Source organism: Corvus moneduloides, chromosome 1 (assembly GCF_009650955.1).
Source record: "Corvus moneduloides isolate bCorMon1 chromosome 1, bCorMon1.pri, whole genome shotgun sequence".
Lineage (NCBI taxonomy): Eukaryota > Metazoa > Chordata > Aves > Passeriformes > Corvidae > Corvus > Corvus moneduloides.
The window spans coordinates 161,084,842-161,345,241 of record NC_045476.1 but is presented as its reverse complement, the minus strand read 5'-3'; the positions used below and the strand labels follow the sequence as shown (position 1 = coordinate 161,345,241).

General features: G+C 42.5%; 1 protein-coding gene and 1 non-coding gene across 2 annotated transcripts; one reads left to right on the top strand and one right to left on the bottom strand.

Moving 5' to 3' along the window:
- Positions 1-17,177: 17,177 nt before the first annotated feature.
- COL22A1 (collagen type XXII alpha 1 chain) lies at positions 17,178-244,776 on the top strand. Its single transcript, XM_032134095.1, has 65 exons — positions 17,178-17,615; positions 44,679-44,843; positions 48,964-49,530; positions 82,911-82,985; positions 100,303-100,414; positions 107,174-107,297; positions 110,214-110,489; positions 111,592-111,672; positions 112,283-112,396; positions 112,846-112,890; positions 116,912-116,965; positions 117,738-117,773; positions 134,897-134,950; positions 136,461-136,514; positions 137,795-137,848; positions 142,277-142,330; positions 144,405-144,449; positions 148,864-148,917; positions 150,164-150,217; positions 153,551-153,586; positions 155,401-155,430; positions 156,318-156,371; positions 157,280-157,333; positions 162,737-162,790; positions 172,596-172,649; positions 173,006-173,059; positions 174,060-174,113; positions 175,283-175,336; positions 175,734-175,769; positions 178,009-178,071; positions 179,419-179,472; positions 180,635-180,676; positions 182,633-182,665; positions 186,115-186,168; positions 186,649-186,702; positions 187,385-187,438; positions 189,508-189,561; positions 191,470-191,523; positions 193,229-193,333; positions 193,783-193,827; positions 195,532-195,609; positions 199,047-199,082; positions 199,982-200,035; positions 208,821-208,865; positions 209,781-209,828; positions 211,670-211,783; positions 211,974-212,027; positions 214,183-214,236; positions 215,057-215,110; positions 216,644-216,697; positions 217,978-218,031; positions 218,826-218,879; positions 219,923-219,976; positions 220,554-220,598; positions 221,527-221,580; positions 222,597-222,650; positions 224,438-224,491; positions 226,930-227,001; positions 228,774-228,809; positions 229,632-229,676; positions 229,959-230,138; positions 239,461-239,527; positions 241,298-241,480; positions 241,836-241,913; positions 242,872-244,776. Exons 2-65 carry the CDS (start codon positions 44,753-44,755, stop codon positions 243,057-243,059), a joined length of 4,845 nt encoding a protein of 1,614 aa, XP_031989986.1. The 5' UTR covers positions 17,178-17,615; positions 44,679-44,752; the 3' UTR covers positions 243,060-244,776.
- Positions 27,818-27,890, bottom strand: TRNAA-AGC. The gene has a single exon. It is a non-coding gene; the product is annotated as a tRNA-Ala (tRNA).
- Positions 244,777-260,400: the final 15,624 nt, after the last annotated feature.

Genomic DNA, 260,400 nt, shown 5'->3' with positions numbered 1-260,400 from the left:
ATTAGCTAACGGGATACACCTCTCTGCCCAAGGAAAGGTGTTAATCAGCTTCGCCTTGAAGCTGATTCAGCCTTTTGCTTCTGAGATATGACTTCCTACACCATTACTAAAAATCAACTTGAACTGTGGGGCAAAGAGCAGAGTGTTCAGGGGTGAGATAACATGATCCCTTCTCCATCTGACTGTGGTGACAAGTAGCAAAGACAGGCATGGGACCAGGAGCTACAGATTCCACAAGGAGAAGGATAAAATCACAGCCCTAGTTTCCAAGCTAAACATGGTGACCAGTTTGTTCCACCTGCCTCCCTCTTCCTTCAGTCCCTTTTGGAAACTGAATATATGCTGTGAAGTCGTTTGGGTGATTTTTGATTTTGGTAATTTCCTGGTCTTAGTTACACACACACCCCACAGGCTCCACACATGCCCAGGCACACAGATCAACGCAGAAAGAGATTACTTTTTTTTTTTTGGTCAACATCCCCACAAACACACTCAGCACTCAGAAAAATGAACAAAGATGGCTCAATCCTCTCCTCCCCTCTAGCTGATCAGGATTGAAGGCTGCTATTGAAGTACACATCCACAGTGTGGATCTCACCAGCAGCTCATCTGGGATGTCCCTCCTACTCAATAAGCAGCCTCTGAACCTCAGTGTTCTCCAGGTGCCGGCACCCAGGTCTCTTATCCCAGTCACCAACCAACTCACCTGGCAGCTCACTGGTATTGAGACATGAATTTAGAATAGAGAGAGCAGCTGGAAATAGGATTTAATGAGGATATAGGACAGATTGTAGTGATCGACCACTGTCCATTCACCAGTAACATGGTAACACATATCCAGCTCCTTTCCCCTTTATTTCCTGTCTTTTTTCTCCTCAGTTCACCTTAGTCCCTCCCTTTCCCCACTTCCAATTCTTCCCCTAATCATCCCATAATTAATTTTGCACATTTACACAATCTCCTTAAAATCTTCCATCCTGAATTTTACAAAATCTCAAAATGCTCTTCTCATGTTAAATCCTGTATCCCTTTAGGCAAACCAACTGTTCAGGTAGCTTGGCTTTCTGTGGGCAGAATGTCTTTGGCTGGCTCCTTTTGGTGGGCTCCATTCCAGGATGCTGTTCTAGTCCTTCTCCTTTGAAGTTCTGTTCATGGGTCTGGTATCATTGTTCAGGTTTTCAACATGCAGATGGATGCTGTATCTGTGCTTAACATTTTATGCTCTGTTTGCCCATCATAGATGTTTTCACCTCCATCAGCATTTAGCATCTGCATAATGCTCTATTTTTAAGGTATCTCTTCATAGTTTCCCAACTTTCTTTACCAAGCTGCTTATTTTTCATGAAATTTGAAGAAAAAAAAAAGATTTCTCAGGTTTTCAAACATCAGCAAGTGGCTGTGTCCTGCAGCCCTAGAAAGGGTTATTGCAGCAGCACTCCAGCAGATGGCTGGCTTCTGTCAGGAATAAAACTTTCCCAAGGAAAACACATCATGCAGCAGCACATTTGCAGGAAAGAGCAGAGATTTATTTCCTTTGGCTATGGATTAATACAGCAGCTCTCTTTCCACTCTGAATTCGTTAGTGAAAACAACCCTGTGGAGCTCAAGGAAGACAAATATGACAAAGCAAAGCAAATTGCTGACATGAAAGATTCACAATTGCCTAAAGAAAAGCCACTAAAACTCCATTCCCGGTTCAGCTCTCCTTTTTAAGAACTGGTACTGCCAATCACAGAATCTGCTGAATTGGAAGGGACCCACAGGATCACTGAGTCCCACTCCTGGCCCTGCACAGCACCATTCCCAAGAGTCACACCATGTGCCTGAGAGCATTGTCCAAACACTCCTTGAACTCTGCCAGGCTTGGTGCTGTGATCACTATCCTCGGGAGCTGTTCCAGTGCTCAGCCACCCTCTGGGGGAAGAACCTTTTCCAAATATCCAACCTAAACCTCCCTGGACACAACTTCAGGCCATTCCCTCAGGTCTTGTCACTGTCACCAAAGAGAAGAGAACAGTGCCTGCCCACCCTCTTCCCCCCATGAGGAAATTGTAACTGCACTGAGGTCTCCCCTCAGCCTCCTCTTTTTGAGGTTGAACAGACCTAAGTTCATGCACTTAACTATCTTATTCTGGATAAATTCTTTGTGGGTCATGCTAAAACAAGTGCTGTTCCCCTTCCCTAGAACCAAAGGGAAAAGGCTGAATATATCTAAACAACCAGATTTGATTTGTCTCAGTAGGAGAAGGGAAGATGAAATAAGAATTGTCAAATGAGACGATCTGACAGTTCTTGAGCATTCAGATATGTGACTTAAAGTGAGTGTGCTCAACAGTAAAGAAAGCAAATCTTCAAAAACTGGAAACTGTTGGATTCAGGTTGTTTCAAACACAAATGTGCCCGGAAGTCTTTTAGGTTGCTGAAATCTTTCAGTCTCACTGTATGCAAAAGTAGGTAAATACCAATTCTTCCCAACTATTGAAATAAAACAAGGGAAAAAGGGACTCTGAGTCCAAGAGTCATAAAGGACACACCGGGAAGCCCATCCAGAACTGGCTCACTGGTACCATTGCTGCTGTCTCTGCAATAACTAAGCTGACAAACAATTGGATGTTTGCCACTGCAGTCAATAAAGTGATGAAGTTATGGCCAACTGTGTGGTGAATCACAGAAAACAGGGTTTAATGGACTGTCAGAGACTCCCTCCTAGTCCATATTTCTGCTCCATACAAATCTGTCCTAGTAGTGCTTCTTCAAATTCTAACCCCCAGCCCCCGCAACCTACATTTTCAAGAATAAATATTTCATTACTATTTCTCTCTGTTTTTCTCTGACAGTTTATCTCCCTAAAGACAACTGAAGCCCATTGCTTGTTGACCTAACCCAGATGGGTATGCAGGAAAATCCACCGCCTTTCTCCTTTCAGCAACCTCCTACATATTTCAGGATTTCTGCCATGTCCACCCTCAATTTCCTCTTTGCTAGGCTAAACAATCCATTCCTTTCAATCTGTTTGCTTAGGTTATGTTTTCCTGACTTTTGAGCATCCATCCAGCTCTCTGAATAAAGTCCAGCTCAGCCACTTCACTCTTGTAATGCAGAGCCCAAAGCAGGACACAGCCCTGAGTGTTGTAAAAAGCTGCTGTTTAGGAGTTAGGAGGAATAACTTTGAGTCTGCAGATGACAGCACCTGTTCTGCCACGTGGCTGTTGTCAATTCAACAAGGACTTTGCTTGGTTTTTACTGTAATGCTGTCTCCAGGTGAAGAGGTGAGGGGATTAAACCTATCTGCCTGTATTCCAAGTAACTCTATAGGAATTTTTATTTGGAATGTGATCAAACCCATGAAAGCAGAATGAAGACTGTACTCTGAAAAGCATTTAGAAGTCTCTCTTTCACATCCTATCTGCACCATAGTAAAAACAGACCCATAGTCCTCAGAGGGGGGATTTTCTGTCTGATGGTTGTCATCTTCCATAAAGATGGTCCCATTAACCTCATAGGTAATCACTGTAGGGTGTTGTGGGCATGGAAAAGTGTTTCAATCCTATGAGAGAGACAGATTGGCTAATGCTTTAAAATCTGATAGATTATGTACTCTTTTAAAAGCCTGGTATAATCCTCACTCATGAAGTTTGATCAAGTTCTCAGACTGATAAATTTTGAGGTCCAGCAATCTGTGACGTCCCATTAAAACAATTTATTCACCTTACTTAAGAAGTAATGGATTAGCAGATACAGAGGAAGTGACATAATGGTACTTTATGAGTTATACTCGCTTTTGGTAAGGCCTGATGTGACATTTTCAGATATACACAATGAGCAAAAGATGACATGTGGATGACAGATTGGAAAATCACTCCCAAAAGTATTACTCAGTTTGAATGGAGATGCTGAGTAGGCTTATAGCAGAATCTGTACTGAATCCACAGTTACTGATTTATCTTCATTAAAGACTTTGATGATGGAAGAGAGTGAATGTTAGTAAATGTGCAACTAACAACAGGGTAAAAAAGTTGAGAATAAATTATTTCTATTTATTTATGTCTATGAATGGATGACTATGTGCAGCTACTGATGTAGACTTAAATACAGAGACTAATTAGAGAGGTGTGAAAAAAAGCAGCAAGGCTGGCAAAAGCTTTTGAGGATATGAAATAAGAATACTGAGGGGCAAGTCAATAGTATTCTTCAGGAATAATGTTTTAGTGGGGCATGTTGTGATAGGACAAGGAGTAATAGTTTAAAGTATTAAGAAAAGAATAATTTCTGAGGGCAGTCATCATTATCCAGGTTGGACAGGCTTCCAGTGGGATGGTCGGATTTATCAACTTCACTTCGTGGGCACACCCAGCCCATGAGGCACTTTTATCTAGTTCACAGTCTTACTCCTGTAGAAGACTGTTCAAGCAGTAAATGTCATGTGAGCAGCTTAAAGACGTGGGCTAGAACAGCTGCATGAGACTATCACTCACATGCAGTGACACTGTCTCACCAGAGAGCTTCCAAAACTCGGAGTCACCTGCGAAGGCAGCTGAGGCCAGATGACACAGGTGGGATGGAGAAGAGAGACAATTCTAGAGGAATCCTAACTTTCTATAGAGTAGTTAGTTCAGAAATAAATCACATGCTGTTGTGGTGAACCATGACCAACCCCAGGGCAAGTCCCAAAAGCCTTGAGCACCCCAAAAGCTGCGATCCATGCCTTACCTGTAGCTGCAGCTCTCCCTTCCCCATATTTCTCACATTCAGTTGCATTTCCAAAGAGTTCTATGTTCTTCAGCAGCTAATTGGTCTATGTTACTCCTCCTCTCCTACCACTTCCCCCATTGGCTGTAATTCCTTCTCCCCACCCCAAACACCCCCTGGCCGATGTATCATTGGTTACTGTGTGTTTTCCACGCCTGCTTGTCAGGCACAAAACCATCCCTCCAGGCACGTGGCTTGTCTTTCCTGGTGGGTTTCTACCCTGCAATAAACTGTCTTCCGCCACGTGGAGTCCCTCTGCTTTATCCTGCCTCCTTTGGGCACCAGCCGTCGGGGAGCCAGGCGAACACGAGCGGGTGCTTCGCCGGCTTCCCCGCGCCGCGGTCGGGCTCCGTCTGTCCCGCTCGGGGCAGGAGCAGTTTGCTTGGTACCAGGACACTCACCCAGGATGGTACTGCAGCAACTTGCCAAGCAAGATTTTCTTACACTTCTCCTTATCCATGTAAGCCAGGTTTGCTGTTCAGACAAGTCATCAGGTGCCAGTTTGTGCCACTTTGTCACCCAACTTCCTGCTAAATGGAAGTACCTTATGAAGCTGTTTATTTGCCTCAAACCATGGTCACACTAAATCAGAGGTAATTTAATCAGTGACTTAAAACTGTAACTTTACTGGAGATGAACAGAAGCTTTGCTCTCGGAGTTGTATGTATTTCAGTCACCCATTCATGTGGTGGAATTTATGGCTGCTGGACAATGACCACAGCGATGTTTCCAAATCTTTAAGACTCTTTGGTCTCAGTGTCCTGGCAACATGCATATTTTTGTACAGTGTATTGAGTTCTGCACACCCTCACTGGTGACACTCATGGAACAAAGCTCACTGATGAACCATGTTGCATTGCCACTCCTTGGAGTTTAAATGGTGCTGCAGACTCCTCCTGTGACCGTGTTGAAGAGAATGTAACTGTGCTGCTATGCTCACTGAAGGCATTTTGCTTAGTTTGTGATGAGGCTGAGGCATCCTACAGTCATCACAAGCTGTATCACCTAAGTAGGATTTTCAGTTCAGGGGAGGAGCTCTCAGCATTGACAGAAGAAGGGGAAGGTCTCAGGCTTCCTTTGATATCATGAGTTAGATCCTACGGAGATTACTGAAAAATTACTGAACCAGTTTTTGGCTCCCTTGTAATATTTCTTTTCATCAGTAGTGAAAAAATGATAAAAAACTCATGAAGAATGTGTAGTGATGGGACTTTTCACCAGATCCACAAAACGGTTATATCAGTAAAAGGAACACAACAAGCTGGAAAGAGCAGGCAGATATTAATGTCCTGTCTGATGAAACAAGAGCAATTTAACCGCTCTGACATTTGGAGGGCAAAGATGTGGTAAAGGTCAAATCTGGCTTCCCATTTCTTAGCTGCACTTACTGATCATGATTGATTGTTGTGTCTGGTGCTTACCACATTTGTCACTACCAGAAAAGAGTCTGGCCTTGCCCAGGTAGTCCCCAGGTGCAGTCCCTTCCTTCATGCATGTCATGACTGTGTATCCTGGGAAAGCCATACCTGAAGGTCAGACATTTATTCTGTGTTTGAGGTAGTTTAGAGGACTTGGTTAAAAAATATGTTTTGTGAAGAATCTAGAAAGAGGGTCAGATTGCGTCACAAAGTTTTGCCCTGACATAAGCTTCTATCAAAAGTCCTTAAAACTAAAATTTTCACATTAAAAACATTGCGTGAGAAAGTTAATTTTCTGCAGAAAATACTTCTAGTGAGGCCTTTCAACTTATTTGATGCTGCTGGGTTTCTTTCCTTGTTTTATTATTGCCACATCTTTGTTTCATAGGACAATTGAATGAATCTCCTCACACACCCATGTGTGGTTCAAAACACTGATGTCTAATCCAGAAAACCACTGCTGTCTTCTTTTTCCGGTAGTCTGCCTATTTATCCTCCTCCAGAATTTCTTTGGCTTGTCTTACTTTACCTTTTCTTTTGCAGTGACTGTCAGTGGGGGTGTGCATGTCCCTAACAAAGCTGCCTTCCTTTTCCATGCTCTTCTAAGGTGCATTTTGTATCTGATTTACTGCAGGTAACTCCCAGATGTAGATTTCCAGCAACAGGCAACAGAATTCTACTCCAGAAAAGGAAAAATCTTATTTTTTAAAAGTATTAATGGGCAGGAGAATCAATTATTCCATTGCAATTAAACCCCGTGAGATTTCATTTGGAACACTGGATGTTGTTTTGGGCCAAGATTCTGAAGTCTCTCGTGTTCGCTCTTGGACTTCTTATGGCAACTTCATTGCTGCCTGCATGAAAAAACAATAATGGATAATCACCCAAGGGCTTTACCAATATAGGAAGTATTCTCATCACACCTTTCACCTGGGTCCCAGTGAGGCAGCAGACTTTGCTGAACAGTGAGTCCAGAGGGGTCAAGGACCTGGTGAAAGGGCTGGAGCAATAGTCTGATGAGGAGCAGCTGAGGGAGATGGTGGGGTTTAGCCTGGGAAAGGAGGCTCAGGGGGAACCTTATCACCCTCTACAAATACCTGAAAGGAGGGTGTAGGCAGTTGGGAATCAGTTTCTTCTCCCAAGTAACAAGCAAGAGGTTGAGAGGAAATGGCCTCAAGTTGTACTAGGGGAGGTTTAGACTGGATATTAGGAAAAATCTCTTCCCAGAAAGTGTTCTTAAGCTTTGGAACAGACTGCTCAGGGAAGTGGTTGAGTCACAATCCATGCAAGTATTTAATAGATGTGTAGATGTGTCACTTAGGGACATGGTTTAGTGGTGGAGTTGGCAGTGTTGGGTTAATGATTGGACTCAATGCTCCTAAGGGTCTTTGTGATTCTGTGATCCAGTGATACCTTCCAGAGGGAGTGCAGCTTATCAGACCAGCCAAAGGAACAAGAGCTCATAATTTACCTGCTGAACTTGTATTTTGATTTGAACAGCACGTCTACATTTTCAGTCTGCATTTCAGGGAAAAGTTCTATATTGGGTTTGGGAAGAAGCAAAGATTTCCAAGTACAACAAATGACATCAGGAACCTGACAATCAGATTGTCTTTTTAAAATATACCACTTTCCTGGAAAGAAACTACACTTGGTCAGCAAAAGCTGGAAAATAATGCCTGTTTTTCAGGCTCCCCCTCCACTGCAAGTGGCAGCCTTTTACTTTACTTAGAGCTTACTATAGTGCTCAGTGCAGAGCTTCACAGTGGCCAGAAGTCACTTGTGGAGTCTCACTGGGGTTGGTGTGAGCAGATCTTGTCCTCAAAAACTAATGGAATAACAAGGAGGCAAAATCATCTAATAATAGTAAATCATTAGTGTTAGAAGAGAGATAAACCAACTGCACATAGTGACAGAAAGACTTAATGACAGTGAAGGACTGGGATATAGAACCGCAGATGAAATTCTTTATTGGTAAGTATAAAAGGGTGTACATGGGAATCCAATCCCAAATGTATACAGAGAGTGATAAGTTTCTACCCTGTTGTTAGAAGATGTTGGGATTACAATAGGTAGGTCCATGAAATGCTTAGTAGCAGTCAAAGACAAGAGCATTTTGCAATTATGAGGAGAAGAACTGAGAGCAAAGCAGTAACAGGTAAGTCACTGCATGTGTACATCATGGCAGGAGCAAATCATAACTACTGACTCCTGCCCTTGTTGCTTCCCAAACAATTCCCCATCTTAATATGGATAAACTGATATTTGCCAAGGCACAGAGCAGACTGGCAGGGATAATTAAAATTTTGAGAAGGTCAAGCAAATGAGCTACAGATCATCCTGCAAGAAATAAAGACTGAAGAGGACTATGATAGAGGCTTAATTAAATCATGGAAGATATGGAGAGTCAGAACAAGGAAGGACTGCATTCTAGACCAATAAGGGTATTAAGGGTCATCAAGTAAAATTGATAAGTGTCAAATATGTGGAAGGAGTTGTTTTTTTGCACAATGCAGTAAAGTTTTGAAACTTGCTGTGTGATTAGCTTGTGTTAGTTCAAAGAGGAATTGTGTATTTCCTGAGGGAAAAATCTACTGAATGTTGTTAAATACCATCCTCTCATCTAGGAAAAGACAAAAATAAAAATTACTGGAGCAAGGGAGATGATTATGGAGAGCTTTACTGTAGTTTCACCCTGCTTTTCTCTAGGAGTGTTTTATTAACTATTAATGAAGAGTAAGGACTAAGTGCAGCATTGGTCTAACTCTGTAGAGCTCTTCTTATATTCTTCCAATTTCTAAATCACATAGAGTATCCCACAGGCTCCAAAATCAACCAGTAAAATCATTCTTCTGGCTTGTCACTGCTTAGTCACCCTACCATCCTGCCCTAAGCTGTCTGACATTCACTCTGTGAAATTCAAGCTTCTTAAAGTGCTCCTTCAGAAAACTCACAGTTCTTTCTCCTCCCAAATTTTCCATCTGTTCATATTTTATATTGTGTCCGAAGACCAAACTTGCACTGTCAATCACTCAGCTGTGTGGTGCATTTATATGCACAGAATAATCTTCAAAATTGCTCTTCTCCCTCCTTTTACCTCAACTCATCCCACCTCTCTGATAGAACAAACCTTAACTTTTTTTCTACCTCTTTTCTTTCAAAATATCTTTTTTTTTCTCAAATGATGTAATCTAATTTTGATATTTCTTTAAAGGCACCAAAAAGAAATACATCAGTATTTTCAATAGGAAAATGTATTTCATATTCATAGGGGTTTTTTCACTGCGTTGCTCAACCTGTAAATATACTGCAGCTAGGTGCAGATGTTACCATCAACACTGACACTGACTTTTCTCTGTATTTTGAAGTCCAACGGAAAGGGAAAAATAGGCTCTGCCTAGTAAATATACTATGCATGAGTTATGGATATCCATGTAATAAATTTGTGTATTATTTCCCTTTGACAACGTCACCAGCTTGATGCCCTTTAACCTTTCTTCCCAGACTAATTGCAATATTTCAAACCTGGGAAAAATACCAGTCAGTTGACGTGAAAGTAAGTTTTCCTGTATGAGAATATCTTCTTCATCTCTCAAATTTAATCCTTAAAACTTTCCTTTTATATTTGTCTTGGCTTGAGGCCATGAATAAGCCATATTCAGTCTGGGTCATTATTTTTGTCTTCTGTATATAAAAATCTACACAACTTTATTTTCTGGAAGTCATAGTGAAGAAATTTGACTTTATCTTTGGTTAAAATGTGATTTTTTCCTCTCAGTGGGATACAAAATATAACTTACAGACCTAGGAGCTACCAAGATGCAAAATTATTCCCAGTGGAAAGTTATTTCCATATTGAAAATATTATTTTGCATTGAAAATATATGGAGGAAAAGGTTTCAGAAATATTTCTGGACTTTTATAATGGCTTCATACAGAAGGACACTTGGGTGGTGTAAAAACGGGAAACTGTGGTGCAGAGGATAAACAACACCAGCCTCTAACCTTTAAAAAACATATCAGCTGACAGGCTAAGAGAGTGAAAAAGGAAAGGGATGATTAGCACTTGCATGGGCTGCCCAGTTTCTTTGTATTTTGAGTTATCCCTTCATCTCAAATGTGCACACTGAAAGGTTTTACACCCACAGCACCACTCATCCTCATGTATCTCCTTTGTGTCTGACATGCACAGGCTCCTACACCTGATTTCCTGCTGTCATGCTGCTGGTTAGTTCGGTTGCAAGATCTCCAGTGTGGCTCTAGAATTAGGCAAGGATGCTGAGAACATGAAGAAATTTTACAGGTGGGAAGCTGTTGCGGGATATATCAAACAGTACAAGCTGGAGAAGAAACCATGTCAGATCAACTGCTTGAAAAGGGTCTTCCAGCACAAATAAGGGTCACAGTGGTGACTATGCTATCAGAATAAATTTCTGTTCTTATAGGTATTTTTAAAAGGTCATGATAACTTCAAGAATCACAGTCACAAAATCCTAGAATGGCTTGGATTGTAAGGGACCTTGAAGATAATTTAGTTGGAACCCCCTGCCATGGACAGGGACACCTTCCACTAGACCAGGTTGCTCAGAGCCCCATCCAATCTGACTTTGAAGGCCAGGACACAAGGACACCAAACTGGTTAATTGTCTACTTCAAAAATATAGAATTTTTAATGTTTACTGGCACCTTAGCTTTAGACTCATAAATGTATTTTTCCTCTTCTTCTTCTGGGTCTCTTTTCCCAGGTAAAAAGTGTCAGGACCAGAGGAAATGGCATCAAGTTGCACCAGGGGAAATTTAGATGGGATATTTGGAAGACTTTCTTCCCTCAGAGGGTTACCAAGCATTGGAACAGGCTGGCCAGGGAAGTGGTGGAGTCACCATCCATGGGGCTACTTAAAAGCCATGTAGATGTGGAATTTGGGGACATGGTTTAGTGGTGAACTTGGCAGTGCTGGGTTAATGGTTGGACTTCATCTTGAAGGACTTTTCCAACCTAAATTATTCTATTATTCTATGATTCTTTACTTCTTGCTCCTGTTCTGCTTGTCTCTAATTATAAAGAATAATTCCTTGATTTCAATGCAATATTAACTTCAAAGAAATAGACAATATATGTAAAAGTAAAATTACCTAGAGAGGCAGTGTAGTCTGTATCTTTTCACTCAGTCTGCATTACATTCTCAAAAAGAGAGAGAAAAAAGCCATTCTGATCATGTTTATAGATGAAGTGCAGACAACAAAGGATTGGTGATGTTCAACATTGAGTTCTGTCCTGAGCATATGTGATGCTTTTGAGTTCAGTGATCAGTGTGTTTGTAAATGAATTAGGCTGTGGAATTCCAGATTCTTTGATGATGGTCAAAATATTAAAATGTAATGGAAGAGGGGAAGAAAGGTGTTTCACTGTCCTAGAGATGGAGACAATGCATTTAGGCTTTACTTGCAGCAACCCCAGTCCCAACCCACTTTGCCTGACTTCACTGAAAATCCAGGAAAGAGGCATCAAGGTTGATTTACTGTAGTACAAGGAAATGCAAAGTTGAAGAGCACTCCAGGCCCTGTGTTGGAATTCAATAATGAGGAAGAAAACTGTTCCATACTAGTCCATCAGACAAGCTTCATTTTGCAATTCATTGACTATTTGAGCCACTGAGTCACAGACATATTCAGAAGAAAGCCTTCACTGTATCAATATCTTTACAAGTGTCTTGATTTCAAGTGTGTTGTGAGTTACTATGATCTCCAGAACTCGGCATTACAGAAGTTCATACCTATAAATGGAGAGAAGGAAAAACATTTAATTATAGACCTTGTAATGCTGTCAGGTCATCAGTCAGGTAATGTCATCAGTCATGAGCTGGATTCGATGATCCCAGTGGGTCCCTTCCAACTCAGAATATTGTGATCATGTGATTCTCTAATGTCACCAGTGATCAGATATCAGATTTACAGAAGCTACTAAATCTACCACTAGTCCTTGTAGTAATTTGTAATAAATAACTTAAACCTATGACAAGGATGTGATACTTTGTCCTCTTTGATATTGATATAACTAACAAGAACTCAATTATATGTTTGGCTTGTGGATTGCTTTTGCAGACTTTTGTGGAGGGAGCCATGTGATAAATCACATTTATTACATACAGAGAAGTTTTTTCCACTATGCATCCTTTTCATAGGTCAGCCCAATGAACTGCTTAAAACAGTTATGTTTTACAAAATGAGTTTCAGAAGGTTGGGTCACCATAAGGAAAGATTTCTCCCTTTCTCTACCATAGTATTTTCTCCCCCAAATTACATAGAGAAGACAAAAAGGGGTTTTATGAAATACTATGTTTGTTATATGGTTTAGGTATTAACTTATAAAAGCAAAGTTTACGTTTTTTTAAAATGTGATTTGTGAACAAAGAATCAGAAGTTGGTGACTGAGAGATGGATAAACATAAACACTGTGCATTAGAGAGATGGAGAACTATGAGAATGGCCTTAGATAAGTCAGGAAACAAGAAATAACTATAACAGTATTTGTGTGAGTTATCATTGTTCTTACAACCATTTTATATTAAATGGGATTTAGATGCAACTGGGGTTATCAATATAGGAACAAATTGTATGTGGCTCAAGAGTCAGCTGGTTTTTCTGAAGAGTGGGAAGGAAATTTTTAAAGTCTTTGCTCATGTTGATGGTAGATTTTTCCATTTTTGTTGCCATTGCTCTTCACTCTTGAAGGTGTTATTCTGAAACTTACTGTAGGATTAGTAGAAATTTTATTTGTTTTTAAATTAACTTTATGAGTCTTTTCTTCACTAAACTGTGAGGTCTCCATAATTCATGACTTTGTAACTTGCAGCATTGGATGAAAAGCTGCATGCAATGCTCATCCAACAGAAATAGTTTATGTGTCAGGATTTAGGAAATACAAATCCTGTAATTCACTAACAACAACGAAGTAAGAACAAGACCAAAACAGAATACTTTCATGATACATGAGTCCTATAAAACCTATAACAAACTAAACCAATACATGCAGCACAATAATGCAAAATATATTCTTCTGCAGAATTTAGTCTTTTCCTTTCATTGCTCTCAATAGGTTTTGGCGTAGAAAATTCTACACTGCCGGGAAGAGAACATTTCTTTGCTAGGTAGACTTTTTCTTAGGAGAGACCATTTGGATCTGCTTCATGCCTTGGAATGTAAGCCTTTAGGGACTATAATACACAATGTGCACAAGAGAATGTATATAAAGATAAAAAAAGGACAAGAGTATTCCCCAGTGATGCAAATCCTTGTTTCTTAAGAATTTATGAGTTGCCAGCACACAGCTACTGATCTGAGCCTTGACAGCATGAGAATTTTCAGGGAATTTGTATAAGAAACCTGTCAGAGCCCTGAGACACCATTAACTGGGCAGAAGGAAAAGCCAGTTATATCTGTGATCAAACTGGATGTTTCAGGAGGTAAAGGCACCGTGATTTGCAGACTGCATAATTCCTGGGAGTGAACTATTGCAGGGTATGTTGCCACAAAAAATTTGTAAACAATATTTATCTGGCTTCAAATGTGGCTGGTAAATTTACTAGAGAAGAAAGGACTGTGAGCAGTTCAAGTCACACACCATGTCTTTGTGAGGAAATCCCTCTGCAACAATCACAGACCGAGACATCATTCTTGGGAAGCATTGTGGAATGATTACTGTTTTCCTACACACCTGCTGAGCCATCCGTTCCCGGGGATAAGATATCAGGCTACACAGACCTTCTTCTCCATGCAGTACATCCATCTTTTATATTCCTAACCCCAGGGTGAAAATGGAAATCAAAGGCTCACAATCAGAATAGAAAGAACTGAAAAATGTGGGGAAATTGAGTTATGTATCTGCGCATCGATGTTTGTCATAATCCTCTGAGCTGCTGATTCAGTGCTGTTTCCAACAGAAATCGTAGTAAGACAGCAGCTTGAATTGCCTTCTACTTGTTTATACTTCTTCCAGATCATTGGAGACAAAGTACCTGCAAAGAGGAATGATTCTCTTTCAGGTAATCACCTTGGTACATTGTAAAGAGAAGCAACAACTTTAACAACTGAGCTTGCTGTAAGAATGTTGACAGATGATTATTATGTGCAGTAGATGAAATACTAACTGCTGCAAGATCTAAATACAAACCTTCTACAGACCAAGGGAGGATATTAGGTTTTCTTTGTTGTACACAACACTCATCTGCTTTACACCACTTGGTTTAATGTCTTACAACAGATCAAGCTAATGTGACAGTGAGAAGATCCTTGTGTGAGGCAAAATATTCTTGGGAAGGTGAAACTTTAGGGAGAAAACCACCAGCATCCCATAGGCTTAACATTAGGTAAAGATAATATTGAATATAATACTGGGTTGGGAAGTGAAGTAGCCTGAAGAAAAAAGTTATGCAGAAAGTCAGCATAAAGAACATAGCACTCTATTATAGGAAAAGTTTTGTTTTGCTGCTTCAGGCTAGAGTTGAGCAACCCCCTGCCCTCCTTTTTCTTTTCATAGAAACATTAAGGTTGAAAAGACCTCTAAAACTGAGTCAAACCATTAACCCAGCATCGCCAGCTGCACCACTAAACCATGGCCATAAGCACCACACCTACAGGTTTTTTGAACACTTCCGGGAATGGTGATTCCACCACGTCCTTGGGCAGCCTGTTCCAATGCCTGCCCACCCTTCTGATGCAATTTATGAGTGCTGGAATGGGATCAGCTGGAGACAGTGGATTCCTTCTCAGGTTTGTAGATGCATATCCAGCATTCAGTATTTCATCTGCTTTTTGTAGACCAATGATTCTGGCTGATTCTGATGGCAGAGATGTGAATAAAGCATGCAACCACTCCGAAAGCTGGGCAGAGGTCATCAAGGCTGTGAGTCCTCAGGAAACCTCTCACCTTCCTGCACTCATGGATATTTTCTTTCATACCACTGAACAGATTGTCTAATAACCTGTGCCTAAAATGCAATCCTGTCAAGAAATTTTAAACAGCCATATGATGAACACAAACCTCAAGTCCCAATTCAGTAAATTCAGCAAAGTGCTTTGGAGACTCAGTCTCTAACTTACATTGAGGTAGAGATCCCTGCAGGAAACCTGAAAGGGAACAGCAAAGGTGGTGATCCTTCTCCACTAGCCAAGTCTTTCTGTACCCACATAGAAGCTGAATGTGTTCTGTCCAAGGAACGGAGGAACTGGGAGGTGAACAGGTCTCTTAAAAAATGCACAGCATGGCCATGAATTGGTCTTAATATCACATGAAGGATATATTATACATAATTACACTTTGTCTCATTGGCAGTAGCAGGGATGAGACTGGGCTGAGTGAAAATAGCATGTCACTGGCAAAAGGGGTTAGAGAAGACACTGGAGACCTGCCTTTGCAACCACCTGACAGGGTAGAAATCTGCTCCATTTAAGCACATGTCAACTTAAAGTATGTATAATAATGAATGCATGTTCCCCAGAAAATTCTGAAGTTTAGAAAACTGAATTTGGTCAATGATTTCTCATAGCAAAGCAGAAAACTTTGTGGAAAGGCATCTGCAGTGCTTCTTCAGCTTGAGGGTGAGCTGTAACACAACAGAAAGAACCTTCTGAGTCTGTTACTACCACATAGTAGATAGACCAAAAAAAGGGAAATCAACCCTGCCATCTGCCACCAAAGCTGTGTGGGCTTTCATGGATCTGAGCAGCCACAAACCTGCTGATACCTAAGGTCTCAGGCCTGCACTGGGAAATTACAGCAGACACAGGAACATCTTTATAACCTGGTCTACATCCTGACCCACCGATCTGCTTTAGATGCAACTGTGTTTATGATAGAATCAGAACGGTTTGGGTTGGAGGGTGTTGGGGTCCCTCCCCTGCCATGGAGCCCTGGGAGAGGGGCCCTGAGGGCACAGACACGGGGTTTCCCTGCCCCTGCTCAGCCTCGTTCCCATTGGTTGGTTTGTGTTCCCTGCGCGGGCAGAAGGACCCTTGGTCCGGTGACTGGAACAGTTCCTGGGCAGAGCCCCGGCCATGCGGCTGGAGAAATAAACATCTCTGAAACAGCTATCAAGAATCTGTCTGTCCATATATATTTCCTTTCCACGGGACGCCTGGTTTGATATAGGCGTGTTACAGTATCCCTGTTGTAACAGGAAGGCACCTCAAAGATCATCCAGTTTCAACCCCCCTGCCATGGGCAGGGACACCTTCCACTAACCTAGGTTGCTCCAAGCCCTGTCCAACCTGGCCTTGAACACTTCAGGGATGGGACACCCACCACTTTTCTGAGCAACCTGAGAAAACATGGTTACAGTCATGCTAAAAGAATTACATGGGCACTGATGACATCCTTTGTATGTCCTTTGGGCCTGCTTTGAGACCTCCCGTTTGGGGCAGGCATCCGTCCCCTCATGGACACCCGCCCTGATGGGGCCGCGGGGACAGCTGTGAGATGCTTCCGCCAGGGCAGAAGCTGCGGCGTGCGGCAGCAGGGGGGACCGGGGATTTGTCTGGAGGAGGGGTGAAGGAAGAGTGTCTCCAGCTCACAAGTCAGAGCTGAAATTCAAGCAAAAATATCCCAGCTAAGGGCTTTTTATTTAGACACGGAGCTCAGGGAGGAGGTAAAAGCAGAAACCACCTGTTTGCTAAGATAGAAAGGGCGTTTCCTTCCCACACTGCAGGGACACAGCTCCCCCAGTTCTCTGCCCTTCGGGGAACACATTTCTCAGCCCCTCGGGCCGGCACCCCCAGCCCCCTTCCCTCGAACCTCTCTCTCATCGCCCACATCTCCCACCCCCCCGTCCCCCAGCCCACACCCCCGGACCGATCAATCCCGGCCCCATCCCCGGACACCCCCCCCCCTCCCCGGCCAGCGGCGGGGCCCGCAGCCCTCCCCGCCCAGCGCTTCCCCTCCCCTCGCTCCTTAAACCCGCGCCCGCCCTGCCCGGCCCCTCTCCGGCCCCTCTCCGGCATCGCCGCCGGCCCGGCCCGGCTCCGTGCCCGCCGCTGCCGCCAGCGCCCGCTGCCCTCCGCTCCATCCTTTCTCTTCTTTTTCTTCTCTTTTCTTTCTCTTTTCTCTTTTCTCTTTTCTCTTTTCTCTTTTCTCTTCTCTTCTCTTCCTCTTCTCTTCCTCTTCTCTTCCTCTTCTCTTCCTCTTCTCTTCTCTCGCAGGTGGGGGTGCACAGGGGATGCAGCGTTTTGCCCATCCCTGCCGTGTCGCTGACAGGGACCTGTGAGCGCGTGTGTGCGCAGGGGGGCTCAGGGGAGTGTGTCTGTCTGTGTGTGTCCCTGTCCCCGAGTCCGTGTCCGTGCGTCTGTCTGTGCGCTCCTGCCCCACCCGCCCATCAGCACCCCATCCCCGCCGGGCTGACAGCTCTGCAGAGCGCACCTCCAGATACCACTTCGGGTGGTGCTGTGTCTGTGAAGGTAAGAGGACATTATTGGGTTTGCAAATCTGGCACCTGGGGCACTGTTACTGAACACAACTTCTGCTGTGTCTTTTTCATTTTTCCCTCCAGCAGGGAGGACTATCAAATTCAGAAGACTAATTTTTTTAAACTATGCAAACATGCAGGAACAGGGTCTGTCTTTTACAAAGGAAATCCAGAAGGATCTGTGTTCCATTATTCTTAAGCTGGGTTTATTTATTTCTCATTTAGTCAACAACATTTTCAGACTAGAGTGTGCTAGGTGAGTCTGTCACCTGAATCAGGTTTGGTCAGCCCTCAAATTTGGATTAGCAGATGTAGAAGACTTCATTGCAGGTGATAAAGCAGCAACTGAGGGATGTGTAATGCCTTCATTGAGGAAAGCCATTGACAGGAGGTTGACAGATGTCAAGATTACACTATAATCAGTGTTTTCAGTGTTGGGTCTCAGAACATAAATACCTTGGGATTTCTGTGACCTAACACCTTCTTGTATTCTGTCTTTGTGTCAGTGCAGTTTATATCAGTATCTGGAAATACCTTGCTGTGTTAACAAGGTATTTTCTTCACATTTATTACAAATGTGCTGTGCATCACCTTCTAGCTGTAACCTCCCAGCCTTCCTCTAAACTGCCTAAATCATCCTTCTCTTCTGTGTTTTCACATTGCTAGAGTTCTTAAAAGTGTAGTGACTGCTGACACTTCACAGCATTAGCATGCATGTGGTGCTGTGCCTGTTTGCATGTATTTTGATTAAAATCTTAAAATAACACAGCCCATCTGTGCAGTGTGGACACTAATAGGATCATTCTCAGGAAGATGCACCTGCAAAGTCTATCTGTATTACTATGTGCTCAATTACCAACCAGAATTACTGTGGGTGCATGCCTGAATCTTTTTCTCTTTGATGAAAGACTGGTTAGACACCTGTTTTGGGGGAGTTTGTATAGATAATAATTGATAAAGTAATAGGAAGAAGTGTTGCTAAATAGGTCAGGCAGGCAATTGCAAGGTTTATTCCACTTCAAAAACTATATCACTTTTTTCGTTTGTTTGTTTTTTTAAAGAGTAAGAATTTAGTAGTTTTAGCTAAAGTTTCAATCCTACCAACTATCATATGTATTTTCCACCAAGATGCTGCTATTCTGAATATACAAATACTATGGTCTGGACAGCTGGGACAGTGTCCTGAAGTAACTTCTAGTTAGACATATCAAGTACATGAAGATAGATTTTATATCAATGAAGTGTTTATAGAATACTATTACAAAAGAAACTCCTGAATATGTGTTGTAGATTCACTGTGCATCTTCAATAAGTATGTTGTGTTCTGTTGCTTCCAGGAAGAGGCAATGTTGGATATTTTGGCATCTTTTCTGGTGAAATGGAGAAGAGTCCAGTTCTGAGCTTAGGAATGGGCAGCCCACCAGCTGATGAATGTCATCTGGTTTTGTGCAGAATTACTCTAAGTAACTTGCAGAAAGGCAGTCCTCAACACATTGCAAAGCAAAGGGAGGAAAACAGGTCTTTTGACTTTTAACCAGCAGATGACAGTGCTTCTCTCTCCTGGGATCAGTTTGGGGCCAAATCTTGTTTGTTTTAACAGAAAATGATAGTCTCTCTGACTTTAGTGATTGTCTCTTGAATTTGAGTGAGACCTGTGCCATGAATGAGAAGAGTTTTTGGGTTGCAATAGCACATCTGATGGAGGACTCATTGCAGGGGAAGTATCTGTCTGACTCATGTTACTCTGACTCATATTACTACAGTGGAAGAAAAGCTCCCCAGTGGGGATCTAACAGAGGAAGAATGAAGTGGAAGGACTAGTTTATTTTTTTGGTCTGTGGGAAGGTTTTTCTGAGCTCAGATACCCAGAGAATGTGTGGGTGAGCATGTCTATAGCACCTATACATACAATACATACACAGAAGTATTTTCTTACTTCTTCAGGCATTTCATACGGTTTTAAGGCAAACATCTTCGCTACATGCCGGAGCTAGCTTTTGATTCTGGAGACTATGATACTGAAAGTAATAGGAATAAAAGAACACTTTTGTTTCCAGCATGTGATAACTTTCTTGCTAAAATATATTTCTGAGATTTGTTCCATTATTATCTTGGCTTCAAAGGATATTTCAATTTGTCATACTGCAATGCTTTATTCTAAAACCTGTTTTGATTAATCACTGCTGGGTGATCACAATTCCTCGTGTTTAAAGACCATTCTTAAATTCTTCCTATTTCTCATAATGAGGATCAAAATCTTTAAGAAAAAAGCTCACATTATATCAACATGTTGTCTGTACCACCACACCTGAATGGTACGGGTGGTACTGGACTATTTCAGCTCTTCAGGCAATGCCAAATTCCCCAGTCATTCTTGCATGAGCTTTAATTATGTATTATCTCCTATGACACTGAAATATCTCCTTCCAGGCTTCCCAACTCTATTTCCCATTGCAAGAAAATGTAGTGGTGCATTTTTGTCTTTAAAACTGACTCTTTGGAGAAGACTTATTCCTGCAGGTCTTTCCATGGCTGAGTGAGTCTAAATTCAGGAATGTTGGGTCCTTACTGGGTGCTGCTCACTTTGCATGAGGCACTACCAGCTATTAAAAAGATGTTTTGGAGTTTGAGAACTCATGTTTGGGGAGTGAGGAAAGGGGGAGACAGCATCTACAGAAATCACTGAACTGTAACTGAGGAACTGTGAACATTTTTTTTTTAAATTCTTGTAGCAAATGCAGGTACAGCAGGAAAAACACAGGAAAATGGACATATTGGAACCTAATCCCCTTTGGACACGAACTCATTCTGGTAATTTTCTTCATCATGTGCTTGATTTTACTTGGTGTTTTCCTAGAGGCTTCTTCTAGTTGCTGCTGGAAGTTTAGTGATCCCCTTCAGTGGAAATCACATCAGGCTTCTGAAGCTGGTAGGAGCAAAGCTTGGCTGAGATGGCTGTCCCAGCTCCATGAGCGGAGCCAAGCAGAGGAATGCATTCTGCAGAAAGAAACTTCTGCAAAGCTCTCCCATGGTGCTTTTGGGAGGCTTGCGGGTCTTAAGTCCTGAAGTGATCTGCTCAAGGTTCACTCAGACTTGCCTTCTCCTTTGCAAGCAAGTGAAAACTCACAAGGCAATAATCATAAAATTTATTTTACAGTTTTTAATTTCAAATTTTGTTTAAAATATACTGCTAGGTTTTGTTTGGTTGGGGTTTTTTTTTCCAGGGAGAGGAGGTCTTAGTCCTAATGTTCTTGATTTATAAATATCATCAAGGGTCACTAAATAACAGGTGAAGTTAAGGGTTTTTACCTTAACAATGCAGCTCATTGAAGTGTAGTCAGGAACTATGGATTGAGGATGTTGCACTGGCAGCCTTTGGCAAGTCACTGAATCTGTGAACAGTCAAATCTTCCAGCTGTGAATGAGATAATATTAGAAGGAGGTTTCACATGAATTGTGGCCTTAAGTTCCTAAAAATACCCCAAACAAATCAGAAGGTCTATATTAGTTCAAAGCATCTTGATTTCTTATTAATTGAATAATATATTCTGTAACAATTTGCAACATTTATAGAATTTTAGTTGCAAAGAGACACTAGCTGGAGCTGATTTCTTGATAAGTATGGAATCAGAGAATAAATTATCAGTTTAGGTTGGAAAAGACCCCTAAGAACATCAAGTCCAACCATTAACCCAGCACTGTTGTGTCCACCACTAAACCATGTCCCCAGGTGCCACATGCATTTTAAATACCTGCAGGGATGGTGACTCCACAGCTCCCCTGGGAAGCCTCTTCCAATGCTTGACAACCCTTTCAGTGAAGAAATTCTTCATAATCTCCAATCTAAACCTCCTCTGGTGCAATTTGAGGCCATTTCCTCTTGTCCTATCCCTGTGACCTGGAAGAAGAAACCAACCTCCTCACAGGTCTTCTCTTCAGAGATAACAGTGGAGCACACAGATCTCTACAGCCCTCGTTTTCCCTCTCAGGATTTTTCCTTTATGTGATCTCCTTTGCCCTTGCTGGTGCAGGCTGCCATGGGGGTTGTGATCAGCAATTACAAACCCTGGGCTGGCAATCACAGCAGAGGAGCTTGGCTGGGGGCAAGGGGTGGGGGGAGTATGCCCTGATTTCTTCTTCCTGCTTTACTCCTGATGTCCAGCTCCACTGACTAGGCTGAAAAAAATTATCATGTGAATGTGAGCCACGAAACAGGATGGATAGTTCTGCTTGTGGGACAAGTTGCTTCTTCCTTTCTAGTCTGAATATGAGGGTGGGGGTGGACTGATAATATTTATTTTTCAGCATCACTAAAAGGTCAGTTGAATAGCTCAATACTTCTCATAGCAAAGAAAAAGTATGCACACACTGTTACTGCCCTGAGAAAACTGATTCAGGATTGGCAGTAGGTGGGTTGATGGTGGATACATGACCTACCAGGGACTTGTGTTATAGCTTGGAGATTTAATCTGGAGTGGGGAAAAAAAGAAACAACCCATCTCTGTAATAACAATTATTGATATACAACAGATATGTTGTTTAGTGGAAAATTTATTTCACAAATCACGTGATGCAAGTAGTGAGACACCTTTTGATTCCTTGTACTGCCAGATGCAACCTAAAAAAAGAAAAGTACATTTGGGAGATCAAAGTGGGCTGAGTTGCTATTCTTTATTACATTGAGGTTTTCATGGCAAATATCTGGTACCTCTGTGTACAGTAACAAGGGTCTGAGATTTCTGGAAGTGTTTTGACTTTAGAAAGCTTCTTCCTGTAAAGCAGTATGAATACTCTCTAAAAACTTCCCATTTCTTTCCTAGTACGGAGGAAATTCAGCAGTAAATACTGGGCAGGTGCCTGTGAGCTCTGGTACTCACTTGCAAATCCTTGCTCTACAGAAAAAGCAAAGCAGCCTGTCCTGGGAGCCCACTGAGGAGTCACAGATCCCAGCCCAGGGTGTGTGGGGCTGCAGAGCTGGCCAAAAAGTGCCAAACCTGTACCTGATCTGATCACATGCCACAAAGCTTCTCCAAGCTGAGTTAGGCTTGATTATTCATTAGGAATGAATGAAACAGAGTTACAGGTCATGTTTTGCAAGTGCTGTCAGTCCTGATGATGCAGTTGTGTAGATTTCCTCTGCTCAGGGAGTGCTGTTACCACAGAGCTCATCTACTATGCAGTAGAGGTAAGTTATCCTTCTCCAGCTCGTCAGAATCTATTTACTTCGCATTGATTCAGTTCCTTAGAAATTAATCTTTGATTCTTTGCAGAACAGAAGTATCCCCTGAGTTCGGTATAAGCAACTTGATATGATTATTGTTATGTCCTGAATATTGATTCTTAAGTGATTTTAATAAGAGATGTCAAAACTGCCATATTTCACTTCACAGTTGAGGGCAAGTTTAAACTATTGACAGATTTAATTATTTTTGGACTCATGGTCTTTGTTCTAAGCTTAGTCAATACTTCGTTGTGGTTTGACTGCTTATTGCCCAAATGCAATTTTTTTCAGTGCTCAACCATGTTGAATTGTGTTCCCTTGGTCAGCACCAGGTATTTCCTTCCAGAGCAACCTGGTTAATACTGATTGCCATAGGAGGAATTACTCTGCCTATTGATTGCAAAGATTTTCTTTGAGCTGTAAAGTTTAGCAGTACTGGGGGATTTCTGCTGGCTCCATACTTAGTGTGAAACTAATGACCTCTTGTACGACAGAACTTCACTAATTCCAACTTCACCAGCAGATAAGGGCTACAGATAATCTATGTGGACTCTCTTGATTGCCACTGCAGTTCCTAGAAATGAAACAGCAGCTGGTACCTATTTCACAGCACTTCTGGTGCTGGACATCCCTGAAACCCTTTATCTATTTCAGAGGTAGGACTGCTTTTTCTTCACAATAAATTAAATATCCTAATGAATCTACAAGGAAAGGAACACATGGTTTTCAGTCCATTGTAATGCTTGATAAAAGAACGTTTCTCAGTGCTTATCTTTTCAAGATATACCAGAAAATCTGCAGCAAACCCCACTGACTGGGTCTAGACAGGGTGGTCAGGCACAGTGGTTTTAAATCCTGACTGGGAAATTAGTTCAGCACCAGCCAAGAGACAGCAAGGCACTGCTCTTCTGTAGCACTTGGAATTCTCCTGTTCCTGTGTGAGCACTGACAAAGCTCAGATCTGCCTCATTTCCATGATCTGCAGCAGCACAGCCCAGGATGCTCAGTCTGGACACAGGACCTGATGGTGTAGCTCTGCCATGGACAGTGCTTCATATTCCTGCTGAAAGAAGAAGAAAAAAAAACCCATTCTTTTTTAAAGGACAGTGCTTTAACATAGATAATAAATCTGTTCAGCTGCCCTGGGAGGCTGGGGCAGGAGTGTGGCTCATTCCTAACAGATGGGTTGACAATCCTTGTTCAAGTCTGATATTTCATAAGCCACCTTGAGCTGTTTCAAGGCAATTTCCCTTGTCCTGCTTTGCTGTTTAATTATGGTACCACCTCTAGAGTGTTTCTGAGAGTGGTTTTTATGTTTTCTGGAGGTTTTTCTTAATTATACGGATAAGTACTTTTATGATTGATTTCCAAAATTAAAACAGTTTATAACTGGGCTTATATTAGCTTCTTTCTTTGCCATCCCTTGGGTTTATTACTGAGTACATTTTCTGTTCAGTTTTTACTCAAGCTATTTGTATATATTTGGCTACTTTTTTCTTCTCCTTTTAAATTTGCTGTTCTGCCATTACTTATTTTTATTGCTGCCTTGGATTTTTTTCTCATTTTCGGTATATATTTTTACTGCCACATTTTCTTCCCTTAGCATCCTTTTCACTTCCCTTAGCAGCTGTTCCCAGACTATGGGCCATGACCCCAGGCAGGCTGTGGCAGTTACGAGTGGGCTACAAAATTAAGTTGCTAATTTTGGATGTGGTGACACAGGGAAGTCAAAGAGCTGCTGATTTCCTTCAGCAGTTTTCTGAGCTAAGACTGATAACATGTAGGAAAACAGATAAAGCATCAAGTACCCTTATACCAGATTCCACTGGTATGATAAACAACTTGAATCTATTTACTCTTATTTCAATTTCTCCTCATTTCCATGTCTATGGCTCTGCTCCCTGTCTCTCCCCCAGAGAATGTTTTTGAAGGCAGTAACTTCTAAGGCATGTTCTGCCTAGCCAAGGAAGCCACAGAGGGTGCACTGAGTTTTGGGGAGTTTTGGAAAGTCTGTCCCCCTAGTTGAAAGAGTTGCTGGCAGTTTTGTAGGTCTTTAGGATTCAGAAGAAAAAAACAAAACAGAACAAAACAAAACAAACCAAACCAGAAAACCAACAAAACAAAAAAAACCCAAATGAACAAAACAACCCAAATCAAAACTATACAAGAAAAATCCCACCAGAAATAAGCAGGAATAACTCTGGTTTAACCAGTGTCACTTTTCCCCTTAGCTCTATGCCTCTGTACCTCTCTTCATTCGTGACTTGCAGATGCATCATATTGTGAGCTTAATTCCCTTACATAATTGCAGTGGCCCATGGCATGGATGGACATAACACAGGACAAGAGGCTGTGACACTGGTTTGTGTGGCATTTACCTCTCTTGGGTCTGTCTGCCTCAAGCAGAGAGGCTGAGTGTGTGTGGAGATGGGCCTTTCCTGTCCAAGATGTCATGCTGGGTCACTTCACCTAGATTTAGATGTCTGTTGTTGATCCTCAGTCTCAGCCAGACATCCCTTGCTGCCTTAAAATGGTGGAAAAAATACAAAGTTTTTCAGGGTAATTTGTCTGACCTTTTTGAAATATGTTACTCCCCAGAAGTGTCTGTTCCTCTTTATGTATTATAGAGGGCTGGCAGCTGGTTTACTCAGACACTACACTGTAAATCTCTGTATTTGGTCAGAGGAAACCTCATCATTTCAATAATGCTCAGCAGAGTCTCAGCAGGACTGATTGCCCACAGCAGCGTGGAGTAGCCATGTCTGTTGACCCAGTATCAGTGGTATCTCTCTGTCAATAAATTGAAAAATTTTGTATTGATTAAAAAAACAGTTTGGGTGAGCAGGAGGGTCTGGAATAGCTGTAGAGGGGTGATGTGACTATTTATCCCAGGTATCAGATTTAGGATCTTTCAGGAGATACACAAAGTGTCAGTGATGTCGTACAGCTGAGTGTCAAAGATGGCAGAGGTAGCATTAGGCTGTTGGACTGCACATTGTTTTTAAAAACCCCTCTCTCATCCAGGGCCCGTGGAAGAGGAGGAAATAAGTTGGCTTTGGGGAATACCAGTCTTTGGGTTGATTTAGTGCAAGTTTAAGACAATTCTGACACGAAGCCAGTGTTGCTTTGAAACCAAAATAATTGCTGGAACATGGTAGGCAACAATTTCCTGTGAAACAGACACTTGCATAAATGATCATTTCACTTATTTACACTTAGTTACAAATAGGACAAGGTTTATTAATTCTGATTTGTCATTAAGAAGTTCCGCAGAGAATGGATTTTTTCTTTTGTCAGTCCTACGCTGTCTGCAAAAACTTGGCCTTTATCTACTCGAGTGTCTCAATTAAAAATTGGCCTTTATCTATGGAGTCTCTCAATTAAACAGCAGTATTATGAATACTCTTGATTCATGCCTAGGTGGGAGGATCTGGGCCATGTGCAAACAGCTTTTCTGCCTCATTACCAGCTCTTCTTGTTTGGCTAACTTGTTTGCCCGATCAGATGATAAGTGATAATCCCTTCTGTCTTCTGTGACATGATGCTGAATTGGATGGCTGCAAAGCTCGTAGGAGAGTTTTTCTCCTTCAGTACCATTGGGAAGAATGGGAGATATTAGCCCCTTTGGACTTTTAATGCTGGGTACTCATGGGCTTAGTGAAATCTTGTCTATTACAAGGTAAATCTTTCCACAGAAGGATCAAGTCTGGTAAACAGGGCACCCTTTGCTCCTGTCCCAGCTGAGATAATGTGGGACAGGAGGGCCTTGCTTTTGGTGTGGGGCTTGGACAGCTGAACTGAGCTTAATTCTGAGTCTGTCACAATAATTTTATACAAAATGAACCATAGAAATTATAGAATTTTTTGGGTTGAAGGGAACCTCAAAAATCATCTTGTTCCCACCCCCTGCCATGATCAGGGACACCTTCCACTGGCCCAGTTTGCTCCAAACCCCATCCAGCCTGTCCTTGTACCTCCAGGGATGGGGCATCTACATCTTCTTCATCTGAAACCCATCCCCTATCCCCATCTAAAAAATGGCATTTTAAAGACCAGGTGACAGGTGAAGAGTCTCATTATAACCCTATTTTTCTCACCACCTGCCTGCATTTTTTATTCATTGCCTAACTTGCATTTCTTCGTGAAAAACTCCATCTTGGTAGCTGCTCTCATTGCAAGAGCAGCACCCGGATGCCTGAGCAGTGGACAAGTGACCAGGGGAGTCTTGTAGGTTTTGCACCAGGTCCCTGCTGTCCTAGAGGGTTTTGAAGAGAGTCAGTGATCAGCATTTCATGCTTCTGGAATTGCTGTTGTTTCAACTGTATGGCCTGCTGCCAAGAGCAGAGTCTTCTTCCCAAGAATTTGAATGATTATTGGCTCAATAATCATCTAAACCACATAATTCACACCTAAGCAGCATTTTCCTTTGGTCCTAGGACTTGTGAAATCTTTTATTTTACAGGAGATGGTTCTTTTACCTCATGATTTTTCACAAAAGACAAACTTTCGGCTTTCTTGAAGAAGTCAAACTGAATCACAAAACACTCTGAATTTCATCCCCTGGGACACAAAATCACAAAAAGTGAAAAGAATGGGAGCTAAAAGCTAACAATTGAAGAAGGAGCTTGTAAAGTATTAGATACCAGGGAAAAACTTTCAAAAGTTTGTGCTATTATTTGCTAGGAGAAAGGAGAAATATGAAACCCATTTCTTACTAAATTAAAAAAAAAGTTAGTCTGATACTAGAAGGAGAGTAAACACATCTTCCATCAATGATCACAGAAGCACAGAATAGCCTGAGCTGGAAGGGACCCACAAGTCTCATCGAGTCCAGCTCTGACGTGAATGGTCCCCACGGGGATCGAACCCACAACCTTGGTGTTATCAGCACCAGGCTCTGACCAACTGAGCTCATCTCAGAACAATTTCACATGGTGCCTTCTGGTTCATAATGAAATAAATTCTGAAAACACTGGAGAATGCGGGCATCGATCCCGCTGCCTCTCGCATGCTAAGCGAGCGCTCTACCACTTGAGCTAATTCCCCATCATTGGTGCCACTTGAGTGAAAGTGTTAGGATGAAATACTGAAAATACTGCTCACTTTAGTGACCATGTTCAAAACATGGCAGGCATGTCTAGTTCAGTGCCTGCTTCTGTGCTGTAGGGTCCCAAATTTCAAACCTCTAATGAGAAAATTTGATGAAAATAAGTAGATTTTCTGTATGGGTGGGTATTCAGGCCTTACTCAGGGATTACTTTATATTCAACTCTATATTTAAGGCTCAAAAATTCTTTTGCTAAGGTCCTTCATTGTATCACCTGAATTTGGGGAAAGGCCTCTGACCTTGTTCCCACTGATGCTTTCTTAGACAGTAAAAACCAATTTTTTTGGATTTGTTCTAAACAGTGTGCAAGCAGAATGGGAACTAGTAATAAAAAATTAATGTAATCTTTCCCATGGGCTTAATGTTTTCTGGGAATAAATCCATGAAGCTTAAGAAGGACTCTGTCACCAGCAATTATTTTCTGTGATTTAAGGTTTCAACAGTGTCTTTGATGTTACACAGACTTAAGTGGAAAATGACTCCCAATTTATTGATGCTTCAATTGTGTTGTCTTTATTTAGGGACAGATTCTGTCATTCCAATAAAAAATTATGGAGTGCTTTAATCTGCTAAGAGGTGTGCTGAGATACCGGTGGGATTGCCTGAACATCGATCCTTTTGTGAGCCATGCTACTAAATCAGCAGAGCCAGCAAAGACTAAATCACATATCTCAGGGTGTGGTATTTAATAAAACAATTGTCTGTGTTGGCTTCCACTGACGTGATAATTTCAGAAGGCATACCTGAACTATTAAAAATGCTTAATTTTTAAAATGTGTAAGTTTAAAAATGCATATCTTTTCTAATGCTTTCAGTAATTGTCAAAACTTGTAGGTTTAAAATGATGACTTAATTGTTTTTTAAAAACTGTATATGACAATATTGTGAAAAAATAATGCCCTCAGACTGCTCTCTTCAGCAAACCAGGTGAGCTGGAAGATTTCTGGTAACATCCTTCCTAGGCAATTTCGTCAGGAAATACTTGAAATCACAAACTAGAAGCCACTGACCTGCGAGTGCCAGGCAGCAATCTGAATTAAACGGGTATCTGCCAACCCCAGTGAAATCCTCAGTCCATGAGTGCTGATCCTGGGACCAGGAGACGCTCTGGTGGATCTGCCAGCAGAGGGAAGGGGTGTTAAGCTGTGCCTGTGTGTTCCCCTGGCCAGGCAGAGGAGCCGAGGGCAGCAATCATGGGAGGCACCACGGCAGGGGTAGCCCTTCCTTACTATCCTTGTCTTCTGCATTTGTGGTGGCTCTGAGGCTACTTTGGTCCCTGGGAGGGGTAGAGAAGTTCCCAAGTTCTGCCCACATCCGGCCCGTCCCTGCCTGTTTACTTGCAGGGCTGTAGCCTGCAGGAAAAGCATTCCTAAAGGCAATCCTCTGCTGCAGGACAGAGCTCAGGAATAAGGTAGGTCTTAATGTGCCTCAGAGACACATGGATGGAAAAATACTTCTCCTTCCTCTCATTCTTTTCCTAAAATGAGAAATGGGGTGATATAGTCCATTCCTAGATTAAATATCTGAATTTCCCCTAGAAATGTTCCCCTTGCTGTGAGATTCACACTATGCAAAGGCAATGCTCCTATTTATAACTTGTGGCTGAAGAGAAGTCTCTCATTAAGTAGAATCATCTTAGAGTAACTGTTGAATGGATTTCAGTGCTTTGGTAACATTTATTTTAAGAGCTTGTCCTCTGCAGAAAGGTGGGTCAGCCTCAGCATCAGGGTCTGTGTGGCTTTATTCAGACTTTGCACTTGTGTGTGTCCTTTGGAGTTTGAGTTTGCTTTTTTTTTTTTTTTTTTTTTTTTTTTTTTTGTGGTTGTTGGTTTTGTTTTCATTTTTTTATTTTTGATTTACACTAATAGAGTTGCAGCTGCACATCAAGATGGAGCCAGGCTCTGAGGTATGAGAGATTTGCTGTGACAAAAAGTAATTGGTTCCTGCAATTTGGAATCTGATGAAACTGAACCATGTTAAGGTTGAATACTTAGCCTGCTCTTGCATGATCTTTCCAATAACTCATGCTCCTTTGAAGTCACTTCATTGTCCTGACTTTCCTGGGTTTGAATTGTTGCCAGCGAAACTGAGTCCTCCTGGTGTAATTCATAGACAAGAGTTATAAACCTGACACTCTTGCACGTTGGTATAGGGGGAAAAAATCTTTTTGCCCCTAGGATGTTATTAGGATCAAGATGACAACTTGTGAATATTTTCCAGGTATCATAATGCTTTAATATATTGGAATGTTGAATAACATCAGTGATAACATCACAGCAATGTGTGACATAGTGTTTCTCTTGCCCTGAATTGCAGCTCTGTTCTAGCTTATGGTGGACATCAAAAGTTTTAACGCTCAAACTTTTATTATAGATTTTAATATTATTTCTGTCTTTTAATACTTTGAACCTTACAAGGACATTAGCTATGAAGTACAGAAAAACAGGGAAAACAGTGGTCTTATGGATATCCAGTGGCATTCCTGTGGATATAACTGAATATTTTAGAAAAGTAATAGAACTGGCTTTTATGAATAACGTCCCAAAGCAAATCTTCTGGAAAAAATCTTACAGTCTATGAAGGATTTATTTGTGCATTTTGTTTTGTTTTCCATGGTGAACTTTTCATAAATAGTATAGTTATAGGTGAGGTGGACAAGCTGCTTCATGTGAATAAATGAATCAGTACATCAAACTAATGCAGTGGTGTGGAAAAGCAAGAAGTGGCCTATTGACAGTGAGAAGAGACTTGAGGGGTGTGAGGGCGGACACGCTTTTCAATTTGCTGCAATAAACATTTTTCCAAAGACTTCACTAGTGGAAGTTCAGTATAAAGACTGAAGACCTGCATTATTCTCTCAATCTTTTGTTTCTTACACCTCAGAGGGAAATAAAATTCTGCCTTCTCAAAGGGGAGACCAAATGTGAGGAGATGGTGCTTTTCTCTCTCAGACTTGAGAGTCAAAGCTATGGTTCATGTGGATGGGACCACCAAAGAGAAGAGTTAAGCCCGCACCAGTCTTCTGCTCAGAAGGTTGATCCAGTACAGGGAACCAGCAGCACTCTCATCTGTCTCACAAAGACATTTCAAGGGTGGGGGAAATCCCTCTCAACAGGTAAATGTCAAATCTGACTGTTGTACTGTATGGTGCCAGTCGTGCAGAGAAGACTGTGCCATGGGAAGGCACATTTATGTGACATGAATTAACTACAGTGGCTCTCCAAAGCTGTCATACCACATGTAATGTTGAAGTTTTGTAGCATTTCAGCACTTGCTAGCAAGCAAATGCAGCAAGACCAGAATTCTAATGCAGCAAATCATAGAATCACAGAGTGGTTTGGGCTGGAAGCGACCTTACAGATCCTCTAGTTCCAACTCCCCTCCACTGGACCAGGTTCCTCAGACCCCCATCCAAGCTGGAACACTTCCAGGGATGGGGCACTCTCAGCTTCTCTGGCCAACCTGTGCCAGGGCCTCACCACTCTCACAGAGAAGAATGTCTTCCTAATATCTGATCTAAATCTGCCCTCCTTCAGCTTAAAGCCATTCCCCTTTGTCCTATGATTGCATGCCTTTATAAAAATTTATCTCTCCAGGTCTAGCAAATTAGGGTTCTTATAGATATTTCCTTTCCTATCCCCTTTATAGTGTTTTGGGGTATACACCAGTTATTGCTCTAAGTGTAATTCTCTTGGATGTCCGATTTGCCTGAGAGATTTTAAGTATTTGTGCTGGCATGGCATTTCACTGGAAATGAAAGCCACAGTTCAGCAGTTTTGATTTAAGCCTGCTGAATTTTTGAAAGAAAATTCCTTCCCTGAATTTGGGAGTAACCCCAGCAACCCACATGCCATGCATGCCAAGTGGAAGAGGGGGTGTGGAGGCTGAATGGGGAGCAGGATTGCATCAAAAAGCCTGGAAGTTGGATATGTAGATAACGGCTGAAAAATATGCTTTCTTACGTAGCTTTAAAAAGCATTTCCCAGTAAAAATACAGTGAATACAGTTGCTATAGCTACTAGCAGGGTTTTGTGCAGAACTTCATGAGGTACTTGCTGTGTAGTTGAAGAAAAGTTTTTCTCAGTTTGAGGGTTCAATATCACCTTGTGATTAGATTTTCTCCATTTAAGCAGGCACTGTTGAGCACCAGCTGTGTTTACAGTTTCTGCACCGAGCAGAAGAAGGCAAGGAGCTTGAAAACTTTTTTCTTTTTCTCTTTTTTGTGCAAGTGAAACATTGCTGATGTAGCTGAGCTAATGTGTTACTTAATTTCTTACTTATTTGTCTGTTTGGGATTGTTTTTAGGCCAAGAAACAGCTAATAGCATTGTGGGCTTTCGTGTTTACCTTAGTATGGAAAAATTACAATTCTTTTATGATTAACCACCAGTCGAGCAACTTGTTCTGGGCCCTAGAAGACAGGGAAAGGTTTCAGATTAAAACATGACACTGCAAACAGAAGATGAATGCATTAATTCTAGAGACCAAGTGCATCAGGCAATGGTAGCTGAGCACTCAAACAGCTTTCTAGTCCTAGTGAGGGAATGTTCTGTCTCATACATCAAAACTGATAGTTCTATAGATCAGGAAAAGTACTGCAGCTTTGAACAAGTTATAGATGATATACTGGGATTGTTAAGAATAATTTTGGATTTAAGTTGGCCAGCAGGTCAGACTGCATGTTATTGTCTCTTTCAGCTGTACTAATCTGTAAGTAAGTGTTGTTCTCTGAATACATTGACATGAATATGACAAACTTTCATACATCAAATTAGGTCTCATATGTATCTGTGGAAAACAAGTTATAACACCTATTTTATCTCTTAAAGAACAGGCTGTCAGTCTTGTTAACAAAGACAAAACAGCAAAACAAGCACAATCACATCCTTTTTTTTTTTTTTTTTAATTTGGCAACAGATAGATCAGAACAGTTACTCTTCAGACAACAACTGTGTTTGAAATATTTTCTTATTTGTATATGATGTCAATTCATGTGCATGTCTGCCCAGGGCAATGTGTTAGTACTTTGGTATTTTTCTTGGCATCAAAAGGAAAAGAAAGCAAACTACCTTCTTGCTCCTGAGTGGAGCAGGAAATGTAGTGCCAAAACAGATGTAGAAAGGCCAAGGTGCTCAGGGCCTTTTTGTACCCTTTATTTTCCTGGTGAGGGTCCTGAGCCTCCGAGCAGTCAATGAGAGCAAAGCATCACCCACTGGCATTTGGGACAGCTGAGCATCAGGGCTGGCTTCATCCAATCCAATTCATGGATAGAGAAGACTCAGAGTGAAGTGTAACCCTTTAGGCAATCCAGGAGTGCCCCATAGTTTTAGTTCCCATATCCATTATAATTCACCTAGAAACGAGACTGAACTCTGCACAGAGTGTTCTTAAGCTCTCCCTGTGGAAAGTAGTGTGAAAGTTCAAAAAGACATTACTTTTCCTAGCTCCATTTTGGTTCTTCTTCCCCAATCTGCTTTTCTTGGACAATTTCATCATTCAGGGAGGAGGATTTGTTTAGAAGTCAAGATGTGCTTCTTCTGTTCCCCACTAGGCAAAGATTTTGTACTCAAGTCTATTCATCCTCTGCCTCTGAACTTGATAAAGTTTCCTATCATTACCTTTACCATCTTTTGCTGTTGCTGGTTTTGACTGACTTTCTTATGTCACCTTGACCAGACAGACATCTGCTGAAATATTGGTATCTGTTTGTACACCAATATCTAAATCTTTGCTCTTTGTCTAAGCTTCTTTTATTGTGTCTGGGGAAAATAAACACTTCTTGTGAGTAGTTAATTTATTTTACTCTTCCTCATGAGAAAGAGATAAAATAAATCTGGGTATGGATTTTTTCTTTCTTTTTTTTTTTTTTTTTGATTCTCTCCATGAACTGGAAAGGAGCTTAAGTATAAAACCACATAAAATGTTAGTTAGAGACCTACAGCCTAAACTTAAATGACAAAAATCCCAGCCAGAGCTCTGCTATTTCTTAAGAAAAAGAGTGTAGTGTGAGACTGTTTGAAACTAAGCTTTACAATGCAGGAAGGCAGAGATTTAACTTTTTTTAAGTTCTAGCACTGCTGTCTAAGTAGGTACTTCTCCATTTCTACAAATTTTCCATGTCCTTTCTCCTCCACCAAATTTTCCAATGTTGCTTTAGTTATTATTTTCCTGAAAACACTTTATGTCCTTATCCATTTCAATATATCCTCTCCCCAACTACTTAGTAAAATCTTTGATATCTTACATGACTTTCCCAATAGCTCCCTCTTCTTTTAAGGTAAAAATTCAGGATATTGCATATGAAGAGGTAGGGAAAAGGGAATTAACTAATTTTTGGAGTTTCAGGTCTTTTTGAGACAGCTTGAGGCACTGAATCATAGAGTTAATTGTGAAAACTTTAAATATGAAGATATGAGAATGTTAGGAAGACCTGAGTGTAATGTTATTTCATGTCTCATTCATGTGATCTGTATATTCCTTATTTTCTTTCATGGCCTGTTCCCTTTTTGCTTTCTCTTTTTTCCACTGCTGTTTCTGAAACTTGCATGAAGAATGAAAAGGAAGGAAGCAGAATGGAGAGGATTGGACAGGGTGAGAGTTGAAATGGCTCAAAACCCTTCCAGCCAACATCAGGATTATTGATTTGATACTGTCCCACCCCTTGCTATAAGCACAGACAGGCAAACCCAGCTGTGGTGCAGGGGTAGCAGCACATCTCTTATCAGCTCCTGAGTGACAGCCCTCTTGCCTCTGTCAGCTGCCTGGTGTGAGAGCTCTGTATGGGCTGTAGAGCACAAGCTTTTGTATCTTATCCTTTCTATGTATGTAAGTGACAGTGGTGAAGAGAGCCCTTCCTGTTAGAAAATAGGGATAATTTACATGTTTTCCCCAGCTACATATTTTCCTGTTTAATTTACATCTATCAGACCCTTATTTACTGTACTTCTCTTCAGTGCATTCTTGATCATCTTCTGTTTTCACAGAGTCATAAAATGATTTGGGTTGGAAGGGACCTTCAAGACCGCCTAGTCCTGATCTCCCTGCCATGGGCAGGGACACCTTCCCCTAGACCAGGTTGCTCAGAGCCCCATCCAACCTGGCCTTGAACACTTCCAGGGATAGGATATCCACAACTTCTCTGGGCAACCTGTGCCAGTGCTCCACCACCTTCAAAGTAAAGAATTTCTCCCTAATATCCAATCTAAACCTGCCCTCTGCCACTTTATAGCCAATACCCTTGTCCTGTCACTATGTTGTCCTTGAAAAAAGGCCCCCTTCATCTCTCTTGTAGCCCCTTTAGGTACTGGAAGGGTGCTCTAATGTCTTCCTAGAGCCTTCTCTTTTCCAGGTTGAACAACTCCAATTATCTCAGCCTTTCCAACTGGACAGGTTTTCCATCCCTCTAATCCTTCCCATGGCCTCCTGTGGACTTGCTTCAACAGCTCAATATCCTTCCAGTGTTGCTTTAGATGGGGTCTCATGACAGTGGAGTAGAGGAGCAGAATCACCTCGGTCAACTTCCTGACCATGCTGATTTTGATGCGGACCAGGATATGGTTGAATTTTTGGGCTGCAAGTTCACATTGCTGTGTCATGTCCATCTTCTCCACCAGCACCTTCAATTCCTTCTCAGCAGGGCTGGTCTCGATCTGTTCATCCCATCTTACTTAGTTTTCCATCTTACAGCCCTTGGGGCAGAAATGACAAAAGTGACAAGGCAGAACTTTCCTGCAGGTCTCTTTCTGCTGGGATCATGGTAAAATCGTGGAATGATTCACAGTCAGTGATTTCCTGTGTGTCACATTCAGAATTTGAGAGGAGTAAAGTGTGTTTTATCTCAGTCTTGGACTTAGGATCTCTGACACTTGATAAATTCTTCTTCTGCTTGACTCCCGTGTTTCCCCTTCCTCCATGCCCGATGTTGGTGGTGGCCACAGTGCTGGGCAGAGATGGCTGAGACATCAAAGATCCAACTTGTCTTCACTCAAAACTGCCCTGCACTGAGGCCATGCTTCTTATTTCTCTCATTTTATAGGAGTCTGTTCATGGTGAAGACAACCACAATGCAGAACTTTGTGGTCAAGAGGAGATGGTTCTTCCCGTCTTCTCTTAGCCCAGCTCCTTGCATAAGAAAGAAAACCTTTCAGGTCAGAGTCAAAGAGAGACTGGAGGCAGTCACTTCCAAGATTTTCAGTCTTAAATTCTCCATCCAACCTTGCCACTCCGCAGACACCTATGCTGGGTAAGGTGTCTAAACTTAGGTTTCTGCGGCTGGGGCTTCCAAGACTTGCCCCTGCCTTAAATGATTTGAGTTGTACAATTATGAGATATTAAAGTGGCAATCCTACATTGGTTCCAGTACCACTTTTTTTTCAGGTCAGTTCCCAAAATGCTTTGTTACAAAGTCAACTAGGTGTGAATTGCTTTCTACCCTGGGGCCCTGCTGCAACAAGGAGGTAAAGAATGGCCTGTTTCTAGAATACCTGGTGGGAAGGGGTTGCTTGCAAGCTTCCTATATCTGTTCAGCTGTCCTTTTCACTCTGGTGTTTTAAAAAAGAAATGTCCATGCTTGTTCTCAGTGGAGGAGAGCATGGAGATGCTCAGTTTGCGTGGATTTCAGGCAGTGGATACACAGTGGGAGTGCTGGGTACAGAGGGAAAGGTTCAGAGCTGAGGATGTAACCCTGCTATCTGCACCTCTAAAAGTAATGAGAGACCTCTTACTTTCATGGCCTTTATTCACAGATCCCTCACTTTTGCTGGTGTGTTGGTGTCCACAGTAGAGTTCTGGATTTCATTGCAAGGGCCAAGACTATGCAAATCAAACCATGGAAAGGGTTTGCAGTACTAAATCTCTTAATCAAATGCACTTGTTGTTTCTGAACAAACTTTCATTATATTAGATATCCATCATCTTTTCGGAACACATGGAGGGGGAATTCACCCACATGGTGCAAGTAGAAGGCATTGATGTTCCTGTATTTGGGAAATTTTTTGTCATTAGTTCAGCAGAAGTGTTGGGAAGTGGTAGGTGAGTGTGTGGTGCATCTCCAATTAGCATGGCCCTATTAATAACCCTGAGAGTGACAGACAGTGGGTATGAGCTCATTTCTAGAGTTTGTAGGGATTCTGGTTATCCAGGCCATTATCATAAGGCATAGAGCAAGGAATGCAAAGCAATTCTTCCTTGCCCCAGTTAAGAGTTCTGGGAAATGCGTTCACCAGGCTTCTCTTTGTTAGAAAGTATGTTGCCTATTTTCCAAATAGGTTTAGGCTGTTACCCCATCCTGATTCCTCGCTCCAGCTCTGCTGGCTAACTATATAAAGCCATGACATATGGGTCTTTTTACTGACATAATCCTCTACTGTACTAAAAAAGAAAATATTAAATTTCATTCCAAGAGCTGTAAGAACTTCCATGAGGATATAAAAAGCAGGAAATTGGCCCTGTAAGAGTGGAGTACTCTCATATTGAATAGCCTCCAGGGGCTCAGTCTTAAAATCGTCTTCCTAATAGCTAATGTAGGTTGGAACAGCTCAGTCTCTGCTTGAGAGGAAATGGGATTTGTAGGACTTTGCTGGTACAGGTTACAGGTCTTAGGCCAAAGGACTGGTGTTCTGTGGCCCTGTACAAAATCAACATGCTCCGTACATACTGCACTAACAAGAGTTTGAACATGCAGTATGGAGGAAGAATCTCAGGATTTTCCACTCCACCACGAACTGTTCCTACCATAATGTTTCTGGACATCATTTTGGTCTTTGTCTTGCTTAGATCATTCCTCCCTAATCTGAACACCCTGCAGGCAGAAGTGGCAGTTAATTTGAATGTATGAAGCTCTGGGAATAATGTTATCTATTACCCCAACCAGCCAGTGAGCCTTCGATTACCTGCAGGTGATGGATTTTCCATTTCCAGGATGTGTGTGTGCTGCAAACCCTGCTTCAGCAACAACATGAGACACATTTCAGCCTTGTGCTAGGTTTAAAAGAAGCAGACAAAAAGATACAGGCAAAGTTTTCTAATTTAGCCTGGTGCAATAAAGTCATTATCAGGATGGGTGAGCTGTGCACCTGCTACTGGGTAATGTAGTTTGGAGTGTGTTTTCTCCCAAGAGCATTCCTAAATTATTATGTATCTAATAATATCATTGTGTTAATATCCACAAGATTCAAATACATTTGCACCTCAAAGGATGAGGCACTGCAGAGGCAGAATATGGACCAACATGTTTTGTAATGGACTTGTAATCTATGTGACTTGAATTATATACTTGAGAAACTTTTGGGGGTGGAAGAGGATAGTGAAAATGAGATTATGACAAGTTAACTGACCTCTGAGTATCCTGTTCTGTTGCTAGTTCCCTGGTCCATGCTGAAGAGGTGCAGGCTACAGCTTTGCAAAAGAAAGTAAGTAACAATTAAGGGGAAAAAATTGGTTCAAACAAAATGCAGCCCTGAGAGGCTACTTTGCTATTAAAAAAAAAAAAAAAAGCTTCTAGAAATATTGAACCAATGCTTCAGTTTCAAGTTCAGGATGTTCTTCCTGCCTTTGCCAGTGAGTAAATAAACACTGGGGGAGAAGCTGTCAGTACAAGTGCTACAGGTGCTGGTGCCTGGTTCTTGGGCAAACTCTTTTTTCAGGCATTGTTTTCCCAAATCAGATACGCAAAACTTCCTCTTATCAGCCTCCCCTTATCAGCTCTTCTAATCCCTTTGACCTCACATAAACTCTGAGACACTTCCCATGGGTCTTTTCCTTGATAACTATTTCAGTCAGTCTAACCAAGATACTTGAGCAATTGTGTTTTATACAGAACCAACCTTTTAGATGTAGAACTTCTTTTGAAATTCAAACTCCTTGTTAGCTGAAGTGAGAAGGGGTCACCACTTGTCTGGTCCATAAACACAGGTGTTCACATGGTACAGTGAAGATTTTGCTTACAGTCTGGTCGATGATACCAAAGCCAAAGAGAGAGTCTGTCGCACAGATTTTCATTGCAGATTACTTTGGGGTTTTCTTAGACAATCAGTAGAAAGATTTTTAAGCTTGATATGCAAGAGTACAATTTAAATTTAGAGTTACTTCCTCTGGGCAAAACACTGAAAAGTTATACTTGGGGATATTGCATCAAGGTTTCAGCCTGCAGACACTGCGTGGCTGCAGCAGGCAAAAATACCCTGCAAAGTCCTCTTCTAGCAGTGAGGGTGTTTTAGAATAGCAGTGATTTGGCAGACAACCAGTAAAAGCTTGTTTTAAAGCATCTATGGTAAATGCATTTATGAGGGGTCAATTTGTGGAATGCATGATCCAAGCATAGGTTAAGGAGTCAAGGGTAGCTGAATTCTAATTCTGACCTTCTCTCAGGATCCCTTGTGTGTGCACATGCAGCATGACAGAGGTTAAAGGAACATTTCTCAGGCTGCAAGTTAGGAAATGCCCATGTTGAGTTAATCCTTGGAGTGTGCTTTATGGCCCTCTAGGACTCTTGGTTATGGTCCTGTTTAGGGTATTTTTCCCCATTCACCTCCTGTTTTGTTCTGTCTCCTGGACAGGTACCTGCCACTTAGGGAACAGCTATTTATTATTTTTCCCCTCCTAAATTATGGACTTTATTTCTCGCACAATCAAACTTGCTTCCAATTGCAGCAATATTAATCATTCATGGGCCCAGGCAGTTCCAGCACCAAGTACTTCAGGGCAGTAATATAGTTCAGCTAAGGCAAAAAAAAGCGATGGGATGGAATGGTCTGCTGATCTTTCCCACCACCCTATTTCATCTCTCATAAAGCTGACAGATTGCTTTGGCTCACACTCATGTTAACCATCTCTCTGCATCTGAGCAGTATTTTAGGGATTGAGATAGAAGTTGCTCTTGAGATGTGATGTAGCCCAGAGAAACTGTGGATGCCCCATCATCCCTGGAAGAGTTCAAGGCCAGGCTGGATGGGGCTCTGAGCAACCTGGGGTAGTGGAAGGTGTCCCTCCCTGTGGCGGGGGTTGGAATGGGATCATCTTGATGGTCCCTTTCAACCCAAACAATTCTGTGATTCTGTCATTGCACATGAAGAGAAGAAACATCCCACCCCCTGCAGCCTCGCCAGCACTTAGAGCAGACATTGAAGAGTTTTCTGCTAGCGGGGTGCATGAATGGCTTCATCCAACATACTGTGGGGCTGCTGACTGTGTCCTCCTTGATTTCAGCAGACTTTGGATCAGTTGTAGTTGAGCAAAATACCTCAGGAAGAGCTCTGGTGTTAGCAAAGAGTTTTCTGCTCTATTATTCACTTGGGTTTTTAAACAACGTCCACTGAAATCAATGTCTCTCTTTTCACTAACTACAGTTGGCTTTGGATCAGGCCTGGGAAGATGCACATCTTCCAGAAATGCCATCAGATGATTTCTATAAAAATCATCAAACAAAGATACACAACTGCATGGGATGATCAACAGGGAAGAAAGTCCTATCTCTCTTGTATACGATTGGGTTCCTGCTCACATCAGCAATAATTTAGATAATTAAATTGCTTAATTCAGTAGTTGGAAGAGGCACAATCAACAAACTGACTCTACTAAGATGTCAGATGTATTAGTGTGCTGGGTTTTATATTTGTTTTTCTTTTCTGTGTGTGTGTGAAAAGCTGTGTAATTGGACACTGTCTTTTTCACCCCCAGCTAACCTCTTCTTCAGAGGAGCATACCAAAGACATTTAAAATCACATTATGAATGCCAGCATAGTTACAACATTTATATGGCATATGGTGATGTTCAGTGGCAGCAGACGAATGGATGAAATCAAGCACAATAATAGAATCAGCCCCCCTTGAATTTAACAGTGAGACAGACAGTTCAGTGGTATAATTTAGAAAAATGCAAGTAGGAGCTTGAATATTTTAATGAGGTGTCTAAAGTACATAACTGGGCATACTTTTAGCATTCAACTTTGATTCAGTGGTCTTTGTACTGTCCCTGTAGGGTCTTTGAACTTTTGCTCGCATGAGGTAGAAATGGTTTTATTAAATCACACTCCTGAAATGCTCGTCTTACTGTGACTCCAGGTTTATTTTATTTTGCTTTATGAATATTTGTGCCTGAATCACTCTCTGAAGAATGAAGGAGATCACAGAAAGTGTTCTGTGTTGTTCCATCTCTAACTCACGTGGGTTTTGCTGTTGATGGCGTCTCTCAAACCAGGACAGAAGAGCAGTCTCTGGAGAGGCTGAGATGGGGTATATCCAGTGCCAGTGCAAATTGCTTCTCCTAGAAGTGCCGTGAAGTTTTCTTCTCTGACACATTCTCTGTGGCTGCCCTTTCTTTTCCTTTTATTTTTTCAAGATGCCACTTCCAAACAAACAGTTTTGCTTCTCTTTTTCCACAAGGGTTTTTCATCCTTGTTCTCTGAATCGCAGTGTTGAGAAGTCCCAGTTCTTCTTTGGCTCTTTTTTTTTATTGATGTTTTTTGCCCTACATTTCCCAATGAGTGTTTACTTATTGTTCAAAACTAGAGAGACCTTACCATGGATTCTAACTGACCTAAAACTCTATCCTAACCCCTACAAAAAGCCATTCTGAAGCTGAAAGTTATATAGAACTCGTGCCTATCTTTTGCATATTGTTTGTTCAACTGTGAGATGGTATGAATAGCTTAGTGCTGTGCTTGTATTTTGAGTGTAGAGGGCTCACTCTAACATTTACTGACTTCTCAGCCAGGATGCCATTCCCACATCAAGTTTGCATGTAGCCAGAAGTATTCACTTCTTTTTTTCCCATTAAACTATTGAAAATGGAGCCTCAGACACAGAACCCGCAGTTCAGTGATAAATTTGGACGTGATGGGATTTGTCACTTCTTTTTGCAGTATCCCTTAATGCATCACAAGGGAATCCCAAAGTGATGTTTGTGAAATACAAAGAAAATGGGAGCTATTTTAAAATGATGTACATTGACTTAGGCCTCTTTGAGCAAAATTATTCCCACATGATAGGCTGAACTAAAAATAATAGTAATAAAAAAAAATCCATGTTGGCCATTTGGAAATAGGGTCAACTAAAGAGAATTTCATAGTCTTGGATCACTCTGAAACCTAAACTGTACCACTTTTGGCTCCTTTTTGACCATTTCTCCTGGAAAGGGAAATAAATAGTGATCAGCTGCTGCAATTTCAAACTGGGCTCAGTCTCAAAGTGGCTGACTGAAGTGGGAAAGAAAGAAGTATGGAAAACCCATTACTAAAAATATTTCATTTCCAACCTTTCTTCTAACATCCCTGAAGACTTCCTTGCCATGACATGAGTCCTGCTGATGTGAATGGGGCAATTTTCTCTCACTGGTATATTTGTACATGAAGTAGTTGCAAGTTAAGAGACTTGGTTCAATTCTTCATGCTATAAAAGTGGATAAAATTATATATTTTGGCCTGAATGCAAGAATAATATTGAACCATAAATGTGTATTAAAGCCACCACAAGTTATGATTATAGATTTTAAGCAGATGTTCTGTTTTGATTTGCAGCTTTTTTTTTTGCCACTATTTTTAGCCTAAATGGCTGTTCTGAGACACCTTGCAGCATTCATAACGCAGAAATGAGTTCTTGAAGCGTTTTGGCAAGGAGGGGAGAATAATGAGGCCTTAGAGACAGAGCCCTCAGGCCTGGCCATGGGGGAAGTCCTGCTGGGGTAGAATCCCACATGTACCAAGTGAGCCCCATCCACCGAGCTGCATCCGCTGCTCACAGAGCCGGAGTTGTTCTGCTGACTGACACCAGCTGGTGCTCTGCTCCTTTTATCCTGGCCTCATGTGGGTTAGCAGCTGGTCAAGACTGTTTTTAAGAATGTATTTATAAAACTTCACAGCCGTGCAAGCCCAGACACAGAGAAAGGACGTTTTGAGCTCGGCACTGGAAGTGCAGGATGTCGCTTGGCAGATCTGGTTTCCCAGCTCTTGCTGCTGCCACAAACCTGCTGTCCCATCACTAGTACCCAAAAACAATGTTTCCTAAAAAAATCCAGGGGAGCGAAAACCTTGGGCTGAAGGCTCCTGTAGATATTTTAAGCAGTGCCTGTCCTGATCCCTCTGCAGGCGGCTGCCTGATTGGTATTTCAATAACGTGCTTATTTAGAAGGAAATTCTAACTCCTGTAGGGCACAGTGGTGTTTTCATGCCTTTTTTACCCTGCAGCCTTTTCCAGCTGGCTCAAACCTGAACACCTCACTGTCTGGTAGGGACATCATCTGGCTGAGGTGTAAACTACAGCACTTGATTTTGTATTTAGAGTTGGTACATGAATAAATACGATTTTTTTTTTTTAATCTTTCTTGTATTTATGTTCCACTGTTGGCAGACACTTCCAAATTTTATTTGCAGTGAAGGATTTATTATATGTATTGCTTTTCTCCTTGTCTGGATGTGATACGGACTTCCGAAAATAGCCTGTATTTTATCTTTTGGAAAGAGCCTGTATTTTTTTGTGGGGATAAGGATTTATAGTGACATCTTGACAACTTCATAAGATTTTTCCCCTTTTTAATTTCCTAAACCAGGACAACATGCTGAGATACATGGTAGAGATAGGCCCAGCATCTGACTGATCAAAATGGGTTTTGAACCAATGCTGACGCCACTGTTCTTTCTGTCTGTGATTCCCACAGAACCTTATTGCTTTGAAAAGAAATATCCTAGAAGGCATAATCGACCCTGCAGCAATGAACTACATCAGACAGTGTCCCCTTCATGACTTCTACCCCGCTATCAACAGTGAGAAGCAGACATGCATGTTAAAACACTGCGAAGGCAGAACTTCCCCAAGAAAATGGACAAAGAAATAATTAGAATCATTAAAGAGGAAAAGAAGGAATCAGAATCTGGGAGAAAGTTTTTAAAAATAATGCCTTAGGCAGTGAGAGCTGCAGAGTGGAAGCTGGTTTCTCCCTTCTGGGTGTGCAAACAGTAGATCAAACTGCAATGACTTTATGATATAATAAAAAATAATAAAACAAGAGCAATAAGAGATTTATTTTTTAAAGTGTCGATCTAGTGTTAGAAAACACAGCTTAACTTTTAACAGCTCAGACACTTTGCCTGACTTCTTACAATACCTTCTGACTTCAGTGACTCCACTCACAGTCAACTCAAACCAAAGACCTTATACTGAAGATAACCCTGAGTTTTTGCACATCTTTAAACTAAATAGTGGAAAGACATGTTTTGAAACTGCTGAGTTTACTCCTACAAAGAAGGACCAATGGCAACAAATATATATATGAAAATGGTGTATTTTTAGCATTTGTCATTTTTGGGGCTGCTGAACTGACTGAAAGCAGCGATGGGTGAAGTGGCAACGGGTTGTGTGTGTGATTTGTAGTGGTTTGTATCTGGGCTGTGCGTTGTGTATCTCCTAATGATGAATGCGTGGGAGGGCCAGGTCAGGAATGGTTTCCACTCCAGTGCGCTGATTGTGTAGTTGGCAGTGGGCTCAATTAAAGTATAATAATCTGGTAATCTCTCTCCTGTTTCCATTCAGCTGCTTCACAGTGAATAGAGCCAGTGAACAAGTATAGCTTTTGAAAAGTAGGTGAACTCCTGCCTCTTTGTCTGAGCAGTTTATGTCTAGTCAAGTAAAATGACAAGCAGAAGAGGCGACTCTCCAAAACGTTGCTCTCATGACTTGCATCACTGCTGCTGTTTGTGTTGCTGTGAGATAACACTTGCTCTTTATTTCCCTCTCTAGGCTGCGTGTTGGATTTCTAGCAAGCTTTGCACCACGGAGAAAAGACGGGCTGATGTGAGAAAGGAGATACGGATATGTCCATGATGGGAAGGTGCTGTATGCTCCATCTCTTGGTTCTTCTCACATTCGTGTTCAGCGGGGAGAGAACCGAGGCACAAAGAGCAGGTACGCCTTCAGTTTACTGCCTCGTGCCCTGGAGGTGCTGGGGCTCTCCCATGGCTGGGAGGCCATCAGTACAAGGAGGAAAACTATAAACAACCCAAGACATTTACTGCTGGAAATACATTAAATGGACCTTAGGGATGGAGAAGGCTCGGGGTTCAAGGCTGTGGTTTACCTGGGTCTCTTGTTCTGTTGCAGGCTTAGAAAGTTTAGCTCAGCTACCCACAGCGAGAGGAGCAGCTCACCACAGTTAGCTCTGATGTGCTGCATCTACCTTGCACTGGCATGGAGATCACCTCTTCCATTGCCTCCTGTGGGTGTCACATGAGACCTGGTGAATCTTCTGCCTGGCTGTGACTTTCCTGTGAGCTAAACAGGGCCAGGGTACTGTTCTTACCCTCCCTTGATTCAAGATATTTGAAGGATGTGTTGATGTGGTGCTTAGGGACATGGTTTAGTGATGGACATAACAGTGTTGGGTTAGTGGTTGAAATTTATGATCTCAGAGGCCTTTTCCAACCTAAGTGACTCTAGGATTCTATGTTTCTCTACTGTCTAGTTGGTAGCATGGTCCCTGGCACAGCTTTTGGCCTGGGCTCATGAACACTCTCCCCCAAATGCCACTGAATGCATTAGAGGATGGTGTAGCTGAGGGACTGTTCTTTCAGGGATCCTTGACAAAGGACACGTTGGCTTTTGTGTGGTAGCAAGAAGAGTTGAGTTATCTGGCATCAGTGATGCCACACCTCAAATTTAACATGGTTGTAGACCCACACAATTTTTTCATAAGAGTCCAAAGGCATTTAGAGTTGGAGGTTTTCCCTCTCTTTTTCTAGGAAAGCTTCTATTCTGTAGGCTTGGGTATTTTATAAGAAAGAAAAGGCTTTTTTAGACCTTCTTTCACTTTAAGGAATAGCTGCTTTACAGCTTTATTATGTGATCTTTCTATGGTTTTCTAGATGAAGTTTAACAGGAATAAATACTTAGTAACCAAAAAAAGTGAAATCTCACATTTTTTTCTCTGCTTCTGGACCTGTCACAGGCAGAATATAGTGGTGCCATTTATATGTTCCTTCTGTGCTTACTTTAAATAATTTTGGGCTTATAGCTTGTTTGTGAACTATTTTTAAAGGAAGTATTGCAAAACAGTTCATTCAGTGTCTGAGTAGATGAACACAACTCCTTGAATCATGCTCCCAGAGAGCATTTCTGCAATCACAAACCTGAATTTTTGCTTTCTATGAGTTATCTCCCATATTCCCTTAACATGAACTGAATTGTTTCTGCCAGTAAAAAGTAATGTTATGGTATTCTTGGCAAACAATCAATTTTTTCCAGTGGTGGACATTAGAGTGCTAAAAATGCAGATTAATATTTACTAAAAGCATTTCTGCAGCATTTCATCTCACTGCCATCAGGTGTGTAAGCAAAGAATCACTACCTCAAAAAAAATGATCCTGAAAGACCATGTTTTTCTTCCACGCAATGCTGCCTTGAATAGACATCACCTTAACTCCCCCTTGTTTTAAGGCTCATTGCCCTTGAACACAGACAGAATTCATTCTGTCTGTTCTGTTTGTTTTGAAATTGCAGTTGTCTCACCTGCTGAGAGTCATTAAAGTAAGTTACAGGAAGTTCTGTACCTTGTGGGTTTTGCTCTCTAGTTAGTCTCACCTAATTAACATTCTTCCAGCCAGAATAGATTAATATAATAATGAATTTAGGAAGGAGGTGAGGTGGGAAAGTGTAGAATCCTTTCTTACCTTTTGCTGTCAATCCTCTATTTTCTCCAAAAATCAAGCAGAACCACACTTGAGAGTCCAGCTGATATACACAGATTTAATGTAACTTACATGCCAAAATATAAAATTATATAAACCATCATCTCCCCTCTCAGATTGCCTTCAAGAGAGTTTTTCCAGACAGACTTTTATTGCTCTGGGGTTAGAGACGAGCACTCCCTCGCTCACAAATGCCATCACAGAACACATTCCCACAGGAAGGTTTTGGCTCGGATAGAGTTAATTTTCCTCACAGTAGCTGGTATGGGGCTGTGCTTTGGATTTGTGCTGGAAACGGTGTTGATGACACAGGGATGTTTTTGTTACTGATGAGCAGAGCTCACACTGAGCCAAGGCCTTTTTTATTCCTCCTCACACCAGCCAGGAGGCTGGGGGTGCACAAGAAATTGGGAGGGGATAAAGTCGGGACAGCTGCCCCCAGCTGACCAAAGGGGTATCCCAAACCATAAGGTGCCATGCTCAGGAATAAAACTGGGGAGTCACTTGGCTGGAGACTCCTGCTCAGGCACTGTCTGTGAGTCAGTCAGTGGTGAGCAACGGTTTTCATTTGCATCACTCCTTGTTCTTGGGTTTTATTTATATCTCTTTGTTATTTTGCTTTTCATTACAACTTCTTCTTTCTCTTCTTCTTATTTTGTTTTATTGTATTTTATTTCAATTATTAAACTTTCTTCTCTCAACCCACTTTTACCTTTCCAATTCTCTTCCCCCTGATCCTGCTGAGGCCAGTGAGCGAGGGGCTGTGTAGTACTTAGTTGCCAGCTGGGCAACCACAACAACAGGTTGTTTCCAAAGAGATCCCATGTGGATGGGCTGATCCCAGTGTGATCCCAATCCTGTGTGCATAGGTTGTTCCCATGGGCCCTGCGCCTGGAATGTGCTGGGATGTGCTCTGCTACAGAAGTCAACACAGCAGCAGGTGATGCTCATTTCTCATCACCTGCCACACTCCAAGTGTGCATTCAGTCATTCTCATGGTCATCATGCAATACTGTGAACACTGACCTACTCTTTTGTAATGCTTTTACTCTTCTCCTTAGGCAAATCCTCTCCATGTAGCTGAGCTACCCACTCCCTACCGCCCAGTGCAGTAGGCTGTTCTGGAATTCTTCCATTCCGGGCCGGGTCACAACCCTAGGATGAGCAAAAGAACCAGAGCCAACTTATTTCAAAATCTGGGTGTGGTAGAAGACTTTTTGACTTTCCTATAGGTTCAAGTGCTGGAATTCAATAGGAAATATGTATTTTTTATCACTGGTTCAAACATGCAGTTTTACTTTGTGAGACAACATGAGACAAGAACTGCTGGAGAAGTAATGGTTGGTGGCTGTGACCAAACTGACTTTGTAGAGCAGCTTTCAGTCTTAAAACTCAAGATTTATTAGGGATTGTGGTCTATAATACTGGTTTAGAGAAACATATGTATTTATATGCACATTTTGTCCAGCTGGGGAATTATGTTGATAAATCTTGGGCATCTGTGGGACTTTTATGGATCTACTGCATCCTGACTTGCATGTATCCAGAAACAGCTAAGAAACATCTCCTGAGAGATCTACTTTTTTTAGCAAGTGTCTAACAAATGAAAGTCTGGACTGATAGACCAAACAAGTCGCAATTAAAATAAATTTGTGTTTTGAATTACACAGGCCTCACATTGAAAGTATCATGGTTGGAGGCAAAGGGATGGTTGTGGGTATAAGTGAACTTTTCCCTTACAAGGCAGCTGCCCTTTGTTGTTGAGGAACATATCCTAAAATTCAGTGAGTCATGCTTTAGTCAATAGTCAGTGGCAGAAAGCCTCAAAATTGAAATAATCTTGTTATAGACTTGCTGCATCAACATATCATGCTGAGCAAAATAACTACTTCTAGCTAAGCATAAATTAATCATAACATTAATGCAAGAGGGAACACGAAAGCTTCAATACTCAGGGTCAGGATTGGCATAGGCAAGGTCAGGGCAGGGCTCTTGATCTGTCCAGGTCATTTCAGAGCATTGCCTGAGCAAAGGCATTGCAGTGAAGTCAGAGAAAAAGAGCTTCATGTGCATGCAGGGGGTGTAGGTAAAGGATTGAGCAGAGGTAGTTAGAAGCAAAGGAACAGAAAGGATTTGCATTTCAAAGCAGAGTGTGTGCTGGTCTGTAGATGTCCTGAAACAGATGAGGTGAATCACAAGAAGAAAGGCTGGGAATCTGCTTTTCCTCTGCAGGATAGGGAGAAGGTTTGCTGCCTCCTCCAAATTGCTCACAAGGGAGCTGTGGCTAGGGAATATTTGGTATGTTTCCTGCCACTTAACAATGTTTCCTGCCACTCTTGCAGGTTGCAAAAGCGTTCACTATGACCTTGTCTTCCTCTTGGATGCCTCCTCCAGCGTTGGAAAAGAAGATTTTGAGAAAGTTCGTCAGTGGGTGTCTAATTTGGTGGAAACTTTTGAGATTGGGCCAGACAAAACCCGTGTAGGTGTGGTGCGATACAGCGATCGTCCAACCACGGAGTTCGACCTGGGAAAGTACAAAACCCGTGAGGAAATCAAAGAGGCTGCACGAAAGATTCAGTATTATGGGGGTAACACGAACACTGGCGATGCTCTCAGGTACATCACCACCTACAGTTTTTCCAAAGAAGCTGGTGGGAGACTTAGTGATCGAACTGTTAAAAAGGTGGCTATCCTTTTGACTGATGGAAGGAGCCAGGATTTTGTCTTGGATCCAGCCACTGCAGCCCATCAGGCTGGGATTAGGATTTTTGCTGTGGGTGTTGGAGAAGCCTTAAAAGAGGAACTCGATGAGATTGCTTCAGAGCCCAAGTCTGCTCACGTGTTTCATGTTTCTGATTACAACGCCATTGATAAAATTCGGGGGAAGCTGAGGAGGCGTCTCTGTGAGAGTAAGTAGAACGCCCCATTCTGCAGAATTAAAATAGGTTCAGTTAGCATATAGGTGTGAAAAGCTGTGATTGTTTTCTTTCATGCTTATACTTCTTTATTTTCATGTCTTCCACTCAGTTCCACTCTGTAAGAGATCACTGTTCAAGGCTGGGTTGGGTGGAGCTTTGAGCAACCTGATCTAGTGGAAGTTGTACCTGATTATGGCAGGGATTTGGAACTGGGTGATCTTTAAGGTCCCTTCCAGCCCAAACTATTCTCTGTTGTTATGATTCTATCATTTTACTACAAGAGATGTGATGGGTTTTTCTCCCAAGTCAGTATTAACTATAGGTCATCTTCCAGAGCAAAAGATGAATTCCCTTTTCGTTCTGATATAGTTAATTACTTTATAATAATTTGGACTACTGAATATGAATAGTGACATCTTATTTATACATAGATTTTGGGTTATTTTGTGTACGATCTTTACCCCCACCTTATTTGCTGGCATTGTACTGTGAAAAGAATGCTCTGGATGCTGCTGGGAAGGATCCTTAAGGAAGCAAAGGGATGTTAGTGCTTTTCTGCCTTTCAGCATCTCAACTCTACTGACAACTGGTGTTCTGTAGTGCTCTGGCCACCAACAGCACAAGCATTGGTGATGTCTTGAATGACTTTTAATGGAGAAAAGTGTGGAGGATTTGCACTGAATAAATGACCTTGATTTTCCAGCTCCTTGGTGAAGAGAATGGGAATGGCATTGTGGCTGGTATCTCCCAGCACTTTAACAGGAACAGCAGTCACACAGCCTGTTCTCCTTCCACCACAGATAAATCACTCTTAGTGACTACATGAAACCTGCCTGGTTTTGCTGCAGTGTGTGTTGTGGTTACTGTGAACAGCCTCGTACATGATGTTGTGAAGACCTGTTATTGCATTTTGTGAACTCCGTTTGTAAGAAAAAAGCTCTGGGCTTATGTAGGGTCCTTAAAGAATGACAAGCACGAGCAGGCAGAGTCTAGCTGACATTGCCCAGCAATGTCAAGATGTGACTGCTTTTTTAGCCTAAACATAAATGGTTAATGGGTGGTGTTATCCCCATACAAATGGAAGTCATGGGGGATAATGACTGTAAGATATGCAAACTGAAGGAGCTTGGGTTTTTTCTGTGAAAATCTTATGTAATCCTACACACAACTGGGCTGTAATAGAGAAGGGTAAAGCCTTCTGGTTGGCATACTTGGCCAACTCAAACAACTTCCTGCTGCAGCTGCTGAACTCCAAAAATGTGATTTTCCTTTGCAATTCTATTGCTTTCCTTTTCCAAAGCAAGTGTTTTCTCTACTTTGTACCTGGGTCATCATTTGTTGCCTACTCAAAAAATCCTTTACCTGCCTGTCAGAGTATAATACCATCTGTCTGTGGCTTTCTGAGCCCATCCTGTGTCCACACGTGCCAGCATAACACTTCTCATTTGATTACAAAGGACCACTGGGAGCATCCTTCATCCTGAATCTGATGAGTCCACTGACCTCTGTGTCTGCTCGGCTATTTTGCTCACATATTCTCACCTCTGACTGCAATTTCTCCTGCATAGAAACTTTTCCCCCTTAAATACACTATCCCAAAGTCTTCCCTAAATTTTTTCTTCCTACATTTAAAACAGGGAAAGTGCTCTTTGGCAAGAATCAGTGTTATCATACTTACTTAATTTACTGCTTTGCATGCAGAAAGCTTTTGCAAGGCATGATGTTTAGATCAGGTCCAAAAAATCATGAAAATCTTGCTGAAGCAGAGGATGAGGTAGTGAGAGCACCTCCAGCAGAAATACTATGGTAGAGATCAGTTAATTTTTTGTTACCTGCATGTGTGAGGTAGAACTATTTGGGAGGGTGAGAGAATTGAGGTGGAGAACAGGACCAAGAGATTTCTTGTGCATGTACCACTTTTAAATTGTTAATACAGTAGGAACAGGAAAGGAGTGATGGCTGGACCTTCTACATATTTAGAAGGTCAACCTTTAACAGCTGTTGCAGTTAGCTCTCAGTGGTTTTAATGACAGCACTGCACAAAAACATGAACATACAAACCACAGGGTGGGTGGAAAACGTGACCAGGGCACATGCCAAGCTGCTGTTTGTTTTGTGCACATTCTGAGACAGACAAAAGCGTATATTGCCACAGCCAAGCTGGGGTTTTAATAGACATAATCCCTTGTGAGCTCCAGGGAGACACATCAATCAAAGGGCGGAAATGGGAGGAAGTTTTTTTTTTGTACTGACCACTGACGAGTCCTCCAGTCCTGGTACTGCCACTGAAATGGGAAGGGTCGTGAAGTGTTGCAAATGCTGGATTTTATGCCAGCAGCTGTTCAGAATCGCTTGTCTCAGGTCTCCCTGGACATCTGGCCTAGACTCTGTCATTCCATCTTGCTATATTTGATTGAATTTATTGCTAAGAACATTGCTAAGACTCATTGAGTGCATTAATAGCATTTTAGCTTTCATTTGCTCTTGTGGCAGTAAGCATAGCATAATCGAAAAATAACATGTCTGCTCAGCAGGACATCACGGCAGGGGGAGATATTTTTGTCACACATCTCCATTACATTCTGGACTATAGTTGGCAGGCAAGAATGGGTGATGCTTTCATAGGAAAGCAGGAGAGATACATTCTGCTAAAAATTCCAAAGATACTACATGCTTCCTAAATACAGTTCCTGCTTATATGTTGCAGGGATAACAACAGGCAGATATGGAATATTTAAAAATACACTAGACCAAAGGACCATCATCACATGAATCTCAAATGCTTTGCAAACAGAAGGAGATGAGGCTGAATTGTTTAAAAAATGGCTTGATACTGATGGTTTGTCATTGATTTCAGTTGATTTAGTGAGGCCTGTGGTATCAAAAGCAGTCACATGTCCAGATGATTCACAACATTTATATTTCTATTTTTACACGTCTTTGTTGACTTTGGGTAGTGTATGAAGTGCATAAAACAAGACATACGCTACCACTGTTCTGTTACTGATGATGAAGGGCTTCCAGCCTTCAAGGCAACACCTTGAAGGCCTGTCAAAAGAATAGTCTGAAAGCTTCAGAAATGTCTTTTTTTTTGAGGTTGCCTTTGCCCAGGTTCATGATATAATCACAGAAAAACAGCAAGCTGTTTCTTCTTGGCCTTCAGTGTTAAAAATACCTCATGCACAGAGACCATGACAAAGGGTAGGCATCTGAATTGCCATATCTTGACTGACACCTCCTAAGAGACTTATCAGTACAGTCAAATCTCACAAAAATACTGAAATATTGGAACATATCAACACCTAAGGGTATGTTCCAAATTTTGCCGCTTAAGAAGATGTCCAGATTAGGTGCAGGTACTAAGAATTTGACCATCACTTGAAAATCTAGTGACTTTCAGATGGCTTGGGAAGTCTGCTAAAAGCTCAGCAGACAACTGCTGCTTTTTAAAAAGCTGCAGCTGGGCAGTGACCTGCTGATATGTCCTGCTGCTTCTTGATGCTCTACTCCCACAGCTGCAGTGGTGCCTTTCCCAAACTCTGTAACATCTCCAACTTGTAGCAGTCACTCATGTTACAGATGACAGGATCACTTATCCTTTCATCACCGTATTTGCTGGCTAACTGCAGTGTCCTGTGAAGGCATAAAAGGTCTGTGACAGAATTTCCAACTGATTTCTCCTTTTCTTGAAACTAAAGAAAAAAAATGACTTTTCATGGATGTGAGGCGACAAAATATTTATTTAGTGGTGGTCTTCTGCAATTTAGTTGGAGAACTGTCTATTGGCTCCAGGAAGCACAGCAGAGATATTCACATATTCTTTTACAGAATGTTTTATTTTCAAATAAAATGTCTGAAACTTTCAGATCTAATTTTCCACTTGGACCAATCATCACCAGCTTAGAGAGAAATGGTTCCAGAGCTGGCTTCTGGCAGGCAGCCTTGAACTTTGGGAATGAGCTGTGGCTGCTGGTTGCCCTTCAGTTCCTCCACAGATTGTGCAGAAGTGACTGTTTTCCCAGATCATAACTACAGTTCTGGCACTGCGTAATCTCCACATCATTTAAATGTTGCATGTCCAAAGAAGGGCATCAAAGCTGGTGAAGGATCTTGAGCACAAGTCCTTTGAGTAGTGGCTGAGAGAGCTGGGAGTGTTAAGCCAGGAGAAAAGAAGGCTGAGGAGGAATCTTGTAACTCTCTACAACTCCCTGAGAGGAGGGTGTAGCCACGTGGGGATTGGTCTCTTCTCCCAGGTAAAAAGCAACAGGACAAGAGGAAATGGCCTCAAGTTTCACCAGGGCAAGTTTAGATTGGATATTAAGAAAAAATTTCTTCACTGAAAGGATTGTCAAGCAGTGGAAGAGGCTGCCCAGGGAAGTGGTAGAATCACCATCCCTGGAGGTATTTAAAAGATGTGTAGGTGTGACGCTTTGGGACATGGTTTATTGGTGGACCTGGCAGTGCTGGGTTAATGGTTGGACTCAATATTCTTATAGGTCTTTTCCAACATAAACAATTATAGGATTTTCAATAAATTCCTCTTTTGCTTGGTACTCTGAAATGAATAGGTTTATTCTGAGATTTGCAACAGTGCTGTTTTATGACCAGCCCCACTTCTAAAAAAGAAAATCTTATTCTTCTTAACTTCCTTCTCCCGTCTGCCAGCACATGTGTTTGTGTGGCCCCACCATGAACTACAGCAGGGAGCCAAGGAATATTTTTGTTTTCTTTCCCAGATTAGTTTTTACTCAGATTTAGTTCACCATGCTGTCCCAGGGGAGGAACTGGCACAAGGTGAGAACAGCTAACTAGGAGCAGAAGACCTGGATTGTGTCCTTTGGTGCAGTGCTAGCTCATATCAGCTTAATGAACATTAGTTAAGGACTTCAGAAAACTGAGGAACATCCTTCATGTGCTCCCAATGCAAACCCAAGCCTGTGCTCTGCTGTTCTCTGGTTGAAGTGTGCATAAAGTGGATTGCTAGGCAGGTTTTTTCCCATTCAAACTCCACTTCTAGGCTTCAGCACAACTTGCTTGCCTTGAATAAACAGCTTGCTTAACAAAAATATCCCTCTGCAGATGGATCTCTTCAGGATCCTGTTCCATTTTCCTTAAACAGGCCTTCCAGTACACGTAATTGTTGCTGTTTTACTACAGCCTTAGCTCCTGTTTGTTCAGGGAGGGATGGCAGAGTTCTCCCTCCTCAGACACACTGTGTCTGGCTGGGAGCATCTTGCTGGGAGTTGTTGGTAGGAGGGATAAGCAAGCTTGCCACCACCTTCACTTAGACACAGACTGTCAGTGCCTCCAGGCAGCACTTTGATATTTCTGTGCACCCAGGTAGCTTCTCTCCTCCAGAATGGATGTTAGCTCTGTTAGAGTTTCAGAAAGTGATTTATTGATTTATTTTCCTTCCCTTGTACGTTGGAAAAAGCAATGTCTTAGACATTGCCCTCAGGTGATGAGGATATTTCAGCATCTGTGGCCTGATTTCTTCCTTGGTGAGGGGGAAAAGATATGAATCCAGAAGTCATCCAAAAACCAGAGTTTTAGAAATAAGTCTGTGACAGAAAATGGTTTTACTTCTTTTCTTTGATGCAGTTTGTGAGAAAAGGAGTCTGTTCCAATCCTGCAATTTCATACATACCACTGGGAATATTAATATGGGACTCTGAAGATAGGAATATAATAAAATGAGATCAATTAAACCTTTTGCACTTGCCTTTCTTACCTCTAGCTTCTTTCTTTAGCAGTTACAGACAAATAGTAGCATCATAAGCCACAGGCAGTCATTTTATGTAAAGCAGTGAATCTCTGGACTGCCAACATCTTGTCTGAAATCACAAAATCGGGCTGGTTGATAACATCTCCCCAAGATTGTAATAGGTTTTTTTTCATTTCAGACAAGAAAGCTCTCTAAACAATGTTTGATGTACAGTAAAACTAATAGTAAAGGCAAAGACTCAGATAAAAGTAAGTCCCAGATTTAGAAAGAAATACTGAGACAGTCCGGGAAAGCATGAGTCTCAGAGCCAGGAGAAATGGCATCTTATGAAACAGTAATGAGCTGCTTGGAGAAGAAAAAAGGGGGGAAATGTGGTGACTATGGAAGCCATTTCTAAATAATGTAGAAGTCAAGGAGAAATACAGAAAAAGGAGCAGGCAAAAAGCTGGAACATATTCTTATGTGCTGGAAGTAGCTTGTTTTCCAGCAATATCTGCAGCCCTCATTGATTTTGCAGGATCTGTGGATGCTCAGCCTGTTCAAAATTGATGTGTGGAACCCAATATTTCTCCAGCTGCAATCAGAAGGAGGCTTTCTGTCTGCTCCAGTGGAGTCCAAATGATGGGGTAAAAGAGACAACTCATCCTTGGGGCAGCACTGTCTTTCTTGGTGTTTGCTGTCTGATGAACTGCTGAGGAATGTTCAGTAGAAAGAATAACCTCTGAAGATGGCCAGATGCTCAGCAGGAGACTAGGGCAAGGCACTTAAAAACCTCTGAGGCTTTAGGTTTAGTTACAGGCTTTTCTGTCCAAGAAAAACAAAGCTATGAGGAGAAAATCCTTGGCATGTAGACTTCACGAATCTAAAATACTTTATATTTCAGCAGATTTGTACAGTCAGGCCTTTCTTCCTCCTTCATTAACAACCCCTAAACTGACCTCAAACTGAAAGGACACCACTTACTTAAAGTCTTAGTGTTGTAAGCCTGCCCTGTTGATAATTTGTATGCTTTATGCGACTATTCACATCAAATCTAATGGTAACTTCCAGCAAAATCTATTAATGGAATAGACCATTGCCTGCTGTGGTTAGGTGTACCTGCAAATTAAAGATTTCCTCTGCTCTCCCTCGATTTGGGGATGTAGTTCTATTTAGGATGGGCAAAGTCTGGGGAGGTGCTATGGAGATTTAGTCCCAGTTCTCCTGATGGAGCTGGTAGAATTTACTGAAAATGATAGAACAGGGTTGAATTCATGTCAGAGCATGCAAAACCCATGAAATGTATTAAAGGTTCCATCATAACACATTATACTTCTGAAACACAGTGGGTTTCCTGAAACCCCCAGCTTCTTATAAAATGAATATTTCTATAAGCCCACTATAGCAATGGTGAGCTTGGTCTCTCAGGGCTGGTGGTGTTTTTTTTTTTGCTCCTGGCTCCATAAATTCCAGCCTCAAATTCTTGTGAGGAGTAACTGTAATGAGAGCTGCAGATCCTGTGATTCAACCTAATGAGGGAGCTTGGAGGTACCATGGCAGGTCCTGGATTTCATGGAAAGATGCAGTGATTGCTGGTCATGGGCTGCCTGTGATACTTGGGAAAAGGTTTGGCACAAAAACTCGGCTTTCTCATCAAATAGATTAACCAGAAAATTTGTGACCTTTCACGGTATTGAATCAAGGTCTTTGCATCCCCTAAAAATTAAACTGATTTTGGAAACAATTTCACAGGCAGAACTGAACTATAAGACCCAAACTGTGTTTGGATCTAGATAAGCTGTCACATTAACACCTGGAACAAAATGGGCAGGAACACCTATTTTTAAGATCGGGAATGAAACCATTGCTTCCAGTTCTGTCTTTAGCTGAGCTGTCTTTAGAACAGCTTTGTTAGAACAGCAGTGTTGTTTATTTCTGTGATCAGGACCAAAGCAAAGCTGGGCATTTAAGTTTGAAGGGCTTATTTTGAAGCTGTAGGTAGATCATAAAATCATAGAATGTCCTGGGTTGGAAGGGACCTTAAAGATCATCTCAGTCCAACTCCCTTGTCATGGACAGGGACATCTTCAACTATCCCAGGTTGCTCTGAACTCCATCCAACCTGGCCTTGAACACTTCCAGGGATGGGGCAACTGGTTGAACAGATCTGTGATACCTGTAAACCTTGTGTGGTGTCTGCAACAGAGATATTCATGCTATTACTGGAGTTCAAACTGAAATGACACAATGATTTCCTTTCTCATCCCTTGGTAATGTGAAGTGGTGCATCCTTTCTTCTGTGGATGTTTGTAAACGCCACTGAATTTCAACTTTTTTTCTTTAAATCAACCAAGCCAACAAACAAAATTGAATTGTAATGTACCAGTCTGTTAAGAATATTTTTTCTTCAGTGGTAGAGCTGCAGTGTGGTTTAACTGGTGGGCTATTTTTGTTAGTAAATTGTAGGGTTAGTGATTCAATCCCATCAAGTTCCCTACAAGTTACACACAAACACCAAAATCCTTTTCAAATCAGTAAGGTTGTTTATGATGTGAAACAAAAGCAGTGGGAGTACTCTGACACCTTGGAGAACTGCTTTTTGGTAAAGTACTAATTAAGGTCTTTAAAATGCAATTAAGAAATTGTTTCCAGCTCTGCTGTATTAATGTATTTTAAAATGGTGGAGAATAGTTCTAAGTTCTGCATAAAATGCTTTTTGGCATGCTGTATATTTTGGGAACTGGGAGTACTGCTGCTAATCCTGGCCAGAAGTAAGGAAGGTATCTTTCAGGAAAGGTAGCTCCATTGGATAAGGTGATTTTTGTCACATGCTGTCCTTGTCTGTTGAACAGCAGGGTCATGGGATATCACATTCCTAAACTCCATTAATTTCCTTATGGATTAATAGTCAACATTCAGTGTCAGTTTAGCTATAACTTCATCTGTACTCTAGGACACTAAGTAATTTATACATAAAATACATATACATGTGTGAATGTATATAAGATATTTATTTCTATGTATATAAACTCTGAAAAATAAACCTGTGTCCTTTCAGCCTGAAGCTTCAGTCTTTTTTGCAGTGAGGTAGATAAAGGTATGTTAAAGCTCTAGAGAGGATGAAATACAGGACATTTTTACTGCAAAGTAACTACACAGAATCAACCGAATCCACAACTTGTGGGCAGGGCTTCATTTAGCTACACTGCCATAGGAATCACTGTGCTTTGTTCCTCCAGGGTTTTACAGCAAGATGGAGAGCATATGTTAGTTCTATCTATATATTAGTTCTATATCTACTAAACAAACCTCTATTTTTTGGCACTGAAGATGCAGCATCTTTGTGAGAAGCTGCAATACTAATATGACAGGTGTAATGGTGCAGCAGAATTTTAGTCACTAGTTCTAAAGCTTTGTGGCAAATGACTCTTAATAGCTTAGATCAAAGACTGATGTTGGATCAGAACTGAGAAGCATAAAGAGAATTAAAAATTTTTGAAAACTTGAATCTTTATATTCAAGTATCTTTGGTGGGATTCATATCTTCTAACTACAGTAGCCTGGAAGTTATTTGTCTGTGGTCTTTTGATAGTCAGTGGAAAGGAGTACACATCTCAAGAGAATGTTTCATCCTTTTTGAGGACAACTGTTTGAGACAGGTGACATGATTCAACCTCTGTGTCTCTCTCTTTTCATTCACTTTTGAGAGTGCTTATATAACTTTCTCATTGGATTCTTCACTTTGACAACCAAAAGCAAAAGAGCTGAACCTTTCCCTGCTGCATTCTGGGAATACAATAATATTTGCTTCCTTTGCCAGTACATCAGTCTGCTGAAATTTATATTACTGATGGATACTCAGGCCAGTGTTGTTGCAAGCTGAGGTGGACATGCTGCATTTCTCACCCAGCTCCCTGATGCTGCAGGATTTGTGCAGTCGAAGGAGACAATGTCAGTTTAGAGAGCTGTTATCAAGTATTGCCATATGCTTAGGGTAAAAGATTGCGCTGCCAAATTTATTTAATCCCTAAGGGACTACTCCTGTGAGAAGAATGGTTCCCTCTCCCTTATCCTTGGCTTGTTCCTAAATCTTGTGATAAATTTGTCCTTGAAGTGAGTTGTGTTGTGATATTACCTGCTGCAGTCTGTTGACTCATTTATAGCAAGGAGATAATGCTTTAAGAAACAACTAATGGTTGCAATATAATTAAGAGATAGCTTTTTAAATTACTATTATTGAAAGATACCTTTGCTGCTAATAGCTTTTTTTGTTGTTGTTGTTAATTGAAGCGTGAATCCACTCGTGCTTAATGATCCTTCCAGTTCTCACTGTAACAAAGTCAGACCCCAAACCAAACTGTACTTTATTGGAACCAAAATGGGAAGGATGCCAGCTCAGACCAGCTCGAATGTTAACCAAAACCATGTTGCTGGTGCATCCTGGTTGTCTTCTCATAGAGACAAGCTTTATAAAAATGCACTTGGAGGACCTGGTGAACAAACCCAGTGGAAGAACTGCTGGGATAAATTCATCCTGCTATGGATGGGATTGGAAAGCTGGTAAATGACTTTGAGCCAGTGGAGTTCTGAGTATGGGTTAAGGTAATTAAACAGTCTTTCTTATCTGATTATTATCTGGTAGAAAAAATGGAAATGGCTTTAAACTGGAAGAGATTAAATTTAGATTAAATAGTAGGAAGAAACTCTTTTAGGGTGGTAAGGCACTGGAGCAGGTTCCAGTGGAACAGGACTTTGAGCACCCTGGTCTAGCAGAAGGTATCCCTGCCTGTGGCAAGTTTGGAACTGAATGATCCTTTAGGTCCCTTCCAAACCAAACCATTCTATGATTCTATAATTCAAATTTTTATTGAATTCACTCTGGGTGCCATTTGCAGAAGTGTCCATGTGAATGGCCCCTCTGCAGTAGTGTGCTGGTTTTGGCTGAGATGGAGTTAATTTTTTTCACAGTGGCTGGTATGGAGATAGATTTCTGCTGAATAGAGTGTTGACAATGTAGAGATAGTTTTGTTATTGCTGAGCAGGGCTTGTCTGATAGAATACAGCATGGCTTGTCTCGGATATTTTGACTCGTATATAAACATAACACATATTAGAAGGCTCATGGTAGAGAGGGGATGTGCTCAGGACTAACAATCCCCAGGGGACTGAAATGATCCAGACCAGCTTTTGAGTCACAGACTCCTGAAACTCAGTCTCAATGCTCTCTGGTGCAGCACACTGCACAGATCAGGCACTTTGGAAAGGTCACTTAGGTGTCTTGACTAGGAAACTGGATATCCATTTTTTGCAATTCCCGACATCATATTTCCCTATATATTTTGGGCGTGTCCAGAGCCAAGAGTTTTGCTACAGGGCAGATGTTGGCCATAATCCCTAGATGATCTTATTGACAACCTGCAATCATCACTCCCATTCCAGACAAATAACCCCACTTCTACACCTGTGGCTCTATTAGAGCTCATGGCTCTAATGAAAAGGGTAACAAAGTTCTATAAAAATAGAAGGAAATCATCATTATCCTTGTAATGAATAGGATATGAGTATTAGTTGAATTGTGAGTGTATAATACTCATGAAATAAAGCAAAATGTACTGGAAAATTTACTGTGTTAGTTTATTCAGGGAAGTATCTGCTAACTATTCCTCCAGGCTATCAGAGCTGTGTGCTGGAATAGTGGGTCATACCTGTTGATTTTTAACAAAGTTGTTTAAAGACAAGTGTAACATTTGCAGAACTGCAAATCTTTCAAAAATTCAACATCATTTACACTGGCTGTTCTGATTTCTATTAGCAAGCACAGAAGCAGATGCCTGTCTAATTTACCTGCTTGATAAACTGTTCTTTGTAGTGACCTTGATAATATCCTGAAGTATTAATTTCCTTGGCTAGTATTATATTTATAATGTATTTATCACCAGCTGAGTATTTACGTGCTCACAGCTTTACAAGCTGTAAGACACTGTGGCTTCACGCAATGTAAGATGGTACCCAGGAATCTCTTTAATGTATGACTGGCTCAGAATCAAGGATTTTTATCGTCTATAATTAGGAGTTTATCCCAGTGGGTGGGATTTTTTTTTCATCATAAATCCTTTTGCATACTATTATTTAGTTAAAAATACTGTCCTGTGTGCTTGCTGACAGCACAAGAAAACAGCATAGGAACTCTAAATAAATGGAATTAGTGGATGGGTTGCTACACCCTGCCACTACATTCATCTCTGCAAGCTATTTTTGAGTTGATTATAAATAATTTGGATTTGGAGGTTGATATTTTTATTTGTTCTAGAGGCCCTGTAATAAAGAAAAGTCTCTCAGCTTTTTACTTTGATTCCCATGGGCCTATGCCTTGACCATAAAATGTTAGGTGCTACTGAAATTTTGAAAAACATCTCTTAGTCTCATAGGGTCAAGAACATTCCTTCCTTGTTCAGATCCCAGAGAAGGTTGTTTCCTTTTTTCTTTTTTTTTTTTTTTTTTTTTTTTTGGTTCTTTAGTTTATCTTATAACTAAAGCATTAATTTCTATTTTAGAGCATAGAGTAGTTTCACTCCTCTGTGTTTATGCTCAGTAATATCTCGCTGCTAATTATTTTCCACAAACTACTATTGCTCAAGATAATAGATGTTTAATTAATGAAACATCTGAGAAACTATTAGACTGACTTGTCACGACTTTGTAAAACTGTTTTCATACATTCTGAGTTATTTCTCATGAATCCAATGGTTTTCTTAAGCTCACACAACAGGGCAGTAAAAGATCTCAGAAATAAACCTTGGCTGAACAGACTTACACGTGGTGCAAATCCCTTCCTTGTGGGGAGCTCGGAAGGTTTTCCATGAGAGGTTTGGTGCACTCCAAACTCCATAACGAGATGCACATTGGGCTGTAGAGATCCAGCCTCTTAGTCCTAAAAGAACTCCTCCTGTCCTACCAGCAGGGAAGGTATGTGAAACAAACGCAGAAGCTCTTAGGAGATGGTTCCTCACTGCTGGCTGTATGTGGAGGTTTTACCGCTGGGGGCAGGGGTGGGGTCAGGGGTGTCCTATGCCTTCTTAGTGCGCTCAGCACAGCCCAGCTCTAAAGATGGACCTGGGCTGGCTCTGTAGGTTTCTGGATGGTGTTTCTGCTCACATCTTTCCCACTGCTGCCTGACAGGCACCTCCAGTGTGGTGCCAGGCTGAGGCTATGTTGGTGCAGGTCAGGAATGGTGCAGGAGCACTTGAGGCTGTAATTGTGCGAGGCTGACCCTTTCATCTTCTGTTCTTTCCTTTTTTCTTCTCAATAATTGTCTCCCCTTCACCACAAAATGCACAGGAGAAGAACAGCTTTTCAGGAAAAGTGTTTTCTACCCGGAACTCTGTGGTGGAGTGAGAGGGAGTAACGCCAAGTAAATTGATGTCAATAAGTTCATAGTCACAGAGGTTGTTTTGTCTGTGTTTTTTCTTCCCGCACCACCCCTCATTATAGAATAGCCTTCCAAGTAACCTGCTGCCAGCAGAACATAGTGGGACTGAAGGCACCAAGGGCCCTCTCCCCTTCATCTGCTTTGTCCCAGGGGCTTGTGACTTTTTTCCTGTGACTGGATGGATTCAAACTGAGCAGGGGATGAAGTGTTGAACAAGTCACTAAGTGGAAGGGGCTGGCTGCTCATCTTATTGTGGATTTCTGGTGAAGAATGGTCACTGATGGGGGACTCTACGACTCCCATGGTATCAGGCATCCCCCACAATCCATCCTTTAAATAAGCCTCTTTTGTAGTACAGGATATTTTTTTGGAATATCCTTTATTCTCTTCTGGATCCAGTTCTTTTTATAGCATCCACTTTTTTTTTAATGTATGTATATGCACACACATCCATATACATATATAACTGAAAGGGAATTGAGTGGATTTCTCTTGGTTAACACAAATTAAATCTAGGGAATGGAAACCACAGGGGTGGATAAACATGCTATTCATGCTGGGTGGATCTGTGCTCCCATGGGGGGAGGTGAGTGTCCTAATTTCAGAATAGTACACACTGAGTTTTCATTGAATCAATAGATGTTTAATTATATAATTTTGAATGGGAAAGTGGAGAGTGTAGACATATATCTGCAATGAATCTATAATTATATAGTAACTTCTGTTGTTTTGTTGGGTTTTTGATGGTTTGGGGGTTTTTTTTGACATGTTGATGATTTTCATAGGGTTGGTGGGACCCATGAAAAAGCAGCTGAAGCCAGTAAAGAGAAAACATTGTCTGTGTGCTTTCCTGCTCTTGCGCTGAGCTATTTATTTCACTTTCATCTGGAATTCCAGGCTGGATGCAGAGTTTGATTCTCCCTGCACTTCTGGGTTTGTAGGCAAGGAGGAGCTGTGCTAGGGTGATAGCATGAAGAAATGGTTGATGTTTCACCAAGGAAAACAACACAGTGCTTACTCCCCTGTGATTCTGTCAAGCAGCATTTAACCTTCCCTGCTGGATTCACTTATTCTGCTATGGCAGCTCTTTTTAATGAAGGTGGAGCACAAAGTGATGAACTCCAGCTGTGGGAGGTAGATCCTCTTGGTTAAAATGGGCCAGCTCAGGGAGGGGTTCTAGTAAGGTACACCATGGCAACATTAACTCAAAAGAAATTACACTTAGAAGTTTATTATAGAATTATAGAATGGGTTGGAAGGGACATTAAAGATCATCTCTTTCCAACCTCCTGCCATGGACAAGGATACCTTTCACTGGATCAGGTTGCTCACAGCTCCATCCAGCCTGGCCTTGAACTCTGACAGGGATGGGGCATCCAAAACCTCTCTGGTCAGCCTGTCCCAGTGCTTCACCACCTTTAGAGTAAAACAACTTTTTTCTAATATCTAATCTAAACCTACTGTCTTTCCATTTGAATTCGTTCTCCATCTCTCAGCTATAAAAAGGCTGCAATTGGGTCACCCCAAAGCCTTCTCTTTACCTCCTGAATAATCCCAATTCTCTCCAACTTTGCTCATAGGAGAGATGTTCCATCCCTCTAATCAACTCAGTGGCTTCCTCTGGACTCGCTCCCACAGGTTGATGTCCTATGTACATGTATAAAGAAGTTAATGCAAACAGTAGATTGGATGCACATGTGGAGCTTTATTTTTGTCTGGGCAGATACCGTGTGATGGAAACTTGGGCTTGCTTGGGATTTGTGCAAGACGTCAAGAGAAACATGACACTGAATCTTACCTTTAGATTACTCTTTTATTTGGACTTCTACATAACCTTGCACTGACTAAGACAATACATGCCACATAAAACACTGGCACTGGTAATGATCAAAACTCTCAAACCACCTGTGGAAGAAAATAAGAGGAGATATGACCATCAGTACCTATCTTGCCTTGGAGACGTATGGAAATGTGGAAATAGAGGGCACATCGTCAGTGTTAAAATTTGTTACACTGATTGTCTGAATCCCTTCAGTAAGGCAAAAGTGGAAACTAGAATTTGCTTCTAAGGGGCATGTAAGATTCATTTTTGCTAACTGAGCATAGTTAATCCCTGAAAAAAGATCACCTATGGGGCTGGTAGAGTGTGCTCTGGCTTCTTTAAAATGCAGGCTGATGCCTCTGTAAGAGATGAGGTCTTGTTCATCTCAGCCTCAAACTGCTGGCTTTAACATCATTTTCTTCTGAAAAAGGAAAGATTCTTTTCCAAACAAGCAGATATTGCAGATATTGCTGTGGAATATGAGATGTCTGATGTCGTGTGCAAGAGGCCTTGACATTGGTCATAGTTTTCTGTAGCAGTAAAATTTGTGAGTCTGGCAGAGAGATGGAAAAACAGCTTTGTTGAGAGATCACCGATATATTTTCCTTGTGATTTTTTCCAGCAGAAAATCCACCAGAACCTCTCTATTAGACTGAGCTTTCAGATCTTGGAGGAGGAATATTTTAATCTCTAAGTGTCTACACATATAGGAATGTTTGCAGCATCTTGGTCCTGGCATGGGTGGAAGATGGGAAGAAAAATAAAATGGAAAATGTGGCCTTTGATTAGAAGGCAAACTGCTCCAATGGAGGTGATTAGAGACAGACTGTAAACTTTGGCCATAAGGCAATAGAGTGATTTTCTTGTGTGGAGGCCTGGAAGGCTGCCAAGCTGTTTCTCAGTAACTAATCCCGACTCAGTTATGGGCACAGAAAACAACACCACCTCTCCAGCACTTTCCAGGAAAAGGGGTCAGACACTGATGGTGGTGATCACTGCAGGGAGCATGTTCTCAATTTCCCAGCAGGAGCACTGGGTCCATATCACTCTCCCTAGCTCATCTGCTTCCCAGAGAGGCAGTGGGGGAACAATTCAAGACAAGCTGGCCTTGGATCATTATAAAGACAGTCAGTTCTTCGAGAAGCTAATGATGTGATGGCTAGTGGATGGCTAGGAAAAAAACAGATCCAAAATGGATCAAGCCTAACTTTGAAAGGAGTCCGGGTTTCCTCATCTTACTTCTTATCTCATAAGAAAATTCCCTCTTTCTGTAAGACCATATAAAAGCATGTCCTGGCCAAAGAAATGCCCCTGTGTGGGCCTTTGTAAGATGGAGTCACTGTCACCTGGAAGGCATTCTGGCCATGACAGCCACTGCTATGAGCTTAAGGCAACATCCTGCAAAGTTGAAACTACCAGAGTTACAAGTGACCACTGGTAGATTAAGGTGAGAAAAGACCTCTAAAATCATTGAGTTCAACTCTTAACCCATCACTGCCATGGCCACCACCAAACCATGTCCCTCAGTGCCACATCTACACATTTTTTGTGCACTTCAAGGGACGATGATTCCACCATTTCCCTCAGAAGCCTGTTCCAATGCTTGACCATCCTTTCAGTGAAGAAATTTTTCCTAATATCCAATTCCTGGTGCAATTTGAGGCCATTTCCTCTTGTCCTCTTGCTTGTTACTTGGGAGAAAAGACTCACCCCCACCTGGCTACTACCTCCTTTCAGGGAATTATAGAAAGTGAGAAGGTCCCCCTTGAGCCTGCTTTTCTCCAGGCTGAACACCCCCAGATCCCTCAGCTGCTTTTTATCAGACTTGTGCTCCAGACCCTTCCCCAGCTTCGTTGCCCTTCTCTGGACACGCTCCAGCAACTCTGTAATCAGTACTTGAGTAACTCAACCAAATCCCTGCTGGTTCTGGATATCTCCAGTGGAGCTCTGGGATGGAGGGAACCCCTTTGAATACCCCAGCTATCTCTGTGGATGCTTGTGCTGAGCAGCAGTGATGGAGGGCCCAACTCTTCGTGTGCATGCACAGTGCAGCCAGGAGAAATGCCACCCAGATGCCACACCACTGCCAGTAAAAGTCCTGGGCCCTGGCACTGTCCCACTGCAGCCCATAGGACACTCAGTGGGATGGGTTCACTCTGTGCTAATGAGCTCTTTCTAAACAATGACCTGACATGGTTCAGGGAATAGCAGGGTCCCAGGCCAGGAACCTTTCCCTAATGGGCAGTGGGAATGTGGCATCCCAATTTTGGGTGGATGGGAATAGGGAGAATAGTTTGGCTCTGCCTTCCTGCCCTTCTGGCCAAAGAATGAGTTTGGTTTGTATGGAAATATGAAAGTGCTGAGCATGGTAAAGCCGACGGGATGTGTGAATGTGGAAGCATTGGTCCATACTACACTATTTTGGAGTGGGTGGGAGTTGCCTCAGCTAGTCATAAATGGTGTTGCCATTTTTTGTGTAGTGGCACAGCCATTAGGTTTGTAAGTACTTCTTAGGCAAATTACATTCTTTGTGGTGGTTTTTTTTCTATGTGGATTTGGGGTTTGGTACAGTTACCTGGGAAATCTCATCTAAAATGTTGCTAGGATGAGAAGCTCAGTGAAATAATGAAGGTCTGACCTCATGGCCAAAGCAAAGAATGTGATCACAGAGTCGTAGAATCACTGAATAGTTTGGGTTGGAGGGGAAGTTAAAAAAGTCATCTAGTTCTAAGCTCCTGCTATGGCCAGAGACAGCTTTGACTAGATCAGGTTGCTCAAAGCCCCATCTCACCTGGCCTTGAAGCTTCCAGGGATGGGGCATCCAAAGGTTTTCTGGGCAACCTATGCCAGGGCCTCATCACGTTTATAATAAAGAATTTCTTCCTAATCCTCATATCTAATCTCAATCTACTCTTTTTCAGTTTGAAGTAATTTCCCTTTGACCTGTCACTACCTGCTCCTGTAAAGAGTTCCTCTCCAGATTTCTTGTATTATATATGAAGATTTCTTGCTGCTTACCAAACCAAGGCTGTCCTGTTCCCCCCACATAGGGAACTTGAGGCAAGCTGCCTTTCCTGTTTCCTGCTTTTACTTCTGTGTGAGCTTTGTCTAGATTTATCTCTGTTCACCTGAATGGCTTCACATCCTCAGAATGAGTTTTGGGGGCTCACAGCTGTAACAGGACACATCTGATTGACAGCAGGCCTTGGTCATTAGGGATAGAGCTGACTTTCAGGCATCCTGTGCTGTGCTTTTAGCTTTGTTTCTTTGTGATCGGCAACAGCAGCAAATGGGTGTACACAAAACAAAACACCCAGCTACATTCCTTACTCATTTACATTGATCTAAATCCAGATTAATTTCACTTTAATGGATGACCAACTAAGCAAGAGAGTTGGCCTATCACCATACTTTGTACTAATTAGTATTTTTCTTACCAGTGCCTGCAGAAAAGCCAATCTGTTTTGTATTCTGAGCTGAAAAACACCCTCTGCGGTAATTTTCATCGCCAGCATGTATGTCATTCCTCTGGGCTTCCGCAGCCTCTTAGAAAAACCTGTTGTGGGGCAAAATAATTTCAACAAGCTTCTGGTGCTCAGCAAGCGTGGGGCATGGAGGGCTGGACGTGCTCTCTGCCATGGGGACTTTCCTGGAATTCACGCTGGCCTCCATTTGCTCATAGCTGGGTTTTGTGATAGTTGCTTTCCGTGCAAAATAGCTCAGCTTTTGTGACATCCTAGCGCAGACCAGCATGAGTGGCAGCTGTGCTCTGCAGCGAGGGGAGCTCAGCCTTTGTTGGAGGGGTTGGGTACTTGCTCCCAGTTATTCAGAGCCTCAATTAAAGGAGGCAAACTGTGGTTATTAGTTGTGCTCACTGGGGCAGAGCACAATAAGGTCGGCTCAGTGTGCGAGGGAACCCCCTGGATGGCTCAGGCAGCCCAGGCCTACCAAAGACTCAGGGGAAAATGGGGAGGGGAAAAGCACAAAGCTCTGGGTGCTGGTGCCAAGCAGGGACACTTGGGCTAAACGTGTCAAAGGCAGCCCTGCTCCCTGGAGGGGCTGTGGGGTGATGTGTGGGAATGGTGCTGGTGCCAGCAAATCTTGGCAGTGGGGCCTTTGTTCACTGGTGGTATTTGCTGAGCTGATGGATCCCATTTCCATTGCCCTGGGGGAGAAGGTGGCAAGGGGCCATCTGGTCCACACTGGGACTTGTGAAGTGGGTTTTAGAGTTATTAAAAGATTCTTCTAAGAAATGGATTAACTTCCTCAGCTCTGTTTTTCCATCTTCTGCATTCCCCTCTCATGTGTGTTCTTCATAATCTTTATAATGAACTTACGGTCTTTTGCCACTTCAGGCTTTTGGCCACTCTAGCTAATGGCAATTATACAGAATATTTATAATCTTATCAGAAAGTGCTAATGAAAAGCTTTAATGTGTCTAGCCATTTTCTTGCAGCAGACTTCACTGTTCCTTCCTTCACACAGAAAGTGTCAGCCCAGCATGTGCCCTGATACACTTCTGCAAGCACAAACTCATTCTCCCATGATCCTCACCTAGAAACAATTTCTTCTTCAGGTCAGCACCTAAAATATCCACTCCCCAAGTCAGTACCTCTGCAAGCCAGGTCAGATAAACTTGCAGAAGCCTTCACCACTTCTCTTAAGGCTCAAATCTCTCTTTAAGAGGGGAGGAGTCCCAGCTGCAAAAGGCAGCTGGAAACTTCCTTAGGATTGCAGTTCCTATGATAGCATTAGCTCCTCTTCCAGCTCTCCGTCTGCATGGGTAACATATAACTGCAAGTCAAACCTTGTTAAATAGGCAACTTCCCCAAGAAGTAAAGCTGAGAAGTCATTTTTCCATCTTCCTTGAGGGACAGATGCTGTGATCTGGGTGAAATAACAGCTCTGATTGCTCAGTAGTTGCACAGATGTCTAACTTCTGGACCTTATGGGCAAGTGGGAATGACTCTGCAGGGTTGATTTTCTGTAGTCCTCCCTGGTAAAACCAAAGCTGATTGCCTTGTCCTTTACTGGGTGCTTGTGAGCCCTCCTGGCTGGTCTCTCTTTGTGTGCAGAGACATATGGATATCCTAGCCAAGCTCTGTCTCTGCTCTTTCCTGCTTTTATTTTGTTTAGTGTCCAACATACTCTCTATAAAATGTTGGAAATAACTGCTCAAGAGCTAACAGAATTGCTTTTTCAGGTATCAATTATACAGATTATAATCTGCCTCTCTTCCCGTGAAGAAAGGGGGAGAATTACCTAAGAAAATAGGTTGAATATTAGGAAAAAATTCTTCACTGAAAGAATGTTTAAATGTTGGAACAGGCTTCCCGGGGAAGTGGTGGAGTCACCATCCCTGGAAGTGTTAAAAACATGAGTGGACATGGCACTTTGTGATATGGTTTAGTGGGCATGGTGGTTAAAATGTTGGACTCAATGATCCTGGAGGTCTTTTCCAACCTTAATGATTTGTGATTCAGTGTTTCTATAGGATAGAGTTAAAAAAAACATTGAAGAAGTAGAGTCTGGCTGGTTCTTAGTACCTGTGTGGCTCTGGTGCAATGAGAGCATCTTCATTTAAGCACTGTACAAAGGTGCAAATCCCAAAGTAGCTGTGCTGAAGAGGATCCCAGTGGATCCCCATGCCAGGTGATGCAGACTGAGGATGCAGAACTGATTGTGAAATCCCACTTCCCAGCTATGCAGACCCACCTGATGCAGCAATTCCCTTTATATGTTCTGCATGAGCATCACTTAGTGGGGGTAAAAAAAGTCTGAAAGGAAAGAAAAGAATTGGTATTTGGCCTAAATTTGAAAGACAGGTATAGTGGTTTGGTCCAAAATACTCATTACTATTTACCTTCTGTGAGATAAAAATTAGGAGGAAAGCAAAGCAGGCACCAAACTTAAAAGAATATAAAGAAGTTTATTAATAGAGCTAAAATAAGGAAAAAGAAAAGAGAAAAAAAGTCATACCATACCTTCAGAACACTTCTCCTCCCCCCACCTTTGTCCCTTCTCCCACTGACAATGTAAAAAAGACAACCCTTGAGATGTTCAGTCTGTTTACCACTTCCATAATAACCTTGTTCAGTCCATTTAGGAAGAGGAGTCTCTCTTGCTCATGCTATGAAAACATTATCACAATGAGGCAGCTGCCCGGGTTGGTTCTCTGCTCGCATCATGTGAGAGTCCCTTCCCCCGACTTGCAGCTTTTCCCACAACTGCTTTCGAGGGTCCACTCTTGAATTACTGGGGTACAATTTTAAGGTTGAGCCGTTCAGAAACAAAATTTCTCTTCACCCATCTCTGGGAGCATTTAATCTCTAAGAACAGAGGCCCTCCTCCTTCCCTGGGAGCAAAGGGTCTTCCTCATCTTCATCTTTAGGACTATCTCTGGGAGCGTCTCTAGGAACTGAGGTCTTCTCCTTTTCCATTTGGAGTAAAAGTCCTCATCGCTTCCATCTCTCCCTGTTCAAACTTCTCATTAAATTACAGCTGCTTCAGCATCTGCCTATCTCAGCGCAGGTGCTTTTGCTCACAAGTACAAGTTGAACACTCCACCCCCCATGCTTTCACAAAATTACAGCGGGTGCCCTGATGCATCATAGCTTTACAACAGAATTTCAGCTTAAAGCATCTCCTCTTTCTTCTCCCTCAGGTTTTCAGCTGTTCACAGCACTAAAAGGGTTGATCTCACCTAGGCCTTGCAGCTGGAATTTCACTTATCGCTATTGGTCACATGATCTTTGCCGGACAGCAGGGCAGCTTCAGCTGAATCTTGGCCGCACTGGAGGGGGGAGCTGCCCGTCTGCACAGAGCAGGGCTGGGGGGGTGGGTGGGAGGTTCCGCGGGTGGAACAGGGCCCATCGGCCCCAGGATGGCCGTGGCCCGGCCCGGCCTGGCCCAAGCAGGGCCTGGGCCGGGCCCACCGGCCCCCACACGGGCCCTGCCGTCGCCTGTCCCAGCACCAGAAACGAGAGAGAGCTTGAGGGGGGAGTCTGTCTATTCTTTAGTGTGGATCACAGAGGCGGTCACAATTTTAGGCGGCTTAAAAGACTGTCCATATTCAAACTGGCCAGCTGATAGGTTCTGTTAGGTCACAGAGGAAGCTGTAAGCACCCCTTGGAAAGAACATCACTTCCGAGACTATGCTTTGCTAACCCATGACAACAGGTTTTGAGGTCCTTGGATAAAATTAGGGATGTGTAAATAAAAAAAATTTAAAAAACCCAAATCTGTTGGATGTGCTTTAAAATGTGAAATCACCCTGCAAAAACACCTTGTGGGGATCAGTTTTACTACAGACCACTTGCTGAACTGCTGCTGAGGCATCTGATACAATACAGCAAATCTCCTTTCTGAGGCCACAAGAGGTTTTCTGAAACCGTTTTCCTTCTCAGGCTGGAGAAGAGCATGCACGATGAGCACGATGCTGAATGTTGTCCTTCAGGACTCATCGGAAGCTTTCGAGCTAATACACTGTACTTCTGCCTGCAACATTTTATTTTATTTCAGATTTAAATGTCAATTCCAAATCTTTCATTCCTAACTGGCATCAGGTAAAATTATCCACCTCCCACATCATATACCCCTAGGTGCATGGGCTAGCAGACATTATATTTTGTAGGAAAAGAAACCTCTCAGAATTGATTTGGGACCTCTTAATTACATGCCCATCACAGGGAAAATGCTAATTCATCAAGATCAAAACTTCTGGGCAAAACCAATTTAGATGAGTTTTTGATCATGGAGAAGGATTGGGAAAAAAATCTTTGAAGCTATTAAAATGCTTTATTTTGAACTTGGGGGTTTTTTTGAAGGGGAGAAGTTCTGGTTTTGGTTCAAAACATCAATTTCTTAATATGTTTTAAAAAATCAATGCAAACCATGTTCCCCTTCAGAGAGTCAGAGTGCTCAGCTCCCTGGAGAGGGACAATGGGGACAGGTACCACTGGGCTGACTTTGCAGGTCCTCTGGAAGCACAGATTATCTCACGCTGGGATGTGCCTTTTGTGGCCATGTAGCTGAAAGTTTTACAGCATTAACTCATCCTGGCATGTCTGTGGGGAGGCTTGGGTTCTGCTGCTGGCAGACTGGCACAACAATAGCACAATTAGATTCCAGGTACATGAATAAGGCAGCACAGGTGTATTGCACAGTGTGGCAGCCCTTTATTAGTGCAGAGGGCTTGATAAATGGGGGCTTTTCTGCCACAGATAAGCTTTTAGTGGGGAATTAAGATCTCAGTACCCAGAAGTGGCAAGGCTGTAGCTGCTGATTGATACCCATGTGCTTTCTGCTTCTTGATTAATTTCTTTTTTGTCTTCTGGTTTGATTCTCACCCTTTCCCCTTCTTGCACAGTGTTCTTGTCTGAAATATCTTCTCAGACCTCCTTAAAAAATGAGAGTTTGACATTTTTGAGCAGGGAAAACTCTGTCGGGGGAAAGAAAGGGGAAATTGGCATTTGAACTATGTGCACCTGGCTTGAGTAACACAGCCCAGGTTGTGCCTGCTTTGATTTATTGCTCACAAACCCTTGTTTTCCAGGCTCCACTTGTCACATCCTTTGTTTAGCAGAGTGTGGAGGGGGCAGATGCCCTCAAAAGCACTTCCTGTAGTTGGTTTTTTTTTTTTTTTTTGGCTGCTTTTAGGCTTCAAAAGAGAGATTGCTGAAGTGCCCATGGAAAAGAAACACCCAGATCTCATGCAAACTTCCTTAGAAAGTTTGGGTCTGGTGGCATGTTTGGAGCTGGCAGGTGGATGAAGCTGTTTGGATAAAATTAATATTGGACTGAGGTTATCTTTCAAAATTTAAGTCAGAAGTGAACTCAGTGCTTTCAACCTGGCTATTTTTAGGTGTATTTGAAAGCTAAAATCCCAGAGAGTCTCCAAAAGGTCTTTAAATCTCTAAAGACCTTTACAGATATCAATGGTCTGTTTAAACCCTTAGCAGGTAGAGAAGCAGACACTGGGCTTGCTTCTGCCATCCCCCACTCATTTTGAGTAAGGTCTCTTTTCTGCTGGACTCTGTAGCACCCTGCAAGGCAGAGACAGAGCTCTGAGAGCCAGCAGCTTGTGGTGGCACCCAATCTGGGACAAGCCCTTTTTTCCCACATGATCAATAATCCTTATGCTGTTTCCATTGGTGTCCCCAAGGTTTATCCCCATGAAGATTATCAGATGGATGGCTTGCTCTTAAAGGATCTCTTCTGAAGAGCTGTACCACCACAGAAGTATCCCATTGCTTTCTCCAGCTGGTCTTGGGGCTGTCACATGCCTGCCACTTCCTTCTGCTTCTGTGGGGCCAGTTCCATGTCCTGCCCAGGAAAGGCCATATGCAGGTAGTGGCAGGATGTGGACAGCAACCAGACAAACTTCTGAGTTTGCTGAGGTGCATCCATAAAATAGCATCCTTCAGCCAGGATGTTATTTTTACCTGGTTTCTTCTAAGAAGAAACCAAAGTCACTTAATTTTTCTTAAACCTTCTCCACTTTGCAAAGGTGATGTTACAATTCTTTACAAGACAAAACCACAAAACCAAACTCTTAGACAGAGTCATGTCTAGTATTTATACAGAAATTTCTTTGCTTCGCTCTTATGATATATTTATACTGCTGCTGGTCAGAGTCCCAAAGCCACAGTTACAGCAGCCCCCAAAAATACCCGCATGGAAGAAGATACTGTTCAATTTGCAGTTGTATAATTACACCAGAAGAGTAATGGCAGTCAGAGTCCCTCTTAAACTTGTCCTTGAACTATATTTCTCTCTTGGAAGTTATTTGAGAACAGCTAGTGTATATTTATTGATCAGCTGAGAAGCCATGAGCTTTGAAACAAGTTGCTTCTAATTACTTCACTTTTGGAACTACTGTGAGGGAACAGAACACCTTACCTGGATTTCTCGTTATTATTCTGGACAAGTAATTGCTTTTACAGAAATTTAAAAATAAAATAACATTTGCAGTCTGCCCAGGATTTGCTTTTTCTAAAAAATCAATTATAAACTGTGCCTTGACATCTCAGCTTTCTGGCAGTGCTCAGATGAGGAGACTCCACGCTCTTGTCTCCATGTTGTGGCATGTGGGAGGATAATGGGACAGACTGTCTTGTCTCTCCAACCAGCAGTGGGAACTGATGGCTTCAGCAGATCTGTAGCTGCACTGCTCCATTGGGCTCATCTGGGGAATGTGCCTTCCATGAATGCCGAGTGCAAGTGAGATTGATGGAGTTTTATAGCAGAAATACTGTAATGTTCCTATTCAGTGAGAACCAACCTACTGGAACTTCACACCGAGTTTATTTTTAATCATCCCAGTGATTTCAATTACAGGACTAACACAGAATTTCTATTTTAAAAACCAAATTAAAAAACCAAACACCTCTCGTGTTGATAGCATTTTACAACACTTGAGTCCATCCTAAAACCAGCCATTGCTTTAAGAGATTTAGCATTTTTTGCTACTGTTGCTACCAGCTCCCTGTTGTGAAATTTGCTGCTGGCAGAATTTCGCTTCCATATTACTTGTTTAATGGCACAGGAAAAAAATAAGAGGGGTCTGCTTGTGTTAGTGAAATGTTTCACCTGTTTCTACAACCAACATTTGCATGAGTAGTTTTAATCTTTGTAAGTTTTTAAGGGAATAAAAAGCACAGATGTTCTAGCTCGGGTCTTCTTACACACCACAGAAATCTCATTGTTCATTACACTGGTGGATATTGGAACTGATCCATATCCAGTGGTGCAAAATCCCAGAAAATAAAAACTTTATTTTCTAGAACTTAATGAGTGAGAAGGGGACAGAGAGTGATGGAAATTTTTGATGCTTGGCAGTTCTGCAGCTTTGAGTTGGTTGGCAGGTGAGACAATCTACCTGGAGTGCTTCCTGTCCCATCCACAGACTACTCATTCCCATCTGCACCCCTAGAGAGGCCCTGTGTGATCTCTTCTTTCTACACTCCTGGGATCCTCGCTTTGGCAGGTGGGGTGGCTTTGTCTCCCCACAGCCAAGTGAGCAGAACCTTTGATCTTTGCTCTTCCTCTGGGACACAAGGCCAAGCAGGAAACATTTTTAGCCTTGCAGCACCCTGTTCTCACCAGCCTCTGGGGTACAGGCAGCAAACACACCTAAAATTTTGCCAAAGAGCCCAGCAGCTGGGTCAGGAGTGACATGTTCCGTCTGTGCCAATAGAGCAGCCACTGAGGAAGGGCTTCTTGTTGTGGCTGGTGGCTCCTGGAGGATGTGCTCCAGCTCATCTCCATACTGCCATCTTCTTAAATATTTTATGTCATCAGCATGAAGACATGCTCATGGCAATTTCTCTGCTAAGGCAATGATTGGCCACTCAGGAGAAACCCTGTAGCTCACTAGGATCAAGGACACTTTGTATGATGAAGCTTCACCCTTTTCCCAAAATGAGAGAGTGAGGTGGACTTGTGCCCCAGAGCAGCAATCAGCTCCTGGACTGGATGGAGAGTAGCTGCTAATTGCTTTCCTCAAAACCTTGTGCTGTTTGCCGACAAGCTCCTTGGCACACAGTCTCTGTATTTGTTTAGGGGCAGACACAAACAAATTAGCTTGGAAGTGCCAAGGCCTGATGCTATTTTTGTAGTTCCCAGAGTGCCACTTATTCCCTGTGGGAGCATGTGCAAATTAATTCTGTATGCTGCTCACTTAAACGGTGCTAATTGCATCAGTCCTTTTGACAATATACTTCTGCTGCCAGTCATACTACGAGTTTCTTGCATTTGTGTGGGTGCATCAGAGAGGGAGAGGTTCTCTGAGCATCCTGCAGTGCAGGTATCCTTTGGAAAGATGAGTCCTCACCAAGATTCAGGAACATCTCTAGGAAATTTTAAAGGGCATCTGAAGCTGAGCTAAGGATTAGAGTATGGAGTCAGCCTGGAGATGGGGCTGTAAAGGGCTCCCTGTGCTGGTGGGGCGGTGTAGTTGTCACTCCTTGTGTGCTGTTGGGATATGAGTGCCTGTAGTAACATTCTCCCTTTTGGAATCAAGATCCAGAGCACGGGACAGAGAAATGAGAAATAAAAAAGCAATTGATGGTGACAAAAGGAGAAGAGAGAGATGCTTGGATCCAGGGTGAGAAGATGGTAAAAATGCACAGCACAGCCTGCCACATTGTGGGGAAAACAGTATTTTTCAAATCTCTCTGATCAGCTCCAGTATAAGTGAAGCAGGACATGAATAAAAGAGTAGGAGAAGAATATTTTTAATTTTACTTTTTCATCTTCAAAAGGATTTCAAGTGCTTTGCAAATGCCAGAACTCCCTGCATTCCTGTTGTCCCTATTTAAATAGGATACAGTATTTATTGGCTGTGCACTCAACCCCCCTTCCAACTTTCCCATTTGCACTGAATGCATTAAAAAATTGGTCGCCTGTGACCATAAAATCAATTAGCATTTTTGCTCAAGAGGGTCCTTTTGATTTGCATCAGAGAACTCTTAGCAAAGGATGATATTTATGGGCTGTATCTAAACCAGTTACCATAAATGTGGCCAGAAGCATTCCTGGGCAGTGGAATGCGCTCGTCTGCCCTGGGCTCTGGCACGTTTCGCCCCAGGCGAACCGATGCTCCACTGGAACATTTCTAGGGCTCAGATGGGTATTTCCAACATGCCAGGGAGTGTTCATTGTCAGCAGCCATCTCGTTATGGAGGCTAAGACCATTTGCTAGCATAGATATGGGCTTGAACATGCCTTGGCCTTGGTGCCCAGGAATGCACCCAACCATGCTTGTTTTAATTGGATGGATGTGACTCTGGTGCCTTTGATAGATGTCTAATTTGGGAACCATGTCTTCCAAGGTTTCCCTTACAAACAATGGGAAGAGAGTAGCTTTTTCGGGGCTACATCAGGGCACCTAAATTGGGTTTCTACTCTGAATTGCTCTTTGAAGGAGCCCTGTTTCTCCATTCTGTAGAAAGAGCCTTTCAAAGAAGAGTGTCCTCTTGCCTGGGACCTTAAATGTGTGTTGCATGAGAGCTCTCTGGGGTATAATACCCTGTAGTAATTCTGCTTACTCTCTGTGTGGAACACACCATCTGCTGAGCAGTGCCAGCACTGAATGTGCAGTCACACAGAGATTCACTTTTTCTGGCTACTGTGCTGGAAAAGGGGAGGGACCCCTGTGGACACAGATATCCACAGTCTCACTGAAATCACTTGGGAATTTCTCAGCAGACAGGGGAGCCTGGGGAGCAGTTCAGCTGGGTGCTGGTGCATTTTCAGAATAATGTTTTAATGGAAAAATGTGACAGCCTTAGGATATTATGAGAAATAGGGTGGGCTGTGGATGTGTTTGCTCAGCCTGTAAGCTGTGTTGTGGGGAGGGTTTGCTATTCCCTTTGCATTTCATCATGAGCATTTATGAGCTCTACAAGAGAGCTGGACAGGGATTTTTGACAAGGGCATGTAGTGATAGGTAAAGAGTAATGGTTTTAAATTGGAGGAGGGCAGGTTTAGGTTAAATATCATGAAGAAATTCTTCACTGTGAGGATGGTGAGGCACTGGAACATGTTGGCCAGAGAAGCTGCGGATGCTGGATCCCTGGAAGTGTTCAAGGCCGGGTTGGCTGGGGCCCTGAGAAACTTGGTCTTGTGAAAGGTGTCCTTGGCCATGGCAGAGGGATTGGAAACAGAGGATCTTTAAGGTCCCTTCCAGCCCAAAGCATTCCATGATGCTCTGATTCTGTCCCTGAGGTGACAGAGAGCCTTCATGTGACACCAAATATGGAAACCTCATCCATCATCAATGTAGGCATTATTTGAAGGAAAAAAGGCAGAATCGGCCTTGGCTTCAGCAGCCACAAACAGGTGATTTTCCTGGCACTAAGGGACTTCAAAATCCACAGTGTGAAGATTCAGTGTGATTTCAGAAAGGAAGAGAGAGTTGCACAAGGCATTATACTGCAAGGTGTAATCATATAATTGCTGTGATGCTCTGTTGTACCTACACCTTGATACAAATTATAATGTTAGTACAGACACTATTGCAGGCTCATTACACTGCCAGGGCCGCCCGCCACTGTAGCTGGAAAAAACCACCACATTTTTCCTTATAAATTTGTTTCCATGGTGTGTGGCACTTTATGGATTGGTTCACTTGCAGGGAAAGAATATCTGACAACAAACATTCGCCAAAAAATATTCAGTGAATATGGGCAGAGAGTGGAGGTATTCTTTTAAAAGAAGCATTTTTAAAAGAGTGGGGGAAAAAACCCTTAAATTTTGAGGCTATAAAGTGGTCTATGTGCAATGTTTTATAAAAGAAAAGAAAAGAACAAATAAAGGTAGTACTATATATAGGAGTCATCAACTGACTGCAGGGAATTAAATGTGCTGGAGGAACTGCTGCACAGAGAACCACCTGCATAATTAAAGAACAGAGCTGATGGGCTCTGAGAAAGCTCCTCTGAGAAACTACTTTCATGAAATATTCTTGACTTTAAGAAAAATTTTCCCACCAGGTCCCTTCCCGTTTAAGTGCAATCTTCAATGGGAAAAATTATTTCAATGTAGAAAAAATTTGCAATACTATCTCCATAAAAATATGAAACCCACCCACCCCTTACCCCAAATCCCTCTTTCTTACCAGGCTGTCTGGTCTCAAGTTTTGGCAGACAACTTTTAGGGAAGCTTGCATTTGCCCTGTATTGCCTTATCCATGGATAGAATTACAAGGGGCTAAACTTCATTGTCAGGAGATGAGACAACTCAAATGTTTAGGTTGGGAGAATCCCACCTTTTGAGAGAAACTGGATAATTTCTCTTGTGGGAATGGAATAATGATGGAGATACAGGGTGTGTCTGAATCTCTGTCACTGCACTGGGTGCTGCTGAGATTCTGGAATCCTGAAATTCTCAGTCTGGAAAGGAAAAAAAAAAAACAACCAAAAAAACATGGTAATAAATAATGTTTGCTTTAACCTTCTTGTGTTTCTATTTTCACCTCTCTACTTTATTCTTGTGGAACCTGACAGCTACACATGTTCAGCATTCATTATACACAAGTCCCCAGAGGAGCCCTTGGCAGCTGAGGGCTTGCTTATTCTTGAAAGAATTAAAATGAAAATTAAGAAACTGTTCCAGCGAAGTCCTATGGACACAAGGATGGAGTGCTGGAAATGGGGATTTGTGTTTGTCACTTTACAGGGAAGGTTTCTCTACAGAAAGCCCTAAGGGGTAGCAGAATCACACCATTCCTGGCCAGGAATTGCTATAACAAACACAATACTGCCATTTCCTTCCTTCCTTCCTCCCTTCCTCCCTCCCTCCCTCCCTCCCTTCCTCCCCTCCTCCCCTCCTTCCCTCCTTCCCTCCCTGTGTTTCTCTCCACTTCTTTCTCATTCTCTTTTGTTTTTCCCTTTGTTTTCTGTCCCATTTCCTTAATTTGCTTTTGAAACAGCTTGGAGGAAAAGAGACTTAAATGACCAGATTATTCTTCTTTTCCAAACTCACAGCCCTATCATTACATTTTATTGATAATAGGTTATTAATACTATTTTAGTGCTAGTGAATGTTCCTGAGCCAAGACCTTCTTCTGACATGTCTCTTTCCAGAATGTGTACTCTGTAGGACATTTTGTCTCTTGCTTTTAAAATGTTTGAGAGCTTTGGGATTCTTTTCATAGGGAAGGTTCTAAGAAATGATGTTTAAAAGTGAGGTTTAAGTCCCTCCTCATCAAACAGATCTCATTGTGATCTGGTTTCAGGAAAGAGTGTTATCTGCAGTTAAATTACTTTCAGAAAAGCTTCCTTCAACAAGAAGCTTGTACAAACAAAGGACATGATTGGTTTATAGGCTGCCAGTGCACACGGCCAGCTCCTGTCCAGCCTCTCACCCACCTGCACCCCCGTCCTTCTGGGCAAGGCTGCTCTCAGTCCCTTCATTCCCCAGCCCCAACCCAAATGCAGCACCAGCACCTGGTCTTGTTAAACCTGATGAGATTTCCATGATCCACTTCTTGAGCTTGTGCAGGTCCCTCTGGATGGCTCCATCCTTCAGGAGTGTCAGCAGCATCACTCAGCTTGGTGTCATCTGCAAATTTACATACATAGAGCTTCCTAGTCCCTCTAATTATGGGCCTTTGAAATGATGATAATGTAAGGCTGTTAAAAATTGAAAAATGGTCCATATGTATAGTTATAAAGCAATTTTCCTGATCTCACTCACAAAAAAAGTAATATTTGATGTTGAAGCCAGTGAATAAAATATTACAGAATGGGCATTATTATGTATCCCTAGTCAAGAATTATAATTTTATGAGAAGGAGGTCATCTCTAACAAAACTAATTTTCTTCTGTGGAGTTACAGTTTGGTTGATATGGTAACTACCTTGATAAAGTACATTTGTTCTTTAATAAAGTACAGTGTTTCTTAGGCATTGTTACTATGTATTGAATTGCATTTGCATTAAAAAGTAGCACTCTACAGTGGATTAAAAGCTGACTGATCTCATGTAGCAGATGTCAGTGGAAATTCAGCCATCATTCGTAGTGCAACTCTAAAGGGAAATATAGCACTGCTGGTGCTATTAAAAATTTCCATGAGCCCCATGGATATAAATGCAAAATCTGTGCTGATAAAAATTTTGGGTAAAACAAATGATTGACAGAATATTATATAAAGTTGAAGACAATAAATAAGTTTTAAATAATACGTATTTAAAGGCAACTGCAAGCAGAGGATGTAACAAGGAGCAGAGGCTGAAAGCTCAGGTCAGTCAGCTGTATTTTCTCTTCTGTAAATCCATAAAGATTTACAAATTAGCAGAGCCTTAGCTGCAGTGCAGATTTTGTTACTGTCTCTGCCATTTGCAGCGGATGCTCATTGCTGCAAATCCTCTGAGCATCACAAGTATTTGCTCAGAGTTTTGCGTGGTGGTAGCAGAAGGAACAGGAAGAAACACTCTGGCACTAAAATGTTCACCTATATCAGGGGTTTCATAGAAAGGCTCCAAAGGAGAAGGACAGCTTTTTTCTTGCCTTCCCAGCAATGCAGTGCTGGGTGTAGCAATGAGACCTGGTGTCTCCTTGGGACTTATGGATGTGCTGTCAGTCCAGCACTCTGCTCCTTTGGACACACGGAGCCATGATAATAACTGGGATGGTAAAGTACCAACCTCTTTTGAGCCTCTGTGGATTATTCTGTGGCTGGAAAGTGAGAATTGCAATAATTTTCTTTCCCTTGCTGACTATTTATGCCTTAGATGCAGGCAGGCAGGGAGGAGCCAAAAGGAGCACAGGATGTTTGTAAAATAAAGGCAAAAGGGAGGCTACGGTTCTTTAAGAGGCAAGAAGAGGTTGTCCTATCACTATACTTTTTTATAAGCCCCTTTTAATTAGTGGAAGGTGCTATAAGGTCTTCCTGGAACTTTCTCTTCTCCAGGCTGAACAACCCCACCTCTCTCAGTCTGTCTTTATAGGAGAGGTGCTCCAGGCCTCAGATCATCCTTATGGATTTCTCTGGACCTGCTCTAACAAGTCCAATATTATAATGATATATATTTATTGTTGCTGTTGTTGTTGCTGTTGTTACTATTTTTATAGTAGTTGTTATTATTATTATTATTATTATTATTATATTGGACCTATACAGGCCAAATATCTCTAACAGTTCTTCTCATTAAACTGATTCCTTGAGCTACCTGTCCCCATTGTTTACAAGTGTGCAATAACCTACTGATTTGGGAAAAGAAAGCAAAAACAGAAGTTATTTCAAAGGTTTGGCAGGAAGGAGGTGGATACATAGTTCTCTGTGGAAAAGCATTTATCTGCAATTGTGTTGACACTAATTGGGAGCATGAGAAATGGCTGAGAAAGGCTGGGTATTTTCATGACTTTTTGAAGCTTGTCTTTAAGGGTGAATATTCTTCAAAATTTTAGTCATATTTAACTCTGATTTCTGCTTGAACAAACTCAAGGAGGTTTCCCAGACTAGGAGCTGTCCTTTCTGAAAAGTTTGGGCAGCGCACCATGTCAGCTGGCCCTTCAGAACTTCCAACCAATACAAGAGTGGAAGCACATTCTGTATTTTCTTATGTTTTTTGTGACTTTCATGCACATTTATGGGCAGGAGAAAGACACAAACCCAGAGTGTTGTCCGAGCTGATGGAAAGGCTCGGTTCACCTATCCTGACTGTCTTCCTGTCTGGTCAGGCAGAAAAAAGTGCCTCAAAATCAGACATAGTATATTGGGTCTCTTGTCCATCATGAAGTTAGGGAATAGGAGAGAGGAAGGGTATTTAGGATGTACAGAGCCTGGGCTGGAATTATTGCTGAATTATTGCCACGTGCAAGAATCTGAACAACACCCAGAAGATCAGCTTTTGTAAGTTCTGCAGATGTGTTTCCTTGGGATAATTCTGTACTGGTTCTTTTGCTTTTCAGATGTCCTGTGCCCAAATGTCCACGTGGAAGGAGATCGGTTCAAACACACCAATGGGGGCACTGATGAAATTCCAGGTAAACAGACACACTTTTCTGCTGTACCTCTGGGAACTGAAATAGTATAACTGTGCATTTCTAGTGTGATGCTCTGATTACTTACATCTTTCCTAGCTGGAGTTTTCTTATTCCAACACATGTTCAGTGGTGGAGAAGTGTATTACAAACTGTGAGGCTCCGAATGAGATAAAGGTTGACAGCCAACACCAAATTAATCACATCAAGCATCTTTTGATATGGCATCAAATTAAAAAGCCAGTGGAGCTTAGTGCAGTAGCTAGAGGAATGCAATAAGTTTTGGAGATCACTTTTTTCTTACCACTGCACACTTAGTGACTTTTAATGTCCATTTATTTGATCTGTGATTGTTGTGGAAATCCAAGCACAATGGTAGTTATCACTGGAGAAGGTTTACGTGTGTTTTTATATAAATAAAAGATTTTCTGAAGCACTGGTGAGACATCAAGGGGAAATACAGTCTGGTGATATCTCTGCTTTTCTGTGAGCTCTGATATATCTTTTCAGCCAGCTGAAGGACTTAATCTGTCAGATAGATGCGTGGACTGTGCCTCTTTTCCAGCCTCCAAAGACTGTTTGAGCTGTTGGCAGAGAAAAGATGCCCATCAAGGTTGCACTGGGAATAATTGTGACTGACCCAAGAACACAAGTCACTGCAGTGGGAGGCTGAAGGCTCTTCTGCAGCTTGATTATGAGTAGAAATGGTCAATGTTTGACAGCTTTGAAACTCACTCAGAATTTTTTCCTTGGAGGATTTTCACTCCTTGCACAAAATATCAGCTCCAACTGGGCTGTCTGTGGGCAGCTTATTTTGGCTGTGGTCTGATTACATCTGAGCCTGTGATTATGTTGTGTGGTAACATCTCTTCTGGTCATTAGACCCAAGCAGATCATCCCCAAACACCTATTTTGAGCTGCTGTCTATCGCTGGGTCTTGCATTAACCTGTCCTGAAAGTCCTCCTGTTGCTGGCCAGGCAAACTTCAGAGCAATTCAGGCCTACTGATTCTGAATGAATCTATCTGCAGTGGAAGCCACTGCTCAAAATGAGTGGCAGGATTGTGTCCCTTCTCAGATGATCACATTCTGTGATTCTTTCCAGAAGAATGGAGTTGCAAAAGGACTCCTATAGCCAGTTCATGTTTATCTGAATTTTGATTCAAGTGCTAATTAGTAGACTCTATGCTTTTATTTGACTTCTAAAATACATCTTTTGTTGAGCAATGTAAATGACAGGAATGCCAATTCAGATCTGGCACAAAAGTTTTGAGTAGAATGCCTATTTACAGTAATATTTATATATGTGTGTATATACATACATATATACACATATATACATATATATGTGTGTGTGTGTATATATATACATATATATATATATACACTTAGTCTCTTCCATAAAGTTTTTGAGGGTTTTTTTTCTCCTTTTATGTTCAAATTCCACTTCCCTGCTAGGAAAGAAGCCAATATTCAGCCTGTTAATGTAAAAGATTGTCTCAGAATGTCTCAGATCTGTATGTTAGTTCAGGTTGGAAGGGTCCTATGGAAATCATCTAGTCTAACCTCCCACTCAAAATAGGGTCTCCTTTGAAACTGGGCCCATTTTAAAGTTAGATCAGATATCTCAGGACCTTGTATAATTGAGTTTTCAGTATCTCCAAAGATGGATACTTCACAGATCCTCTGGGCAACTGTTCCAGTTTGGTCAGAATCACAGTGATTTTTTAAAATTTTTTTTACTATATTAGGGAATTCCCTAAGCAGAAATTAATTTTTTTGCACCATCTGGTCAGGCTGATCATTCAGGGCTGGTCATTTATTTGACCTAAGATATCTCTGCTCACTACAAACATTCACCATACCATTTGGTGTCTTAACAACAGATTAGTTACAGTATTTAATTAAAAGTGACAACTCCAGTCCCTCACCAACAATACAGAGGATTTGCAGAAGGCTCCTGATTGCTCCAATATGGTGAGAAAATTATTTATTTCACATCTTGTTCATGGTAATTAGGAAAATGTGTGCCTCTTCCCTGGAAGAAATGGAACAGATAGTCTGGGTCTGCTATGGATTATTGTGCTGCTGGAGATGGATCATGTAAGATTAAAGTGCTGTTCCACTTCTCATGTGCTCCTTACTTAATTCATAGCATTTTCTGAAGACTCTGGGCTCCTGGGTCTGATTCCAACAGAAAAACATTGTCTTCTTCCAGCTAAACTGGAAAACTTGGTCCACTGTGCTGTGCTTCCCATTCCAAGAGGATGTGTTGTGCTGAAAGGCTTTTGTGTTTTACTGCAAATGGGACTGCACTTCAGCTTTGAGGCACAGCCTGTGTCCTGCTCTCTCAGACCTGTGAGGGAGGTTCAGCTCTGGGAGGTCTGTGAGTGACAGCACTGAGGGGGAGGCTGTTCCTCTGCCACCCAGGTCCTCATATGTACAAGGCTTTTAAGGTAACACCTGTGCCTTGTGCTCCAGTTGGAACCAGAATTGATCCTTGCCCAACAGGCTCCTGACACTGAACTTTGTAGCTGTATCTTGCACAAACTTGTTTCTCAATGGACACTAAGTGCAGTCTCATAGAGTAGAAGTTGCAGTAAATCTCGTTTTGGGGACAAAGAAAACAGTATTTAAAAGCTCTTAGATTTAACACCTTTTCCTCTCTCAGAGAAGGACAAGACATCAGAACTGAAGGTCAGACGGGAAAAAGTCTTCCTGTGAATGTTTTTAAAATTTTTTTTTGTCTTATATTCAACAGCAGAAGGCACAGACAATTGTTTCACACAAGGCATCACCAGGTCCAGCCCTTTCTTGTCTACCCTACCTGCATACAAGTTATAGCATGACTTGCTACATTTAGTTCTGTGCCTGCATTTAAGTGGATGTGAATTGAGTCAGTCTGTATCAGCAGAAGTAAAAATAAAAGCTAAACCATAAAACCAGCCATAAAAGGAGGAACTCTGTGAGATGAAGGGAAACAATGGTGTGGATGAGATGGAAGATTCATAGATTTTGTTAAGTCAGAGGCTGAAGAGTGGGTAGTGAGGGTTGCTCCATGCAGAATGAAATTACTGCATCAAAAAACCACATTGTGATCTGGAGAAGAGCCAATGCTCTAAACTGATACTTTCCTTTTAAAACACAGTTTGTTTTTTTTATTATTTAGATAAACAGCAGTAAGTAAATCTCATCTATCTGGACTTCAGCAAGCATTTGTTGAGCACTGCATTGAAAGTCACTGCTAAAGTGAAAAAGGGTAGAGATTAATAAACGTAAATTGAGCCAGAAACTGCCTGGCAGGGTGACAATTACGAAATTTCTAGGAAAGGGAGTAACAAGTCAGACTGTAGGCAGTGATTAAGCCCATCAGGGTCTACTTCTAGGTCTAATCTCCCCTGTGAGTTTCCACTCTATAGACTGGGATCAAAATATCCTTGAAGGAGGAACTGGTTGGCTCCAAAACACAGGGATTTTTTTCCAACTAACTTGGGACTATTAGTTTAAAAGGCCTGTTTTGATAGGTATGGATCAATATCAGGACTATAAACTATAAACTCCTCCTATGGGAACTGGTGGTGTTTTAGTCAGCAGATGTTTGTACGTCACAGTCCTGTAGAGCTGGGGAAAATGCAAAGGTCATTGCTGGACAAGGTGGAGAAGGGAAGAATTCCTGAGACTGGAAAGGGCTTTTGGCTACTGCTCATCTAGAAAAGCGTGCTCAGACCTCCTTAGCTCAGGAATGATGGATTCAGCCTTGAGGAGCTATTAGAGTGTTCAGGAGACAGAGGCAATTAAAAACGTGGGCTTGGTTAATCTTGCAGGGTGCAGGTGGAAAGGGGAGATAATACTGCTCTCTGTTAATAGATCAGGAGAACAGCAGGAGGGAGACAGGGGAACCACTCAAGCTGAAGGACAAAGGCAGCAATAAGAAATGAAATCAGCTGTTTGAGAGATACATTCAAGACATCAGAAGAAGACTTGAAGCTGTCAGAGATATGAAGTGCTGGGACGAGAGGTGAAATAGTACTAATGGAGACAAATAAACAGTGATGGATAGTCATGAGTCCTCTCATAGCAGAGGTTTGTATTCTATGACCCTCTGGTCTCAAAGCATTTAAATAAAAAATCTCCAGCTGTATCATTCAGGAAGGGCTGCTACAGTGAAATAGGGTTTCATGAGCAAGAATAGATTGATATATATATATATAGGCAGCTTTAATACTGAAAAAATTTTGTCAGTGAAGTGAAGCAGCATCTGCTTAACAGTACATAAAACATGAATTCAGAATATAACGCTGAATATGTTGCTGAATGCATTAGAAATGAACAGAGAACTTTGAAAGAAAGCAAGGAATCTACTTAGAATATCACTTTATCCTTCAGGAAGTCTTATATTTAAAACCAATGCTTAATAATGGTTTAAACAAAGTCCTTACAGCATTATTGTGGGTACTATGTTTCGGTTGGGTTTTTTTAAAGAGAAATAAAGACAAGAGGGTTTAACTCATCTGCCCTAAAATATTCAATAAAACCTCCCCTTATCTTACTTAATCTTATCATACTTAATACCTCTTATTATGCTGAATTGTCATTTTCATTCCGTTAGCATTTACCAAAGGATGGAAAACCAGGCAGGGAAACCCACTGGTAATATTTTGCATCATGAAGATGTGCCCTTTGTGTATTTTTAGGAGCTATAATACTGCATCAAAGCTACACTTGAATGTTATTTAAAATGAAATATACTTCTTGAGGTTTTAAGACTTCACATTCGAATTATTTGCATTTTAAACTAGACCTGCTGGGCATGGGATTTGGTTGCAGAAATCTGGATGATCGCTAGAATTAAGAATGAGCTGAGCTCTAGTCCTGAACATTACTAGAGGACATAAAACTCCTCAACAGATTCTGGCTGGTGCTTTCAGGGGACTCTGCCACAGAAGTAAAGAAAGGCCTGAAGTGATTTCCACAGGGTCTTAAGAAAAATAAACCCTGGGGAGGGACAATTACAACCACTACATGGGATTAAACATCCCACACTGGATGGTGTTAATAGGGCAAGGGAGGAACATGAAAGCCCTGACTTCAACTCCTGAGTAGTCGCACAGGCTGTGTGTGTGAACAAGAGCAGAAACTGCATTATGGGTTGTACCACAGACTGACCTCAGCCTCCAACTCTCTTCCCTGTCTCTGAAACCTCCATGTGCAAATGACCAAAATTCCAACACATTTACGACCTGCGTGTTTTTCTGTGACTCTCTAAAGGGTGTTTGGGCATTTTACAATGAAGGCACTGGTTGTAAAACTAGTCCCCTACAATTACAGACTGCAGTGGCTGTGTTTAGCTGTCAGTGTGTCTCCAGTTCCTGTGGTTTGCAGCACATGGGTTCACATTCCAGAGGTGCCAGTGACTCACTAGCTAATTACAATATCCCTGGGACTATTTATATGTGCCCACTAAAGCATGTGGTAGTATGAGAAAATTGGAGTGTCCAGGCTGCTGAACCTGCAGAACGAGCGCTTTCGACCGACATCCTCCTGGGGAAAAAAATGTATTTGTGGTGCTTGTGTGACAGGCATTGTGCCCTCCCTTTGCACGTGGCAGTCTCCTTGGGAAGCCCCCGAGAGGCCAGTGAATAGTCCACGAACAGCTGATATTTGTGAGGGATCGCTGCCTTGGGTCAGTGGATGCGCAGTCACAGTGGTCGCCAGCAGAGACTGCACACGTGCAGTGCTGGTGGAGCTGGCTGTTCGTGCAGACAGCACCACTCTCCTCTCCATCCTCAGGGTTATGCTCATACAGGCAGGACTGGAAGCAGCTGTGACATTTGTGAGAGATGGGGCAGAAGGATGCAGCCTTGCTGTGCCATGGCACAGTCACTTTTGTGTTTTTCAGTGACCCATCACTAGGCAGTGCTAATGGGATAGGGCTCAAGACTTCTTATTTCCTCCTCCCCCTGCATTTTCTCTAGGAAGTCTCCCAGATAATGTGAAACTGGGCTGAGCTGAATTTGAAACTGAGTTCTGACATACAGACATCTGGTGATAGCTTCTGTAAGTCCTGAGAAGCAAATAGGGAAAGGAACAGCTGACCTGTACCTGTAGTCACAGGAGCTATGTGAGTCTCCTGTGAGCTGGAGAAAATGTCTGGACTTGTGTTGTGAGGTGGATTTGTCCTCTGGGCTGGTGGATGTGATACCTGCAGTAAAGGTGATACTATGGGGGTCCTGTTAGCTCATTTTTTTAGGAGTCTATACTGAAGTCTTATGAAGAGAAGCTGAGGGAACTGGGGGTGCTTAGCCTGGAGAAAAAGAGGCTAGAAGGGACCTTATTGCTCTCCACAACTCCTTGGGAGGAGGGTGTAGTGAGGTGGGGGTCAGTCTCTCATGCCAGGTAACAAGTGACCAGAGGAAATGGCCTCAAGTTGTGCCAGGGGACGTTTTGTTTGGATATAAGGGAAAATACCTCCACTGATTAGATGGTCAAGCATTGAAACAGGCTGACCAGGGAACTGGTGGAATCACCATCCCTGGAAGGCTTTAAAGCCATGTAGATGTGGCACATGGGGACATGGCCTGGTGATAAACCTGGCAGTGTTAGGTTAATGGTTGGACTCAGTGATCTTAGAGATCTTTTCAACCTTAATAATTCTGTGATTCTACCATTCTACTGTGCAATAGTTAACACTATAGCCTAGATCACTGCACTTAAAAAGTCTTTGAAGTTTTTCAGAGGTTGACAAATGGTTCACTTGTGTTCAAAGGCATTTTAATATTCAGTAACTCTAAAAAAAACCCCAAAAAACCAGGTCAAGCAGGCAAATAATTACCAAAAAAAAAATAATCTGTGACTTCTAAGCACAGCCAACGCAGTCCTGTGGGCTGGCTCTAACCTGTGCATGCCCAGTGTCCAGACCTGCCAGTCATCCAACATGGGCACCCTGGTTTCTTTAGGGGTTGTGTGACAAGGAATTTCCCTTCTACAGAAACTAAAGAATTGCTGAGTTAAAATGTACAGTCACCCCAACAGGGAGCAGGGAGTCACTAAAGTGTGCATTGGGATTAGGAGCCTGGAAATACTAGAACGTCCTCTAAAGTGTGCACAGCCAGGCTGACACCAACAGAGCTGGAGTGAGTTCTTTGAATTAGAAAAAAACGTTTTAAATGAATTTTTTTTTCTTAATATGGTCAGAGACGTAGCTGTTAACCAAAGCCATGGATCTCAGTGGACTCCTGACAGAGCAAATGACCTGACAACATCAGGTCTGTGCTGGAGCAGGCAGCATGGCTGAGCTTCTCAAAAACATCCGGAAATACGCAGAATGAACACTGAATTTACTTTAAAATGTGCTTCTGCAGGAAATAAACTGGTAACAGCTGAGCAATCCCTGTGAAAGACTTTCCCTGGTCTGAATCCCCACAATGACAAATTCTGACATCTGCATTCACATAAAAGTTTTAACAAAGGTTAATCATACACATGAAAGTGCACGTGAATTATTCAGATCTACCTGCACATTAAACAAAATAAAAATAAATCTGTCCCTAAACCTTTTTTTTTTTCCTTTGACTAGTAGTATTTTCTTTCTCCCAGAAGTTAAACAATCCAGGTCTTTTTCTTACTCCAGTGCATTTGAGATTGATGAAAAGGAAATAAATTCAATTTTGCCTGTTCATACCCAAGAAGCAACCAATCCTTTGGCTATAAAAAGACTAATAGGTTGTCTACCTGTGATATACTCTCAGTTATTTCTCAGTCCAAATATTCTAGATTAATTCTCCTTCAGAAACCAGCCTATGGATTTTTCATCAGTGCAAGCTTTCTGGTTATTGTGGACACATGAGGAGAAGAAGGCATAAATAGAATCTTAATAAACTACTCCAAATTCTTGGAGTTAAATTAGTCTGTCTGATAAGAATTCTCTGTGATGACAGCTGTGGCCAGGTTTTGGGGTAGTGGTAGGTCTAATCTGTTTTGTACTGGTAACCTGGCATAAGCCACCATGACAGTCTCTTAAAGAGTAGTAGTCCCTACCTGCTTTCATATTAGGCCTTGTTCATCACACCTAAAATTACTGGGAATATTTTAATATTCTTGAATATCTTATTGGTCGAGTTTTCCTATAGCCCAGACAGCATTACAAGGAGAATCTAGCAGGTCTTAGTAAGATGTTTTTCCTTAAATATATTTTCCTACCTTAAAAATAATACTTCTTGCTTGTACAGAGGTCCTCCCCTCCCCACTGCTTTCCCAAGGGATGATTTTGAGGATGTGCCACTTGATGGTTTTCTGGAGGAACACAGAGCACCTTGACACCCGAGGAACTCAAAAGAGGCCTTCAAAATAGAGGAACTAATTAAAACCAGAACCTAATACAAATAGTCCCAGGAAAATTCATCTGGTTCAAGGCTATCTGGCACACAAAGGACATCAAAGGAGTAATGAACTCCTGTTTAATCTTGTAAATCACTAGAGCAGGAAAGGAGCTGAAAGAGGGTCTATGGCAGCAAGCCGAGTGTCCATCACTGAGAAAATGGAGATGACTTCAACACAAGAAAAGCCTTCAGTAATGAGGCAAAGAGTTCAGTGTCAAAACCAGCTTTCAGTCTTGTTCAATATGCTGCTTGCAACTGTTTGAAAACTGAGAGGCAAAAGGGTAAGAGAGAAGCAGGGTACTGATGTAGATAAACAGAACCATGCATCACATAAAGTGGTGTGTTATTAACATGGGATCAGGTGTTGAAAGGTGCTGCCTCAGAGGCAGCTGCTGTATACATTAATTTATTTCCTGTTTTTACAGCAGGCTGGGGGTTAGATTACAACAGCCTTTACACAAGGTGGGGTGGCTAGAATTGTGTATTCACTTACTTGCTTCTGTTTTTTAATTCTCTCTCATACTGCACCTTTGGCCTAATTTTCTTACTGGTTTATGCTCATTTTATCTTTCCTGAAGTGTTATTTTTTCTTTCCTGTGTAAAGATACCAAGTGCTGTATTTTTCTCCTCTGTTTTGGCTGAAACTTTAGACTGATGTTTCTGAAACAGTGGCTCCATATTTCAGTCCAGTGACTGCCTGCTCACCTGCCTCACTGCCTCTGGAAGATTGCTCCTTTTTGAAGTATTACTCCATTATATACCTCAAGTAAGGTTTCTGCTCCTCATAATCCCAAATGTGGATTGGTGCTCGAGCTGAAGTCAAACTCCTTTTTGTGGTCTGCATGGGACTCTTGGGGCTTGTTCCTTTCCTGGGGCCAAGGAAAAGTAGAAATTGTGTCTTCCAGTGCTGTGATGCAGAAGCAAACCAGGATCAGTAAACCAACAGCCTGAGTGGTGGCATCATGTACCGGGGTAAATCTGATATATAATTTTTTTTAAATTGAGACCATCTAAAATGTGGTCTAAGCCAAATTATTGAGTATGACCTAGAAGGTAGCAGGCTTGCTGGAAGATACCTTCTTCATGCTGGTGTAAGACCTGTTCCACCTGCTTCAGCATTAGGTTAAGCTCTAGCTGCTCTCCCTGCTGGAATCTGGGGATCTGGTGAGAAGAAAGTTGGGTCAGCATGAAGTGTTGCTTGAATCCCAGCTGGAACATCAGTGGAAACAAAGGTTAATAGCAAGAACCTCTTTAAAGCACTCTTGAGGCCCTTAATCTATAGACTCTGGAAAGCTTTATAGTTCCAAAATTCCCTTGCAAGCTTCTTGTAAAATTTAGCTAACAAATTTTTTTAATGACCTGTTCAACCCATTTAGTTGTCATTACAGTGCTTCATGCAGGGCATGTGGGCAGCCAATAAATCTCTGGTTTGTTCCTCCAGAGGTGCAGTCCTTAATGCTTTGGGGGTAAGTCAGGGAACCACTGCTGACTGATGATGCTGAATCAAACTGCTGGGAGAGCTGAATGGGGGTTGAATTACCCATGCAAAAATGAGCTATTCCTTTTTCCATTTTTGCTGAAGAGGTGGAATACAGAGAAATAAACAGGGCAAGAAGACAGAACTCATATCCTTTGTTAGTCTTTGGAAATAATTTCTTCTGACAGCCAGAAATAGTTGGGGAAAAAAAATTATTCCAGAGAACTACTTTCTTTCAAACCCCTTTATACAACCATTTGCAATGCCACAGGTCTAAAGAGTGTGAGCTGCAAGACTCATGCACCTGCACTTGTGCAAGGTGTTTGACACAAGCATGACATGCTTGTCTCTAAATTGGAGAGACATGGATTGGACAGAGGGACCACTCAGATAAAGCGCTGGATGGGTTGGCATTCAAACTGTTGTGGTCAATGGCTCAATGTCTGAGTGGAAACCAGTGATGACTGGTATCCCTTGGGGTTGGTATTGGGGCTGACACTGTTTGACATTTTTTTGGTGACATGGGCAGTGGGATTGAGGCACCCTCATCAAGTTTGCTGAGCACACCAAGCTGTGAGTGCAGTCACACCCTGGAATAAGGGGATCCAGAGGGAACTGGACAGGCTGGAGAGGTGGGGCTGAACCTTATGAAGTTCAGCAAGGCCAAGTATGAGGTCCTACACGTGAGTCAGAGAATGTATTGATCGCAGCCCTGAGGAGAAGGACTGGAGGGTGCTGGTGGATGAGAAGCTCAACGTGTCTCAGCCATGTGCACTTGCAGCCCAAAAAGCCAGTCATGTCCTGGGCTGCATCCAAAGCCGCATGGAGAGCAGGAGGGGATTGTGCTCCTATATTCTGTCCTCATGAGACCCCATCTGAAGTGCTGCTCTGGGATACCCATCATAAGAAGGATGTGGAGCTGTGGGAGGAAGTCCACAGGAGGCCAGAAATATGCTCAGAGGCCTGGAGAACCTCTGCTTTGAAGACAGGCTGAGAGATCTGGGGATGCTCAGCCAGGAGAAGAGAGGGGGCCAAGGACACCTTCTTGCAACCTTCAATGCTTAAAGGGGGCTGACAAGAAAGCTGGAGAGAGACATTTTAAAAATGCATGTGGTGATTGGACAAGGGGAAAAGGCTTCAAACAGAAAGAGTGTAGGTTTAGATAAGATGTGGCAGAAAATCCTTGGAGATGGAGATTTAAAATTATGCCTAAAATCTGATACTCTCTCAGCTCTTGACAGGGTTTCCTTTCCTGTAGAGGAAGAAATGTCAGGAACAGCAAAAATACTGTAGCAGATGATGGCTACTATGACAATAGCATGCTGAATAAAGTCAGTGGCCCCCCTTTGGGATTTGGACACTTTTGCTTCTATCCCAGCCCTGAACTGAGACACAAATAGCCGCTTTCAACACAGAGCACTGTGGAAGACAAGGATGCTGAATGTTTAGATACAGGAGGAAAAAAAAAAACTCTCATCTATACTCTGCCTTCACATAACTAATTTGCCAGACCTATCTCATTGAATTCACCATGTAACCTTATCTTATGACATGATAGCATGTTTTTTTTTTTCTCTTTTTTTTTAGAGTCTATATTAGCACAGAAAATAACTAAGATAGGTAACAAAAACTAGGGCTCTTTACAGTGGCAATAACCTTGCAGGCCATGCTGGAAGAATTAAAAGGGACACTGAGGGCATACAGGCTCTTCCTTGTGGTCACAAGCAATCCGTGAAAACTTAACTTTCAAGAGTGCAGAAATGTTAGACAAGATCATGTATTTTCTGGAAGACTCCCAGGTGCTACTGTTTTTCATAGGAATTTATACACTGCTCTGGTGTACAATAAAGTTTAGTGTCGTTGACTATCCTCCAGTAAAAGTAACGTGTGCAATTTTATCACAGGCTGCACAGATTGCTGTTTTCAGAAGTGTCAGTGAACCAGCAGGTGATGACAACCTCCCTGATCTTGGCTACTGGTGATATTTCATCAGTGCATTGGCAAGGCTGATAATTCAGCTGGGAGGCTGAGCAAAACCAGAGTCAGGAGCATTTACTGCAAAACCTGCTTTGTTTGATATTAGTGCTCATGGCTGGTAATCCACTGTAGTAAATATATCCCAGACTCCACACTTGAGGCTGTTATGTCCAGTGCCTTTCCTGATTCCTTTCTCAACCACATTCCACATTCCTCTCCCGGTTGTTTTCTCACCAAAAACTTTCACAATTAGAAGTATCCCACTTTTTCCCCCTGTGAGTGTTATCTTGGGATCCTTGGGAACACAAAGCAAGAGACTCTTTTCAGAATCTTCTTTGGGAAAAATAAGAAGTCAGTGATTCTGTGCTGCTTTGAGAAGCCTTTCCAAATGTACACACTGCTGTGTTTTGTGGCTATTAAATATTACATTTTTTACTCTCTTTTTCTGGCTTTGGATGCTGTTTTTATTTTGTGGCGTTTTTGCCCCTGAAGACAGAACAATCAGGAAAATCTCAACATACACATGAGCTTCTACCATGCTGCCCATATCAGATCCTTAATGGAGCCAGGCAGAAATCCAGCTCATATTCAGGGCAACCAACCATGGCCCCTTTAGTCAAGTCTTCAGATAATTATCTTAAAATAAAGGTTGTAGGATCATGGGATGAATACAGAGTTGTCGGATCATGCTTTGGCCATGCTTTAAGGTGCTGGGTGCAGTGTGGACATTGGTCCTGTAAAAGAGATTCTGGCTGCACATTACAGTTAGATGATGTATAAATTGTCCAGTGCCAAGTTTTGTCATCTTCCCCCTGCAACAGAAAGATCTGGGTGTGTTTTCTGATTCTGGAAAACAGGCTGCTTCCTGTAAGGGGGTTATAACTCTTACGTAGTGACACATTCAGCTGATTTGATCAGCAGAGCAGTGCATAAGAAATTACTTTTCAAGCCAAGTATACTGTTACAAATCTGAGCTTCTCTTTCAGCTCTCTATTTTAATTTTAATATGGACTAGGGTCTGTTGCTTTTCAGGAGATGTAATCATGTTAGAGGGTTTCAGTGGCCCCATATTGTTTTAGAAGCTCTAATGAAGTAAGAGGCTTAAGATCAAAGCGCATCTTACTAAATGCCATGTTTATGGCATTACTGATTAAGCAGTTCATGAGCCAATTGGGAAACCACACCTGCCCTGTAACACAAAAAGCCACCTTTTAAATCAAAGCAGCTGAGAACAAGAAAATCCTACCTTTTCACCCTGTGCTTGAGCATGGTACAATAGGTAACAGCAACTTTGTCCTTGCTAATTTAGGCAGGTCTGTTCTTCCCCATTCACTTGTAGAGATGACTGGGAAGTTTGGGAAGTGGCATCTCACTCTCCATATGCCACTGACAATATGGTGCCTCCTTGGTGGTGGGAAAACCAATGAACAGACTGTAGTTCTGCTGTAACTCCAGCACAGAAATGCTGTGTGACACATTTAACTGTTTGGGGAAAGATCTCATTGAGCAGTTTGTCTGTTAGTGGACAAACACTGCTAGGTGAAATGTCCTGGTCAGGTGGTACAGAAACGATCACAGCATTGCTTATTTTTTTACATTAATATTGTTGTTCAGGATTAAAAAGTCAAAACTGAAGGCTTCATGCTGTCTCCCTCACAATACCTGCTCCATTCCTGAAGTCAAGGGAACATAATCTATGCAAAATTCTTCCAGGCACATGAAGTAAACAAAATTATAGTAATAATAGTAGCAATTTAGTACTAACAGTAGTAATACTACTAGTAGTGGTAGTGGTAATAGTAATGGTAATAATATATTTGCTTGTCCTTCAGCTGAAACAGTCTTAGAGGTTCAATTAATTCATAAATTCATTTTTAGGTTTGCCTAGGTGTTTTCTTTCCAGTTCCACTTTAGTAATCTGCCTTTACTACTTTCTCAGCTGACATAACAATATTTTGGGTTTGTTTGTTCTTCAGAAGTGATTTTGAAAATCATAGCTGGTTAATCCAGCTGAATTTAAAAATCTGCAACCTTTACTCAATCCTGATGGCAAATGAGGAAATGTGAATATAAATTATGTGTGATTTGTTAACAGTTTTGTCCTCTTTACCTCTGCTTTACTCACTGCACAAAATGGATAGCATTCCCGATAAGCAGAATACATCTCAGACAACTTCAGTACTCTGAAAATTCCCATCTGTACGAACTCCCTCTCCTCTGAATGGAAGGAGGCACTTCCAGGTAGGGGTTCAGCCTGTCTTTAAGATGAATTGTCTTAAAGACCTCTAAATTTCTCTGCTGACTCACAAGGAAACTGAGGAAGCCTGCATCCATCACATGTCTCTTTTTCAGACAGCTAAAATTAGGTGAGATGCATCTCATCCTTGTCAGAGTTCTTAATTTTTTTTAGTGTATGGCCTGATGACAAATCTTCTGTAATTCTATTGAAATCTTTCAGCAAGCAAAGTGCCCCTTACCCTTAAGGGCTTTGGTTGTAAATGGAGTATCCAAGAGTAGAGGTTATCTCACCAGTTGGGCAATATTTCAATTTGACACAGAACAAATCTATAGTGTGGTTAAAATAAAAAACCCTTTGCTTTTGAGTGTGGACTCTGACACAGCTAAGGACTTAACGTTTCCGTGGATCTACATTACATCTTTCAAAAAGCCATCGTCATTCATCAATTAAATAAAAATAGAGAAAGAAATTTTTGATTTGCCAATCCATAATCTGAATAAAAGAAAAAAATGCCATTGTTATTTACTTTTGTGCTTTATCCAATCCTAAATGTAAATGTGATTATGTTGTGAGAGTGTGACTTATTTTCATTACACCAAGTTCCGTTTGCAAAATAGTTTTGATAACCATGTTTATGTTTCATGGAGTTATTTAGGCATTGAAACTGCATTTTGATGGGAAATTCAGGGAAAAAAAAGAAGATATTGATTGAATCTGACTTTTGTTTCTACTGGAAAAGCATACTATTGCACACAGCTTCACAGTTGCTCATGATGTGAACGTTCATTTGAGTTGTCGGAGAAAATGAGAGCAGCTTTGGGCCTGAGCCCTAACTATGGGAAAACTTAGCAGGGCGTTCTTGTCACTGTACCTTGCACTTGGGCATTTTTAGCAAGGGAGCTTTACAGGACCCATGAGGTGAGCAGGATTTCACAGCTTGAGGCCTCTGGTGACTGGACGTAAGGACGTCTCTTGGGCAGCATTTCAGCCTTCACCATCCACAGCTCCTCTCCTGTGAATGGTTAACAATTTCCCTTCCCAGTCAGTGTGGTCTCTTCCTGCCAGCAACACTCAATTGCTTCCCTCAGTTCCTGTAGCTGGTGTGGATGATGGATATGTACTGTGCAGAGGAATGAGCTGTATGGACAAGTCATAGTGTTGTTTGTGACAGCCGGGAGGGAGCTCTCATGTTCTGGTGGGGTCTATTTACCCTGATTTATAGCTGCAGTCGTGGCCGATTGCAGTGTGTCAGAGGGTGTATCACTGGAGTTGTGCAGAGGTGATTATGAGGTGCAGCCATGAGGCCCTGGAGCGTCTTAACTGCTTTATTTGCCCTCCTGAATGCCCAGTAATAACTGAAAATAGAGTGGACAAAAGGGAAAAGCTGTTGACAGCCAGGAAAGTTACTGTAATACTAAAGGCCTCAACTTGGCACCAGACAGCCATTTCTGTCTTTGCAAACAATTAAGAGTATATTTCCTCAGAAAAAGCAATTTCTTCTGAAAAAGGTCCAGAAAATGATGGAAGCTTTACATTTTATTTGCTGTTTGCTATTTTGATTTGCCTAGGCACTGGCCCATGCAAGTTTTTGCACCTATTTATTCATATAAATGTGAAGAATAATATCATTAGGTTGGTGCCTTTTCATGTTGAAGCTGTTTTCAAGCTCTGCAGTGCCTTTCAGCCTGAAAGGTTCATGAAGACAACTAAGAAACCCAAGAATCTTCAGGCTTAATTTCATCACATAAAAATGTTTATCTATCCTAGAAAACTTTTAAGAGCTCACTAACTGAACAAAGTTGAAAAAACTGCCATAGTTTAAAAGCAACTTATCCAAATAAGCTACACTTATGTCATCAGGTTTGTGTGCTGGAATTACAAAAGCAGGAGTTAATATGTGCAATTGTGCATATGTGAGGGGGAGAAGATGTTGGAATAGGCTGAATAACATTAAAACACATATTCTCTGCTCAGTTGCTCACAACATGCCTTTTACAGTGCCTTCGCCTCTAACTCCACAGAGTGTTTGGTTCTGGGAGTGGCTGATAGTTTGGATTTGCATCCTGTGGAGCCAGTTTGGAGATTAAAGCAGGATGTTTGCATCCACACAGTTTCACACCTCCAGGAACTGAATGCATTCATGGCACCATTGCACCCTTCCTGTCCCTCATGGTTTAGCAGCTGGGACTTCATGTCACAAAACCATGTGTTCATTGTGGCTGGGACCATGTTGATACTGGAGCAGTGTAGACTCACTTGTGTGGTTTAGGATTGAGCTAAAAATAGCTTGTTAGAACAAAGTCAGAGGCTTTAGACAAATGTCTTCCATCAAGATTCATAGCTCTCAATAATGATAAGTTGATTGGACTGAGTTGTATTAAAATGATATGAAAAGTGTATGTAGTCAAGTTTCTTGGACAAGTAGTTTTCAGTAAAGACCTGGACCACTGGAGTGGACACACAGTGGAGGTCCATGAAAAAGATGAGAGGACTGGAACACCTCTGCTGTGAAAAAATTTTGAGAAAGTTGGGGATGCTCAGCTTGGAGAAGTGAAGGCTCCAGGGGGACTTTGTCATGGCCTTTCAGTATATAAAAGGGCCTTGTAAGGAAGAAAGAGGCCTTTTATCAAGGTCTGTAGTGACAGGACAAGGTGCAACAGTTTTAAGCTGAAAGAGGGTAGATTTAGATCGGAGATAAAGAACTAAATTTTTACAATGCGGGTGAGGAGACACTAGACTAGGTTGCCCAGAGAAGCTGTGACTGCCCCATCTCTGGAAGTGTTCAAGACCAGGTTGGATGGGGCTTGGAGCAATCTGGGCTAGTGGAAGGTGTCCCTGCCCATGGCAGAGGGATTGGAACTGGATGATCTTTGAAGGTCCCTTCCAACCCAGAACATTCTGTGTTTTCTATTAGTCTATGAATAAGAGCTTTAGCCTGCACTTGTGCATTTTTCTCCATGGGAGTTAATGAATTATGCAGCGTTTTCAGGATGTTGTGGCAATGCAAACATTAGCTACTAATTTCTGGAAAACACTGTTCAAGCCTGTGACAGCTTGAATTTAAGCTTGGTTTTGAGTTTTTTGACTGAGAGGATTAGACCATATCAGAATTTTGTTCTGGCTTTTCCCAACAGGAACAAGACTCGTTTCTGAAGTGCAGTTTGTGGGCTAAGATATCCATGTAGTTACAGTTGGAGGCATGTCCCACTGCCTGATTAATGTCTTTTATTTATGTTTCTGTAATGGATAGGATTTGACCTGATGGATTCGTTCAGCGTGAAGCAGATTTTTGGAATGAAAGAAGATGGGATTCAGAGTGCTTATGTACGGCTTGGAAGCTTTCCGGTTGTTCAGAAAACTGAGTGAGTACTCCGGGTTTTCACTTTATTTTCATCTGAACCTCTGCCTTACATTATTTGGTTCCTCTAGGTTAACCTTGTAGTAGTTATCTGGTACCTACAGGTTTATTTCTGCTTTGAGTAGCTCTTTCAGTTCAGCTCACAGAATATGCACGACGTGATCAGGAGTCTCAGCAGTAACTACAGGCTCCATCCTGGCAGAATATGAGCAGTGTTTGGTGTATCTGAGTGGTTCTGAGGAGCAGTATCAAGACATTCACAAAAGAACTTAGGGCTTCATAAATAGCTTCTAAAGGGAATTATTTGGTAGCACTCCCACTGAGATGGAAATTAGCTAAATTGTGACGAGTTAGCAAATATGGGTTCTGGCCTTGTAGAAGAATGAGCAGGTTTTAATCCTGTGTCAGCATGGATTCAGTCCTCAGAGTCTTTTCTCACCTAAGGCTGCCAGTAGTGTTGCAGTCTATCACAAGTGTTTCTTTGGGTTGTCACTTGAGCCCTGCTAGCATTAGCCTTGAAAAGAGTGAGTGCATAATTGCACTGAGTAACTGTGAGCCATAGATTGAATTGTCATCATTAACATTTTTGCAGTAAATTTCTCTATGCTGGTTTGAACTTCAGCTTAAAAAAATCAATAATACTTCTTTTCCTTCTTATGGATGAGGACTTTTATTTTTCAATCTGTTTTTAGCTCTTTTACTCAGGTCACTTCATTTTTGAGATTGTCCCATGAATTACATTTGCTTGATTTCACAATATTTTTTTTCATCCTGGAACCAAACAGGATTGATGTACTCTTTTCCCCTCCCTCTCTTTTTCCATATTAATACACAATTAAAAAAAATAAAAAGTAAAAATATGACATACTGAGAGGGAAACTGTTTTCTCTAGAGTCCATAAATGATATCAAGTCCAAGGGTAAAGAGAGTCATGATCAGTGATCTCATTCAACACAGCTAATTAAAATCATCTTAGGTTTGGTATATACATAACTGGTCTGAGTGTGGATGGGAATAAACCATCAACCTATTTCATTTGGATGGGAATAAACCTATTTCATTTGTCTCACTGTGATCTCTGGGTTCAGGGTGATACTATGACAAATAGTGCAATCCTTGGAGTATAAGGAACAGACAGGAACTGTCACGTATGAGCTGATAATCTTCATATCACACAGCTCAGTCACTGCTGCTGCTGTGCCCAGCCTTAGTTTCCGTAAGTCATTAGGTAGAAATGGAGTGAATGAAAGTTTGAAGAGCTGTGGAGCAAGTAGGATAGTGATAAATTCAAGAAGTACAGCGTAGACAGGTAAAATTAGGAAGCAGCCAACAACTGAAGGGATCATTCTTTGTGAGAACCTCTGGGAAATCAAAGCTTGGTAAAGGGTCTTTGAATAAGGGTCATAGTAGACTGAAAGTCAGTGGCTACTTGACATCAAAAACCAGCAGGGAAGAAAGGCACGCTTTTAAGGATGAATGCAATTAACCGCTGAAGAAAGTTAGCACAGATTACACAGAGTTGTCCATTTGAATCCCTTTTTCAAAATAAGGATTGAAGTACTTTGTTGTTGTTGTTTCTGTTGTTATTTTCTCAGACTGAGGGAGTGAAGCCAGACCAACCAGCTGTGATGACTTTCCATCTGCTCAGATTACGCCCATTTATTTGTTGTTGCTGTTGTCTTTAAAATAAGCACAGTATTTTATGGCCCAGGACAATTAGAAGTAAAACATCCTTAATTAGTAGATTAAAATGAATAAGATTCCTTTTGGATGATTCTGAAACATGGAATTCAAGGAGGACTTTTAAATTTTCAGCCTTTTGTATTATAACTTCCACACTCCTGTGGTTTGGGAATGAACCCAAATGGATATAACACCATGGAAGGTGTTTGCATATTTGGTTCGTTTTAGCATTTGTTTGCCAGGACTCTGAGATGCTGCACATAGGGTCATTGCTCACAGAAAATGAAATCTTGTAAAGCTCCACAAAACCGATAACTGGAATAATAAACCAAACAAAAACATCTGTTGTGGCTCACAGATAACCTCCAGCAATGTTTAGCAACTGATAGCAACATCTCATAATTAGATACAAAATCATTAACTGAGTAATATATGTGATTCACTTTATTATCTGCTTAAAGGATTTGTATCCTTTTATACAAGCAATAGTACTTCTACAAAGTGCCAGATCAGCTGTCTGGGAAATGTGCCTACTCATCTTCTGATCTGTAACCTACAACTATGAACGTTCTTCCTCTTTGTGGTGAGGCATCATCTGTGAGCAAGCAAACCCAGCAGCCAGAGCTTGGCTGCAGTCAAGGACCTGATCACTGAAGGACACACAGGTGTCTGTACCTGTCTGAGGACTGGCCCCAAAATCTGGCTGGTGCTTGTCCTCACTCTTCATGTAGCTGTGGCTGTCCTGCTGTATGTTCATGGCTCCTCAGTGGATCTTCTGGCCAAAACTGTGCCCCAGACTTCTGATTTTGGATGCTCAGGCTTGTTTCTCATTACTGGTGTCTTGTCTAATGCCAAGATTTTGGCTCACTCTTTTGTTCTGTCATCTATCTATATCTCCCAGGACCCTCCCCCTGACCATGTCCATCCCTCAGTTTTCTCTTTCCTGGTGTGGTTCCAGCCTGACTTGATCATGATCTTGGCTACCACCTCACAGAATTACCTGATGCTTGATCTAGTCGTGATCTCTTTGCTCTTTATATTGGGATAGTGTTGTACCAGTACAGAGTCTTGGGTTGTTTAGGGCATGTATACCTTGGTGTGTATTTCTGGGGACAGTGTCTCCTGACATCAGCTTTGACTGCAGTCACCTGCCTTAGGTTTCTCCATGGGGTCCTGCCCTGGTCTCATCATTTGTCTCCTTCCCAGGGAAGAAATTGTACAAAAAGCTACTGAAACCTCCTACACTGAATATGGAACCTGTTGAAAGTTTCCTTGTTTCTTACTTTTCCCAAACAAATACTTCATATTGAGAACAGCAGAGACAAAAAAGCTTGTTCATCTTAGAGAAGGGAAGAGTCAGGGAGGGAGGATCTTACCCATGTGTATAAATACCTGATGGGGAGGAAACAAAGATTATGGAGCCAGAATCCTTTTAGTCATATTCATTGACAGGACAAGAAGGAATAGGAACAATTTAAATCCATTAAATCTAAACACAAGAAAAATATTTTTAGATAAGATGATCTCAAGAGGTCCCTCACTGTCTCCTATTTCTAACAAGGTAAAGGAGATAAAGCATGATGGAGGTGGAATGACTGAAGGCTTTTTCGGTCTTGTGGAGAGTAAAGGACTGTAGGGAGAGCTGAGACACAGAGAAAAGACTGCAGCAAGGAGAGGAGAACAAGTTGTTCACATGGCTTCTTGTGGAAAAAAGTTGTTTTGGGAAAATTAAACTACAGCAAGTGAGATTTAGGATAGATTCCTTTTTCTTACAGCATGTAGGACAGAGAAACACAGGAAGAAATTACCTAGAGAGGTTGTATCTTTTCCATCACTGAGGTTTCTGAAGTAGAAGCCAAAAAGATGCCTGCCAAAGATGTATGAGACACATCCTTCCACAGCCTTTTTCCTTTTTCCTTTTCCCTTTTTTATTTTTATTTTTTTCTCCTGTCATTCTAAGACCCTCTGGTGATGAGAAGCATATGGAAATGAACTGGCTTTCTTCAACTTGGTTTTGCAGATCTTAGTGGGTTACATTTCATATTAGTGGGTTTTAGCTTTGTAAAATTGGTCAGATTGCTCAAGTACATTAACTACACTCTTCCTCACCAAACACCTATTAAATGCTGTTACATTCAGTGTCTGAAATGAGAACTGATACTATCATTTTTTCCACAGCGTTATGATAGATGTGGGATCTCATGCTTATTGTCCCAGATGAAAGCTCTTATTGCAAATTAAAGCATGTGAGGTTGCTATATATTGAAATTCAGCAATGGTTAAGAGAGTTTTCTGCCTTCTTATTACATTTTTTTTCTTTGTACAAGTTGTGATTCACCTGACCTTGTAGTTGAGTTAATTGACTCTTAGACTAACCTTCAGCACTAGGGGATTATTTTGTCTTGGAGTTTTATTAGGGCCTCTTCTGCAATCTATCCTGTTGTCAGAATTATAGAACAAGGAGCTGGCAGAATGCTCCCTGTCGGTACCAGCAAAGTTCCACAATATCGATCATCAGTTCAGTTCAGCCTTGTGTGAAAGAAGAACATAAAACATTTCTGGGACAGCAATCCCTGCTCTTGGATCCCCAAGTAAAGCTGAACTTCTAGATGGAGATAGTTTTTAAATGAGGAAATAAGTTAAAACTCCTCAACAAAGTTTTTGTTATTTATGTAGCAATGCAGCTCTGTAAAACATACAGGGACCAATGACTTCAGAAACAGCTTTTGTCACATCTTCAAAGCAATGAGAGTGTCTTTAGACTTGCTTTTGGCATGAAACCTTTCTCTGTTGGAAACTTGCATCTGGTTCCTCAGCAGCTTTAAAAATCAGTTGAGGGTGGCAGGTAATGGGTCATTATGGCTTTCTGTCAGTTTAAATCTACTTGATGGGCTGTTTGTCAGCCTTGTGTGATGAGGTGTGGCCAGGCTCACAGGGATATTTAGGTACCTAACTCCCAGTTATTTCTGTGGGTATTAAGCATCTGAAAACCCTTTTTGAAATTAAGCTTGCATGATGATAGTCCTGTTCCCAGCTCAAAGCTGTCCAGAACCATAAAATCGTTAACTTTGGAAAAGCCCTATAAGATCACTGAGTCCAACAGTTATCCTACACTTCCACGTTCACCACTAAACCATGTTCCCAAGTGCCACATCTACACTTTTATTTGAACATTTTCAGTGATGGCAAATCCACCACTTCCTGAGCAGACAGTTCCAGTGCCTGACCACCTTTTCAGTAAAGAATTTTTTCCTAGTATCTAGTTTAAGGCAATGCTCCTTCTGCATCCTACTTCTGTTCACCTCCAGGTGCTCCTTCTGGTTCTTCTTGTAGCTTTGCTAACTTCCAGGCAACTGGGGCCTCCCTGGTTAAAATAACTAGTACCAAAAAGTGAGACAGCCTTGTCTGCTCTCCTAAAGGAAGGATTTTGTAGGGGAGCTAGTGGGAGCCTGGTTCAATTTTCTTCTGTGCTGGAAGAATTCAGAGAGTCTCTGTGTCCCCAGAGGGAAAACCAACTTAAAATGATGCATATCCTGCAGGAGAACTTTATACAGCAAAAGCCATATTAATGGATGAAAACAGAGTGTTCTGAATTTATAACTTGTCTGAAAAGATAGGAGATTCAAAGCACAGATTAAAATATGATTGAATATTTTGGCATTAGGAAAGACTGGATCTCAACCTTTGCTGCAATTGCAAAACAGTATTCTGGAAATTTTGAGGACTGTTTGCTTTTAATACAATTAAAGGCCTCTAGTTTTGTATGCCTTGAACTGTGCCAATTTCTGCATAGTGATGGATTATGTCAACTATTCAACATTAAGACAATATCTTCATAGTTTGCTCTTCATTAATTGCTGCCATTATGTTTTGTTTTCTATCGAGTGTTTATGCCTGACTACTCAGATATCCTGAAGCAAAGACATTATATTTGGGAAGGGTTTCTTTAGGAATGATGAAAGGAGCTGGTTGGCTTGAGCATGAAGAACAATGTTAACTGTGGCTCTTCAGGTGGGAACACAGGTGGCTTAGAGGCATTACAAGCAAAGTTTGAAAAATCATGTGTGGTATAAAAGATAGAAAAAGAATAGGTTCATTGTGTTGTCCCTGATAAGAACTGAGTTAGGACCTAAACATACAGGAGGATGCCCATCATGCAATGGGCAGCAGAGGGTGATTCCTTGTCAAGGCAAGTCATGAATGTCATAAGTCTACCTGAGTACAAGAGGAGGATGCAGAAGTCTAAATGAGATAAATCCATAAAAATTTATTGATACAGAAATTTCATTTGTCTCTGAATTAAACTCCTGGATTCCAAAGATCTGGAGGTAGGAGAGAGATGTTTTTTCTGTTCATTCTTGTTCTTAGGCATCCAATAATGGCTAGTAACAAAAAAAATAGTAATACTGGATTATTTATCCCTTCTGTCCAGCCCTGCATCCCTATGTTATGCCAGGTTTTTATGCTGGACTAGAGAAAAACAGTGTTGGATTTGGTTACTTCATATGTTTGGTTACATGCAGGGGTTGTGGTGTCAGGCTGAGTAAATTTCTGCCTGATGTGTTTGCAATGTTTGATTTCAGAAGCTTCTGTTATCCAGGGCCACCAGCTAAGGAATATCTTGGAAAGACATGAGCTGTAGTGCCTGTTTTGGGGCAGATATTATAATGTTGTTGCTATAATTTGATGGCTTTATAGAAGGTTTTGGGTGTTCCTGGCCATTCTTGGAAGGCACAGGTCTCCAGTGCATCTGGAGCAGAACAGAATTATTTACACATTGTGTGAGTGGAAGCATGAAGTGAAAAACAACGTTTTTAACATGGTGGATACTCAACTGCAGATTTCTTTTACATTTTATCCAGTTTGAGAGCTTCACCATTGGAATGATAAAAGGGCTCCACAAAGACAGAACCTGGAGGGCACAAGCTCATGTTCATCTCTCTCCAGACTTCCGAATAAAGCAGATTTTTAGGAACTATGATACTTTTAGAAAGTGTTGCTGGGACATGGAGAGAGTTTTAGACGTTCTGCTTTTCACTGCTAAGCCTGATACATTGCTCTTTTTCCCCTCCCATGCCAGGGATGTATTTCCACAAGGCCTGCCTGATGAATATGCCTTTGTAACTACTTTCAAATTCCGGAAGGCTTCCAGGAAAGAAGACTGGTATATCTGGCAGATTATAGACAAGTACGGCATACCACAGGTAAGAGGCCCTTTTGCAGTGTCTTGGTTTTGAAAGACAGGTGTCTGCTAAGGAAGGCAGAAGCCTCCCTCGAAGTGGCAGAACTGTGCCCCCCTTCCCTCTGAGTTATTATAATTTTGAAATCAAGGGCCTTTAGGCAAAGATGTGGGAAATAGGAATAACAGTTCTTTACTTATATATATATGTATATAACCAGTCAAACAAAACAACAACAACTCTGGCAGTAACAGCAATCACAAACCCAGTGCCAGCCTTCTCGGCTGTCAGGCTATTTCCCCTCGGGTGCAGTTCCGCTCGCAGCCGGCAGGGGCGCTGGCGGCTCCCGGTGAGCAGGGCAGGTGCGATGGTTCCCCCGCGGCTGCAGGGGGCGCTCCGGAGCGAGCTCGGGGAGCACGCGGCTCTGGTGCCCTGGGATCCCGGGAAGGGATGGAACAAAGGCTTCACAAACCCCTGGGCAGCCGATCCCGGACTCTCGGGAACAGCCGGCTGGAGCGGCAGGCTAGAGCGGCAGGCACAAACACAAATCCCGGGTGGCAGACGAGATGTATCCAAAAGGGGAACCCCCCGGAGGTCCAGGCAGGCAGGGCGAGCACGGCTACAACGCAGCGAAAGCTCGAAGCAGCAGCGGAGCAGGGCAGCCACAGCCCGGCCTCCAGCAGGGCACGGAAAGCGGCTTTTGGGATCCCGGCATTGTTTCCAGCAGAAAGAAAAACGGCCGAAAAAAAAGGAACCAGCAGCTCCTTTCTCTCCAGCTTCTCTCTCCTGATGCTGAGAGGGAACTGAACCCACACCCAGGTGAAACAAAAGAGTGGCCAGGCCCTTTTGTCTTCTCTTAAGCACCCAGCGATTTATCGTCTTAGTAACAGAATGGGGGAAAATTCCTTTAACAGACAAAAAACTAGATCTCTTAAAACCCCAACATGCAGACAGCAGGAACAGCCTTCTTTTTATTTTTTTTTTTTGCCATGTGCTAATTTTCTTGCCTTAACCTCCCACTCCTTTTTCTTACGAACTAATAAAAATCCCATTACTTTTTCAGTGCATTTGGCTGAAAATGTTTTAGTTCAAACCCTGAAGAAAGGTTTGTATACACCTTGGTTCTTATTAGAATGCAGGTAAATGTGTTAGTTGGAAAGGGGGACAAAAAAATACCATCCTTGCTCTTGAAACTAGTGTTGGGTTTCTGGTTGTTTTGTTCAGACAGTTCTACTTAGGGAAAATATTTTGCCTGCTTGGAAAAAGATGTCACAGAGATGTACTACAGAGCAGTGAATTATGTCAGGTTTTGCCAGACTTCTAGGTATCCTGTAAATTATGGGTTCCTGTTCTGGATGTGGGTGTAACAACACCTATTATAGCTCCATAACCCTGAGTCCTGACTGCTGCACAATTTGATTTAATAATTTCTTTTCCAAGTACTTTCAGGTTCTCAGGAAAAACATACTATAAGTGTGTACTAAAGGGCTGTTTGTCCCTACACAACATGTTCTTAGCAGCTTGGCAGAGTTGAGGTTTTTGATGGTGCTTCATAGGGAGTGGTTTGGATGGGCTGTACATTTTTTTGCTCAGCACCAAATATAGTGATGATAGCATTACCTAGGACTCTAACGTGGGCTGTCAGCATGGGCTCACATAGTTAAAATAATTCAGTATTGCTGCTTTGGGACCGGTATTTAAAAGGATTTTGGGAGCTCTCAGTGAAGGATAAGTGCAGTTTGAAGAGTTAGATAACTGGGTTTGAGACAATGGTAAAAGGTTTATATGAAAGCTATTATCATCTGCACTTTGTTAAATGAAATTGGTTTACTGTGCCACATGCATTCCTAGTTGCTGCAGAGTGAGAATGTGTGAATCACTTAGTATTTCTAGAAGGAAGTTGAAAGCTTGAGCTGCTCAAGTGAGAAGAGAAAAAAACACTCAATATTTCCAGTAATAATTTCAAAAGTGCCTTAAATTGTGGTGACAGAAGTGCCTTGGAGCCCCATCAGCCTCCTTTCATGTAAAGTTGGTTGTGGTTTGGCCACTCCCTTGCAGTCCTGCACAGTTCAGAGATGCAGGCACTCCTGAGCCAACACTGATCCGAGCTGGCATTCCCAGCCAGATCAATGCTCAGCTGCACGGAGAAGTTGGGTCAGATGTGGAGTCAGCCTACCCCGGGCTCCTCACATCACTCACAGCGTGGTGCCAAGGTGGCCCAAACTCCTTCCAGCCCTGCAGCTTGTGGATACACCATTCCTGGCTCTGCCTGCTCCATTCCCTGCTGCTTGCTGGTAACTGCCTGACTTTGGTGAAAGAAGATCCAATTTGTAAATGAACTCAAAAGTTGCATGTCTTCAAAAACCTATTTTTGCCTGCTCTGTAGCTTGCAGGACAGGGGACGGGGTGTAGCTGTAGTTTTCTATTCAAAGCACCTGAAATAAAGTGTGGGCAGTGCCACAGCTCAGCAGGCTGGTTTCATACCAGCAGTGAGATATTTTTCCATATCCCAGGGGACAGTTGAGGGCATGTGATGGGAGTAAAGAGCCTGCTGGGAAGTAGTGGAGCAGTACACAGGATAGAGGAATCCAAACCAGGTCCAGCTTTGTGCCTTTAGGGAGGTGCCCCTGAGCTGTGTTACCACCCAGCACAGCAGCAAGGTGGCCTGTGCTGAAACCATGCCAAGGGTTGTACTCACAGGAGGAGGCTTTAGCTGGTCATGGGTCTGCACCAAAACCTGTGCAGCCCCATCTTATTTACCAGCACAGGTGTAGGCTCCCTGTCCACATCTCCCACAAAATTTTGTCCTCTGCTCTTTGCTTGGGCTTCTCACCACAGCCTGTGCCATCCCTGGCTTTGGGGTGTCGGTGGTGGTGGAAAGCAGTCAGGAGAAAGGGGAAGGCTTTCTTCCTCAGCAAACCCCCTTCTGTTTCCTTGCAGGTCTCGATCCGGCTGGATGGAGAGAACAAAGCTGTGGAGTACAACGCCGTTGGACTCACCAAGGACGCTGTCAGGGTGGTCTTCCGAAACACACGGGTCAGTGACCTGTTTGACCGCAACTGGCACAAAATCGCCCTCAGCATCCAGGCCAAGGCTGTCTCGCTGTACATAGACTGCAAGCTGGTGCAGATGCTGCCCATTGAAGACAGGGAGAACATTGACATTCAGGGAAAGACTGTGATTGGCAAACGCTTGTATGACAGCATCCCCATTGATGTAAGTACTGCACTTGCTGATTAGAGCTGGGGTAACATTCAGCTTTGGGTTTGCAGTCTGTGAATGAGTGGGGTTTTGGGGGTTATGTTGTGATCGACCCTTTTCCTGAGACAGCATTGCTGAAATGCTGCCAGTGTTACATAGCAAACACAGATTGGCAGCTTATGATGTACAGGACTTGCTGTATTTTTATGTGAGACTGTATCTCCATAAGAGAGATTAAAAATGAGAAGTTTATTTCATCTTTCTGTCTAGTCACAGAATGTGTTACACTTAGAAGCAGAGACAAAATCGTATGCAAATATCATCCAACTGGGTACTGAATTACACAGAAAGGTCTTTCTCCATCTGATCTTGGCATTATGAATGTTTCCACATGTGACAGAAAGAGATGGGGAAAAAAAAGAAGCTTGTTAACTCAGGAGAGTTGTGATATATTCTCCATTCCTCAGATATTAAGTTTATAGAGCAAAAGCCATATTAATGGATGAAAACAGAGTGTTCTGAATTTATAACTTGGCTGAACCAAACTCAAATTTACAACTTGACAAATGAACCAAAGTCGAGACACACAGGCTGATTGTCCAGCAGCAGTGTTACCCTGTTATAATTTATGTGTGATCGTTTTGTGTTTGAGACTTGTATAATCTTTCTTAGCTGTGCAAAATGGATGGCACATGCATATCAAATGTATTCGTAACGTTTCTCACGCAGGAATAAATGGTCAGAAGATGCAAGGCACAACAGGAGAAAAACAGACCTTGTATCTAGATGAAATTCTAGGAGGGATAGACGTGGCCAGGATGTGTCTTCTCAGACAGAAATTTGGCCAGAACATGGGGATTAGCATGAAAACCTGCACCAGAATTTGAATAGGCCTTTTCAGGGTCTTATTATCTCATCTCTTGGAGCATGCTGAGATATTGGTTTATTATTGATAGGGGGAGATAGAGATTGACCACAGGATCCATAGAACCGCTCTGAAGTTAGCACCATCTGGTTTTTGTTTGTATTTGCCTGCACTGCTTGTGGCCAAGCAAAAGGACACACAGCCTTTAATAATTCACTGTCTCTGAGACTGTTGCCTCCCTTTGTCTCCCAGTTTGATCTTCAGCGGATGGTGATTTACTGTGATTCCCGGCACGCCGAGCTGGAGACCTGCTGCGACATTCCCTCTGGACCAGTAAGCTCCTTTTTGTCATTTATTCATTTTCACATGAACACTCTTCATTGAAATCTATTACATAAATCAGGGAATATGTGGCAGTGTGGGATTATAATTTTGTTTAATAAGGGTGATTGAAACCTAACTATGTAATTGGCCCTGTAGCAGCGCCAGAGGAGGACCACTGCAGAGGGATGAGTATGAGGAATTTGAAGTTTCCAAGTTCCGCTTTCCTTGTCAAACTGTCAGGGGAAACAAAACCCTGAAGTGATGATGGAACAACAGAAATGCAGCATGAAATATTCAACATGTTCCCCACTGGTTTTATTTGGGAACAGCTAAAAACAGTGCCAGTTGCAGCTTATTTTCCTGTGCCCAAATCTCACTAGAAACTTACACCCTCCTTTCACTCTTCTTCCCTCAGTCTTGGTTAGAGAGGTTCATTGTTCATTTTGCCACATTTTCCCCTATTGCTTGGATGAATGGCTTTTGTGGGATTTCATTCCTCATGAGGACACATTTGGCTGTGCATTACACAGTAGTGCCTCTGGGATTTGTCTAAAGTGGGTGGAAGGGGAAACTTTCCAGCATCAAAGGCTTTGTCCTGACCTTGGGTGTTTGGGTGCAGTGCCAGGTCACGGTCCTGACAGAAGCACCTCCCCTGGAAGTGAGGCCCACTGCTGGCAGTGAGCAAGTTGGACATCTGAAGATTTTCAACTGCTCCTGTCCTCCTGGACAAAAGGTGAGTGTTGAGACAAGTGTGTTTCATTTGGGATGTCTTTAGAGGTAATGGAAGTTTCCCCAGGTGTTTTCTCTTTACCTGATTCAGTGATTCTGATCATGCTGGTAGACCTGGTAACAGCATTGAAAACAAAGTGATTGTTCTTATCCAGCCCAGTTATGTACATCCTTTTGCAAATAAAATAAAACAGATTCTGAAGGTAAATGTGGCCACATTGAAAAAAAATCTCATAGCTTTTAAAAGCAATGTTCTTGCTTGTTCTGGCTCTGACTGGGACCTCTGAGAGACCAGCTGCATTGTCATTGCTCCTGAGGGCATGTCAGCTTTATTCTCTTCTCTGCTTGAACCTGAAAACATTTTTGTTGTCCTCAGTAGATGTATGATTGGGCCCCTTGCTTGAATATAAAATGAGAAGATCAGTTTGATTAATCATGTCTTTTTTGTCTTAGGGGGAGAGGGGTCCACTTGGCTTTGAAGGTCCCAAAGGTCAAAAGGTCAGTAATATGTGCTAGTTCATTTATTTAATTAAAAAAACAACAGTGAAACAATATCAGAGCAAGTTGAGGAGTTGAAGATTTTGAGAAATCAGAGTCAATTCAACATATGACTAAGTTCAGGCAGTTTTGGGTGAGCCTGGGACTGCAGGAGGCTCTAGCCATCTTTTATATTCATTTTATGCTTGCATTTAGGCTTCTCCATTGCTGCTTGATTCCATTCTTAGAGTAAATGTGTTGCAAAATCCTTTCATGCAGCTTCTAAACTGGCATTTTTGCAAGTTACTGTTATTCACTAGGTCATGCACAGCTTCCATGGTAGGTCACCTGGAAAACAAGGTCATGCTTCCATGCTGTTCCTTGCTCAGCAGTAATACATGTGCACAGTTTAGGTAGCAGCCTTCCAGTCACACTCAAGAAAATCTTGAGACTAGGGGTAAAGAATCAGTTGCAATCTGCTATCCTTAGCAAGATGTCTGAGTCATGGTGTTAAATATAGGACACTTCCCTCAGTACTCTTCTTCCTAGATAAAAGAGTAGGAGAGTGGTCGTGATGTCTGTTCCAAGTTTCACAGTGCAACCTTTGTATTACCCTGCACGTTCCGCAAGCCTCTTTGATACACACGTGTGTGCATTCAGCATGGGCACATTTTCCTTCTGTGCCTGTTTACAAATAGAGCCGTGAAGCAATAGACTCACAAGGAGCACTTGTACTGGAAGAAAACAGAGACTCAACATTGCTGGAAAGGTGAAAGTTGGTGGTGTTGGTGGTTCCCAGTTTTACTATCTGTGAAAAGATGTTGGGGAAAAATGTTGTATTCAAAACTATTTCCATCTGAATCACTTCTGCAAATTGAGTCACTGAATTTATACCTGTTTGGTAAATAACCGAGTTGTATCCCACCAAAAGTCACTCAGTTATTGTGAAAGACTGTGGGAGGGGAAAGGAGAAATCTCTGGATCTTAGGTCAAATGTCCTCAGAGGTGTGTTGTCTTTTGGCAAAGCTTGGTCTGCTGTCTGCAAGGAGAAGTTTTGGAGACAAGAATATGCCTTTTGGAGGCTGAGATGAAAGAACATGGGCTCATTACTGCTCAAATGTGCCTGGCTGAAAGCACAGAAAAAGGTTCCTTATGGTTCCACATACATATAAATAGGAGCTTTCTATTTTAATCTGTGACAGCTTAAATAGCGATGGGCTATTTTAAGGAATGGCAAAGCCATGACTGTTGTGAGGAGGTTGCAGAAAAGGCAATGATGATAATGATAAAAGGGCCCTATATCAAGATCCCATTGTCTTTCCCTGCTTTGCCAAGGTCTGTGTGCTGGTGAGGGTGTCCCAGTGTGTCACATGGGACAGTGCTGGGTGCAGGTCACACTAGTGGAACACAGAGGAGTGTATCTACAAGCGCAGCATCAGCAGGTTTTCTGGAACAGACCCCAAAAGGGCTGCCCCACTCCTGTGTGACATTCTTCTGGCTGTAGTGGTTTGAGACTTGTACACAGACAAGGCAGGACTGCATCACAGTCTCAAGGACCTGGGGATGATGCCATTTAAATCTGGGATCTGACAACAATTTAGTACAAATGTGATGACTTGAGACAAATGACTTAGCTTCTCTATCTGCTAAATAAGGCACGTAATAGATTTTTCTCCCAGCTTGCAAAGACGTTGTGATTCAATAACATACACTACTCTTGACAGCAGTTCTTACATCACTGTTGCCAAGGACCAGCTTGTCACAGTCCTTGTTCTATGTTCAAGAAAGAATTTTGCTCTTCTTCTCTCTCTCTGCAATGTTACTGAGAGCTAACCAGGCTAAAATGCTGGCCTTGGCAAGGAATTCAATGCTATTTGCAACTCCCCAACATTACCACCTGGTATTTATGTAAGAAAGATGAAGATAATGAGTTTCTGATCTCTCAGTCTTCAAAGGCAGGGCAAAACAGGAGAGCTTGCAGTTATTAAAAAAGTTGAAAAAATTCCTGGGAGATAAACACCTCTGCCTCTATCCCCCATGCTGCCAAACTGAGGGTAATGCATGGAAACACAGTTGATGTGTTTTGGAATGAGATTTGGTAAAGGATCGTATTGGGAAACAGCTAGGCAGGAAATAGCTGTGGCAGAACTGGCTAACATGTCTGAAACTGGGTCCTATTGATAAATTTTAGATGGTAATGACAACCCAGTCTGATTTATTTTCCTTCTACAGTCCCTCTGCAGGCTGTGTTGTTTGCAGGCAGCCAGGATGGCTGGTTGGGGCACTGGGCTGATGATCAACAGGCTTCTTCTCTCTTCCAGCAGTGCTATTGATCCAAGTTTACAGAAAATTCTGTGTGAGACGTTTTTGTCCACATAGAAATTACAATTCTTACCTGCCGTTGTGAACTTTGTGAAGTCCAGTATATTAGACAAGCTCTAGCAAGATATATCTTTTCCTCCAAATTAGAAAGGTTTTGTACTTTCAGTGACTTACAAGAGATGGCTGCATAAAAATTTTTATGAATTTTACCACAGCCTTCTTAATATTACTGTGACATAACTTTTGCATATATGCTACTTATTCTGTGAGTTTTCTTTCTTTCAGCAAAAAAAAACAAAACAGAAAGGTTAAAGAAAGAAACTTCATATTTCCTGTGCTTTCAAAAGCATTTCTTCACCTGGGGAAAAGAAAGCATGATCCTGGCAAATGTTTTCAGTGTCTGGTGCTGCTAAGCACATTCTTTGAGGGGGCATAGATCAGGATAAATTCGATAGAGACACAAAATTAAATCCTGCTGTGGTCCATGTGGGGAGATTTGGGGAGAGCAGGGGTCATCAGACTTATTGATGCTGTGGTACTGGAGGGTTCTGCTCCAGGTCTGAGACTTTTTCAGCTTGATATTAAGTCTGTACTGAAGTCCACAGTGCCTAAATTCCCTACTAGCAAAAAACGATGGCAGGCACAAATAGGTGAGCATGTTGTATTTGTTAGTGAGGGATGGGATGCTCAGCACAGCAGGTTTCTGGTTTGTACATTTTGGGTGAGAATCAGGAAGGAGCTAGGTAGAGGTGTGTGGGCAGAGCCCTCTCCTCCCCAGCAGCTCCCAGTGCTGGAGGAATTGAACTGATGGTGACACTGCACATAGCCCTAAACTAGTTCTAGTAGTGGATATATCCTCTGCTGGTCCTTCCTCTGGTTTTGAGACCACAGAGCAGTGTGTGAAAATGATTTATGGGTATTTTTTCTGCACTTGCTGGGTTTGGTAACACTTCTAGTTCTGTATCTGATAAATATTTATGAAATTTTGTATATTCTTTGATTCTTTATCCCTTTTACCCCTGTTCTTTTTAGGAGAAAAGTGAAAGAAAATTTCGCTTGGTTTTTGATTGACCGCTTTTCTCCCTTCCTCCCTATGGATGTCTTTCTCCAGTTATAATTTTTCCAACCATCATAAATTGTACCTTTTCAACTGTCTCTTTTCTATGTTCCTTTCCCTCTCTGTCATTGGAACAAGCAGAAAGAGTGACTCTGTGTGTGCTGCACACTTGTGGGAGGGAAGAGTTACCTGACACTGAAAATTTAGTGTGACTGAAAACAAGGGTTTTGAATTAAAAAGAAAAACAACAAAAAACTCTCAAATCTTAACAGTATTTTCAGGTTTATTTTTTGAGTATTTTAGGCATGTGCACTCTTAGTCTTCTGCAAAGCACCTTTCCAAGTACCTCCTCTCTTAATAAAAATCAAGGACTTTTGAAGTACCTCACAGGAGAAAACTCTTTCTTGCCAGTGCACTCTGAAGGCTTCTACCTGTATTTTCATATGAAAAATAGAATAGAAAATCAATCTGAAGACTTGGATATTCAAGACATGCAATTAGGTACACCCAGTCCTCAGGGCAGGAGCTGAAATCTTGGCTGTAGAGACTGGTGGGAGCAAAAGTGTCCATAATTTCAGTCAAACCCTTGTTGCATCACTTTCCTTCTTTGTCTAAGAAAGGAATGAATTAACTCTGTGATAATAAAACATTTTCTATTTCAAGGGAGAAAGAGGCATCCCAGGGCTTCCTGGACTCCGAGGAGAAAAAGGAGAGTCAGTAAGTAAGAAACATCCAATGATTTTGCTAAAGGAGATGAAAATGTAAGTAGCTGTTTTCTCCTTCATGTTGAGAACCTGCTCACAGTGTTGTATGCCCTGGTTGAAGCTGTTCCCTCTGCTGGACCTGAATCCCAGGAGGAATCTGATCTTCCTGGCATTCACTGTCCTCTCTTGGAGAGGGGGAAATGGAGGGTTCAGCCCTGGGTACAGCTGATAACTGACTTAGTATGGACCTTCTAATTAAGTATGTGACTTGGATGCACTTGATTATATCACAGCTGCACCTCTGCTGGGGACAATATGAGGCAACTGAACACAAAGAAGATGCAAATCTCTCTCGACTATTTACAGTCAGATGACCAAGATACAGCCTTCCCCAGCTGCAATTAATGCAAATGCCAGACTGAGTTTTTAGGCAAGAAAATCTTTAACCCTATGTAAAATTCATTCCAGTAAGCCTTGTTGGCAACGTTGCTTTTGGAAATGTAGCATCAGACTCTTTCCTGAATAAAAAATAAGATGTTTTTCTGGCTGCAGTAGGAGAATTTGGGATAAGTTTTTTAGTTTAATTTGTCACTGAATTATTATCAAGGAATTATGCCCAAGGAAAATTGCATTCTCTATAGTAGCTGTGAGGTGACTTGTGTGTCTGTATATAAAGAGAGATAGATCTTGGATAAATAACAAGGAAAACATGAAATATGTATTTGTAGTGTTGTTTGATATCCTTGTTTTCAAATGTACATTTTCCCCTCTTTTTTCATTTCTAGGGCAAAGCCTATGGCATAGGAGAAAAAGGAGAAAAGGTAAGATCTAATCCTTCACTGTTCCAACAAATGAGTTGCTTGCTGTTGCCTTCTGTAGTTCAGAGGCTGCTTTTGGAGTGCACAGGATGCACAGATCTTTGTGGGGAACTTTTATGCCTTGTTATGCCTCCTTCTGCAGACAAGCTTTTGAGTGTTCATTGCTTTTTCCCCTTTGTGTTCTTGGAGTTCTTTGTGCACTGCCCATGGAAAATCTTATCAAACTGAAATCATAATCTTTGCTTTGTGTAAGGAGCAGTGAGTTCGTGGAGGATAATGCACTAAAGAAATTGGCTGGAAGGATGAAAAACAAAAGGAAAGCATAATTTTGAATTTATTGAATTTTCAGCAGGATTAAATTTGGCTTATGAGGAGTCTGTTGTAGTCTTTCTTCCAGTTGGATCTTTTCATTAATAAACTGAATGACAAAAGCTGGAATATTTTTTTACTTCAAATATTAGGCAGGACAGAGTAATAAGACTTGGAGGTTTAAACTGAGGACATGGAATAACCACAGAAAATTTCTGGTTTATCTGTCTGGGAAAACTCTTTCATTGGTGATCAACACTGGGAAACAAGTAGCATGACTGGATTAATTTGCATTTTAAAAAGATAGTGATTTTGAGGCAATTCTGGCTGCAAACTTTCTGTTCTGCACAGAAAAATGAGTCTGGATGCCTAGATTTCAGAGGAGAATTAGCTCTTTCTGTCTGTAGCTCCATATCACACCTGGTTGAGGGTGTTTTCCTTTTGATAAAAATGAAATTTCAAGTTGCAGCAAACAATAGAAAAAGACTGACAGGAGGGTATAGGAGACAAATGTATTAAGGAGGGAGTCATGGCTCATTTTGAAAATGAGATTAAGAATCTGTTGGGCTGTTTCTCAGGGAATCTGTGGCTACTCAATTGCTCAGAGAACAATTTTGGACTGTGATCGAAAAGGAAGAATGCTGCACCAGAGAGAACATGGCATTTATGGCCATTGCACCTTCTCATTTGCTCTTTCTGTGGTTATGATATATTGATTGTAAATAGTAGTAATTCATCAGGTGAAATTACAATCAAAATGGCAGGAACTATTATTGAGCCAGGCTAGAGACATGGGGCCATAAAGAACACATTTCTGCATTCATTTTCCTGCAGTCCTCCCACTGACAGCCACTGTTTAGCCTTTGAGACTCAGGATTCAGCCTTTGGAAAGCATTTCGTGTTTGGCAGGTGGTGAGAGTCAGCAGTGTGGTAGGAAGCATGATGTTTATGATATGAGTTGTGCTGTAGTTGAAGCAAGTTCTTGTTTTCTTATGTTTTGAACTCTGCAGAAAAATGTCGGAAAATATCTTTCCATCTGTATTATTTTCATGCATAGGCAAATAGATTTGCAGGTCTGGAGGGGGGGAAGTAGAGAGACCTCACAGTATGTGCAGAACTTCTTTGGCTGGAGCAGCCAAACAGCACTGAGTGCCCAAACAAATGCGTAGGCTTGGAGGATGCTGAGTTTATGGTCAGCTTGTTGTGTTTCTTTGGTACCTCTGCCAGCTGAGGCAGCTTGTTCTCATCTGTGGAGTGAGGGTTTCTGGTACCCAGGTGTTTGTGCCCCATGTGCACCCAATGGCTGAGTGTCAGTGCTGTTGCTGATGCAGAGCAAAGATATATCAGCTTTATGTTGCTGGCTTGATTAAAAAGGGAGCCTGGGGACACAGAAGCATGAAATCATAGACTATGTCAAGTGGGAAGGAACCCACTGGGATCATCTAATTCAACTCTCTGCTCCTTCCAGGACTACCTAAAACTAAACTCTGTAACTAAGAGCACAATCCATATGATTCTTGAGCTCTGACAGGCTTGGTGCCATGGCCATGTCCCTGCACAGTCTGTTCTAGTGCCCAAGAAGTAGCCAGAACCACAGGGAGTGGGGCTGCAAGTGCCTGCAATGCCAGTTGCCATCTCTACTCCTGAAGAAAAGTAGAATAATGTATGAAATGAAAACCTTCCTGAAGAGGAGAACACCTGGAAGTAGAGAATTCATGTGTCTGCTTTGTTTGCCTGCTGCGCTGCAATGGCTGCATGAGCAGGAAATCTTGTTTTTCACTTTGGCTGTGACAGCTTTGTTTCCTTGATTTTCATGAGTACGAGCCAGTGCTGGAAAGCTGGATCAGAGATGCTGGACTTTACTAACAGCTGCAGTCTGTGTGATTGTTGCCGTGCATGTGCTGTGGGATCCTTTAAAAGCATGAGGCTCACATCCTAAATGTTGATGGAACTAAGTTGTCTCACCTTTGAAAAGACTGAGATGACAAGATTAAAATCATCCTCTTACTACAGTCTTGCTCTCCAGCTGTGCCAGTGCCAAACACCTGTCAGACCACGTGTTGCCAAGTACTGTTTGTAGGGCATTTATGTGAGGTCTGAGGCATTTGTTAGATGGAAAATCCTGTGCTTTTCCAGGAGGACAGGAGAGGCACTGGCCTTGCTTCTCCAGGTCATTACCTTGGTTGTATCACCAAGTTAAAGCCAAAAGGATGCTTGTATTAGAATATATAAAATGTCGAGCACAGCATTAGTGGTAAACCAAAAGATAATTGTAGCTGTGGCTAAATTCATGTTGACATGAGGACTTTTGTGACTTTTAAACCCAGGAAACTCACAGTGATGCTTCAAGCAGCAGCCTGGCATGTTCTGCCAGGCTTAAATAGCTCAGAGTGATGTAGGATGCTTTTTATGTACAGAAACATGCATATGCAGCCAAGTTATTGCACACAGATATAAAAAAAAGAAAATACCACAATGCATCTACAGGTGCCCTTGTAAACCTCTCTCAAGTGCATTTCCTGGAAAGGTGGGATTCAGCTATTGCTACTCCGTATTTGATCTTAAATTTCCATTGCTGACTGTCATCTCTCAGCCCTTGGAGTTCTTAACCCCTTTCACATTAGATGTAGTCTGTCATATTTCTGCTCATAAATCTGTTTCCCTTTACTGTGTGTTCATTCACTTTTGCAAATGCTTCTGTTGTTGAACTGATTATTATACATGGGTAAATATCCAATTCTGTAACATCACCACCATGAAAGGGAATGTTCTAGCTTTATTCTGGCAGTCATTCAAGTGGACATCTGCTAAACTAGATAGTCTGATCCTGCAAGGGTTATAACTCCCATCTTCAAATCTCTATTTGTTCAAGAGGAGTAGGGGCAGGAGAGGAGTGAGGGCAGCAGGAGCCGCTGGAGAGTGCAAGAGCCATGGCTCACTGCAACAGGAGAGCATTTCTGAGGATGATTCAAGCAAAAGTCAGAGAATTCATGTCTGAGAAGGGAGGTTCTGTAGAGCATGAGGGCTGCATTCCTGGGGCACAGCCATCCACATGATGAGCCAGCCTTTCTAATGCCTCCATGCAAAATTTAACTGGGAGACTTTCAAAAACTTATCCCTTTGTCTTGCAAGGTACAGAGCATTATGCAATGGTGCTGAGCCACCCTTGCAGCATCCCAAAGGCCAAGAGAAGTGAGAAGGCTCTGCAGGCAGGAAGGTGCTTGCAAAAGTGATGACTTTGGAGAGAATAAGATGAAAATTTGTCAGACTTTGAGTGGTATGGAGATACTAGTAGGAAATTATTTTTCACTCTTTCTTCTGTTGTAAAACTGAAGGGGAAGCAAATCAAGCTACCTGATGTCAAGTTTAAAATTAACAAAATGAAGTTGCTTTTCATCCAGCAGGTCTTGAAACACTTCTCTTCAGTCTGTTCTGGAGGTTAAAATTTTGTGTCTTTAAAACAGTGCATATGAGTTAATTAGAGAGAGACATCTGTAAATCTCTAGTCAGTACAAAGACATTCTTTGCTTCAGGATGTCAGTGGAGCCCTGCAAACTGTGATTGGTGACAGCAGGACAAAATGTTCGAGAAGTCTCCCTAAGGAAAACTAAGGCAGATGGGGCAGGAGCTCACTGCACCTTTGTCTTGACTGCTGGTAGTCGTTCTTAGACTTTTGGTACAACTCTTGAATATTTGTAACACACTCACTGCCCAGAAAGGGACAGAAATTTCCATAGTCTGTTCAGGGCTTAGGCCAAAACTCTCCACACCTTCTGAAGAAGAGTAGGAAAGATGAAAAAGGTGTCATGAAACAAGTGGATCAAGTGATCACTACCATGATTTTTCCACAGGAAACCAACTTGTCAGAGGAAAAAACTCTAACCACAAGCACCCACCTTTTGCAGAGGTGGTGGATGAAGGTTTCATTATGTTTTACACTGGGACTTTCCTCACTAATGAGTTTCCAAGATATCCAAGCTTTCTTTTTGTGCTTATCTGTTTCCCTTCATGCTAATAATCACACAGACAGCAATGAATATGAGAACAACTTTGGTAGATTAAGTCTATATTCTCCTGGAAATTTTTTTTTTCATGGTAATGACTCTGATAAAAATTCAGAAGGATTATTATAGTATTTCTAAGGAGAATAAAATCTCTGAAGTGGCTTGGCTTATTAGAGATGCACTGACTGCAAGACCAAGTGTAGAAAAGAAAAGCAGGCAGATAGTTAAGGCTCTGGGCTACACTGTAGGACATCCAGACTTGGAACTTGGCTCTAATGACCTTGAGCAAAGCAGCTAGTCTTCGTTCCTCGAAAATTAAGCTGAAGAACCTCTTTCTCTCCAGGCTTGTATCTCTTGCCTGCTAGATCCTTCAAACAAAGGCTTTGCTTCCCCTTCCCTTCTCTTCCAAGTTGGAGTTATTGCCATTTCTAGAGCTTCTGGAGAAGCTATGGAAATCTACTCTGTTAGATACAGTCTCTCCAACACAGAGCCCTGTGCTCTGTCTGCCCTGAGGCAGCTGAATATATGAAAGGCCTGCCCTGAAAGCCCTGTTGCTTTTTACTCCTGTGCTGTGCTGTCAGCAGGACTTACCAAATTAGCACGAGAGCTGTGTCTTTAGATCAGGGCTGGCCAGCATCCAGCAACTTGGGACACAATAAAATGAGTGCAGTTCTACCTGCAAAAATGCTGCAGGCATAGCTGGAGTCTGGTGCTGCAGGGTGGTTCTATGGTAAAGGAGAGCTTTCATGTGTGTATTTTTAAGGGATGCATTTTGGGACCGGAAGATGGTGTGTGTGATTTGCTGGCAGGTAAGGCTCAGATTGACAGTGATACTTTAGAGCCAAGGGCCAGAGGTGAAAGCTTGAAAACAACTTCAGTACAGAGGAGAGGGAAAAACCAGCTGAACTTCTAATAGCAGGATGTGTTCTGTGAGCTCTTAAATGATGTGGGGCCTGAGCTTACACAAACCAAGATACAGTCCTTATTTCTGCAACTTCCAAATAAAGCTATTTATCACTTCAAGAGATATGTATGTCCTTTTCATTGCTGAAACCATGAGCCCAGTGCAGGGAAGATGCTCCAGTGAGGTTACAGACCTTGCTTGGGTTGCTGTGGTGTTCAGATAGTGTTACTAACTCCCTGAACTTGTAAATGCCACCCAGTTTACCCAGGACTGGTGAGCTGAAGGGTTTCCCCTGAGAGACTAAGGCAGAAGCAGGCTGCAGGAGCCTTGGTACATCAGCACCCGTGCCTGCTCCTTCAGTGAGCACATCCAGACAGTAACAAAAGGGGAAAACATCTCCAAGTTTAGAGATAATATTGAGTTGAAATCTGAAGACCAAAAAAAAAAACCAATGCCCTGTCACTGATGTTCCTTGGAGACAGTGGCTATGGAAACATTGCCTTCTCAGGGTTGCGTTCTAATGTTCTTAGTGCTCAGTTCTTATTTTATTGCAGAATAAAAAGTAATGTGAGCATAGCTAAAACTGACCTGGCAATGAAAAGTGAAAGCACAATCTGCAGGCTTTTTTCTATATATGTTTTGGGTTTGGTTTTGGTTGGGTTTTTTTTGTTTGTTTGTTTGGTTTTTTTTTTGTTTTGTTTTTTTGGTTGGTTTTTTTGGTTTTGTTTTGTTTTGTGCTGGGAATCATCTCTCTCAGCAACTGTTCTTAGCTACTGACTTCATCTAGTTAAGAGCACTTAACCTCTCAGTCCAGCACTTAAACACCTGTATAATAACACCTCATCTACTTCATAAGGCTGTCATGCAGTTCACTGGAGTTGTTCATATCTGGGATTTCTTCTCAGAATCCTCATATTAAAGATGAGTTCTAGTAATATTACTATCTGCCTTAATATGTTCTGAATCCTCTTGTGTATGTGGCCAATTCTGCTCTGCATGCTGAGCATTTTTGTGTCCCCTTAACTGTAGTTAAAGCACATTCTGCAGAGCTAAATAACCATGGTTTGATGGAGTTCTTTTTCTTACCATAATTAGAGGGTTTTAGATAAATTCTGTGGGTTTCTGTGACCCAGAATAACAGCTGCAGACTGCAATAAACAACTCGAAGACAGCTCACATGCTTATTGTGATTGTGACAGCTTAATTCTCAGCAGTGTAAGAGTAATACTAACTTGGTTCCTTTTTTTTTCCTTACATAAACTTAGAAAACATGTATTTCTTTTCGTCATTGTCCCCTGGCTGGCAGGTACATTGCTAGTATGCAATGACATCTACTGGCAGCCAGAAGTTTGCAAAGTCTTCAGCACTTGCTTCTTTAGAGGATTTCTCTGCCAAGATCCACTGGCAGTGGAGAAAGGAAGCATCTGAGATTTGCCAGCTTCATGTTTCTTCTGAAAATAAATTGGGCGGAGAAAAAAACAATTGTCTTGATTCTGTAACTGATAAATCTTGCTGGAATGCAGGATGCTCCTGAGAGTGATATTGCAGTGGAAAGGTATGGATTATCTGCCTGTTAGGTGGAAAATAAAACAGCTTTCCCAGCAGTCTGGAGAACACCCTCTGAAGAGCAGCTCGTAGAATGAATCTAATGAATCACAGAGAGCTGAAGCATTACACAAAGTAAGTTGCTATCACTGGTCCATCAAAGGTAGCCTAAGCATTCCCTGCTGGTTAATCTCCCTAGTTAAGCAGACAGGTTTTCCCCTTTCCACTGATCAAAGCTGTTGCTGGGCTGTTCTTGTTTTTGTGATGGCTGAGAAGGTGCAGGTGCCTTGTTCATGGGCTCTCTGAAGGTGCAGGTGAGGGCAGCTGAGACAGGGCAGCACTGGATTTTATGCTGTTCTTAACTTGCCCAAGTGCAACTCTGGACACCTTTAATTTCCTCTTCTGGATTTCTCACCCTTTTTCTTAAGCACTACCTTGAGGTTTTGTCTCCCAAAGCAAACAAGGCCTTCTGTCTCTGGCAGTGACAGGATGATGGTGTTTTGGGGTCTCAGACCCTGCTGAATAATGAATGTACACATAGTACTAAGCGGCAGATAAGGAAAATGCGAGGGTTTTTTATCATGTCAAATGCTTGCTTTCCTGCTGAAACAGTGTGTGGACCCTTAGTGGTTGTTGTTTCAAGGATATCTGATACATTTGGTATTGGGAGTAGGTTTGGGTCTCTGGAGACTCTGTTTTATTTCTGTCCTTGTCACTTGCTCCAAATGAGATCTTGACCAGAGCTTTTCCCTTTCTTTTACCTGTGTCAAAGTACAATGAAGATGGATCATAACTTTTTCATGACGTCTGAGATGAAAAAGACCTAGGGAGCAGCACCACTTCATAAAGAAATAGCATAAAATCATAGAATAGTTTGGGTTGGAAGGGAATTTAAAGATCATCTATTTGCAGACCCTGTGTCTGACTGGATCAAAGAGATTTATAGCTTTGGCAAAGACTTGACAGAGCAGCCTCAGGTGTGTTTGGCAATGAACAGTAGTGCATCACTGCAACTAATAAACAGGTGGTGATAAGACTTTAGGCAGATGTTCTCTCCATTTTGGGTGTGACATTTAAAGAGAGGTGTGGAGAGATGTTGCTCTTGCAAAGAGCAATGAGAAGAATGATCGCTGATTTGGCAAATTTACCCAGCAGGGAGAGATTTAAAGGAAGGGACTCCTCAAGGAGGGGAGGAATCATGGACCAGACAATGCAGTTAATCCTGAGGAAAAGCTTTGTATATATTTCAGGGAGGCACCAGAAGATAGACTAAGGGGTGAATGTGGAATATCAGTAGCAGGAGATGGTTCAAAGCAGATCAACACCAGAGTTCAGAGTGCTCTGACACATTACTCCTCTGCCCTAAAATGCTCTTCTTGGAACTACTGAAATTTTTGAGGGGTATGTGGAGATCTGAAGCATCAGAAACTTCCCAGAAGCAGAAGAAATTGAATTTATAGATTATTCTGGCAAGAAAAAATATCAACCAGTGTCTGTAAAATCATCCACAAGACCAGAACAATTTTCTGTATACTTTTTGTAGATGTAAGGACTTTAATTCACCAGTGCCATGATACATGACTGGAATATTTTTCTGTTTCAACGAACACTTCCCTCTGGCACTTGGCAAGCTGTTTGTCTGGTCCTGAGCAGTGTCAGGTGCTGGCAAGGAGCATTGACTTGTGCTTCAGGGCAAAGAAGTTTTTGGAGCAAAGTTATGTTTTTCATATTTCAAGGTTTCTAAGAATCATATCTTTAATTGAAGACCCTCTTGCCCCAACCATGCAAACAAGAAAAAATAGACTTTTGGGATTTGTTAGTCCTGCTTCTACAAATCCAACTCATTGCAGTCCAGTGTATTGGTCAGGTTATTCCTCTGTGCAGTGAGAGTATGATAGCAATTGTTTCCAATTATATTTTACCTCCTATTTATTATGTTCAATCATAAATAGCTCTGCAAACTCTTGACTGTTTCTTAATTTGAATGTTTCAGCGATTGACTGAGCAACTCCAGCTGTTGAACAGGAGTATTTCAAACAGAAGAGCTCCCTCCTGTACTCTCCTGTGCTCTCTGCTGCAGAGGTGCTTTCTTTAGTTACATTCTCCACTTGGCTCAGCCTGGGTTGGAGATGAAGGAGCAGTTCAGGAGCTGTCAGAGGTGTCTCACCACCCCAGTCTCTCAGCAATCACCTTCTAAGGGAGTGAAGGAGTATCGTGGTGGGGAGGCAGATAATATGAAGCTGATGGAAAGAATTCCAGGCACCAGTGATAACATTTTAGGATATTTCAGTGTTATTGTGAACTATACACTGACTTAAATTAGTGTAAAGCTGTGCCACATGAGTGAGCTCTGATGCAACTTTTCTCCTGCAGTACCAAGTTTATAGGTGGCCATGTGTCAAATTAACTATGACCCACTGTTGCTTTACCTATTTTTATGAAAATTTGGAGTATCAAGTTTCTTGAGGGAAAGATATCTGTTGGAATCTCTGAAAAATGATGCATCTGCTCTCTCCAGAAGATCAGTGATCATAAAATGGGAGGGTCAGAAGGACCCTTCTGGTCTCATGGTGGGATCCATGATATTCATGATAAGATTCAAGGGTTCAGAGAGTATTTGAAAACATGGTTCCCTGAATTTCTTTTGGGAAGGTACCTTTTGGGGACAATTGACTTCTATTTAGTGGATTAAATAAAACCTTTCATATGTTTGAAATACAAAAAATTCCAATAGTTATCATTTAAACAGTTGTTTGCACTGGGCTGGATTTCCAGATAGTCCTGCAGAACCTGTGTCTTCCACTGACCCCTGTGTATCATGTCCACGTTACCATTCTGTTTATTAGAACAGACTATAATACACACACCCAGAAGAGAAGATTTTCTTAACTTCTTTGTGCAGCAAAATCCAAGTTGAGATGAATATCTTATTTTATGTGGAAGCAGAAGATTAGGCCAACTTTGGTGTCAAATTTGCCAAGATATTAATAGGGTTTTAGCATCATTAAGCTAATAGAATCTTGCACCTGGGCACTGAAGAATGGCAGTCATTTGTGCTGGCTGTCTGGTCAGCAGCTTTTGAAAATGGAGCTAGGTGACATATATCCACTGTGGCTCTGCCTCTCAGTTGATCTGCAGATCACCCCTGGCTTTTAATGAAACCTTCATCTTTGCCTTGCTTATCTAAAAAAAAAAAAAACACCTCAAAATTTGAAGTATATTTCAATAAAATATTTATTTTGTCATTGGTTGGTTCCCTTGAATGAAGAAACCCTGAAAGGAAAGATATTGCATTCTTCCAGACCATGGTGTCTCTTGGAAGTGTTCTAAGACATTTGAACCTGAAGACCCCACCCAACTTGTGACATCTCTTCTGTCCTCCCACTTCATGTGACTGATCAAACACTGATAACAGTTCAGAGTGTAACCATGGATCAGCAGCAGGACAGCTACCCATCATCTTCTCATTTATTCTTCATGAACATCAAGCTGTCGCGTTAGATGCAGGCCAAAGAGCCAGGAAAAATAATAAATTTATGGTTAAGGCACTGACCTAGGTCACAGAAAATCTGGAGTGAGTTTCTATCTTTGTCCTGGGCCCTGGGACCTTCCATCCGTCCTCTGCTTCATTGTACCTCCAACTCATCACCCTCATGAGGTGACAGCAATATTACAGTTGCTGTAACTCCCTTCTGATTTCACAGGAGTGCTGTGAAGTTAATTAACAAAGGAGAGAGGGGGTGTTAATGGTGAAGTGCCACCACTGCATAGTTCAATTTTACTTCTGTTTCTGTTTCATCTTGCCCAGTTGTTCTGTTTTTCTTCAGATCTTGCTATTTTGTCTCCTACTTTGGCTCTAGACTCCCCAGTTTGTGAAGCTGCCAACATGCTGAGCGTGTGATTCATGGGGTTCTGCTTGGCAGATTTTTTGTATGTCTCCCAATGACACCTCCACTGACATTTTGTGACAAGGTTAGAAACTTTAATTTCATACCAGGATTAGAGAAGTGGCACTTTTGCATGAGATGTAGACCAGTTTGGAAGATAAAATAAATAAAATGTATGGAATTGACCTTAGAATTATCTGTCTTCTGATGTCTGCTCTGTATGCTGAAGGGAAAGTCCTGTGATTTATTTGAATTTGACAGGCAAATGAGAATCTAACCATGTGTTTTGGACTGACTTTTTCCCATTATTTGTTTTTTTTTTTTTTTTGTTTCGTTTGCTCTATTTTCATTAACATAGGCTGCAACCCATAGTTTCAAATAAAATATGTGATTATAGGCCACAGCTGTTCTCAAGTTAGAAGAAATATTTGTAAACTTGGCAGCTGCTTGAGGAGCTGCAAATGGAGGAAAGAGAAACATTTAAATTTGAGTGGATTGCTTAAAAAAATCACTGAGGAATTTTTCCTTTATGTGCTTCCGATGTCTCGGTAATACTGAATTGTTCTATCTCTGCATCTTTCCTTATACCTGCAGATTCCTTCCTTCTCTGTTTTAAATCTGTTCAGAAAAAAATTGCTATGAGGCAATTTTGCTATGGCAAAATCTGTGCACTAGTTTTTCCCACTCTGATTAAATATATCATTTAGTAATTAAGGTTATTTTTACTGTAATGTCTTTGTTATCTCCAGTCAGACATACCAGAATCTACATGGGATGTTGTGCTGGTTTTGGCTGGGGTGGAGTTAATTTTCTTCATGGTGGCTGGTATGGGGCTGTGTTTTGGATTTTTGTTGATAATACAAAGATGTTTTTGTTATTGCTGAGCAGGGCCTACACAGAGCCAAGGCCTTTTCTGCTTTTTGTACTGCCACATTGGCAAGGAAGTTGGGGGTGCAGGGGAGGTTGGGAAGAGACACAGCCAGGGTAGGTGACCCAAACTGCTCAAAGGGATATTCCAGACCAGGTGACATCATGCTCAGTATATAAAGTGGGGGAACAGGAAAGAAGGGAGGGGACATTTGCAGTGATGGTGTTAAGTCACCTTTACATGTGATGGAGCCCTGCTCTCCTGGAGATGGCTGAACACCTGCCTGCCCATGGGAAGCAGGGAATTAATTCCTTGCTTTGCTTTGTTTCTGGGTAGTTTTTGCTTTCCCTATTAAACTGTCTTTATCTCCACCCATGAGTTTTCCAGCTTTTACCTTTCTGATTCTCTCCCCAGTCCCGCTGGTAGGGGAGTGAGTGAGTGAGTGGCTGCATGGGCCTTGGCTGCTGGCTGGGGTTACACCATGGCAAACGTGTATATAATTTGGCCACAGACCATAAATACATGGGCTACCATAAACACGGGGTAGTGGGGCTCACTGTAATCCAGCTGAGGTGAACTTCTGCACAACCTACAACAATTTAAGGTACATGGAGCAATTGCTAACCTGGAGCTGGCATGGTCTGGCAAATCCACAGGATGCTGGTGTATCCAGAAGACATCCTTCCTCAAATAGAAAAATGGAGTAATTCTGCTGATGTACACAGACTAGCAGAGGAACCTCTCTGGGTGTGTTTGTCCTTACCCACATCACCTATTTGTTTTTAATGGCTGAAGCCAAGAGGTGTATTTTTATTCTTCATCACCCCAATATTCTGTCTGTAGCAGCTGAGAGTTGCCTGTGCTTTGAAGTTTCTCATGATGTGGCTTTTCCTTTGATCCATTGGGTCTGGACAACCCATGTACCCATGTGAGGCCCTCTCTGAGAGCCCCCTGGAAGAACAGAAGTAGTGGTTACCCCTTGCTTTGTATCCATTTTGTGGCTCTGAATGCTTCCATTTAAAAGCAAATACAAAGAAATTCAAAATTCTATCATTTTTAGTGAATTCGGCTTAAACTTTTTGTTTTCAGTATGGCTTGGAAAACCTTCCTAATTTTCTTGCAGAATTGTTACCAATTCTTTGAGGAATGAAGGATGGACTTTTCAGAGTGACTTTTCTAGTGCTGCATCCTGAGAGGCTGCAGTATTTCATTTTTTTAATAACATCCTAAGACAAGCTTATTTGTTACTGCAAATGCCGTATTTGTTACTTCAAAACAGCTCTCAGGTACCACTACCTGCACATTCCAGTTTTCTCCACAAAACCATTGACCAAAAAAAGCAAAAGGTCACCCCATTTAAAGTATAAAACTACTCCAGAAAATACAGGCTAAACCTAAGGGAAGCTGCCTTAGAAGCTATAGTCTGTTCCCCTCTTTATCAGTAGCCTCTTCTTTTGCTGGTGCTCCTCATTTCCCTGGTCCTTGTTACCTTCCTATTCTGGTCCCGATGCTTCTCCAGAAAACGAAAGCCTTGGAATTTCAGATATTCTTAAAATAGATGGGTGACAATAGGAGTGCATGGCATAAACAGCTAAGTGTGGTTTACATGTCACCACCTGATTCCCATTGTGTTGAAGCTGGGAGTGCAGGCAATCTGTGGGAATACAGGATTATTTCAGTCCCTTCCAGTGGCAAAACCAGGTCTGGCCTTCGTGCAAAGAATGTGATGGTCTTTTGTTCCCCAGGGCTCAGTGCCAGCTGCCAGAGCCTACATGTTCTCCCAATGTGGTTCATCCCAGAGCATTTGCGGACAGTGTCTGCTTGGCAGCTATTCCACTGCCCTGTGCTCTCTGCTACTTCTTTCTTATATTTACACATTGCTTGCAATTTTAAATGGAGAACTGAAGCACAGTGGTTGTCATTTAACGTTTATTTATACTGTGTCCAGCAGTGACCCAAGCAGGGAACAAATGAGTTGTTGCTGTTATTCAAGTAACTAACCATAGAATAACTGTTGAATAGCAGAAATTGGCATTTGCAGAAATATGTAGCTGTGGGCTGTGTAACCTCTGTATACTCACAGCCCATGGCAGTACATGGCTTCAGTGCTTGCAGCACTTGCCCGGCCTCCCTTGCTCTGCTTCCATCTGACTGCACTTCACAGCCACAGTGCAAGAAAAGTCTTCTGCTTGCTTTGGATCAGATTTGCCAAATCTGGGCTCCTTTGACAGATATTTTGCCAACTGTGAGCTAATGGACTTGTTTATTCCCTTGCAAACTTTGGTGGAAATGTTTGATTAAAGGCCACTGGCTGTGCAGCTCAGAGGGGGAAACTCAACACAAGCAGCAGGTTTTCCAGTGGGTCAGGAAGGAACAGCAGGCTCATGAGCTGGGAAAGGGAAAATTCTCAGGAAAATCTGCTGCCTTTCTTTGAGCCTAACTGCCAAATACATAACGTCCCCAGCAAGGACTCCTCTGGAACACCATTATTTGGGTCCCTCTGATTTCTTCCTTGGGCAATTTTGTCTTTTTCTAACTGCGACTTTCCCTAGAAAGTCATTTCCAGGATAGATGTGCCAGCAGATCCCCCCCAGTCCACAAGTGCTAGGGAGAGAGGCAAGCACTTTTTCTAAACTAACTTACCTATTTTGAGGGGCTAAGGGGAAGGAACAGATGCCTTTTGGGTATAGCAGCTACCTAGGTCTCAGCAGCATGCTGAGCACAATACTTGGGATTTTACCTGTTTTAAAAATTTGGTGGACAAGTGAAAAGAAAAGGCGATTGTTCTGCAGTGCAGTTCACAAAGTCAGACAGTTAGGAAAAAAAGAAAAAAAAAAAAAGAGTTGCTCAATGAAGTAAATTGCTGTGACAACATGACTCCGTTCCGGTTAGCTGCACCCTCAGAAGGGTTTTGGCAGCTGGCTGGGAATTAGGCGAGCTGGTGGTTGCTCTCTCATCCCTGTCTGTCACAGCTTCTTTGGCCCTGTGCAGCGCAGCAGCACCAATGCCTCTCTGCTTTCTGCTCTCTACCACTGCTCACTCCTGTGAAGTCCCTGTGAATGTGAGCTTTCTGGAACAGGCTACATGATCTTCTCTTGTGCTTTTATTAAGGTTCAAACATATGCAGAACCTACCCCTATCCTGACATGCTTTTCTGCTTACTGAGGCATACAAAGCAGCCAGCTGGGGAACTGAGATTGTTTAGCCTGGAGAAAAGGAGGCTCAGGGAGCCCTTACTGCTCGCTACAACTCCCTGAAAGGAAGTTGGAGCATGGTAGGAGGGCAGTCTCTTCTCCCAGGTAACAAGTGACAGGACAAGAGGAAATGTCCTCAAGTTGTACTAACGCACTGTGTGGGTTCGTGAAGGGTAGCTGCGTTTCCCTGACACGTCCCTGGCAAAGGAATCATTCCGGGGGTGCAGGATAGCACTCCAGCACGCTTACTCCTCTCACCCGTGCGGCTGTTAGGTGCGGACTCTCACACCACACCCAAGCCGCATTGCTCAGCGTTACCAGAAGCAAAGAGTCAGGAGGGCTCTCCTGCATGGCATTCCACAGAAGGTGGTTCATTGCTGCATCCACAGACAGGACCAGAGGCGAAAAAGAACGCGAGGCAGCAGTCCCAGAGCTTTTATACAGGAGCGGAGGGAGCGTCAGGAACCAGTGACCGGCGGGCACGGGGGCGGTACAAAGGCGGGCCTAGCGAGAGGGAGCCGATGGGGAGGATCTGAGGGCGGGGAGGGCAACAAGTCAATCGAACAGACCGAGTCTGCGTAGCACCACAAAGCCTGAAGGGAGGGGCTTTTCGTTTGTCCCCGTGAGGTCAGAGGGTGTTCTTAAACCTCGGAATCGGTCAACCGGCAGGCCTCTGCTATTTTGGGGCTCCTTGGGCCTTCAGCAATCACAATTGCTGGCTCAGTCACCTCCACGTTGCACCAGTGGAGGTTTAGATTGGATATTAGGAAACATTTCTTCACTGAAAGGGTATTCAAGCATTGGAACAGACTGCCCAGGGAAGTTAAGGAATCGCTGTCCTTGGAAGTGTTGAAGAAACGTTCAGATGTGGCACTTGGGGGCATGGTTTAGTGGTGGACTTGGCATTAACTTGCTGGGATAATGGTTGGGCTCGATGATCTTGGAGGTCTTTTCAATCCTTAATGGTTCTATTGGAAGTCAGCAGAAGGTGCAGAAGTAGGAGCTCTTTTCACTTTATAGCCTTTCCAGTGGTGGTTCCCCAGGTAACATTAAACCTGTCTCTAGAGTCTAGGTTGCTTTTGTGCAATTTTCTCCTTGGAGAGAAACTGGAAAAGCTGGTGGATACTCTCCTGTCCTGCATGAATATTTCTATGAGCACTATGCTTCAAACTTACTGACTGCTCCCAGGATTAATTTGTACAGCTTTGCCAAGCAGTTGCTATTTCACGGAGGAAAAAAAAAAGGCAAGAGAAGAAGCTAATTAACTGAACCTTATGCAAACTCCCTTTGCTTTGCATAGGAATGACACAAATTGTTCTCCTACCTGTGTGACACACTTTGCCATGGAACAGCAGTTCCTTCAAGTTATATTGACCTCTTAGAGCAAATGATTTCCTCAAAAATCACGTTTGCTATTTGATGGGTTTTCTATCTCATTAGAGAGCCATTTGAATACAGCAGAGCTGATTTTTATCACCAGCTGCATTGCAAATTCTGGAATGCTTCATGAAGGTTCAGTTAGCAAGGAATGTGATTATAAATGTAAAGACTTTAATTTGCATATACAGGACAGATGCTTTTCAGATACTATCTTTTATTTACTTTTAAATGCCAAATACACCTATAAATAAATAAGGCTGGATTTGGACTCATCTATTGTTGTCTGGAACCTTGCCCTAGGAATACATCCATCTAAGTCTGCTGGACTAGACCTACAAAAAAAAAGTCACAAATCAGATTGCACGTGGCAGAATTTAGCCTGACTTTATCTACATATTTAGTTAGTCCTTATGTATGTACAGACAACTTGGAAATACATGCATCAATTTCTTAGCCAATTGAATGCTCTTGCAAAAGGATTTTTCTGTGCTAGTGAGTTTTTACAAAAGCAGATGGGGAAAAAGCTCTCAGTCTTTTGTCCTAAAGAGAGCAGATAAAGGGAAAAAAATCCTATATTTTAATTTTTCCAATATTTTCCATGTCAATTTCCCTGCCATTTATTTAAATAAAAAAAACCAAAAACCACACAGTTGGGAACTTGGCATTTTGGCCATGCCAAACTTCAAGTTTTTGTGCTTTGGAATATGGCAACAGGAGTGTTTCTCAGGGAAGTGGTGCTATGCTTCAAATACTTTTTTTAACAAGGGTTGCTCTCTAATCTTTTTCTTGTAAAACTACTGGTTCTGGATGGTAATTACAAAAAGGAGGGGCAGGAATACACTGGAATGGAAAATTGAAAGTGAACCTGTTCAAATATGGGCAAGTTAGAGGTGACTGAGCACAGTATTGTTACAGTGAGGGTGAGAAGCTGGACTCAGTTCTCAAGAGATGACAACTGCACTGTCTAAAATACACAGATACACCACAGAACGATATGGCATTTGATATGAGGTATTTTTTACTTTGGTGTTGTAGGGTGAAGAAGGGTTCCCTGGCTTTCCTGGACTGAAAGGGGACAAAGGAGAAAAAGTAAGTCCAAGTTTTTATTAATTATCCTCTGAAAAGTGGACGAGTTTATAAAGCTATTGTGGAAGTGTAATGAAAACCAACCCTCCTCTAAGTCTTTCATTTTACCTCTGTATTATATTTTGTTTCATTTTGTGTAAGCAAGGTGCTCAGAAAAGGAGATTGTGATGTTGTACTGTTTTTCATCAAAGTGCAGCTTAAAGTTTTCTAAACCTATTGATGATGGTCAGTCACATTTGACAAATGTGTGGAGAGCTCAAAGGCATGAGCTTTGACTAAACTTTGTAAAACTCCAAAATACATAAATGTAATAGAACAGGAACTCAGTGCTAATACACACAGAAACACTAGAGTCTCTTCAATATGAGACATGGAAGGCCAAATATTACTATGCCTTGACTTGCACTGAACATAAATAACTTTTGGACTGTGGTGGCCTTTAGCTGCTTGTTGTGGTTCTGTTGACTAGTATTTATTTTGGGCACATTTGTTGGAAATCCCTTAATCATAATTTGCAGGAGGAATTTTAGGAATTTAAACTTTTTCCACCTCATGAAATATCAAGATGCCCCTCCAAGTAATACACAACAAACTGGTCCTGTACAATCTCAGTGGCAATCCCACAGTGGCATCTTGCTGTGCCTGTGTCTGTTTCTCATTTGAGCCTTTTATAAAAACACACCTAAGACGAAACTGCTGCAGTGCCTAGAAGTGAAAACACTAAGCCAGTTCCTCACTGTATGGCTTGACTTGCCTGTTGTTTGTCTATTGTCTTTCTGTTCTCCATTTGTTCTTTAAATTGCCAGCTGCAGGCAGCAAACTTTCATTTTCTCCACATTTGCTGCTGTTCCTGTTAGCTGGGGGGCTACCAATCTCAGTATATTTAGTTCCATTCATCGTGGTGCATAGGAAGATTTTAAATGGTAACATTTTAAATTTAAGTGGTGTTTGGCTTTCTGTTCCTTGTTTTCTTCACCTTTGCACATTCACAGCTTTGGGACTTGATATCCAGTGGCCAGGGTCATTCCTGAGGACTGCTTGAGTATTTCAAGACTTCTTTTCTGTTTGCTTTTCAGCTTACTACTTATGCATATTATAGCTTTGCCTAGAGGCTTCTGAGCTTTGGGATGGATGCTGTACAATCAAGGAGGAAAATAAAAAAAATTTGAATGCAACTTTTTGAGACAATGGAATGGTGAAGAGAGGGGCTAAGGGAAGATGATATGATAATATTAAGATGACTCAGTTGTTATGTGTCTAATTAGCTCCAGAGCTTTTATATTAATTTATTCTTAAATGAGTTAAGTGGACGAGAGTGCCTTGTTCCTCGTTAGCAGCTCATCAATCATGCCTAGTGTGTTAATGTTAGCAGCAGCTCCTCCAGAAATTAAATAAATGTTTGTGTTGAAATGTTTCTCCTCATTCCTTATTCTTGTTTTGATGCTCTCCTCATGTCACTGCACTTGCAGCAGGTGTTAATGCTGTGCTGATGATAACTCCCTTGTTGTTACAGGGTTCCCTGGGCTCACCTGGCCCCCCTGGGAGGGATGGAGCAAAAGGAGAAGCTGTAAGCATTTTTGTGCCTCCCATGTAATCCCGCTTTTCAGTGAGAGGCAGGCAGTGGGAATCAATCTGCCTTGAGTGGAACACATCTGGGGGATTTGTGTGGCCGTTTTAGGAGCAGCAGAAACAAATAGCAGGAGATAAATAGCCCTGAAACTCTCCCTTACATGTTTGCAGCCAAGGCAGGTGTCCTATGGATTAACCATTGCTGGAGGCTCCAGGGCAGCTCTGTTATCATTCATTAAGGAGGGAAAGGGAGCAGCTTGTGGTTTGAGACCTGCTGGTAAATAGCTGCAGCTGCAGAGCCTGGCCACTTGTTTTATGGCTGGCAAGGAGTCCTTGGCTAGTGGAGATGGCAGGAGTGCAAGGGACCACCTTGTGCTTCCACAACAGACATGGGCTGGAGAAATTGGAGTCTTGGTCACAGAAGCAAGGGCCTGAACTCCTCCTGTGCATTGCTAAAAGCTAGGAGAAGAGGAGGAGGGGCAGGGCTAGCTCAAGGAAGGATGTAGTGTAACAAATACTGCCTGTAAGGGGACTGCAGTTAAAACACAAAACCACAAATACGTTTTCCAGTATCTTATAGAAGTATATTTTAGAGCCTTGCATCTTTTCCCCAGCTTGATCACCATCCTTTAGAATTATCTTCAACCTGATGGTGAACCTTCACCATGTCATTCACTGTCTCTTTGTGGCAGTCACTTGGTGGCAACTGAAGGAGCTTGGGAAAGGATCCTTTGGAAGGGCAGGCATACACAAAAGGAGTGACACACAGCAGAAAAGCTCTTTTCCTTACATCCTGTTTCTTCTTTGTGCCACACTTGTCCTACTTTGGAAAAACTGTGACAATTTTTCAATATTATTTCCAGAACTGATGCAACTTCATCACATCATGGGATGGACGTGTCATACTTGTACTTGCAGAATTCCTTATAAGATGTGTTCATACACTGCAAGGTGCAAATTCAAAAACAAATGCGTTATGCTGACTCCAAGGAATCCTTTTTTGCATGCTGTAATCAGTGCAAGCTGTTCACAACTTAGGGAACTCACTTCTTGCTACTTGGTTGTGTTTTGAGAGCAGATGAAGAGCTGCTTTGCTTTTAATTTTGTTTCTTTCTGCTTTCATTTTTTGTGAGGCAAAAACACTGTAAGCTTTCAGATCTCTGTATAGCGGTACTCAGGACTGTCAATATTTCTAAATGCATGTACTGACTGGTTTGAGCTATCCTAGCCTTTATATAAAAGATAGGTGTTTGCCAGTGATATTTCTGTTATTTGCAGGGTGAACCAGGACAGCCAGGAGCATTTGGACTGCCTGGGCCAGCAGGTCCAAAGGTAAGTTTTCCATTTCTTCTTTACATGGGCGGGCATATTTTTTTCACTGACTTTTTATGCGTATGTTGCTTGAATTACTCCTTGTTGATGACATTTGATATTCTCACTGGTGAATGGAAAAACTCAAAATGCTCATTTTCATCAAGGGTCTGCTAAAGGTATCAGCAATTAAGCAAAGTATGTAAAAAAAAGAAATATCTTTTGTTCAATCAACAGTGTAGCTGGAGAAGGTGAAGAAAACATGTTTTGGGGCACATAAGCCTTTTTTCATGTCTTCAGTAGATTTTCCAATTCTCACAAAGATGCAGATGAGATTATTATCCCTACATTATGACTTGGAAAAAAAAATCACGTAGAGACCCTAGCCTGGATGTCTCTGCCTATTTTGGGAGCTTCAGTTTTGCACCAGTGAACAATGGCTGAGTGATACAGAGCTTGAGCCAGTGCTTATATCACTGGGTTTGCTTCAAACAAAGTGCTTCTGAATGCAGATCTGGTGAGACTTAGCTGAGCATCAGAAATGTGAATTTTGAAGAAGCAATTCTTTAATCTCCTTTCAAAGTCTCAGCTCTCCTTGCCTTGTTCCCTGGTTATTGAGGGGATAAATACCCCTCAGGTGGTTTCAGTCTTCTTGTAATAACACAAAAAGTAGATGGTGCATTGTGACAAGTGTGTTTTTAGGGGTATCATGTGAAAGGTGCCGCAAGGACAACAGTTTGATTGCCTGAAATAACTTCACTCAGTTCTGCTTCTGTACAAGCCAAGACCTTTGAATATCTCATCTTTCTGGAAGAGACATTTCTAGTCACCTAAATCTCGCACTGAGTTCACTAATGCCTTTATCCTCAAATAGGAGTTAAATACCTCAGCACCTTTCTGGGTGCAGCCTTGGCTGTCACTTGGCTCTGTCTGAGAGGACTCGATGAAACAGGTCATATACAGGTCCTCTGGGTTCCTCAGCTATGGAGAGCCCTGTCTCCAAAATGTCCTGATGTCTTCGCATAGAGGGAAATGTTCACCCTTTCCCGAAGTCCCATCAGGAGGGTATCGGAACTTACGGGGTGTCTGGATTAGCAGAAATACTTGGCAGCCACCCCAGGGTTCTCTATAGCAACCGTACTGGCTTCAGCAGGAGATAAATGACACATGCAAAGCAGGGCTGGGCTAGGCTGGGCTGGGCTGGGCTGAGTGGAGGCACACTGAATATTTTGCCCTTCAGTGGGATTTGCATCTTGGATGAAATGAACTGAATTTATCACTCACATGCTTTTCAGCTGCATCTTTCCTATCAAGTAAATAAATACATATTTTCTCTCTGTCCTGCATGTCTCACTTGGTGGAATTACAAAACAGCAGGCTATATGATGCTCTTGGTGGTATGAACTTCCTCACACTTGCTTTGCAAAGCTTTTGCAAACCAAGCTAAACTGAGGCACCTACATCTGCCTCAAGGTGGACTTGATCCTGTTCCATGTTTCCCACCAGGTTCATCAGGAACATGCAGTTCAGCCAATTAGTGAGGCAATGCTGAATAGGAGTTCAGATCTATGGGCTGGGCAGGACAAGTGCTGGTGGGGCTGGACCAAAAGACATCTGACAGGACAGTGCCAGGTGCTCCCAGAGAAGACCGGAGCTTGGCCAACCGCAGCCTCTCACAGTGCCTAAATATAAAATGTGTGTTTTCACAGTGACTTTCATTTACCTCAGCGGATGCATTGGCTGTGTGCAGTGTCCTTGAGCTGGATTCTGGCCCGAGCTATTTTAAGAAATAACCCTGACTTTGCTGACAGGACTTTAAAATCTAAAATAGGAATGCACACTCCTTTACACCTCGGTGTAAAGCCTGAGCACGTTGCCAGCATGGAACAAGGTGTATAAGGATGGGTGGCGTTGGCAATTAGAGAGGTCACATCTCCAATTACTGGTGTAATGACTGTTTGGGGTTTTTTTGCTAGATCACTTATTTTTGTCATCAGCATCAATACAGCAGCTCTGGGCTCTACCGCAGGCTCCATGGAGAGCAACCTTGCAGTTTCTCTGGTTGGCTGGGTTGTGGTCCTTCCTGGTTCAATCCATCTTCATTAGCACTGAGCCAGGCAAGCCCAGTGTGTGCTCAGCAATGATACCTGTGCCCCAGGAAATTCAGCCCCTTGTTTGTCTCCTTGGCTGTGGAGCCTGTTGCTTCAGTGGGAATTGCCAGCACTTTCATTTAAGAAATTGTCTTGTACTTTTTACAGACCTCATTAATTGTGTGAAGCTTCCAGTAGCATAGACAAGGGTCCTCCAGACTCCTGGTAATGGGATTTCAGTCCAAAGAGTTACAGAAATGGCTGCTGAGCCCATGAGAGTACATGTATAGGTTCCAGGAATGAAATGGCCTCAGTATGTCATCCCTTCTCAGTGATGTCTCCAGGGGAGATTGCTCCTAGCTCAGTGTCTTTGGCATAAAACTGTGGGGTTTGGTGTGTATTTTTTTTCCTTTTCATCAGGCCTGGAGGGTAAACTTCACTGCTACCCAAGAAGGATATGTGATCTTGTTGGCTACAAGCTGGACACAAAAAAGAGTTATCAAAGCCAGCCTTGTGCTGAGGTGTTGGAGCTTCTGGTTATAGAAGATGTCATGATGGTCTGAGATGGCAAGAAATATCCACTGGTCAGTGGGGAAACTCTCACATAAGTATGTGGGACCTGGCAGGTTAATTTAAATGGAATAAGTGGGTCCAGAGAAAAAGGGCCATCGCTCAGATTGTTCACTGTGCGATGTTATAGCAGAGAAATAAAGTTTGGATTTTTGAGGTCAGACCCTTTAGCCCGTAATACCCTGCAGCAAATATTCAACATTTTCCTTCTTTTTTTTCCCCCCTGTATCTCTAATAAAAGGATAAAGAGTTTTTTTGTGGTTGTCATTGCTGTGGCACAGACATAGCTATAGCATTCCCATCTGAACTGACAGTTATCTGCACTTAATAGAAAAAGCAGAGAGAGAGGGGGGAAAAAAATCAATCCTTTGAAATAAAAAGTATTAGGTAAGAGTTTCATTTTGACAAATTTCCTTCTTGCTTGCTTGAGCTGTTGAAGGTCTCACGCTTCTCTGGTTTACCAGACATGATCTCAGCACAGGCCTTGAGTGGGTTCAGCACATCTCGTCCAGAAAAACCCAGATTCTCTATAACTTTTGCTGAGTCTTACGACCACGTTTTATGTAACAGGACTGAGTTGAGATTCTATAATTTGGACAGCTTGGAGCAGGACTCTGTTTCTCTTGGGGTTTTGTCTAGGCTTTTGTAGCAGTATTTTTCTGCAGGCTGAAGGAGCGATTTAGGTGCATGCCTGCTGCTCCCCCTCTGCTCTTAGAGGACTTGTAATGCTTCTGACCTTGCAGAGGTTCTCACATGTCTGATGATGTAAAGATCCCAGAGCCACCTTTGCTTGTGCTTGAACCCTATTCTTGCACTGCACTGGGGGGGAAAAAAGCCTCTGTAGTTCTGCTACTAATTCATTGCAAACACATCTTCCATTTTTAATTTTATTATCTTTTTAATAGGAAACTTCTGTTAATAGAAAATGTAGAAATTATTTTTGAATTATTTAATAGTAATACGTCTATCTGTTTTGAAGCCTTATCCATTACAGCCACCCAGTCAGGGTTAGACAGGAGTTAGGTGAGAGTGGTGGGAAAGGGGAAGTGATATAAGTACGAAAATAATCAGTTAAATATGTGATATGATATGCCAAACCAGTTCTCTAGGTCAACTTGCCAGACCCAGGCTGTGTCCATAGAATGGCTGTTCAGCTGAGGATCCAGGTAATTTTCAGGCATTGTAAGACGCATAAAGGCACACAGTGAATACTCTCCATTTCAGTGTACCTTCTCCAGGGAGAGTCAGTGCACAACCAGCTGAAGGACTGATGAAATGTACCTGATCCTCCTGCATTTTTTCTTATTATTAAAAATAAACATTGGAAAATGTAATTCTGATCTGTTTCTTTTCATTTACTCTTCAAAACATATAACATTTTGAAGACTGTGGTCATTTTGCAGCAATGTATGTCTTTGCTTTGTTCCATTAACACTGTGTTCAGGAGCCAAAACAGATGTCATGTGCAACAACTGACATTGCCAAACCCTCTGAAATAACCTGTAGAGAAACTTGTATGGCACAGTTTGCCTTTGTAGGCCAAGTCTGAAAGCAGAAGGATAAAATTTGCTAATGTCTGAGGGGACACAGGAAAATATTGGAGTGTCACTTTGGGTAAGTAGTTGGAAAGTTGAACATTACTCCTTTATTAGCACTGAGAGAGTCAAGAAGCCTCAACAGCTCAATGTGAGCCTGGAAGAGCAACTTACATTTCTGACTAACTAATTTTATTCTTGGTCTTTTATGTGAAAGAGTTTCTGGTGGTTTATGTATCTCAATTCCTTGCCAGGGATCCGAGGGAAAACAGGGTCCTCCAGGCATTAAAGGCTACGTAGGTGCACCGGTAAGTCATGGCTCTTGTTCAATTTCTAATGCTCTAGAAACTTTCTTTACTTTTTCAATGTGTTCTGCCCAGCTATATTCTTTTATTATTAAGCAGTCTATAGTCTGTCTGTCCACTTACCTGCACTGTGTCCAAGTGGTGAAATTTTCTTGACTTCACTGAATTTCTTCTATCTTCTTTAAATGAGAACAGACCTGTAGCCCATAGAGAGATGTCAGCAGAAATGACTTGATTACTGAGATAACAGCTGGTGATTTTATGATGCTCCCACTGTAATGCAATTGCTTTGGTCTGTGATGATGCACCATTTATATGGTGCTTAAAAACTTCATCAGAACACTAAAAAAATACCACTTCTCAGCAAGTTTCCAATCATATTTTCAAAACTCTCAGGGAATAGCCTTTAGGCTCAGGGGAAAAACCTGCATTGAATGAACAGACAGCAGACCAAAATAAATTAGATTCTATCCAGTTAGCACCTCTGTCTTGTGGTCCCAGCTTAGTAAGCAGCCTTTAAACTGGTGTTGGAAAGGCTGTCTGGATTTTCTGAGATTTGATGACCCAGATGGGTTGAGGCCACCTCCCACAGGCTGGGGGATGAAAAGATTGTGAGCTGCCCTGGTGAGACATACTTGGGGTGATGGTGGATGAAAGGTTGGACATGAGCTGATAGTGTGCACTCACAGCCCAAAAGCACCATGGGCAGCAGGTGAGGGAAATTATTCTGCCCCTCTGTTCTGCTCTGATGAGAACCCACCTGCAGTGCTGCATCCAGCTCTGGGATCCCAGCACAGGAAAAGATTCATGGACCTCTGACAGCAGGTCCAGAACAGGGCCATGGAAATGGTAGGAAGGCTAGAGCACTTCTCCTGTGAGGTAAGGTTGAGAGTTGGGATTTTTCAGTCTGGAGAAGGCTCTGAAGAGACCTGATTGTGGCCTTTCAATATTTAAAAAGTGCCAAACTTTCTTATAAGACCTGTTGTGATAGGAAAAGAGGTAATGGTTTTAAAATAAAAGGGTTAGATTTAGATTAGATTAGATAGTTTTTACTATGAGGGTGGTGAGACTCTGGGACAGGTTGTCCAGAGAAGTGGTGGATGCCTCATCCTTGGAAACATTCAAGGCCAGCTTGGACTGGGCTCTGAGCAACCTGCTCTAGTATAAAATATCCTGCCCATTTAGATGATTATGTAAATCATCCTGAGGGCCAAATACACCCAAACATGGAGCTCTCATTAGCTTGGAGGTAAGACTCCACTATAGTGTAAACTGAAGTTTAAATTATTAGAGCAGGAAGCATTTTAAGCTTTGGCAGTTTTAGAGAGGTCACTACTGACTGAGCGTATTTGTCTCTCTATAGCTATTAGTTGATTGCTCTATTTCTACAATAAAGGTAAAATACAAGGTGTTTGCTGAGCCAAAGCAAGGTGAAATCCCTTTGTGCCCATTGAGGAAATTGTCTGTGTTAGTGCTACATCAAACTGAGCTCCACCAATGCTTCTGGTGTAGCTGGGAAGAGATGAATTATGCAGTCCTGAGGAACACTGGCACTGGATTTATAGCACAAAAATGTGCTGGGCCCCCAGGACAGAGAGCATCTAACCTTTGCCAGTTCTCAAAGCTACCTGCTGTCTGCCTGGCTACCACATCCAAACCCACCAGGAATGGGAATTCTTGCTTGTTTATGCGATAGGTTTTCTCATCAGTATTGTCCTCTACCAAAGTTCTCATTGTTTACAAGAAACATGAAAAATTCAGAGCATTGGTTGTTTTCCAGGCCATCTGCAGCTGTGGTGTGTTTCCTGTCCCTCCACTCTGCTGTTGGCAGGAGGGTCATGTGTCTGCAGGCAATATAATATTACAGATGTTCTTGGGCTCACAAGTGGTCCCTGCTCTGGGTCTGCTTAGACCATGCCTGCAGCCAACTTTGAGGACTGGCAACACAGAAAATGTCCTTGAGGTTCACTTGAATAGCTTGTGCAGATGTGCACACTGATTTGGTGACTAATTAGAGGAGATAACTATGCCTCTACTTGGATTTAGCTTTATAATCTCTGTTTCTTTTTATTTTTAGGGTCTACAAGGAGAAAGAGGAGAAAAGGGAACACGAGGAGACAAGGTATTTCTGCTTCATGCTAGGAAAAGCCAGGCCTTTCCTTTGCCCATTAGGTGAGGTGGGCTGCTACCAGCAGCTCTGGAGGGAGTTGAATGATGGAGTTGCCTCACTGTGCTGCACTTCCAAGTGCTCTCCACCTCCCATAGGTGTGCAGGAGGGCTTTTGGGATCTGTGCTGTCTACTAAGCACACATTCAGGGAATTCTTGTCTTTGTAGCCAGGGATGGAGGAGAGAGAGGAGGAGTGAAGGTTGCCAGTGGGGAGATCTGGAGAGGTGTCCACAAACCTGAGAGTTGAGAATCATCACTGACTGCCAAGTCTGCATCCAACATTTTCCTATCTCATTACAGGTTTTCACATTCTCCAACTTCCTATGTTTCTTTCTTCTCCCATCCCCATAAACTCACTAGAAATAAGCACCAGGTAATTTGTCCTATGTTAAATGCTTCACCCAAAAGGAGTTGCTTCCCAGTTCCATGTTCTCTCCTGACTGTGAAGAGCTGTTTTACAGAGCACGTCACTCTGGGATTTGAACCATATTTGTGGCTCAAGGAAGAAACCAAGTGCTTATTATACCTGGAATAAGTATTTAAAAGGAGAGCTGGGCAGGCACAAAGCCTTAGTTATTTCAGTTTGCTCATTGTGTTCAGAGAGACTTCAGATGTGCACCCTCTTCTGCTGTAGACCTGCTTGGCAGTGCTCAAGGCCCCCCAAAAATATTCTGTCTCACTCACGACTCAAGCTGGTCCTGACACAGGTTTATCCCAGAGAGGGTCTGGCAACTTTGCCTGTGTTTGTGTAAAGGAGGGAGTCATCATCTTGCTGGCATAGCTTTGTTCCCATTTCTCAGTGCCTGTCTTTTTCTGGAGAGGAAACCCAGCCATTAACACCAAATTTCTGCCTACTGGGAAAAATTATCAGTAGACCTTTAGTGTGAGATACTGTGTTTCTCTTTACCAGTGTCCTTTCTGCTGTCTATGATGAAGTATCCACGATCATATTTTGTATTACCTCTCCTTGTTATTGCAGCTAGAGCAAATGGCTGGATTGTACATTATCTTCCTCATGCTTTTCCCTCAGCCCTTTGCAGAACTGGATAGGTGTCCTGTGTCTAGCCAGTGCCTCTGCTGCTTTTCCAGAGGCAACACTGTCTAATCTGCTGGAATATTTGGCTCCTGGAAGAAAATATATCTGTCTGACATCACTGTGATGGGAGAGGAAGCTGGAGCTGTGTGTGGGTAGGCAGCTGACTAAGTAGAGGAAGATTAAAGTGGGGAAGAAATGAATTAGGTTTTGTTTCATTAGAAGGATCTGCACAATGAGAGGTTCCCCCCATCCTTTTTTTTTTTTTTCCCCTGAAGCAGCCAAATCTCTGCTACAACAATTGTGGTTTGATTTTTTTCTGGGTTTTAATGATGGTCTCAGTGCACCCACTGCCAGTGCTTTAACTTCTACCAGTCAGTACTACTGTGAAAACAGTGGGCGTAAATTCGGTGGGCCAAATATTTTCTTGTCTGCTCTTCAGTCTGTAACCCGAATACTGACACCTACGCAATCTGTGTTCCTTTGTGCCTGAGGAGAAAAGGGGTTATAATATCAGGTGGGAGCACTGGTTCATGCACTGAGTATTGTTCTATCAAGTCTTCCCCCTTACTACCAAAAAAGCCCTAAGTATCCCATCCACCTTGCTGCTTTATTCACATATCCTGGGACCTCGGATGTAAATGTTGAGGTTCTATAATGAGGTTCCCAAATCCAGTAGTCCTGGTTACACCTGCACTTTAAGAAAATCACTGCACCATGTGAGGGAAATCCCATGCCCTTTTGCATCCAGTGAGCTCATTGTAGACCCCAGGACAGACTCCAGAGATAAATATGATGCACTTCCCTGCCAGCAGGAGCCATGTCTGTATGTGATATTTAGCATGTTGATTTAGGCACGTCCAGGAGTTCAGTGTGACAAGGGGCACTGCTTTTGCTGTATAATCCTGTGTCCGTCCTGTAAACCCTTGTCTGCTTTATGGAGAAGGAATTGTGTAAGGAGGCAGCAGGGCTGGTCTTCTGCTGTCAGATCCCTCTGCAGTGTTTTTTTTTTTCTCCTCCAGCCTTTTCCAGGGCCCTACAGACTCCTGGGTAATACTTTTTCCAACAAATCATTAAATTTTCTAAATGGTAGAGGCCAGAGAGCAGCACTGAAGTTTTGGCAGAATTGTCATTTCCCCTGATTGCTTGTGAGTCTTCACCATTTTGTTCCAGCGGTTAAAAGAAAAAAATAAAACAGTAGAACACCGGAGAAAGAAATTGAGTCTTAAAGTGAAAATTTGAGAATGAAACTTTTATGTGTTTGTTCTTTCTGTTGGGAGAAAACTGCCTTTCACTGAGTAGCCTTTTTTAAAAAATGGAAAAATATTAAAAAAATATTTATAATGACAGATTTTTCTGAAGAAACAGCAGAAAAACAGTAGTTTTCAAATGGAATTTTTTGTATTTGCTTGTATAAAAAATACACTTGCCTTTCCCAGCCCCCACTGATAGCAGTAAGAACATCGACACTTTTCTGTTTTGGCAGCTAAACCAGCATGTGTGAAGTACTCATTGCTGCAGTGTATTGATGTTAAAAATTCTCCTGGGAACGGACTGCACATTTTGTCAGCAATATACCAGGCTGTTGCTTGCTGAAAGTCTTAGATTCAGGATATTTGTAGTTCAGTCAGTGCAAAGGAAAACATTAATGTGGAAACTATCACCTCCAAAGCAAGTGGATCTGGGTGTCTGACACTGGTTTTCAGCTGCTTTCTGTAGGATATGGGTCCCTCTAATTTCATTCCTTGAATACATAATTTGAAATAACATTTATGTTAGAAGATTGATTGACTTTCTAAGGAGGAAAAATAAACAGTGATTAGCAAACCTATTTCTGACTTGCCGAATCAATGTAGTTTACAAAGGAGCTAGTTAAATCCAGTGCTGTGTGGGTTTGCAGGTAATAACAGTGGTCTAAAAGGATTTAAGATATATAAAAACATTTAAAAAGTAGCATAAAACTATTAGTTTTCTGTCACTGTTTCTACTTGTACAATTTGTTTTTACATACACATTCATATTAACATTGGCACTGTGTGTGTGTGTTTGATAGTTTATATTCAACTATGGGTGCAGCATCCAAACAAAATCTGTGTTTCACTTTACAGGGATTTAAGGATTTTAAAGAGCACAAGAAAGTCCCTGTTTCTAAGAGTTTTTAAACTAAAGAGGTTGGAATGGTCAAAGGCCACAATCAGTAGGAGAAAAGTGAAGTTCAGCACAAGTATGTAATTGATCCAGTTATCTCTATCAAGAACCTTGATTATAAAATATGAAATATGTTGAGCTTGAATATGGAAGAACAGTAGAGATCAGGGTCAGAATTCAAAATTATCGTGTAAATACAATCCCCCAAAGCAGAAGATGACATTGAGAAGGGGCACTGCAGGATGTTTCATACACATAGGACAACAAATTGCAGTTATGGATTGGGAACAACTGATCAAGGAGCTGTCTTGTGGAAGGTGGGTTGGTGTAAAGTAAACATTCTCCTGGGATTTAAACAGAAGAATAGTCTACAAAACGTGAAAACATATTTCTGCTCAAAGTTAGGCTTGCTGTGTTGAGTTTCATGCACCCAGCTACAATGAAGATGTGGAAAAATTGGACATTGCACAAAGGGGTGCAACAAAAATGATCAGAGGACTGACAAACATGGCCATGAAGAAAAGCTGAAAGTATTATGGTTGTTTAGTCTAGAGAAATTTGAAGTGGGAGTTTTGTAAATCTTCAAATACTTAACAGGTCATTGTAAAGATGAAAGAAACAGTTCCCTCTGTGGGGGGTTAAGGAAGGACTTACTAGTCTGGAAGTGCAGCAATAAAAAAGAGTCAGGTTTAGGTACAGGGGAAAGAACCCATATCTTCAGGTAATAAAGTAGTGAAATCAATTGCATATGGACTTTGTGGACTGTCCAGCTCTGGAGACATACAGGAACAGATTAATTTTGCCCCCAGGTTACAGAAAGGAAAGGTGAAAAATAAAAGATTTTTCTTTACTGACTAAAACTGACCTATTGGTGGATTGCTTCATTATTTTTTAAGAGCTGATCTGGGCTGACATTCTTCTGGAGCCCATTGTCCAGTTTACACGAACCCACCTCAGCAGGCAGAGGAAGGATGCCAACATGGAAAACTAGCACACCACTGCTTGTGGTTGCAGCAACTTTTCATGGTACAGATGTGGGAACTTTTGCCATTTTCTCTATGGGGCTGGCTGGAATTTCTCTCCTTATTCATTACTCTTGGAGCAGATAACATGGACATGCCCTTCAGGGCAGTGACCTAAACACCACAGATTTGAATTATAGTGGTTCTTTCTCTTTTTTTTTCCAGGGAGAGAGAGGCCTGGATGGGTTCCCTGGAAAGCCAGGTGTGGAGGGGAAACAGGTATGTGGCAAATGCTCAGTAACATGAAGTGTTTCTTTGGAACGAGTGGAAGTTGACTCTAAAACTGATACTTATCCTTGGTGGCTGCTGAACCATGACAGTACCCAAACATGTCCCTATTCTGAGGATCTTTGATGGCACCATTTTATTTTTTTGTTTGGTTGGTTTTAGAATTAAACTAGAATGCAATATACACTTACAGGAAATGCCAGTCCTTTAAACGTGATAAGTTAAATGTTTGTCTTAATTTTCATTAAATACATAAGAAAGCACTCATAAAAATTCAGTTGTTTAAGCCCACAACAGGAAAGGAAGAGAACTGGATTTAATATATTGGGTTTGTTTGCAATAAAAAAGGCTTGGAACTATTTACATTTTTAAAACAAAAAGAAAACAGAAAATGGCCTAGAAGATCAGTACATTTCTGCTGATCAGACACACAATGCTTTGTCTAAAACCGCTATCTGTAGATTCTGCAAGACTGTTTTCATTACCCAGAGAATGATACTTAATGAGAGGCATCCTTTCCTTCCAAGGACCTTCTGGTCTAAATAGCAAAGAACAGAGTGAGAAGCAGAGGCCATAAGTTATTTGCCAAAAGCCATGAAGCTAATCATTGCCACCCTTGAGCCTGAAGCCTCCGGGGTGCAGCATCTGCATCCTGTTCTATCCTTCAGTCACAGCTTACTTTGTACCAAGAAGTATGTATCTAGTTAGTGTTTATCACTATCCTTGTAAGATGGACATGTTTTTCAGTGTTACAAAAGGATAAGGAACTGGTTTATACTTGTAGCAAACATAGATGAAGTAGGAAATTGCAGAGGGACATGAAGATGAATCTTGTTTGTTTACTACTTCAAAGGAACAATTTCTCCAAGTGAAACCCTGTTGCAGAAGTTTAGTTATCTGAAGCATTTCTTCCTTTTTCATGTCTAGACACTTAGAAGGGCGTAAATCTTCGTGCCTGCATTTTATACTAAATTTTGTGTTTGACACCGATATACTCACTGAACTGCAATTCTTCTGAACCAGCTGAAATTGGATTGGTGTTATTGTGGTTGCTGTGGCATCTCCATTGTTATTCTTTTTCCTCTCTGTACAGCAGAGTCAAAGTAGCCTCATGTGTTCTATTAGTTCCTCCCCACTGCAATAGGATATCACTGTTTGTGCTGCCAATACCTGCAGCCTTATGTTTCTCCTGCACTTTAGAAACAAAGAGTTTTCTCTCAATTTTACCTCTTTATAGGGCCCTCCTGGCAGCCCCGGCCCCCCTGGTGCTAGTGGGACCAAAGGAGAAAAGGTGAGTTGGAATGGGATGCACAGAGTGGATTTAGAAACACATTTGTTAATTCTTCTTTGGGCCCTCAGTGCTGGAAGTCAGGGCTGTTGGACTAATATTTATTTCATTTGTGTATAACAGAAGTTTAGATACATTTAAATGTTTCACTTTTCTGACATGGCTTCAGTCTGAAATGGGTGTGAGTGTTGTGTCTGATTCCTCTGCTCTTAGTTTAATGCTCATAGTGGGAGTAGAAAGAAATACTGTAGTTTGGGTCAAAAAATACTTCTCATCTAAGAAATGTGGGTAGAGATGTCAATATGCTTGTGTAGAAGCTGTTTTTCTGACCCAGGAGATGTAGAATTGACTCAGAAAGTGACAACAAAATGACTCTGAGCCTCCTACCTGCAAAATAATTATTCACTGCTCTCAGCAGCAATTTTGACCTTGTTATTTTACAGAGTCGTAGAGTATTCAGGGAAGCATTATGTTTCCCTCTCTGTTAGAGACGATGTTATGGTTTTGGTATTTCTGACATAGCTCTTTGGCGTGAGTGGAAAGGCATGGCCAGTTCTGTATTTCTTTATCTCCTCTGGATTAAGTAAGTGACCCTTATCCAAGAATGCAGAGATGGGAAGCAATTACTTCTATTCTCTTCCTGGAGTAGTCATCAGCCTTGAGTTCGTAGCACTTCATCCAGCTGTCCCCTCTGCCACCTTCTGTGCAATTCTACAAGGCAGTGCTGTAATCCATCCTCAGCCGGCTCTCCCTGCCCAGGATGCCTTTCTTTTGTCTTGGGCGTGTCGGGCTGGGGCTGGCAGCAGGACCTACCTTTGGCAGGTGGTTGCCTCAGCGTGAGCAGTCATCCTTGGGGATCGTCCTGGTGCTGGCAGTGGGGCTCACTCCTCCAGCTGCCTACTGAGGCAGCTGAAAGAGAAGAGCCGGCGCAGAGCCCGCCGGGCCGTCTTGACGAAGGAGCGCCATCGCCGTGGGGCCGGGGGCCGCGGGACAGTGGCCATGCCAGCGGGGGGAGAAGGGCCACTGCGTGCCAGGGGCTGGGCAGGCAGCGGGCAAGCTCCTGCCGGCGCCCCATCGCGGCAGGGCTTTGCCTGGGGAGGGGCAGACAGTGTGACACCCATGCCCAAGAAGGGCCGGAGGGAGGACGAGGGGAACTGCAGGCCTGTCAGCCTGACCTCGGGGCCCGGCAGGGTTCTGGAGCAGATCGTCGTCAGTGGGATCGCACGGCCCATAGAGGGGAACCGAGGGATCAGACCCAGCCAGCGTGGGTTTAGGAAAGGCAGGTCCTGCCTGAGCAATGTGTTGTCCTTTGATAAATGTGTGGCACACCTCAAGGCTGAGGGAAAAGCAGTGGATGGAGTCTCCCTGGACTTGAGCAAAGCCTTTGACTCCGTCTCCCACAGCACAGTCCTGGAAAAGCCGTCAGCCCAGGGCTTGGGCAGGTGCACTCTGCTGGCTTAAGAACTGTTGAGATGGCTGGGCTCAGGGAGTTGGGGAATGGTGTCACATCCAGTTGGCGTCTGGTCAGTAGCGGTGTCCCCTGGGCCCAGTCCTTTTCAGTTTCTTTCCTGCTGATGTAGCCAAGGGCATTGAGCGTACCCTCAGTAGTAAATTTGTGATGACACCAAGGTGGGTGGGGGTGTCGATGCCCTGCAGGGTAGGAAGGCTCTGCAGGGGGATGTGGACAGGCTGGCTGGATGGTGTGAGACCAGCGGGATGAGATTCAAGAAGAGCAAGGCCTGGGTCCTGCCCACGTGTCCCAACAAGGCCCTGCAATGCTCCAGGCTGGGGGCAGAGTGGCTGGAAAGCTGCCCAGCAGGAAAGGCCCTGGAGGTGCTGGCCAACAGAGGCTGAATGTGAGGCTGCGTGTGCCCAGCTGGGCAAGGAGGCCGGTGGCCTCCTGGCATTCTGTGTCAGCAATAGTGTGGCCAGCAGGACCAGGGTGGTGATTGTCCCTCTGTGCTGGGCACTGGGGAGAAGTTCTGCATTTGGTTCTGGGCTCCTCATGACAAGAAAGAGATTGAGGTGCCAGAGCATTTCCAGAGAAGGGCAGTGCAGTTGATGAAGGATCTAGAGTGTAAGTCCTATGAAGAGTGTCTTTGGGAGCTGGGTGTATTTATTCTGGAGAAAAGGAGGCTCAGGGGGGACCTTACTGCTCTTTACAACTCCCTGGCAAGTGGTTGTCGCCGGGTTGGGATCTGTCTCTACTTGCAGGCAACCAGCAACAGGACAAGAGAAAATGACCTCAAACTATGCCAGGGAACATTCAGGTTGGACATCACGAGTAATTTGTTCACTGAAAGGTTTGTCAGGCATTGGAAGGTTCTGCCTAGGGACATGGTACAGTCACCATCCCTGGAGATGTTCAAGGAACTACTGGACGTGGCACTCAGTGCTGTGGTCTTGTTGCTGTGGTGGTGTTCAGTCAAAGGTTGGACTCAATGACCTTGGAGGTCTTTCCAACCTTAATGTTTCAGTGATTCGGTCGTCAAGGTCCCTTCAAACCAAAACCATTCTATGAAGCTCTGGATAAATAACACATAGTAATTGAACTTAAGAGAAAGAAATGTGAAAAATATGCTGGGTCATTCAGAGACCTACATGAGTAATGAATAAATAGAGTGTGGAAGGAAGCTATGTGATAAATTAAACACCAGTCTGTGCCTAAAGTAAAGGATATACCTTCTGTATAAACAGTCTTAAAGCATAATAAATGATGGACATCACTGAAGAAAAATGAACTGGAACAAATTGATAGCCTAGATGGCAATAAATCATGGAAAGAGGGTATAGCATCCTAGTGTCCTGCAAACACTATGGCATGATTCGCTCTATAAAATGACTTGGGGAAAATGGTACCATTTTTCACTTTTTTTGCAAAGTTATTTTGGTCACTAATGAACAAAAGCATTTTGACCTCCTAAATATCCATCTTGTTGGGGGTCTGTTAGGGATTTACACATCAAGCAGTTTGTTTATGTGGTAAGTGTACAGAGCAAATACAAGACTTTTTGAAGCCCAAATCTGATGCTATTGTGCATCCAAGTGCATCATTCATTTTAAGTCACTGAATGTCATTAAAATTAATGTAAAATCATCACAGTAACACAGACTACAACCAGTTCCTGTATGCATTCATCTGCAGAGCAGAGCAAACAGAGTTAATTGAGGTTGTGTGTCCAGATCTATTAATTATGGGATCGTATTGAAAATAAGAATGTACAACAACAGTTGGAAAACATGCTCAGGATGTTGATTTTGTTTTGCACTGTGTCATATATTATGCCATGTTGTGTTCTGTGTGTGTTTTTTCATTTCTTTTATGTTTTCTTGCAGGGTGAACCAGGACTTCCAGGATTGCCTGGCACTTTAGTAAGAATTTTTTTTTAGATTTCCCAAACTTTGTAGGCACTATTGCATGAGAAGAGAAAGTTGAAGTGCAGGGTGGGAGGATCTCACTGAGAGATTGTTCTTAAATACTTTTGGTTTGCTCTTTTTTTTAAAGAAGTTTTAAAAAGTGAAGACCTTTGAAGAAGACATGTGACAGGTTCCAATGAGGAGATGCTCTGCCACAATTTTGGGGGATTGTGAAGTGTGAAGATCAGGACTTGAGGCAATGAAAGCATTGCATCAAGTGCATCAAACAGAGCAATACTGTGACAGGAGACTGTGTGGTTTCTGACAGTTGATTCCAAGTGGCCTTTGGTACACAGAGCCTGTGAAAGTTATAAACGCAAATGAAATTTCAGTATTGAGTAGCTGAGTGTCTTTGACACAGACTGAGAGAGTTGGGGCAGGAGAAGAAAAAGGCAGTTTCTGATTAGAGGGAATGATCTTTCCTTGGCTTATGTCTGAAATAGTCCTGGTGGAATGTAAGACAGCTAGGACTTGATGTGCTGAAATCAAGAAAGCACTGATGAAAAAATTAAACAGAGAAAACAGAAGAGTGGGGTTTATCTTTCCCATGGCACTAAATTAACATCCTTTGTGCATCCCTCTGCCTTCAGCTTTAGGGACCGAGTCTGGAGAGCTGGCCAGAGTAATGACACATACACCGATACGATTTGAGCATCGTTCTCCCTTTATTGTTCAGCTATGCTGACTTATATCTGCTTTTGCAAAGATTCACACCCAGTCCCTCTAGACAGCCTCTAATCAGCGGGGGAGACGACCAGTGTATAACTTGCCAAGGACTTTCAGGGCTGCCTGCAGCCAGGTGCTTTCCAGGCTTGCTTGCAGCCAGGGGCCTGTTCAGGGGTTTTTCCTCAGCAACCCTGGGTTGTCCAGTCTTTCCAGGGGTATCATATGCCCCTCTTCCACAAGGAATCCCTCTACAGTCCGCAGTGCCTTCACTGACGCCAGAGACATCTCTGGTTGGGATGTAAGCATGTCCAGAGACTAGTATTGTCTGTATGAAGAGGTCATCTCCAAGTGAATGGAGAAAGATTTACCACTAAGTATGCAGAAGAGATGTCTAGAACTGAGTTCAGTACAGGCAGGTAACAAATCAGTTAGGGTGTATCCCTTTTACTTTCCAAAAAAATAGGATTAAAATAGGAAACAGTACTCTTCAACTAAAGACAAGAATGAGAGGCTCCCTGGTAATCATGGGGAAGTCAGCAGGCAATTCCCTTACTCAGAATGTGGTAGAAAGTAAAGGAATTAGAAAAAGAAAACTATGAAAAAACACCCTATTTGGGTAAGAACATTTTGTTGTCCTGCTTAAATGTAATATTAATGATGGGACAGTAGTTACCAAGAAATTTTGAAAGATGTGTATAACATCTGAAAATGAGCCTAACAGGTGGGGCATATCCCAAGCCAGTCTGCTTGTTATGTGATGCCTTCTGCATTCAATAGAACTTTGTAATTTAGAATAAAACAAGATCTGGGGAATTTACTAACTTGTTTATATGATGAGATAATGAATTAAGTTCGTACTGTTTATACAGCCACCCAAATCACTTCACAGGTAACTGTGTGAGCAAACCTTGTGTCAGTCTGAGCTCTTTAAATAGAAAGCATCCCCCAGCATGCAACAGGATTTGAGGAGCTGTAGGAGTTATCATGAAACTTGAAGGAACCTCAAGGGGAGAAAAATACCCTGTGGGGGCCCATATTTGGCCTTCTGTTTCTGCCTTGTATTTACTCTTTCCATCCTTTATGACTCTGCATTTCTATTGCAGGTGCATACTGAAGGCCTAAAAGGAGAGGAAGTAAGAGAGACTCAATATCTCTTCTTTCATTGCAAGGATATTTTAATGTAATTCTGTTGCCTGTTAGGTTAGATTTCTCTTTAGAATGGTACTTTAAAGGGAAGGTGGATGGAAGCATTATCAGGCCATCAAGGAATAAATTTTCCTGTTCACAGTGGAGAAAATAACCAAGAAAAGAAAAAGAGCAATGTCCTTCTCATATGCAGTGAATCTTACATGAATGAGAAGTACAAATTGTGGAGTCAGCTATGCAATTATTTAAGGACAGCAGTGTGTTAACATTAATGTTAAACTGTATTTGATTTTTATGCCTAGTTTCTCTCTGAACCCGGGCACTCAAATCGGGGGGACATATCCATTGTGTCAGTCTGTTAGTCCTATGTATAAAAATATATATATATTTAAATTTTGATTTTGTGTTGGTAGATGTGCAATTTGCATTTAGCTGTTACTTAATGTAATGGAATACATCATATAAATGATGATTTAAAGCCCTTCACTGCTCTGCAGGCTTGGGGGAAATGCTGGTGGAAGCTGCTTATGCAAAAATTGCTCTTCTCCACCACCAAACCCCAACACAGAGTATTGTAGTGGAATATCCAGGATATCCCAGTGTTTTGGACCTTTGAAAATCAGAGAGCCAGATATGGATAAGTGCCTGCTGAGTGTGGGTGGATCATTCTGTCTGCAGTCTAGTGAGTGCTGATAATTCGAGTAGCCAGAGATTAAGGAGAAAACCAGCTGGTCTCTGCATTGGTTCTTCAGGACTTGTGGGGAAGGGGGTGGTATAGGTCCTGTAAAGACAGACAACATGTCTAATGTGCCCATGCACATTTTTGTAAAGATACTTTAACACTTTTTAAAAAAAAACCCAAACATTCCTGTAGGGAAAGCCTGGGCCACGAGGACCACAAGGCCAGCCTGGACTTCCTGGACCTCCAGTAAGTTGTTTCTCTCACTGCTTGCAATTTCAGAAGCTGAAACTCAGGCTGGAGTGAGGCATATGAAAGTCTTATACATTATTCAGGCTATAAAATATTTAAACAGTGCCCACAGCCTGCAGTTTTCTTCATTGCTGAGAGGAGGTGTTGTGCTGTGGACGGCCTGTCTGAACACAGGGAGGTGACAACCAGGACATGGGCAGACTTTGCCTCAAGGCTGTTGTCATGCAGAACCTGATTGGCTGTTTCCAATGTCCTGAAGAGCTGTATGGGCATTCAGCACATCTCAGAGAGGCACTGACTGATAACTTTTGAGCTGTCATGTCATGAAGGTCAGGGAATAGTTGCAGTCAAAGGGGTTGGCATTATGCCACAAGGTCATGGCTGAAATATTTTGTGGATGAAAACTAGGAATTGGGTATGTGTGTTTATATTTCAACACAATTTTTGAAAGTTTGTACATGCCCGCATTCTTACTTCTGACTTAAATTGTAGCCTTTTCTAGTTATATTTTATGACCCAGCTCTGCAGGATGTCTCAGTTCAGACTGTCACTGCTGCCTCATTTGCAAACACTCCGTGTTTCTTCTCTTTTGAATTGCTTGTTGTGTTTCACTGTTGATTGGCTTTTGTAAAACTGATGGCATTATGAAGATGTGTTACTTAGGTAAATCTGGTTTGAATAATGTAATTTAAATATAGTTGTGTGCTCTGTATTTAATCAGGGCATTGTCACTTTTCTCTATCTTGTTTACTCATTCTCTTCTGCTCACAGGACAACATAATTATCAGGTAAGAGTTGTCTGGGTACCCATGCAGTAATGGTAGCACAAAACAGATAGGAAATTGTTATATAGTTCACTAGTTTTTCTTATTCTGTTAACTTTCTAAATCTTTTCATTTTTAAAGGGACATCCTGGTCTGGAAGGCAAGCCTGGAGTCCCTGGTTTGCCAGGTCAAAGGGTGAGTTGCTTTTTTATTTAATCTGAGTCTCAAAAGGCTCAGGACAGCTTTGTTCAATAAGGTTTGCTACTTTCACCCACCTTACATGTACTTTTCTACTTATATAAGAATCCTGAGGCCCAGATCCTTTCCTATACTCCTTATTTATGGTGCAGGAACTTTCAGTACCTCTTGGAGTCGACAGGTTGAATGCAGGGCAGGTTCTTTCTTGCTATGTGCTCTCCTTACTGCCAAGGGGATTCTTGATATGACTGAGTGTGCAGAACCACTACAAATGGAGTCTGTTTGAAATTCCAGAGAAATTTTGTTGTCCTGGAAGTCAAATGAGTGTAAAGATTCTTGCAGTCCTTTTTGTTTTCTTTTCTGTTTGGTCTGTACTCAAAAAGAGGGCTCCCAAAAGTGGTAGCTGGTGTACCATTCTCTGCCAGGAGCTTAGTTTTCCTGTGTATGAAAAAATGTTGGATTTTCTCTGACATGGAATTATGTCTCAAATATTTGAGTACTACTAAAAGGTAAATTTCATGCTGGGCCTGATGTTATTACACTCATACTCTGAACCTGCCTTTCCTTGCTTCAACCTGTTCTTACGAAGAACATTTCACTGGACAACATAGACTCATACAATATCCTGATTTGGAAAGGACCCACAAGAATCATTGGGTCCAACTCCTGGCTCTGCACAGGACACCCCAAGAATCCCACCATGTTCCTGAGAGCACTGTCCAAACACTTCTTGAACTCTGTCAGGCTTGGTCCTGTGACCACTTCCCAGGGGAGCCTGTTCCAGTGCTCAGCCACACTCTGGGTGAAAAACTTTTTCCTGATATCCAACCTAAACCCTCCCCCATTCAGCTTTATGTTGTTACCTCAAGTCCTGTCACTATCACCTGAGAGAAGAGATCTGTACCTGCCCCTCCTATTCCTCTCTCAAGGAAGTTGTAACTGCAGTGAGGTCACCCCTCTGTCTCCTCCAGGCAGAACAGACCAAAGGTCCTCAGCCACTCCTCATAAGGCCATTCTCTTTGCCCTCCTTTGGACACTCTCTAATTGCTTTATATCTCTCTTATATTGTGGCACCCAAAACTGCCCCCACGACTCGAGGTGAGGCTGTCCCAGTGCAGAGCAGAGTGGAACAATCCCCTCTCTTGCCTGGCTGGTAATGCTGTGTCTGATGCCCCCCAGGACAGGGTTGTCCCTCCTGGCTGCCAGGCTACTGCTGACCCATATTCAGCTTTCCATTGACCATGACCCCCAGGTCCTTCCCACAGCTGCTTTCCAGCCTCTCATTCCCCAGTCTGTTCATACATCCACTGTTTCCCCATCCCAGGTGCAGAATCTGGCCCTTGCCCTTGTGGAACTTGGCACAGTTGGTGATTGCCCAGTCCATTTTTCAAGGTCTTTCTGCAGGGTCTCTCTGCCCTCAAGGGAGTCAACAAATAGGAGTGGAAGTGAGATACCTGCTTAGCCTTTTTGGAGGCAGTCACTTGGGTCTCAGTACTGCTATTTCAGTACTTTTTTAAGTAATCACAGAGACTTGATGATAGCTCACTCCTTAAAGGAGAACATGGAGTTTGCCTGCAGTGCTTTGAGTCAGCACCAGTGCTGTTATCAGCCTGTGTGAGAACCTGTGAGCATAGGAGGGTGATGAGCAAACAACAGTACAGGGAAGAAATACACACCTTGCTAAGAGGTTTTCTAGAGACTGTCCATTGGATTGCATGCTATTAAATTTAGCTGTAAGCCTGACTTTTAGGAATCTTCTCCTTGGGAAGATAGTGCATGCAGCCTTTAGTCAATGCCTCAGTGGAAAAGGGCATTTACTTACTTTCTTGTAATTTCTCAGTTCTTAGAAAATATCACTTTAGAAAATAGCTCTGCAGTGCTTTACTCAAAAGTTGGTAAATTAGGAATTACCCTGGTTTTAAAGCCTGCTGTGAAACATTGGTTCTTGAATAAGATTAATAGAGCATATTAGCTGGGTAAAGGACAGTGATCTGTCAGGATCTGCAACAGGACGGAAAATGCTCCTGTTAATGATCATTTGACTATAGATGTCATTTGATCTGTTCTGTCTTTGAATTTTTCCCTAGACTCTGTTGTGTCTAGCTAGTTAGACTTCTCCTAAAGGTCTTTATTAGTCACCAGGCATCTTAGATGAATAGATATATTTTTTAATTAAAGGCCATTATTCAATGACTGAATACATGAGATGAATCAAAGTCCTGGGCTTGGTGGATCTCCACAGATCCTGTCTGGGGGCAGGAGGTAACAATTTCATCCTGAACCAAGCAATTGGGTTGTGTTCATTTTACTAGTCAGAAGTTCCTGGCACTGGAGGTCTGCATTTTGACAACGATACCCTCACATTAGGAGCACACCGTGTGAAAAAAAATGCTTTGCTGTTCTCATGTGACCTGTAAGACCTTTGAGTGACAGACAATACTGTCCTCAATTTATTAAAACTGCCTGAAGAAGGAGAAATCTGAGAGCCTGGTTTCACTTTTATGGTGGTTTTGTGGTTGTTTTTCCTCTTTCTGTCCTTTTTCTTCTGTCAAAATGAAGAGAACTGAAGTGCTTTGGTTCTGCTCTTACATCTTTGATACCTGATCTACTGAAATATTTGTTGGAAATAAAACCAATTTTTTTTTCTTAATAGACGCAAAAGGTGCAGACATATGACATGCTCCTGGAAAGCACACAGATCTGTGGCCAGTACAGACTAAACATAGGGTTCTTCTGAAGTGTACTCAGTAACTTGGATTTCAAGAATTTGCCTCTTTTTTAAATGTTACAAATTCATTCAAGTGATTGAAATCTCAGAAAGAGACCAAGAGAAAACATTTATCCTACAGCAGTACTTCCCACACAGGCATGAAGTAGGAGCTATCGAGACCATTTTGAGTTTGTTGTGCTGGACTGCAGCTTAGTTTTATAAAGTTGTGTTGATAAAATCTTTCCAAGATACAAGGTACAATCAATACATAGCAAAAAAATAATACAGCATTCTCATAGGGTAGTAAGAATAATCTTATGAAAAGAAAATTAATGGAAATGTATTTATAATATAGTAGCATTTATTGAATGTCCTACTCCAAGTAAGTCAGGAAGATAAGTAATAATAATAATAATAAAACTAAAACTGGGAACTCCTGGGTTCAGGGTACACCTATGTGCCTGGTAACAAATCTGCCTCTGTTCCTGGGACCAAGCCTCAGAGAAAAACCCCAGCATCTCTCTTATGAGGAAAAGCTGAGGGAGCTGGGCCTGTTCAGCCTGGAGAAGTGATGGCTGAGAGGGGACCTCATCCCTGTCTGTCAGTGTCTGCAGGGAGGGCTCAGAGCATGGACCAGGCTCTGCTCCTGGTGCCCAGCAATGGGACAAGAAGAACGGGCAGGAACTGATGCACAAGAAGTTCCACCTGAACACAAGGCAGCACTTCTTTCCTGTGCAGTGACTGAGTGCTGAACGGATTGTCCAGAAAGGCTGTGGAGTCTCCCTCACTGGAGATATTCCAGAACTGTCTGGACACAATTCTGTGCCTGTGCCCTGGGATGACCCTGCTGGAGCAGGGAGGTTTGACCAGATGACCCACTGTGGTCCCTTCCAGCCTGACTGTGATTCCATGATTCGGTGATTCTCTGTTCTGGCTTCAATGTTGTAACTCTGGAAGTAGCCACCTTGACGTGTAGCTCCCACATGGATAGGAAGCTGGAGGTTGCTCATCTCCCATGTCTGGCCCCACACACCACATCCTGTGTGCTTTATTAATAAGATTATTTATTTATTTGAGTTTTTTAACAGTGTCCTTTGCATAGTCACCTTGGCAGTGGGCAAAATGATCATCTTTAACTAGAAAACATTTGTTAAATCATGTGGCGATGAGTCCTTCAGATTAAAAATGGGCTCTTGTTGGCTTTGACAAGAAAAGAAATGATGGATGTTGGAAAAGTAGAAGGAACATTTATGAATAGTGGGTGTGCTGGAATATATAATTCAAATTTTTATTGGTATTGAGTCCTGGCAATGATTACAAATTCCTTCTGATATCTGAGGACCCTATAATCACTCCTTTAATATTCTTCTAAAATTCTTTTGTATATGACCGCTGATTTTCATTGTTTTGAAGTGGAGGGTTGTTGGGGATTTTTTTATGAGAAAAACAAGTAAAATGACTGATTCTGACACACCAGCTAATAAATCTCAGTCACAACTGAGGAAAATACGATGAAAACTTGTTTTGTTTTTGATGGTTTAGATTTTTCATTCATTTAAGTCAGCAGAAAGCTTGTTGTTCATAGATGTTTCTGCACTTATTTCAATGAAGAAAAAGGAAAAATTTATATATGAATCTTAAGCATCTGTATGACCATTCACATTATCAGGGACATGAAACTTCTTTAATTATATTTTCCTTCTAAAAAGAAAATCAGTCTGGATGGGAAGGAGAAATGAGGGAGAAAAAAATCTGTTTCTCAGATATTTGCATGACTCTTCTTGTACCCTCCTACTATATTACTAACAGCCTCAGAAATATTAATGATTCAGTGTCTGTTACACATGAGGGAAGAATAGATCAGTTTTATAAAATATGTGACTTGCCTAAAGTAACACAGCATGTCACCTGTTTGGTTGAGAAACAAATCCAACCTCTGCCTTAACTCCAGTGCTTTCTCCATCCTTTCTTCCTCATTTTTCTTGTGTAGGATTTTTTCCTTTTGAATTATTTGAGGTCAAACCCATGGGGACAGAGATGCTGCAGCAATCCATACAGGTGACCTTGGTGCAAGGGTATACTCCAGGTCTTGGCTTGTCCTTCCCTTGCACCAGTGAAGTTCCCTGGTTCCCCTGAAGGGATAATTTTTACTTGCTGAGAAGTCAGTGAGCTCTGCCCCTTGGTGCTAATGGCACCCTTACTTACAATTGCCTCACAGATTCCTGTTTCCCATCCTAGAGAGTGTGAATCTTTTCTATTCAACCATTCACCAAAGTTCTTAATTATTTTATATCTTAATGCATGGAGCAGTGCAGGGAACCAAAGGGACACTGCTTTACCTCTCAGCCCATGTCTACATTTGTCACCTCCCTTGGCTGCATCTCGGCACCACGACTTCCTTACCTGTCTGTAGGGAGAAGCCAGGTGGGATTGCAGAGTGTAGGAGATGCCATGATGTGCATGAGAACAACCCTCAACTTTAGGATTATTGTCACAATTTGGAAGATACAGGACTGTCAAAGACTGCTGGAATTTCATTTCCAAATCGTGTCTGCTGTCTTCATTTCTAGATTTTGTGTTCTGTGTACTCACATTACGTTGATTTACCAGTTTGGGGGTAACAGACTTCGGAAAATCAATAGCAGCATTTGGTTTGCTCTCTAATATGTTCTCCTCTGTTGAACATGCAGGGTAAAAAGGGAGAACCAGGATTCCCAGGAATCAATGGTCTTATTGGACCTCAGGTAAGCAATGATTTCTTCATTTTCATACAATACGTGGAAAAAACAGAGTTTTGTGGCAAAAGAGGATTTGGAACTATGCAGCATGTGTGATCTTCTCCTCTGTACCATTTATGAAGCTTATGTTTCTCTTTTTAAGAGCTAAATAATTTCTCTTGTGAATGAGAGAAGTCTGTCTGTCTGCAAGCAATTACTTTTACTTTCTACAGTTTTTCAACATCTCTGAACAGGGATGTAAGGAGGTGTTTCGTATGTGATTTCCCCATTGCTTGCGCTTAGAGCAGCATCATTGAAGAGGGAAATCACTGATTTGTGTTTTGTGAGGAAAGGGGATGTCTTCAGTTAATGACCCCTTAGCCCCTTTGTTTTAAAGCTTTTGGCAAGTTAGTGCTCCAGCTTGCACCATAACATCATAAGGGCAAAATACTGTGGTTTATGTTAAGAATCATAAGAGAGGATTTAACTCCACCTTGGATCAGCCCATCCTGCCCTGTATTATGATAACACGGACACCTCTGGCTTAGTTTCTCACTAACTTTGCAGACAAATTCAGCAGACCTAAATCACTTTGTAGGGTCAGCCCTGCAATAAGAAAAATATCCGTGGGAATGTCCTCAAGTAGGAAAGATACAACCTCACACTGAGCTGACCGCTCAGAATAAAAATGAGCATTTCATCTGTTCCCCTTTCAATAGTAAATTAACAAACTGGACTTTGGCTTTAGGATTCTGTTTCAATAACGGGTAAAGTTTGGGGAAGAATTATGAGCTTCCATTGCTGCAGCTGTTGGTGATGTAATGTAACAAGCAGCACACTGCTAGACAGCAGATACTGACTGCTCATTTATTTGCCCTGGCAGTCTATGCCCTTGTAACCAGGAGAAATGATCTAGAAATGGTTTGTCTGGCAGGAGTTCTGTAATGAGCTGTTCATATGTCTGTGGAGGATGTCAGAGAGGCAATCCAAGGGCTTCAGACCCTCTGCAGGTGAAGTTCCTTGTGTCCAGCTGGGAGCCTTGCCCTGCAAAACACCACTTGATACTGGTTTACATATTTTAAGACTTTTTTCTTTGGTATAGGATCTAGTTTGCAAGTATTTTAGCAGCAGCCTGCAAGAATGAAGACAGTATTTCTAATGGATTTAAAAGATTTTAGAACCACAGAATATGCTGCATTGGAATGAACTGATAAGGATCATCAAGTCCAACTCCTGACCCTACCCAGGACACCCCAAGAATCTCTTTATATGCCTGAGAGCATTGTCCAAATGCTTCTTGAATTCTTGGATCATTGAGTACAACTCCCTGCTTTAGTTGTGTTTTGTTTTTCTTAGATTGATTGGTTGTTGTTTTTTTTGTTTGTTTGTTTTTTCCCCTTCATTTTGAAGGAAGATTTTTATCCATGTATGATTTTTAAGATACCTGACAGTATTCATCCAAACAATGTCACACTTTCTCAGCTCGGGTTCCCTGCAAATTAAACATATATATGCATGTGTTAGCAATTTTATAAATGCATCTGAGAAAATTGCTGACATAGGATTAAGTAATTTTCCTTTTTGCACAAGCTAAATAATGTTAGCAAATTTTATGTTAATTAAAACCACACAAAATTCTAGCCCCATCAAGGGATGCTGAAATTGACTCTTCCTCCAAGCTAACTGCACGAAAGGTAAAATATTGTTCCTATTCCTGCAGTGGCACTCTGTTCTGGACATATTACTGCAGATTTCCATATTTCTCTTTAAAGAAAATGCTTACATTCACTTTGTGACAAAACTACTTTTATGCTTAAGAGCACTTTTGGTGGCATTAGATTTTTAAAGCATTTTATCAGCAATTTTTTTTTTTTTTCTTAATTAGACTATACCCCAAAAATGCCCAGGAAGAAAAGTGGTTTCCTTTTACTGTAGTTACATGGATATTCATTCGAGTTATGTATGGAAACCTATGTCAGCTGTTCTGTGCTGTCCCCATGGTGTTGAGGGCCAACTGATTTGAGTTGGCTGCACATAAACTAGATTAGGACATGAAAATAATCTCCCTTTCCTCTGCAATTTTAACTTTGTCTGATTTTGTTTTCTGACCTGATTCCCCACATTGATACCTGTATGGACAAAAGGACAGGGTTGATATAGCAGCTTTAGAAGGCTCATTGTTGCTGAAGGCACAGGAAATATCTTCTGAAGTTATTATTGGGCTTTGTCAAGAAAAATTGTTGCTGTCATGCTCAGTCCAACTGAGAAGCCACAGAAGATCAGGTAGCTGTGCAAGGGAACTGACTTAAGGGCTACTCTTTGGGGTCCCTTCCAGCTCGGGATATTCTGTCATTCTATGATCCCGTGATGAACTGCAGTTGAGATGAGTCAGTCCAACTCTCAAGGACCATTCGAGAGGTAATTTAAGTGTCAGACCCTGAAGCAGAATCTCAGAGGCAACTTCCCTGCTAGTCTGAGGATGTTTTTTGACAATAGAGTAGCCTTACCTTTGTCTCTCTTTGCACAAACCGACTCAAACCAAATTAGAATATAAAAATATTTTTAAATATTTATTTTTCCTTCCAAATCAGCTGTGGTGGTGAACCTGTCCATGTGCTTATTTGCTCCATGTTGTCTGGTCAGCACCCCCAAAAAGAGCATTTATATTCCAATGACCTTTAGAAATGGTTCATCTTGCAACATCATTAAGCCATGGAATAGAAACTCTGGATATTTTTTCCCTTTTGGACTTGAACAATTTTCTGGCAGCAAGGACAGAGACACCTGCACTTATAATGTGTTTATATTGTTATTATTTATTTGTACTATTTTAGTGTCCAGGAACCTTAATCATTGGCCCAACTTCTATTGCAGTAGGATGTTCAAATGCAGACTGAAAAATGGGCATTTCTGTAAAGAACTTTCAGCTGAAATAGTTGGCTCAGGCACTCTGAGCTGTATCTCTGAATTACCAAGGTTGGGGTTTAGCTCCAAATGCAAGCACTTTTTTGGGTGAAGAATGGGGATGCAGGTGCCTGCTCCTCTTGATGGAGATCCAGTTAATATCATCAGTGGAGCCTGAAGCTCTCTTAAGACAGGCACCTACAAATGTGCCACTGAGCCACTGTCAAGGCTCCCCGAGCTGAGTGGGTACTTGCTGGCCACCTGTAAGACAGCAAAACACATCAAAAGTCTTTGAGATTTAAACAAAAATGCCATACCTAAGCCTTGCAATACCTCTGGGCTGTTACTGAGGCTTGCCTTATGCTAGATAACCTGGTGGTGTAAGAAAGACCTGAGAGGAAGACCAGTACAAGCTGTACCTATTATGGTCTTGGTTGGCAGTGATTTAATTAGTATAGACTTGTCTGTAGGGTGTGAGCTCAAGCCCAGGTTTTTTTAAGTAATTCAGGAAATAAATGATCTCCTCTGAAACATACAGTGTCCTTAATGTCCTTTTTATAATGCAAGTTAAAACTGCAAAATGTAAGAAAAGGATGTGGGTCCCAGCTTCAAAGCTCAGATTGAATTCAAACTTTGCCAGTGCTGTTTGGAATTGGAAGATACTGCTCAGAACTATCTTTAATAAGATCTATACCTTTAAAGAAACTAAATTAAAACAGTCTTCACCTGTGAAGATTACTAATAGTGCTGAAACAGAAGACATTAAAGGAGGTTTTTTTTAGTTGTTTTTTCTCATTTGCTGCACTGACTCAGTAAACCAACTCCAAGCGAACACATAAGGAAATAAATCTTCCTCTGTAGACAAAAGATCATGTCCATAGCTTACACCAAGTGATCAAATTAAGTAAACACTGCCTTTCACTGAAAGCAGGAAACTCTCCTAGAGAGACTGCTATGTACAAAGTCAACTTTATTCAGTACTTTAAAAGAGTTGCAAAGACAGTTCAGAGAATTTTTTGCTGACAGAACTTTTATTTTAAATTTAATGCTGGTACTCCAGTTTCAATGCCACCTGATGAAATGACTGGAGACTGGATCCATATATGAATTATGGCACTGCCACTGATGCTGACTGTAGGACATGTATTGTAGACAAATGTTCAGATCTGTTGGCTCTTCAGGCTTTTGGTTTTTAGTGTGATCAGCAACAGCTTTTTTTATAAGTCCTCTTACCTTAATATTGATTTGTAAGGCAGGATTTAAGCAGAGAAAGAAACACAGTGCTCTAATGCAACCTTACAGAAAATAAGTCAGTAATATGTTCTGGTTTAGATTGGATATAAGGAAAATTTCTTCACTGAAAGGGTGGTCAAGCATTGGATCAGGCTGCCCAGGGAAGTGGTAGAATCACTATCTCTCGAGCTATTTAAAAGAAGTGGCACTTAAGAGATGTGGTTTGGTGGTTGCAGTGGCAGCCCTGGGTTGATGGTTGGACTCGAGGATCTTAGAGGTCTTTTCCAACCATAATGATTCTCTGATTGTATAATTCCAATTCACAGTAGTAGTGGCTGGGGTGAGAAATGAGAAGCAGATTTGAGGAGCTGATCCTGGAATCCACTCGGATGCAGTGGAGAAGTGGAGCAATGGAGTAGCAAAGGACATAGTGAGACACGTGGGCTGCTCCACAAAACTGGCTGCAACAGCTTCATTTCTTATGGGAAAGGAGATTAAATAAAGGGGAGACAGCACAAAGCCAACAGGAGGGGTCTGTGGGGTCTTTCTGAGAGGTGAAATTGTGGGGAATGTCTTTGGAGTGGAGACAAGAAGAGAGAGTGGAAGGGAAAGGGCTGTCAGTTCCTCATTTACTCATTTTGCTCTCATTTTGTCAGCAGACAGAATGCTCCTGCATGTCCCTTCTTCTTGTTCATAAATCTGGCACACTGCATTGACAGCCCAGACCAGAATCTGTTTTAATCTGGGTTAAGGGCTTATCTAAGCCTTTGCCATAGTGTAACAGAATCCAGACATTGGCATGGAATAATACACAGAAAATACATCTGTGCAGGCTTTGCCTTCAGATACCTGGGAAAGCCATCAGACTCCAGTTTTCACTGTGAAATGCCATTTGTTCACCACCCTCCAAGACTTAGTCATCCCTTCTTTCATGGAAAAGAGATTTAGGCCAAGAAGTCTACTGATGGAGTCACAGACAAAGGCTTCTGTTCCTTTTCAGAGCCTCCTGAGGGAGTGTACAACCTAAATCTTAATATCTGTGCCTTTCCCAGCCCATCTTCAAGCAAGGTACACACTGGAACAGGAGAACATCCTTTAGTGCATTCTTGAGGGCAGACACAGCTGTTTCTCCAGTATGAACAGTGTCAGATTTCTTTCCTGAACACTGTCACTGCATTACATTGTCTAAGGAATGGAGCTGGATGAAACACAATCCTGAAAAAATCCACCCCCCACAATGTTTTTAAAGATGTCCCATCACATAACACACATACCTCTACAAAGTATTTTGATTTTAGATTTTAATGAACATTTGAAATATTTTTGTTTCAAAACAACAGTTTGAAAATATTCTGGTCCAAATATTTTATTTAAAAAATCCGTGTTTTGCATTTTTTTTCCCAAATGTGTTTGTGTAGATCTGTTTTAAAATCAAGTTTTCAAGTTTGTATCAGTTTTTGCTTCAACATGTACAAAGCATACATCAGAGTGTTTGCCAGCCAGAAAAAAAAATACAGCCTGTGATTATTTTCTTCTGGTTCAGGGTTTCAACAGGACACCACTGTGGTCTGGATTTGGGATAAAGACTCTCATGTGCATAATTCATCAAATAATCTTTGAAAAATGTAGTTGTATAAATCAGGTGCTTTAATCTGGATTCGCTTAAAAATGGAAGCAAAGAAAACAGATGGTGTGAGATTCCTTGGGGTGAACATTACACACAGTCCTGCTGCTGTAGTTTTATAATGTTGGGTTTTTTAAAACTTTGATAGATTCTGTCATTTTGGCGAATTCTAATATTTGAAAAGAATATTACGTGCTCTGAATTACACTCAGAAGTCAGGAGAAGGGCTACAATAAGATACTGAAATACAAGTGAAACAGAACTTCTCTGCACAGTAGCAAAAGGGAGGGCTCTATGAAGGATATTTATGATGTATTTCTGCCATTTTTTTTCACTTTGTCTCATCACTTGCTGTAGCCCAGGCTGCAGAAAGCAGGAAACCCAATAGGACAGTCGATGTATTGGTGTGTGCAGTCAGCTGGAGCAGGCTGCCAGCACCCTGTGCATCACCAAGAAATACTGCTGGCCATCCCATAAAACTGTCCTTTCTGTGTCCATCTCAGAGAAGATTTTATCAGAACAGCTTTCCATTAGTATGTGTAGCATTTGTTGATGCAACACATGGTGAGTCTACCTGTAAACCAGTTTGGGCATGATATCCTGGGTAATTATCTCTTGGAGAATGATGAAATGGAATTATTAGTGGCAATTTAGGAAAAGGATCAGTGGTATTCCATTTCAGGACTTATGGTTGCGTAAGGTTGGCCTTGAATATGGAAAGTCTATGAGAATAATTAGAAATTGTCTGGGATAATGAGAAAACCAAGAGTAACTGGGTGTAGCGGGTTGGGTTTGTTCCCGGGCGGAAACACCAATTTAGTGTAGTGGTTTGGTCTAAAATACTCATTACTGTTTATCTTCTGTGAGATAAGAATTAGGAGAAATGCAAAGCAGGCACCAAACTTGAAAGAATATAAAGAAGTTTATTAGCGGACTTAAAACAGGGGGAAAAAAATTATACCACCTTCAGAACTGTCCTCCTCCCCCCACCTTCCTCCCTTCTCCCACTGACAATGTAAAAAAAGACAACCCTTAAGATGTTCAGTCTGTTTACCACTTCCATAATAACCTTGTTCAGTCCATTTAGAATGAGAAGTCTCTTCGTGCTCGTGCTATGAAAACATTATCACAACGAGACAGCCGCCCACTTCCAAATATCGTTCAGTCCATTTAGGAAGAGGAGTCTCTCTGCTCACGATGTGAGTCCCTTCCCCCGACTTGCAGCTTTTCCTGCAACTGCTTTCGAGGGTCCACTCTTGAAGTTTTTTGGGGTACAGTTTTAAGGTTGAGCTGTTCAGAAACAAAAACAGAGGCCCTTCTCCTTCCCTAGGAGCAAAGGGTCTTCCTCATCTTCATCGTTAGGACTATCTCTGGGAGCATCTCTAGGGACTGAGGTTTTCTCCTTTCCTGTTTGGAGCAAAAGTCCTCATCTGGTCCATCTCTCCCCGTCCAAACTTCTCATGAAATTACAGCTGCATCAGCATCTGCCTATCTCAGCGCTGGTGCTTTTGCTCACGAGTTGAACACTCCACCCCCCATATCTTCAGGAAATTACAACAGGATACTCTGATATATCATAGCTTCACAACCGAATTTCAGCTTTAAGCATCTCCTCTCTCTCTTCCCTCAGGTTTTCAGCTTGAGAGAGCTTGGGGGGGGGGCGTCTGTCTATTCTTAAGTGTGGATCACAGAGGTGGTCACAACTTTTAAGTGGCTTAAAGAATTGTCCATATTCAAACTGGCCAGCTGATAGGTTCTATCAGGTACCAGAGGAAGCTGTAAGCACCCCTTAGCAAGGACATCCCTTCTGGGACTATGCTTGCTAACCTATGACACTGGGAAAAAGAGTTGGGATGGGGAGTACATAATGCTTCCTATTTTACGGTTTACACTGGTTGCTGTCAGATGCTGGAGTAAGACTGGTTTCAGATCAGACTGACCCCTGCCACTCTGTCACTGTGTGGGGTAACTCACATCATACCTGGGATTGCATGGGCTGAGGCTGGGTCCTGACTGGGCTTTTTCACCTCCTGGTAGAAGTTCCCTGTTCTAGGGCCATGAGGGATGTGTGTTTCATGGTGGGAGACAGTTCACTTAATGACAGAGAGAGAACACAATGAAATTATTAGGAAGGAACCACTGGAATTGTCGAGGAAAGCCTGCAGAGGTAAATATAGACATAGTCCAATCTGAATCAGTTTGTAGTTTTAATAAAGTTTTGCCTTCATTCCTAGTTCTCCTCCCACTCTTCATGGAAGCCCCTTCTTGGAGCCCATACTTTCTGCAGGGCCTCTCAGCAATGCCTTGTAGAGGTGGAGTAGGGCCAAGCAGAATTTCCATGTCCTTGGTGTTTGGGGCCGCTCCATCCAGCTGTGTCTGCACACAGTTCTGTCTGTGTGGAGTATTTGCTCCTGTGCTGGGCTTATTTGGACTATTGAGTCTTTTCCTTGAATAGTGAAGCCTTTTTAAGTGAAGGATGGTCTTGACCATGTGTCTCCTGATGGGTGTAAAATCTTTAACTGCAGGACCCAACCACAGGATTCCCCAGGAATTAAATCATCAGCATCAATACATCCAAAGGCACATCTGTCTGGGGATGTTTTAGCCATGCTCACATTTGAGGCACTCTACAAGTGAGAGTGTTGTTGACAGGATAACTCCATGTCTGTTCTGAGTTGCAATGAGGCTAGTGCAGCTACAGGATCCTTTTCTGGTCTCTTTGCCCCATCTATTGGTGAGAGACTCTTAGCTGCTCCTGGCTGAATTTTGTGAGTAAGTTTCTATAAGATCACTTACCTGCCTTTTTTGCCAAACCATGCCCCAAACACCTCTTTTTCCTCACTTTTTTACGCCATTTTCTTCTCATCACCTACATTTTCAGTTAAACATAAATGCTAATATTGATCCATGACTCATAATACCTTAATATTGAATGGTGACAGGGAAAATGCTGTCTGGCCGTTTTCTGTCTTGTATCAGTTGCTCAGTTTCAAATCTTTACAGAGGGCTTGGGTGGGGTGGGGAGGTTTTTTGGTGTTTTTTTTTGTTTGTTTGTTTTTTTAAGTACAATTGCACCAGAACTCCTCTTATGCTGAAAACTGAGAATTAATGAGATTGTCATGTTAGAAAGACAGAAAGAGGCAGCCAGGGTAAAATTTCAGCTCAGTCATATATCCATTTCTCATGCTGTTTGCTCAGGTCCTGATCCAAAAAATACATGAACACATGTTTCATTCTGAGCTTAGGAGAAGTCATGTCTTGTCTACAGGGGAAGCTGGCAGTAACAAACATGCTTTGTATCTCAAGCAACATACTAAGATTTGTCAAGGCTGGAAACAAATTTCTCATAGGAAGCCAAATTTAACAATTTGCTCGATGCATAAAAATAAATCCCTCTGTAAATCGGGTGACTATTAAGAGAATATTTTCCCTAAGAGAAACAGCTGTTGCAGAGAGATGAGTAAGAATGTTAAGATATTTCCAACTGAATGTGTTCATCAAACTATGAATTCATGAGGATCTTTTACTACCTAGCAGGTTGATGTTGAGCAACAAAAGGGTGGCACATTTTGTTTTAAAACACCTGAATCACTGCAGCGTTTCTCCATACTCTTGGATTCACTTTCTTACCTCTACCCTCCCAAAAAAAGCAAGCTCAAAGCACAAGCCTGTTCCATTAATTAGTTGCTTTCAGCAATCTTTTTGCAGAGGTAAATTATTCACTTTGAAACAACATGAATCAAAGTTAACTTCAACTGGATGCTCCAAGGAATCCTACTGGTCAAACTTCAGGTTACCACTGATGGCCTTCAACTGCTCCTTCTCTTGTACTGGAGTGCAGGATGGAGCTCCCCTCAGCAATGGCAGCAGTGGCTTAAGCAGAAGATCCTCTTCTGCCTGTGTTCATGGCCCCTTGTCTTGGCATCTTGCACTTTTTGGGTAGAAGTTAAGAAAATAAAGCTCAGTGCTTTTGTCCATTTCCTACAGGGCTCCTATTACACAGGGAAGGACCTGAGGCTTTCAGCCGCTACCAGAGGATTTAATAAACTGGCTTTGCTTCCTCTCTTGCAGGGTCCTCCAGGGCCCCCTGGCATTGCTGGACCCCTGGGACCACCTGGGCCACCGGTAAGAAAGCTCTGGGGTTTTTTGTTTTATATTGAGAAGAAAAAACAGGTGGGGAAAATTTTAGGTCATGGCTTTCAGAGGGAACAGAGTTAGGGCCTCTGGCAATGTGTGTTTTCTCTTACATTTTCTCACTGCAAAGCCACAGCTGGTCCTAGAGCACTGCTTCTCCCTGCTGAGCCTTGGAACCATATTGGTGCTTCCTGGGAGTAAGTCAATGTCTCCAGGGCTCCCCATGGCACTGACCTGACTGCAGTTGAAGGGAAAACTGCACTTCAGTTGAAAGCAGCAATCCCCAGTGATATCCCTGCAAAGAACAGAAATACTGATTTATTTTTTCTTCTGGTTTCATTTCTCAGGGACTTCCAGGAGAGATTGGAGTTTCCGGTAAAACCGGACCACCTGGACCAGCTGTAAGTGTTGAGGAGCTGCTTCCCTCATCTCCGAGCTCTCCATTGTTTCAGATAGTTTAATTCTCAAGTCTGCTTTGTTTCCCACATCTTGTCTGCACACCAGGTTTTAACATGGGCTCCAATACTGTCACTTTTATTCCAGAAATTAACCTCTGATACCTTTTGTGAATAAGAATTTTACCAGCTGCAGTCCCACTATTCTTAAGGAATTGGATCATATTATTTTCTTTATATGATACCTTTCAAAATTCCTTTTGCATTTTACACAATATTGTTTTTCCAAACCTGGAATTTCCTGAATCAGGCCAAATAACTCATGATTAAAATCTCAGATTTAGCAGAGCATAGCGATTTCTGTTGGGTCTTAAGTCATAAAAGTTGAATTATTAAATACTTAGTACAGAAATGCCACCTACAGCCTGCAGGTTTTGGGGATTGACTGACACTTGGAAAAGGGAAGAAAACTTTTTCTCACCATTTAAAATGCATTACAGGAAGTAATTTTAATTCTTATCTTGCTGAACCACTATGTCACTATGTGCTATATAATTTAATTTTAGGAGTCTATGTACTGTATAACAAATTACCAATATTTAAAAGGAGAAATTGATGTAAAAGAAAATTTTTATAGCTACTGATAATAGGGACTTACATAGAATAAGTTAAAATGTAAGTAAGATACATAAAAAAATATTTAAAGATCCACAGTGTAGAAAAACTCTACACTAGAGTTTCTCTGTAGCAATGCTGACATCCAGTGGTCATTCACTAAAACTGGGATACTGGAAAAAAGGGCAGAGCAAATACGTACAATGTGAGAATTTTTGTGCATTTTGAGACACAGTAGGGAAAAAAAATAAAAAAAAATGCATGAGGGGGTTCTTCTTTTCTTAAAATTAGGTGGGTGGCTAGAGGGTTGAAATGAACACACTTATGTTGAATTTGATGATAACAATTTAAAGAACCGGCACTTAACAGTTTATGATTTCCTCTTGTTTAGGGGCTGCCTGGCAAAGATGGACTCAATGGGCTTCCTGGGCTTCCAGGTCTAAAGGCAAGTGACACCACAGACACTGGGACTAAGCTGCCTACCTGGGCAGATCATTGGGGTGAGCAAGCAAGGGAAGCAGGAAAAACACAGCTGGGCATTGCAAAAAGTCTTTCAGGAAATCCAGTGACTCTGGCAAGTCAAGGCATGTATCCAAGGCACAATGAAGAAGAACAAAGAAGTGTAGCAGACTACAAAGGTGTTCCTTTCTTTCCTCCCTGAAGGGCTGGAAAGAAGAGATGCCATCCCCCTGAGCCTTCTCTAGGTCTGTGTGGCAGAAAGTTGGTTCTTTATTATTTTCTACTTCTTATATCCCATTTGAAAGCTTCTCCCAATGACAGATTGGAAAGGGGAGTTGTCTCCCCTGTTGTCTCTGCATTGGGAGAAGGGAGATAGGAAATTTAGAGATAGGAGACACTTGACTTGTCATCCCCCTGCAAATAAGGGTCAAAGAAATGTACCATGTTTTGACTACAAAGGCCAAACTAGGTTTTGGGGATGATGATGCTTATTAAATAAAACCGCTCTTAACCATCTGTTGCCTTGGATTGCATTGGCAGAGGTTTTCTTGCTTCTGATACTTGAGCCCACGTATAGCAGAGTCCCCAGCTCCCATTTACTGATGAATAAAAGAGAAGAATTTGGAGCCCATAACATATTTCCGATGTTAAATAAACTTTGGATTTTATCCACACTTCTGTGTAATACTTACTGTACTTCCCAGCTATGTAACCATATTTCAACCACTGCAGCCTCTGCTGTCCATACTGACACCATCCACCTTGGAACATCAGTTTTAAAGTATTTACATAATGGACCCAGTGACCAAGGCCCCAGCCCCAAAATTTTATGTTTTTTTTAAAACACTTTCTGACTTTCTAACCACATAGAGTTTGAAGAAACTGAATTGAGGTGTTGTTTTTCAGGTAATTCACTATGGGCATCTTTAATGTAGCAGTGATTGTGTTATTCCAGAAATTCTCCAGTAGAGTGCTGCAGATGTGATTGCAAATGGCACTTGAATGGAAAAACAGTCCAGGAAGCATATTCTCATATGACTCCATTTACACCCCCAAGCTGATCCTGAGGAGCTGAGTTAAAATATTCCTCACCATTGGCTGCAAACGTACTGCACAAACACCAGTTTGTGTATTGACTTGTTGTGTTCCCTGCAGGGAGAACGAGGGGAAAAGGGTGAGGAAGGCTTTCCTGGAAAAGCTGGCCCTAAGGTAAGGGATTTTATTTCATAGTCTCCTGTATCCACTGAGTCAACCAAGGTATGATTTTGGAAGGTCTTATACTGAAGTCAGGAGAGTAAGATTCCTCTGAAGTTGGAGACATAAGGGGATGACCACATGGGGCTCACTGACTTTCATGGTGTTCCAAAATACCAACCCTTGTTTGATGTTCTTCTCTCAAGCCTAAGTGTGCAGGGAGATCTAACCTGGACCTTGCATTGGCTCCATGCAGTCTGCATTCCCAAGCCATCAAAAAGGCAAATTCAGAGCCTTATGGGACATAGGTAGAACAATATGGAGCAGTAGGGATCACATTTGCTAATGAGAAAATGTTCTTACCAAAGGCTCAAGTCCTTACAATGTTATAGATTTGCTTTTGTTTTTCCAGGGTGAACCTGGGAGCCGTGGCCAACCTGGTGAGCAGGTGAGCAGGAAAAATAGTCTTAACTGCAAGACCTATCTGTCAAAGCAGTATAAAGTGGTCACATGCAACAACAAAGCCATTTGCCAAAGATAAGAGCTGTGCATGTCATTTGCATCTGTGATTGAAGGTGCAAGAATTATATTGATGAGACTTATGGTTGATCTTAGAGGTCTTTTCCAACCTTAATGATTCTATGATTGATGGAATAAGGCTCCAAGTCTGAGGCACAAATTGAGGTTTATTGGGATAAGGCACTTATTAAATTAATAATTGTGAGTCTGGACTGTACTGCTGCTACTCCAAAAGTCTTTATAATCTTATAATCTACCTGATGGGTGTCACTCAATTCCCAGGAAAGTATCCATACCTGGCATCCCAGGTAAGGGGAAATCACCGTGGCATGGGCAAATGATTCCTCAGGAGTGTTTGCATCAGGCTCCAAGAGAGGAGTGGTTTCTGTACCCTTCCTTGGTGTCCTTTCACTGTAGCTGAGCAAACAAACTACCAGGCCTGAAGTTCCCAGGCAGGCTTGGTCCAAGTGCAATGAAAGGCCAGGCCCTGACCAGAGCACTGTCCCTTGGTCTGAATCATCTCCCCACAGAGGGCTGTTTTGAATTTTAACACCACCTTCCAAAACACTTGCCCCTCTCCACAATGCGATGGTCTCCACATGTTTCATAAATGCTGTTTCCTGTTGTAAGTTGAATAGTGTTGTCCCTGAGAGGGCTTCATTTCATATATCCTCTGAATTGTGACAGTAAGTTGCTAATAGCAAGGTGTGTGAATGCTGTTTCTTCAGTCAGTTGAACACCACCCTCCAGACACCCTTCTATACTACGTTTCAGTGATTACTGATGAGAATGTCATGTTGGCCTGTGTCAGATAATTTACTAAGGTCAAGATACATCACACAAATGCTTCCTTCTTGTCTGCTTAGTTTTTGTGTCAAGGGAAGGAACTGGATGGGTTTGATATGATTAGTTTTTAACAAATCCACATTGGCTGTTTTGTATTATCTTTCTGTCCTTGACCTCATACAAAACTCACTGATGTTTTGCTTCAGGACTTTTTCAGAGGCCAAATTTACACCATGTTTTTATTTTCCCTCCAAATTCTCCTTTTTCTTCTTCAATGTTAGGCGGGCGCTCTGATCTCTGAATTTCTGAAATCACTGTCATTTCCATCCCTGGAAGTGTCCAAGGCCAGACTGGATGTGTTGTTGAGCAACCTGGTCTAGGAGAAGATGTCCCTGCCCAAGGCAGGGGGCTGGAACTAGAGGATCTTTAGGGTCCCTTCCAACCCAGACCATTCTATGATTCCCTTATAGCCAGGATCCCACAGTGGCTCTGAGAAAGCACCACTCCATCTGTCACCAAATGCCACTTTCTTTAAAATTCTCCCAACATCACCCTGATGTTCTTAATCATCCTCAGTTACCACAGCATCTTGTTCTTCACCTGATTTTGTCTACAGACTCATTGTACCTCTACAATGATAATCTTTTGTTCTCCCTATACTTAAGATAATCTCTTTAAAGATGGGATTACCTTTTCTTTGTTCAGTATTTGTACAAGACTTAGTGAATTTGGGTCCTGTCCATGACTGACCCCCTTTGTGATACTGCACTATGAATTCAGATAGAAAAGAATTATAAATAGGAAACCACATGGTTATTTTCAGATGACAAGCTGGGTCAACTGGGAGCTAAATTTGAGAGTACTTGATAAATTTAGGAGAAACCACATGACACAGAGATCATAGTTACTCCAATAACAAGTCTTATAAAGCAGAAACTCAAAGGTAATGTTCAAATAGAAATAAATCCAAATGTGCAATATTTCACTCAGAAAACTCTAGATCTGTTCATCAAGTGACATCTGTACTGTTCAGATTAATACTCTGCAGTTTTTTTCATTTCCAGACTACACCAGATCATTAAAGATGAAAATAAAAGTCACGTTTTATTTCTTTATCTGCTTTTATTTTCTTGCTTGGTCCTGCTACAGAGCAGCATGAAGAAAATATGTCCTAAATTCTGTGGCATCAATTAACAGGAAAAAAATGGAGAAGTCTTAACTGCTGGTTTAAGTAATGGTTTAAAAAACCTAAGAAATTATTTGATAATCAAACTGATCTCATTCTCTCTCACCAAAATACATCTACAATCAATCCCATGAGAAAACTCAGGCAGGGTCTGTCTTATAGAATTCAGATTTCACACACTTTGTCTTATTTTCAGGGCGAAGCAGGTTTTCCTGGCCCTAGGGGCTTACCGGGACTGAGAGGAGAAAAAGGAGACCGGGTGAGTGACTTTGAGCCACAAATTCATCTTTTTTTGTGGCTGTTTAGCATCAGGTGGACTTATCTTGAGTGTCCCTATGTGATGTTCTCCCTTGGTGTGATGGCTGTGGTGAGCAGCTGATTGGCAACCAGCAAGGTTACCAAGTACCCAAAAAGGTATTCCCTGCCTATTGACTGTTCCTAATTGCAATGGAGGTGTTAATGAATGGTGTCTATCCTAAATGCAGATGGTTGTGACTGATGCCATGCTGCTTGTGAGGCAGTAGAGGAGGTAAAATAATTCACTTTTAGAATTATTTGCCTGATTTAAGGACTTGAAAAAATTCTTGATAACAACAACAGCATAAAAACAAATCCCCCCTGTCACTGAGCCATGGAAAAGGCTTCAGATGGCTGAATTATTTTCTGATGGCTTAACTTCCACCCAGGTCCTGGTGTCTACTGATTCCTCTGGGTAGCTGCAGAACTCTGGAGACATCTTCATACCAGGAAATGTTTGGATCAGGGGCCTGACAGTAAATTTAGCCATGTAAATGTGGTCTGTAATCCTCATAATTGACTACATGCTTGAATGTGATCAAGAAGGATCTAAAATCACCTGAGGTTTTTTCCATGCAGTTTGCTCCATTATATGTCTTGTAGAGCATAGGATGGAGAATATATTCTATTGAAAGTGTTTGAGGCAAGGCTGGATGGAGCTCTGAACAACCCTGGTCTAGAGGAAATTGTCCCTGCCCATGGCAGGGGGTTGGAACTAAATGGTCTTTAAGGTCCCTTCTGACCCAAACCATTCTATGATTCTGTGATTTTCTCTGTAAATAAAATCATAGAAATGTCAGGTAATTCCATTCTGGATGCAGGATAAATAGACTTTGTGTCTGTACTTTGAGGAGAATCACATCATCTTTGTTAAGCATCTCACATTCAGAAGGCCACGTTACCTGGGCAAAATAAAGAAGTAGTCATCAGGGGATGGGTGATTCAGAAATCTCTTATATAAACAAAACATTGTTATAAATATCCACTTTGGGTCTTAACTGCTGTTCTGCTGCCTCTCTTTTCCAACTGGGAAAAAAATCTGTTTTTTATAATTCCATCAGGCAGTTAAGATCTTCTATAAGCAAGTTATTTTAGGATTGTTTCATTCCTTTCTGGGAACTCAATTGATATTCATTGGTTTTGAAAATATAGTGGATTTTTGAAGCCATCTTCAAAATGTTACATTTTTAATTGCTTTCTCTACATCTTAGAAGACAGGTTAGATAACTGAAAGTGTAAAATATTTTAGTGAGACTGATGCATTCAAATCAAAATGTGCATATTTCTTGCTTCCTTTCCCTGCTTTTAGGGAGAAAAAGGAAGAGATGGTCTCCCAGCAATGAAAGGTGAAAGAGGAGAAAAGGTAAGTCATGAAAAGACCGTGATCTTCCTTAGATGAGAGAGGAAAACAGATAAAAGGGCAGAGACAAGTCATAGAGGAGGCTATCTGAGGAAGATTAGAAAATTTGGAAGACTTTTAGCTGAACTTTACAGAGAAGCAGCAGAAATAGCTGTGTGTGGGATGGAGACAATCATGTATTGAGCAATGAAATCTGATGAAATTAAGGATAAATTCATTAATTCAAGGAGAATTTTCTTTAGTTTATAACTGTCTGATATAAATGAGCCTGGAATTAAAATCTAAAAAGTTTCTGTGCCTCTCTGTGGGGGATAGAACAATAATTAAGGAACAGTCTGGGCTTCTGCCATCACAACACCATTAATTTTAGTGAGAGTGAGAGAAGCAGACAAAGGTAATGTCCACCAAAATTTACATTCAACTCTTGTGAACATGGAGGTGAAGAAGCACTGACCTTGCAGATGCTTGTGGGTGTATAGTGGAAAACTGCCTTCATTACAGTGGCAGTAGCATTCAGGATGTGGGTTCTTCCATCAGTCCTCAGTTTATCAGTGACTTTTACCATCTGTGGAGGTGGGAATTCTTTCATGGGTGGTCCACTGACATGAGTGAGGCACCTGAACGTCCTGTACTTGGGAGGTTAACAAGTGGTGTTTGTAGTTCTTGGCTTTCGAGTGTCAGGGGACAGATGTTTGTGGAGCACAGCCCACAGGAAGGTAATCCAGTGCTCAGGAGATCCTCCAGCAACAGTATAGTTTTAACTCAAAATTTGGGAGAGAAATGTATTTAGAAGCTTAAATATTTGATGAAAAATATGGGATTTATCAATGAAAGATGTTCAGCTAAAACATTATTTTCAATCAAGAATTCTGATCAACTGTAAAGAGCCAATTAAACTCTATATCCTAAACTGAATGGGACAACTTTAGAAATTCATTGACCTGTGAAGTCAGGTCAACGATAAAATCATAGGGGGATGAAGAAAACAGAGTGAGAATCCTGCATGCAACAAAGCAAGGACAGCAAAAATTCTGTCCAGAAGTGTCACTGAGCTGGGGGGTTGGGTTACATCTCATCTGGTAATGCTGCATCTTCTAAATTATTATGTTGAGTTTTATTTGGGAATCTTTTTATGTGATTATTTACATTTTTTTCCTCTCTCCAGGGTGACACAGGTTCCCCTGGACCACCAGGCTTACCTGGAACAGTAAGTAAGACTGTTTGGTGCTGTAACAATATTCAAGGCATCATTGCACTTTCTCCACATAAGTTCTTCAGAAACAAATATTTTCAAGTTTAAGGTTTCTTACTTCTCTGCAGAAACTTTAGGACCCATTTACTCTGAGATTATTTCGTTTTGTTTCAGAGAAGCAATATCAAGGTGTATTTGGGTGGGTTGTTTTTGTTTTGGGGTTTTTTTTGTTTGTTTGTTTGGTTTTTTTTTTTTTTTTTGGTTTTTTGGTGAGGTTGTTCCTTCCTCTGCCTCTTTGCAACAACAGACCAAGAATACATATATTTATTGTTTTCAAAAAGAAGATTCAATGTTACTTTGGGGACCCTGAGTACAATTACAATGAAGTTCACTGGTGATAAAATCAGCGCCCACTGAATGTAAATACACAAACTTCTGAGTTCCCTCCAAGAAAACTTGAGTAAGCAGCTTGGAATAAGCACCATCATTGCAACTGGAGGACTGATGCCAGTCACAGATCCTCCAAGACATGGCACATATCCTCTCATCAGCTCTGCTCACCACAGCTGGATACAAGCTACCACATTCACAGATTATGGAGAAAATTTGAATCAAGGTCTGTTGTTGAAAATAAGTGCCTAAAGACGTCCATGCAGCAATGGAGAAGGTGGTGAAATTTATTCCATGCCATTCACTGGGCCTAAATCTATGCCACAGGGTCCTTCATGGTGCTTTGTGTAGACAGACTCCACATGTATCAGACAAGAATGACCCAGTCACAACACCAAGGATGAATCTGTGTTAGTAAAGGCAGAGAAGGCAGCTCACAAACACAGTACAACATGGCTGGACATGGAGAAGATGTGCCTGACTGCTCAAGCTTCCTGTGTTTGTAGGAAGAAATAATTTCTCTGTGTTGTGGTTTAGGAATTTTATTCCCCAATTTAGCACCCCTGACCCCCCAAGACTCCAAAACCACCCTCTGGTCACTCACTTCCTTCCTCTTCCACTTGTGTGTGGCTAGAGGGGAGAACTTGGGCTACAAAAGGAAAAGATTGCAGGTTGAGATAAGAACAATTTATGCAAACAACAATAAGATAAGAAAATGAACAGTAACAGCAACAATATTAATAACAAAAGTGGACAAAAGAGAGAGTGTGGAGCTTGACCTGACTGCAGCCATGCCACCCAAAACACTCCTTCCAATCAGGACCAGCATTATCCCACTGCTCCATCTGCTGCGCTCACTACAATGGAAAGGGATGTCCTTCCCTTCTCCAAAGCAAGAGAGAGAACCCCTTTCTTCCACCCTTGGCAGTGGCATAAGGTGGTTTTGAATAACATAATTTCTTGGCCATGCTCCCTCCCACTGATCTAGGCTGGAACCAGGACGCTATTTCAGCTGTTAAAAGTAGGGAATGCTTTTGACATATTTCATGTCATCAAGGACTATTTTTTTCTTCAAAACTTTATCAGCTTTGAGAAAATATACTGTGTCTTTCTACAAAACTTGGTCCTTCAGAGTTACTATGTATTCTCTAAGAAAACCACGTTGAGATGTCATGTACATGGTACAAAGCAGAACTCAACCATGTATCAGGAAATATCATGTACAAGCTCAACCATGACATCAGGAAATTTAATAATACAGAAGGTGTCTCCAAGTCAAAAAGTAAGCAGGAGATTGCTAGCAGTAAAATTGCTATGAAGTTTAAAGATTGATTGTTTTTGTGTCATGGTAGGACACACAGGATTGTCTTGAGTTTACGTTCATATTTCAAATATTCTGGGAGATGTAAGATATTTGTGGGCTTCTTTCCAAACACCCAGATGTTACAATGGGTTGCTCTTTTGTAAACCTACTTACAGATGTATGGAATGTGCAATCTGTAATGACAGGAGATAATGTAAACTATTGCACTGTAAGGAAAATAGACTATCCTGTTTTTAACACGATGATTTCTGTTCCAGCCAGCCTTCTTCACCCCACACCCCAGGATTCCTGTAAGTAACATCTCTAATTAATATGGCCTCTGGCTTACCCCCTCTTGTATCTGATACACACACAGCCCTTAGTGTTTTCTGTGTTATTTAAATGCTTTCAGTAAAGATCTCAGATTGAGTCTGGTTCTGGGCATCCTCATCAGCTGTGAAGTCCAAAGTTGTGCTGGTAAGATCAGCATTCAAGCTAGCCGTGGCTGGGACGGAGCTGTGTGCTATCCCAGCCTCTTAAACTGAGTTTAAAATGAAGATTTAGTTCCCACTTACAGCACCTAGTGGGAAATAAATGACATAACATGATCTGCGGATAAGTTTGTTATGGATCAGGAGGTTTTATGGATGCCAGAGGTAGGCTGTAGGAGTGCCATTAGAGAGAAAACATATATGCCTGGTTCTTCAGAGGCTGAGGAAGGAAATAAGGATATGAGGTAGTACTGGAAAAAGAGACAAGATTTCTTTGGCTTGCTTTTCCCCTTTGCTCACATACATTTATGTTTTTATATATATATATATATATGTACACTAAGGAAACATGCAGAACAATGACATCTTATGTAGTCTTTGTATTGCTACAGTCACAGAAGGAATTGTTTCTTTTGCTTTGAGTACATTGCTCTTGTAAATGAGCTGCAAGACAGTAAGAAGTAAAAGGCTTGAAGTGTGTCAGCTGTTCCATTTGCTGGGATTTCTCCGTGTGCAAGACGGTTGTGGTGACACCTGCCACAGCACAGCTCTGCACATAGCACTGTGAGGGAGGAGAAGGGGAGGTAAGAATAGTTACCTTTGATTTACAGGTGTTCAAAGTAAAGTGTCAGAAAGAGGTGATCAGCCTTAAGCGAGTGTCATGGGTAGTGTTACAGAGATGGCAGGACCAGCAGGGTGCTGACAGTTGTGGAGAGACAGCATTCTCCCAAAACCAGTCTTTGCCATTGCTTCCCATTGAGTGTGTGGTGTACAGTACCAGGGAGCTACTTCATATATATTTAGGCTAGTCAGTTAGGATCATGAAGTATTCTTGGAGATGGGGTGAGAGAACCACAGTGGTAGTCAGATATAATGGCTGGAAAGAGGCAAAAGCGGTAAAAAAGAGGTGGCTCCTCACTTTGCCTTCTGTCTCCCACTGTGGCTGGGCACAGCTGAACCCCCATTGCATTTGCTTTCCTTTAAGTGACACAGGAACTACTGAGGCATAATTGAGACTACAGGAAGATACTGCAGAGAGCAGGCCGTGGAAGCTGTAAGTCCTCCTCTGGGCCAGGCTGGTGGCAGCTGTCAGCTGTCACTGTGTCATTTCTGTGCACTGAGCTGTAGGTAAGAAGTGGGTGGCAGTGGATTAAGAGCAGCTGCCAGTGGGCAGCCCTAGCAGGCAGTGTTAACAGCCTCAGCAGAGAGATATGAATTTGGCAAACTTGAAAGGACTTGCAGGCAGATTGGCTGGAGGGTTGGGTTAACACAAGCCAGTTGTGTCCTGGGCTGCAGCAATGGCCAGCAGGTCGAGGGAGGTGATTATACCCCTCTGCTCCGGTGAGACTCCTCCTGGAATGCTGCATCCAGCTCTGGAGCCCCCAAAACAAGGACATCTTGGACCTCTTGGAGCAAATCCAGAGGAGGCCACAAAGAGGCTTTAAACAGTCAGAGGGCAGGTTTAGATTAGGTGTTTGGAAGTAGTTCTTTACTGTGAGGGTGCTGAGACACTGAACAGGTTGCCCAGAGAAGCTGCGGGTGCCCCATGTCTGGAAGTGTTCAAGGCCAGGTTTGGATGGGGCTTTGAGCAACTTGATTGAGTGGGTGGCATCCTTTCCAATGGCAGAGAGGTTGGAAATAGATGATTTTAAGGTCCCTTCCTCTCCAAACCATTGTATGAATCTGTGAAGAAATGCTTCCTTTGCCCATGTCTGTGGCTGTTAGATTTTGCACTACTGTGCAAGTCAAGTATTAAGGAAAAAGTGGGACAAAGGAGAATATTAAAAACGTCCCCTCTTTACCTGTTGTTACTTCTTCCCTTTGCAGTTTTGTTTTCCCTGGTAATATACATCCTTATTTCCACTCAGTAGCACCATCCCTGCCTACAAATGTACTGACCTATGTCTGTGCCTTGTCGTTGTGCTCTCTCAAAAGAGTTTTAGAACTTGAAATGTCATTATACAAAACAGCTTCCACACACAAACATACAGATTTGCAGCTTTAGACTCTTTGCTCAAGCTACTTTAGGTGATCCTGAGGTCTTTCTGAAGGACACTAGATGGCATCAGGGACTGCCTGGTTAAAAGTCGATCTAATGGGATGCTACTTGAAGAGTAAAATTCCTCCCATTATTTATCACCGATGATAATATTTATTCATAATGCATAATAAACACAAGCATAAGTAATATTTATGCAGCTACATTTATTTTGTCTGTTAGAGAATCATTTGAAAATGGGCTGTGAATTCCCAGGTGATGCAGAAATGATTGGCAAATAGCTGACGTAAATAAAATTCAAGCTGATTTATCTGGCTCTGCATTTTGGCTGATCACTATGCCTTGCTTGTGTGTGTAGCTTAAATCACTGATGTTCTTACTCTTCCTTGATTGCATAATTGAAACACTTGGTATCATAAATAATGAATAAGTAATGATTGCTGTTGCCTGAATACATATGTTCATAACAATATACAAATGTGAGTATTCATGTAGTGCCTGGTTTATTCCAGCTAGTTCCATAATTGTGTGCTTTCCTTTTCAATTTATAAAAAGCAGAAATATGGATTTATTGATTATTGCTCTAGACCACAGGACAAAGCTGATGAACTTCTGTCTGAATGCATATTCAATTTACTGTAAGGAGGAAGAACAGGAATAAATTAATCCTATTAGGCAGTGATGGTGGTGCATGAAAAAAGGTACTGACATTGCAGGAGGGAGAGGAAGCTGCATGAATGTATGGAGATGTTAATAGAACTAGAGCTCAGGAATAGCTGCGTAGTGCACACCTCTGGAAATGCTCCAGATGAGCACTGAACACTTCTCTTTTGTAGGTGGAATAGGGAGCTGTCTTTATGTGGGATCACTGTAGGATGACATTAGGGCTGGGGTCCTACAGAGAGGTAGTGCAGTGGCACTGGTGCTTTTGCTATTGATCACATCATGTGGTTTTTTAAAATGTTAGAGATTAATTGATCAAATTTTGGGTACATTCTTTAGCTACTCTTCTCCATGAGGGCAAAATGTTCTCCCTTTAAACTGAGTATTTTTTCAGTTAGTATTGGAACAGACCAAGAAGTCTAGACAGTGATCTCCCTGTTTCAGTGTGGGATATCAGTTTTGATTCATTGACCTCAAAGTCCTTTGGAGAAGCTACTTTGTGTCAGAAATGGATAACTGGTTGTAAGAGCCCTTTACTAAGCAGGACTAGTGTGAGTTCCAGCCCTGGAAATAGCTTTTATTTCTCTGTTTTATTGTTTTATATCAGGGTGAACCTGGACCAAAAGGGGACAAAGGAGATCAAGGAATGAGTGGAGAACCTGTAAGTACAGCCAAGTGTTTCTTCAATTGGCTTTGAACTTTAGCAAGGAGAGGACATGAGAGAGGTCAGTTTTGGAGGGAGAGGGTTGTACATGCTCATTCCATAGCTGGGATGCTTCACTCATCAGAAATAGCCACAGTGGTGCTTGTCTTTGTACTGCCTGTAGAGGAAGCTACATGACTACAGGAGTTTAAGCACCTAATCTATAGTTCTGGGCCTCAGTAGCTGAAAAGAGGACTATGGGATTTGCTAGGCAGAGCTTGGCTGACAGTAATTTATGTGCAGGATTTATAAAGGGATTTTGAAGTGATGTGGCCCAGCTAAATTGTGCATTTGGGTACTGCATTTGTATTCTGGACCCTCCTGTTCTGGATGGGGCTCCCAAAAGAGACAGAGCCCTGTGCAGTGGCAGCCTCTGTAAAAACCACACTTCCTTCTCTCAGTGGAAGGAGCTCCTTTACCTCTCCCTCTGTTTTGCAGGGATTACCTGGGGTCCCAGGTGAACAAGGTGTGCCAGGACCTGCAGGACTACAGGTAAGAGGGCCTTTGAAGACAGTCTTTGACATGACTAGAGTGGAGTGCCCTCAAGGTCTATATCACTGTAAATAATTCTTCCCTTACGTACCAGCACCCATTTCTTTTTTCTCACTGTTGTAAGTTCAGGGACTTCTGTAGAGATATCTACGTCTGCTCCACATCAGGACAACAGAAAGGAAATCAGCTCAGAAATACAGTATCTTTGTATCATGGTCAGTATTGTCTGAGGGACTTCTTCCAACTTTGTGGTCCTTCAAGAGGGCTTCTTGTGCTGCTACCAAACCACAGGTCTTGGAAAAAAGTTCAGAACTGTAGGCAAATCTTCCTCTGTGAAGGAAGACCATCAAAGTTCAGCTGGAAATGAAGTAGTTGGTAGGCCTGAGGATACGAAGGAGGCACACCCAGATGAATACCTGCAAGTTTCAGCATCCTGTGCTGAGAAACAGCTTCTGAGCTGATCAGTCATTAGAAATTCTTCTTAAGTCCCAGGGTTTTATTTTGATAGTTCCTTTTCTTGGTGCATAGAGAACCGGGAGCTACTTCCTCAGCCATTAACTCCTCTGTGGACTGGTTAACAAAAACCATTGCCTAGTACACATTCAGGCATCTTGAAGATTTTTTGTCTGGCAAGAGGTCTCCTCCCATGTCTAATCAGCTGGTATCTCTCCTTTCTGCACAGGGTGCAAAGGGGGAGAAGGGAGCCCAAGGAGAGGCTGGAGCTCCTGGAGAGACTGTAAGTAACTGCTTCCCTTGCAGCATTTTTCCCTGACAGTAACACACTTGAAAGGACACTGACAGCAACATCTTGTGGATCTGCAGTCCCAGGCTCCTTGGGCACAGGACACATCCTAATCCAATCCACAGCTGGAAGAGTGGCTGCTTGTGGGCAAACAGGACCATCTGCACCAAACAGATCAATGCCCCATTCAGCTAGCTCATCAATCCATTCATCCCAGCTCAAGATTGTGCATCTTTCCTGCTCAGATCTCTCCCTGCCTAACAAAACACCCTTTTCTGGGTGAGTGTGACTGCACTGCAATGTCAGCCCAGCTCCGGCAGCCAGCTGGAGCAGAGAGCTCACTGCTCAGCAGCAGGAGGAATTGTTTTTTGATCATGGTTACCTTTAGGCTTCACTGTCAATTCTGCTATTTTTTTTTTAATAGTGGCTCATCCAGAAGACTCATCCCACACCTCTTTTTGAGGCATTTGTTGTAGGGAGTGCTCCTCTTGTCAGGCTGTGTGCTTAGGAACACAAAGGATTCCAGTCCAATTTTATTATTGTGAGAGCATATAAGCCCTTTGCGGCTGAATAAAAGGCCACAGACTTTCTTTGCAAGCAAAGAAGGAAAAAACGCTGAAGAACTGATTGAAATAATGATTGAGACAGGGGATGACTGCAATTAGGAGAAGGAGGAAATAGGAAATCCAAATGATGCATCCTAAACCACTGAAATTTCTTCTTCCGCCTTTGCATTCATGGTTTTCCTTCTTGGGCTTGTGCTTAGACATTGTTCCTGAGGAGTGCTTTGACCCTAAACCCTGAACTGCCTGTTTTCAGGTGTCTTTCCCTCTTGGTTGAAGCACTCCTTAGTATTATGGGAAAAAAAAAAAAAAAAAAAAAGAAAGTAAAAACCATCCCACTTCCACCAAAACCCATTCCTTGATTTTATTTCTTTGTATAACTTGGTGGCTCAGAGGATGTTAATGATATGGAAATGCAGGTATTTGCAGGCACATTCTCATTTTTTGACATCCTTTCACAGACTGCTGCTGCTCCAATTGTTTCTATCACCTCAAAGACCAGTGACTGTAAATAACACAGAAATGAGGAAACCTTTAAGCCTATGCTATGAGCTAAGGCTGAGAGGGTTGGGATTGTTCAGCCTGGAGAAGAGAAGGCTCCAGGGAGATCTTAGAGCCCCTTCCAGTGCCTAAAAAAGGAACTACAAGAGAGCTGGGGAGGGATATTGTAAAGGGCATGGAGTGATAGGACAAGGGGGAATGGCTTCAAACTGAAAGTAGGTTTAGATTAATATGAAGAAGAAATTATTTCCTGTGAAGGGGGTGAAGCACTGGCACAGGTTGCCCAGAGCAAGCTGGTCTATTGGAACCTGTCCCTGTTTATGACAGACAGTTTGGAACCAGATGATATTTAAGTCCCTTCCAACTGAAATCTATGATTCTATGAAACATCTAAATATAGCCTGGTAACCCCAAACACACATCTATATGGGGACATAAATCTCCAAATATATGTCCTCTAATGTCTCCCATGAATTTTGGGGGCACACATGGGCTTTTTCATGCTATAGAGCTTTGACTTGCAAATGGAAAAAGACCTGCAGTTCAAAACTATGCACTCCAGATGGTTTAGGCTATTTCACCTGTTTAGTGCAAATGAATGTTTTCAGGTTTTGTTCCCCACAGCAGAGAAAGATAGAATTGTCAACAAAGCATATTTTGTTGACCTAGATTTTTTTTTATGATAAATCAACATACTTTCCTCTGTTCTTTTGATCTTTCTGGCCCAGACTTTTCTTCCTGTATCTGAGCTAGATTTAGGATTTATTTTGATAGAAGGTAGGTTTATGCTCCTAGAGAGATCCTTCCCCCATTTTGTATTGTTTCATTTTCCTTTACATAAAAATGTTTCAAACAAACATGCTATTCTTTGCTTTCTTGTTGTACAACACCTTGTCTGACATGAAATCCAATCTCACTTGGCACATCTTGTTCCTATGGTGATACAAGTTGTGATTTATATATGCACACACATATACACACTTCATTTTCTTAAAACAGGGTTTGAGTGGACCAGCAGGGCCCCCAGGTCCAAGAGGCTTGCCAGGAAATGTGGTAAGTATGCACCAGTGTATTTGTTTTCCCATCTGTGCCCTGATTTCTTTATTTAATGTGTTTAGTTTTCCCTTCCACGGGGATTACTATGAAGTTCAGAAGGCTGTGTTTCATTACACTTGTTTCTTATGGCTGAATTGAAAGATCTGGAGGCACCTGGGAATGGTGTATCCATGAAATACCTTAACATACTCATTTTATCAAGGGGAAGAACAGAGCTGCTTCATTCCTCACCAAATTGTCAAAAGCAATTTTTGCTGCCAACTCTTCAAAAGAAAAAATTCCATGTTTACTGTCTCTTTAGTTTTGTTTTCTTTGCCTTGTTTTCATTTGTCCTCTCCTTTTGTAAACATGACTTCTTGATACAAAAATAGTGTGGTAAACTGCCACTTTTATTATGAAAGCATGTAGGCATTTGAGCCTAAAGAGCCTTGAAATCAATGCAGTGTCCCCCTCACTGGGGGGTTCATCACCACTATTAAGTTGTGCATGATAAAACACTTCATATTTGGTAAAAACATCTTTGGACTAACTCTACTCCCAGCTCCACTAGGGTAATTTTCTTTCTAATTCCTGGGGTTTCTCTGGGCTTAGACTGGAGTAGGTGAAAACCAGTATTACTGGGTTCCCTGCCGGCTCTGTGGCTCACATGCCTGAGCACACAGAAGCAGAGATGGCTTCAGTAATATTAAGCCGACGGCAAGGAGTTGAGAAGGGTCCTTGCATAGAGTTCCACAGAAAGCAGTTTATTGCTACAACTTGTGAAGGGTTCTAGAGGCAAATGACCCCGAGCATGTGACAGCTCAGGTTTAAGTACAGGGGTGTGGCTAACACCAGGAGCCAACCAGGGAAGCTGAACTGGGGTACATTACCATAACCAAACACAGCATCCTGGGAGAGGCTTCTTTCCCTCACCATAACCGCTAAGCCTTTGGCACCACAGACTGTCTTACCAAGAGCTCTCTCTGTCTCTTGTACCACAGGTCAATCGGCCACCACAACCAGCATTTAGACCTCAGGATATGATGTATTCAGGCACAGTGGTTTAGAACACAGCACTCTTAGAACCAGAGTTTACTACCTGGGCAATCTAAGAAAACCTAAATTACCTTTCTACTAATTGTTAAGATACATTTGGTTTAATTGTATTAATATGATGATTTCATTTCAAACTGAAAGGTGATCTTGAAAATGAAGAACTTTTCAATTTCATATTCCATTAACTTCTATACCAGTAATACCAATATATTACCTATAAAAGCTAATATAGTTGGAAATAATTTTTACTGGTGCAGAAAGGAAAATAATTATCACATCCATTCTGAGGTCAATCCAATCTTAATGGTGCCAAGACATGATTTCACATCTTAAAATGGAGTACCATTCTAAAATGTGTTTTAGTGGGTTAGAAAGTTACAGTATTTAATTTATAGCTCTAAATCATCTATATTTTGACACGGAGTCTTTTGAGACCTGCCAAGACGTTAAAAGGATTGAAAACTGAAATAGAGGAAGAAATGAACATTTTCCAGTGTTGGGAGGCTTTTGGCTTCTCTGATACAGAGGTGGTGATTGGGGGATTGTTGGTAGCATATTAGGAGCTGCTGAGGATTTCAAAAAAATGAAAAAAATAGTTACTGGTAGCATGCACAAATCTGGTACTAGCTCAGTTTCTGCTTTTTCTGTTCAGCTCTTTTTTTATATTGAAAGAGAAATTCCTCCTTTAAGGACCTGTTACACAGCTCTTCTGTGGTGTTCTCTGGATTACAGGTTTTCTGTATTGGGAGATGTAGAGCTGATACTGATCCTTGAGATAAACTGTACTGAACCCACAGGTCTGCCCCTTTGTTTAGGATCCAATACTGCCTACAAAAAAACTTCTAAACTTTAAATTTCTGTTCTCTGCAGGGTATGCCTGGAGGCCCTGGACTCCCAGGAAAGGCAGGAGAAAAGGGGGAAAAGGTGAGTTGATTCTTTGATGGATTTGTTTCTTTTTTTTTTTTTTTTTTTTTTAAGTATTTTAGGTAATAGGAAAAGATGCAGTCTGATCTGGGAAATTATTTCAAAGGTTCATGGATGGTAAAGACACATGGGTTCATAACATCATCTTGTCTGAATTCCTCTATTACATGTGCTGTCAGGTTTTCACCCAGTTGCAACTTTATAATTTACCTAATAAACCACTGAGATATGACTGGATATAGTGAAATCACTGCTACACAATTATGGTCTTCTGCTGTCCGCATTACCAGACAAGAGTGGACATTTGGTGTCTTAAGAAACTCCTATTCATCTCTGTAAATCCAAAGCTGGAAGAAAAATTGGCTTTCTGTCCCGTTTCATGAGCTTTCTAAGGCCAGGGGGTTGGGATTTGGATTCATGTACCCCAGAGTGCTTAGCATGCTGGAGTCCTGATCTTTGCTTGCTGGAGTAGGAATGATTAATCAGAAACATGGCCCCCTGTATCCATGTATTTGGGGCTTAAAAGGCTTAAAAATCCTAGCTCCTTCATTAAAATCTTCTTCCAAATTACTGAGTTCTACCTCAGGGTCCTGTGAGGACCAAGGGCTCTCTCATTCAGTGTTGCAGAAAGAGTGATGCACTTCACTCACAAGAAGGAAGCAACAGTATATTTCATTGATATAAGACACCAAGTTAACAAAGTTCAATGGTAAATGCCACAATGGTTTAACAAGATTCAATGCAAGGTACACTTGATTATTTACTGCATTGAGGACAGGGTCAGACAAAACCGTCAGGGAGATCCTTCCATTGAGTCATGAGGTTCAGAAAGGATCCCTTTGTGTTTTGAACTCCTTCTCAGAGAGGAGTTTAGGTGTGGCTTCATCCAGACTTAGTCCCAAACGTGATCGCTATTTTGTCTAAAGCATTATATGTGCACAACCAATCCTTTATATAACTTAGCTAAGTTATATAAAGTTTCAATTCACTTATTCCCATTCTGTTTGCTGAGTATCTGATGTGATAAGGTGGTAATTTGAGGGGTAACCTTGAGAGGCATCCATGCCAAGGGGAGATCTGGCCATGCAGCCCACTGCAGGCCCTGGGCTGTCCACTGTTTATGGGGTAAGATGGTTGTCTCATATTTTCATACTGACTACAAATGTTCATTTCTCCCAAATTTGTGAAAACATTAACTGTGGTTAGGTGGGCACATTGCCCAAGCCAGCCCTTGCCTGTAGGTTTGTTACCTGCCTCCCCTGAACCCACTGTGAATCAGATGCAGCCATCACAACCAGATGCATTCACTACTACTGCTGCTGGCAGGTGTCAGTTGGGCAGGATCACAGGAAGCAAAGATCACACTGGGATCAGGGCACGTTCCAGCATTTCTCAGCATCACAGCAGGGATAACCAATTTTGACAAGATCAGGTTGGGGTGTGCTCCATGGGGAGAGCACACTGCCACATTTAGCTGGTTCCAAAAACATTCTGAAGTCTCCTTTTACTTTCCTTAATGGAAATTACAAGTGCCTTGAGTTTACTGAAGGAAAAGACATCCCATAAAAGAGGGTTTCCTATGATACCAAAAGAAATCCAGATGAGAAAGGTAGGAAAAAATCCATGTCTTTCAGTCCTAGTGAAAGATCCAAGATGGGGATAGTCTATAGTATTCTAATGAATTCTGATGGATTGTTTTCTATAGGGTGATCCCGGAAAAGAAGGAAAAGTGGGTTTACCTGGGCCACCTGGTGAGCCAGGGCGTGCTGGAGAGCCAGGTTTGCCTGGGAAGGGTAAAGATGGAGAAAGGGTAAGTACTGCTGGCAGGCTTTGTGCTTGGCTTGTTCAATATGAGACAGACAAGCATGACTTCTGCAGGAGAGTGTGGATTTACCTGAATCCATGAAAGGCCTGCCTGTACAAAATGCTCCTGATCCCATCTCTGCATAAAAAAAAATGTCAGAATTGAAGCTGTATTTCTGAAATTTACATTGAAAACAGAGACCTCCACAAGGAGCAGCCATTGTCCCTGTGACTAGTACAAAAATTATTAGGTTGATGGAAGTTCCCTTAAAGCATTTAATTCTTGCCCAATTAGCAGATTGTTTAATTTGGTTGCATGTTATCAATAAAATATTGCCAGGATGGTGTCAGCTCAGGAGGGCGGTGGTGGGATAATTTCTGCCTTGACTGTAGCAAAGTCTGGGCTCTGTTTGGCTGGATGGTGACTGTTTTCTTGTTTTTCTTCTGTCACTTTAGGGGGAAAGAGGACCACCAGGCTTGCCAGGACCCTTTGGACATAAGGTGAGCATGGGCTTCATTGTGGATTGCTCCTCTTAATTGCTTGAACTGGAGAAAAGAACATGGTGCAAACATGGTCTGTTTTCCACTGGAAAAGAGAGTTTGTGGAGCTGTGACTCAAAAATGCACTTCTAGTCTTCTAGGAGGTTCCTTTTTTAATTATGCCAGTATCTCTGTGGATGTAAATACTCAGATATGAATTAGCTGTGTTAATTTTCCACATTTAAAATTCCTTCCAGCACTATAATAATTCAACATAGATGGAGGTCTAAGTGCACAATTCTTCAGGGAAACTGGGACTGGGACCCTTTAATCCACACAACCAGGGAGACACTTCACGGCTCAGGGATGATCTGCTCTCAGGACCACCTGTCAGCCCTCAAGGAGAACCTTTCCCTAGCACTCATTCCCTTCACCTCTCTCCAAGGAGGATGAAAATTATTTTACAGTGGAACCAGGTAGTCCTGGTTTCCCCTCCTGTATTGAGGCAAAGACTACCTAGTTGAAGAGGTTGATGACACTAACTACTTCTGCTGAAGCTAATGTTTATTCCCTTATAAGCACACAGAAAAGAAAGGAATAAAACCGCAAAAATCTTTGATTCTGGGAGGATCTGGATTGTGCTTGAACCCTCAATCAGGCATTTCAGAAATTCTCCTCTTCAAAATGACCCTGTTCTGATCTGGACTGGAATAAGAATCAGATGTTGAAACAGTTTCTGTAAATGATAGAAGCAGGATTATAGCAGTATGAGACTCAATCCATCTACCTCTCATATTTTTGAAATAACCAAACTGCTATGATTTTTTTTTGATGCATTTTGTACAAATGCATTGTAGTCTTCTCTATGTATCTTTGACAGTTCAGAACACAGACCTACACCCACACAGACACACACTAATAGACTGAGAATTAATATAAAAGTCAGAAAAGAAATCTCATTAAGTATTCTATTCAATATCAACAGAAGATGGTAAAAGTCTTAATTGTGTGTGGGAAAATACTATTGAAATTCTTGTATTGAAATTGTCTTTTTGAATAAAGTAACAGATAAGGGATGTGTGGAGTGTTTGAACTAATCAGAATGTGTTTTTTCTCACTGGCCATGCAGTATTATTTCTTTGTAGTATAAGATTAGCTTAAGAAGAAAGCAAGAAAGGGGAAAAATAGGAGTTATTGCAGATTTAAATTTGAGTGGGCAGGATCCACAGGTAACAATTTTTCTATCACACTTCTATATAGCTAGAAATAATGTCATAATAAATAGCATAAATAAGATTCATCATTATAAATCTACTGCCAATGTGAGACCAAATCTTACAACTGCAATGCAATGCATAAAAATCTTATTGATTTTTCCCTATAACTAGAAAACAGATGTTAAATTAAAGTATTACAGCTGAATTCTTTCTTAGCCCTCTGTTTGCAGTGTACATTGAACAGTGTCAAGCTGTCTTCTGTGCTATTCAGGCTTTACTTTGAAAATTCTGTTTTTTAGAAGGGAAGCCTTTCCTTTTCTAGTACAGTGCTAAAGAGAGAGTGGTAAAAGTGTTGACTTATTTTTTACCAAAATAACTTCATACACTTCTGTGAGTAGGCCTATGTTGGTAAAGGAAAGGAGAACAGTAAGATGCAATAAAACTTCCCTAATCCTGTCTTCCCCAGATAAACAATCTAAAAAGCCTTTATCTCCTTCCTTCATTTCAGGGTGAGAGGGGAGCTCCTGGCCTCCCTGGACAGCCAGGAGACAGAGGAGTGCCAGGAATCGGCCTGGCTGGACCCCCTGTAAGTAGCAGGTCCTGCTGCAACCTGTGACAAGGTGGAAAATCAGGCATTGCCACCCGGGGAATGCATTGTCTGTGCTCGGCTGTGCTGAGAGCCTGGGGAACATTTTGCCTTCTGAACATGCAGATTCCAGACGAGTCCAGAGGCTGGCATTTGTGGCTCACGTGTCACATGTCTGTTATGAGGGCTCCTAATTCATTCAGTTTTAGTTGAAACAGAGTGCTAAAAGTGTTGTAGGATTGACTAGTGTCACTGGCTGTCACTCCTGAATTTTTTGCATCATCCTGGCACACTGGCTGTGGATGAATGGAGATCCGTGCTGAGCCAGCAGCTCTGGTCTCCTGAAAAGATACAACCTTGCTGTTGTATAACCCCTGTTGGAAGGGATGAGTGTGGCACACATGCCCACATCAGTGACATAGTGACACTCTGACAGCAAAATGCAAAATCAGACTGCTTAAACTGCTGTGTTCCAATGTTGCGGTGAACCATGACCAACCCCAGGGCCAGCCGGATCAAGTGGCCCAAAAGGTCCATTGGTTTGATGCTTCCACAGCCCAAAAGCCTTGAGCATTCAAAAGGCTGTGAAAAATATATAAATCCGTGCCTTACCATTGGCTGCAGCCCTCCCCTCCCCTTATTTCTCATATTAGGTTGTCTTTCCAGAGAGTTCTATGTTCTTCGGTTGTTAATGGGCCCTTGTTACTCCTCCCCGCCTACCCCTTCTCCCATTTGCTGTAATTCCTTCTCCCCACCTTGGTAACACCCCCTGGCTGATGTTCCATTGGTTATATGGGTGTGTTTTCCATGCCCATATGGTGGGGGTACAAGACCCCCTGCAAGCCATGTTTCTTTGGCTTTCTCTGTGGATTTTTCTCTCCAATAAACCCTCTCCCCTCACGAAGAAGTCCCTCCACTTCTTTCCTGCCTCCTTCGCGCACCTGTGCCATCAATGGGCAAGGCGAACCCGACCCGAAGCTTCTCCTGCCCTCCTGGGCCGCGATCGGTTTCCGTCCTCCCCTCTCGGAGCAGGCAGAAGATTGCCCGGTGCTGGGACAGCGTGCTAGCCGGACGGCACCACGGCATTCCAAGAGGTCCATCCTCCCCATAATTTCCCACAAATACTTGGTTGGTTGGACCTCATCCAGCTCTACCCTCACCTCCTGAGTATCAGCTGGTCACAAGGTGTATTTGGGAGTCTGCTCTGGAAAATTTGGATTTTCCTGTTGCTGGGCTTTGATCACTCCAGAACTTGTCATGTACAACTCCTCTAGAGATGAGAGGGATTTGGGAGTGCTCTGGCTGTAATTCTGCTCAGACACTTCCAGATACGCGCTGAATTTGTTAGTGGAATATGTTTAAGAGGAAGCAAATGCTATTTCTGGCTGTAATTGCTAGAGGACATCTGAGCCCTTGCACTCTTGCAATACCTCGTACATGCCATGATCCTGGACCAATCAGTCAATGTTTGGTAATCAGTGCTCTGTTTAAATATAAATGTCCCAATTAATACAGGAAATTGCCTTGAAATGATAAGTCATATTTCTGGGTAATGGATTGAAAAATCTGACTTTCTGAGGTGTATCTCCACAATATTTGCTTTTACCATGCTGAATTCTATCTGAGTTAAAGCAAACTGGGTCAGTCATGTTTCATACTGTGACTGTATCATGGCTTTCATGGTCCTCACAGGGTTACCAATGACTGCAGGTTTCCTGGGTGTCATTTGTTATGATTTATCTAAGGAACAGTGATGTTCTTGGACTTCTCAATGTTCAGCCATTAATTAAATTAAAATTAAATTAACAAATGAGTATCTGGCTTGTTTGAAAATTGCTAACTAGTGGATTGTCTTTAATTACAGATATTTAGATTCAGTCCAGGGCTAGATGAGTTCATGTGTACATCCTGATGTACACAAGATGACAAAGTTGTTCTTCACTGGGGATTTAGCATCCTCATATCCATAAACACAAATGAGTAAGAACTTGACTCCAAATGCAGACATCTCTTGTCTCACACCAGAAGATTGTTTTTTTCTTTGTCTTCATTATTTGCCCACTGTCAGGATGTGTAGCCACCTACATACCACACTATTCTCAAATTATATGTTTTATTTATTTATTTTGCTTTACTAAATGCTTTAAAAAAAAACCAAAAAAACCCAAAAAAACCCAACCAAACCAAAAAAAACCCAACCAAACCAAGATTATGGTGGTTTTTTCTACTGTAGATTCATCATAACTTCAGCTCCAGTGCAAAGACTGGAATTTGAAAAAAAACTTTGTATAACCTTGAATCTAGCAGACTGTCACAAAGACTGAATCCCATAGTAAAAAAAAAAACAGAATGAAATCAGTGGAGCTGCTTCAGTGCATATTACACACTGAATTAAAGGTGTCAGCCTCTACCCTTTTTAGCGATGTGACAAAATTGTGTTTATAATACTTCAGCTTCAGAGCTGAGAGCCAACAACTCTTTTTAATTGGAATTCTCACCCTGTTTCCTCCTGTGCCCTTAACCTCTCTCAGGCTTTGCTCCCTGCACAAAAAGTATATATAGATGAGGATTTTTTTTTACCTTATCTGTTGAAGTATTGAGTTACAATTTACATAACCCTTAGCCATAAACTTGAGCATTAACAGAGTGTTATTCCCAACAGGGCAGGAGACAGCTTGGAGAATGGGGTGAATTCACATGTTTATGCTGAAGTTACCCAATGAGTGCATACACAGTATAAGTAGAAAGGTTTCAATCTTGCCGTGCCTTTCCTTGTTGATATTAATTAAATTATGCATTTAGCCATTTCTTTAGCACAGTACTAGGGTGTCTTTCATGGAGGATGGTATGAGGATTAGTGAGTTACTATTCCTGAAATAGAAAGCAAAAGGAGAGGAGTTACAGTGGTAGTCAATTTATTCAAGTCTTGTTTAGGGTGTGTTTAGAATACCAGATCAATTCACCCATGCTGGATATGGTACTGCATTACTTCTGTGGTGTTCCTATAGAAGTGGGTACCTTCCAGTGACTCACTCTACTCAGCTGCACATTTTTAAGTTGCATCCCCAAACAAACAGCATGCACAAGCCCACTGGACCCCCTGCTTTGACCTAAATTAAAGAGCACAGAAGTTCTGTGGGATGTTTTTTCTTGTGTAAGAGGTAGCTGAATATAGTGTTCTTCAGAGCCTGGGAGGCTTGTCCTGTCTCAGCCCAAGAGATGTGTGGGTGCTGTGGTTCTGTGTTTGCAGACCCAGCCAGGAGCGAGGCTGAGCATGGATTGTCCACGGGCACAGGCAGTGCACACACACCCACACTCATGAGTGTAGGACACAGTACAGTGCAGAGAATAATGCCTGAATGCAGGACCCACCCTGGTCAGCCAAAGGGGGATGGGAATTTTAAGTGTTTTGATTACTGTGTCTTTTCTGTTTGCAGGGCCCTGAGGGACCCCCAGGAGACAAAGGGTCACTGGTACAGTATGTCTTTCTAGCTATACCCGCATTCTTTGGGGAGGGGACAGCCACACTGAATGTGTTTCTACCAGTGATTTCATGAGGGCATGTGTAACTGGATTGGTTTTGCTCAAGGAATGGTCACAGAGGGGCTGACCCTCCAAAGGGAACTTCTCTTGTGTATTACCAGGTACTTGTCTGCAATATTGAGTTGTGAAAAAGAGTTAAGAGTCTTGGCCTGGTGGCAACTTTTCTTTAGTAGTAGTCCTACAAGAGAAATGAGTTACTTGTTTCTCCCTTCATTCAAAAAATTATTTCAAGGCACATAATTCAAGGCACACTGCTTATAGCCAAGGCCTCAAAGGTTTAAAATAAACCATTTTAAAACATTGTTCTTACTTAAATCTTACAGATTTCAGTATTCATCAGACACACTTTAGTCCCTCAACATTCAGTTTTTCAAGGATGCAATCCATTGGTGTGGAACAAACAACTGTGTATCATGGTTTCAGTAGGCACTGGCATGAATTTCCAGCTCAACAGCCAGTCCTAGCCAGTGTGATAGCCTGGAACTGAGGAGATGGACCTTCTTTTCTCTTGTGCTCTCCTGTGCTCAGTCATGTTTTCTCCCTGTTCAAAAACCTGCCTCCTATAAAGAGTCATTATTACCTCTGCAATCAATGTATGGGAAGCTTGACTTTAGTGATGCACATGAAGTCCCTTGAGGCACAGAAATGACTGATACCAGGATAGTGCAATGTGAGCTGTAATTTTTTTTCTTAAACTCTCTCGTAGTTGTGTAGGTGCTGGTTAATTTTTCCACCAATAACTATTAAGTTAAGAATTTCTTCTCTTCAGCTAAGAAGCACTTCATAAATACTACTCATGTTACTGGGTTTGTCTATTCTTTCTCACCAGGGTCCCCGTGGTGTACCTGGTATCCCTGGACCACAAGGGCCTCCTGGCCAGGATGTAAGTAAAATAAACGTGAAGTGCTCAAGAAATTTGCTTGGATCTAATTTCCTTGAAAATTTGTGCTGATAATCAACTGTAGTCACTGATTGTTACTACGATTGTCCAAGGGAAATGATTTGCGGAAGTGGAGCTCTTACAACTTAGGATGTCAAAGGGGAAAATAGTTGGAATAAGGAGGATTGCTTCAAGGAAAGTAGTGGGCTTCACCACTGAGACATTTAAAAATGACACTGGAAAAGGGACTTGGCAGCATACACCAGGGAAAGATCTCACATTGGAAAAGGATGGTAATTAGGCTGTCTAGGAACTTCTTAGAATCCACTGAGATAAGTAGCCTGTAGTATTTTTGTTAAAACAGGGCCACAGCTGTTAAGAAGTTCTTTATGAGTTCATTTTGCTGCTGCTATTGTGCATGTTTGAGGACATTTTAACCTCTTGGTATATTGTCCTCCTGCTGTCTCAGTGAGTGAGTCATGGAACTGAGGAATAGAGAGGAACGTGGCAGACTCCCAGCTGGAAAGCTGGCCCCTCTTTCTGCCTGGTTCTGCTTCAGTGCTGCATGAGAAAGAGGACAATTTTTTTTCCTCTGTGATGTGGAAACCAGTCCTCTGAAGGAGGCTCTGAAGGTTTTGAAGGGCTTGATCTTCGGATTTGTGCCTGTTGAGGGAAGACTGTGGGGAGAGGGAAGTGACCTTCTGTAACTCTCCTTCTCAGTGCTACTCCATGATGCTGATATGTCTGAAATGGGTACCAGTTTTCACCAACTCCACTGCAAGGAATTTCCAACCCTAGTGTGGCTTTATTGACATCCATCAGGTGGCCTAAAGGGGGTACTCTCCTGTGGGAAGAAGGTCTAGTTTTCTTCCCAGAGAGGCTGTGGATGCCCCATCCTTGGAAGTGTTCAAGGCCAGGTTGGATGGGGCTCAGAGCAACGTGATTTAGTGGAAGGTGTCCCTGCCCATGGCATGGGTTTGGAACTGGATGATCTTTAAGGTCCCTTCCAACCCAAACCCTTTTAAAATACTATGATGCTGTACTTTGTCACAAGACAAATGATTGTGCCAGGGTATTCTTCCACAGCCCATGTTGAAATGGTCCTTTGCCTCCATCACCCTGTGTCCCTGAGCAGCCAGAGATTTGGGATTGATTGTGTCCTGCTGCCTGTCCTTAGAACTTGTCACCTTGCCTCAGATGTTTGAGATTTTTAATCAAGAAGTTTTGAACACGAGATAGGATAGATGGGTTTATTGGAGCTGTACTGTGCAAGGGAAGTGCCAGAGGCATCCTTTGGAGTCTCTTTCTGGCTCTGCTCAGATCAGTGTTGACTGGTCAGCTCTTGGAGATGCAGCTCTAAGGTCTTTACATTTTTCTTTTCCCTGCAGAGATTTAATCCAAACACAACCATTCTTTGGGCTACTTATAAAGCGCATTCTCTATTACACTTACTGCTTTAATTGCATTCAGTATGTCGTTTAGGACCTTTCTGTATTATTTGATCACCTGTTAAACCATTCTACCTGTGCTTCAGGAGGTATAAATGGAGGTACAGGGCACATTCCAACATTTCATGGTGCATCAGCAGAGATAACCTATTTTGACAAGATCATGCATTTGCAGTTTTCTGATCTCTTCTTTATTTATCTCCTGATCTATCTTTATTTAACTAGCACAAGGAATTTTTTGTTCTGCTTCTGCACTCTTGTATGTGTGCAGTGTTCTTGTAACCTCTGAAACATGTCCATTTTTGTACTCTGCTGTGTTCACATAGAATATCATTGGATAGGAGAACTCCAATTTGAATTGCTAATAGGAATTTGCCGTGCAACTCCTAAGCCATGCAGTGTCAATTGCTTGAATGACTTGCCTCAGTGTCTTGTACTTTGCTGTGGCCTTTGCAGATGTATCCCATGTTTCTTTCTGAGACAGAAAATTCTTTTAAATCACATTTGCATACATTAAGTTATCTCTGAATTATTTTTTCCAGTTGCAAACTCACCAGATGCATGTGGAAGTGCCTGCTATAAGTTGCGTTCTCTGATAAAGCAAATCAGATTTACAACTGCATTTGGGGAGGTGGAAGAGTCAATACTTCTTTTGCAATAGTTTTGGCTAGAATTCTCTCCCATAGGTGATTAAATTGGGTTTTTTATATTATAGATTTTTTCTTGTCCCCTAAAAGCATGTGTCGTACTTTTTGGGGATAGCCCAAGGTCACATTTTGAAATATCTGTTGGCTACTCAATCTAATATCAAGAGTTCTCAGGACAGTGACTTGTTTTATCAAAATTTAGGTTTTGAAAATACTTGCCTAGGTTTACAGTACAATTGTGCTGGTTTGGCCTTGTTCTGTTCCTCTTAACAAAAGCCTTTCTGTTTGTTTGTCCTCTAGAGTTCATTATGTCCATAAACCCCTACAAATTCTCTTATTTTGGGACAAAGCTAGGACATGCTTTCTTCTTTTATATAAGTTATTTTCTTGTCAGTAAATTTGCATTTTTTTTCTGATTAACTAAAGCTCCAGTTCTTAAAGCCTGAAAATCACTTTTTTCTAGGTCTTTTTTTTTCAATAATATGACTAATTTTTTCCATAACAGAACTACTATGTATTGTGCTTATTTTAAGGACCTCAGTCACTTAAAGAAATTACTTTCTCTTGCTTTGGGAAAAAACAAAATCCAAATCACATTTTAATCTGGCAGTATTCCTGTATCAAGCATTAAAATAGTGTAGTCTTAAGTGCCTTCTGTCAGAGAAGTTGGCCAATCTCCTAGTCTAAGAATTATAAAAAATTATTTCTACATGTTAAATGATGTTATATGCAGTGCTGTCTCCTCCAGCCGCTGCAGATGAGGTCTCTCAGCTTGGTAGGTGCAAGTTTAGATTAGGTATTAGGAAGAAATTCTTTACTGTGCATGTAGTGAGGCACTGGAGCAGAATGCCCGGAGAAGCTTTGGTTGCTCCATCCCTGGAAGTGTTCATGGCCTGGCTGGACAAGGCTTGGAGCAACCTGGTCCAGTGGAAGGTGTCCCTGCCCATGACAGGGGGTTGGAATGAAATGATCTTTAAGGTCCCTTCCAAGCCAAACCATCCCATGATTCTATGAAAAGGTTTATAAGAAGATGTAAGGCAACAGGACAAACCATGGTGAGCAGGTGCAGGGCTCAGCCAAACAAATGCACCAGCCAGCTCCGTGTTGACCAGCCCCTTTTATACCCTTTTCTGTTTTACCCCCCTGTTTGTTACTCTCTCTTCCCCTGCACAGCCCCTCATGCATCTCCCCAGCTCCGTCAGTCCCTCAGCCCTCCCAGTTCACAGTCCCCCAGTTTAGAATCTTATCACTTGCAAGGTCCAGATTGATCTCCCAGGAAGTGCAGTCTGTGGTTTCCTGATAGCCCATCAGTCACTGCGAGTGACAAGATTTGCCTCTGCTTAGGTCAGTGTCTTGGCAAATTTAGTTTCTAATTTCCTCCTTTCCCCTTAATTTCCCAGTTGACAAGGTCCTGGATGAGGTAACCTTGCTGGAATAAGCCTCCTCATATTTCCACATGCCTTCATCAATTAGTGTGAATGTCCAGGTTTGCTTCCCATCACTGCCGTCCTTTTTTGTTGGTCAGGTTTGTGTCCTTGACGTTCTAATTGATGACTTTTTCCTTATCTTCCCTAGTTGAATTCAAAAAGGTCCTTGACCAGATACTCCCAAAGGAGCAGACACTCTCTGGCCAGCTGCATATTTGGGAATCATCTGTTCTCCCTGACTGTCTGATGGGAGATAAAATGTTTCTGTTCAACACACCTATTTAGTGTCCTTAGATTAGGAAACAACCTGAATGAGACATTCCCTTAGTCCGCTATTAGCAGTGAGGGCACCTGTTTAATAGGCTCTTTCTGTATTTTGATAATGATAATTTTAATTAACATAAACATTGAATTAATCACTTTTTAATTAGGTTAATTATTTATGGTAACTAAGTTCCAGCATTACTGGGAAGTTAATCTTCCTGCGCTTGCTTTCATAATTGCAAACCCTTTGTGGATGCATACATTACTGCCACTGGATTCGAAAAGCAGAGTTTGCTGTTCTGGGGTTGATTTTCCCATGCAGTTAAGAGAGTTCCAAGGAGCCTTTGTGTTTGTTTTAGGGTACTTACACCCCAAACCAGAGTACACTTATTAACCCTTCTATTGTTTCTTTATTCCTGTGACTTATAACTGATTTAAGACATTGCATTTCAAGTTTAATTTTCCATCTTGTAATAGAACTATCACACCATATGCCTGTGTCACTTATGCACTTCCCGTGTACACTTATGTTTCTTTACAGACTTTCTTTATCTTTGAGTATTTTCACATGCACCACTTACCTGAGCATCATTTTACCTATCACAGGATTTTGCCTATTAAATGCACCAGCATTTAACTTCTTCTTGGTTACAGAATCACAGAATATTCTGAGTTGGAATGAACCCACAAGGCTCATCAAGTCCAAGTCTGAAGTGAATGGCCATGAGGGGATCAAACCCACAACCGTGGTGTTACTAGCACCATTTGCCAACCAACTAAGCTAAATACTGTTTTTCAGCATTATCAGCAGCACACTTTCCATCAGTTCCCATTTGCATACCATTCCTGTGTGTCAAGATTTTGCAGACTGATGCTCTGGATACTGTGCATCACACCTTCTCATGGCTGACATCTTTTCCCTTTACTGGTGTGCTGTACCACTCATTGGATATTCTACTTTGTGCCAGCCACTCTTGGCTGCAAGCTCCTGAAAGTCTTCAAACTTTATGAGCTTTCCAACACTGGTTGTTATTTGAGACTGTGCATTTTCCCACGTCATGTTAGGGTCATTTCTTTTCAGTGCCATGCAGTTTTTTGGTCAGTCTAATTTTCTTTTTTCTGAATTTTCTGGCTTTCTTTTTTCCAGTTCAGTCCCCTATTAGCTTGTCAGATGCAGATTTAGCTTCCATGTCTTCATTCTAGCAGTTTCATTCTGCTCTGAGAAATCTGAAGCTGCATCAGGGGAGGTTTAGGTTAGATATTATGGGATGGTTCTTCATCCAGATAGTGGCCAGACGCTGCAACAGGATCCCCAAGCAAGCAGTCACAACACCAAGACTGACATAATTCAAGGAGCGTTTGGACAATGCTCTCAGGCACATGATGTGATTCTTGGGATTGTCCTGTGCAAGACCAGGAGCTAGACTTGATTTTTGTGGTCCCTTACAACCCACGATATTTTGTGATTCTATATTTGCAGCTTGTCCCTTTTTGTCAGCCTTTTCTGACTCCAGGCCTCTACAGACCATCAATATTTCCTCTACTTTTGACTTTGCTTCTGTTGACCTGTTCTCTGATAATGTACCATGCTGAAGTGCCATCACCCTGCATCTGGTTTGTTCATTTTGGCTCACAGAAGCATTCTTCAAAAGGCATTCTCCATTTGCAGTCTTGTACTTCTCAATTGTTTGACTTCTCCTGGGGATTCAGTGTTTTTTCAGGTTTATCAGCCATGGCACAGAGCTTAATCTCTTTTCCTGTCTCATTTCCAACCTGTTAGAAATATGACCAGCTCCACATCATATAGCATGCAAGAAAACAGGTCCATCCCTTTTTGTCTCAAGGCAGACTGATACCACTGGGTATGGTATCTGTGCTTAATCCTTTCCAAGGACTTCCATTTTATTAACTCTCTTCTTGCATGTCTTTTCACATAACTAAGAAGTCTTTTCCTATATTCTTTTTTTAAAAGATCTTTAAATACTCAAATTACACTGCTAGTGCCATGTTCATATTTCAGATCCCAAAGCAGAAGGCTGTCAGTAAGCCCTATGGCATGTATTTATAGCTATGCTACAGTCAGCATGAAAGACATTTCTGAACTGTCTTTTCTGTGTTGCTTTCTGATCCAGAATTATTATCATGGCTCAAGTTTTTTCTTTGCATCACACTTTTTAAAGCAAGTTCTGTGTGAGTCTTCCTGAACAAAGTAGGTCTGGGAATATAAGATCTATGTAATTGTTATTTAGCCATCCCTCTTCCCACTTGCAGAAGTGGCTGAGAACCACAGTGGAGAGGATGCCAAAAGCATGTCCTGACAATTAGCATCTGTGAAAGGGAAGGGACTTCGGGAACAATGCACAATCCTCTGGATTCACCTTGATGTTCTGTGGAAGAAGCAAAGCTATAAATGACTAAAATGTTTACTTATATTTACTCAGTTCCCTAGAATGACATTTGTGGAGAATTGTGAGCTAACCCTTGAGACATTATCTTCTCTTTGTTCTCACCTGCAGAAGTTTTAGCTCCTTAGCAAAAAAGGACTTCAGTTCCACTTTAGGTCCACTTTAGTTTAATTTTCATCTCTTAGAAAGTCAAGGTAGCTGAAGGACTGTTGCTCACCCAGAAGTGTTTAATGTGGACATAGAAAAAGATAATGTATTTTCCCATTTTTTCTCTCCTCTAGCAAGACATACAGAATTTAAGTAGTAAGTGAGACTCAAGGGTGAAATTCAAGTTTACCCTATAGCTGTAACAGTGGTGTATCATGACACAGCACACTTCAGTCATTAATCCCCACATCCCCATCTGGCTGTTTGTGTAAATAATACAGTGAACTGATTGGCAAAATGGACTAACCTGAGACAAGGTGGCAGAAAGAACACCCAGTGCCCTTCCTGGCTAAGCATTTGACCAAATTTTAAAGGAACTTTCCAGATGGAAAAATCAGTCTCAAAGAGTAGTCCCTGCTGAGCCTAGACTGATTGAAAGCCACTACTTGGACCTTGATCAGCATCCAGATATTGATGCAGCTCAAAAAGCCAATTAAGTCCGTTGCTGTATCAAAACCAGCATGGCCAACAGATCAAGGGGGGGGATTCTGCCCCTCTGCTCTGCTCTGGTGAGACCCCACCTGCATGCTGTGTCCAGCTCTGGGGTCCCACAGCACAGGAAGGACATGGAACTGTTGGAGCGAGTCCAGAGGAGGCCACCAAGGCAACTGAAGGGATGGAGCAACTCTTACAAAGAAAGGTGGAGAGAACTGGGATTGTTCAGCCTGGAAAAGTGAAGGCTTTAGGATGACCTATTTGTGGTCTTCCAGTGCCTGAAGGGAGCTTTCAAGAAAGATGTAGAGGGACTTTTGACAAGGTGTGAGAACTGAATATATGCAGGTATCCAAGACAGCCAAAATCCAGAGCTGAACTGTAAAGAGTAGATTTATTCCATTACCACGCTGGCAGAATGGGGACACATACACTGCTAAGCTTATTCCATCTTAGCAGGGGCAAAAAGCACTCAGGGTAACCACCAAGCTTCTTATCTCCTCCCAGCAGGAAGGCCCCAGCCTATGAGAAATGCCTTTTAAGTTTTTTACAGCATTCTGTTATCTTCTACAGAACCTCCACTTCTCAAGATTGACAGAAAACAACCCAAAGAAAACAAAATGTGAAATTTTCCACACTGAATATTCTTAGCATCCTCCAGCTGCAAGGTCATCTTGAGTGAAAGCAACTCTATTTTTCCCTCCTTGCCAAATCTTCCACTTCCAACCTTTTTCTCGCCACACAAGGGGAGTGACAGTAAAAGGGGTAATGGCTTCAAACTGGAAGAGAGTAGGTTTAAATTAAAAAATTAGGAAGAAGTTCTTTACTGTGAGGTTGGTGAAACACTGTACAGGTTGCCCAGAGAAGCTGTGGATGCCCTATCCCTGGAACTGTCCAAGGCCAGGCTGGATGGAGCTCTGAGCAACCTGGTCTAGTGGAAGGTGTCCCTGCCCATGGCAGGAGGTGGAAGTAGATGGTCTTAAAGGTTCCTTCCAACCCAAACCATTCTATGATTCTGTGAACATCCTGGGTGGCAAATCTGGAACCATTCCAGAGAAAACCCCAGGTGGGACCTGCTGCAGAATCAACAAAGCTGAACACAAGTAAGATGCTTTTAGATGGTCAGTAGAAACTGTTCCTTTAGAAACAGAAATGATCAGATAAGACAGCTTTTGTATGTGGTGAGTTTTGTATGCTCTTTGAGGTTCTTAATATGAATAAAATGTGCATTTGCTTGAGTGATGACACAGGGTGATGGACCAGGGGGATACAGGAATTTAGCAGAGAATGTTCTGGGGAAATGTCACCAAGTATCTTAAAACACCACTGCAAGCATCCTCACAATGCAGATTTCTGTCACCGTCTGAACAGTGACCAACTGTCTTGTTCAAAAGATTTGGTTTCCCAAGTGAGCATTACTTTATGAAAATATTTTACAATAATCTTTAGACATTGTTTTTTGTTTTTAACAAACTAATTCCTCGCTAATGACACATAAGAGCTGCGCACTGAGGGGTGGCAGTTGTTTCTTGTCCTAACCCTGCCATTCTGGACATAACATTCTGAGAATGCTGGTAATTTCTATGCCTTCATCTCATGAAAAGTGATACCACTACACCTCAACAAAGAAACCTATTTTGCCTTTTTCAGGCGCCTTCCAAGATTTAAAGCCTCATACTTCAACAACTGAAGTTCATAGTGTTTCCTATGACCAGAAGACAGACTAAAGCAATTCTAATCTCTGTGTGACTCAAATGAATTTAGCAAGAGTTTGAGAGGATGTTAAAGTTGCAGGTATTTGGAGGAGTTTGCTGTTTGTCACATGCAAGGAGCAGTGCTCTCAGCAGCAGAAAGTAAAATGTGTGCTAGTCAAGATGCCTGTGCCAGCAGACTGCAGGAGCAACCAGAGGGTTATTGTATAATAATTTCACAATGTTTTTCTTTTTCTTGATCTGTAGGGTGTACCTGGAAATCCAGGGGAAAGAGGACCTCCTGGAAAACCTGTATGTAACTTCACTTCTGTATTACATCTTCCTTTTAACTCAGTTTCCACCTCTACACTTCACCCCAGAAGTGCACTTGGGTGCTTTTCCACTGTTGCTTTTCCCAGCAGAGCAGTGGGAAAAACACTAAAATCCACTAAAGATTTAGTGAAAGCTTTGGAATGGTATGAAAATAACTGGATAGTCTGAATGTAAATAAAAGCCAAATTTTTAAAGGCACTTCCTTAGCACCACTATGCAGTACCCTCAGCAAGAATTTACCTCAGGTGGGATGAAGTGCATTGGTAAAGTGAGGTGGGAAGTACAAGTTTGGCCCAGTGAGTCCTAGGCAGGACAAGGAAAACCGGTGAGAATCCATGAGCATGTTTGTTGCTGCCTGTTCTGAGCTTCCCCTCCCCAAGACACTTGCCTCTGCCATGTGCTCTGAACTCCTTTGTTCCAAGCGTGGGCAAAACCAAATGTAACTCAAACTCTTTAGCAGCAGTGTCTGATTGGCCGGTCACCCCGGGCCCACCCCCAGTCCGCCCCTTTTCCCTTCTCCGAATAAAAGAGAAGATCAAGGGAGGCCCCACCTCTCTTGGCTCTGCAACTCTTTCTGTGAGCCTCTCTTGTCGCCTGTTTCTTTTGAAAGCTGCTAATTGCAGAAAATTAAGCAGGCTAAGAGCTATATTTCTCCCTCTTTGCTTCTGCTGGTGGTATTTGCTTTGCAGCTGATTCAGTTACTGATTTTAGAGCTACTGAAATGCTGGATTGCCCGTGCTTCCTCTCTGGGTTGCTCGAGGCTTTCTAAGGCATTGAACTACAAGCGCTAGCCGGTAAAAAGCTGAAAAGATACCTCCTCACATGTTCAGGAAAAATTCTCATGTCTTGATGCCTCTTAAAATTGCCTGAAATAATGAATTTCTCATTCCACAGGGTTCCCCACCCCTGCTCACTCCAGAGGATATAAATCTCCTAGTAAAGGTAATCAGCCTTTGATGAGGGTGGGAGTTTATTTCTGTTTGATTCAGACCTGACTAAGGCTCTGTGATGAGAAAGTGTCTGAACTACAAGTGCAAAAGGTGTCTATAAGCACTCTTTCAAAGCTCAAAACTTGCAAGTCTCCCACTTGCACTGGTATTGGGACACGAACTGGAGATCAAAATCCTTTCCCCAGCTATGAAATGATCTACAAAGTTCTCTATAACATTTCTGAGACTTTCTCAGCTCTTTCTGAGGCATGCATTCCCAAGGAGGAATAAACATTATCAAGTTGCATTATCTAAACCAGAAAATGGAAACCATTTTAATAAAATGCTGGATTTTTTTGCATACACCATCAATAGTGACTGGAGTAATTTTGGGTAGCTGTGGGTGCGAATTTAGTTTGCATTGTGAATCTAAACAGATGCTGGTAATTAACCCCAGAAGTACCTGTGTTTCAAAAGTGATAATCTGTCTGCCTTTACTCTCCATATAGAGAGTTGTCTGAGAAATTAGTCAGTCTTTGATAGGTGTTGACTGAAAAATCTTTACAGATTTACATGGGCTGAGTTGAGAGTTTTTAAGCTATCTTGAGACCTGGCAAGAAATCTTTTCTTATTGATTAAAACAAACTAAAAAATTACCTTCTTTCACCAACCACATTAACCAAAGGACCGTTTTAAGATTGCTGCTGTGACATTACTCTTCATTGAAGATCTGTCTTTGTTTTGTGGAGCCCAATGTGGTTCTGGAGGTTTCACTGTAAGGTATTTGGGATTTTTGATCTGGACAAGAGCAAGAGACTCATTCCTGGGTACAGGATGTCATTTTGATGTCCTTTCATTTTCTGCCTTTGCTTGTAGTATGGTTAAACACATTTGTGCATTTTTTCTGCTTGGTATTTTTTCACTCTGTGCTTGGTACAGAAAGCAGCACCTTGAAATCCCAGATGAAATTAAGGCTCTGCTGTTATGGGTGTTTCTCAAGCACTTACATCGTAAGTAGATAAATGTGGATATAGGGACTGAGACTCAGAAAGATAATTTACCCTACAGTTTTGCAACAGATCGTTGACAGAGTTGGGTGTTGTAGCAGAGATTCCTGACTCTCAACCTGATGATCTGTTTTGTATTATGCTCTCTCTTATGAGCAGGATTCCCTCCCCTATTGCTGGAGGGAGTCTGCCTTTGAAATGGAAATGTCATACATGGATGCAGTTTCCTGAGGGTAGTTGAAATGTAAAGACTACTGAGATGATGCTTCAAAGAGGTTTGGAAGGAGGAGGTAGTGATTTTCCCTGATAAAATTTGGCCAGGACACTGTGACATTCACTTGGTCTTCACAAACTCCATTGGATGAGTTGTCCTTAGCCAAGCTGGCTGCTGAATAGTTTCCCCTGCAGAACCCTTTCTGACATTGTGCTGCACCTGATTTTCCCCTAGAAATATACCCTCTAAGCAGTAACTCAGCTCTTTCAGACTGGAGCAGACGCAATTTTCTAGTAGTCTTGTAGACTCAAAACCAGTGTTTTTCTTGATAGTCTTGCTAGTCTCCCTGACCTCCCATCAGGAACAGCTTTTCCACAGTTTCTTGATACCGGATGACCAGTTAGGACCTAGAACTGATAGGAAACTTCCCATGGGAGCATGTGTGAGCTCAGCTGCTGACCCTCGCTGTGCTTCACACTGCCCTCATTGTGGTTCTTTAAGGCAAATTCACCCCGATCTTGAGGTAGACCACAAGGATTTATATATTGTACCAGCACCACAGTGCTACATTCACAGTGGGTGTCTGTGTGCCTGCAGCCTATTGCTGATGTGTTTTTCCATGTCCTCTTCCAGGATGTGTGCAGTGAGTGCCCTCCTGGCCCACCAGGACTGCCAGGCATCCCAGGTTTCAAAGGGGATAAAGGTCTTCGAGGACCACCAGGTAGAGATGGCCAGGATGGGAAAATGGTAAGAGCTGAGGGAGTGACCACGCCTCGGATCTGCTGTAACCTTGTTTTTCTATTAATATGATTGATGGGTTCTTATAAGACAGTTCAGTCTTACTTATTTTTCATCAATAACCTGATGAATTTTTTTTAGAGGCCTGTGGAGTCAATGAACTAAACGAGTGTTTGCCTCTACCTTTTCTGCATTGCAGGGGATTGCTGGTCCCAGAGGTCCTCCAGGCCCACCTGGGCTCGATGGCCCAAAGGTTGGTTGGTTTTCTTCAGTTGTCTAATGAAAACTGACTTGTGACTAGTTAGTCACAATAATTATTTTGCAAACAGGTTACTCAAAGAAGTTGTGGATGCCCTGTCTCTGGAAATGTTAAAGGCTAAGTTGGATGGGGTTTTGAGCAACTTGGTTTAGTGAAAGGTGTCCCTGCCCATGTCATGAGGGATTTTTTCACTTAATTAGTGTCTTATGCCCTCCCTTTGTTCACACACAAACAGGCAGACACATCTAAAGGGCCTGATTCTTGATCTTGCATTTCATTGCATTGGTGTTCTAATGATTGATAAAGACTTGAGAGTAAATTTTACCTCAAATCAGGTGAGGAAGAAATTAAAGCCTCAGCAGTAGCCCCTATGCCTGTTCCTCTCCTCTGTGAATCTTATATGCTGGAACCACTTAAATTAAGACTGATGCAATGGTCTGCTGGGCTCCAAACACACCATCTGCCATGGTGGTCTTACCCACAAACTCCGAGTATTTCCTGAAACGTGTTATAGGAAGTACTCCTTGTTTCAGCTATATGGTCCTGCCTTGTGGTCCAGGGACATAGGCCAACATAAAACTTCCCTTGTCTGAAGTATTCCAATAACGTCACATTTCAAGCATTTCCTATGAAGAGGGCTGTCACCAGTCTGCTCACAGTGCCAGTGCCTGGCCACAATTAAAACTACCTAATGTGAAATAAATCAAAACAAATCAATGGACAGAGAGATAAGGTGATTTAATGATGGGCCACAGTTTCCTCCAGACATCCCTTCACTACTGACTTACTGTCTAAAATAGCTCCTGCTATTTTAACATCTTTGTATTTGCACTTTTTAGAGTGCAGGACAAGCTAATAGTTTCATGAATTAATTTAATATCTTGCAATTAAAAGTGTGGTGGGGAGAGCAGCACAATCTCAAAAGTAAACATAGAGTTGATCAAAATGAAAGTATGTTCCAGGATAAAATTTACAAGAGAATTAATAACCCATAAAGCCAATAACAGGCAGAAATGCCAAGCAGTCTGAGACATACCACATCTGCTTCTTTCTTATATGTCATGACAAAGCAGAGATTTAGGCAGCAAGAATGGATGGTTAGGTGAAATAACAGGATAAATTACAAATTGTACATGTGCATAAAGTAAAATCAAGTACCTGATAAGTAGTCTAACTTGAATTCAATAAAAAGAGTTCGCAAATGCAAAAAAAAAAGTATTGTAAGACCCCTGGGAAGGAGCAATCACAAAGACTTTGTGGCTCTTTTCTACATCCCTTAGGAGGATCCTTGCAGTAGAAGACCCAAACTGCTCTGCACTTTTGACTCTCTGGTATATTGTCCTTACCAGCACCATCCAAGATATTACATCCCACTCAGAAGCAGAGCAGTAGAACTGCAGATCTTTGCTCATGAGCAGCTTCATTCCTTCTGCCATATGAATTAGAGCTCTTTTATTAATAAATAGCAACCCTCTTTCTCCCCCTTGTCTCCTAGCTCCCATGTAGTAAACCAGTGTATTATTTCCATGGCCAGCAATTCATTATTGCTCTGTGCATTGTTCACACCTTGTTCACCATCACCTCAGTAATTTTCACTGTGTCACTGTAAGCACTGATAATGCAGACATGTACATTTGAGTTGGCTGTCTCTATCCTGTGTCTCTAGAACAGAAAGAGAGAGAGAGAAGGAGAAAGAGAGAAAAAGAAAGAGAAAGAAAGAGAAAGAGGGGAGCACTTTCTGGGTATGAATTTTCTGGCTGCACCTTACAAATGCTGGTTTTATTGCTGTTGTTCCTGAAGGGTGTGGGCACCTTTGTTGGGCCGGGTGATTCCTTATCAAGGTGTGATTCAGTGGAGTTTCTAACAACCTTCCTGCTCTTTAGGGATGTGTAATTCCTCTTTATGAGTATGAGAATAAAACATTAAAAACCAGTTATGCTGGGTCTGCTCAAAGGGCATTTTCCACATATATTCCTGGCTCCAGCACTGGTAGTGAAAGCCTAGAGAAGAATTTAAGAGGAGGACAATGAGGGCTCGGTCCTGATTCTTGAGTTTTATTCTTGAATGTCCAAGTGCTTTATGAAAGAGGTCAAAAAGCTGTCACAACACTGGATCTCATTGACTTTCAGTGGCTCTTTTTTATTACCAGGGTGCTAAAGGAGACCGTGGTATGACTGGAGAAGTAGGAGAAAAAGGTGAACAGGTAAAAACAGAGTGTGCTTTCCACCAGTGCTGTCACTGTGATTGTTCCTTCATCAGTAACTCCTATGATGCCTGTACAAGAGCACCCTTCTCGGAGGCAGAGCTGGAAGATGGGAGCTCTTCATCACTGACAAGCTATGCTAAAGAGTGGAACCAGAGCAATCCTCCACAGACTTCCATCCTCATCTCCAATAAAAACCTCCCAGTACCATCTGTTTCCTCACCTCTAGACTGAATGCGTTGAATTCTCTACATAACCTAACCCTTACTTATTTCCTTGGGTAATCCCTGGATGATATCCAGGAGTTCAGGTGTCTTTGGGTTGAAAAAACCAGTGTTTCTGTTTGTCTTAGATGATGAATGTAAGGAGGACCTCTTTGAGGAGGGACTGAGATGCCATAGGAAAGATGAGAATGGTTTAAAGTAGAGCAAACTTTCATAGTTAATTTTGCCAAGGGCTGAGTCACTGGTTTAAGGTGCAAATCAGCACCTCTTCAATGACTTTTGTAGGACATTTTAAACAGGTTTGTTTTCCTGACTGACCTCCTGTCTTGTGCAATTCCACAATATCTGCTCTCATCTTCCATTAGCATTGACTAAAATAAACATTGAAAGAAGTACACCTGAAATTAACTATGTTATTTCTGAAATGCACGCTTTGAAAACCAAGGTTTCACTTTAAAAAGCCATGGTTCTTTATTTCCTTACAACCAGCTCTCACTGACTCATTTTGATGTTACCTCACAATAATCACCAGTTAACTTTTATACAAGTAGATATGTGACTAATACATAAAGAATGTCTCTGTTTTCATTCTGCAGGGCCACCCTGGAATGCCTGGCTTCTCAGGGGCTCCTGGAAACCCTGGTCCACCTGTAAGTTCCTCTGTTGCAAAGATGGTCCTGTAGTTTTCTTACTAACAAAGGATGTTGCAAGCTCCATATGCTGGAAAGGACCATTCCCATCTGTCTGTGCATTGAATTTGCATTTTCCAATGGGTTCCTAATGATCCCCTGAGTGTGATAGAGTTCCCTACTCATGGTAATTTCTATTTAATACATTGGCCACTTTCCACTGATTGCTTCAGCTCATTCTGTAAATTGTTTATAAGCTTCAGTTACTCTCTGTATACAGCACAAAGATGATGATGAAAACTCTTCCATAGGGACTATTTAGTACATGTATAGGTGCTTTCCTGTATGTGGAATAAGTTGTTAGTCTAGAACCAGCAGATCTAAGAGCATTTTACTTCTCAATTTTACACAGTGGTATGAGACTGGATTTTCTCCAATTTTCATGTTGCGCGAGTTACTTTTGAATTAAAAGGCCTTTTACACATGTCCCTCTCTATCACAGTCCTCTTCATTCTTAGTTCTGCTCTCTCCATGAATAGAGTTGTGATTTCTTGTATTTAAAAAAGGGTGACAGTGGAGAATCAGGGCTGAAATCACTTGGCTCTCCTGCTGGTGATATCTCCACTTTACTCCCTTCAAGTTTGGGGATTTTTTCTGAGTGAAGGACTTTTCTCTCCAAACCACCTTTCGTTGCCCAAAGTCATCACTGCTCATATTGCTGCTTACAGTGCAGTTTGGCTCTGCTGTGCTGAGGATGTGCCACCGTCATCTGTTCTGTGCATCAGCACAGCCTGAATTCACATTGCACTGACTAAATGACAGGGCATACCTGTTAGAAAAGGGGGGTTAGATTAAAATCCCATATTCAGATGGTAGCAGTGCCTAAAGGACGTTGGATGCTTCGCTGCTGGGACAACATGTGGACTTGCTTCATGGGTCATTTGAGCTCCCATGAGCATTATTTTAGGAGAAAGTTAATAATAGACACATTTGCTGTGTCTCTATTAACCTAATACTGCTACAACTAGAAAGTTATACCAGTGGGAATAAAACACTTAAAACTGTCCTGTGAGACCTCCTGAACACTCACAGCCAAAGGAAATGTGCAAAGTGAAACTGAGCCTGTCAAAACAGAGCAAAATGTGATGTCCCCTAGACAATTTTGTTCTTCAGCTTTTGCTGACTTTTCCCTCTGTCTGCATTGACATGTGGCTCCAGGAGTTTGCCTGCCACAGAGTGCACTTCCTAATTTCTGTTCTCCCGTAGTTGCTGTTCTTCAGAGTTATTTTTGTCATGATTGGCTTTTTCCTACTTGTCCCCAATTTTCAGAAGGAAGAGCCAAGAGCGAACTCAAATATCTGACTATTTCTGGCTTTGGAGGCTGATTGAGTGCAGAGGTTGGCACTGCTTTTCAGTGGTGAATGAAAAAATGGAATTAATATTGAGCTGAGTGATTAAAGAAAGCTCCAGAGATGCCAGCCATGGTAGAGAATGTGTTGACAAACATACAAAATACGCTAATTATTCACGTTGTTTCTACTTTATTTTGTTTAGGGATCAGATGGGGTGCCAGGACCAATAGGACCTGCAGGAAACCCCGGAGACGTGGTAAGCTCGAAGCTCTGTGCTTCACCATGGCATCACCTACGTTTAGGTCTGTGAAGTAAAGCTGAGCTGGCAACTATGTAATGTCCTTTGAAAGCTCCCCAAAATATTCAGCCTGCAAGTAGAACCTCCATAAATAAACACAGATTACTGTTCTAGCACTTTTTAAACTCACCAAATGAGACTCCAAATTATCCAGAGGATAATCCAGTCCATGGGACCTCCATGGAGATTTTTGTACCTCTTGTCTGTTCTGTCCTTGCTATTAACATCTCTCAGCCTCCAGAGCAGGATTACTAAATATGTTAGGATGCTTCATAACCTAAGGCTAATATCTGAACTCTGTGTGGGGATTATCAAAATATAACCAGCAGCCTGTTGAAGCACATCACAGCACAGACTGCTCAGATTCTGGGGCCTGACACTGTTTCCTGGCACTACCAAAAATACCAGTAACAGATACAACCTTTGAGAAGCCCATGAAGAATTTTGGCACTGCTGTTTTATTTGAAGGATTTTCAGATGCTACTTTATGGTAATGCATCAGAAAACCCTGGGAGAGACAGGTAATCTGATTGATGCTAACTTCAGCTTGAAAAGTTAAAAATGAACCTTCCCTAAAGAATACACTGTTGAGTTGGAACAGTTTAAGACTGTGTCATTCTGTGATGAATTTCTAGAGGAAGGTTTCCTAAGGAACAAGGTGCATTTTGCAGAGCAGTTTCACAACCTGAACTTCATCATAAGTGAACAATGATGGTCATTCATATGGCTATTATGGAAGCATTGAACACTCTGTGCAGAAAAGCCAGAGACAAGATAGACAGGAAAGCTGAAATTCCATTTCAAAAGGATGATAAGGTTGTGATGCTGTGAAAGACATGGGATGATATTGTCCAGTCCTGTGGAGTAAGGGGACTTCTTGGGATGGTCAGAGAGGCACTTCTTGTAACTACTCATTTCAAAGGTATAAAATATACATCTGCTTCCTGGCTGGACACCTCATCCAGGAAATTAAGGATGAAATATTAAATATAGTTCAGGAAAAAATTACCAGTGATTTCAGTGCTTTCTCAATTTGTAGGAACTCATAGATAATACTGAATTTTTTATGTGAAAAGAGGGACATCTAAACTAGAAGGAGTTCAAGGGAACCTCATAGACTTTGTGACATGGGACACAAGACCACCTTCTCACAGTTGTCCCCTGTCATGATAAATCTTCATCTGATAGAAGCCTCTCAGGAGCATGCCTGACCCGTGGTGTTTGTTCTTTCCTTCCAGGGCAAGGATGGTCCCCCAGGTCCACAGGGCCCACCAGGGCTGCCTGGACTTCCAGTGAGTGTGGTTAAGCTCCTTCTAATTCAGTACATTAAATTATTCATGCACACACAGGTGTGTAAAACAAAGAGGTGACATTTCTGAGGTGCTTTGAAAGCCACGTGTGGTCTGTAACGATGTCTATCATGCTGATGCAATGTCCTTGGTCCAGGACAGTGTGGATGCTGTATTTGATCTCTTTAAAGCAAAGTGTAAATTATAATGTGAACCAGGTCTGTTCCTTGCCTGTCTCCTCAATGAAAGAAATACTCTTATACAGAGCAAAAAATCAACTTATAACTCCAGTGTGAGGGCAAAAGGATTCAGAGACTGGGATATTAACTTTATCTGAATCCACAGACAAAATGATTCCTTTGCACTGACTCTTGTTCAAGTCCACCTTGGGCATAGACTCCTCTCTTCTGGAAAAGGTTATAGTACAACATTTTGGGAGTTTTTTAATCTGTCATAAAGATAGAGCCAGAGATAGTTCTACTGTAAAGTAGCCTACCTGAATGAAGATAATGGCATTACAATGATTTATAACAATTGGTTTTAGAATCCTGATTTAAGATTGTTGGAGTGCTCACCATGGAGAAAAGGGAAATATTGCCATATTGGAAAGGGAAACAGGTTGTGCTGTCACAGGGGTGTGACAGGAAGAGATTTACAACAGAGCTATGGATGTAGGGCGGGTTTTGGAGGTTTAGGCAAACAAGCATGCCATGATGAGCAGAGCTTTCACACTGACAAAAACCCCACCAACCATCCTTATCGCTTCCTTTTACCCAGTTTTGCATTTCATTTAACAGGGAATTGCTGGGAATGATGGCAAAGATGGCAAACCAGGATCTCTGGGGGAGCCGGTAATGTAATTTAAAACTGTTTTGCTCAGGCAATCAGAAGCTGCATCCAGTTGTTGTTTGTGGAGCTGCCTATCTATGGACTCCTTAGGGGGAACAAGGAGCCTGTTTGCACATCTGTTTCTAACACCAGAAGGACTGTATTGTCTTGAGCGATTTATAAGCATGACACATGAGCAATCTTGAAAAGAAACTGGGTTCTTTTACTTTTACATCTACCATAAATACACTAAAACATAGTGACTCCACTTTTACAGCTGCCTTAAACACTGCAGAGAAGGAAGGTTGTCTTTTAACATTAAACATTGTGATCCATCCTTTTGATAGAAGTTTATGGGGCATAAAAAGTTTAGAGGAGATATCTTTAAAGAAGCTTTTTTCTGGATTTCTCTGAGACGGTTCTGTTGCCCAGAATTAGAGGGTTTATAATTGATTTTCTCTACTTAGTCCATACTTGTATTTGCTGAGGGAAAAAAGCTGTGCCACGAAGTTTTCAGCTAAAAGGAAATGTTAATGAATTTGGCAGTGAATGTTATTTCTTGCAACTGTGTGTGTTACATGAAGAACATACTTCAAGTATCAGGCATTGCCGTCCTCTTTCTGTGACTTGTCAAATGGGACTTAGTGGTTCTGGGAAGAGCCAAGTTCCCAGGCATTAGGACAACTGCTGAGTAGAGGAGTGCTTGTCACAGCAGCTGCAGACAGTTTGTGTCTGCACCAAACCACCTGATTTCTATGTGCAGATGTTGATTTTGCATGTGCTGATTAGGTGTTGGTGCAGCTCTGACACTGCAAATGTACACCAGTCCAGAGCTGTAAATGCCTCAGGGCCTCAGAGTGCAGGTGACAGTGCAGGTTGAGGTGTGTTTGGGAATTTCTGTCACTGCTGTTCTCCTTGCAAACTCAGACTCCAGCACTGCTGGACAAACCCTGGGCAATCACAGTTCTCAGTGATGTTATGTCTAAGGGAGAGGAGTGGGAAGTCTTCTACAGCAGAGAGACAGACCTGGGGCTCTCTCTAACGTGAACATTATTGTTTCCCACAGGGAAAGCCTGGAGAACAAGGGCTCCCAGGCCGGGAGGGTGCCAGAGGATTACCGGTGGGTGCTGCTCTGAATGGTTCCACCCACTCAACCCCCTGTACTGTAGTCAGGGAGCATTTCTTGGGCAGATAAGGTTCTTTACTGATGCAAACATATAAACAGTCATGGTATTGTGACTAAATAAGTACTTAAATAAGCAACAAAAGTAGAACACAGACATTTCTGAATTCTTCACACTTGGAGAAGATTAAATCCCTTACCTAGAAATTAAAGCATGTAGCCTCATTACACCTCTCTACCAGAAGTCACAGCTGTAACCCTCGTGTTCTCTGTTACATGTCCTCTGAAAGAGTGGGGATAGTAAAATTTAGGGTTAAATAATATATTGGCTGGTCACACCAGGGATACACAGACCAGAGCCTTGGCTTTACAGTGTAAGGAGCTATGGAAAGCTTTTCCTGTGATGTGGCCCTGCCTCATTACTGCCTGGGACACAGCTAATCCATGCTGACCAATCCCCAGTAAGCTTTGGCAAAACTGGAAAGATTATTAAATAAACATTCAAGCTAGAGTTTTCTTAAATGTTTCATGCATCAGGGTGATGGATAATTATTGATTTCATTCCCTTGTGTAGGGTTTCAAAGGACAGAGAGGAGATACAGGTCCGCCAGGTCCCCGGGTAAGTAACGGATACCTCATGCACGATCCTTTGGAGAAAGATTGTGTGGAGTTGCCCTTTCTGAGGCAGTAGGTAAAAATGATGGCAGTGTTTCATGTGCCTGTTTTCACTATGATTCCATGGGCCACATCTGTGGCTCAAAAATGACAGCAGCTATCTTCATTCCCTCTGCTGAACTTCTAGTTCTGGGGAAGGTGAGGCAGCTGGTAGAGCTGAATCCTCTGATGCTCCCTTTGAGATAGTCCTTTTTGAAGAAGCCTCAAGGATGCCTCCATACCACATCCTTCTGGTAAAAATGCTGGCTAGGTGAGGAACTCTACTGCACTTGTTGGACACGTACTAGCTCTCCTCCACAAATGCTGAAGAAGTGCAAATAAGTTCAAGTACAAAACTTACAGGAAAGTGAATAGAAATGTCCCTTTGACTTAGTTGCCTGTGGATCATAAAACCCAAGCCTCAAGTCCTGCATGAAAAGTTGTTCTCCACTCTGTTTGGAGATCCTTGGTGTAAAAGGGGGAATACAAAACTGAATGTTCTTCTACCTAATTCTGCCTTTTTTACAGGGAAATAAAATTCTCTGCTTGCAGAAGCTTATGTGAAAAATCCAGTGCTGGAGTTCTGATCTCTTCCTCATTATGACACCTTCTGCATCATGAATGTGTTGGTGGTTTTCAGTGCCTGAAAGTAGCAGTAGCAAATAATCTGCTGGAAAGCAGAGCACTGCCTTGTGCATCACTTACAGGAGATGTTTCTGAGTTATTTTTATAAGCTTCATGTCATCTAAGATGTACAAGGCTCTTGCTGCCTTTAAAAAAGTTTTCACTGAGCTTAGTCACAAATTGCAGAAACCCCATACCACTTATAGTGGTGATACTGGTCTGAATTTGACCTCGAGCTGATCTCTCTTCCCTTTTTTGCTGAATTGCAGGGGGAGCCAGGTGTGACAGGTCCTGCTGGTCGTGAGGGGCCGCCAGGGAAGGATGTAAGTGCACCATTTTGAGCAGAAATTAATCTCCTTCTCTGTGACAAATGAAAATTTTAATTCACGGTGACCCTGACCTGAAACAGCTGCAGAAACTGCAATAAAGGGTGAATTACTGCAGGGAATGATTTGTGCAAAGATCATTAGGGAAAACAAAGAATTGGAGGGCCTTTGTCACTGCTCAGCTGCTGACACTAAAATATCAGATGTATCTTTGGATAAGTAGAGAAAGCAGCATTGTGTGAAACCCAGGCTGTGCTTGGTAGCCATGGACCTGCCTTCTGGCACCCATCTCTGAGCAGTGCTTCGCTCTGCAGGTCCCACCAGGCCAGCCTCTGTCACGCTTCCTTTGCCACACCTGACTGAGTGTGTCGCTCCACTGAAGTCTATGAAATACCTATGGAATAAGTTGCTGCTGCTGAGAGGAAGGAAAGATGGTACTAACAGTTCCTCTGGCATGATTACTGTCAAGTGCAGTCATATAACAAAGTCCTGGGAGGGCGCAGCTGATGTGGGATCCTGCAGCAGCTACTGAGCAATGCTCCGAGCAGCTGATGTGCCACTGCCATGGGACCTGGAGAAGTGGCTTCTCAATTGCACCCCCTTGTGTCACTGGAAACTGGTGTGCTGTAAATGGTACCCTACAAAGCAAAATGTAAGGCAGACCTAAAGGAACCCCTTGGAGAAGATGGAAGCAGCTCTGAAGCCTCCCTGGAGAGAGAACAGACTTGTCAGTTCTTGAGAAATATCAGAGAATCTCTGTCCCTAAGAAATACAGGTTTAAGATAATCTGATAATAACCTGATAGAAATGGTTTCTGCCTGTAATCAGGCTGCATTTAGTGGTAGGTGTTTAAAATTCGAAGGGTTGGTCTTCCTCATAAATAACTGAAAGAGGGCAGTGAGACTCCTTTAATTCTGTTTCCCCTAATGTGTGAACAATGTAATTTAGCAGGAATATTTTAAAATGTCTGTTCACCTGCCTCCATGTCACCAGAATGCTTCTCTTCCTTTCAGGGTGATCCTGGTCCCATAGGACCACAGGGCCCTCGAGGACTCCGAGGGCAGCCGGTGAGTTTTCTCTTCTGATAAGCCCTTTCTAGAGGTACATTATAGTTCATAGAATGGTTTGGATTGGAAGGAACATTAAAGATAATGTAGTTCTAGTCCCTTGCCATGGAAAGGGATGCCACCCACTAGACCAGGTTGTTCAGAGCCCCATCCAGCCCAGCCTTGAAAAATTCCAGGGATGGAGCATTGTTTGTGGTGAGAATGTTCTGCAGTCCAGAACTCTGGCTTGAAAGAAGAGAGTTTAGGAAGATTGAGATGATGTTTGATTAAAACACTTCGCCTTTCAGAAAGACAATTAGGAATGATATTGCTAGAAACTGATGAAGACTTATAATAGTGCAAGGAATTGATGGTTGCTGACTCAGTGGGAAGAACAGTTCAATGGATTCTGTCAGGATTGCAGAGTCAGAAATACTCATATTTCAGTCCTGCCTCTGGGATCCTGCTCACTTCTCACATGGTCTCAGTTTTCAAAGATAGACACTCACTGTGGGTGCCTGGGTTGAGTTACATGGGGGTCCAGTTGTGATACTATTCACCTGTACAATTTTATTACAGCTTCAGTGGAGAAATAGAAATCTATTTGACATTTCAAAATGTCTCCTTTAGGATGTCTCAGAAATTACTTTCATTAATTTCATGGGGTTTAAAATTCTGTCTTAGAAATTAATCCTTATCAAATCTGAATCGAGATCTCTGTTGCTGAACCATGGCATACCTTTAGTGTGTTGCAATGAGTGAGTTCCTTTCCTTCTCAGAAGACCTGGTAGTGAAAGAGAGTCTTATGTCATGATCTGGGGGAAATGCTGACTCAGCAATGCCAGGAGCTGGAGCAGCAGGTCCCTCCAAGCTGGGGGGGTTGGGGTTTAGATTAGACTGTAAGAACATATGGATACCTCCTGTGTCTACCTCATAATTCATCTCATTATTCCTGTACTGCTGGCATCACTCACTATCATGTCATGCCCCTGCACAACATTAGCAGTGAGTGAAAATACTTGAAGAGATGGAAATTATCGTAACTCCAGGCCATATTCTTCTTTGGAGAAGAGATACTTGGGATTTTGTATGTTGGAGGGCCAAGTATCAGTTTCTCTCGTTCTTCCTCTTCTTTGTTTTTTATCTAAAAAGGAGTGTGAGGCATGATTTTTAATATTGACAGTACAAGGGCTGGTCTTTATGGTCAACTCCAATGCAGGGAAAAACACCTCTGCATGGTGAGTTGAGAGAAGAAGAGTGTAAAACTTCATCTCACCAAACTTTGTAGATGATCAGCTCAGCTGCTTTCCTAAGGAGCAGTGAAAAACAGGTCTTTTTAAAGGATGATTTGGTTCATTCTGAATTGTCTGGTGTCAGGTAAGTATCAAATACCTCAAAGCTTTAGAACAAGTGTTTCTCTCCATTCCCCAAGAAAGGGGAAGCCTGAGATGATTAAGAAGAGTCTTGTTTGAACACTGGTGACTTGGAGCAGCCAGAGGAGGTGGCTCCATCCATCCAGAAGGATGCTACATATGAGAAAGACAAGGGTGAAGGAAAGGAGGAGGAGAAGTGCTGGTTTGGTCCTCCTCAGGCCTGCGGATTTGGGTCCACATCTCAGTTTTTGTCCTGAGATCAGCCATGCAATCCGGGATGCAGAAGCTGTGAGGTCAATTGGAAATAAGATACTTCACAGTCTGTCAGGAGAGGAGACAGAACAACACTAAAGAAATCCCTGCTGATGTAGGTGTAGCTGGATATTTCTAGTTTTAGCATGCATTACATCACTAATTTTTTTCCTTTTGACACAGGGCAAGAATGGATTGCCTGGATCTGCAGGAGAACCTGGCCCAGCAGGTATCCCAGTAAGTACCACAAAGGGAAATTTGTGCAGCCAGGAGAGGTCACTGATGAAGTGTAGGTAGAATGGATTATGTGTAGCTGATTACCATCCCTGAGGCTTCCATGTCTGAAGATGGGTGATCTGAAAATCACTGTCTGGCCACAACTTTGAAGGGGGTTTGGCTACAGTCCTGGAATTGAGATGCTAGCTGGGTCATCACTTTTCCCAGTGAAAGTTAAGTGTTCACAGCAAATGGAAATGATTGATTGCCTAGCATGGAAAAAAGATTGACATGCCTCATCTTAACCAGTAGATTTAATTTTGCCAAGCAGGGAGCGTGCAGCCAGCAGAGAGTTGTCACAAGGAAGGAGAGGGCCTCGGGGAGCTGGCAGGCTGCCATTGAGGAATAGTGGCAGCAAAAAAATCCTCACAGGCACTTGGGGAAAGAGCAGACAGTGGGCAGTAAACCAAGATCAGAAAGCAGAATGAAACTCCCCTGAGGCCATCCTGTGGGGAAGAACAGCTTGGAAATGAAGAGCTGTAAGAAGGACAGTGAGGAACTGGTGGTTTGGTTGTTGTATCTGTTTTTTTTTTACTCTGTTGTGATGCTGAAAATCGTCCAGAATTCAGCAAATCCATGCAAATATTCCTTTGTGCCCAGTAGCATCTATCGCAATGCAGGGCTCTTCCCTCTCTTTGCCCATGGAGACAGTACAGCTTGCTGGACTGTTGGATTAATAGGGAAACAAAGGCAGAGCAGGAGGAATGTGAAAAGCTGCAGCAGGACTTCTCTCTTTGTGACCCTTGCAATGCCATAAAGCCACTCCAGCCTCGCCACAGACTTGTACCCTGATCAAGCATCTGCAGGGATGTCTCAGAGAAGCAAATACCACCTTTCTGTGTGGGGAGGTGGGACAGGGTGCTGCAGTCTGACAGCCCTTTGGCATCAAACAATAAGTGCCACATGCTTTTTTGTCCTTGACGTTAGCTCTTCTTACCTTCCTGGGACTGCTGCCATTGCTTCTTGCCCCATGGATCCTTGCTCTTGCCTTTTCAAACTTCTTTTCTTCTTTTCGTTAAACCTACCCCTGTTCTCAATTCCTATCACTGCTTTTTTACCTTCTGGGTCTTTTATCAGGTCACTGTGGCTTTGGGATGCCTTGTGAATGCCAAGTGGGGATTATTATTTTAATCATCACAGTGTTATCACAATACCTATACGATGTGACCCAGGGACTCACCGGGCACCTTCCTGCACAAACAGCACCACAGCAGCTTTTGCTCCAGAGGATTTAGAGTCCAAAAATAACATAGGAGATTGAAAAAGGATAAAGTCAGATGGATGAGGAAGGGGAAACAATGAGACAGTGTTGGTCAGCAGAACAGACAGTCATCTCATCATTATCTTTCTCTGTCATTAAAATGAATCCTCTCCTTTTCATAAAGGTTATTATGGGAAGTATATCCTCGTGCTGTACATAAATCCATTTATTTTGAAATGTACTAATTCACCGTGTAGTGTGACAAGTCAATATTTTATATTTCTATTTTGAAAAAAAGGAGATGTGAGGAAGGTTATCATGGTAATAAAGATGAATTTTTTTTTCCACCTTCAACATTGCTGACTTGTAATCACAAGGTAAAACCTGTCAGGAGCTTTCTCCTTTTGCATTTGCTGTTTGACAGTGCCCATCACAATTCACAGTGCTCATGCTTAAGCCCACACACAGCAGCACAGTCCAGCCCCTGAAGTCTCCAGGGCAATTTGCACACCCCAAATCCATGTGCTTTGTTCTTGTCAGGCTCATTGGTGCTCACTTTGCACAAGTTTTACCCTAAGAAGAAAAAGGGCTATGTTCTGAACTGAAAATGTAGGGGACAAATTTGTGAAAGCAAAGGTTAAAATAAGAGTTAAAACCAGAAATGTGCATGACATGGTTCTGTGTCATGAACTGTTATTTAAACTGCCCTGATCTGTAAGGAAAAAGGGACAGTTTGACTGAATATCACAAGAGATAAGTGAAAGACAGACATTTTATAAATTCAGCCTGGAAATAAAGGCAGAGGAGAAGCCCTGTAAGTGTCTGTTGGTTGTATTCTCAGATGTGAGCAGTATGACCACCTGTGCTGTTTCCCTGTCATCACCCATTACAGCATTTCTGCTCTCAACACCCCCTCATAAGCCATGTGGTACCACAACAACCACGGAACACGCCTCCTGCCCCTGCCATAATTGTCCCTTCCTTTTTGTCTTCTCTCAGGGACCCTGTGTAGCTTGTTAATAACACAACCATGGTGCCTGCAACCTGCTTTTCTAAAATACTTTGTTCTTCCTTGTCAGTTTCGGGAGTCCTGCTGCTGAAGTGAAATTTCCCAGTTCCAGTATATCTGTAAATGAATGCCCTGGGAAAGAGGTGCTGGGGAAAGGGCTGCTAGTGTCTGTCTCATTTCTTTCCTAAGGGTCCCAAAGGAAATAAAGGAGAAACAGGCAGCCCAGGACTCCCTGGCTTTATAGGACCCCGAGGACCACCTGTAAGTATGTCTGGGGATGGATTAGATCCTCTCTTTACCTGCTTTTAAGTGTTAGACTGATGAAGATGGGACACGGTCATCTTCATTTAGGTAAAAAAAAACTGAAGCAGGAAAAATCCAGAAGCCATATAATTTTACTTCCAAAGGAAACTGGACTGCAAAAATACATTTTTCATATCGATAAACAACCGTAATCTCATGTATGGAGCTGATATCTGTCAGTCAGCCCTGATAATACGTGCATTAATCAGACTGCTTCAACAGTCTTCTTAATACAGGTATGGGGTATTTAAGTTCTCAGACTATACCTCTGCATGAACCTTAGATGGACTAAATAAGGAAATCGTGAGTGCTGATAATAATACAGGTATTTCTGATATTTGCTATTCTGAGGGAAATTCCTTTGTTGCCAGCAACAGAGATACATTGCAATTAAAGCATTCCTATATCTCCTGAAGTGATCTAAAATACTAGATAATAAACCTATACGCATGACAATATCACAGCCTCAGAATCCAATATCTTTAGACCTTTCAAGGTGAGTAAAAGATGTTAAATTCCACTGGAAGGATGGAAAAGATAAATGCTAGGTAATTTTTTTTTTATTTCTAGATCTGTTGTGACAAAAAATGAGATATAAAAGATTTTTGTGTGGCTCTAGCAGATCTGAATCTTTCACAGGGTGGGTCTTTTTTCCTTCTGTATTTTTAAATATTTTTTTAATAATTGAAAGGGATCTTTGGGATGAAAAGAGGAGAAAGAAATATTTCTCTGGACAATTAATTTTAAGCAGCAAACATGGTGGCCATTTAAAACTGAAGTGGCCCTAAGGAAAACTTGAGTAAGTTTAATGCAGCCTAATTTGGATCACACATCTCTGATTATTTTCATTCCTCATGGATACGTGTATGGATGCTAACACAGCTGAAGATGTTACGTTTCCAGGGGGAATTATCACCTGCATGCATGTTATAGGTATGATCATGTGTGTTGATTGCAAACAGACTTAGAAAGATGAATTTTTCCATTTATGATATGGGAAAGTGGCCAGAATTTCAGCAATAACTAGCTTAATGTTCATTTTGCTTTATCTGCAGTTCAGGACTGCAGTGACTTTTTTTTTCATTGAAATACTAAAATGGAAACTGCATTGTCTAATTATCACATTAAAAATGCAGAGAAAATAATTTAAATAAATATATATAAATAAGTCTACGAGGGTGCTTATTCAAACTGAGATTATTTAAGATAGTTATGAAAGAACAGGTGAGCACTCAGGCTTAAAATTCCTTTATCACTGCCTCTGTATGTGTTTTTCCAGCTGGTGTAATACAAGATGGTACTTCTACCTACAAAATTTATTTAATTTACATCTTCAGACTCTTATGGGTATAATGCTGGTGCTTCTTAAGTTTAACAACACCATATAAAGTGTATGAAGCTTTGGGAAGTGTTGGTAAGAAAAAGGAACAAAATTTATTGAAAGCAGGAACACACTTTCAGTGAAACATCTGCCTTCAGCTGGTTTGTTAGAAATTACTTCCTGTTATTTATGCTTACATGGGATGCAAATTCACTAAAAATTGCTTTCCAAATAGTAGGATGTGTCTCTCCAGGAACGACCAATAGCAGTAGGATAAGGACAAGTCATGCAAACCTGCTACTTTGTAGAAGAAAACTTGTTAACAGAAAGCAAGACTTGCAGTTATTAGGTGAAGTCTTTCTTCCAACTCCTCCAGTGCAATGCTCAATTCACCTTCTGTGTGTCTTAGGGAGAACCTGGAGAAAAAGGTCCTTCTGGAAAAGAGGTAAGTTAAATTCCCAGTTGTTTCTATACAGGGCTGGTGTCACAGGGAAAAAAATCATCAAGGGTGTTACTAGGGCTGCAACAAATTGTTGGGTTTTTTTCATAGAATGGTTTGGCTTGGAAGGGATCTTAAATATCACCTATTTCCACCCACCCTGCCAGGGGCAGAGACACCTTCCACTCGACCAAGTTGCTCAGAACCCCATTCAACCTGACTTTGAACCATTCACAACTTTTCTGGGTAACCTGTTTCAGTGCCTCACCACCCTCCTAGTGAAAAATTTCTACCAAATATCCTACCCTCTCAGATTGTGAAGCCGTTTCCTCTTGTCCTATCACTACAGTCCCTGAAAAAAGGTTTGTCCCCATCTTTCTTACAAACCCCCTTTTAGTACTGGAAGGGGCTCAGAACCTTCTGTCCTTCAGGCTGAACGACCCCAGCTCTCTCAGCCTGAATCCACAGCAGAGGTGCTCCAGCCCTCTGAGCATGTTCGTGACCTCATCTGAACTTGCTCCAACACATTCATGTCCTTGCTTATATTCTGGCACCAGAACTGGACACAGCACTTCAGGTGGGGTCTCACTAAAGGGGAGTGGAGGGGGAGAATCACTTCCCTCAACCTGCTTGTCATGCTTTTTTTTTTTTTTTTTTTTTCCTTCAATTGTTGATAATTGAGAGCAAAAGGGAAAGCTCTCAGGAAACTGTCAGACTGTCATGAAAATAAATTTTCCTCAGGTCACAGGAGTCATTACAAAGGTGTTTGGTTCATTATTTACTGTCATTATGGATGGTTCTTTTATGTTTACCTTTATTTTGTTGCAGGGTGCACCAGGGAAACAGGGTGCAGTTGGCTCCAAAGGAGAGAGGGTAAGATAAAGAATTTAACTAGTTACTTCATTACATTGAAATAAAGAGAGCTATTTTGAGTAAGTGGCTGGGGGTAGGGGTCATTCAAAAGTGAAGCCAGTGCTTCCCAGTCTCCCAGGTCTCTCTTTAATCATTCTCTGTCAGTAATAATTTGTGGATCATTTGTAGTGCACCAGATATTGTACTCAGTAACTTTGCCAGCTCAGCTGTGAGTGTTTCTCTCTTTAGAAATCAGAAGTTTGCCTCTTATTTTGTGGTAGTAATGTCATTCTTTTCACTTAGGGCGAGCCTGGTTTCAAAGGTGAAAAAGGCCCTCAAGGAGAAAAGGGACCTCCAGGTGACCCCGGGATACCTGGTCATAAGGGTCATCCAGGACTGATGGGTCCCCATGGACCTCCAGGAGACACTGGGCAAGTTGGACCTCCTGGTCCTCCAGGACAGCCAGGATTTCCAGGACCAAGGGTAAGATTGCCAGAGAAAGGCTTTGTACAGTAATTTTCCTGCCACAGGGATCAGAGAAGTGCCTCAGAGTACATTGAGGCTGACAGAAACTGGAGCAGGAGTGTGTTATAATGGGGAGGCAGCACTTTTAGCTCTTGATACCCATAAAGGAGAGCTATAGCACATCTCAGGGAATCATGGAATCATAGAATGGTTTGGATTAGAAGAAACCTTAAAGACCATTTAGTTCTAACCCCCTGCCGTGGGCAGGGGCACCTTCCACTAGACCATGTTGCTCCAAGCTCCATCCAACCAGGCCTTGGACACTTCCATGGATGGAAGTTGGGGAAGGCTTGTGGGGTTGTTGACTTGCTCTTTCAGGGGAGCTAAGTAATCCAGACCCATGGCCAGTTGCTGACACCTTTTACCCTTAAATGCCTAAATCAGGTCCTGTGGTGGTGGCCATGGCATTAGAGTCCAAAAAGAAATTTTTCTATAAGGGCAGTAATGTGTAGCACTTCATAGAGAGGACTAACACCTTCCTTTGCTGCTGGTTGTTGTGAGAGACAAAATGCTGAGCCATGGAAAGGTCACCGCTCTATTCCTGGAAATCCAGGAGTCAGCTCATCAGAATTCATGAAATACTATTTCTGTTTAATATTCTCCCTCTTTTTTTTCCCCCCTGTTGGGAAACAATTTCACTACTGAGAATGCCTGAGGGTGTTGTATGTAGCAGAATGAGAAAAACTACCAATAGCAGTGAAGCCACTGCGCCCATCCTGAGAATGAATTTGAGATATCTCAGAGGAGAATAAACAGAGAATAATCTCTGATGTAAAAGCTGGCTAAATTTTAGACAAAGCATTTCTTTGTGTGTGAAATCAAGTGATGAATATGGAAACTTATTTAAACAATAGGGTTAAAACTTGAAAAGATAATTTGTAAGCCTTTAAAGTATGCTCCACAATTATGTTTATTTACTGGGATATACACTAACAGCCATCAAAAACAGTTAGTACTTAATGACAAAATTGTTTCTTTTGTCACCAGTGACACATCTTTTTCTCATGCAAAATTTGTGTTGGGAAGGAGGCAGCAAATAGACCAACTCTGTATTTATCAGCAATGTTATTGATTAAAACTGAAATGTCACTTAGCTATTTAATAAAATCTCCTTTTCTTAATGAAGAAAAACTTCTGACTCAGAAGAGCTCACTAGGTTTTTGTAAATATAGAGGACACAAACTGCATCTTGTATGTTAAAACAGTGTGAGGGAAAAGCAACACTTTTGCAAGCAGCTCATTCACAAAAGAAGGCAGTCTTTAGGTTGACCAGAAGTATTTTCAAAACTGACAGAAATGCAAAGAATAATTTTAGCCAAAAAAATGAAAAGTGTATTTCAGGTGGAGCATCTCACTTTCTGATTTACAGAGAAAAACATTTGCTCTTGCTGCTTGAAAATGGTTTATTGTTTAAATGTAGCTACATTTTTTCTTTTGAGTTTTTGCAAAGGCAAGAGCCTGGCTACCCTAAAGCCTTTTTTTTTTTTTTTATCATTTACTTGGAAACACGCAATTGAAAAAATTCTTCCACCCATCAAAAATGGTTTCATAATATTTTTAGTTGCATCATCTGGAGTTGTTGTTCACATTACTTTGAGTTTTTACAGCTATTACCACTGTACAACAGCAACAGCACAAAAGAACTAAGAGAAAAGATGAAAGATACTGTGCCTTGGGGGCTGGGTAGGGGGCCAAGGCAAGGCAGCCACATACCCTGTCTCCCTTCAACAGTCTGAAGTCAGGCAAAACCTTGTACTGGTTTGGAAGAATAGGTATCATATGCATAAACTGGCTAAACTGGCTTCTGTTTCCTGAGATAAGGCCCAGTGGAAGGGGATGCATCCAATATGAGTGCTTTTAGCAAGTACAGACACCCAGCATTAGTACCCTGGGGGCACATGTAAATCTCTCTGTGAGGAAACATGCAATGATGAAAAAGGACATGGGATCTCCACTGTGATCTGGTAGGGCAGAGATGTCTCCTGATGTGATTTCTATTACTTGTCCTATGAGTTCATAGGAAGGAGATTTTCTCAAGGATGGAGATGGAAACAGTGCTGCAACTAGTGCTCTCAGACCAGGCTGCCTGCTTAAACCACCGAAACCATAGTTTACTAGAAGCTGGAAATTGAGGTGCCTTTGATTCTGTCTCCCACAGCACAGTCCTGGAAAAGCCATCAGCCCAGGGCTTGGGCAGGTGCACTCTTTGCTGGCTTAAGAACTGTCGGGATGGCCAGGCCCGGGGAGTTGGGGCATGGTGCCGCATCCAGTTGGCGTCCGGTCAGTAGTGGTGTCCCCTGGGCCCAGTCCTTTTCAGTTTCTTTCCTGCTGATGTAGCCAAGGGCATTGAGGGTACCCTCAGTAGTAAATTTGTGATGACACCAAGGTGGGTGGGGGTGTCGATGCCCTGCAGGGTAGGAAGGCTCTGCAGAGGGATGTGGACAGGCTGGCTGGATGGTGTGAGACCAGCGGGATGAGATTCAAGAAGAGCAAGGCCTGGGTCCTGCCCACGTGTCCCAACAAGGCCCTGCAGTGCTCCAGGCTGGGGGCAGAGTGGCTGGAAAGCTGCCCAGCAGGAAAGGCCCGGGAGGTGGTGGCCAACGGCGGCTGAACGTGAGCCTGAGTGTGCCCAGCTGGGCAAGGAGGCCGGTGGCCTCCTGGCCTTCTGTGTCAGTGTTCCAGTTTGGCCAAATTTAGAAATACATCCTCTGAGAGAAGGCACAACCACCCCTCCCCCTACCAGGTTCGGGAAAAAATAAATTTTCCTCGAAGGAAAGTGAAGAAGATAAAACTATTTATTTAACAAACACCCGGGAAAGGAAAATAATGTTAAATGGTAAAATCTTTCACTGTGGAGGAAAAACCTGGGAAAGCATTAGAGTCCTCCCTTTGGTCTCCTCGGAGCTGGGGCTTGGCCCAGGGCCAGGCCCTCTGTGCCCGGTGGAAAGTCCTCCCGATGTGCTCTGAGGTTGAAAGCAGTCCAGTAGAAAAGGGAGAAAATCCAGAATTCCAGAGAAGGAAAAAAGCAAAGTCCAACTCTCAGTCTCTCTCCGGAGAACGAGAAACTGAAAACAACTGGCCAAAAGCTGACTGGAAAAGCTGCAAGCCGGGTGCTTCCTCACTCCCCTGCCGCAGCTGGGGGGGAAAAAAACCTGCTATCTTTATATGACCTTGAACGAGCTGCAAACTGCTTTGAGAAAGTTTTGCTCAGTTTTTTCCTCTTCCCCCTCTCAGGCTCAGTTTAGAGGCATAGAACGGCATAAAAATTAATTTCTGGGCATAGGCAGCGATATAGGATACACATCATAACGTCACCCCAAGACAGTCAGCAATAGTGTGGCCAGCAGGACCGGGCTGGTGATTGTCCCTCTGTGCTGGGCACTGGGGAGGCCACAGCACATGTGTGCCCCTGTTCAGATGCAATTAATGAGAGATGCCTCTGCCTGAATTACGGTGCCAAGGGGACAATCCACCAAAGTCAACAACAGGGATTTTATTTTACAATAAATGTGGGGTGGAGAGATAGAAAGGCATAGGAAAGAGGAGGGTCAGAAGCAAAGACGGGGAAGAGGGTGTTTGGGGTGGGGAGGGGAAGATCGGGGGTTGGAGGGTGTGGGAGAAGAGCAGGGCTGGGGTGAGGTGGGGAAGAGATCAAAAAGAAGAGTCCGAGATGCTTGGCTCCAGCAGCATCCCGTCGGTCCTTTGTCACCCTGCACTTCTCTGCGCTGGGGGTGCCGGTGGTTCTCGTGGAGGTGAGGACCCCTGGGCTTTCATCCGGGGTTAACACCTTTCTGCAGTCTGTGCCGAGGGAAACCAGGGAAGCGTTTTCCGATTTGCCAGGTGAAAGGAGGATGGGCTTTCCTTTGCCTGCAATGCAGAGGCCCAAGGAGCGTTTCTCAGCTCCTAATGCAGCCTGGGGGCAGGGGGGGATGCACCCCCCCAATGCAGCCCGGGCCTAAAGTCAGCTTCTGTGGGGTGTGCCAGGGCAGATCAGCAATCCTTCCTCAGGCGGCTCTCCTGACCAGGCTGCCTGGCAGTCGGCATGGGGGCGAGGGGCTGTGGCCGGCAGCAGGACCCACCTTTGGCAACTGATTGCCTTGGGCACCATCCATCCATCCATCCATCCATGCATGCATCGGTGCCTCCAGTGTTTGTTTCCCTCTCCAGTGCTGGTGCCTCTGGTCGCTGCCGTTGCCCCTGGGAGCTGGGCGTCCTCAGGGTGAGCCGGCATCTTTGGGGATCGTCCTGGTGCTGGCAGTGGGGCTCACTCCTCCAGCTGCATACTGCGGCATCTGAAAGAGAAGAGCCGGCGCAGAGCCCGCCGGGCCGTCTTGACGATGGAGCGCCATCGCCGTGGGGCCGGGGGCCGTGGGACAGTGGCCATGCCAGCGGGGGGAGAAGGGCCACTGCGTGCCAGGGGCTGGGCAGGCAGCGGGCAAGCCCCTGCCGGTGCCCCAGCCCTGCAGGGCTTTTCCTGGGGAGGGGCAGCCTGGGCATGGCCAGCCTCCATGCGTGTTTCATCGGCCTTGTCCACGGGTTCAGCAGGCAAGGCACAAACTGCAAACATCTTTGTGTCTTGGTGCAGGGCCGTGGGGAGAGGCTCGCTGTGCCCCTCGTCACAGGGATGGCTTTCTTTGTCCAGGAAGGAGAGGATGTCTCCAAACAGGTCTCCATGTGTTTGGTCATCATCCTCTTCCTCCAGCTGCTGTGTCTGGATCTGCAGAAGGTCCTTTAACACGTCCTCAGTCCCCATGCAGAGCAGCTTGCCATGTTCAGCTTGCTGTGGTGGCTTACGAATTGCCCTCTCCTCACAGGCGCCTCCAGATGAAGGAGAAGCTGGGAAGCCTGATGTCTCCTCAGGCTGTGATGTGGGGGGAGGCTGGCTGCTCCTCTCATCCCACGGATAACTGTCCAGGGCAGAAGCCACTGGCTCTTCTTTTTCGTCTTGCGGCTGGAGAGACAAGGCGCTCTCTGGCTCGCTGTCCCTCTCTCCTGCCGCTTCTCTGTCAGGGAGCTTTTCTTCCTCACTTTTCCAGTAGCTCCTTGATGAGAGCATCACAAGACAGCAATTCATCGGAGACAGGGCACAGGTCGGCCAACAACTGATCAAGAGACACAAGCTCTGAGGAGCTTTCTGTCTCTCCTGCGGCGTCTTTGGTCACGCTGCAGGTGCTGTGTGGCACCGAGGGACCTGCAGCTGGCTCCAGGGTGGGACTCCATGGATCCCTGATGACGCAGCTGGACGTCATGGGGCCTTCTTTGTCTTCCAGGGAGGAGAAGATGGCTCTAAACTTCTCTTTGTACACTTTGTCTTCCAGCTCCTCCAGCTGCTCTGTCTTTTTACGGAGAAGCTGCATCAAAGCGTCCTCATCCTCTGGGCACAGCTGCTTGCGACGCGCAGTTTGCTCGGCCGGCCGACGCGTTCCCTGCGCCCCTTGGCGGGCACTCAACCACTTGGAAGTGCTTGAGGTGGAGCTGACGGACCTGTTCTCACGCAGATACGGGGCGAGGTCTCTAAACAGGTCACTGCAGGTGTTGCCACCATGCCCCTCCCGCACCTTGATGAGCTCCTCTGTCTCAGAGTGCCCCAAGTGCTTCCAAGCTGGCTGGGTCCCTGTGCGGACCTGCACTTTGTGTGTGGATTGCACCGATGGCAGGCGACGGCCCTGCCTTGCTGCTGACCCTCGCCAGAGCCCTTCAGCAGCAGGGCTGCTGTCCGGGGAAGGTGTTTCCCAGGCCCTGTCAGCAGCCATAGTGCCCCATGGAGCAGGTGGCACAAGCTGTCGGTGGCCGCTGGCCATGGGGCCCCCGGACCGTGCTCTGCCTCTGGGAGAAGACCCCGAGGCTGCTGCTGCTGCTGGCAGAGGGGGCAGCTTGACCTTTGCCGAGGCTGCTCTTGGCAGTTTAGGGCTGAGCCGTGTCACTGTCAATGGAGGGCCGTGGAGAGGCGGCAAGTCTGACACGGACAATCTTTGTGGCCGTGTGACTGTGCCGCTGCGGGGCAGCGAGTGCCCGCCCTCCAGGCTGTCCTGTGTGTCAAGTCCTGGGGATCTTCCTGAGGTGACTGGTCTGGGGAACAGTCTGTCCATGTGAAGGGGTGTGACAGTCTTCCAGGTGACCTGTGGTGCCTCCTGTGGCTGCCTCTGGGTCACCTGTGGGAAGCAGGAGGAGGCACAGGATGGAGGTGGCTGTGCGGGAACAGTGTCCCCCACGTGCCGGCCAGCCCGGCCCTGGCCCCGAGGCAGGTGCTGGCCACGGCAGCCAGGCTGGGCTGAGTTCCCCACTGTGCTCGCTGTCCCTGGGGCATTGCTGTGCTTAGCCCAGGCCAGCGCTGGCCCCTCCGCAGAGCAAGGCCTGGTGCCAGGCCTGCCTGTCTCTGCCCCAGGGCTTTCCCCAGGTGCAACTGCAGCCTCTCCCTCCATCCCTTTCCCTCACCTGTCACCACTTGTACAGCAGTGGCTGCCCCTCACAGGGGTGCCTGTGAGCATTCGCCTGCTGCTGATTTGACATCTTGAGGGTGCTTTGCCAAACGCTGGCCACAAGCCCCCAGGGGAGCTGCTGCCTCCTGAGAAGTTGCTGCCTCCAGAGAAACTGCTGCCTTCTCAGAGAGCTGCTCTCCTGGGAGTGACCGCTGCAGGGACTTGGAGCCCCCAGGGTCATGACACGGACCCACGTCACAATGGCCTCTGGGCATGATGCCACCGCGGGTCACAAAGGCCTGGTGGGCACGGCCGTCCCTTGTCCCAGAGGCCTGGCAATTTCCATGGAGCCGCCCCTGGTCACAAAGGCCTTTGTTAGGCCTTTGCCCCTCAACTTTGCCTCCACTTGTTCTTCTCCCAGTGACCTGCACCTCTCTGTTGTCCCACCTTGTATGTTCCTCCTCTAAACATCCCCAAAGAAGCCCTGTACCATGCCAAAGTGCTTTTCCCACCCAGCCCACCATGTGCCTAAGCTATTGACCCCAACCTCAGGTAGAAAGATCATCAGGAAGGCAAAAAATCTGTTTGAATTTAATCTGGCCACCCCTGTAAAAGACAATTAAAAGTCTTTGCTTAAAAAGATTAGGAATGCAGCAGCGCCAAGGCAAATGGCCCTTCTTTAATCAAGGCGGGGGTGAGGGGAATATGGTCACAATGGACGAGGAAAAGGCTGAGGTGCAGAATTCTTTCTTTTCCTCCATCTCCTCCAACAATCAGATGGGTTACCTGGAGGACAAGCAGTCCGCTGAGCTGGCACACAGGGACGGGGAGCAGGCCAGACTCCTGCAATCCCGGAGGGAGTTGTTAGTGACCTACGGAGCCACTTAAACAGTGACAAGTCACTGGGCCTGGCCTGGAGTCTCCCAAGGGTGCTGAGGGAGCCACGGAAGAGGTCGCTAAGCCACTCTCCTGTCCTTTATTATCATCATTCCCGGCCAGTCGGGGAGGTCCCAGATGACTGCAGGTGTCCCACTGTGACGCCCAAGAAGGGCCGGAGGGAGGACGAGGGGAACTGCAGGCCTGTCAGCCTGACCTCGGGGCCCGGCAGGGTTCTGGAGCAGATCGTCGTCAGTGGGATCGCACGGCCCATAGAGGGGAACCGAGGGATCAGGCCCAGCCAGCGTGGGTTTAGGAAAGGCAGGTCCTGCCTGAGCAACCTGACGTCCTTTGAGAAGCGTGTGACCCGCCTCAGAGCTGAGGGAAAAGCTGTGGATGGAGTCTCCCTGGACTTGAGCAAAGCCTTTGATTCCGTCTCCCACAGCACAGTCCCGGAAAAGCCGTCAGCCCAGGGCTTGGGCAGGTGCACTCTTTGCTGGCTTAAGAACTGTCGGGATGGCCAGGCCCGGGGAGTTGGGGCATGGTGCCGCATCCAGTTGGCGTCCGGTCAGTAGTGGTGTCCCCTGGGCCCAGTCCTTTTCAGTTTCTTTCCTGCTGATGTAGCCAAGGGCATTGAGGGTACCCTCAGTAGTAAATTTGTGATGACACCAAGGTGGGTGGGGGTGTCGATGCCCTGCAGGGTAGGAAGGCTTTGCAGAGGGATGTGGACAGGCTGGCTGGATGGTGTGAGGCCAGTGGGATGTGGTTCATGAAGAGCAAGGCCTGGGTCCTGCCCACGTGTCCCAACAAGGCCCTGCAGTGCTCCAGGCTGGGGGCAGAGTGGCTGGAAAGCTGCCCAGCAGGAAAGGCCCGGGAGGTGCTGGCCAACGGCAGTCAAATGTGAGCTGGCATGTACCCAGCTGGGCAAGGAGGCCGGTGGCCTCCTGGCCTTCTGTGTCAGCAATAGTGTGGCCAGCAGAACCGGGCTGGTGATTGTCCCTCTGTGCTGTTCACTGGAGAGGCCACACGTCATATCCTGTGTCCAGTTCTGGGCCCCCCAGTTCAGGAAGGACATGAGGTTCTGGAGCAGTTTTAGAGAAGGGAACAGAGATGGTGAAAGGTCTGGAGCACAACTCCTGTGAAGACTGAGCGTGCTGGCTTTGTTCAGCTCAGAGGAAAGGAGGCTCAGGGGGGATTTTATTACTCTCTGTAACTGCCTAAGAGGAGGATCTATCTATGTGGGGATCAGTCTCCTCTCCCAGACAACTAATGGTAGGAGAAGAGGACATAGTCTCAATCTGTGCCAGGGAGGTTTAGTTGGACATTAGGAAGAATTTCTTCACAGAAAGGGCAATTAAATATTGGAATGGGCTGCTCAGGGAAGTGGTGGAGTCACTGTCTCTGGAGATGTTTAAGGAAAGACTGGACGTGTCATTCAGTGCCATAGTTTACTTGACATGGTGGTGTTCAGTCAAAGGCTAGATTTTATGATCTCAGAGGTCTTTTCCAGCCTAATTGATTCTGTGATTGTTTTGAATCCCTTTACATTCCTCTTTTAGGCAGATCCTGCAGCCCTGTGTGTGCTGTGGGTGATGACATGGCACCTGCCGAGCCCCTTGTGGAGGGCTTAGTTTGCGCATCATAGAACCACAGAGTGGTTTGGGTTGAAGGGACATTAAATTTCATCTAGTTCCAAGCACTGCCCCCCACCCCCTCCACCATAGGCATTGATGCCACCCACCATATCAGGTTGCTCCAAAGCCCACCCAACTTGCCTTGAACACTTCCCAGGCTGGGGTATCCGCAGTTTCTCAGGGCAAACCATTCCAGTGCCTCGCCACCCTCACAGTAAAGAATTTCTTCCCAATATCTAAATCTTTCCTCTTTCAGTTTAAAACTGTTCCCACTATCTGGGAAGTTCCTATCACCCTCTGATCCCTTGGCTGTGATTATCTTGTCTCATCCCTGTGATTCTGACTCTTTAGGGAGAACCCCCATCTCTAGAGACTTTGAGGAGACTCATCCAAGAGGAGTTATCCAAGCAGCTTGATGGTAAGTAATCAGTACCAGGAAGCCAGAAGATGGATCTGAGAGTATGAAAGATGCTTTCCATAGCTATTCTGGCATCTGAACTTCTGCTTAAGGAAAGGTAGCATTGCAGCAAGCTTGCTTGGAAGATGTGTAAAAGGAAATGTGCTTTACAATTCCCCAAGCTTCAATGTTCCCAGCAATAGCACAGAAAGTAACCAGAGTAGATCGTAAACTTGCTTTTGAGATCCCAGCTGGAGAAGAAATATTCCTGATTTTTGTCTGTGACTTGTGATACTCACCTATATAAGAACAGGGGCTGGAGGGAATGTGGGCTGCTGTTTCTCTCAAAGTATGTGAGTTACAGACCACTACTGATGCCATTGACAGTGAGATGCAAAGCTGTAGTCCTTCTCACACAGCTCTTGAAGCAGCTGACACACAGGTGCTAACATTTTGCTCCATGCTAAAGATCACAGGTAAATGGAGTGATTATTTCACAGATTTTATTTACACACTCTCAGTCTTCAATATCCACACCAGTCTAAAATAATTTAAAATTTAGGATTAATGAAGAGAAGATAGAAAGAGAAGATCCTCTGTTCTGGAGGATGTTTGTGATGCTGAGTGTGTTTTATGAGCTCCCAAGGTTATTTTTGTGGTGTAACCCCAGCCAGCAGCCAAGGCCCATGCAGCCACTCACTCACTCCCCTACCAGCGGGACTGGGGAGAGAATCAGAAGGGTAAAAGCTGGAAAACTCATGGGTGGAGATAAAGACAGTTTAATAGGGAAAGCAAAAACTACCCAGAAACAAAGCAAAGCAAGGAATTAATTCCCTGCTTCCCATGGGCAGGCAGGTGTTCAGCCATCTCCAGGAGAGCAGGGCTCCATCACATGTAAAGGCAACTTGGGAAGTCAAACACCATCACTGCAAATGTCCCCCCCCTTCTTTCTTGTTCCCCCACTTTATATACTGAGCATGATGTCACCTGGTCTGGAATATCCCTTTGGTCAGTTTGGATCACCTACTCTGGCTGTGTCTCTTCCCAACCTCCTCTGCACCCTCAACTTCCTTGCCAATGTGGCAGTACAAAAAGCAGAAAAGGCCTTGGCTCTGTGTAGGCCCTGCTCAGCAATAACAAAAACATCAACAAAAATCCAAAACACAGCCCCATACCAGCCATTGTGAAGAAAATAACTCCACCCCAGCCAAACCAGCATGGTTGTTCAGGGTCTTAGCACTGAAATGGCAGGCAGTGTGTGCCTGCCAGGAATTGCAGAATATGCTGTTACAGGGAGCTTAGTTACAGCTTCTGACTTCACAGCCAGAGATGGGTGCATTAGGCTTTAACTCCGTGTGTGACATAGCCTGGAACAAGAAAAGCTTTCTCCCTACAGACCATCCATGTAGTATCTCTGTGTAACAAAAGCAGTAGAAAAAGGCTCTCCTTCTCAGAGCAGCAGTGGTCCCAGTTTAACAGGTATCCACCACCTGCACAACTAAAGGAAGGGACATTTCAGATTCTTGGAGGACAAGGAGCAGAGGATGAGAGAAAAGTTTATGATAAAGTATTAAATTTATGAGAAATTTAAAGCTACCAAGAAATGAGATTTAAATAATTTAGAGGTGATTAGGGAGTCACAATCATGGATTATGGTGGGACAACAAATGGGTGTCCCTGGAAAAGTAATCTGTGACAATACTTGGACTTTACTGATCCCCTGGTTCTGGCTCTTCATCTCTTGGAGCATAGTCCTTCTAGTCTAACCAACCCATTTCCCTCTCTTCACAGCAAAGTTGCCCTATATCCTGGCTCAGATACAGCCTGCACAGGTAAAAGCATCCCATGGCAGACCAGGACCTCCTGGTCCCCCTGGGAAGGAAGGACTTCCAGGAAGAACTGGCCCTCCAGGAGAGCCTGGCCGACCTGGACAGACTGGGTCTGAGGGGCCACCTGGACCAGCTGGTCCCAAAGGTGAGTGAAACTTGGTTGTTGGGGCAGTCCAGTAAAAGGATGTGTCCATTCCACTTTGGCATCCACCTTTCCTTTTAGTAGCATATAAATAGTCCTCAAAATGCAGGTGTTGAAAGCGACCTCAGTCTGTTGAATCAGAGGTTTGAATCTGACCAGCAATTGCTGGTATGCTCCACCTCTGGCCAGAACTGGAGTGGGGCAAGTCTTCATTCCCACGTAATGTCCCCTTTCAGAGGACTGGCCACAATTAGGAACTATTTTTACCAAATATATTTGCTTCAGTGTGGATGAAAGACCTATAGTAATGTTTAGTTCTGTAGACCACGCTCATCAGGTCATATTTTTTTCTTTACAGGAGAAAGAGGAGCAAAGGGTGAGAAGGGAGACACTGGTATTGGCCAGAGAGGGGAAATGGGTCCTCCAGGAATTCCAGGTGTGTTAATCAGAACACCCCACAAAACACACCACTTAGAACCACTACCAGGACACAGGTGTCTGCTGTATTAGAGAGACAATCAGGATGACATAAGTACAATGTACACAGTTTCTGTAGGATGTGGCCCAAAGGGAAGGACTGTATCACTGACATCATATCTCGCCACCTTTATTTCCTCAGCCTGATGGGTATAATGAACCATCTCAGTTACAGCTAAGTTAGCTGTCCTTTGGGACAAATACAAAGTGAAGCTTTAATTATTAGAGGCACTATGAAGTAAGTGTTTTCTCTGTCCTTGGCAGAGTCTGCTTGTGACCAAGCTGAACCCAGAGTTTCAGGCAGCTTCAGATGTTATAAAAGGTCATACTGAACACCTGTGTCTTGGGGATACAGCTGCTTTGCGGGTACTGACAAAGCAGCAGCAAATATAGTTTGTCTGCAGTCTGAAATTAGGAACCATTGATCAGTTTTGCCTTCATTGCTTTTTTGGGAAAGGAGCTATGGGAAGCCCTCATAACCCCATGGTTTGCATTTGGCAGACTGGCCTTGCATTGCCTTCAAATAACTGTGCACACTATGCTCTGCAACAATGAGTTGTCTCCCCAAGCTGGCTCTTGCCTCCAGCTTTCCCATCCTCACCTCCTCTCTGTGAGGACTGTATGTCATTAGTTGTCTCATGCAGCTTCACAACTTCAGTGTGGAGATAGAGGAAGAGCAGCCATAGCAGAGCCAAGCATCCTGAGGCTGCCATAGGGAATAGAAATCTTTATTTCCGAGGAGACGCTCTGGTTATATCCTTGAGATACATCCTGGCCAAATCCAAATCTGTAGAAGCTGCTGTCTGCATCCCAGTTTGGCAGCAAAGCCATTTCCTGTGACATTACACTGCTGAGTACTGCACCCTGGGGGTGTCACTCTGGTGTCACTCACCAAGGGCATTTTGTTTCTATTTCAGGCCTCCCAGGGGAGCCTGGTTATGCCAAAGATGGGATGCCAGGACCTCCCGGCCCTCAAGGTGAAGCCGGTGTGCCGGGTCTGGCAGGTCCCCAGGGACCCCCAGGAGCCAGTGGACAGTGTGACCCCTCTCAGTGCGCTTACTATGCAAGCCTGGCTGCCCGGCCCTCCAACGTCAAAGGGCCATAGCGTGCAGGGAGCACCCCCAGACTTGTTTTGAAAACTTGAATTCCTCACACCTGCCAAGAGCTCTCCAATGTTTTCAGCTGTGTTTCTTTTGCGGGAGGCCTTCTAAAGCCAACGAATGCTGCCGGTCGGTCAGATTATTTTTATGACTTATAATTATTATTATTATTATTATCTTTGATGTGATATGTGAACTTTTTTGTTTTGTTTTGTTTTCTCTTACATCAGGGCATATTAAAATGTTAAAAATAAGTGGGTTTTTTTCCTCTTTTGAAGAGCATATAATAGTAATGCATTGTGTGATTGTTTATGCAAAACCATTCCAATGCCAAATTTTTCATCTGTTATCTGATTAATTCTTTCCAAAGCTTTATCCCTCACCCTTTCAACTGAAATCAAATCCTGCAGCCTGGGGCATTAACTGTGACACACAGGTACAGGATTGTTGGTGCTATTTGCCATCCGCATGGAGGGGGAAGATAAAGCTATGCCAAAGCTGGAAAAGAGGTCTTCAGTATATCCAACTCCCAGTGGACAGACAATATGGAACAGCTAGTGTGTGCTTTCCAGAAGATCCCTGTTAAATTTAATAAATGAATCGATATTCTATAGGAGCTACTTTTTTATGGAGTCATGTGGGGTCTCCTGAAGAGATGACACAGATGATCTAAACCTCCTTGCTACTCTCTGTACTCAGAGAGTTTGGTTCTAAGAAATGGAACTTATTTCCCTCTGTCAGGGAAATGCCTCTGCCAAAATCTTCAAGGTTATCCTCTGTCATGTCAAGGATACCAAATCCCCTGTGCACTGTCAGCACATGCACAGCTCCCCTACCATTGCTTCACCCAAATATCAGCCAGAGCAGCATAGAAAGTCCCCTGGTATTAAAAACTCAGGAAGCGAACTGTGACCCAATTCACTATTTTGGTTGATCCACTATGACAATAATTTGGCAAGTTGTGTTACTTAGAAGGCTGGTGCATAGTGCAGGCTGTTCTAGGCGGATTTTGATCTTTGATGAAGGATCAGAACAAAGAGATGTTCAGAAACATGGGGGAAATTGTGTTTGAGAGTGAAAGCAACAAGCCAGACAGTGGCCCTTTCTCCCTATCAGCTAATTGCCAAAATCAACCCGAGAATGAAAATACAAAGTAAAAAGGGGATGGAGTTTGAAAAGACCTTCACAATAGGTCATTTGTGAGTTTAACCCTCTGACCAAGCCATGCCCACCCACTAAGTGCAGATCTGAAAAGTGATCAGGCCTTGGGTATGTGCCAACCAGCAAAGCAGCTGCATTCTCAAACCTCTTCTGCACAAAGCAGTTTGTAGTGAGAGATGGGAGTAATGGACCTGACACAGGCACTAAGTGCTGAATGTGTTTGGGAATCTCATCTGTTCTTTTGGAGACAGAAAAGAGGCACCCTGCCCTGCTAACACATTCACCATATGGCATGGTGCTTCCAAACTGGCCAACCCAAGCAGAAGCCACAGCTGTCGATAACCAGTCCAGAATCAGACCCTGAGGCTAAAGCCCAGAGATAAGCATTTGCCAGCATTGAAGTCTTTTTTTACCCACTAGCAGATAAAATTTTCCTCTGCTTTACTGAAAAATGAAATTAAATAACAAGTACAAATGTGAGGGTTAAACAAAGTCTTTACTGTGTAGCTCTCAATGGTGCTATTTTTGCTATTTCCTATGCAAATAAACTCTTTGATTTGATTTTACTGTGTTTCTTGCTATGGAAAGACCAATCAAAGTGAAAATACAATGAAGTGAAAAGCTTACCACTTTTAAGTAACTCAATGGTATATCTGTTATTGTACTGCATCTTGGGTCAGCTTGCTGGATTTTAGTATTAAGCAATTATGTTAGTCACATATTTAACTGAAACATTTTTTCTAGTCCAGGCTGAGTGAGATTTCATCCCTCCAGTGGTGAGGCAGAACAGGGTCTGTATTTGAGAACACTTCCTAACGTGGGATGAGATATTTTTTGGGTAAATGTGATGGTAATGAACAGGTGTTACAGAGGTCAAACATGTTAACTGGACCATGCAAATATGACATTTAATTCCTGTCATGATGGTGACTCCTTCATCCCTACAGATTCCTTCTCATCATGTGTGTCATGATGTGCCATGCTATGCATGGCATCAATTTCGGTATATTCTAGTGCACCATGAGAAGGCAATATACATAATGATGTTCTGTTAAGCAAATTTCAGAGTCTTTAACTCCTGTGAGGTCATAGAATCACAGAATAATTTGGGTTGGAAGGGAACTCTAAGGGTTATCTCGTGCAATCCACAGTAGGTGAGATGGTGCAGTGGCATCCAGTTGAAGGAGATCAAAAGGGGTTTTTTGATAGCCCTTTTCATTTGAATGTCTGTGGGAGCCATTTCCAAGAGTCTGCATTCAGAACACACGGGACACACTTGCATCTTTAATAGCAATTGAAAAATCTTCATGAGTTAGGACTACATCTCTGAACATTTTCCACACATAAAAAGGGACACAGCCTAATTCCCTTTGCTCCAGCATATTCCCCAGCATACGGCTATCTGTTCAGTCTGTTCTTAGAGACACCCCAGACTGTCTCTGTGCCCTGAATTCACTGGGGGCCATTTCCCTGCTTTTTCTTAAACCTTTTTTTCTCTCCAGCCAGTTAAATGACATTTACCAGGCAGAATCTGTCACTCTGTTAGTGAGCAGAGTACAAGACATGAGCTGCAGACCCAGATCAAGACCTGTGTTTGCACTCACCCAGATTTTGGTCATCAAAGGGAGGTTCCTATAGCTGCCACCTCTTGCAGAAGCAAGCCCTACAGGAATGTGCCTAAAAAGTCACCAATAACAGGTAAGAATGGAGGGTGTATCTGGAGGATTTTGAAAACTGCCACAGTTTTTGCCTCACTCTGTTTGTATGTATTTGCAGTCTTCGGAAACGTGGTCTGAGATTACTTTCCAAAGTAGGTCTGCCATCTGGGAAGCCAGTAAACCTACAAGTACAGCCCTGGGCAAGGTCAGAAGCTGCCCTCCAGAAAATGCAGGTGCCTCTGTGCCTGAGCAGGTGGCTGTGTGTGTATTGTCTGTCCAGCGCTGTGCAAGGTGAACACCCAGGCAAGAGGTGGCAGGTAGGGCAGGGACAGTACTGGTGGCTCTCTCCTAACTGCCCTTGAATAAGGGAAAGTTATGGCTTTGGAATCTCTGTGTTCCTGTCTCTACAACCAAGTGTTTGGTAAATCACCATACAGTCTGTTCACTGAGTCTGAGGTTTAAACCTGGGAATAGGCTTATTTTTTGTTGGATTTTGTGTTGGCCCTGTGGCAATGTTCTGTTAAAATTGCATTAGAGAGTCAGACAGTATATTATTCACATTTTTAAAAGGTACACATGAGATTTATGACACCACTGTCAGTTGCTCTTTTTTCTCCTTTTTTATATAATGTGTAAATTACTGTAATTATAGCAAACAGACCATTATTTCATTCAATTTTTTGCTTGTCAAATAAAAAAATTACAAAGACAGAAGAAAGTGGGACCATTTGGAGAAAATATTTTTTTTGGTGCTAAATTATTTAACACTTGCTACTTGTTTTTTAAACAGTTTTGAATTAGCTGCTTCTTGGAAGCTGTATAAAATGCCTGTGGGTTTTTTTCTTTTTTTCCAGAGAGACAATAAAAATTCTGTGGCAGCTAAGCCCAAAGTCTGTGCTCTGACCACAGAAATGGTTGGGAGACAAACACAGATTTTACATTCTGGGCAATTATTAAAAAACAAAAAAGTTTAAAAATTATATTTAAAAAAAACCCTAAAATAGAGTCTAGTGATGGTTCAGTCTTTTAATGTGGAAACTGGCCAAGCTTTGCCCTGTTAAAGATTGCATTTGACACCTTCTGTAACAGGACTTGGTGCCTAGGAATGGCTGGCTGTCACCATCCACACTGTGTGGGGCCAGAGACAGTGACAGGAACTGGCAGGTATGATGTAGGACCTAGGGAAGCCTTTCCAGAGCTTCAGTGGGCGACCCCGGAGAGATCACGTCAAATGATGTAAAATGTTTGTGTCTGGGTACATCAATCCTGTGCTCAGTCTCTCCCAGTGAGAGTCAGAGTCACAGAACATAGAACCATAGAATGTCCATAGTTGGAAGGGACCCACAGGGATCATCAAAGTCCAACTCCTTGACTTTAAGGAGTCAAGCCTGGTACCTGCACTTTGGTGGCTCCAATGAGAGCTGGAGAGCCTGGAGATCCATTCAGTTTATCCTAAAGTATTCAGCTGCAGCATTCAGAGCTATGTTGCCTACATTAACTACATCTCCGTGGAGAAAAGATCTGGTAGCTGTCTTTATCTTCCACCATCAGTAACTCACATTTCCCCTGAGCTGGTGTGGGGAATGTTGTCGCCAGCAGCCAGGCTGTTCAGGGGGAGAGGGACAAGGTTATGGCAGGAACTTATACTGTCCTTGGGCCATGAAAATTTTCTTAAAATGACTGCAATAACTCAACAGTTATCATATAGACTGAAAAAAATCTACTACCACCCTTTCAGCCTCTATGAGCTGGAGCCCAGTGCTGGTGAGGGTTAAGGTGGCCGCTCCATGGCATGGTAGGAAGAGCGGCACAGGGATGAAGCCAGTCTGGAGTTGAAGGCAGGCTCCTGGCCCAGTCTGCAGCCCTGTGCAGGGGTGACCATCCACCAGAGACCACCAAGAGTCCTCCTTGCTGCTGTTTCTGCAGAGCCAGAGCTGATGGAGGAAGAGTCTCTTTATCAATTGCCTACCACATACTAAATTTGGCACCTGAAGTCCTTGGGGACATAAGGGTCCATCAGGGTTTGGATTTTTCTTTCAACACCTTTATAAATTATGAAGATGAATCAAGAAAAAGCCTGCTTAATTTCCTTGATTTGGTTTAAACCTGGAAGTCACATACATAGTAGATATTTGTCTTCTGACTTGTGAAATGGGAATAACTGATTAGAAAAGCATGAAGATGTGATGAAGAGGAGACTAGTTTTGGTAGTTGCTTTACACAGCAGATTTTTGTTGTAAGGGTTAACATCTGAATACTTTTTCGGGCTTGGCTCCATAATATTGATGCTGGCAATGTTGTTGAAGTTTGTCTGAACTGAGAATGAGACCATCCTGCTGGGTTTCTAGGGGATTATGTATTGAAAATGTAGGCTCTTTCTTGCTATTTTACAGTTTGTGACATGAACTTTATTTAGAAAGCACAAGGGGACAATTAGGAACATTAATCATACTCTGACATTCCTGAGGAGCCAGCTATAAGCATCAAGAAGAAGGATGTCCTGCAAGATGGAGCAGAGAAGAACCTGCCACCTTTGTAAAGGAAAATACAGGGTCAAACTCCAGGCTTGAAAAAGTGCAGCAAGAGAACAGTGCCAAAACCCACAGAAACTACTTTTTGACCATAGCTTTGTCTTTGCATGACATGCTGTCTGAAAGACTCGGGTTTGGATTTGAAGAGAAAAGCATGTTCAACCAGAAGGCAGCACATAGAGCAATTTGGTTTATTTCACAGGACAGATGTATTTGACAATGTGTTCTTAGAGACACATTTTTCCCCTTAGCAATGTGGGGGATGGTTTTCACCCAAGACTGAAATTATTGTCAGTGCAATAACTTCTTCAGCACCTTCTTGATGGGAGTTGAGTCTTATTTTTACAGTTATTTGTGAGGTCTGTTGGAAAGCAACCTTCCTCTGCAAGTGAAAATCTCACTTTTCCTTGGCTGCTGCGTTCAAGGCTGATGTACAGATATTTCTAAGTTATTGTACCCATTCTTGCTTATGAAAAATTATTAGACTCTCTCAAGTTCTGCTGAATCCTTTTCATGTAACATCCATCTCTGGAAGGTTTCAAGGCCAGATTGGATGGGGACCTGAACAACCTGGTCTAGTGGGTGGCATCCCTGCCCATGGCAAAGGGGTTGGAACTAGATAATATTTAAGGTCCCTTGCAACCCAAAGAATTCTGTGATTCTATCCCAGGAGCCTGTAGTGCCTAAGCAGCCTCACAGGCAAGTGATACAGTTTTCTCTTACAGATGCTGAAAATTTATCTGGAGGAAATCCCAGGCTTGATTTTGATATAGTTAGGATATTTGCACTCTGAATCCAAGTCAAGGGTGACAGCTGGTATATGCCAGGCCTGAAAAGCTGTATTTCAGGGTAAAACCCAATTAAAAATCACTAGCATCTAGAATGTAAGCTCTGAGCGTTAAACGAGAGTCCCCAAATCCTCTAGCCAGCATTGACCGCTACTACCACTCACCCCAATCTGTGCAGCCACACGCTCCGCTGGTGCTGGAACACAGGTTCCAGCAAATTCAGGACCATCCTGGCCTGAGATGATCGGAACTGAACAGATAGGGAAAGCAAAGCTGATGTGCAAGACCTGACCTTCACAAGACCTGACCTAGTAGACCAGCTTAGACTCTACCTCTAACATACTGTCTTCTACCTCTAATGGCCTGTGGGGTGCTGCGGAGACCTCTCTTCTTGAGAAGCATTTGAAATGGCTCTCTACATCACTCACTGTGCTGAGTAGCTTGGGATAAACCTGGCATTTTACACATCTCCTACAAAACCTTTGACATCAAGGAATAAAAATTTGCTTTTAAATATGCCAGAGCAAGTGCAACACAAGAAAAATGGTACCTCTATGGTGTAGGGGTTCATGCACTTAGCAGGAGGGAAGAGGACTTCCAGATTTCAAAACTGGTCCTTTATTGTGTTTGCTGAATGTTAGAGACACAAACTAACTTGAGGACAAGGTATGTTCATGGTTCCCAGTTCCCAGGCCACCAGCTATGGCTCTGTCTTCTTTTTGTCCCATTTACCATGTTCTTGTCCCATTTACAATGCGCCTTATCTACTCTGCCTTGCTGCTTCCATTGTGATCCCAGTCAATGTGAATTCTTCAGACAAAGGCACCCTTGATGCTCCAAGAAGGAGAGCTACTCACAAGCAGTGTTTTTAACACATCTGCTGAAAAGCAGAGGCAGATCTTTCCCTTTCTGACCACTGCTCACTGGTTGCAGCTGTGAGAGGCCATGTCACAGCCCAGGAGCTGGGTTTGTGTACTCTGCAGAGCAGGAGGGGAAATACCTGATCATATGAGAACACCAAATATTTACTCAGTGGGATGTATCTCAGCAACTCAGACACTCTGCATGTCTGGTGTGTTGGTAACGTGCCCAGCAGAGCAGAAAGCTGACAGAGAACCTTGATCCACCAAAAACCTCAGAGGCTGCCTGTGGAGCATGCAAGTAAGTGTGACTGACAGTTTCCATTCAACCAGCCACTGTTCCGGTGGGATATGGATGCAGTCACCTCTCCCAGATGTGCCTGTCCATGTCCTAATCCACTCTGGAGGTACCTTACAGAGTATGATCCAAAATATGAAGGGAAGAAGAAACTCAAGATCTCTGGCCAGAGAGCTGCTGTCAGTTCCCATACAGGTCTTTGGCTTGGACCAGATGCAGGTGCTGGAGATGAGCCTGGAATGAGAGAGCTGCTGGATGGAGGTACTGGATGGAGCTGCTTCCCCAGGAGATTGGCTGTCTGAGGAACCTCACCTGCCTCTATGTGGACTCCAACAACTTGAAGAAAATCCCAGCTGAAATTAGCACTTTGAGTCACTTGGAGAGGCTCACTGAGCAACAACAGCCTGAGCTCGCTGCCCGCTGAGATGGGGTCACTCCAAAGGCTGCACAGCCTCCACCTTGCCAACAACAGCCTCACCGAGCTGCCTGCACCCCTCTGCCAGCTGAGGAGCCTCACCTTTCTGGATGTAAGTGACAACAAAATAGATACCATCCCCTCCAGCATTCAGCATCTGGAGAAACTGGAGACATTGCTATTACTCTTTAACTCACTGGAGAGCCTTCCTGAGGATGTCTGTCTTCTAAGGAATATGCACACACTTTGGTTGGGAAACAACCATCTACAGTCCCTTCCAGCAGCCTTTGCGGAGGTGGTGAACTGGACTGGGGATACAACTACTGTTCATGCAACTTTGAGGGGAATCCACTGGAGAGTCCTCCCCCTGAAGTCTGCAGCAGAGACCCTGAAGGGATCAGACTATTTCTTGTCACTTCGTAGGATTTGGAGAGACTAAACCACTGGTGTCAGTCCTCTTGAAGTGACTGTGATGGATTTATCTGGAGCAAATCATCTGCACAAGCAAAATGTGTTTCAGACAGAAAGGCCTGGTGAAATCACTCTGTGGAGCTCAAAAGCTTCCTCTCTGCTATAAGGTGATTTATCTGGCCGTCTTCCTTTTTTTTTAAACGAGTCTTGAATGGTGTTGTATACCTTTCAAAAACTCATCCAGGGACAACTGTGATCTTTTTTCTTATTTATAGTTGCATAGACTTATCTCAGGAAATGTTGCAGACAAACATCCAGTCTGAGAAAATGAGCAAGTCTGAAAGGATAGAGTCAGGTAAACAACTGGTATGTAAATAGCAATAATCTGTACTTTGTTTGCACACTGGGCTGGGGCTTGAGTCTGGACTTGAAGTAAGGGCAGGCTGAGATTTCTGGAAGTGTTTAAGGTCATACTAACTTGTGGATTTGGCTTTGCTTCAGGTAGCCCAGAATCTCATCATTTTCCCTGATATTTTTCATCAAACACACAGGTTGAATCTGCTCAGGCTTCTGTGTGGCTCTGGATAAAAAACAACCTGTATCCAGGTCCCACAAGGTATTGTGCAAACAATGTCTCCATTCCTTTGGCAGGACGTAGTGTATTTCTCTGGAAGAGCAGCATCAGCTGGCTCTGCAGAGTACACCGTCAGGGCTGTCACACTCTCTGGAGGCAGCATGGACCTGGACTTGATGTGCCAGCCCATCCAGAGCAGACCTCAGAGATACAGCTCCTTGGAGCTTGGTGATGCACAGGGGTAGCCCTAGAGCAAGCAGCACTAGCAGAAGAAGTTTCCACTTTTACTGAGTCTGGGAAAGTGTTCAGAGCTATTAAGATATAGTATGCAAACTTCCTGCAAGGGAACATTCTGAGGACCCCTGTCATATTCATAAAAGGCTTCATCAGTGTTACATTATGGAAATTTGCTGAGACTCCTTTCTGTTTCATTTTGCTCTCTCTTCCCCCTATCATCAACATTTTCCTCCCACCTCTCCTTAACTTTTGCTCTTCGTGGGTGTTTTCTCTGTGGCTACTCCCTCTGACATTTGTGTTTCATTATATTCTCATCAAAAGCCACTCATTCTCTTATAAATCCTTTTCTTTTCCCTCTGCATCCTTTGTTTCCTAGTTCTCCTTCGGCCAACACACAGAAAGATGCAGTTTTGTGTCTTTCCTGGGCAGAAGGGCTGAGTCAGGCCTGGTGGGAGCTGAGCATGTTCTTACAGCATTCACAGAAAAAAAAGGAGAATGGGCTTGAGATACTGATATACGGGCCATTAATTCTCTTGTTCCGTCATTTTCTTCTCCTTATAGTAAAGATCAGCACAAGGAGATCTGAATCAATGCTGAAATTTTTCTGGATGACAGAAGCACAACTCCAAATATGCTTAACATGAACTGATTTTTACATTGCTCTGCCCCTGACCTCTGTGAATTTTTCAAACCAGCTGTGACGTTTTGGTGTCATGGTAACCAGATTCATTATATCAGTGGGCTATCACACAGAGATAAATGAGTGCATGGCAGTAACGGGCACACAATTACATCACACCAGTTCGTTCAGATTTCCTGCAGCTGATTATTTCTAAGATGTGTGACATAGGAAAGAAAGGAGTAAAGGGACCACGGTGCCTTGCTCTGTTGGCTCTTTCTGTGGAAGCATGGAGAACTGGAGAGGAAAGAGCAGGAAAGAGAAGGACAATGAACTGCAAGTCTTTTGCAATTCAGGGTTTTTTCAGAGGAGATTTGGGACTGTGTGTGAAGTAGCTCCTGAAGCTGATGCCAGCTCTGGCAAAGGCGGTATCAAGGTGACAACATTAAAGATGTTGAACGACTGTGGTCTTGTTCCTCATCCTGTCATTGATGCGTTCTTCAGACTCAAAGAGGTCTTATTTCCCCACTTTTTCTGCTATTTCCCCATTTCTGTTACCCCATTCAATATGTGCAGTCATCCTGCCTTTCTAAAGCTTGGCTGGTATAGGACATGAGGTTCAAGGCAGTATGAGCAGTGGGGCCCAAGTAAAGACAAGTCTATCACCCTGCTTTTGGACATGTGTGAGAATTAAATTCTAGTAACTGTGGTCTTTTTAGAGGATTGTGCCTAACACACAAAATCCTTCCAGGGCATCATCTTAACACAGGTGCCAAGAGGGACATTTTCTCATGTCCCATGTCAAACCCTTCAGATTCAATGTTGTTGTTTTTCTTCTACATTGCACAGGGTTTGAGCTTAAGGTTCCATTTCCAATTTTCAGTACGTTTCACTTCTGCATCTTGGCTGGTGATTCCTGAAAAGCAAGCTGACTTCACCTTCTTTGGGGACTACATCTCAAAGCTTTCACTTTTGGTTTTAGTCAATCAGGTTTCACGTTTCATTTAACTAATCCTCTCTCCAAACCCCACAAACATAATTTGTGAAGCCTGATTGTGTCTGTTAATAATATACCTGTCATAGCTAGGAGTGAATGGAGCTAAAAGGGGGGTTAAAGAATGCAAAAAAAATGGAGTCTTTAAAAAGCAGTGCCAATATCTCCATTATAATTCTCTAGTCTGTTGGGAACAAGAGAAGTTCTGTGAAACTAATGCAAGTGAGGGCACTTTGACCATACCATCAAGCTGCTTGAGCAGACTGAATATGTTACTCAGATTATGTCCTGACACTTTGCTCTCTGTTGCCCCTTCCTTTCAATTTGTCCTGATTGCTTCCAAAATCCCACTTCCCAAAGTGGAAAACCCAATAATTCATATACTCTGCAGTATTCTGGCATCTGTGTTAATGGCATAGTTACGCAGAGCAGTAAGTAGATCTGGTGTTGTCATTAAGATGTCATTAAAATCTAATCTCAAACAGCTTATCCTGTATTTGTTGTACTTTCTATATTGTTGCTAAGCATCCTTCTTTGCCTGTGCTCATTAAAACTTCAAGTGTTAATATCAGAGAACGGCAAACTGCTCAGATATAGGCCCCTGGTGAAGAGAGATGGATATAATCCATACTCAGGGGTGAGGGGGAGAAGGGAGAGGGGGAAGTTGTTAAACCTGTCATTCAGTATTGATGGGAGTTGTGCTTGGCATTTCCCTTTACCCTGTCTTGCCCTGCTAACAGCCTGGCCTAGGAGAGCACCATTCCCTGGAACCACACAGGACTTCCATCTGAAAACTTTGAACTCTTGCAGCAGAGCAGTAATGAAATGTAAAAGCAGTGAGTGGAAATAGCTCCAAATAGAAATTCAGGGAAATACTATATATAAGGGCAGAGGGCTTTATAATTTAACATACAAATACATAACACTTCACAGGCTGGTAGCTCAAGCTGGACAAGTCCTGACTACAGATAAGCTGCATATTTTTAATGCTGGAGAGTTCACCTGAGGATATGGCAGAGTCTCCACTCCTTGAAATCTGTAAACCCCACAGTCTCATTCACCTGAAGGTATGACTGTATAACACTTGCCTTGTTTTATGCAAAGTCAAACTTGAAAAGGCTCCTTCTGTCTTTCAAGTATATGTTTACAATCTATGGCTACCATAAATCTAAAATATTAGATCCCAGCACTTAGTTACTTCTCCCTCAATTTGCCTTTACGTGAAATTCAGCTTTTTAGTTTTTAATGCCTACGATTGGTACTTAAAAAGTTGAAGGTTCTCAAGTTTCATGATCAGGGCTCCTGTGGTCAGTGATGGAGTCTCTGAGTTGGCAAAACAAAAATGAAAAAGCAGTTGCTGTTCTACCCATGCCCGTTGGAGTTGGCAGCAGGTTTCCAAGCTAACAAATGAAAGGCTGGTCCTAAATTCACCTTGAGTGGACTTTAGCATCAACCAGTTTTCCAAGACCTTGAAAAGTCTTGAGGTTGATCAATCAGACATATTGCATATTAGCAGACTTCAAAGGAAATGTGACTTTGCAGACTGGAAGAAAACAAAGGACAATGCATGTACTACATAAATTACAAACATATTTGGTATCTGAGAGTGGTAGCTTGTGAATGTGCTGTTGTTGGGGAAAAGGCCATCCCCATCAAGAGAGGCCACTGTCCCTGCTGGCTGGAGGGACCCCAACACCACATGCCTTTCTGTCTTCCTCTGGGCTCTGCAGCCGCATCTCAGAACCTGAGAGTCCAACTTCAGTAATGACAATTTTTGGGTGATGCAACACTGAGTCAGTGCAAGACATGAATCTGACATGAATCCAGAGGATCAACAAGTTTAATAATCATTTAATCAAATGATAAGTCACTGCCTGAGGAACCACATTCAGTGGAAGAAGTTTCCCTACACTTGGGCAGTGGTACCACAGGAGAAACAAAGTAATCTATCATGGACAGCTGCCATATCATTCAGCACATTAAATTGCAATGAAAGCCTAAGTAGCGTATCTAATGAAGATCACTCTAAGCCATACAAAGAATGGGTTTTGACTCCCCAGAGTGTTCTGCCCACAAACCAAGACACAATGGCGCTTAAATAAATGTTATGTCCAAGCCATGGATTTCTCGTGTTCATTAAAAATCTCAGCAGTCACCAAGAAGCTTTTTATTTTTCTGCCACCCTATGGAAACTATGAAATGTGTTGCCATTCTCACTTCCATGCAAACAACTTTCTTTGAACAGTTCAGGCAGCAAGAGGAGGAGAGACTGATACCACAAGCAAAGCACAGATAGAATAACCCACATGGAGACTTTGTACTGAAACTCAGTGGGTTTTGTCAGACTTGAGACAGAGCCAGTCTGGAGCTCACTACTGCTGAGATTCCCAGAGATCCCATTTCCAGTCGTTTGGTGTGTGAAATTTATGAGGACTTGCTTTCAGCAGGATGCACTGACTCCTGCATCAAAGGTATTGATCCAGCTAAGGTCAGGCCATTAGCAAAGTTGTGTCTAAAAAGAAATCTTCCAAGTGCTTTGCAAGTCTCACTGTTGAAAAATTCAAACTGAAACTTCTAATTGTAAAGAAAGCTGCTTTTTGTTTGTTTTGTTTCCTATTCCCTGGAGACTTAGAAAATGGATTATTGTACTCCTGTTTGCAACAAGCCTTTTAAATACATGAAGCTTGTTGAAGAGCTTCTTGTGAGACTTACTAAAGTTAAATAAACACTGAGCCTGCAAGTCTTTCTGCTCTGGCCATGTTTTTTACATCTCAGGTAGTCCTCTTCTCCTCTGAACTATTGCTGCACACCTTTTTACTGAGCTGATACATTCAAAATGGAATATGACATGGTATCTGAAGTCTTTCTAGTGACAAAGGAAGGACTGTTGCACATCTTTAATGTTATAACCCTGTTTTTTCACTCCTGCATGGTGGCAGTTTCTTTTTTTAACAAGAATTCACCTTGTTATCCACACTTTGCTACAGAGCTGCTATTGGCAAGTTTTGGTATTTGTGTATTGTATAAGTTGAAGTTTGTGGCCTTGCACTTGTCCCTGCTGAATTTCAGCTTCCCCTTTCCCACCCCAGACATCTTATACAATTCTTCCAAATCATTCTGAATTCAAACCCTGTCCTCCTGTGCTTACGATGTCTCTGAGGTTTATGTCATCTGAAAATTTAATAACCATACTGTCTTTTCTATCATCTAATTCATTAATGAAAGCATATGCCAGGATTGTATCCAGAAGAGACCTGGCTGAACTCCATTTCTGCATCCTTCCACTCTGACAAAGCACCATTGATAACCTTTCTGATATGTTATCAAGCCAGCTTTGCACCCAATCGATCACAGTCTCATCTAGACCAGGCTGCTGGGGCTCACTTATGAGAATGTCACGTGCAACCCTTTTGAAAACCTTAGTAAGGGGGTAAGATTTGTGACAGCTACTTCTCCTTTATTCTTAAGGCCTGTTACATTGCTAAAAGTGGAGATTAGATCAGTTCAACACAATTTATTCTTGACAAATCCACACGGGCTACTTGTCCTTGCTGCTACATGAAGCAGCTGTTTCACGTTTCAAGCTGTGACTTACTTGTTATCTTCCAAGGGCTTATGAAATGTGCCTTTGTTCCAGAATCTGTGCAAGTCTCAAAGGCAGGTGAGGATCATTCCCATCCCTCTCTCCCAACAAGAAACTATTATTAATGCAACAGCCACTTGCTGTTTCAACCTCAGGAGAGAAATTCAGGGCTGGTAAGGGACCAAGACTGCAGCAGAGCTCAGTAGAGCACAAGCACATCCAGGCTGGAAGGATTTGGCAGGGTCTGTTCCATGTCATGGCCAGTCCTGATATGCTCTGGGTGGCCCCATAGTGGGAGTGGCGGGCTACAGCTCCTCTTGCAGTTAGGGAAATGCAGCTCAGAAACATGTGGGGTAACACTTATTTCCATTTGCCTACTTGGCTACTGTGCAGAGGACTTCAGCCTGGTCATGGCTCGGGGAAAGGCAGTCACTGGGAGGGGGAAAAAACACAAGTCTTGAGATACCTAACCCATTTTGGTCTTGTCCTATCAGCTGGGAGCTCTCCTTGACTTTTTTCCTGTGTCCTACTTTCAAATGGATGTGCTTAATCCTATTTCTCAGACTCAGAATGGGCCTGAGCAGCATGAAATTTCTCAGAAGGCAGCAGGAAACTGAGAGTTTTGATCCTGAAGTAACTGGCTTCAGTAGCTCACAGCATGTGTCTGTGTGTGTTCCCTGGGCAGCTGTGTCAACTGGAGGATATCTGCACCCTTCCACTGGTAAAAGGGCTCAGATCAGCTCAGACATCTTCTTTTGATCTAGATGAAAGGAGGATTCCTTTTTGTTCTCAACACTAGTGCTGCCTGCTAGGAGGATGTCCCTTTGCATTGGGTCTGTATGTTCACAGAAAGAATACAGGGAAAAAAAAGTCAGCTCACATGGTCTAAATATCTGCCAGACTGATTGCTCCTGCATCATTTTCACACATAAAATACTGTTGCACTTCAGCTATTTCTAAACATCCACACAGTGATAACAGCAGGGTTCTGTGTCTGGTTGCTATTGGCAAACTTTCCTTTTCAGGTCTAAAGTAGGTCTTACCCAGACTGAATAACTGATTTGTTCCTAGAGCACTAATGAACCTAAATTATCCTTTTTTTTTTTTTTTTTTTTTTTCCCAGCTGTGTGATTCCAGCACTTTGGCTATGCTCTTGATCCACTCTTCCATTTGGTGGTGTCCAGGTTTGCACAACTGTGAAGGGAATATGGGACTGAGAGGCAGAGCTTCTCTGTAGACTCTTTCTGAGCTGACAACTCTCAAAAAGTCTGCCGACTCTTCCAAGGACGTAGACTAGATGATCCTGCTTGTTCTTTCCAGTTCTGTGTTCCGAGTTATCTCTTTGTTTATTAGATGATGTTGTTTGTTGGGAACACGATAAACTGATGCTTTGTATATCAAGACTTTTTCTGTTTGAAATGTTGTTTTTCTTTGGCTTTTCGTTCTGTTCTTTGTATTGTACAGGCTGACCAGTTCTGCACAGTTCTGACACATTCTGCACAGTCATATACACTGGGACTTTTTGTTGTTGTTTCCTAGAAAACTTTTGACTGAGTGAAACTAGAAAATAAGTTATACGATTCCATGTATATGTGTGTGTAAGGATTCTGCATCCTTATTCTGCAGAGCCATTAGGCAGATGCCCAGTACAGATCCCAGTTCTTTGTCCTGTTCTAATATTCAAAGCACTTTATAGACTCTTCTGGATGTCACTGTGCTCATGCCAGACCTTCAGAGAGAAAGGATAATAATGGTCTGACATTATACAGGAAAACAAACATTTGCTTTATTTGACCTAGGTAGATTGTCACTGGAAATGTCTTGCATTTCAGACTGCTAGAAAGAGCATGAGCCAAAATGATTTTTCTGTCTAGAGAACAGCACATAGGATATTCTGCAATTAATTTTCAAAATCAAATGTGCTTTTCAGTTTAAAAATCTCCCCTTGCCCCCTCCCAAATAAATTTAAATAAGAACAGTGCTTTATTTCAGAATTATAAGAAGTTTGTCTGTAATTTTATTATTGCGAACAGTAGCAGCAAACCTGCATTTTTTTTCTATGAATGTGTTTTTTTTTCTGTGGGCAGGTATGGTATGGCAAAATATAGAGGCTGTTGTTGAAGAAAAAGATGCAGATTTTTTTATCTAGTTCCTTGAATAAAAAGAGTGTGGCTACAGGCATAAATTTAAGTAGATGTTTTCAGAGCTGGAGCTGTTGAGCTGCAGCATCGTTCAGGAATCTGCAAAGACTGATTCCCTCCTATCTCCAGGACAGATTGTTAGTCTGTGACACTGTTTGCAAAATTTCCTTTGGCAAATGGCCTCAAACCATTCCCACTGAGGACCCTCCATGTGACAGCAGTGCTGCACATTGCCAGCCTTGTTGGTGCTTCTTGGAGAAGGTGAATTTGCCTACACATTTTTCTGAAAATTAGACTCCCCTACCCCCAAAATTCCCAACAGAGAAAAAAAGCTGTGTTGTATTACAAAAGGAACTCTGGCAATAATAATTTTAAACCCAAGAAAGCTCTGAGTGGGAAGGAACAAGTTCAAATTCGTTTGTAAACACAGCTCTGTACTGGCAATCCCGTCCTTTATATGAGATTTGTTGTCTCTCCAGTATTTTTTCTGTAGTTTCTGGGATCACAGCTTACTGCACATGGTACCCTCTGGAGGGGTTTCTTTTCATCCCATATTGGTCCTGACTGCCTGTCTCTGGAAGAAGAACCATGTTGATTCAGATTAAGGGTTATCTTGGACCATCTCTGCAGCATTTGCCCTCTAATTAGGGCTGCACAAAGTAACCTTAGGAGAAATAAGATCAAGGAAAAACATTAAACACTAACCCTGTAAAGCTCTGCCAGTTCCTGAGTATTTATAGTTCAGGAGACACCCTAACCTGACAGAGCTTCTCTGCTTAACAGATAATCCTGGGATCTCTCTTTCAATTTCTAGTCCAGTCTGTTTCGAGCCCACACAAACTTCCTGCATCCACACAATCTTTGGCAAGGAATTTCCTAGGTCTGAAGTCAATTTCATAAAGAGTGAGCTCCATTTGAGGTCTCCACTGACTTCACTTCATGGTACCCTGAACAGTCAGTTCCCATCCACCCTCTTTCTGTTGCTTGTGAGATATTAAGGGGGCTTAAAAAGAAGGAGGGAGAGGGACTTTTTATCTGGGCAGATAGGAAAAGGGGCAATGGCAGAGGAAGGAGGG

Excerpts from the sequence above, each read along its gene's own strand:
- COL22A1 (XM_032134095.1), top strand. The coding sequence starts at position 44,753 with ATGTCCATGATGGGAAGGTGCTGTATGCTCCATCTCTTGGTTCTTCTC. Across the intron at positions 215,111-216,643 it reads CTGGAAACCCTGGTCCACCT|GGATCAGATGGGGTGCCAGG; the intron begins GTAAGTTCCTCT and ends TATTTTGTTTAG. Across the intron at positions 227,002-228,773 it reads TAGGACCCCGAGGACCACCT|GGAGAACCTGGAGAAAAAGG; the intron begins GTAAGTATGTCT and ends TGTGTGTCTTAG.